At 42.4% G+C, this 281,175-nt stretch overlaps 33 protein-coding genes and 3 pseudogenes across 37 annotated transcripts; 23 read left to right on the top strand and 13 right to left on the bottom strand.

Moving 5' to 3' along the window:
- Positions 1 to 879: 879 nt before the first annotated feature.
- LOC102699732 (prolycopene isomerase, chloroplastic) lies at positions 880 to 5,223 on the top strand. Its single transcript, XM_006663476.3, has 13 exons — positions 880 to 1,263; positions 1,753 to 1,959; positions 2,046 to 2,145; positions 2,616 to 2,698; positions 2,790 to 2,846; positions 2,924 to 3,076; positions 3,152 to 3,230; positions 3,413 to 3,561; positions 3,678 to 3,812; positions 3,910 to 4,023; positions 4,207 to 4,317; positions 4,407 to 4,515; positions 4,658 to 5,223. Exons 1-13 carry the CDS (start codon positions 880 to 882, stop codon positions 4,729 to 4,731), a joined length of 1,755 nt encoding a protein of 584 aa, XP_006663539.2. The 3' UTR covers positions 4,732 to 5,223.
- Positions 5,224 to 5,766: 543 nt separating this feature from the next.
- LOC102700006 (F-box protein At5g06550) lies at positions 5,767 to 8,643 on the bottom strand. Its single transcript, XM_015842212.2, has 2 exons — positions 7,036 to 8,643; positions 5,767 to 6,336 (listed from the first exon to the last, which is right to left on the bottom strand). The coding sequence occupies exons 1-2, from the start codon at positions 8,343 to 8,345 to the stop codon at positions 6,093 to 6,095; spliced, it is 1,554 nt and encodes a 517-aa protein (XP_015697698.2). The 5' UTR covers positions 8,346 to 8,643; the 3' UTR covers positions 5,767 to 6,092.
- Positions 8,644 to 20,620: 11,977 nt separating this feature from the next.
- Positions 20,621 to 23,794, bottom strand: LOC102700286 (zinc finger CCHC domain-containing protein 7-like). The gene is made up of 7 exons (XM_040528899.1): positions 23,339 to 23,794; positions 22,658 to 22,774; positions 22,418 to 22,576; positions 21,993 to 22,154; positions 21,460 to 21,576; positions 21,278 to 21,385; positions 20,621 to 21,196 (listed from the first exon to the last, which is right to left on the bottom strand). The coding sequence occupies exons 1-7, from the start codon at positions 23,717 to 23,719 to the stop codon at positions 20,765 to 20,767; spliced, it is 1,476 nt and encodes a 491-aa protein (XP_040384833.1). The 5' UTR covers positions 23,720 to 23,794; the 3' UTR covers positions 20,621 to 20,764.
- Positions 23,795 to 28,493: 4,699 nt separating this feature from the next.
- On the top strand, positions 28,494 to 44,570 carry LOC102702418 (ubiquitin C-terminal hydrolase 12-like). The gene is made up of 32 exons (XM_015842508.2): positions 28,494 to 28,798; positions 29,002 to 29,092; positions 29,225 to 29,375; positions 29,475 to 29,632; positions 30,227 to 30,492; positions 30,574 to 30,792; positions 30,861 to 30,969; positions 31,060 to 31,175; positions 31,395 to 31,493; positions 33,797 to 33,906; positions 34,773 to 34,847; positions 35,706 to 35,784; positions 35,871 to 36,017; positions 36,258 to 36,338; positions 36,431 to 36,550; positions 36,697 to 36,819; positions 36,892 to 36,969; positions 37,091 to 37,179; positions 37,271 to 37,379; positions 37,592 to 37,660; positions 37,747 to 37,848; positions 40,236 to 40,291; positions 40,382 to 40,559; positions 40,657 to 40,758; positions 40,836 to 40,907; positions 41,871 to 41,936; positions 42,074 to 42,139; positions 42,306 to 42,389; positions 42,499 to 42,615; positions 43,112 to 43,186; positions 43,280 to 43,366; positions 43,912 to 44,570. Exons 1-32 carry the CDS (start codon positions 28,769 to 28,771, stop codon positions 43,951 to 43,953), a joined length of 3,366 nt encoding a protein of 1,121 aa, XP_015697994.1. The 5' UTR covers positions 28,494 to 28,768; the 3' UTR covers positions 43,954 to 44,570.
- A 743-nt stretch (positions 44,571 to 45,313) lies between these two features.
- Positions 45,314 to 48,260, top strand: LOC102700573 (GATA transcription factor 19-like). Its single transcript, XM_006663479.1, has 6 exons — positions 45,314 to 45,727; positions 46,869 to 46,943; positions 47,060 to 47,187; positions 47,539 to 47,628; positions 47,739 to 47,844; positions 48,165 to 48,260. Exons 1-6 carry the CDS (start codon positions 45,314 to 45,316, stop codon positions 48,258 to 48,260), a joined length of 909 nt encoding a protein of 302 aa, XP_006663542.1.
- Positions 48,261 to 52,668: 4,408 nt separating this feature from the next.
- On the top strand, positions 52,669 to 56,026 carry LOC102709687 (myosin-binding protein 7-like). The gene is made up of 3 exons (XM_040528965.1): positions 52,669 to 54,103; positions 55,699 to 55,745; positions 55,828 to 56,026. Exons 1-3 carry the CDS (start codon positions 52,955 to 52,957, stop codon positions 55,922 to 55,924), a joined length of 1,293 nt encoding a protein of 430 aa, XP_040384899.1. The 5' UTR covers positions 52,669 to 52,954; the 3' UTR covers positions 55,925 to 56,026.
- Positions 56,027 to 65,843: 9,817 nt separating this feature from the next.
- Positions 65,844 to 68,384, top strand: LOC121055708. Its single transcript, XM_040528636.1, has one exon. The coding sequence runs from the start codon at positions 65,844 to 65,846 to the stop codon at positions 68,382 to 68,384; it is 2,541 nt and encodes an 846-aa protein (XP_040384570.1).
- Positions 68,385 to 75,534: 7,150 nt separating this feature from the next.
- On the top strand, positions 75,535 to 77,289 carry LOC102701396 (glucan endo-1,3-beta-glucosidase 8-like). Its single transcript, XM_040528900.1, has one exon. The coding sequence runs from the start codon at positions 75,653 to 75,655 to the stop codon at positions 77,108 to 77,110; it is 1,458 nt and encodes a 485-aa protein (XP_040384834.1). The 5' UTR covers positions 75,535 to 75,652; the 3' UTR covers positions 77,111 to 77,289.
- Positions 77,290 to 79,485: 2,196 nt separating this feature from the next.
- Positions 79,486 to 85,673, top strand: LOC102709967. 3 transcript variants are annotated; one of them, XM_015842635.2, is made up of 4 exons: positions 79,486 to 79,576; positions 80,428 to 80,685; positions 81,870 to 83,690; positions 83,784 to 85,673. In XM_015842635.2, exons 3-4 carry the CDS (start codon positions 82,187 to 82,189, stop codon positions 85,355 to 85,357), a joined length of 3,078 nt encoding a protein of 1,025 aa, XP_015698121.1. In that variant the 5' UTR covers positions 79,486 to 79,576; positions 80,428 to 80,685; positions 81,870 to 82,186; the 3' UTR covers positions 85,358 to 85,673. The 3 variants fall into 3 exon arrangements, with proteins under 3 accessions (XP_015698121.1, XP_015698120.1, XP_006662997.1); XM_015842634.2 differs by having other exon boundaries at positions 81,870 to 85,673; XM_006662934.3 differs by lacking the exons at positions 79,486 to 79,576; positions 80,428 to 80,685 and having other exon boundaries at positions 81,899 to 81,940; positions 82,052 to 85,673.
- A 1,212-nt stretch (positions 85,674 to 86,885) lies between these two features.
- LOC102701673 lies at positions 86,886 to 90,835 on the bottom strand (annotated as a pseudogene).
- Positions 90,530 to 92,024, top strand: LOC102701954 (F-box only protein 7-like). The gene has a single exon (XM_015842377.2). It carries the CDS (start codon positions 90,557 to 90,559, stop codon positions 91,928 to 91,930), a length of 1,374 nt encoding a protein of 457 aa, XP_015697863.2. The 5' UTR covers positions 90,530 to 90,556; the 3' UTR covers positions 91,931 to 92,024.
- Positions 92,025 to 92,665: 641 nt separating this feature from the next.
- On the bottom strand, positions 92,666 to 94,636 carry LOC107305299. Its single transcript, XM_015842456.2, has 5 exons — positions 93,852 to 94,636; positions 93,560 to 93,745; positions 93,265 to 93,447; positions 93,056 to 93,185; positions 92,666 to 92,967 (listed from the first exon to the last, which is right to left on the bottom strand). The coding sequence occupies exons 1-5, from the start codon at positions 94,152 to 94,154 to the stop codon at positions 92,945 to 92,947; spliced, it is 825 nt and encodes a 274-aa protein (XP_015697942.1). The 5' UTR covers positions 94,155 to 94,636; the 3' UTR covers positions 92,666 to 92,944.
- Positions 94,637 to 94,995: 359 nt separating this feature from the next.
- LOC102702231 (translation initiation factor IF-2-like) lies at positions 94,996 to 102,116 on the bottom strand. Its single transcript, XM_006663483.3, has 3 exons — positions 101,169 to 102,116; positions 98,754 to 99,049; positions 94,996 to 95,663 (listed from the first exon to the last, which is right to left on the bottom strand). The coding sequence occupies exons 1-3, from the start codon at positions 102,011 to 102,013 to the stop codon at positions 95,314 to 95,316; spliced, it is 1,491 nt and encodes a 496-aa protein (XP_006663546.2). The 5' UTR covers positions 102,014 to 102,116; the 3' UTR covers positions 94,996 to 95,313.
- An 8,053-nt stretch (positions 102,117 to 110,169) lies between these two features.
- On the top strand, positions 110,170 to 112,245 carry LOC102702513 (putative H/ACA ribonucleoprotein complex subunit 1-like protein 1). Its single transcript, XM_006663484.3, has 4 exons — positions 110,170 to 110,408; positions 110,486 to 110,634; positions 111,149 to 111,264; positions 111,849 to 112,245. The coding sequence occupies exons 1-4, from the start codon at positions 110,252 to 110,254 to the stop codon at positions 112,006 to 112,008; spliced, it is 582 nt and encodes a 193-aa protein (XP_006663547.2). The 5' UTR covers positions 110,170 to 110,251; the 3' UTR covers positions 112,009 to 112,245.
- Positions 112,246 to 112,965: 720 nt separating this feature from the next.
- LOC102702798 (pumilio homolog 12-like) lies at positions 112,966 to 117,143 on the bottom strand. Its single transcript, XM_006663485.2, has 6 exons — positions 116,942 to 117,143; positions 114,709 to 116,110; positions 114,467 to 114,629; positions 113,935 to 114,098; positions 113,605 to 113,863; positions 112,966 to 113,518 (listed from the first exon to the last, which is right to left on the bottom strand). The coding sequence occupies exons 2-6, from the start codon at positions 116,019 to 116,021 to the stop codon at positions 113,387 to 113,389; spliced, it is 2,031 nt and encodes a 676-aa protein (XP_006663548.1). The 5' UTR covers positions 116,022 to 116,110; positions 116,942 to 117,143; the 3' UTR covers positions 112,966 to 113,386.
- A 14,045-nt stretch (positions 117,144 to 131,188) lies between these two features.
- Positions 131,189 to 133,916, top strand: LOC102710248 (protein SINE1-like). 2 transcript variants are annotated; one of them, XM_006662935.3, is made up of 3 exons: positions 131,189 to 131,366; positions 131,720 to 133,150; positions 133,265 to 133,916. In XM_006662935.3, the coding sequence occupies exons 2-3, from the start codon at positions 131,786 to 131,788 to the stop codon at positions 133,778 to 133,780; spliced, it is 1,881 nt and encodes a 626-aa protein (XP_006662998.1). In that variant the 5' UTR covers positions 131,189 to 131,366; positions 131,720 to 131,785; the 3' UTR covers positions 133,781 to 133,916. The 2 variants fall into 2 exon arrangements, with proteins under 2 accessions (XP_006662998.1, XP_040384793.1); XM_040528859.1 differs by having other exon boundaries at positions 131,221 to 131,366; positions 131,726 to 133,150.
- A 12,885-nt stretch (positions 133,917 to 146,801) lies between these two features.
- LOC102703352 lies at positions 146,802 to 149,925 on the top strand (annotated as a pseudogene).
- A 3,736-nt stretch (positions 149,926 to 153,661) lies between these two features.
- Positions 153,662 to 154,725, bottom strand: LOC121055808 (non-specific lipid-transfer protein C6-like). The gene is made up of 2 exons (XM_040529099.1): positions 154,296 to 154,725; positions 153,662 to 154,203 (listed from the first exon to the last, which is right to left on the bottom strand). Exons 1-2 carry the CDS (start codon positions 154,618 to 154,620, stop codon positions 153,950 to 153,952), a joined length of 579 nt encoding a protein of 192 aa, XP_040385033.1. The 5' UTR covers positions 154,621 to 154,725; the 3' UTR covers positions 153,662 to 153,949.
- A 2,063-nt stretch (positions 154,726 to 156,788) lies between these two features.
- LOC102703632 lies at positions 156,789 to 158,016 on the top strand. Its single transcript, XM_040528560.1, has 2 exons — positions 156,789 to 157,917; positions 158,012 to 158,016. Exons 1-2 carry the CDS (start codon positions 156,789 to 156,791, stop codon positions 158,014 to 158,016), a joined length of 1,134 nt encoding a protein of 377 aa, XP_040384494.1.
- Positions 158,017 to 160,834: 2,818 nt separating this feature from the next.
- LOC102710535 (protein ROOT HAIR DEFECTIVE 3 homolog 2) lies at positions 160,835 to 167,866 on the top strand. The gene is made up of 22 exons (XM_006662936.3): positions 160,835 to 161,058; positions 161,366 to 161,432; positions 161,598 to 161,700; positions 162,368 to 162,438; positions 162,543 to 162,606; positions 162,688 to 162,753; positions 162,863 to 162,910; positions 162,989 to 163,051; positions 163,127 to 163,183; positions 163,347 to 163,505; positions 163,643 to 163,711; positions 163,790 to 163,881; positions 164,485 to 164,563; positions 164,912 to 165,077; positions 165,481 to 165,605; positions 165,735 to 165,997; positions 166,115 to 166,211; positions 166,314 to 166,475; positions 166,560 to 166,664; positions 166,966 to 167,060; positions 167,210 to 167,306; positions 167,497 to 167,866. The coding sequence occupies exons 1-22, from the start codon at positions 160,878 to 160,880 to the stop codon at positions 167,734 to 167,736; spliced, it is 2,469 nt and encodes an 822-aa protein (XP_006662999.1). The 5' UTR covers positions 160,835 to 160,877; the 3' UTR covers positions 167,737 to 167,866.
- A 3,392-nt stretch (positions 167,867 to 171,258) lies between these two features.
- On the bottom strand, positions 171,259 to 172,566 carry LOC102710822 (antimicrobial peptides-like). Its single transcript, XM_006662937.2, has 2 exons — positions 171,497 to 172,566; positions 171,259 to 171,421 (listed from the first exon to the last, which is right to left on the bottom strand). Exons 1-2 carry the CDS (start codon positions 172,564 to 172,566, stop codon positions 171,259 to 171,261), a joined length of 1,233 nt encoding a protein of 410 aa, XP_006663000.2.
- A 1,454-nt stretch (positions 172,567 to 174,020) lies between these two features.
- On the top strand, positions 174,021 to 174,783 carry LOC102703914 (the record flags this gene model as incomplete). The annotated part of the gene is made up of 1 exon (XM_006663487.3): positions 174,021 to 174,783. A coding segment is annotated over one exon (750 nt), but the record flags the coding sequence as incomplete, so codon positions are not given.
- A 1,756-nt stretch (positions 174,784 to 176,539) lies between these two features.
- LOC102711104 (non-specific lipid-transfer protein C6-like) lies at positions 176,540 to 179,131 on the top strand. 2 transcript variants are annotated; one of them, XM_015842323.2, is made up of 3 exons: positions 176,540 to 176,976; positions 177,647 to 177,691; positions 178,670 to 179,131. In XM_015842323.2, the coding sequence occupies exons 1-2, from the start codon at positions 176,619 to 176,621 to the stop codon at positions 177,688 to 177,690; spliced, it is 402 nt and encodes a 133-aa protein (XP_015697809.1). In that variant the 5' UTR covers positions 176,540 to 176,618; the 3' UTR covers position 177,691; positions 178,670 to 179,131. The 2 variants fall into 2 exon arrangements, with proteins under 2 accessions (XP_015697809.1, XP_006663001.1); XM_006662938.3 differs by lacking the exon at positions 178,670 to 179,131 and adding an exon at positions 177,807 to 178,080.
- A 620-nt stretch (positions 179,132 to 179,751) lies between these two features.
- LOC102711383 lies at positions 179,752 to 182,331 on the top strand (annotated as a pseudogene).
- Positions 182,332 to 184,544: 2,213 nt separating this feature from the next.
- On the top strand, positions 184,545 to 185,996 carry LOC107305311 (probable F-box protein At4g22165). The gene has a single exon (XM_040528794.1). The coding sequence runs from the start codon at positions 184,545 to 184,547 to the stop codon at positions 185,907 to 185,909; it is 1,365 nt and encodes a 454-aa protein (XP_040384728.1). The 3' UTR covers positions 185,910 to 185,996.
- A 9,898-nt stretch (positions 185,997 to 195,894) lies between these two features.
- LOC107305288 lies at positions 195,895 to 197,814 on the bottom strand. The gene is made up of 4 exons (XM_015842441.2): positions 196,854 to 197,814; positions 196,621 to 196,776; positions 196,418 to 196,541; positions 195,895 to 196,345 (listed from the first exon to the last, which is right to left on the bottom strand). Exons 1-4 carry the CDS (start codon positions 197,112 to 197,114, stop codon positions 196,326 to 196,328), a joined length of 561 nt encoding a protein of 186 aa, XP_015697927.1. The 5' UTR covers positions 197,115 to 197,814; the 3' UTR covers positions 195,895 to 196,325.
- Positions 197,815 to 208,714: 10,900 nt separating this feature from the next.
- Positions 208,715 to 210,168, top strand: LOC121055745 (probable F-box protein At4g22165). Its single transcript, XM_040528795.1, has one exon. The coding sequence runs from the start codon at positions 208,729 to 208,731 to the stop codon at positions 210,079 to 210,081; it is 1,353 nt and encodes a 450-aa protein (XP_040384729.1). The 5' UTR covers positions 208,715 to 208,728; the 3' UTR covers positions 210,082 to 210,168.
- A 2,048-nt stretch (positions 210,169 to 212,216) lies between these two features.
- LOC107305308 lies at positions 212,217 to 214,024 on the bottom strand. Its single transcript, XM_015842471.2, has 4 exons — positions 213,074 to 214,024; positions 212,841 to 212,996; positions 212,638 to 212,761; positions 212,217 to 212,565 (listed from the first exon to the last, which is right to left on the bottom strand). Exons 1-4 carry the CDS (start codon positions 213,332 to 213,334, stop codon positions 212,546 to 212,548), a joined length of 561 nt encoding a protein of 186 aa, XP_015697957.1. The 5' UTR covers positions 213,335 to 214,024; the 3' UTR covers positions 212,217 to 212,545.
- Positions 214,025 to 219,916: 5,892 nt separating this feature from the next.
- LOC102710089 (probable F-box protein At4g22165) lies at positions 219,917 to 221,370 on the top strand. Its single transcript, XM_006665052.3, has one exon. The coding sequence runs from the start codon at positions 219,931 to 219,933 to the stop codon at positions 221,281 to 221,283; it is 1,353 nt and encodes a 450-aa protein (XP_006665115.2). The 5' UTR covers positions 219,917 to 219,930; the 3' UTR covers positions 221,284 to 221,370.
- A 9,900-nt stretch (positions 221,371 to 231,270) lies between these two features.
- Positions 231,271 to 233,190, bottom strand: LOC121055807. The gene is made up of 4 exons (XM_040529098.1): positions 232,230 to 233,190; positions 231,997 to 232,152; positions 231,794 to 231,917; positions 231,271 to 231,721 (listed from the first exon to the last, which is right to left on the bottom strand). The coding sequence occupies exons 1-4, from the start codon at positions 232,488 to 232,490 to the stop codon at positions 231,702 to 231,704; spliced, it is 561 nt and encodes a 186-aa protein (XP_040385032.1). The 5' UTR covers positions 232,491 to 233,190; the 3' UTR covers positions 231,271 to 231,701.
- A 10,902-nt stretch (positions 233,191 to 244,092) lies between these two features.
- LOC121055806 (probable F-box protein At4g22165) lies at positions 244,093 to 245,546 on the top strand. The gene has a single exon (XM_040529097.1). The coding sequence runs from the start codon at positions 244,107 to 244,109 to the stop codon at positions 245,457 to 245,459; it is 1,353 nt and encodes a 450-aa protein (XP_040385031.1). The 5' UTR covers positions 244,093 to 244,106; the 3' UTR covers positions 245,460 to 245,546.
- Positions 245,547 to 247,594: 2,048 nt separating this feature from the next.
- On the bottom strand, positions 247,595 to 249,402 carry LOC121055809. Its single transcript, XM_040529103.1, has 4 exons — positions 248,452 to 249,402; positions 248,219 to 248,374; positions 248,016 to 248,139; positions 247,595 to 247,943 (listed from the first exon to the last, which is right to left on the bottom strand). The coding sequence occupies exons 1-4, from the start codon at positions 248,710 to 248,712 to the stop codon at positions 247,924 to 247,926; spliced, it is 561 nt and encodes a 186-aa protein (XP_040385037.1). The 5' UTR covers positions 248,713 to 249,402; the 3' UTR covers positions 247,595 to 247,923.
- A 5,892-nt stretch (positions 249,403 to 255,294) lies between these two features.
- On the top strand, positions 255,295 to 256,748 carry LOC102704193 (probable F-box protein At4g22165). The gene has a single exon (XM_015842218.2). It carries the CDS (start codon positions 255,309 to 255,311, stop codon positions 256,659 to 256,661), a length of 1,353 nt encoding a protein of 450 aa, XP_015697704.2. The 5' UTR covers positions 255,295 to 255,308; the 3' UTR covers positions 256,662 to 256,748.
- Positions 256,749 to 265,968: 9,220 nt separating this feature from the next.
- LOC102704468 (probable E3 ubiquitin-protein ligase RHY1A) lies at positions 265,969 to 268,869 on the top strand. The gene is made up of 2 exons (XM_015842219.2): positions 265,969 to 266,483; positions 267,808 to 268,869. Exons 1-2 carry the CDS (start codon positions 266,230 to 266,232, stop codon positions 268,166 to 268,168), a joined length of 615 nt encoding a protein of 204 aa, XP_015697705.2. The 5' UTR covers positions 265,969 to 266,229; the 3' UTR covers positions 268,169 to 268,869.
- A 1,349-nt stretch (positions 268,870 to 270,218) lies between these two features.
- Positions 270,219 to 273,365, top strand: LOC102704754. The gene is made up of 5 exons (XM_006663490.3): positions 270,219 to 270,376; positions 270,585 to 270,743; positions 272,463 to 272,546; positions 272,639 to 272,767; positions 272,885 to 273,365. Exons 1-5 carry the CDS (start codon positions 270,262 to 270,264, stop codon positions 273,085 to 273,087), a joined length of 690 nt encoding a protein of 229 aa, XP_006663553.2. The 5' UTR covers positions 270,219 to 270,261; the 3' UTR covers positions 273,088 to 273,365.
- A 156-nt stretch (positions 273,366 to 273,521) lies between these two features.
- On the bottom strand, positions 273,522 to 276,518 carry LOC102705024 (protein LIFEGUARD 2-like). The gene is made up of 4 exons (XM_006663491.3): positions 276,142 to 276,518; positions 275,900 to 276,013; positions 274,201 to 274,358; positions 273,522 to 273,968 (listed from the first exon to the last, which is right to left on the bottom strand). Exons 1-4 carry the CDS (start codon positions 276,419 to 276,421, stop codon positions 273,774 to 273,776), a joined length of 747 nt encoding a protein of 248 aa, XP_006663554.1. The 5' UTR covers positions 276,422 to 276,518; the 3' UTR covers positions 273,522 to 273,773.
- Positions 276,519 to 281,175: the final 4,657 nt, after the last annotated feature.

The raw sequence follows: 281,175 nt of genomic DNA on the forward strand, positions 1-281,175 counted from the left end.
TGAGCGTCGGTGCCACCTGACATGGCGCCGCGATGTACAAGTTGGGCGCTATGTTCCATGGTGCGAGCTTTGGGTCCATTCCTAAAATATGTTTCAAGATAGATCTATTTGTAAAGTATGTTTTTTAAAGCTAAATTATGCAAAATTCAGTTATTATCCTATCCTACACCTTCTGCCTCTGACCACCCTTAAAGCATCCCCATCAGCTCATCCATCTCATCCTCCATCCTATAAATAAAGGATAAAGAGTAAAAGTTGAGCTCCAGCAGAACATCTATCTCATCATCTATTTATGGATATCATCCATATTAGGAGAGAGAAACTATATATTTAGATGTTCTCTCTCCAATCCTCTAAATAGATATAGAGGATGATTATCCGCTGGAGTACAAAGAGATATGAAAGATGAAAGTGTTTTAGATAATCATCCAAATAAATATATAGATGATCAAATTTAGATGAGCGAGTGGATGCTTTTATTCAGGTGGGGTTGACTAAAAGTTGACTTCGACTTCGGAGCCGGCCGCAGCAAGCGACCAACCCCACCTCACCGGCTCACCCCACCCAACCCATCACCATCACCGGCCCACCACCAGTGACCGACCAGACCGGACCGGAGTCACCGGACCGGCTCACTTCCCCCAAATCTCCCACTTCCATGGCGGGCCCACCACCAGTGCAGCAGCCGGCGGCCAGGCCACTCCCGCTTCGCCTCATCCGCCCCTCGCCTTCCCTCCCTCCCTCCCGCCCCTCGTCGTCTCCTCCCTACTCCCCGCTCGGAATCCCCCTCCCGCGAGATTCTCCTCTCTCCCCCAACTTCCTATAAGACGCCCGCCTCCCCTCTCGAGCTCCCGCCCCCGCTCCCCCGGCCGGCCAGCCATGCCGCTCCTCCTCCTCCCCGCCGCCGCGCGCCCCCTCGCGCCGCCGCTCCTCCACCCCTCTGCCGCCGGAGGAGCGGCCCGCCCCTGTGGGCCCGCCCTGCAACGAGGGCCCCGGTTCCGGCGGCGCGGCGTGAGCAGCGCGGCGGTGGCGTCGGAGAGGCCGGCGGTGGAGGGTGGGAGTGGGCGTGGGGGTGGGTACGACGCGATCGTGGTGGGGTCGGGGATCGGCGGGCTGGTGGCGGCAACGCAGCTGGCGGCGAAGGGGGCGCGGGTGCTGGTGCTGGAGAAGTACGTCATCCCCGGGGGAAGCTCCGGGTACTACCGCCGCGACGGGTTCACGTTCGACGTCGGCTCCTCCGTCATGTTCGGCTTCTCAGACAAGGTGAGGGCAGCCGACTTGTGAGTGAGTACAGTTTGTGGGTGGATTGGGTGAGATTAGAATGAGATGATTGTTTCCCGTGGCTAGATTCTGGGTGATTGTGCGCTGGCGAATTTGATTGTGAGTGATTGCCGAGGGAGGTCTTGTCGAGGACAGTGGGAATTGCCGAATTGGGGAAGGGAAAGTTGGGAATATTATGGTTGGTGGGTGGCTAGATGATGAGAAAGTTAATGTTGTTCATGTGCATTTATGCTTCATAATGCCCTGATTGGTACTTTACCTTATTTGGAGTGGAATGTTGCATTCATGGCGAGATTCGCAGCTACAAATGTCAACTTATAATTGTAGACTGGAAGTGGGCATGCCTCATGCCTGGATGACTGGGCAATGTTTCTGAGAGATTGGCATGTGTGGGTAGACTACTGACCGATAATGCGTGTCTATCTGTGAGTGTTGATTTTATCGTGCGTATGACATGTGTTTGTCATCCAGGGGAACTTGAATTTGATCACACAAGCACTAGAAGCTGTTGGGCATAAGATGGAAGTTATACCGGACCCTTCTACAGTTCATTTCCACCTGCCAGGTGATCTCTCTGTTCTTGTGCATAGAGAGTATGATGACTTCATCGCAGAGCTGGTTAACAAATTTCCTCATGAGAAGGAAGGAATTCTGAAATTCTATGGCACATGTTGGAAGGTACCACGTTCATTCTCTACTCTTATCTACTGTTTTCACATTGTTGTATTTTTCAATATCATGCTTTTTTTTTTGTATGTGAGCAGATCTTCAATTCGTTAAATTCTTTGGAGCTGAAGTCCCTTGAGGAGCCCCTATACCTTTTTGGGCAGTTTTTTCAGAAGCCTCTGGAATGTTTGACTCTTGGTATGAAAACTACATCCACATATTCCTCTACAATAACTTGTGACCCTTTGTTTTCCATGTGGAGAAACTATTTTATAAATTAGCAAACTCCAACTAAATCGAATACAATCCCACCCAAAAGAAAAACAATGAAAGGATGATTGAGGAAAGGTTGACCATTATATCATATTTACTGCTTAGGCTACGTTCGGCAAAAGCCCTTAGTTACTCCAAATCCCTCGTTTTTCATGCGCACACTTACCAAACTACTAAACGGTGTATTTTTTGCAAAAATCTTCTATAGAAAAGTTGCTTTAAAAATTATGTTATTTTAATTTATATTTTTTATAATTAATAATCAATTAATCATGTACTAATCTATTACTATGTTTTTCACGCGACTTACCCTACTCTTCCTCAATGCCGAACGTGGCCTTAGTCAGACTGGTTGACTTGATGCAATGAAAATCATGAGTTGATCTCTCTTGCAGCTTATTATCTGCCACAAAATGCTGGGGATATTGCTCGCAAGTTCATAAAAGATCAGCAATTACTCTCCTTCATAGATGCTGAGGTGTGAGATATTTGTGAGTTTAGTCACTTGTTCAAACTTTGTTTCATCAACCATGTGATTTCTGTTAAGTCTAGCTTAACTTTGTTTGCAGTGCTTTATTGTGAGCACAGTCAATGCCTTGCAAACGCCCATGATCAATGCAAGCATGGTAAGTGGAATGCGTTGCTCATAGAATTTTGTTTTTGGTTCTTTTAAATTTCTGTTGTCTCAAGGGGAAAATAACAGGTCTTGTGCGATAGGCACTTCGGGGGAATTAACTATCCTGTTGGTGGCGTTGGTGGTATTGCTATGTCCTTGGCAGATGGACTTGTTGACAAAGGCAGTGAAATATGCTACAAGGCTAATGTGACCAATGTTATTTTAGAAAATGGCAAAGCTGTAAGTTCAACTTACTGAGACTAAATATATGTAGCTATTATCATCTTGTTACCTGAGCATTTTTCATTACTACAGGTTGGAGTCAGGTTATCAAATGGGAAGGAATTCTTTGCTAAAACAGTTATATCAAATGCCACCAGATGGGATACATTTGGTAATTCCACACATCTATTTTTATTTGAAAATTTCATGCTACTAGCTTGTTGAGTTTCATTTGTTACAATATTTTCATCTACCACAACCTTTGCTCAAAGTTGATAATTTAACTATGTTCTTGAGTAACCATAACTACTACTTGTGCTTATCCATAAAAATAACAATTACTTCTACTCAAAGGTAAACTCCTGAAGGTTGAAGAGCTTCCAGAAGAGGAGAAAAACTTCCAAAAGAATTATGTTAAAGCATCGTCATTTCTTTCCATCCATATGGGTGTCAAAGCCTCAGTTTTGCCTGCTGATACTGATTGCCACCATTTTGTGCTTGAGGTAGGTACTAGTTTTTTCACTGCTGGGTATGTCATACACAGGCAGTTGGTACACTAAATGTAAATCGATATGAGTGGTTTAGTCCATAATAACTTAATTCTGCATACAATTGGCAGGATGACTGGGCTAATTTGGAGAAGTCTTATGGAAGCATATTTTTAAGTATCCCTACAGTGCTTGACCCATCCTTGGCTCCTGAAGGACATCATATACTTCATATTTTTACGACTGCAGGCATAGAAGATTGGGAAGTATGGACTGTGTTCTTTCTGTAGTCATGAGCAACCAAGCCATTTTGTACCAATGTACTTATTTCATTATGTTATTTATTCCTAATATCCACCACAGGGTCTGTCTAGGAAGGATTATGAGAAGAAAAAGGAGCTTATGGCAAGTGAGATAATAAAAAGGCTTGAAAAGAAGCTGTTTCCTGGTCTCCAGGATGCAATAGTACTCAAGGAAGTAGGTTCTTTCTTCCATGTCAGGATCTTAGACTATGTTCTTTTCAGCACTTGGATCTTGACTAATTTTTGTTTAACCTTAAAATGCTGCTAGCAGCCAAAAATCTGTAATGAAGCTAGTTTTGATTTCTAGTACTAATACGGTTTGGGTTTTTTTTTTTTTTTGAACATTTGGTGTTGTCAGGTAGGTTCACCAAAAACACATCGAAGATTTCTTGCCCGAAATGATGGTACATATGGACCCATGCCACGGGGCAAACCAAAGGGATTGCTAGCAATGCCTTTTAATACTACTGTAAGTTAATGTGCATTGTTTACTTAATTTACTGATAACCTTGTCGTGCTGAAACCTTGTTGGACTGAAATTTGACTAATATTTTACAGTCAATAGACGGCCTGTACTGTGTTGGCGACAGCTGTTTTCCGGGGCAAGGTGTAATTGCTGTGGCATTTTCAGGGATCATGTGTGCTCATCGAGTTGCAGCTGATATTGGTAAGTTCAGGTTGTACCAGCAATCCAGCATCACCTAAGATGAACTGGGTTTCCTGAATCGGAAGCTTTATTTATGTTAGGGCAGATTTCTCACGATGAACATTAGCTGATATTGCATTTGATTGCTTTGATCCTCATCCAGGACTAGAACAAAGATCTCCTGTACTAGATGCTGGTCTTCTTGGACTCCTCAGATGGTTTAGAACACTTGCATAGAATGGTACGGATAAAGATTGGTTGACCAGACGGCGATTGATTTTATGACTACAGAAGAGCGCCTTCTTGCAGATGTCATGGTTACTGCATATGTTTGTTTTGGTGACCCATACATGGACCAGGCAGCAGTTTTTGCCCTCTAGGGGTCAGAAAGTTGGATTTTCAGCAGCAGTGATGATCCCTGACAGGCTGAAGCTTCATGGAAAAACCGTACAGGTTTCAATTGTTCTTGGAAGCAACAGGCGTCACGGCTAATATATGCAAATATGTACTTCAGAGCCTTTACACATGTGACTACAACCTACTGTCTCATGTATGCCCATGTTGTATATTGACAATTGAGAGTACTACACCCGTAGCTGTATATAATGCAAGTCTTGCAGTAATGCAAGTCAGATACAACTGCAATCTTCCGAAGATAGATGGGCTTTCGTCCTAATTTTATGAAGCAAATTAGACTAACTGCCTCATCGTAAATTTCCAACCTAACATTTAAGGTTAATTTTGGTGTTTTTTCATCGTAGTTTATTTTTCAACATTTGTTTTTAGATCATTAAGAACACACATATAAAAGTTTTTTTCGTAAATTATTTTTTATTTGTAAATATGCCGTTCGACTCTTTACCCGCAAAAAGCCAAACAGTGACACAAAGTAAAAAGGCTGGATTTGAGGTAAAGAAATATACCTCTGTAATTGGTCTAAACATGCTACAGTATTGAGTTGAAACATAGTACTGATTACTGAGGTTGTCAGCATTTAAAAATGATAGGTATTTCAGCAAAGATTTGGTTGTTTAATCGAACAAACGAGGTGTATGAGATGTCTGTAGTCTGGGGCTTAAAGCTCTACATGCCATTTGTAATGCGAATTCATTGTGATCATAAATCATGATACAGTTTGCTTCAGCAAGATGACACATAAATGCTTTAGCTGGCGCCAAGGCGCCAGCAAAAGGATGTACCCATACGACTACTCAACTTTACAAGATGTTTAGAGCCAACAGCTACTTGATTACAAAATCGTATTTTGCAAGCCAGAATAAAATGGTCATTGAGAAATTTATTATTGTGCAAAGTTACATGTTGCAACAACAACAATGAAATAAATGTCCGAGACTACATTCTTCCAAAATTTAGGATGGTACAAACAAGACACATGTTACAACAACAATGAAATAAATGTACACTACATTCTTCCAAAATTTAGGATGGTACAAACCAGTCAAATTAAGCAGAGGCTCATGAACCTGAATTCTGACAGGAAATCGTATGTGATTGATCATTTAAATAGAATGGCAATCGAATTTTCACCAAGAACAGCGATCACGTATCAAACTGACAGACCTAGCAGCTCGAAAAATTCAGAAAGAGAACTTGAATCCTCCAGTCTTGGCATCCACAGCGGACTCCCAGAATGAGACTTTCTTCTTGCGAGCAGCAACCTTCTGTTGGGCTTCAAGTTCAAGTTGTTTAATCATCCCAGGATAAGTTTTATCAATGGCGTTGCGGAACTTGTCGTGCAGGTTTACCCTGTCTGTAGTCCCTGATACAAGTTCACTTGCATTGGGTCTCTTGAGAAAGTCAAGAACATTCAACAGATTCCTCCTGAATATTTCATAAAGAAAAAAAAACGGAGACAGCAAGTCATTCATAAAGATGTAACAGGATTAGACAACGGCTGAATATCAGATTATATGGAATAATGACACATCAAGATCGGCAATTAAACAAGATTCAAGAGGAATCCACATCAAAGCTATACAGCAACCCAGATTGAAATGAGAACACCCTCATGACACATGCCTTCTTTCAGTCGAAACGAGGATAATCAGGAGGGAACTTCGTTGACACTACACGATACACCCATTAGCACCTGGCTCATCAGGAGAACCCAGCTACGGCTTTTGTTAATTTCTGCTCCTAAGAAGCTTAAACGCAGAGTCAATTTTGACTCAATGAGTGAAGAGGGCATCATTTGTAAAGTACAGAAATAAGCCTTTGTTGACTTCAAATAGTTTTAGAACCTGACAAGACAATTTACATTACTTACTGTTTGTGAATGAACATATGCTTAAAAGCATCAAGCCTAGAACATTGGATTTTAGTTTTTGAATTTGTACTGGAGATTCTAGTTTGTTTTATACACTTAGTTATTACTGGCATGGTGATGCACCATTTTATGTTCATTACCACAGAAGGCCATAAAGGAGCATTTTGTGATGGTTGCTTAATGTGTCATAAGAAAGTCACATATCTAGTGAAATAACAAAAAACAACGTTGGCACATGAGATGTGAACTCTAACCTGCTCACATAATTCTGAGTAATCGCAATTGATTCCTCCAGATTGATCACCAGATGCCACCATCCATTAGGCACAAAGACAATCTCCCCAGTGCGGCATATGCACTCAACAGGCCTCTTTTCCCAGTTCTTACATGCCCCATAAAAATTCATGAACCATTCCATGATAGATACGGGACTAGTGACTTCTGCCCCATCCGCGCTTGGGTGGACTCCTGGCGGCACCACCTCTGGTGGGAACATCACCCACTTCTTGGCTCCCTTGATCACAGCATTCCACGCCGATGTCGAGTTCGGATCCACATGAAACGATGAGCCTGACCCTGCCGGTCCAATGATAACCCATCGGTGGTCCGGCCTTTCCTCCCCAAGCACCCCAAATAGGTCCTCGCGGAAATACACCGGCACCTCATAGTCCCTCCCCATCTCCGGCACCTTCTCGGTGAATTTCGCATCGAAAAGGTACAGTGGCCTCTCCTCCTGCACATTGTCAGCGTACTGGAAGTAGCCATCCAGCGTCATGCTCACCGGCCCGACGGCGAACTTCTGACCATCCGAGACATTTAGCAAGTGCTTCCTAGTCCATTTCTGCAATGCCGGCCAGCTCTCGAGGCACCCCTCCAGGAGCACCGGCCGGTTGGGCTCCTCGAATTCTGAGACGAATTGCTCGACGGACATGCCGCGGCGGCGCTCGATGGTGTCCCGGTGGAGCCACTCGGGCCGCATCTCCATGTTGGCGCAGAGCCAGCTCTGGAAGAGGTAGTCGGAGTAGAAGCCCTTGATCTCGAGGCCGCGCGGGGCGGGGGCCCCCGACGCGGCGGCGATGTAGGTGGCGCGCCACGAGGTGGAGAAGGCGAAGTCCCCGCCGAGCTCGTCGAGGACGAGAGCCCGCCAGAGAGGGTCGTGGGAGGCGAAGACGTAGAGCGCCCTGGACGCCGCGGAGAGCCTGGCGAGGTCGCGCGCGGCCAGGAGGCCGAGCACGTCGAGGAGGACGTCGTCGGGGAGCGGGCGGAGCGCGCCGAGCCCCGCGTCACGGAGGTTGCTGCCCCCCGCCCCGCCGCCGCCGCCGCCGGCGAGGAGGAGGTTGCCGAGCGGCTGCACGAGGCATCCTCCCGCTCGGCGGCCGCTCCCTTCCCCCCCGGGATCCGCGCGCACGGAGCTCTTCAGGCGGAAGGAGGTGGCCTCCCCGGCGGCGCCGTCGGCGTTGGACTTCGACTTGGTGGTCTTGCAGGGCAGTTTGCTGCCGCGGCGACGACTTGGTTTGGGCTTGCGTTTGGTCGGGCGGAGGAGGGAGTGGAATGCGCTCGGCATGCTCGCTCGGCGGCGGCGGCGGCGGCGGCGGGAGAGCAGAAGGGAGGGGAAGGGGTTTCGGACTTGGGAAAGTTTGGAGGGCAAATGGGGTGTGACGAGCCGATCCGACGGTCAGTGTTGCAACTCTGCGGGAATGGGCGACAGAAAAGACTACACGAAAAACCATGGGCGCCGCACGGTCCGTCGCCGACGCCGCCTCCCTATGCGCGCGCCTGTGCCGCTGCTCCCTCCACGCTCTGCTCGCCGGGGCCAATTCTTCGCGCCGCGCGCTGCCCTCGCCGCCTATCATCTCTATGGCCTATCATCTCTATGGCCGTGTTCGGCGAGAAGTGGATAAGTTAATTTATCCGACTTGGAAAAACGTAATATAATAAATTAGTACATGATTATTTAATTATTATTTATTAAAAAATATATATAATAAATTAATATGATTTTTTAAAATAATTTTCCTATAGAAATTTTTTGTAAAAAATATATAGTTTAGCAGTTCGAGAAGCGTGCGCACGGAAAAAAAAGTAAGTTAACTTACCAAATCGGTCTATCTCGTCAGCAGAATCCGTTTTTATGTAGTGCACGAAATGCCATGAATTTTTTCACCTAGCGATCTTTTTCGAAAACTTATTTTACCAATAGACCCTTAAAAAAACTTAGTCTAGAAATTGAAATGTTTTCTCGTCGCTAGATCTAATATCTCGGCGCCAACAATACTAGCGTCGACATCATTAGCCTTCGTGGCACCAATCATTGACGTGAGATGATCAATGTCAAAGAGGTTAGTAGCAAGGACCTAGTTATAAATAATCTTATTTATACATACGCCCTCAAAAAAGTCAAAAATAAAATAACTTATATTGCAAATTAATTCTTGGCATTGAGAATCTATTTTTAAAATAAGTTATTTGCAAATAGATTCACGGTGTCAAGTAGATTGGTGTATGCCCCTTTCTTGTTAGTGGCCATTGGACCGAGGTTGTCAGCACCAATCATGCTAGCGCTGAAATCCCTAGTGCTGCCACCAATCTACTTGACACCGCCTCTCAACTCCCATGCCCGAATCCCTAGTGCTGCCACCTCTGTTATGCCAACTCCCGCTTAGCCCTACTCGGCGAGATATATTCGGTGCTCCATCTCGTCGTTTGCAGTTCCTAATGTACCATTACTTTCTTTTTCTTTTTCTCGTCAATTTGCCAACCTCGTTGAAAAATCGAAGGACCATCGAATTTTTGCGATAACTATTTAAGTGTATCGTTGAATGACTTAACTAGTGTAAAGTTGAAAATTTATTGTAGAAAGATCACATCAGGATTTTTGCACAGAAATATTTTTCACAAAACACACAATTTAGGAGTTTAGAAAATATGCGCGTAAAATATACATGGTTTACTATTATCATGTTTTCTTTACCTTTGTTTTTTTAGACAATATTGTTTTTAGATTAATTTTATTGTTGGACAGTATAGGCAGAAAAATGTATTGCGTAAATTGGACGATTTCATCAAGCCTATGGGCCGGTAGATATTGGACTGTTATCGAATATCCTAATATAACTATAGTTACCATGTATCTCTAACACCTACATAGAACAACGTTTATGTTTACACCGGAGAAGAAATAACAGAAATACTCAACAATAATAGCTCTTTATACCCTAGTCGATGTATCCAAAGTAAAGAGCTTTGATGTATCCAAAGTAAATAGGGTGATAAAGCCATGGTTGAGGTAGCCATGCATAGACTAGTCGTGGCTGGTGTAGCCGAAATCAAAGATGTTGATAACAAGGTAGCCAAGCCACTGAACTAGAGCGGCCACAATAGCTACTAGAAAGAAGATGCGGCGATGATGCTCTAAGTGGGTGCTGATAATAACGATCAAACATAGATCCAAAAGTCAACGACATATAAACTACAATAATCCGATGGCTCGGGTCATCTTTTTGCTTTTTGAATGAAAAAGACAAATCATATATTTGTAAATAAAACTTTTATATACGTGTTCATAGCGGTCTCAAAGCTAATGCTGATAAACATATACAATGAAAAACCTCAAAATCAACTGTAAATTAAAATTTTAAAATTTAAATTTGACTTACAAACATAACCAAAAGCTAAAGATGGGATGAACGACGAACAAACTCGACCTACATATGAGAGGTTGTCTAGGCTACTCCACCACGCCGGTCATGGAAGGATGAACCCTCGAGAGGAAGCCCCGAGCGTGGCAGTAACCTCCCCATTGCCGGTCTCAGGGTATGAACAATGCTCCTATGTGGCGAGTAGCTCTAGCTCGTCACGTAGGGACAATGCTGATGTGGAGGTGAGAGAACGTGAGGTAGAGTGGTTTCATCAGAGAGCTTGTGCCTTCTGCAGGTCACCATATCCTTGTCAAGAAAAGCAACTGACAACACACAGATGGGCCCGTAGGGGGAGTGGAGAGGAGAGCACTAGATTGAGGTTGTCGCGCTCTTGCCGAAGACATCGTCGGCAACGAGGCAGTGGCCGACTCCGCCGCCCCGTGCATTGCCCATTGCGTCTGTGCTCCGTCCTCCACAACCGCCTTCACCGCCGTGCTCACCTCCGTGCTCCGCCTGCCGCTGCTGCCTCCTCCGCCAAGTCCGTGCTCTGCCTGTTGCGGCCGCCTTCGTCGCCATGCCTGCCTCCGTGCTCATCCTTGCCCGAGCTCCGGCTAATCCACAGCAGGGGAAGCTCAGACTGCCCAACTTCCCCAGCCTCCGTAGCTTTGAGGTGATCGACACAGCCAAGCTAGGTAGAGGTCGAGAGGATCCGCTCCGGTGTCGTCTGTGGCGTTGACATCATCGCCTTTGCTAGGCGCAATGCCTGCTTCTTCCTAGTTAAGTACTAGCATCCGGTGCTCGCCACCGTGCTTTGGACCAAGTGACCAGTGAACCTCAACTTAACCAACGACCTGATGGTAGTGCAGGACGTCGGTGACGACGGCGAAGGTGGTAGTGTTTCATGATTTGGTCACCGCCCCTCTAATGCTAGTAACATTGGGCCATCTGCGGCCATGGCCACCTCCACTGCGCATAGCGTCAGCCTCATCCGCACGCTACCAAAGTAGAGAGTCCAGTCGGTGCAACGCGTGGTGGATCAAGGAAAACTTTGTCTTGCTCACGCGTTTTTGTATGTGTTGAAGCTAATTCATTTTCTTGAATATTCTTGAGAACTCGTGAATGACTAAGAGGCTAAAGCATTTCTAGAAGGTTCTACCTAACTCATGAATAACTAAGAGCCTAATGCATCTCTTGAAGCTTCTAGATCACTCATGCATGGTTGATAAGGTAGTTTATATCTTGAAACTTCTAGCCAACTCTTGCATGGCTAAGCATGAAGCAAAGATCAAGTAATAGCTAGAAAACTATGAAAATATCTATAAAAATATAGTATGTATATGTAGATTGCATGCTTAAAAGACAAGGTCTAGAACAATCTAGCTAATTGGAGTAATTTAACCTAGCCATCCAATATGTTGGATGGTGGCCTATAAATAGTAGAGTAATCTAATCTAGCTAATTGTAGAGTAATCTAACCTTATAGTTTGAACTTTAAGCATCGGCAATTTTATTTCAGACTTGATAATGGTTTAATAAGTGAGCCTGAAATGTTTTAGTCTGTTCCCAATTTAGTCTGAAAAAATGACTGAAAATATAGTAAGGCTTCACTTTGCACTGCCTTGTTGGTCTTGTGTTCTTCGAGGCTTACTAAGATGATCAGCATAGATAATTAACAACCCAAGTATAATAGCGATAACACTATTAATTAAGTAATCAAACATCTGATAATAATCTCATATCATTGGACAGATGCTACATAGTGAGAATACATGGAAAAGAATGCAGATAAAAATATATTGTACTTATCTAACCATTTACTTTTATTTCTCTCCTTCTCTATACATGGAAAAGAATGCAGATAAAAGAACAGCACTTAACGGACCACATGAAGCTTGTTCCACCGTGACACGCACGGCAATGTTGCTCCATCTGCAAAGAATCAAAGTTAGTGACATAACAGTCAAGCATAATTTTCATGAAATGAGTAAAAAAGATTATTAACTTATCATTCTCTATATGTCTTGGGCGAACTTTACTTTTGCCATAATCTGCTATGAAACAAATCAGACAGAGAGTATACTTCTTGTTACATTTTGCAGCCTCATCCTTATATGAAATATGCATCATCTTTCCCAGTTATTCTAACGTATTTACATCCTAGCGCTCCGAACAAGCTGAAGTAGATCAAAAACAAGGTTGAGCTCGCATGAAGTTGTATGTGTCTTCATCCGGTGGCTCGACATTGACATTGGAGATGATCACGCCCACGTTGGTGTCGGGGACTACAACCTTGGGGTCGACATTGACATCGGGAACGATCACAACCATGTTGTTGTCGGAGACGATTGTTGAATAAATGGGCTAGACCCAATTAAGTTTAATTAAAATACTATTAGCCCACAGTAAATGGTAGAGCCAATAATACCACCTTGGAGATTTTAATTGGAGTATCTCAACTTAAATAGGAAGTTATTGGAGACTTCTTGTTGACAAGTTAAGATAGAGGGCGGACTGCCACACGCGCGTGAACGCCGGGCCGAGCCGAGTCGGCCGACCGAGGCGTGGGCGTGGGTGAGGCGGGCCACCACCGCCGTTGTTGCCTTCCCATTTTGCAATGGTAGTGAATTTAAGGAAAAGAAAATCGAATTTTCGTGATTGCCTTCTGTCACGCCCAGAAATTCCTCACACGAATTTCTGAACTTAATTGTGTATTAAAATCCCTATCCAGGACCAGACAGGGTACACAAAAAGACAATGTTGATTACATAACCATCGTTCTTAGAAACAACTAAAAGTAACACTTATTCTAACGAAAATGCAGCGGAAAGAAAGGTAGACTAGCTCCAGCGGGTACGGCTCCAGTCCACAGGCAAAGCTTCAACGGTAGACCAGCTTACTCCTGAGAGTCACCTCCATCGGACTCAACTTCTAGCTCTGGAGGGGAAAATTGAGCAAGGCTGAGTACAAACCACTGTACTCAACAAGTAACACGGAAAAGAGGTTAATACATGATGCATAAGGATCATCAAGAACAGGCTTAGGGTTAGTTGCAATAAAGCAGCACTTAAATAAATAACAGAGAATAAACCGAATAAAGGTAATTAAATACATTAAAGGATAAGTAAATAACAGTTGTAAAATAACACAACACTGTCCAATGTTACACCACGTTGTAACAGGCCCAACCACTACTCAACGTTACACCACATTGCAGTAGTCCCAAGTGAAAACCAGTTTACCAAAGTTATTAAAGGTTCACTAATCACAGTGAAGCTGGTAGTTCGCCCTTAACCGTGGGCACGCCTATTCGAATAGGTTATACTCTGATCAGAGATGTACTACTGTACCCACAAGACACGACTCCACTACACTTGAACGCGCGCCGACATACCAACATGGCATACCGAAAAGGAGACCGTGATAGGACCCGTCACATAACCCTCCCTATTTAATCGCACCGCACTTCAGGTTTTACCCCCTCCTTTACACCAAGTCGGGCAGTCCCCTCTTATGCCTTGGTAGATTCGGAAGCAGCAGAGGCTTTCGTTACACCACGATTGCCCGTCCATACTCCATCACGCCTACCCTTGCCTTGGTATGTCAGATAGTTCGAAGCCATACGTCAAATCCCACCTTACCCATTTCGGCATGTGGTTAGCACTAAATTACTTCCAGGGTTTCCCGTGAACCGGTCCTTAATTGCCATGGGTGCGACTCTTAAAACCATGCCCCCACAGCCCACCTTTAGCAATATTTTAGTTGACATTAGCCCGAACCGGGTAATGAATCATTATTACAGCTATTCAGAACTAAGTATGATTAAATGTGATCCCATGAGCTACTTGTTCTAAACACGGCTAAGTATTAACCTAGGTCTAACTCTAATCAAGTTACCCTTGGTCTAGTATGAATAAAGTTGGATAATCAACGGCATAATAATAAGGATTACCCAAAAATACATACAGTAAATACTTTAATTAAAACAATCATATTTGAATAAATAAAGCGGGGAATTTGCAATAATGGGTTCAATATGATCAAAGATGAGTGCCACTTGCCTTGCTCTGGCCCCTGGGGTACTTCGGCGACGATCTCGAAGTAAATCGGCTCTTCGGTGGGGTCCGAATCTAAGCGACAAAGCACAAAAATAAATAAAACAGGCACCAACTCTACTGCAACAGTAAAAGAAAGTATTTTTAATGGATTCTTGACAATTTTATGAATTTAATGAAATTTGAATGGGCCTAAACGGAGACTAGATGAATTAGTTATGAATTTTAGAAGTTTTCTGGGTTTTTAACTAAATAGGAAAGTCCTAAATCAATTATTGCACAATAAATGGGGCCGCTGACGTCAGCGAGGAGAGAGGAAGCGCTGACGGTTGACAGGTGGGGTCCACCTGTCGATGAGGGAGAGAGGGGAGGAGGGGCTGACAGCTGGGCCCGGGAGGAGAGAGGGAGGGGACCGGCTGACGCGCGAGACCCGCGGGGAGGAGAGAGGGGCGAGAGGGGCGGCTGACGGCTGACGAGCAGGACCCACTCGTCAGCGACCCAAAGCAGAGGAGGAGGGGGAGGCGGCCTCGGCCGGGAGGGGAAGACGGCGCCGACGGCGAGTGAGCGGCGACGGCGAGGACCAACGGCGCGAGGGCGACGGCATCGGCCGGCGACCGGAGGGCAATGACGGCGACGGCGGCAGCCGGCGCAAGGCAATGGGCGGCGGCGCACAGTGTCAGGGCGATGGCGACGGCGCACGGGTGGTGGAAGCGGGCGCCGGCAACGGCGGCACGGCGAGCGTCGACAGCGGCGGCACGGCGACCCTGTGGCGACGGCGAGGAGGCGGCGCACGATGCCTGGCGACGGTGCGGGTGGCCCGACGGTGACGGCATGGACGAGCGAGAGGAGGAGAGTGAGGTAGGGACGCTCACCGGCGACGGCGACGGTGGTGGCGAGTCGGCGAGGATCGGGAACGTGTGATGGCGCAGCTCCGTGGTGGCGAACGGCGACGACGCGAGGAAACGGACCTGGTGGCGAGACGGGCAGGTGCGGCGACGAAGGGGACGGAGAGGCGACGAAGGGCGCGGGGTGCCCACCGGCGGCGATGAAGGCCGGAGGAGGGTTGGCGACGTTGAGGCGGAGGCGACGGCGCGGCTGGACGGCGACGACGGGCGGCAGAGGGCGAGATCGCACGTCAGCAGCGAACGGCGGGGCACAGCGGCGGCTCGGGGGCGGAGGGGAAAACAGCGGCAGCGCGGTGGCGAGGAGGGGATTTTATAGGGGGGTGGCACGGCTAGGGCGGCGAGGTAGTTGGAGACCGAGTCGGCGACGCGGCGGACTCGGCGGCGGCCGTTGCGGTGGCGGCGCGGCGTCCGAAGGAGTCGGGGCGGAGGCGGACTTGGCCAGTGACCGGGCTCAGTCGCTGACAGGCGGGGCCCACCTGTCAGCGGCGCAAGGGAGGAGGGAGGTGGCGGCGGACTTCGCGGGCGCGGACGCGGCGCGCTGGGCCGAGGTAGCGGCCCAGGAAGGAGGGAGGAGGGCGCGCGCGAAGGGGAGTGGCCGGCTTGGCTGGGCCGGCCGAGCGAGGAGAAGGCCGGCTCGGCTGGGCCTGCCCGGGAAGGAAGAGGGGAAAAAGAAAAAGAGAGAGGAGGAAAATTGGACTTCGGCCCAATTTGAGAAAGAAGGGAAAAGGAAAGGAAAAAGGAGGGAAAAAAGGAAAGCCCCACTTTTGCCGAGTTTTAAATTAATTTGCTTGACCAAATTTTATACTTCTTCAATTTGAGTTTAAATCTAGTTAATCGATTTGTGAACCTCGATTTAATTAAATTAATTTCTTTTAGAGGGATTTTTTCTGAGTTAATTAAGCCAATTATTATTTACGAATTTCTTTTACAAATTTAGGCTTGGGACAAAACTCCGGGTGTGACACCTCCCGTAACGTCCGCAGCAATAATTACACGATAATCACGTAACGAAAAGCGGGGGTACGGGATTCAGTTCAATTTTTCTCTCTTTCTTCCCGAGGCCAGAAGCGAACCTCCATTCTTTTGCTATCCTCTCCGGTTCACGACTTCTGGCAAAACCCCATTCGCCAGATTACCTGCAAGGGTAAGGGGGTGCTAAAGTTTTTGGGGAGTGCATTCGTACGACTGCTCGCTGCACAACTTCCTCGTGTCAACCGGTGGCGCGCACGGTGACGTTATTGGCGCGCACGGAGGAGATGGTGCGTATGGCGATGGTGGCAACGATGGCAACGGCGACGCGAACAGGAACAGCACCAACGGTGGTTGTTCTGCCTCAAACACCAGCGGAGGGCTATTTTTAGGGTATACCATTCTCCTATTCATTCTGTTCATAGATGTGTTCCTGTTCATTCTGTTCATAGCTTTAAACTGCCTCTAAGCAATGGTTTCATTGCTATATGACGATCAAATGATTGTTTGTGCTTATTACATATTAAGCATGCTATTAGATGTTCTGTTAATACTCATAGATTATTTCCTATGATTGTCATACATGTTGTTTTATTATTTTGCATTAAAATATGTCGAATTGTGAAACGACGACGACCTCGGTGGTGATACCATCGGATACGAGGCTCGGTTGTGCTACTATCGGAGACGATTCCCTCGGCCATGCTGCCACCGGAGACGATGACATCGGATGTGCTGCCTCTTGAGACCATCACCTCGGTCCCGCTGCCGCGGGGGGCGAGCTCGCCCATGCTGTCGCTACGGACGATGATCTCTCCGACATTGCCTGTGGTGAAGATCTTCCCCGCGATGTCGTCGGAGACTATTAACTCACACGCTGACACCGGAGACGATGATCTCGGCCATGCTGCCCCCGGAGACCATGAGCTCGGTCGCGCTGCCGCTGAAGACCACCTCAGCCGCACTGCCGCCGGGGACGAGCTCGCTCGCGCTGCCACCAGGGACGATGATCTCTCCGACATTGCCTATGAAGAAGATCGTCCTCGCGATGTCGTTGGAGACTATTACCTCAGACGCGCTAACACCGGAGACAATGATCTCGGCCGTGCTGCCCCCGGAGACCATGACCTCGGCCACGCTGCTGCTGACGACCACCTCAGCCGCACTGCCGCCGAGGACGAGCTCACCCACGTTGCCAACCGGGAAGATCCTCCCCATGATGTCAGCAGAGACCTTATTGTCCTAGACAACAGATGACGCAGCAGCGCCTCCTCCCCACGTGTTGAGCCGTATCGCTGCTGATGCAGTGGTGCTAGCCATTGGTAGGCAGCTAGGCGCCATGTCTCACCTTTGGCCAACCAGGCGCTCAGGGAGCTCAGCGCCCTCGCTGCTACCCTTGGTGTTGTGTTTTTGCAGCGTCCTCCGTGTCGAGTTCATCGTTGATATCGGGATCGAGAGGATGAAGAGGCGTGACCAGACCAGGGTGCGTGCGGTGCGCTCGTTGCGCTGTCGAAGGTGTTGAGGAGAAGGGGAGGCACACCGGAGTAGCTTTCTTCGGTGGCCGGAGAGCACGGGGTGGAGTTGGCGGTTGCAAGGAGGAGGAGGAGGCGTCGCGGTGAACCAAAATGATGAGCTCAATGGAGATTGGAGACGACGAGGACGATGCGGGTATAAATAGCCACGTCGAGATTCTGTAAGGCGACAAAAAGAAGACGGGCTCGAGGCCTCCGGCTGGGTTGGGTTGGTCAGGCCCACCCTCAATATGAGCCTAAGACTTCTCCCACACGCCACCTTTGTATAGGGCCCACTCCATCTCCATCCATCTTGTCGTCGTGCCCGCCGCGCAACAGTTGCTCAGCTGCGCAGTGATCACCGACTGATCAGTTCTTCGCCTATTCGTGTCTCCTCAAGGCATGCACATTCAAACCTCCTCGATTGAGTACCCTCGAACGAAAAAGACATGTCAACGTACACATTAGACACTTATGTCCTAGTACACGAGGCTCTAGGTGGATCCATGAAAACTTTACCCTTTACTTTTACTGCTACTGCTGCTTTATCTCTCTTCTCTCCCCTCTCTCTCTATCTCTCCGTCTCCTCTCGCTCTCCCTCTCCGGTTGCCGCCGGCGGCGCTCCACGGCTAGCGACGACCACGTCCCCGACGGCGGAGTTCGAGGGCACGGTGGCGCTGGCGCTCAGCGACGCGTGCAGAGCTGACATGCGGAGGAGTTCGAGGGCACGACAGCACTCGGCGGCGCGGCGGAGGCGGCCCTTGCGGCAGAGCTCAGCGCGCGGCGGAGACGGCCCATGCGGGAGAGTTTGAGGGCGCGGCGGAGGCGCATCCCGGCGGCCACGCGTCCCGACGATTGGGGAGCTCGGTGGCCAGACGCTCTCCCCTCACCTCGCCTCTCCATACCGTTTCTTTGACAAAGTCTCCAGCTTTTTCCAAAAGGTCTGACGGAGAACCGTTCCTCATCCTTGCAGAAGGCGCGAGGAGCTCGGTTGGGGCACGCCATCGTCCGAGCTGGAAAGGAATCTAGGACAATGGAGGGCTGAAGCTCCTTGCCATGTGACTGCATTGTGCATTGCCTCACCTCACCCTCACCGCCGTGCGTGCGCACGCGTTGCGCCGCCGCTGCAGAGCAGCAACTTCGTCGCCTCCATTGCCACTAGGCAGCGTCTGCGCGTAGCCCTTGCCCTGGCTGGCTGACTGCTCAGGTCCCCCCGCCATTACTCGATCGTACACCAGCAGCTTCGCGTCCGCGCGCTCCAGCTCAAATTCATCAGGTGCCGGCGTCTGCACGATCGGGAATCCCCGTCGCTCACCCTCTCCTCCGGCCGCCGTCCATCTCCACTTGTGCAGTTCCCCTTCACGCGCCGCAGGCCGCACCACACCGGACCGCACCTTCTGGAACGCCCCCTCCGCCCGCGAACGCCACCGATCAGCCACTGCGCCGCGGCGCCGCAGCAGCAGCTGCGGAATCACCCGCTCCCGTCGATCATCGTTCCGCTCACCGGCCGCTTCGGCCTCCCGCTCGAGGTTGATGCACGCTCCGCGAGCTCCTTCGGCGCCTACAAGGGTGACTGGATCTTCCTCGCCTTCGATAACGGCATCATCCACCGCGACCCTCTCTCCGCCACCGGAGAGCGAACTCCGCCTCATCGGCAAGCGCCTCCAAAGCTTCATCGACCAGCGTCGCGTAGGCCAAGTCCGCCGATCCTAGCGCCCCGCCGTCGCGGAGCAGCAGCCACTGCTGGGGACGAGATGCTGCTCCCGTTAATCCTCATCCCGCGCGGCTGTGCCACACCCTGGACTACGAGCACTGCGTCGCCGCCGCCACCTGACGCTGAGTCTGGCGGTGGAATCTCTTTATGGTGGCCAGGTTCGTTCGTCATCCTCTTCGACGACGTTGGCGTTCAGGGTGTTCGAGATGGTGTAGCCGCCGCCGTGGACGCCCATGAACAATATTATGAAGGCCCAGTACTCGCTGTATGAGCAAGGCTGATCCAGAGCCCAGATCGACGGCATCTACCACGAAGCAAGGGCCCTCGAACTACTCACCGTCAGTTTGGATTTCAGATCGTCCAGGTACTCTCATCAGTTTTTAGTTGTTGATCTGCATGTCTCATGTCTTAGTTTTACTTGAGATGCATGTTTCATCTGTGCACATGCTTTGGATCAAATGGATTTGCATTTTGCTGCGAAGAAGAAATTGCTTCTGCAATTTGCTTTTAGTTGCTACAAATTAATTTCATAATCACTTTGCTATGTGTTTTCACTTGCACTGTTACATGGTATCATTTGTGACCATCTTCTTTAGTAACATAGCCAAACAGGTCTGTTCGTAGGGGCTGTGTGTAGTCGACAGAAAAATTTGGAACAAAAAGTTGCTGTGGAACGTGCAGAACTTCACTAGGATGGGAGTAAGCTGGGGTGGGGGTGTTTGCTAGCGCTAGATTGCAGCTGGGCTGCGTCTATAGTAGCAGCAGCCGCAGCACAAGTGATGTTGAATTTGCTGCAGCTGCTGCTTCTGTTCGTCCCGGCCGCCTCCGTTGCCACGGCGCATCCTCTGCGGCATTCCGCCGAGCAGATAGCAGGTGCAGCGCATGGCCTCGCCCTGGCTGCCCAGCCACCACTCTGTCTACTCGATCGTACACCAGCAGCTTCGCCTCCGCAGCCGAACGCCACCAGCCGCGCCACCGGACTCCACGCACACAAAGATAACAAAAAGGTGCGCCTGTCTGCTAATGAATCTGCTCGCTACAGCCGCGAGATTGACCGAGGAAACGCCTTGGCTCCGAGCAGAAAGTAAAGTTGCACATGTGTAATCTAAGATACAACAAACAGCCCTTGCAGTCATAACAGCTGATCGATGTAATTGTAAACAGAATTGCAAAACCAAAAAAGCAAACTTCGAGCTAGCTTCTTCCAAAACGGACATGCGTGTTGCTGGCAAATCTCGACGACGAGAAGCTATGCTTCCTCGCATTTGGTGAATAAGTTGAGCTAGGCGATGCAAAACCATTTCTTTGCCATCTTGAAGACTGAGGAGTTGAGTAGTCACCACCAGAAGAGAACTGATGGTTACTGTATTGCTTCTTAGGGGTAGATGGAGAAGCCCACGCATTGGGTTTGTACTTCTTGTATGGCTGGTCATCTGCATCATCAGCTATCCAACCACCCCTAGCTTTGGATTTAAAATGAGGTGTGTTCCTTCTTTCCTCAAATAAGGGGCTTTTCCTTTTACTTGTCTTGCGCGCATCATAAGGAGCCGATCTAGCGCCAAAATCATTTTTGCCTTTGCCTTTTTTCCGACTATGTGCAGATGATTCACCTTTCATATGATTAGACTGCGAAAAAACAGAATGTACACAGGATAAATACACAAGCAATTCTTATCAGCAAATGTGATATAGGATGCTTCTAATCACCTTAGTACTCTTTGTACACCCACGTGCGAAGTGGCCTTCCTCACCACATTTGTAACACAAAGTTGGAGTTGTCGCGGTACTAGCTTCTCTGCATTGCTTGGCACATCCCTATATCAGAAGACATTGATCAGTGATGTGATAAGTAACATATAGAAAAGAAAAGGTGGAACCATTAAACTTACCAAACCAGAATGACCAGGTTGGGCACAATTATAACAACTAACTTCCTTTAGACAAATATCAGAGAAGTCAGCGCAGCATAGATGACCTTTCTGGTTACACACATAGCATTTTATTTCCTGCACAGACCGATAAGGTAGATGTTGAGGGGGAAAAACAAGTTTGATAATTTATTACTAGGACTTCAATTAATGTAAGCTTGCTGCTAGTAGACTTCTGTGCAATATAAGTGGAAAATGTACGAGGATTCAGGGACTGGATTTCACAGAAGGATAGGGAGGCTTTAATGTAAAACTTATCTGGTTCCACAAAACCTAGGATATCTTGTTAATAGCACATAAAGCTAGATCAACAGAGGTCACAATTCATTCATGGTATTGTAGCGCAGTTTGCATAACAATAACATGAGGTAATATAGCGGGAAACATTAGGGTTTAGATTGTGCATATTAGCGGTCAGTTGGTTTGAGGGATATGCTGAATTTGATTCTTGTTTCCCTTATGCACTTCACCCTCCATAAGAAAACGGTACTAACCTTAACATCACCCTGTGGATAATCATTAGCACATCCAAACATATCATGTCCTGATTCTCCACACTTTAAACAAAATGTGGACTGCTGAGTTTTCCTATTGTGCTTTTCAGGGCACTCTTTTGCAATATGACCTCCTTTTTTGCAGATGAAACAGTCTTGACCCTACAAAAATGATTAACGAATATTTGATTCCTGAATTTGACAGGCACTGCCACATAGCTCATAAACATTGGCAAGGGCAAGTAAATCTGCATGAATAATGATCTCGAATATATCTAAACAAGGGAAGCATGCTTACTTAAGAGTAGAGATATCCAAAGAAACAACATCATGTAATTAATGGAAAATTAAATATGATGAGCTTGTCAAGGGCATACATACCCCAAGTCACCAAGCAATAATGCCTTGGAGCTAGGGAGACGAACCTGCGTGCACTGCTTTGAATTGTGCCCAAACAACCCACAAACAAAGCAAGGCTTCTTCCGCTTTTCTATTGGGCAGTTCACAGCTACATGACCCTCCTCACCACAGTTAAAGCATGTTTCCAATATAGTTTCCCCAGGATCAAAATATCTTGGTATGCGCTGATCATGAGCAGAAACAACAACATTATTATATTGTGTGTCTTGTACATATATACAGAGCAATATTCACTTAGCACTTACAAGAAGCTTCCGCAGAACTATATTGTCAGATAAAGGGACGTCAGGCCCATCTTCAGTGAGCACTGACTCTGTTGTGCCAGTTTGCACCTCCTGGGTCCCAGCAACAGCAACATGAGACTGCAAGAACAAATACACCCATTAGTGACTCTGAAACTTATTAGTGTTAGTAACCTGTTCCCAACAAAGAAACCATCTAAGAACCATAGTACCAAACTGATGCCTACTCACAAACTTAAAATCAGTTCTCGATATGTGAGGTTTCCATACAGTTGAAAATTCAAGAAAGGTTCATTATACACCTTTCCAAGAGGTAGCAACATAATACATTATTTCAACTTGGATTCTACATAATCAAAAGATCATTTCAACAAAGAAAGAATATATTGAACCATTTTTGAAAAGGAATATCAGTCAGCATACGCCTTTCCTCCCATTATGAATAATGATACCAAATGGCATCCGCATCGAAGCAGTGGATATAAGTTCCAAGATCCAACACAACCGAGCCAGTTCTATCGCACAGCTCACAATCCAACTCAATTCTGGTTACGATTGTTAGAATGAGAGATCTCCTAATTCTTTTAGCCATCCATGAATCACATATTCGCTAGCTGAACTAAATGCAGACGCTGCAAAGATACAGTGCAAGAGCAAGATCAAAGGGAAAAAGATCAAGCGTACCTCCACCTTCTCACCGGCGGCAGCTGCAGCTGCAGCCTCATGAACCTCCCTCCGCTGCTTCTTCTTCTCCTTCCGCCGCTTCTTCTTATGCTTCAGCTTCCTGCTGCTGCTGGGGTCCGCCTCGCCGAGCTCCACCACGGCGTCCTCGTCGACCTCGTCCCCGGACGAGAGTACGTCGAACGCGGACCCGGCGCTACACTCGCCCCGCCGCCGCGCCCGCGCGACGATCTCGAGGCTGAGGTCCTCGTTGCCCGCCTCGTCGTCGTCGTCGCTGCCGCCGCCTCCTCTGCGGGCCGCCCTGCGCCGCCGCACCGGCGGGGAGGCTTCCTCGTCGTCCAGGTCAGGGTCCCGCCGCGCCCTCGAGCGCCAGCGCTGGGCCATCTGCGTCGGCGGCCGGGCTGCGGCGGCGTAGGGGAGGTGAGAGAGCGAACCCTAGCGCGTGTTTGATTCGGGGCGCCGGGCCGGCGCGAGGGGGGCGCGTCCGCGCGTGGTTTGTGGGGAGCGGGATATTCCGTGTGAACCAGCGGACCGGCGAACCGGGGTGGGTTTCGCAGCCCGACCGCCAACCGGGTTTATTAGAGACTATAATATGATGCCTAAGCTTTAACATAAGTTTTTACTAAGCTTGATAGGTTGGGTCATGAACTTAAAATGTGTAAGTGTAAAATAGTTATCTATATTTGTGATACCATTGGTTTTAAATCTTAAGTGTTTGGATATAAGGCTGAAAAAGTATGACACTACCTAACTTTAGCAATAAAATAAACATGTTTCTAATAAATTGTGTCATGATTAAAATAAGACGTAGCAAAAAGTAAGTCATAATCAACTGAGTACGCCCTTACTATGTTTGATGAGGGGTTGAGTGGATGATTTATGATGATAGACCTTAAATAAGTGCAATAAAACTTTCGCTGATATCCAATAACACCAATAGAAACTTAATGTGGTTATCAATTTATAATTTTGGGCATCCAGTTAAAAAGTTAGCTCCAAACATTTTATATTTATGGCTCCTCAAAATTTAAATCTACTTCTTTTTCCTTCTCGATCTCCGCCTATGGAGGGAAGCATTAGCTCCCAATCTGCTATTCGTCGAGAGTTCTCACATGATTATAATGAGAGTATGAGGCATGATTGTAATTGGTGAACGAAAATAGAAGTATGACTTAGTCAGTAGTTCAAGATGGTCCCATGTTTGATTATTACTATTAGGAGTTGATATTTAATTATCTATTGGATAGAAGAATCTATTCGTCGATTAATATCTAACTGGGCATCCTAAAAAAGAAAATTTTAGGATGGATGTTAAATTTTTCACTTGGTGATGCTCAAAGCAGTGTGGTGAAAAGGGTTGGTATGTTCCGTAATATGATACGATGAACCATTTGTCACATAGTGTTGATACGAGCTTCATTAATCATTTATGAACGCATAAATCCGGTAATTACTGATTACTCATTAGTTTTCGTCGTATACCCTATTTTTCTCGACACATGATTATTCTAATTTGGATTATAGAAATAATCTAAAACAAACAATTAAATTACTGTGACAACTTATTATAATCCAGAGTCTATAATACTATAATTTGATAAGTTTCTCTAAGGTTTTTTTTCAGATTATTGGGTAGCTAAAGATCCATTACCATTTGGTAATTTAAAGTAACCATCCATTACATACTTCATCTTATTTCATCTCATATTAATCCAAATTATAGTAAGTCGGCCTAATAATCAAAAGTATAATAATTCTAACTGAGAACAAAGAAGATAATATAATTGAAGCGATTATCAGGCTCTTACGAGTTCATTAACTTTTTTCTCGATTATATAGATAGGCGTTTTCCCTACCAAAATTCTAACGGCTTAGTGGATCATCGTTTTGTTTTTTAAGAAAAGAATCCAAATGACATATTCACAAACAAAAAATAATTTGTAAATAAAACTTTTACATACGTGTTAATAGCGATCTAAAAGCTAAGGTTGGAAATATACTGCGATAAAAAACCTTAAAATCAACTCCAAATTTAAGATTGAAAATTCAAGATTTGGCTCATAAAAATAAAGCAAAAGCCAAGTAAAACTTTATTTATGCATTACGAACAAAGCCAGGTAAAAACAACTCCAAATGCAGGTGTCACTCTGAGACTAACCGAGTAATATTTTTTTATGCATTACGAACAAAGCTTAATATCATCTTATACACAATTATGAGCATCGAGACATGTATTTTAATATAAATCGAGTAAACTCCATGGTTGTTTTATTTAGGAATATATTCAATATATGTATTTAGTTGTATGCATTTACCTCTCTTGGAAAGGAAGGACAGTTATTACCAAGCACATGTTTGTACATAGTCAAATTGTAAATAATCGTTCATGCTTTGATTAATCACATAATGGTATCATGTCTGTGTGACGTATGGGCCCCTTTGGTAGGGCTCTGAACTCCATATCCTAGATCTAAACTCCAATTTCAGTGAGAGTTGTTCTTGTGGGAGCGGGAGAGTAGATCAAAACTATTTGACTAGCTTGGTCTGCTCCAGAACTCCTAAAAGAGAGGTTACGGAGTAGATTGAATTATGTATAGTCATGATTAAGTCATAATTTAATTGTGTTTCTTTTTTCACGTAATTAAATACCGATTATTTTTCTTTTGAATTTGAACAACAAAATTATATGGTTATAAAATACTATATGACAGTTAACACACAATATAAATGTTTAGTAATGATATATATAGTAGCATTGTCATAAACATAAATAAAATAAGCACAAAGTAACATGCTATGGTATAAATGTATTCTGCCGCAAGCACCGCCGCCAAGTCTTACGCACCGTCGCCGCTATGAATTGACCTACGTTTTAGTACTGAGGGAGACGGAGAGAGAATATATTAGGGTATATGCGTGGCAAATTTGAGTAATGATAATAAATTATAAAGGGTAGTGTGTCTTTTGTCATGAAGTGGAGCTATGGAGCAGAAAAACCCAGCTCCACCCATGTAGTTCATTTTTAGGAGCAGCTCCGCCAACTCCGCTCCTAAAAAAATTAGAATCCGTACCGTTTGACACAACTCCAGCTCTAGGTAAGTTGGAGTTGGGAGCTGAAGCTATATACCAAACAGACCCTATGTATCCAATCTTTCTTAATATTGATCCTATGGCATCTTAAAACAAGTGTTAGATAAAAACATATAGTTGTTTGTGTTTTATTTATTTATTGTGTATTTTATGTTTTGAGTGAAGAAAATGTTCCAAAGGTTGAATGCAACACCAAAAAAATAGTGAATAAACAACGTGCACAAATTAATTAGAGGTCTGGATTATAGTCCCGTAAAAAAAAACCATTTCAGTATCAATTACTCTCCATGTTTTGGACTAAAATTACACCATGTAAAAATAGCATGTAACCTGTTTGAGCCATTTACAAGATGATTATACCCATACCACATCCTAAACTGTGATACCACAGTCATATTTTTCTCACTTATATTTTATACTAAACTCATCTATAGTGTAAGAGTAGTGCTCTGTATAGTTAGCCATTAACACAAGTTATAATTATGACTTATCAGAGCAACAAGCATGACTACATCACATATAATCTTATTTGGAGTTGATTTACGTTGGCTTCAAAAAGTTCTACAAACATTCTTAGTTACATAATGAAAAATAAAAACAATGAATGTATGGAATTCAAATACACTATAGAATATAATTTACTTGGCAAACAAATACGTGTTGTATTCAAAATATATCCATATATTTGCATGGCATTTTTATATATGTGCCGTAAAATGTATGGTCAATGAAACTCTGATACTATGTTATTCTCATGCAAGTAAAATTGTGTGAGCTTTTTTCACCCGCAATTCATTTTAGCCAATAGACTAAAGCAGGTTACATCCTCTGCTCAAGAATTCTTTCCTTTCTATCCTACCCTATATTTAGTTCATGTGGACGCTATTTGAGCAAATTGATTTTTTCAACACATCAAGGACTTTTTCATATGTGATCACCATCAATGTACTATATTGTTAGGTTCCTTGTGTTACTAATGATTTAATAAGTTCACTGCTTATCAGTTATTTTTAACAATCTAACTATAGCTATAAGATAATACGCAATGTCGTCGGCAATATGACAAATGATCCGAGGTGATCTTTTATGTGTAGGTGACTATCTAATCTCAATACAATACTAAATTAACAAATCAACCAAAAACTTACAGTGCAAGTACATGTCAAGTTTTCAGGGTGCGCTTGGTTCCATCTAGTTGATTAGTTCGGCAAGGTACAAACCATCTCATAGTTAGTCAACATTTCATGCTTTTGTATTTGGTTGGTTTTGTGTGGTTGGAGTTTTATGTCTTTTTCGTCACTCCAATAGAATCTTGCGGTAGAAAGCGATCCAAGTTGAGTCTCTCTAGCTAGCAAGACTTTTTAGTCTGACAAACACACTCTAAAAGCATATTATTTAATAGGTTCTAAATATCCACCCATGATGAAGAAAACTAAGATAGCCCTTTCGAGCTAAACACACTCTCAATTGACTTATTTAATGTAGTTGGGAGTATGTTGAGCTTTGTGATGTACTCTCTCTATTTTATATTATATGTACCTAGATTTATCTATTGATCAATATATATTATTTACATATATTTTAGATTCATTAATATTCATATAAATATAAGCAATGCTATAAAGTCACATTGTGAAACTGATGTAGTATTATATATGTTTAGTAAAAACGTTCACATTATTTGTTTTGAAAAAAAACAATCATATATGCTCACAAAGACAAAAAGACCCGTGTGCTCTGAAAAGCGATCCAAGTTGAGTCTTATCTAAACCGAGATAAATGATCTTATCTAAACATAAATGCATCTCATCAAAATTCAAACATAAATATTGGACGACAAGTCGAGAAGACAACAACTCAAACAACTAGAATGATCCTATCCAAACATAAAATCCTAGCAAATTTCAAACAAAAATACTACGTATTATACGACAAGTCAAAGAAGAGATGATGAACCAATCAACAAGTTTGATCATATCAAACATAAAATCTTAACAAAACTTAAACAAAACTACTGAACGAAGGCAACCAAAGGAACGAGATTTCTGCCTCACTGCTCTCTCCTGCGGTGCGGGCACCCGAAAATCCCCAACCCCACTCCACCACTCCTCGCATCCCGACGACGCCCCCCCGTACCTTTCCGCCACTCCTCCCCGCCTCCTCCTCCGCCTCCGACTCGCCGCTTCCACCCGCCCGCTGCTCGCTGCCTCCACTCCACCGCCGCCGCCCCCCCACCCCTCTCCGCCGACCTATCCTCCTCCTCCTCCACCGCGCCGCGGGGGCAGTACACCGCTGCCTCTCGCCTGCTCTGGCACCGGCGCCGCCAGACCCGCAGGCGCCTCCATGACTATGATGACTCCTCCCCCGCTCGAGGTAAGCGCTCGCCCGGGAGCTTCCTTCCTCCCCCTCTTCCGGCCCGATCCTTCCGCTGCTGCGGCTGCACTGCTCCGTGGTGGCCCGCCCGGTGGGCGTCCGATCGGGTGGCGCGGTGCCGCTTCGTTGCTAGGGTTTATGGCTCCGTTAATGCTGGATCTGACCGGCCCGCTTCGGGTTGTTTCGTTTACGCTCGCTCGCAGCCGGAGGAAGACGAGATGCTCGTGCCTCACCAGGAGCTCGCCGCTGCTGATGCGGATGCTGATGCTGCTGCTGCTGCGCAGCCCATGGAAGGTGCGCTGTTGTTTGCTCCCTATGAGGGTTCGCTGCTTTGCTTCCATGTGATTCGTAGTGTGGTTATGTAATGTGCGGTGTTGCAATGCCTGTGTGGGTTGTTACTGATATGTGGGATGCTTGTGCTATCAGTGGTGGCACAAACAGAAGCAGCTAGCACCGCTGAGAGCCAGCCAGCCGAGGATCCGCAGACATCACGGTTCACGTGGACGATCGAGAACTTCACCCGAATCAATGCTAAGAAGCATTACTCGGATGTGTTCGTGGTTGGCGCCTACAAATGGTGAGCTCCTGGACTCACTTATTCTAAAAGCGGCAATTAATATAGTTAAATTTCATTTTGAGCCATTGGAGTATAATAATGTTGCTGGCTTTCATGCAGGCGCGTGCTCATTTTCCCTAAGGGAAACAACGTGGACCATTTCTCCATGTACCTAGATGTCGCTGACTCAGCTAACCTCCCATATGGTTGGAGCCGATATGCTCAGTTTAGCTTGGCCGTTGTCAACCAGATCCAACAAAAGTATACGATACGCAAAGGTGCAGTCCTCAATCATGGTGTTTACAACCCCTTATGTGGATACATTTGATATGCAAAATAATATGTGATAAGCTTGAAAGTGTGAGGATGCTACACATTGTTATGTTGCACTAAATGTCAAACTGATCTCATGGCATAGTATGCAAAATGTTGCTCAGAAGCAAAAAGTTGTTCCTTTTGAGTCCTTCCTTAAGTAAACTGATGCCATATATATTCGAAAATAGTTTTGTTGCCCTGCCTGCCAACCTTTATGATGTCATGTTCTCGAGCACCTTGTTTGCCTTGTTGACCTTTGCTTCATTTTGGCTTTGCTGTTTTAAGGACGTATTACTGCACACTCATACTTTTGCTTCATTCCTTATGTTGCAATCATTATATGTTATCTGGGTTGTGAGTCCTGTACTTGCAAGTACCATACCTCATTATTGTCTTTGATATTTTTGAGTTCTCTTAGCTAATTAAGGAGCCATATTGCTACTTGAATATTTAATCAAGGTGCAGTGATTATATCTGCTTCACATTGGTCTGTGGATCTCAGTAATTTATATGGGATAAATCTATTTCTGATGGACTGGTGATTCTCTGTCTTGCAGATACTCAGCATCAATTTAATGCACGTGAGAGTGATTGGGGTTTCACATCTTTTATGCCATTGAGTGAGCTCTATGATCCAGGTAGAGGATACCTTGTCGATGATACCATTGTTGTGGAGGCTGAGGTTGCTGTCCGCAAAATGGTTGACTATTGGACATATGACTCAAAAAAAGAAACAGGCTATGTTGGCCTGAAGAACCAAGGAGCTACCTGTTACATGAACTCTCTTTTACAGACACTATACCATATACCATACTTCCGGAAGGTGTGAAATCAAGCATCATGATTCATAGCATTCTAGACTATTGCTTTTGGAACTAATTGATTAATTTCATTATTTACCCAGGCCGTATATCATATGCCAACCACCGAAAATGATATGCCATCTGGAAGTATTCCCTTGGCACTGCAGAGCCTTTTCTACAAGCTCCAGTATAGTGACAATAGTGTAGCCACAAAAGAGTTGACCAAATCTTTTGGATGGGACACATATGATTCCTTCATGCAACATGATGTACAAGAGCTCAACAGAGTTCTGTGTGAGAAACTTGAAGATAAGATGAAGGTGACAAATCTGGTATAGAGGTGCATATATGGTGCATGTTAGCTTTATTAACTTTGCTTTCTCCCTAGGGAACTGTCGTAGAGGGGACGATTGAACAATTATTTGAAGGTCACCACATCAATTATATCGAGTGTATAAATGTTGACTATAAATCTAACAGGAAGGAGTCCTTTTATGGTAGGTTTTGTTTTGGTACTGTATTGTGGGTTCACATTAGATGTGTTGCGTTATTTATTGTGAAGTTAATGCTGTCTTGTGGCCATGCAGACCTTCAACTTGATGTTAAAGGTTGTCGAGATGTGTATGCATCGTTTGATAAATATGTTGAAGTTGAGCGCCTAGAGGGTGATAATAAGTATCAGGCAGAGAATCATGGTTTACAGGTACCCACATATCCTTCTCAGTTCTCACTTTCAAGCTTTGAAACTGAAGTTAGAATTGGTTCTTTCATAAAGATTTGATACAACTTGTGGACCTTTATGTATCCATTTAGATAAAGGAATCTGCATACCATATACTTTCTAACAGCTTATATATGAAGTACATTTTTTATTGGTTCTGGTTCTGAATCTTGACAATGCTTTTCAATATTGATATCTCAGGATGCAAAAAAGGGTGTTCTCTTCCTCGATTTTCCCCCAGTTTTGCAACTTCAACTGAAGCGTTTTGAGTATGATTATATGAGGGATACAATGGTTAAGGTTGGGACTGTTATATCCTTGCTATTTATATATCCCACCCATTTCCTTGTATTATTTATGTTGTCATGTGCGTGACCTGCTGTGCACAATGACACCCTTACATGGTTAGGCTTGATGTCACATTTGGAGCGTGTAGAATGCCACTTCTAAAAAAATGGAACACTAGGGAATATGATAAAATATGATAATGAATAATGGTTGCCACAAACTTTTACATCTCTGTGTTAAATTATTTATGGTCAATGGAGTATTGTATGGTGCTATACTATATTATACATGTATGTGGTTGAACCTAATTGAGCTTAACTTGACTTTGGCATTTGTTGATCTCGAACAGATTGCCAGGCCTAAGTTATATGACAAGTTGACAACCCAACATGCACATACTCTGCAGATCTGATGAATCGTTCCCTTCCTTGATTCATGACATGAGTACACCACTGGAAATAGTTTTTTACCTTGCAAATTATTTTGAATCTAAATTCAAATGCCTTGCATCTCCTGTTATAGATCTTGACAGTTGCACATATCGTCTACTAAAAACTGGCCTGTTTTATTTGCCATTTATTATCCATGTTGATCAGGCCATCTCCTATGAGTATTGCTTGTGCACACTGCATAGCGAACCATAATTCATGGTTGTACTCTCACTCTGAGCAGTGTTACCAGGACACACATGTCCGGTTTTTTTTTTCGCGCGTTGACATGCCTCCAACACGCTGCGATACGTATTTGACGCTTGTTGCTGTGTCCCATGTCTTGCACGTTCCCTTCGACTGCGCCTGGGCGCCGCCGGTCCGCAGCCACAAACTCAGCGGCTAGTCTGCAGTCCTCGTGGCCTCGTGGATGTCAGCAGGGCGATGCTGGTCTGCATCCACGAACCCAGCGCTCGATCTGCAGCCTCCATGGCCTCATTGAGGCCAAAACTGAGCTGGGCTAAGGACTGTTGGAGGCAGCATGAGGATTGAGATTCCGGTCACTGGTGTTGATGAAGATAACACCCAATCTGCAAGAATAGGCTATGGATTTGATGGTGCCATGGTGGAGGATAAGAGTAGATGAGTAGTAGAGGAGAGAAGGAGAGAGGAACTACATGGCTCATGGCTATCGAACAAGAAGGTTGGGAATAAAAGTGGCTGCCTAGCTGGTGTTGGTTGTGGAGAAAGTTGAGGGAAAGTGCGCCCAGGCTTTTGGATAGTTTACTTCTATTCTTAGCTCTCGGATTGTAAAGTACTACTACTATACTTATCTGAATCATGAGAAACTCCTATAGCTTTTAACTTGCATGCTGTTTTTACAATCTATTTACACTAAAGTGTTTTATTTTGGAAGAGGAGCAAAATGAGTCCAATATTGAATATGTTTGAACACTAAAATTATTTAGTCTTATTTAGGGTGGGACATTATACAAATTAATTTTATTTAATCTAATAAATTATACATATATACGATGAGTTCCTGAATCCTATTTCTAGAGTTTGCTGAGTCGGACTCCGACACCAATGTCCAAGTCCCGGTAAGACTGACTCGGAGACTTCTGACATTCATTCCTAAAATGGCAGCCATCTACACCAGCATCATATATCAATTCTCAATAAGGGATGAGAAAATATACTGGGGTTTGGATGGTAAAATATTTGTTTGGCAAGTATGTAGGCGTTTTTGATTTAGGCTTTTCAGCAGCTACTGCCCCCGTTCCAAAATATAAGTATTTCGAGGTTGTTTAGCAAGGATTAATGTTAAGAAAAAAAAGACTATGGTGCCCCTTAATAAATGTGGAAAGTATAGGGGTGGGAGGGTAGGTGGGTATAAAATGGGAAGAACTTTGAATGAGAAGTGATTGATAGGACAAGTAGTACCGCGAATATTGCTACAAATGCTTATATTTGTGACAAGATTCAAATCCTAGAAATGCTTACATTTTGGAACATAGAGAGTACTTTACAGCTGCTGTAATCTTTCTTCCAACACGACTAGTATTCATAATAACAAGGTGGAACATCTTAGGTGATTATCCCATCTTTTATTTTATTTTCTGGAACTTCTGTCTTGTGTGCTTTTACTTGGTTAGGAAGTCAACACTGACTTAACATTCCTTATATCTCCTTGCCAATAGTGATTTGAAAAAGCAGTTAGCACAATGTTAATTCAAGAAACATAAAGTAGATTGAACATTTAGATTACTCAAGAATTGAGAAGTATGTAGCTGACTAGCCTATTTATCTGCTGTTCAACTTCTTTAAATATTTACTTTCCAGTTCTGACCTTGGGATTTCTGCTATTATGCCTTAATGCTTGTGCAGATTAATGACCGCTATGAATTCCCTTTGCAACTTGATTTGGATATAGAGGATGGAAAATATCTTGCTCCAGATGCAGATAGAAGTATAAGAAACCTTTATGCTCTTCACAGGTAACATTGTTTTTATGATAGTTTGCAAAACCAAAGTACCAGTGGCATTTTTAGTAATGATGACCTTTTCTTTTATCTACATAAAACCCTGAGAATTTCGCATCACATGCTGTTCTCTTAGTGGGCATTTGGATTTTATATTGGTCAATAAAGCTTTGGGAAACATTTTAGTTTCAAAGCTACATATTCAAGCTATTATCTGGGCTAATATGGCAGAAAGCTTTGGTGAGAGAGTGTTTGGTGAAAACTAGTTTCCAATCATTCTAATATTTCTTTCTTACATTATTATTAAGTGGTGGGAGTGGCTTCACATAAAACTCATAATTTGAGATGATTAAATTCCAGTGATATTAGTGTACACCATTTCCTAAGATAAATTTCTGGATATGCCACTTCCATGACTTACTGGCATGAAGTGCGTTTTGGAACCATCATTTGGCTCATAGTCTCAAAACACGTCAATTATCCTCCTGTTCTTTCTTCTTTTAGTATTATGGTTGGACTGGCTTTTCATAAAGAGTTCATAAAACTGATAACTTCAATTATGGTAAAATCCTTTCAGGAGTTAAGATTGTTAGAATATGCTACTCCATGTTTTAGTGACATATGCCTGAAATTCATCTAAGAGAAGTAGCATATTCTGAGATTTCGCTATTTTAAATTTTATTTCATCCTAATTGAACAGGGTTTTATGCATCTTAGAAAAATCAGTTTTGATAGGATCTGGGATAAAAAGTACAATTTATTATTTGTGTAATGGTTTCTTATGTACCATCTTTCGTGTAATTGTGATGCTCCAATAGGTACAGTAGTTCCTTGCTACATTTGTTTCTTGCTAACTCTGTTTTTCTGCTGTTTTTATCCAGTGTTCTTGTTCATAGTGGAGGAGTACATGGTGGTCACTACTATGCCTTCATACGGCCAACACTATCAGATCAATGGTTGTTGTTTCATTGACTTCTTTAGTCTCTAGTACTACAATACATTATTCAACTAGTTGCCACTTACCAGATAATATCATTTACCCTGTTCCCTATGCATGGCCACTTGATGATAGCTGAATATGTGTGTTTTCTAATGTTCATGCCTGGTATTCTTTATTCAACAACTGAAATTATCTTGTTAGGATCTGTAATTTTATTGGACGGTACCATTTCCCAGGCAAATTTCTAAAACAAATACCAGATTATTGTTTCCACATATAAGAATAACGTATCTCAACCAGCGTTAGCCAGTTTTACTGGCACGTCTTTACACAGTAGCACATTTCCTCGAGTTCTCTAAACTGGAGTAGAAGTCCCTTATTTCAAGTTCAACGTGTCAGTTTTTCATAACATAGTTGGTATAGGGTTCCATGTTAGCTCCAATAAGCAGTTGATTAGCATGGACTTCAATAACTTCTTTTAAGCTGATGGTCATCAGTCATCACTTATCCAGATAGGTATGTTGTGTGAGATTACAGCAAGAAAACTATGTACCTTGTGCTCTTTTATTGTTAGTGGATGCTAGTCTAGGGAGTAACCACGCTGCAACAATATTGGTTACTTGCATATAGATCAATTGAATACTATATCTTAGGCAGAAAATTAGCTGCCAATAAATCTTCTTACTCATGGGGTTAAGTTGTACTTCTAAAAAAGTTCTGCTTAAGTACTTCGAAACAAGTGTAATATCCTTGCATTATAATTAATACTATAGTCCTTGCCTTTTGATGGAGCAACTATGCTGTTGATTTATACGTCCTCGCAAACAGTTTCCAGTTCATGATACAGTTTTGAGAATGTTATCCCGTCTACCAGGTATAAATTTGATGATGAGCGTGTAACAAAAGAAGATACAAAGAAGGCCCTTGAAGAGCAATATGGGGGTGAGGAAGAGGTATGTTCTTTTTAGTAATTGATATTGAATGATATATGTTAATTTTTTCTTCTTGCCATAATTTTAATCTCTTTTGGGCTGAACAGCTGCCTCAAATAAATCTTGGTTTCAACAACGCTCCATTTAAATTCACAAAGTATTCAAATGCCTACATGCTTGTCTATATCCGTGAGAGTGATAAGGACAAAATAATGTGTAATGTTGATGAGAAGGACATTGCTGAACATTTAAGGGTATGTGCAGTTTCGCATTCTCACTCCTTGGGCTGATGTGCTTGATACCATTGTAAAATCATGGTTGGAAAATACCATTATATGTGTCATTGATATATGGGCCTAGACGCCACATGTCATTCTCACATATGGTGGTATTTTGCAATTTGCATATCTGTACAGTGATATTTCCTGATTTTCTCCTTTTTATACCATGGACTCTGTTCTATAACAGTTTGGATAATAAACTGTGGATTTCAGATAAGGTTGAAGAAAGAACAAGAAGAGAAAGAACACAAAAAGAAAGAAAAGGCTGAAGCTCATCTTTATACCATCATAAAGGTCAGCGTCTGACTACTATTCTGTTCATCTCAATCTGGAATCTCTATCTGAGTGTTTTTTTCATAGATCTCTCTTTGGAAAAATATATGTAGGTGGCTCGAGATGAGAATTTGAAGGAGCAAATTGGTAAGGATATATATTTTGACCTTGTGGACCATGAAAAAGTTCGTAGCTTCCGAATTCAGAAGCAGTTACCCTTTAGCACTTTCAAGGTAAGGGTGTCCATACAAGTTTTTGGTATCAAGGTTTCTTTATAATGACCTTACAAGTTGGAATGCTAAATTAATGCTATACTAGTTGACATGCTTCTGTAAAATCAACTGGCAATTTAATTACTGTTGAATAAACTGTTCAATAGGAGGAAGTTGCAAAGGAGTATGGCATACCTGTACAGTTTCAGCGCTTCTGGTTGTGGGCTAAGAGGCAAAACCATACATACAGGCCAAATCGTCCATTGAGCCCTCATGACGAAACACAATCTGTAAGCTTGCCATTTTCAATTGTTGGAAGAATAAACCCAAAATCACTGACTTTTTTCATCTTGTTGTCTTAGGTGGGACAACTGAGGGAGGTATCGAATAAGGCACACAATGCTGAGTTGAAGTTGTTTTTGGAAGTAGAACTTGGGCTGGTAATGATGTGCTAGATCTGCTATTATTGTGTTGCTGTATTTTTTTTTCTTATTGAGGTGTCTGTTTTGGCTTCCAGATGCAGGATACTTAACTGTCTTTGGTACTCATTTTATCATTTAGGATTTGCGGCCTCTCCCTCCTCCTGAGAAGAGCAAGGAAGATATTCTTCTGTTCTTCAAACTCTATAACCCTGAAAAGGAAGAACTTTGGTACATTTATTTGATTAACGTCCTCACCTTTCTTTCTTATTCCTCTATAAATGGCTGACACATAACACATCACATTCGTTCAATGATGCAGTTTTGTGGGGAGACTCTTTGTCAAGGCCTTGGGAAAACCCTCAGAAATCCTGACCAAACTAAATGAAATGGCTGGGTTTACACCAAATGAAGAAATTGAGCTCTATGAGGCAAGAACTAAATTCATGATATGATATGTTGATGGGATAATCTAGTATTTGTCACTCATTGAGATGCCCTCTAGGAGTAGGGCCACACGCTGTCTGGCATTCAGTGGCAAATCCTGAAGTGTCAATTTTAGGAGTGTGATAATTGCAAAGTTTTATATCAACTACCTTACTAAGTTTATTGTACTTATGTCATGTTCCATTTGTACATGCAGGAAATTAAATTTGAGCCAAATGTGATGTGTGAACATATTGATAAGAAAATCACTTTCCGCGCTAGTCAGGTTTATCAACATGTTTCTTTGGTTTGAGGAATGCAAAATTTGAATTAAACACTTAACTGATTTGCAAAATATTCCAAATATCATAGCTTGAAGATGGGGACATCATCTGTTTCCAAAAATCACATAGGGATACTCAAGTACGTTATCCAGATGTTCCTTCATATCTGGAGTATGTTCACAATAGGCAGGTAAAGTGCTTCTCCAACTTGATTCAACTGTTTGTACTGCAGATATAAGGCACTTATTTCTTTGTTACTTATATTTTCTGTTTGTGAACTATGATGGGACACTATCTATTTATGATGCTATTCTGCTATGTTGGTTGCCCCGATTAATATTTGTGTACTTATGGTTTTTTGTTCTCTTCACCCAGATTAAGTCTATAGTCGACTGCTTTTTTTAGGACTTCACCACCTTCATAGCTTTTTTGGCCTCGGGGATTGGTAGGAGAGAATTGGACTTTACAAAATGGGGATTATAAAAATATGTTCTTGGTTGATGGGTGTAGGAAGCCATGATGTGTGGTTTGATGGTCCCACTTCTACCATTTTAAACTGTTGGAAAGGTTTGTTTGAATTGGTCGGGTTTAGGCTTAATCCCTTTGGATGAGCTGGGAATCAAATTAAAATACCCACTATTGGAAGGGATTGGGTTTAATCTCTTCCTATCCAAACGATGCTGTAGGGGGGGTAATGATCAGGAGAGAATTGCTGTTTGGAGAGAGATGGACGGATCTCAGACTACTTCCTTAGACTTGTTTGGATAAGTTGGGATATCTACAATTTCTTCAGAAGGGAAGGAGGGAAATTAAACTAAATTTCCATCAGTCCGAACCTATCTGAAGTGATTAGGTGGGTTTCTTTGTTTGCCAAACAAGCATGAGGATGTGAAAGGGGGAAGAAGAGGTGGTGAGGATGGCAGACGTGTCTTTGATGTGGAAACGTGGCAGTGCAAATATGCAACTAGAAAATAAAAAAAAGAAAAAAAATAGAAAGCAAAGAAGGATGGACCTATGCACCTGTAGCTATTGGAAGGAATTTCTATGACCCTACAGGCTACAACCGCCTCTCTGTCACTCCCCTCTTTCTCTCTTTCCGTGCCTCCCCTTGCATCCTCTGCTATTCATAGTTACGGTTCTGCGAGCAGCGACGATCTAGGAGATGTCTAGCTGGTGCTTGGAGGAGCAGAAGACGGCAATTGCAATGGTAAATCTGGTCCCCCCCCCCCCACCCCTGAATCTGCCTCTATTCTAGCCCTGAATCTGCCCCTCCTTTTGTCTGCCTTGATCTCCCTACCCCTCCTTGTGCACCTTCTAGAAGCCCTAGTCGGTGACTAGGTGGAACTGTAATGAGACTGCCCTATACCAGAACTTTTGTTGATGTGACCCCCATAATCTAGGTGCTGTCTATGGAGGAACTAGGTGAAACAATGCTGAATTTGGTGCAGTGTCCTGTGGCTACTGGAAGTCCAGATCTGCACTTCCTTCACTGGCAATCTGGGCCAGATCTGGTTGATCTCAGCTAGTGATGGCACTACATTGACCATGCCACTGTGCTAGCTTACTGTCTAACATCTCGTTGCCCTTGCATGCCAACCTGCTGTTGCCAATTTATTTGTGGAGGGAGGGAGGGAGGGAAGGGTATTGGGCTATGTGAAAGAGATAGAAGGTTGGGGTTGTCTCCCTAGAAAGTTGTGTTTAGGTAATAGAGGAGGGATCTGCCTGATCTTGGTTGAATGACACCAATTTTTTTTTTCTTTTCTGATTGTGAACTTTTAGCCCATAGCACTACCTTATTTGTTCGTGGTGTAGTCCTAGAGTTTATGTACTAGATCAACGTCCACCATGAACAATCTTAACTCATACCCTGGTTTGGGCTGATAGTTTTGACTTTCATTGTTCATATAAATAACTAATATTATGGTGGAAGTCTTTGGTGGCTGTGCTTTACGGTATGGTGCCATAATAATATTGATGAACTTATTTCCATTTTAATTGAAGCTTGTGCTATGGATATCTTGATATGCACGTCCTGTTAACTGAACTGGAAGTTTCCATCATAGAGTTGCATGAAAATGCACTAGCACTGTATGCAGTCACATTGTGATGATATTAAAAAAATTATAGTAGTTTATTATATTATTTAAAGTTAAAGTGCAAAATTCTTAACGTCATAACTTCAATAAAAGTATAAATGACTACATTAGATCAATTGACGATGTACAGACATGCACAATATTGTAAATTTACACATTCCAAACGACATACATGCCTGCATGTATCTAGCCACGCAAGTTCCTGTGGGTGAAGGCAATAGCTATGAGCACACAATCATCCCAGCTTCTGTTATAGCAGCTAACATATATTATTAATTTCATTGAACTGCTTATATGCTATGTGCCTTTGCATTATATTTCAAAAAGGAAATTTCTCTTGCTTTCATCACCACTTTTTCATCCTGTTATCATCTGTTAGTCTTGTTTACTTTTGGTATTGTCATGTCCGTGAAATTACATGGTTCTACCTTCTTAACGATAATGCCACTTGCTTTATCTATGTTTATTTTGCTTACTGCAGGTTGTGCACTTCCGTTTATTGGAGAAACCAAAGGATGATGACTTTTGTTTGGAATTGTAAGTGGATGCAAAGCCTACTGGATTCAAACTGTTTAATTGACTAATTATATAACATTTATATGCTACTTTTCCCCCCCATTCATTAAGGTCAAAGCTTCACACCTATGATGATGTTGTTGAGAGAGTTGCTGGCCAGCTTGGTGTGGATGATCCAGCGAAAATTCGCCTAACATCCCATAACTGCTATTCACAGCAGCCTAAACCACAACCTATCAGATATCGGGGGGTGGAGCATCTTTTGGACATGCTCATTCATTACAATCAGGTTAACTTTTCACCTCCTTTTTTTTTGGCTCAATTAGCATAGTTTGTGCATAGCTAAAATGCAAAGGGTTTTCTATTAAACATGCTATCTGGTACAGACATCAGATATACTGTATTACGAGGTGCTGGATATTCCACTGCCAGAACTGCAGGGCCTGAAAACCCTGAAAGTTGCATTCCACCATGCTACAAAGGATGAGGTTGTTAGCTGCAAACAACATGGTTTTGTTTATGTTTAGCTACCAAATGCACATATTCATGAAACATTTTTTTCCAGGTTGTGATTCACAGTATTAGGCTTCCAAAGAATAGCACCATTGAAGATGTGATTAATGATTTGAAAACTAAGGTTCTTTCTCCGCCCTCCTTTTTTTTCAAGCTATTTACAGTTTCACTCTCTTTGGCCTGAGATACACCAATGCATTGGACTCGGCTACATTCACATGAATTCTTTATATGGTACGCCTCTAACCTCCTTTAGAGGCAAGGGGGCATGAATAGATCCTAACATTGAAAGGTAGTTTGACATAAGAATACTTGGTTCTCCAGGTTACCAAAATTGTTTGCAAAATGAAAGTACTAAGTGATATAGCTTGCCTCATTTAATCCCTGTTCTGTTAAGGTGAACTATCCTGTATAAGTACAACTAGATGTTAAGCATTGATACTAATATACAACTCATGCTGAGCTGCATATTCAATTTCCATGTGCCTGCATGTCTATTTCAATTTTTTTCTGCTAGTATGGTCAGCTACAACCTCACATCCTGATGCACCACAAGCCATAATTTTCACATGCCAGTTGATCTTTAAGCATGTGATGAATTCTTAAACTCATGCTCCGTTGATGTGATTTGATGCATATGCTTAAATCAAATTTCTTTTGTTTGCTCACATTCATTTTCTGTTTTTAGGGGGGCAGATTCATGTATATTCTGTAATGCATATTTTGCGCCCTTCAAAATTAGTTGTTTCTTTTGTAGTTCATTTTTAGGTGAAAAATATAGCTGCATATTTAAATCCCAATTATTAGATCATATCTGATGGATGGTCTATATGTAAGTGGTGTACTGCAAAACCTCCTATTGATAAACTTCTTTGTACTAGTCTTGGTTGGTTACACAAACCTGGCCATACTTGACATGAGGACAGCTTATTGTACTTTCTTGCCTGCCATCTAACTTACATGGGATGGAATGTTTTCTTTATTCTCACTGGTATTTGCAAGTTGTGCTCTTTAAACTGTCTTGTATGTCTCTTCAGGTGTTTGTTTTTATGTAACGTTTCTAACTTTTTACATCACTAATCAACAGGTTGAACTATCCAGTCCCAGTGCTGAATTACGCTTGTTAGAGGTCTTTTACCACAAGATTTATAAGGTACTTGTACATTAGCTTTCAGCCTTCAAGAGATATAAAATACTATCCATCCTAATGAATGGCCTTTTGTTTTTATGAAAAAAACATCTGATTATCGTTTATTGGGATGACTGTCACTAATTTTCGTTTTTCCATAGATCTTTCCACTTCATGAGAAGATAGAGAATATTAATGATCAGTACTGGACGTTACGTGCCGAGGAGGTATGCAATAGTTTCTCTTTGCTGTATTTGCTTCTCTCCATTTCTTGAACTGTAAAGTTGCAATCTATTTCAATTCCTGCTTTTTTATCCTCATGTAACTTTTCCTGCTTGTTTTAAAATGCATCCCTTCATTTACCCTCGTACCTGCTTTTACTTACCAATATAGATTCCAGAGGAGGAGAAAAATCTTGGTCCGCAGGATCGGTTAATTCATGTTTACCACTTCATGAAAGACCCTCTTCAGAATCAGGTAGTGCACATTGATATCGTTTTCATTCCTGTCTAATTGAGTTGTATTGGGAGCTAGCTACTTTTGAAAGTGATATATATTCCATTAATACTGCTATGATGACCAACAGCAGATTCAGAACTTTGGAGATCCTTTTTATCTTGCAATTCGTGAAGGTGAAACTTTAGCAGAGGTAAAGGAGCGCATACAGAAAAAACTCCAAGTCCCCAATGAGGAATTCTGCAAGGTGATTCATCTGTTGGAAACTTGAAATTTCTTCTAAAAGTGTGGAGCCATAACTATACATTTTGGCTTCCTCTTTTTGCTTGTCCACCTTGGAATTATGTTGATTATATAAATCAGATGCAATATTTTGAATGTATACCAGTACTGTGGTTGTTTTTCTGTAGATGTAGGTAGCTGAGAGTTTACATATCATACCGCAGCCTAAACTTTTTTTAGTAATTCTAAAAGAACTGTGCCCATTTATAATAGACTTGTTTCTGGTGTGTTCGTTGCATCTCTTATAGGATGGTTAGCCAAGTGTTACATAAGCCAAATCTATGGGTGAAAGAAGAAAGGAAATACAAAATACATTTTTATTCATGTGAAGATATTGATTCTGTAACTTCCTGACAAGAATTTCCATTGCATGTTCTGTCTTTTACCTTGACTTTCATCGTGTTCAAGTATGTGCTGTAGCCACTAAACTAATAATATACTTGTTAATGCTATATTATCAGTGGAAATTTGCATTCATTTCCATGAATCGGCCAGATTACCTACAAGATTCAGATATTGTGTCTGCCCGTTTCCAGGTAACTTACTATTATTTTCCTGAAGGCTTCTCTTGTCTTGTAAAACATTTATTTTATTCTATTATATGCACATTTTTTTTATGATTTCTACAGAGGAGAGATGTCTATGGAGCTTGGGAGCAGTATCTTGGTTTGGAGCACACTGATACTGCACCAAAAAGGGCCTATACAGCCAATCAGGTATGATGCTCTCTGGTTGTAAACTTGTGAAGCGAGAGTAGTGAATTCTCATTACAATTTATTTTACCTTGATTCTGGCACTTGGCATGAGCATAGATATATACAGTCTATACTGCGTTTATCTTGCTACCTGCAATTCAGGTCTCCACTCTTCAGCTGCTACTGTATCATATTTTTTTTGCAATCCTCTTAAACTTTCTTCAAATGATCTTTCAAAATGTTTTGGTTTGTTTGATGTTTTACAGAATTCCATTTTAATTCCTTCTAGTTGAATCTGTAAATGAGCCCAATCATAAAGATTATTACGACCTGCTAAGTCCATTTAGTTTCCCTATATGGCACAACTTATAGGCGGCTTTGCTGCTAATGAAGATCTGATGAAAGATCATGTAGTTTTACTTTAGGTTTCTCTAAACATCTTCACAGTTCACATGCATTTTTCTGCACTGTACTGTAGCATTCCAATGCTCTTTTGTGTGCACATTGCTATGGATTGCAAGCACTTGTATCTTAACATTTTTTTCCTGATTTCAACTAACACACAGAACCGTCACACCTATGAGAAGCCAGTGAGAATTTATAATTGAAGTCTCTTCCGACTGTGCTAGCCCCCTGATGAAGGTGTCAAATCTGAAAGCAGCAACAGAGAAATCGAACGTGGAGAAGTTAAAACTGGAACAGGGAACAACGGCAGTAACGTTCTGGCCATTTGGTGCCGTGGACACTCCTTTCAACTGGTTGCTGTTGTATACAGCAAAGCACTTGATTTCATGGTTCATGGTGACAAATTTTTCATGATTTTTCCACCATGCCTTTGGGGGCAATGGTGCGTGCTATTGAATTTCCATAAGTTGGATGTAAATGCTCCCTTAGTGTAGATGTTGGCATGTTGCTTCATTTTTAGAGCAAAGTTCCGGTACATAAGATTTTGGTAGGGGGCCATATGTATACAGGGTATAGTTCTGACTCGATGTCGACTTGTGTGGATGTAACACCTGGGAAATACTTCATAACAAGCTTGCTGTTTGGTCCAATTTTCAGCGTCCTGTTGCAGAGAAGTGAACAACAATTATTGCCTCAGCTAGTGCTGTGCCGGGTTGCGTGATAGCTGATGTAGGCGTGGATATGATGTAATTCACCTGGGAATTGTGCTTGACATGCCTTTTTCCCTCATTGAAATAAACATAATTTGGTCTCAAGGTTTTGCCACGTTCCTCTTCCTTCGCACACGGGATTAGAGTCTTTCTTTATTGGCATACGGAATTAGTGTAAAGTTTGGTCTAAGATCTATCCTGGATAAAAGCATTACGCTCTCACACCGTTATTTTCATACGAAGTTATTTTTTCCTTAAAAATCTTCTCAAACTTGTTGACTGTAGAGTCGAACATTTCTTGTTTGATTTACTGTGAATAGAGAGCTCTACAAGAGCATTTTTTTTACATGCATATTCTCATCGATGTGCATTGAAGTAACGATGGTTTGGGCTAATTTTTGTAGGTGCACAGCTAACATGTATCTCAAAGTCTTCCAAAGTGTTTAGGTATAAATATACAATTAGTTCTAAGTACTTATAAACTTAATTTCAGGAATTTGGCACTAACGTATCTGTATCTGTACTGTACTCCTATAAAAAAACACTGTTGAATTTGCCACCTACTCCACCATCGACCTTCCTTATTTTTTAAAATAAAAAATAATTACTCTACTTTAATAAGATATTAATGATATTTTTTTAATAAAATTCCCCTGCATCACAGTAATATGCTATTAGTCCAAAAATATCTCATGTCACGTATAAATTGTTTTGAATCACGCATTTGATATATATATATATATATATATATATATATATTTGTCACAGCAATTTTAACCAACTCGAGAGTCTAGTTTACTTACGCCAGCAACCAACACTCCTTGGTTGCCTCTTCCACAGTTCCACGTCAACCATGGACAGGGCGTTGCCGTCGACCACCGACGGTGTCGCCGCTAATGGTAGCTCCGACGAGCGCCACAGGACGTCGCCGGCGATGGCCACCGCTGGTGTCTTTGAAGAGTACCCCTTCTTCAGCGATATCGTGATCCCTTTCGACCTGTTCCTGGGCGGACTCGGCGACGACGACTGCAACGTGGACGATCAGGCGGCGTCTGGGCAGCAGAAGAAGAAGAGTCGGTCGTTGCCGGAGCCGGAGACGATGGCAGAGCACAAAGGCGGACTCGAGGACCCCGGCGGCTGGAACGTGGACGACCAGGCGCGGCAGCAGAAACAGTTGTCTCCGGCGCAGCAGCACGGCGGCGAGGAGCGGCTGGTGATGTACTACCGCGGCCGGGAGTTCGTCTTCGACTCCGTGCAGCCGCAGAAGGTGATCCATCGTGTTCTCTGACGAATATATAGCTTCAGAGAAAGGAAATGTATTTTTTTTTCTCTTAGAGTTTGCTGCACAATGTTCTAGGCAAACATTGTTCTTCTGTTCCTTGGAAATAATTCCCCTTTTGTTCATTCTTTGGTCCTAGCTATATCTGATTATTTTCGGCTTTTGTTTTGTAAGAATTTGGTTAGAAGATTATGCTCTCGGATAACGTGGTAGCTTTTCTTGGTTGTTTAACTGTCTTGGTTCTTTCGTTTCAACCCTGATCAGACAGAGTATCCGACATGAAACGAGAGAGCTCTGATCATTTTGATGCTTAAAATCAGAAGCTCTGTTCTCACATTTCACTGAGAAAAGTAGTAGCACTCTCCTCCTTTTCCATTGTTCTTTGAGATTTTTACCTCCCTTTTGCACTTTAAGATTGCCATGAACAACGTTATTTTAATCTTGTGGCTTCCTTTTAGCTTCATTTGTTAATTGACAGTAGCTACGTTTAGTACTACCCTGTCGTTGCATTGTTATGTATGCAGGAACTGAGCACGGCCAATTCAAGGCTTTTGCCCAATTTAGTAGGGATCACACTAAATCTCATTTCATCTTATTTTCTCTGATCATAATGAGATAGAAGCAAAATTTCAATCTAAATAATACTTGCATCTTTATTGAAAATCTTTGGATCGTGTTGTTTTACTTTGCCCAGTAAAGAGTTCAGCACTTACATGCTATTGCAGTGCTGACAACTTCAGGGAAAAAAAACCAGGATTATCCAATATCTATTTTCCCACTTGCTATGGATCAAACATTTGTTTTTTTGTTTTTCTGTCAAACGCACGCGAAATGTATGCGGGGGTTGAGGAAAGGGCGTGTATGAGATTTTTGACTTGTATGCATGTTTTCAAATTATTATTGACTAGTTTTGATCGATGAAATTAAAATTTTCAAACATTTGATCAATAGACAGACCCCTATTTTCCTACTGTGTCATATTGTCATGAGTTCACATCTTCCTGATTCTCTGCATTCTTGTTTCTAGTACAGTACTCAACACTTCACAGTGCCTTTTGTTTCGCTTCTGCGTTTTACTTAAATTGACATCATATTTCAGAACTGACAATACTGTGTTGTTCTATTACAGATTGAAAACATCATCCTGCATCTGAATGGGGAGGGGATGATTCCACAAAGCATCAGGCCACATCCCACTAACCTGGTAATAAATCATCTGCATTCTTCACAACCATTTGAAAAGAACTGCACTGCAGATCACTCTTTTGAGCAGCTCTCAGTCCTAACTGATGAATAACAACTTACTGAACTTTTTATCAGGTAAGACCCATCGCTGTTCCTGAGAACTTCGACAGGTTTGCTGCACTGACGCGGTACAGGGAGAAAAAGAGGAACATCAAGTTCATAACGAAGGCAGATTACAGTGCCCGGCGGCAAGTCGCTCTGAGGTACGCATCAAATTCAAATTTGAAAGATTTTCATTTGCTGGGGAATGTATCGTGCATACATGATCTGTCCGTGCACACTAAATAACAAATTTGTGCCGGTACTTTCAATGGTGTTACACTCATTTATAAAGTCACATTCAAATTCTTTATCTATAGAGAGAAAAAAAAGGAAAAAAAATCTGATATAGTATTTTTACTTTAAAAATCATCAGTTTCTTTTATTTTTTATCGACTAAAATATAACGAATTTGAACATGAGATCTTTATATATAGGTAAAATACGTAACCCATTTGATCTGTATCACTGTATTTGTTACTTATATTCTGTTTCTTGTGAATTTGCTCGTTCAGAATGAAACGCAGCAAAGGGAAATTTGCACCTACAGTCGGGACTTCTGAAGTATCGCTGGGTTCCGGTGTACACAGAAAGGGGATAACTTTGTAAGCTTTTCTCATGCTCTATGAACACTTGTACTTCTGAATTTTCTGAAATCTGTATTACAATCTAGATACTGCTTGTTGACTTTATATGATTTTTTTTATTAATGCAGCTGCACCAACTGTGGAGAAAGCAGTGATGCCACACCTATGATGCGCCACGGTCCCAATGGAACTAAAACATTTTGCAATGCTTGTGGATTGATGTGGGCGAACTCGGTTAGTGTCCATGCCTTCCTCTTGGATATATACTTTTTCATGTTCCAGTTTTAAATATATGACGTCCTTGACTTTCGTTAAATATGCAATTATCATTTACTTTTGCTGTGATTTAAGTTATCATCAAGTACACTCTAAGCAAAACTTATATTTTTTATATTTGCATAACTTTTTAATAAGAAAAATGATCAATATATAACAAAAAGTTAACGATATTATTTATTAAAAATCGAATGGAGTATCTCAGAAATCTTTGAAATAATGTATTCTTGAATGCCTGTATTACACATGCATTAATGCATTCCTACCTTCATCTGCAGAGAAAAATAAGGAAGATCAGAAACCAAACTTCTAAGGAGCAAGCTGATCTAACAATACAACAAGCATTGGATATCGAATCTAAACAAAGTGATTAATATGCGGGATCGCTTCGATTCATAGATGACATTGTTCTTACTTCGGGTGCATATGTGAATTGAAGTTCAGATAGAACAGGATATATACTGAACAACTCTAATAACTAGGTATAGAAATGAGAGAGACCCATATAGATTGTTCGTGATTTTACCCCCGGTTAATGCTAAACCCTATGAATATTCTGGATTTTCTTAAAAAAAACTGGTTGTTCATGGCAACGTGGCACGTAGAAATAGTTACACAACGCACTTGCATATGTGTGTCATGTGTATTTCTCGTGACGTATGTGCATATGCGTCTTCGAGACAATTTGCAAAAGAATGGCGAGCATACATGGCGCGGCAGGCTCCGTCCGCGTGCTCTTTCCAGGAGCGGGACCCGCCGCCGGGAGGGCGTACACTACTGGCTACGAATACCACGAACCCCATATATATGGGAAACTATTCTAGGATTTGTGGGGGGATTTTATGGGTTGAGATAGAGCCAACCCGGTTTTGTCCTTGTTTGGTTTGGGAGTTAGAAGGAGTGGGTCGAACCTAGGAGGAAATATTTTAGTCAGATTCCGGGTGGGATGCCCCGGCAAAATTTGCCGGACCAAGCCAACCCAACGGCGTGCGCGAACGCGCGTGAAGAGGGCCCATGCAAGGGTGAACTCTCCAAAAAAAAATCACCGTTGCGTAGACCGCATCTCCCTCCTCCGCTTGCGATTTTTCTCCCCCTTGGTGTTTCTTCCTTGTAGGTGGCTGCGACAGCGACAGGGGGAGAGGAGGTTGCGGCGGCGACAGGGAATAGATTGGCGTCGGCGTCAGGTGCTCCCCTCCCTCCTCTCCTCTTCGCCTCTTGCGCCTTGTCCTCGCTATCGGAAGACGACGGCGGCAAGGCTGATGGTCCATTAACAGCCGATGGCGTGGCGAATTGGCGAGGCTGCCGAGGAGGGAGATGAAGTTGAGGCACCCGACGAGCACTTCTTGATGCGCTTCACTGATGTGCAGGTCCTTCTGGATGAATATGATACATCCGCTCATCACTCTAACATCTACAAATCGGCAGTACTGTACAACAAGTGGTTAACATTTTGTGTGAATTTCATCCATTTCAAAGTTTGATCGATTGTTTAAGCGTGTCATTTGTTGCTTGTTTATAGCCAAAAGACATATTGACAAAAGAAAAATAATTTGTGATTATTATCCTTATATTATTTAGAACGTGCATTGATTGGCTTATCAATGTTTTAAAAATACTATTTATGTGTGAAGAATTGATGTATTAATGCATGCACATAACTGTTCTCAGTTTGTAAACTGAGTTGGTAACTTCATATATTTGTTGTGAGGAGGTAATCTCATCTTTGCATATGAGAAGATTACTCTACCTACTTGTCCTACCAAAATTCTTCCATCCAAACACAGGATATGTCCATTCCATCCCTCTAACTAAACAAAAAACATGTTCGCTCTAGCCCTTCATCTAAACAGAAAAATGGAACCGCTCCAACCCAAAAAACAGGAATGGGTCTAAATTCTAACTCATCCCCAAACCAAACACACCCTTAAGCTCCTAAGAGGATATCCCCTCGTCTATTGTATTTCATTCAAATAGTCATAAAAAATATGAACACAATTATAAAGATAGATTAATATGTGATATATCACTATACAAATATACAAGTTAAAATATGACTTTTACAATTCATAACCAGAATAATAAATTAAACTGTGAATAGTATACTCATAATCACAATCATATATTATTATAGCCAACAGGGCAACTAAGAGTATATTCAACCGCCTCTTAGAAATAGACTCTCTAAACATCCAAGTCAAATCCCTACTCACTCCAACAGCCTCTCTATCTGATCTCTCTATTACTAGTCTATGACAAATGTGACCCATATGTTAGTCCCTATTAATATAAGGGAAATGCTATGGGACAGGGGTCCATTTCGACGGGACCCCGACACCACGCGGTCGTGCCTCCCACGTGTCCTGCGCCCGCGCCGCTGCGCCTCCCCTCTTCCTCCCGACCTCTTGGCCGGTGACAACTTCGACGACGGAGACAGTGGGTGGCGGCTCGATGGCGAGCTACGGGGCGGCCGGATCTGGCCATTGGCTGTGGAGACGGCGACGAGCCAACGACGGCGGCACGGCGAGCTCGATGGGAACGACGGGGCGACAGACAGCTGGATCCATGGCGATCCGATCTAGAGCGGCCGGACAAGCTCGCCGACGGTGGCACGATGTGCTCGATGCCGGCGACGCAGTGAGCTCGGCGACGATGACGGCGACGGTGGTGACGGCGACGATGACGGTAGCGACAACGACGAAAATTCACTTCCGGTGAATATAATACTATTCATGATACCACTAATACCAAATATGATACTGTTCAAGTATTATATATGATACATGCGAGATACCATGTTACTTGAAATGTATCATGCCTAATACATTTAAGATATCATGTTATTTAAGAAGTACCATATTATTTAGATAAAGTAAAATGTCCCATTGTCTCAACGGTATACCGTACCATAACAGCCCCTTAATATACTCTCCTCTTCCTTCTCTTCTAGCTCCCGCCATCTGCCTCTCTCCCGTGCATGAGCGTCCTTGGCCAGCGGGTGCACACCGGCGTCGGCGCCAGATTCGGCAACACTACAGCGGAGGGACGGTGGTGGCCAACAACCCTGGCCCATCGACTCCCCCCTCGCACAGCGTCTCCCGCGTCTTGTGCTTCGCTCGGCCAAGACGGCCATGATCACCGGCGACAAGATCTGCAAGGGGGTGCAGTGCTTCAAGCACTCCTTCCTCATCATCACTGGCGTTCAAGGTGGCGCCCGTGAGTGGCGGGGCGGGGCGGAGGCACCGGCGGCCAGCCCCCACGGCGGCGGCGGCGTCCGTGAGAGGGCGCACAGCTGGGGACGGCGCCGCGCGGCGCGACGACGTCCATGCGCGGGGAGACGGCTGGGCGCACGGGCTTCGACGGTGGCGGCAGGTGGGCTGAGGGACGACCGGCCGCGAGGCGGATCTGACGGCGGGGGCGGGGGGCTGGCCGGGACGGCGGCGTCCGGGGGGCGAGGGGCTGGGCGGACGGCGGGGGGGGGGGGGGGGGCTTGGCCAGATGGCGGCGGCGGCGGGCTGGGCCGAGCGACGTTGGTGGCGGCGAGCTCAGGAGAGAAGAGACGGATTTTTAAGTATTTTTAAATTTAAATTTGAATGAAAATCATGGAACGAAACCGAGTGATTACCATTACCGTCACCGACTCACCAGCGCTTATTCTACAGTTTGTTGGTAACCACAAAGACTCAGTCTCTTACACCCTCAACTGCTCTACTCCACGGCCTACGATCTGTGGAGACTGAGTGATAAACCGTAGACATCCTCCTCCGTCCTCACTAATGAAATTTGATAAATACAGCCAACCCAATCAGCTTAAGAACACCAAACCCCACAACACCACCTTCCGCGAATCCGAGATTGCTCCCTCTCCGGAAAATTCAAACTTCAAACTGGCCCATTCAAAAATCTCACCTCTTCAACCCCAATCATTAGCGGGTAACTCAATCACCAAGAGAGTCATTACCGAACTGACATACTTACAAACGAAAAGTAATTTATAAAATAAAACTTATATATATATATAAATAAAATTTGATAAATACAGCCAACCCAATCAGCTTAAGAACACCAAACCCCACAACACCACCTTCCGCGAATCCGAGATTGCTCCCTCTCCGGAAAATTCAAACTTCAAACTGGCCCATTCAAAAATCTCACCTCTTCAACCCCAATCATTAGCGGGTAACTCAATCACCAAGAGAGTCATTAAATTTAGTACTCCCTCTATATTTTTTTTATATGACACCGTTGACTTTTAGGTCCACGTTTGACCATTCGTCTTATTAAAAAAATAATTATTAATTATTTTATTATAATATGATTTATTATTATAGAAATTTTAATTATGCATTATAATTTTGTATATTTAGATATAAATTTTAAATAAGATGAATAGTCAAAGATGATTCTAAAAGTCAACGGTGTCATACGTAAAAATATGGAGGGAGTATATTATAAACCTAAACAAAAACCAAGCGAGAAGGCAGTAAAAACTTCCGTATTCGCCCACCCAAACAACATCTCTCGCTATTATCTCGGTTATAAAACACGTCCCCATCGCGCCACGCCCACAAGCCTCCCACGGACGGACGGCAACCCCCGCCCGCTCCTCTCCGCTGCCCCGTCCGTCCGTCCGTCCAAGTTCCAACACACGCATGGCCCCACGCCCCCCGCCGCGACGCGAGGTCCCGCGCGCCCAGCCAACCAGCCAGCACGTCCTCCCAACCGAGCCCAATCCCACCTCCTCCTCCTCTCCTCCCTTGTCTCGTTCGCTGTCTCCTCTCCTCTCCCCCGCATTCCCCACGCCGCCACCCTCGCCCAAATATCCCGCGCGCGCGCCACCCGGGAGCGATCCATCCATCCTGCCACGGGCGGCCCCCTGCAGGAGGAGCCGCGCCCACGGGCGGACCACCACCCACCCAGCGCGGCTGCCCGCACGCGCCCGCGCCCCTCCGTGAAATCCAGGGGGGCGGTGCGGGGCGGGGGGCGCCTTTGGCGGTCGTCCTCCCGTCGGTTTGACCGCCCGCGACACCGCCGTGTAGCGCTCGATTCCTCGCCGGAGGTGCCGTGGCGGATGCGCGCGGCCCTGGACGAGGCGTGCCCGCTGTGTGGCGTTGGGCCGCCGCCCGCGCGCGTCACGCTGCACAGGCGGAGGCTGCCGGCGGAGGCGCAGGGGCTCGCCGTGGTGAGGGTTGGGGTTGGGGATGAGGCGGCGGCGCTGCGGGAGGCGGTGGCGAGCCATCAGCGCGGGATCGCGGAGCTGCACGCGGAGCTGGAGGCCGAGCGCGGCGCCGCCGCGGGGGCCGCTAGCGAGGCCATGTCGATGATCCTCCGCCTGCAGCGGGAGAAGTCGGAGGCCATGATGGAGGCGCGCCAGTTCAGGCGCTACGCCGAGGAGCGGTTCGCCCACGACGCCGCCGAGGCCGCCGCGCTCCGGGACGCCGTCGCGCAGCGGGACGCCACCGTCCACTCGCTCGCCGCGCAGCTCAGGGCCTGCCGCTTCCGCCTCCTCCACCTCGGCTTCCGCTCACCGTTGTCGTCCCCCACCTCCGCCGCCGCTGAGGCTCGCCAGGACGGCGACGAAGATCACCCCTTCGACGACGATTACCCTCCCATAAACTGCATCGAACACCCTGCCTCCTCCGATGTGGGCACACCGCGCACGCACCACCTGCTCAACAGAATGCCTGGTCGGGCCTCATCCGCTGATAAGGGAGTCATATGTTCATCCCGCACAAACCTGTTTCCTGACGATGGCTACGTCGATATGGCCGATGAATTCCCTCTCCTTGTGGACCGGGAGGCATCAGATCAGGAAGATGACAGTGACAGGGTGTACACAGTGGATGCCGTGCATGGCGTGCCTGTGGCAGAGCCAGATGATTGTTGCTATATCGGGACGCCAATTGGTAGCGAAGCGAGCTTCAGGGGCACGATTGGTGCTTGGGCGGAGGAGGAGGAAATACAGAAGCTCAGCGCAAGATTGCAGGCTCTGGAGGCAGACCGGGAGTCAATGCGGCATGCCATCATGTCTATGGGATCTGAGAAGGCGCAGGTTCTGCTGCTAAAGGAGATTGCTCAGAAACTATGCAAGGAGGAGGGAGCACCACTGCAAGCAATTTCACTTAAGGTGCAGTCACCACCGCAACCAGTGGTGGTGGCACAGAGGAAGGTGGTGAAGAGGCAGAGCTTCGTGAAATTCTTTGTCATTGCAGCGATTAAGGTAAATTTGCACCATCTTGTTCTTCTAGGGCTGATGCCGAGTTTGATTTCTTGCAGAAGAATCTAAGGATTATTTTTGTGACTTTTAATAGCTTAATACTGACTTTACATGGTGCGATAATAATTTAGACATGCTGGAGTCAGGAGTGTATCTTAAATTCTTAGTACGCTGGAATATTGTCAACAGGTGGAACATGTTATGGCATGATAATTGATATAACACACACATTGAATGCACTGTTCTATCGAATTATGGAACATATATGGTACTACTGATATGCATGGAAGAATCATTAGCATGGTCAATTTATGAGAAGCTTTCTTGACAATTTTGCTGGTTTATCATCTTTGTCATATTATGTTAGAAGAGCTTCATTTGTTAGATCTGCGATAGACTTAACTGTCCATACCGTTGCATGTTTTATGTCCATTCTGTTAAAATTTGCAATATTTGTCTGAATATTATATCTGAGCTTTATGGAATTATTGGAAAATATGGCTATTATTATGTTACTCATTGGTCATGATTATGATGTCAATTAAGTATCGTACTTTTAACCCTACTGTGTCAATAAATACCATGCACTGAAGGGAAATCCCTTTTACCTTCATGTCTTTCTGTAGCTTCAATTAGGTGTCAAATAGTCATTTTGCTGCATGGTTTGGTTTTCACAAATCACAATCTAGTTGCTTCTATGCAACTAAAATAAGGGGCTAAAATCTTGATTAACTTAATGATTTAACTTAGCATATGTAGTCATAAGGTTTTCGTTTATCCTTCAACTAGTGTGCTACATATGCTAAATTGAGAGCACTAGTCAATGGCGGCGTTAGTTTAACCTAAATTTTGTGCAAGAATGATGAGGTATTTTCCTCATTGTTTCTTTCAACAAGGAACTTTGACAAAATACTAGTAGTGACATAATGGCTCTAAATGGTTTTCTATCAAATATGAAAAACTATTCCTTGCAACTTGTCAATTTGATGAGATAGTGAATTCTTGTGTTTTGCTGCCATCTGTTGCATGCACTTTCCAGGCATACCTTCTATATTCTACCATAGTGCCCAATTCCTGGAAGAAAGTACAACCTGAATTGGTTGGTGAACAAGGAATCAAGTTTAAACTATAATTCTGCCTTTTATTTTGTTCTTTGTTTAGTATAGGATGGGGCCAGTCGTGCTACCAAATGTGAAGAAAAACATGTGATCTGACGTAATCAACATTGGCTTGTCAGAACTGGATCATGCTGATAATAAGTACAACGAATAAGAATAAGGTTGGACTAACAATATGTGCTAGAACCTACCATTTCCTTGACAGTGCCTGAAGATTGCACAAATGTCAGTATGGATGTATAGTTTTGTCAGTTATGATCCAGTTTTTTATAACAATCATCCTACATGCCTGATAGATAGGAAGGAGGGATGAATAAAGAAAAAAAACTGGACATATCGATTGGCTTATAAAGAACACAAAATCACTTGTTTTCCCAGTCTTTTGAATCATTGCTTCTAGAAAACAATAATTTACTGATGTAACTCCCATAGTTGAAAACTTACTCTTTGCTGATTTGTTTATTTTGATGTTTCATCTAGTGGATCGCCTCTGTTTTTTGCTGGCGAAGGAAATCAAATCGTGTCAAGTGAGTTGCCTTATCTTGCTGGATTGGATAGTCTTTATGTGTTGTCCTTTTGTACCTAACCACTATTGGGTCTCAATGGCAGGTACCCTATCGGTATGTGTGGGAGCAATGTCGGACTGATGCTGCTACTGAACAGGTTCCCCAAGCAAAGGCGCAGAAGATACCTCAAAAGAAACTAGCTGCTACGTTTACTGATTGTACACACAAAGGATTCTGGTGCCTCTGCGATTCTCTCTCCAAATGAGTTTATTTCCCTGGATATAAAATGCTCATTTGCATGCGAATCCATTCTGGTTGTTGCATATGTTGACACCTTTTTGTCTATGCAATTCTTTGGTTGCTTTGATACGGTAATCTAGTTCACAATGGGCTCCTAGTTTATATTTTTTCAGTTTTGCTGCCTGATTTTCTTGTATTAATTGATTCTTTGTGTACCTACTACCCACGTGTTTGAGGGCATAATGTACATGGTCAATAACCGGTAAACATGTGCAAGTATGTAGTATTATATCTGCCATGTGATGAGTACAACAAATTGCAGGCGAGGGTATGACTCAGTCTGGTGGAAAAATTCAGTCAAGACATGTGCTTGAACTAGCAGTGGGCAGAATGGACTTAGGCTCTGTTTACTAAATATCCTATCATTTTATATTACTAAATATCTTTCTGGTAACAAAAAAAAAACAGTCAGAGCCACAAGGAAGAGGTGATGAAGCAAAACATCTTGTCCCTAAATATGTGATGCTGAAATCATCTTCCTAGGGTTTGGTATAACCCACACAGGGGCTGGCCAGTTGGACCAGAGCTCTGGAGATGCAATCTGATCAATGCTCTCATCTTCCAGGTTGAGGACTCCGGTATCACGGCGGTTCTGCTTCCATCCAAATAGATATAAGCTATCATCATCAGTAAAGTAGACATGATTTGGCTTCAATTGTGGATATGCATCAGCATTTAGACAGAGAGATTGATTATGCCCAAGAAACAACACATTGTCACCTATGCTGTTTATATCCACAAGCTTTTTCGCAGAAAAATCCACTTTAAATACTTCAATCCCGTTGGTATATTGAACACGTGAATCAAGTTCAACTCGGGCTCCGAATTATCGCAATCCTCATCTGACTCAGACTTCAAGCCATCTCCAGCCCTGCAATACTCACGGTCTGGTTCCTGTTCCAAATCATCTTCATCCTTGTCTAACTCTAATTGCAGAATATCTTCATCCGTCTGATCCACGTAGTCAACAAAATTGTCGGTTGTCGATCTCCAGATCTACAGCAAGTCACCACATGGAGCTCGAGCAAAGTACAGGTTCTCCTCTAGGTATGTCTTCACCTTCCCCACAACCAACTTTTGTGATACCGTAGGGCCGCAGAGATCAAATGCGTGAACTTCTCCAAATGAATTTAGTACATAAAGTAGGCCATCTTCAAACAAACAATCACAGCAATCAGTGTGAGGAGGCAACCAGGCAATCAGGTCCATTTATCATCCCCTGCTCTTGCAAATGATAGCTGTTCTAGTGGATTATGGATGAGCACTACAAAGTAGTCTCCCATGGATGGATCGCAAGACAGAAATGCCTTCCTAAATAGGTATTTTCGAAGTAATCCAAGAGAAAAGATTGAGGGTGAAGGGTATTTGAATGGGGCACCAGTGTACCACGAGTACTCGTACTCGTGAAGCTCGCCGGCATCATCGTAAATAGGCTTTACTTGCTCAATGGTGGTGAACGTAGGCAGGTTGATCTGGTCACCTGTGACGGGATTGACGAGGTGCAGCTCGGACCTCTCGTCCGCGGTGATGATCCAACCATGAGAGGACCCAATTATATATCTACTACGAATAGGTGGATCTGACATGGTTAACTTGTATTCCCTCTTCTCCACGAGGCTGTAGAGGCATGCCACGTTCTCACCAGCAGATTCAGATGTGTAGAACAAGCATGGCGTCTGGGCCTGCTTGTAGCCTCCATGGTTGCATAAACTGATATACGAAGCACGCCATGAGGAGCACACGGCACCGGCACGAACGAGGTCAGGGACATCCAGGAGGGCAAAGATCTCCATCAGCATATCCTGTGGCAAATCCAGTGAATTTCCCGCCATGATCTCTTCCTGGAATGTATTTGACAAACTTGGCAAAAACTTCAGAGATTGTAGAGCACACTTGGTCCACAAAGAAGAACTACTTGCAATACTGCAAGAAGACCTTCTTCTGTTACGATTTCCGGACAGAGACTCAATCTTGGATGCAATGTGACCTGATCGCTCTGTATTTAACAATGTATTGCTCCAGAGTCCGAGTGGGAGAAGGAAATCCGAGCAACTTCAAGTAATTGCATCAGAGCATGGGTATATTTGCATCGTCGGAGTAGGACTCGGGAATCCGAATCAAACACCGTGTTCCCCTCTTATGAAATCGCAATCCGATCTCTCGATAGCCAGGAAAAGAAGGATGACGGGGGATCAGCCGCGTCTCATCCCGCGAGGAACTAGCAGAACCGGTGCACTGCCGTCGGCGGTGGCGGAGAGTTCGAGCTACCGGACTGAGCACGCCGGCCGACACCGAAATTTCGGGGATTTTTAACATTAACCTGAATTTCGAATGAAATATTCAGTGAATTTTGCATTAACCTCATGGAGGATTACTTGGCGACGTGCGCCGCCCCCGTACCTCCGCTTCGTTGACGAGCCACGCGCCGCCGCTGGAGGAACGACGGCCGGGGAGGTTGCCATCGAGCCACTTGATCAAGCTCGGTTCGGTTGGGTGTACGTCGCGATGATAGCCGCAACTAGAGCCGCAGGGGGGCTTCACAGGGGAGACCGCCGCGCCGCGCCACCGAGGAGGTCGCCACGCCCGCTGCAGTGATCTCACTGGTGGTGAGAACGACGGGAGCGGCGAGAGAGGGGCTCCGGTGCCGGAGTTGAAGGGGCTTTGACTTGAGTCAACCAAAAATTCGACCGGGACTATTGACTACTCGCTCGCTCCCAAAATACGGCCATTGGGCTTTTTTTTTTTCCAACTAGGGATGAAATCGGATCGAAAATGGACGGAAACCACTTTTATCGTTTTCGTTTTTATATTTTTTTGAAACCGGAAACTCCGGATACCCACCTACAGACGCTTTACGCCTAATCATTCCGGATAACGCTTGCAATTCGTCGATTGAGAGTAGGTGACTCATTTTAATATCGGATACTATCAAAAACGAAAACGGAGCGAATACGAAGCGGAACGAATACAGTATCGAAAATTTATCGGAATATATAAAAACAACTCAAAATATGTATCTAGATCTTTTCTAAAACACCTTATCAAACATACAGTGCAATGATCAATCACTAATACATTATAAGTCACAAACCGATGTCTAAGATCTTCTCCCTGGGCCATAACTTGACTAGCTAATGATGATTTCGTTGCTGGATGCTGGAGGATTCCCAGTACGTGGAGGCGGTGGAGCTCACACCGCAGCTGCAGCAGCTGGACCTCCTTGGAGGCTCCCATGTCTAGCTCCTACCATCTGCTTGCTGCTGTCTGTCCTGCGTCGCCCCTACTAATCGAGCACTGCATCTTAAACTCGCCGTCCCCGGTGGCCGCCTTGCCGGCTGCAACAGTGCAGCTAAAATGGCGCACGCTGCCTGCCTCCCCGCCCTGTAGCAGTGCAGTGCAGCTAGAATGGCGCCGGCAGGGGGGTGGCAGGGTTGAAAGGGGCTACGACGCCGGCGAGGCTAGCAAGAGGCGGCGGCGGCGCTGACAGGTGCGGCAGTGGCGGCGAGGCGGCAAGGGGCGGCGGCACTGGTACGGGGCAACGGGGCTGGAAGGGCGACGACGCATGCGACGCTGCGAGGCTGGCAGGGGATTCCGGAAGGGGCGACGGCAATGGCACTATTCGGAATTCCGAAAATTTTTCCAGAAAGTTTCTAACTCCGACGGATAGTTCTCCTACCGTATTCGTTTCTGTTTCTGAAAAAAATATTTCCACTCCGATACCGTTTCCGAAGATTTTCGAAAAATTTCTGACTGACTGTTCCGTTTCCGAAAATACGTCCGGATTCCGAAAAAATTCTGATCCGTTTTCAACCCTAGTCGCAACAAAAGTATTGTCAATTTTTTGTGTGACAAACACAAATCCTTTTGCAACAAATAAGTACTCTCTTCGTTTTTTTATCATTCACCGTTGACTTTTGGGTCTATTCTGATCAAATTCATCTTATTCAAAAAATTATATAATTATTAATTATTTTATTATGATTTAAATTATTACTAAATAAACTTTGAGAATGACTTATTTATATATATATATATATATATGCACAAAATTTTTAAATAAAATGAACGGTCAAACGTAGATTTAAAGTTAATGCTATAAAACAAAAACCCTAGAGAGAGTAATATTTATAGTAGCATATGTTAAATGAGTATACCCAAACGACCGAGTGTTAACACCAACATGAGAAAAAAAATTGCAAAATAGAAAAAGAAAACACTCCATGTTGTATTTGGTAGTTTTTGTTTTGTTATTATTAATTGTTGCTAAGGTAAATAGAGTGCCAATATTAAAGGCTTATTTTCTTAAATCATAATCCAAGCAATAATATTGATCCCTCCCTTCTATTCTTTTCTACTCACTTCGTTTCATAACGTAAGATGTTTGATTTTTTTACTTGTAATGTTCAATCATTTGTCTTATTCAAAAAATTTTAAAAATATCATTTATTTTGCTTGGGACTTACTCCCTCCGTCCCATATTATATGAGTTTTGACTATTCAGTTGTAATTTTGAACCATTCGCTTATTAAAAAATTTAGTGCAAATATAAAAATTTATAAGTAATACTTAAGCTATTTTTGATAATAAACAAAATAAATAATATTTTTAAATTTTTTTGATAAGACGAGTGGTCAAACATTACCAATAGAAAATCAAAATCTCATAATATATGCGACGGAGGGAGTACTTTATTATGAAAGGAACTTTAAGCACCACTTATTATTTTTTATATTTATACTAAATTTTTGAATAAGACGAACATCAAATGTTAAAAAAAAAATCAAACATCTTATGTTATGAAACGGAGGTAGTAATACTCGTCACGCCATACTTTACCTATTAAAATTTTCAATTTTGCCCTTTGAGATCCCACGTATCTCTAGTGTTCTCATCTAGCAAGGGAGAGTTCCTTCCCTACCAACTTTGATCCATATCAATTGGAAATTAATTGTCCATCACCCAATCCGACATGCTGGTGCCTACTCATCAAACTCAAATTCCACACTGACGATTCATCTCTATTGGCAAGTCGCATATAGGAAGAAAACAGAGGAGTTGAGATAAAAGCCAATCACATTGGAATATAAAACATAAAAAGAATCTTGAGTAATTTGTAAACCCAATAATACTCTAAATTCACTATTTATATCTTGTAGTTGATATAAAACAAAACACATTTGGCAAAATGTGATACTCGGAATTAATTATCTCTGAAGAGTATAAGTTGGTCATGTTTAAAGTGAGAGAAAAGAAGAATAGAGTACCATAGTTGCGTGTGCATTTTGTGCATAATGCACAAGAAGCCGACAATTGTTTTGTGAGCCTACCATAGATATGGTACTATGGCAGGTTGTGTGCCATTTTCAAAACATTGCCTATTAAAATAATTTTTGAAGGACCATACTTTCCTCCTTACATGTATATACTCGAAATGTGAAAGCAACAATTCTTTCTTTTGGCTAGGAAGTTACTGTGGCTGCAAAAAGAACTGCTTGTTTCCTTCACTGGCACGGGCCGATGCAAGAGTGAGGTTGTCAATGGAGACATAAGTAAGAATTGTTCATATTTAATATTTCCTTGTCCTATATTTGGCTTATTCTACAACTCCTTGAATTCCTTCTCTTCGGATCTCAATTTATTCAATCTGGTGTTATTTGAGGTGATTATTGGTATGTCTAGGGATCTTACAGTAGGAATCAACTCCCTCTAGAGATCATCCGCTGGAGAAAAGAGTTATAAAAACATAAAGGTACATAATTTAGGCCCATGTGTTGTCTATGTGCCTTTTCAAAGTTTTTTTTATGCTACCTAGATTAATGGGCAGTAAGATTGAATACTTAGATATCTAGAGGGTGATTGCTTGGCAGCGGTATATTTGCAAACGAAAGATAATATATGAATAAAACTTTTATATACGTGTTTATAACAATCTAAAATTCAAGGCTGGAAAATAAAACAGGATAAAAAAACCTCAAAATCAGCTACAAATTTAGAGTTAAAAATTTAAAATTTAGCTTATAAGTATAAGCATAAGCAAAAGAATAAGAGTGCTACTCTTGTTTCTACTGATGAGGAGGTTATTTTTTTTGTTCATAAACAAATGATCTAGTAGCTATATCCGTGGACGTCAAGTGATATATAGATGCAAAGATCTCTTAGAAGTAGAGGTGCCATGCATCTTACATCTTTTCTAGGAGCGCCTATTGTTTACTTATGTCATGAGAGTTAACATATCATCTTCAGGTTAGTAAAAAAATATCATATGGATAGTGAATAATATAACACAATGGTGTGGCTTAAAACACAAATATCTGAATTAGTTTCCTCTCTAACCACAATGTCATATATCTTTTCTATGGCTTAAAACTAGCATGGTGGCCGATATATATATATCAGAATATGATCATTCATTACCTGCATCACAGGTGAGCAGGGGTGGCAAAATCCTCATTGGGTTTTGGGGCCCGCCCCTACATAGGAAGGGGGCGGGGGAACGTTTCCGCCCATGGGTCCCTAGAAGAATAAGGACCATTAAAAATAGCCTATTCAATTCGGAAAAAAGCCCAACTGCCCATCCCGGTCCATTGGCCCAACTATTAGATTAGCCCTAGGTATAAAAAGAAAGGTGTAAACCCTACACCAAATTCTCTCCCCGTCTAGTATAAAGAGTCCGGTCCTTCCAGCCGTCAGCCGCCGCCTGCACACGTTGCCCCTCACAGCCCCCACGATCCCCAATATCGCCCTCGCCGTCGTCCATGGCTGTCGGTGCCCTATGCCTTCTCATGTCTCCCATCGGTTATGAAGCAGCTCCGCCCCGTCACTCACGCCCACAGGTGACCTACGCCTTCTCATGTCTCATGTTGGTCATGGTGTTGCTCCATATTATCCCCCTACCATCTCCCCTTGTTCCTATCATGTGTGATCTACTTTGGACCTTTTCTTCGGCAAAAGTATGTCGCCTCCCTCTAGACACCGGTGTTCGTTTGCTGACCACCTCCACTAGCCCAACTATTGGGTTAGATCTAAGTATAAAAGGGAAGATGTAAACCCTACACCAAATCCTCTACACCTAGTCCCATGACTCTCGTCTTCGCAGTCACTATTTGTGCATGTCACCCTCATGGCGCTCTCCTGGCCGTCACCAATGTCACCCCTGGACATCACCTATGGCCGTCGGTGTCTCGTGCCTTCTCCATCTCCTGCTAGTCATGGCATGGCTTTATATCATCACGATCTATTCTCTAGGGGCGTCGATGTTCTGACTTCCTCCCACCGTCATCGTTCGCCTACCAATCACCATGCAAGGAACTGGGGCCATGCCCTCTAGGGGATCAGGGCCTTTTACCCCCATTTACCTTTGCCCGGGGATGATCAGGACAGTCCATGTCCAACCACGCCCCACTGCCAATCCTACAGGTAAGTGCTTCTAACTAGCAATTGATTTTCCTATTTGTGCAACTATAGCTCAACTTCCATAAATATGCGTTTATTAATATAATGTTTTAATTCTCATGTAAAATAGTAAACTAAATATGTTTTTTTCTGGTGTGTGACTAAAAGCTTAGGCTTCACTTTACCAAGCAAGATTTAGTAATTTGCCGGTAGCAAGTCATTTGTGTTTGGCTCATTAAGTGGTCTGCTTTGTTTAGTTGTTAGTATCACACTTCACAAGGTATGGGGATACTGGGAATGTTTTGGGTGTTATGTGTGCTTTCCATTAGCTTGTACAAAAAAAATTATCTTCTGCTTCATTTTAGCTGACCATCATAGCATCGACGGATGCAAAACCACCAGCGATGGGGAAACGTATTGTTTGTGAGACACTGGATTGTGGGGCCATGGATGGTCAACTTGATTTACTTTTTTTTTGAAGGCTCACCAGGATAGATACAAACATGATTTGAAGAATTTAGTTCACTAGTAAATTTAATTTTATGTTACTATTTTCTCTACTACTTAAATGATTACCTGGTTACAGATTTATGGTGCCAGTACTAATTTTAAACTTATTTATTTTTGTTGAGGGTATTGAAGCACTAAATTTAAACATACTAAGCACATAAAACACAATTACAGATAATATAGCTGCCATCATATATGAGTTTTATGCGCAAGAGAAAATTAAATAAGTGAGAAATAATCCATCTCAACAAGAGAAAGAGAGGACTAATTGTTTCTCCGACGAGGCTACGACGGTGTATAACGAGGGAGAAACAACAGCTATGTCTCAGCACGTGAATCGAGCCATCTCAACATGCAAAAATCCATTTTATTATTATTTTTTCATTTGAGATGGCTCGTCTCTCACAACTGTACAGGTTGTTGTCTCTCCCTCCCTGTGCCCCGTTACAGGAGTAACAATCCTATCTCCTTATGTTGATATAACTCATATTTCTCTCATTTAGTTGATTCTCTCTTGCATGTAAACATCTTATATAATATAATGGCAAATATATTAACTCTAATTCTGTTTTTATATGCTTATTTTTAATTGAGTGCTGCAATACACTTCCATCCAACTCCCAACAAAAATAAATTTATATAAAATATATACTGATACAACAAACTGTAGCCAGGTAATCATTTAAGCAGTAGAGAAATACCAACGTAAAATTAAATGTATTAGTGAAATACACTCCATGAATCATGATTGTATATATCCTAGTGCCAAATCAAAGTTGACCGTCCATGGGCCAACCATCCAGTGTCTCACAAAACCTGCCTTCGTCCACCCCTGGTCGCTGCTGCGTCCGTCGATCGATGCTGCGATGGACGGCTCAGATCGAGCGGAAGATGACTCTTGGTGCTCCAAGTTAAATGCAAACCACACGTAGCAACAAAAGCCTTCCAAGTATCTTTGCAATTCTTTGTTGTGTTGCCTTTTACAGCCTACATACATTGCAACTCATATACTTGAATTTAGTTTTGCTACAAAGATAATCAAATTACCCCCCCCCCTCCTAACCCCTTGTTAAGATATATAGCATGATGTTTTTTTGGTGTTATATGTTCTTTGCATTAGTACTCCTAATAAAACATATCTTCCACTCAATCTCAGTCGTCTTCGTAAGATCAAACGGAAGCAAAACCACCAGCGATGGAGAAACATAGTTCGTGAGACGCTGGGTAGTAGGACCATGAATCGTTAACTTGATTTGCTGTTTTTCTTTGTGGACAGCTCATCACCAAGATATATACAAACATGATTTTAGGAATTCATTTCAATAGTACAATAAAATTTATGTTAATATTACTCCACTACTTAAAATCATTAGTGTACACATTCGCTGACAAGTGTGTCACCACCTATTAGTAGTGACGCGTCTAGCTAATAATTTAAGTAGTAGAGAAAATATTAACATAAATTTTAAGCAGTAGAGAAATGAATTTCTTAAATCGTATGTCTGTATGTATCCCAGTGACCTGCCTCCAAAGAAAAACAGCAAGTCAAGTTGGCCATCCATCCATGGCCCCACCAGCCAGTGTCACGCGAACCATCCCCTTCCTCCACCCCTGGCCGTTGTCGCCACCGTCGATTCTTGATGGACGGCTCAGATCGAGCAGAAGATATGGTTCATTAGGTGTTAATGCACTGGGCATATAACCAAAAAAAACCTTTCCTAGTACATTTAAACCCTCCCGCTCTGGCCTCGCCTCTCCCTTTGGAAAGCTTTCATGGCGGCGTGAGATAATCTCCAGTGCTCGTGCAGTTCCATCGATCATTCCTTTCCTGATTCGTAGGCGAGTCCACATCTCCATCGATTCCCTGCAAGATTTGGTCGAGTGATTTGGGGGGAGCGGGGATTGGATTTGGGGGCAATGGCTGCTTGGGGTAAGAGAGCTAATGGTGTCCAAGGTTTCGGGGCGTCCTCCTCCTCCTCGGGTTTTGGTGGGGCGGCGGGCAAAGAGAAAGGGATCCGGATCTTGGATGTTGCGGCGCCGGAGATCCCGCGGCGGCGGTGCGGGTTATCTTTGGGGGTAGATGATGGTGGGGTGGGGGTGGTGAGGGAGGAGGCGGCGGCGCCGGCGCCGCCGGCGCTCGCGAGGGCGCGGGGGTGCGACGTGTATGTAGGGTATGGGGGCGGTGGCGCGGCGGCGGTGGAGCGGTTCGTGGTGTGGCTGTGCGCGGAGATGGAGGCGCTCGGCGTGCGCTGCGTGGCGGCGGACCGGAGCCGGTGCCGCGACGCGCCGTCGCACGCGGCCGCGCGCGCTGCGATGGACGTCGCGGTGGCCGGCGTGGTCGTCGTCGCACCAGCGTCGCTGGGGAACCCCTACTGCCTGGATGAGATCCGGGCGTTCGTGGAGCGGGGCAGGCTCGTGCCGGTGTTCGTCGGGCTCGGCAAGGGCGACTGCCGCGCGGACGACGTCGTGGAGGGGAACAGCCACCTGTGGGGGAGGTTCGGAGGCCACCTGTGGAAGGTCTACGACGGCGGCGAGCGGGAGTGGAGGGAGGCGGTGGACGCCCTGTTCCGGGCGGATCCGGCCGTGGAGGTGGACGCCGGGAACCAGAGGCACCGCCTGATCGACCTGCTCGAGATCATCGGATCGAGGCTTGGGCGCCGCACGGTGGCCGAGACCATCCGGTCATGGCGCTCGGCGGACGCGGTGCATCGTGAGCTTCCCTTCCCCCGCAACGCCTGCTTTGTCGGAAGGGAGAGGGAGCTGCTCGACCTCGAGTCTATCCTCGGCGGCGATAAGGCTACCGGGAAGAGACCGACGCATCTGGTCGAGGTCGAGGTGTTCGGCGAGGCGGCGTTCATGGACGGCATCGCCTGCATCTCCGGCCCGTCCGGCTCTGGGAAGACGGAGCTGGTGCTGGAGTACGCGCACCGGCACGCCATGGAGTACAAGAAGGTATTGTGGGTTTGTGGCGAGGCGAGGTACCTGCGCATGGGGTACCTCAAGCTCGCCGACCAGCTCGGCCTGGCCGTCGGCGACGACCTATCGCTCATCGCCGCCGGTGACAGGAGCAGCAGCGGCAGAAAGGAGTGGGTCTTTCGTGGCATCGAGGGCGACGCCATTGCCAAGATCAAGAAGGAGCTCTCGCGTGAGATCCCCTACCTCCTCGTCATCGACAACCTCGAGAGCGAGACGGACTGGTGGGACAGCCGCGACGTGCATGAGCTCCTTCCTGGCGTTGTCGCCGGCGCCGCTGCGCGCAGCCATGTCATCATCACGACGACGCGGCTGCACCGGCTGCAGAGGGTAAGAACGTTCTCGCTTGCGCCATCCCTGGCGGCGGAGGAGGCCATGCTGCTGATGACGAACAAGGGAGCTCTCGAGTTTTGCGGCGAGGACGCCATCGCCCTGAGGTCGATCGAGCAGAAGGTACGTGGCGTGCCTCTCGCCCTCGCACTCGTCGGCGCGATCCTGTCCGAGCTTGCCGTCGAGCCGGCCGAGCTCCGGCGAGCGATGAACGACGCGTCGTACCGCGCGCCGACGTGGGAGGAGGCAGACGAGCCGGCGCTGCGGGACAACCCAGGCCTGGTGCAGCTGCTCGACGTGTGCTTCGCGCTGCTGGACGAGGAAAAGGACGGCCTCGGCGCGGCGGCGGCACGGATGGTCGAGACCAGCGGCTTCTTCGGTCCGTCACCGATCCCGGTGGCCTTGCTGGCGGCGGCCGCCGGCGGCGAGCCGAAGAGGCGGCTATGGAAGCAGATGAAGCTCGCGCTGCGCCTCTCATGCTCCTCCCGGAGAGCGTCCAAAGCAGCATCCGGCCGCCGCGCCTCCGCCGAGCCGGAGCCGCTGGTGGCGCTGCTGCGGCTCGGGATCGCACGGCGGTGCACGCGGGCGACAACCGTCTCCGTGCAACGCGTGTTCGCGCTCTTCGGCCGCAAGATCGTCGGCTCCGGCCAGGAGGCCGCCCGCCGCGCCGTCCGCGCCGTCGCGGCCCTTGCTTCCGTGGAGGAGCACGCCGAGCACGCGTGGGAGGCGTGCCTGTCGGTGTTCAAGTTCGCGCCGGCCGTCGCCATCGACCTGCCGACGAAGGAGCTCCCCCAGTTCGTGACGCGCCTCGCCGTGCCGCTCACGGCGCACGGCGTGACCGCGTACTCGTCGTACGCCGCCGTCACCGACCTGCTCGTGGAGGCCGCCGACGCAGTCCGCGCCGAGGAGGAGAGGTTCGTGGCGAGCGGCAGCGTCAACCTGGACCCGCCCCTGTACCACGAGCTTGCACTGTCCAGGGCAGAGCTGATGAAGATGCGTGCCAAGCTCATGCTCCGAGGGGGCGAGTTCACGCTCGCCGAGAACCACATCTTGACGGCGATCACCATCCTGGACGTGGTCTCCGGCGACGATCACCCAGAGACGCTGGCGGCAAGGGCGACTTTAGACCACATTCTGCAGGTTCAGCCGGAGTAATTTGCGGGTTTAGGACTTAGGGCTTTAGGGTGGGTTTGAAAACGTGGAATCTTACGTCTCTCTCGTGGGAATTCCTGTGAAGCTAGTAGTACACCCTGCTCGTTGCTGCGGTTTTAGTTGTGTTGTTATTGTTTTGTAATTGTTTGTTTTAAGAATTCTTTTTATACTTTTGTATTGTTTTTGGAACTATTGTTGATTAATAATAATACAGAAAAACTATAGAACGGCATGTCATTCGGATGGTAGTTAAATGAAGTTTTTGTCACGCTCGAGCGGGAGAGCTAAACGGAGTTTTTGCCACATGCGTCTTTTCTGCTACGTGATTAGCCGACGGCGCACGCGCCCGCGCATGCGACCTCAATTAATTTGCCTATGTAGATTGATCATCAGCCGGCTGATTGAGAGCATGTATATATATTTGCATGCATGCATGGCTAGCTGTTGCATGCGTGCCTACACACGCCTGTCCCCTCTGATGTGCAGCTGCTAGATAGATTAGCTACTAGACATCCGATCTCCTTTTCGCTTTCCTCACCTCGGCTCGTGCGGCTACCGGACGGCGGTGGGTTCGTCGGAGGAGTCCGTAAGCATCCGATCATGCGCCATGAAGTGGAGGCTAGCTGCCGCCGTCGTCATCTGATACATGTTGATACCTTCTGATATCACGTGATATATGATGATACCTTCTGATATCTCTTAGAACCTAGTGGATTGATACATGTTGATACTTTCTGGTATCTTTTGGTATCATCTGACACATGATGATACTAATTGGTATCATCTAATTTCCATATAGAAATCAAGTGATATCTATCGATACTTACTGATACATGTTGATACATATTGATATCATATGATACCACTTAGAACCATATGGTACCGCTTGGTACCACCTGGTACCATATGATACCTGCATCTTTTTGAGCTTTGCTTGTCATACGACACTATGATACCAAATGATACCAACTGGTATCATACCAGTGGTATCATCTGGTACCAGCTACGTACTGGTACATGAGGTGCATCTGTGCGCGAAGACAATGGAGGCGTGCGACACGCTGCGGGGGGAGCGACAACGCCATGGTGCGCTGGCATGACAACGTGGAGGCGCGTGACGCGTTGGTGTGACAACGCGGAGGCGTGCGACGCGGAGGCGTGGTGGCACGACGATGTGGAGGCACACGAAGGCGCGTGTGGCGTGGAGGCATGGAGACGGGCGATGTGGAGGACACCCATACATTAAAAATATCGTCCGGACGGTAATCCGTACGCTAGCAGTTCTAATAATAATAATAATAATAATAATAATAATAATAATAATAATAATAATAACAATAATAATAATAATAAGGGTTTAAGGTTAATTGCATGGGTCTGCTCATATGTGTACGAACACGCACGTAGTATTGATTGGTGAACATGACTTAGGCTTCACCGCTTTGGCTTAGCTAACGGGATACATATTCCACACATATTATGGGACCACAAACAGACAACACCCTCCTCACTCAAGTAGTTTAGAGCATGTATAACAGTATAGACAACCGTTGTCTACTTGGTATAAGCAGACAACTAAACAGACAAGTTGTACATGGATAGTCTAATTGTTTGTCTGTATAATATTTAATACACTATTCTTTATGTCTTGTATTTGTTGTATGCAACCAATGCATGATGTTTTCTATAGAAAATATTGCATGCAACTTGAAAGCACATGTTCAAGCAGTAGACAAACAAAGAGACAACGTCCAATTTTTTGTTGAGTTAATGATGTCACGTATGATAATTAATCTGACGTGGATATATATATATATGAACGACCATTGTGGACATGCCCAGTTGCACGTTGTCACATCGTTACTGCAAGTTTCCGTGTGTCTAATTCCGTTAATAGAATCCGTGTAATCACATGAAATTAATTTGGTTTCTAAAAACAAGTATCTTAATTTTGGTTCTGTTGAAAAAATATAACTTAAACTGTCTTAAAGGACTCCTTACTTGAAAGAACCATCCACTTAAATTGTCAAACTTTCTGAAATATAACTTTTCCACTCAAAAATTTTCTACGCGAACTAAAACGAGTTACCCATAAAGTTTCTATAAATTCATTTTGAAACTTTCTGCATGAGTGAAATATTTCTACTGATAAACTTTCTACCGAATAAAAAATTGGTTTGAATTTATTCAAAGATAAAGTATTACAATTAATTTTGTGTGTGTTAGATGTCTACGTATTTAATGCTCATAGTATATTGTTTGCTAGAGATGATATTTGCAAAAATAAAATCACATAATCATTCCATATATACTCGATTTGCTTCATCTCCTGTATAGCACAGTTCTCCCTTATTAAAAAAAACGAACTTTTAGTTATGAATATGAACATCTATTTGTTCGTATGAATATGGACATCCATTTGTTCAGCTTTATTTCTAACAATTTATTTCTTTTGGGATGGAGGGGATACATGTCTCCTTCCATTAGGAACGCTCGAGCACATAAACAATGAGGATGCTTATATTTATCTAATTCATTACATAATAATATGTCAAAAAGATTAGAATCAGATAAGGTGTATTTCCTATGATCAACACCAACATATATCTTAACATCTTACAGGTAATTCCAAACAGTTAAACAAATTTAAAACCAATGCAATGCCTAAAATTGTATCGGCAAAATATGAGCAACAGTGTAAATCTCGTATGCATCACTTGTAAACTGCAAGGAAATTAATTAGCCAATGCTATCTGTCCATGAGTCCATCGATCTTGATTGGACGAGTCTGTACCATTTACCGATATGTTTTAATTAGCCGATGTTTCTCGCATGCATATATATATATATTTGTACCAATTCATCTCGAAACGACAAGACACGTATAAAGGAATAACAAGATGGAACTGCCATGCTTCTCACTGAATACTTGATCCAACACTTCATCAGGTTTTTGAAATCATGTCAAACAGTAGTAAAATGAGTTATCCCGTGTTCATGAATCTAGAGTTGTCAGCCAAGAGAAATTGCACCAGTGATAACGATTATAATTAGGAGAAAAACGGGACGGGTGTTTTTCACCAACCCACCCGACATAAGGCTTATGGAAAGGACGTGGAAAAGAAAAATGGATACCCATGTTATCCGACCCAAATCCATTAAAAAATATGGGTAAGGATATGTGAAGAGCTATATCCGTCTACATATCACATATTATTAAATATATAATAAAATATATTATAAGCCAATATATAAACATGAAAAATATATTATGAGTCTACATATAAATAAGATAAAAATCTATTTTTTAGAAAAAAAATGGGTTAGAATATGAGACATGCATGGGATATATTATCCGGCACTCCTCGTTCCAAATTCAAAAGAAAATATGGGTTAGAAACTTAGAATATGAGAATGTCGTGGTCCCACCGTAGCCGACTTGATTTCACCCCTAATTATAATTAAGGATCGGCTAAGACATATATCGTTTCTTGTTATTAATTAATTATACTGACTCATGTATAGTGGACTTTTGGGGCATGAACACCGAGAAACACGCATGTTGCAGCTGTATACAGGATATTGGCAATGAATGAAGAAATTAATCAAGATGCAACGGACATATTAATTCGTTTTGTCATGGCTATATCTGATGGCTGGGTACCTGGGAATATCTTGGTGATTTGGCTCAATTAGAGCTCTTGTTTTGTAGCCACGATAAAGGAGAGAGAAGATTCCACTGCCCTCCAAATCTTGCAGAAACAAAACCTCTTTTCTACTCAGATCATATCGTAAGCTTTTTCAAACGCACAAAACAGTCAATAGTCTATCGTAACCATAGTGGGAAAAAAACCAGCTTTTAATGAAAAAAACACGATTAGACTGGTAGGGGTGATTGTTTGGATGTTTCATGAAAAAACCAAACAACATATTTACAAACGATAAATAATTTATGAATAAAAATTTTATATACATATTCTTAACGATTTAAAAACCAATGCTGAAAAATAAATAACGGTGAAAAAACTCCAAAATTAAATCTAAATTTAAGATTAAAAATTTAAATTTTGGCTTATAAGTGTAAGCATAAACCAAAAGATGGAGTAAATGGCCCTTAAATGCCCACATAAGGATATGTATGGATCGATCCGCGGATAATTTAGGGTCAGCTCTAATTCAATAAAATAAAATTTAGTTTATTCAGTTGGACTACAGTCAACCATAAAATACTCGTGAGTCAACCGACGATAATCCCTACACCCACGTCTTCGTGGATTGATAATTCACATGGTATTTTTGACAGAAAAAAAAGTATGAAATAGGTGTGCTAGACGGGATTATTATTGGTCTAGGCATAGGCATAGATAGGACCACCTCCTAACCATGCATTTTGTGAAAAAGCACGGTTTAACTATCTAGCCCATCAGTCACACTAGAGGACCGGTGAACTAAGCGGGTCTGTTGGGTCACTCACCAGTCCGGATTTTCCTTATTACGATCATAACCCAACAACCGGATTTATTTTCAGTGGACCCATAAAACAATCAATAGTTACGATAACTCGAATGATGTATCTTTATCAACTAGGAAATAATGTGAAATTTATCCAAAATAGTTCAACAATGGCTACCCATGAAAAGATACGGTGGGTTTAGTCGCAGAGAAGAGAAAATCAATCACCCTTATTTTTTCACTCCTCCTTATTGTTATTTGACAAAATTTAAATTTTCAATCTTAGATTTAGAGTTAATTTTAGAGTATTTTCAGTGAAGTTTATTTTTCGGCCTTGGTTTTTTGGTTTTTTGATCGCTAAGAATACGTATATAAATTTTTTATACATAAATTATTATTTTTAAATATGCCGTTTGTCTTTTTTAATAAAAAAATCATGCAAACAATCACCCCCAATATTTTCTTTCATTTCTACTACCAGTCGACAATCGTAGTGCTACTACTTGCTACTACTGCCTAGTTCCAAAATGCTCGTTATATGCAAGGATTGCTTTTGGAGCAGAGATTTGCTCCGGTAAAAAAATAAAAAAAAACCTCAAGATACCGATACCATCCGATACGTACCAATTTATTTATGATCTTTCAAGTATATTGTGGTTGTTAAAGAAAGCATGAGCATAGCATCTTAATAGCAAACAGGATGATATGTAGCACTGCATCTGCAGTAGCGCACTGATATATGGAGTACTTGCTCACATGTCAATCTATCGTGTATTCGTGTTAATTACTGCGTGTATTCGTGTTAATTACTGGTTTGTCAAATTATATTGGTCCCGTGATGTAGGCATGCTCTGTCTATGTTTACTGTTTCGAAGTTGTAAATATTAGCCCCTCATTTTTCATTTCTTAACCTTGCTGGTGACACGTCACATGTTTGCCTCCAATATTATGGTATAGTGGCTGAAACATTGATGGGGAGAGATGGAATTTTTCTTCAAAAATAAAATATTGGGTTTTTTCATGGGAGCTTTATTTTTTGTATCATTACCCTTATTTATTAAGAGCTGAAATTGTGTGGACTAGATTTATAGCAAATAAATTGTCATGGAGGATGGAGATAAATTTATCGTATGTTATTGGAACACAGTTTACATTTCCATCGGGAGAATTTCACTCCAATGTGGATTTAAAATGTTGGGTTTTAGATCCTCAATCCTCTGCAGTTCTTGTTTCAATAAAATTTTCACCTGAAAAGTAATGAAACAAGTGCGAAAAGTAATGAAAACCATGAGAAACAGCTAGCCTGACATATATTTCAATGGCTTGGGGTTGTCAATTGCCACCCTACTATTTCTACTAGAAGACAATATTTACTAGTAGCTGAATATTATGGATGCCAAAAAGTCCTTCAGTATTTGACGGTTGACTTGAGCCATCTGTTGCTTATGGTGAAAAGTGAAAACGCATTGCTACTGATGAACGGGAAAAGTCTGGGTAATTAAATTTCAAGTGATTTTTATCCACGTTTCCACATTATGGACGGTATATAATTAACAAGTAGTCTGGTTAAATTAACTCCTCTCTCTTAATTGTGCAAGGGAACTCACATGTTTATTAATTGCGTTGTTTTACAGTAATTTGAGGTACTAAAGATTTTGGCATAAAAATTTGGTACATTAAGATGTATCTCAATATATCAATTGTTAGTCGGCCAGTCAAACACGTATATATTAAGATACATCTGTATCTCAATATATCAATTGTTAATTTGTCATAAAAATTTTTTAATACATATAAAAAACAGAGTCAAACATTTGGGATGAAAGTAGTATATCTTAAGAGTTATTGGTACTTAATAAGATTTTAAAAGTTTAATCTTAATATTGTCTAACACGTACGAAGTATGGAGCCGAAGAGAGCAGTGTGCAAAGAGCTGCAGCGTCCCCCTCTTTATTTCTGGTTTAGTTGCTCACTAATGAGGTGGTAGTTAACTAGTTAATGGTGTTGTCTGATTCATAAATAAAAGAAACTGTACCAAACAGCGCAGAAACTGTACCACTGCACAGCGCGTCATGTCCTTCAAACCCTACCTTTCTGCGTGGCAACATGAGCAGACGACACATGCCTTCCAAATTAACACCTGCATATTATTATTACTATTATCATGCATGGTTCATCATTCAGGACACCATCATGTTATTAAGAATTTAAGATTGGAGGCTTCAGAGAGGTCGAGACTTCAGTGCTTTTGCTTTGTACTCATCAGTACCGCTTAGGCTATACACCTACACGCACATGCACGCAGTTTGTCATCTGATTGAAAATTCGTAACTAATCCTACAATTACCTGGCTAATCAAATCACAAACTGAAGCCATGCATGCACATTGTGTATGCAAATGCAAGTGTGGTCGACTCCGATCCGCCGTCGGATCGTGGTCGGACGGCTACGAACCCATGCTCTGTCCCTCTATCTCCTTTGACCCCAAGTCAAACACAGCTGCAGAACTCCCGCCAAATTTGAAATTTTTTCTCTCCTTCCACTTAACCTTGGCACTCAGAACTGCCAGAAGCTTCACGGATTAATTGCTCCCGCCGATGATTGCCGCCATCCATTGAATGCCAAGAGCGGCGATCTGCTTTCCTCGATCCAAAGAAAAAGGTTGCGGTTGTTGCGCGCGTTTGCAAAAGGCGCTCCAATTCATTCGCTGGATCCGTGCTCCTACGCACCTACTTGGCGTTACTCCGCCGTGTCGGTCGATCGCTTCCTTTTTAAGCGTCCTGCCGCTTTCTTGGATCGGATCTCGGTCGTCGTCGGCCATGGCGACGGCGGCGGCGGTGTTGGTCGGAGTGGTGGTGATCATGGCGGCGGCGGCGGTGGATGGGCTCGGGGTGAACTGGGGCACCATGGCGACGCACCGGCTGCCGCCCAAGGTGATGGCGCGGCTGCTCAAGGACAATGGGTTCAAGAAGGTGAAGATCTTCGACGCCGACGCGACCACCATGTCGGGGCTCGCCGGCACCGGCATCGAGACGATGATCGCCGTCCCGAATGATATGCTCGCCGCCGTCGGCGACTACGGCCGCGCGAGGGAGTGGGTGAAGGAGAACGTCACCAAGTACAGCTTCGATGGCGGCGTCAACATCAGGTACGTCGCCGTCGGGAACGAGCCGTTTTTGAAGGCCTACAATGGCATGTTCGACCATGTCACCGTGCCGGCGCTGAAGAACATCCAGCGCGCGCTGAACGAGGCCGGGTACGGGAAGGATATCAAGGCGACGGTGCCGGTGAACGCCGACGTGTACGACTCGCCGGCGAGCAACCCGGTCCCGTCGGCGGGGAAGTTCCGGGACGACGTCGCCGGCATCATGACTGACATGGTCAGGTTCCTCAACCACAGCGGCGCGCCGCTCACCGTCAACATCTACCCCTTCCTCAGCCTCTACGGCAACGAGGACTTCCCGCTCGACTACGCCTTCTTCGACGGCGGCCCGCCGCCGAAGCCGGTGGTGGACAACGGCATCAACTACACCAACGTGTTCGACGCCAACTTCGACACGCTGGTGTCGGCGCTGAAGAAGATCGGCTTCGGCAACCTGCCGATAGTGATCGGCGAGGTCGGGTGGCCGACGGACGGCGACAAGCACGCGACGGTGCCGTACGCGCAGCGGTTCTACTCCGGCCTGCTCAAGCGGCTGGCGGCGCGGCGGGGCACGCCGCTCCGGCCACGCGCCCGCATCGAGGTGTACCTGTTCGGGCTCATGGACGAGGACACCAAGAGCGTGGCGCCGGGCAACTTCGAGCGGCACTGGGGCATCTTCACCTACGACGGCCGGCCCAAGTTCCCGCTCGACCTTCGCGGCGACGGGCGGCCGGCGATGCCGGTGCCGGCGAAGGGCGTCAAGTACCTGCCCCGGCGGTGGTGCGTGCTGAGCCCGAACGCCAGCGACGCCAGCCGGCTAGCCGACAACGTCGGCTACGCGTGCTCCCGCGCCGACTGCACGGCGCTCGGGTACGGGTGCAGCTGCGCCGGGCTGGACGCGCGCGGCAACGCGTCGTACGCGTTCAACGTGTACTACCAGGCGCAGGGGCAGGAGGACTCGGCGTGCGACTTCCAGGGCCTCGCCGTCGTCACCGAGGACGACCGGGACGTGTCGCAGGGCGCCTGCAACTTCAGCGTCCAGGTCGCCGCCGCCGCCACGGCCGCCGCTGCCGCCGCCGCTGAGGTGGCGGCGTGCACGGCGGCCGTGCTGGCCGCGCTTCTCGTGTTGGCCTGAACTCGTACGCGACTGTAGATAGGTGAATCCTATGGAAATTTGTACCACTGTATACTTTGTTTATTTATTTCTGCTTATTTATAAGAGTACCGTTTCTGCATAAGAAAAAAAAATTGCGTAATTTTCGGCCTATCACGAAGCAAGCCCGGCCCAATTGAAGAAGAAATTTCGGCCTGTTGAGCATTCACTATTAAATTCAGCCCAATTATGGAGAAGGCTTAACATGGAGAAATTCCGGGCCCAATTTTATACGACCAAGAACGGAAATTCGGCCTTCTTAACGTGGCCCATGAAAAGAATGAGCCCACTTCACTTGCGTTCAGGGCCCGAATAACTTTCGGCCCGCAACGGATTGGCAGTTACTTCGGCCCATTCCATTTAGGCCCAAAGTAAAATCACGGGCAATTCTACATTCCGCCCAAGAGAACATTTGGTCATGCACCATTACATACGTAACACCAAACTCACACGCTCGTGAATAGGCCGAATTTTTTGAATTTTGAATTTTATTTATTAAATAATTTACACATTTAATTTTGTATTTCAAAAAATTACAAAACTAAGCTATTGCCGCCCTCCGGGAGGGCGGAAAGGTGACGTGGCAAACGGCCACTTGGTCGCGACGAAGTCGGAAACGGCGGCAAAGGGCGGCAGGGACCTAAATGCAAAATTTGTCGTGCGAGGGTGGAAAGGGCCTAAATGCAAAATTTGTCGTGCCACCCGGTAATTTTTCGATTGAACCACGGTTAGATACATATATGTATAACATATATAATTATTAAATCATAAATAGTTACTTGGCAGCCCGAGAAAAAATTAAACAAAATATGCTGCTACCGAGACTTTGACCTCTAGTCTCCTAGGTAGAAGAGTGGGTCAATGACCACTAAGCTATGATAGTAATTATGATCAAATAATTACATATGTTTTACATATACGTATTTAACTACGGTTCGATCAAAAAATTCTCGTTTCAATAGAAAATTCCCGAGCGACAAGGCAAATTTTGCATTTAGGCCCTTTCTGTCTCCGTCGTTTCGGACCGTCTGTTGCGACCAAGTGACCGCTTGCCACGTCATCTTTCCGTCCTCCTAGAAGGCGGCAGGAGGTTTGTTTTGTGTTTTTTGAAATACAAAATTAAATTGATAAATTATTTAATAAATAAAATTCAAAATTCAAAAACATCTGAATATGCCCCCGAACACATGTTCTAATAGATGAAAGCCAATGACACATCTTAATCTCATTAAATTCCTATTGAAAAGCCACTTGTCATAAGTTAATAGTTAGCTTAGGAAAAAATTGAGTAAGCAATGTTGATGCGAAAAGTTGTGCGAGAAATCATATTCTTTTGGAAGCATGGCATAAATAACCGATACCTCCATTGGTTATTTTGCATACGTCCTACACCCACATTTTAGAAACTGGAATCGAAGCTGGACACTAGAAAGTGAATGAAAATATGTTAGAATCAGACCATGTTGAGGACTCTAACTCTGACTTAATTAAAAACTTCTTATTTTCATCAATTATCGATATGCACCTTTGTCCATAGAATTGATTCTTTTAGGATGAATAGAATAAAAGTTAGAAGTGTCGCATAAACAACCCCACATGGTGATTTTATAAAGCCATTCGATAAACCCCATATTATAAAAAAAAACAATTCAACAATCATGCTGCACCGACCTCTTGCATATATATGATACACATTCTCTATTCTCTATATATAACTCACTTTGCTTAAAAACATACTACTCACACTCGTCATTCATTAGATTTATCATCTCTTGAAATATACATACTTTTAACGTTTTAAAATATAAATATTTTTATGTTGTTATCCTAATTAGGTTGGGTCAAACATACACCTCTAAAATCTTACTGATGACATTTTGAATTTTAAATGGTTTATTCTCGTTCAAAGCTTCTATAGGAAATTATTGATATGACGTGAATCATGTAAATCATGACTTTACATGACAAGAATATTTATATTATAGTGTAAACTAAAATACCATAAATACAAAACGGAGTGAACGCATCTTTACGATTTCCACCGCTTTGCAAAGGCTATATTTTTTCTTTTTTTAAAAAAGAGCAACGCAATGAGAAATACCTAAATTGCACCATTTAGCCCTAACCCCTTATTTCAACCCCCTCCTCTCCACTATTCCCTGGCGGCGGCGAGGCGGGAGTCCGGGACGCGGGGCGCCACCACCAAAATTCGTTCGAAAACCTACCCCGTCTATCCCCGCCGTCCGGCGACCGCACCGCCTCCTTCCTGCCGGAGCGAATCGCGCCGCCACCCCGCCCCCCCCCCCCCCAACCCTCCACCAACTCCCCACACTCTTCCCATTAGCGGTACTGGACCGGCGTGGAGCCGAGTGGAGCGGAGCGGAGGGGATCGATCCAGTCCCGACCCAGTCCAGTGCGGGTGGTCCATTTGGTTCCTCTCGCTCTCTGGTAAGGAAGCACTTGCTTGTTTTGATGGGTTTGTTCCGGATTGTTTCCTTGGTGTGTGTGATTTGAGTCCAAATCGTTCATGTTGATGTGTTAGGCGCGGATTCGTTTGCGGCCATTTCTGTTTTCCGAAAAAAAAATCTGCAGTTCGATGTATCGGTGATGCCTCTTCTTCGATGTTTGTTCAGCCTGAAATCGAATTAGTGCTAGACATTTCCGATTTGAACCTAGTTTGCACAGTATTTGTGTGCATTGTGGTATTCAGCTTCCATCTCTGCGTGATGCTCAATCCCCCGATCCCCATACTTTAAACCCCAACGCGATCGGTAGCTCGATGCATTTATGCTCCTTTGGCACAGGAGCACTGGCTCCTAATGCTTCCAATGTTAGCCACACTGTCCTGTTGCTCAAAAAGCCCAGTCGGTGCGGTAGTGTTTCGAGACGCGTTGATGCTTTAGGCCATTTTACTCTGTCTGGCGTTTGCAAATTTTGTCAGGAACTTTATGAGATAAGATAGATTGTACGGAGTAGCTATCTAATTTAGTGTTGCCTTCATTGTGGGATGTATGTATGTTTGTATCTGCACATGTCACAGACATGTTACCGAGAATAATGTATCGTACGTGGTAGGTTTTTATGTAGACCGTAAGCTCCAATTTTTTGGTTCACCGGATGGTTGGTCAGTTTCTGAATTGGTTTGTAAGTCCATGTACATTCAGCATGTACTTTTCTTTTTTGAGTTAGTGTGGCTTATTTGGTGTATGAAGCATGCAGCATGCAGATAGAATCATGACCATTCTTGAATGCTTGATTTGTCATGCTTATATGTTTTACTTTTACTGTTATAAATGTAGCTATCCCCCCTTCTGGGCTTGCTCACACCGTTCCACTCAACACCATCTGCTGTCCGGCGAGCACCCGTCTCCTTCCTGCCCTGCAAGGATCTTCCACTGAGAGGTGCTGACTGGACTGCCGCAGGCTGGAGAGGTGCGACCTATTACGGGCTCCATTTGGTTCCTTCACTTGCTGGCAAGGGAGTTCTAGCTTGCTTGGATGGTTTGTTCCAGATTGCTTCCTTGGTGTGTGCTACCGAGCCCGAATCATTCTTTCTGGTATGTTTGATATAGATTTGTTTACGGCCATTTCTGTGTTCCAAAAATATTACACAGTTTGATGTAGTTTGATGCATACATCTTGCCTCGTTTTTTATGTTTATTTAGTCAAGAATGGAATTAGATGCCTCTGGTTTGAATATAGTTTGCACAGTATTTGCATTAGTTGTGTTATCAGTGAATGGTGGTGGGAGGACTATCAGTTGGCTCACTCAGCTTCCATCCCAGTAGGATGCCAATCCTCGCCCTTGAAAACTCTAATGCAGTTTTGAGATTGATGCATTCATTATCTGTTGTCACATGAGCACTGATTTCTAATAGTTCAAGGCTTCCTTACCAAGAGAGAGAGAGAGAGAGAGAGAGAGAGAGCTTTAAGGCTGGCATGTTGTCATGTTGCTGAAAACCTCACTGTTGGGAATTCTTTTAGGAACTTTATGAGACAGACTGCAATTATCTAATATAATTCCTCCTCCATGTTGTTGACTCGACATGACTTTTGATTGGAACAGCACTTGATCCCCTCATCTCAACCAATTACAACCATTCCCCACTCAATTTCTCCAACTACTTCCTTATCTTAACCAATCACAAACATCCCCTATTCAATTCCATCTTCCTTAATCTCCTTGCAAAACATCAATGGTAGCTATATTTTGAGACGGAGGGAGTAAGTACAACTGGATGTGTCACAGGCATGTTACTGAGAATGATGTATCACATGTAGTAGATTTAATTTTAGACTGTAAGCTCCAATTTGTTCATTTGATGCTTGGCTAGATTCTGCATTGGTTTTTAAGGCCATGTACATTCAGCGTGTACTTTTGTGTTCATGCCCTGTTTTATGTTTAGAACTAATGCTTAATTCTGTCATATCATTATATCTTTTTTAACTCTACTATTAATATAATGGGGCTAGCAATAGAGTCTGGTTATTAATGTTGGGAAAGTCGTTTCTTGCATTTGTTTAATCTGTCTATTCTTATCTACTTGATTTCTCACTATTCTTTTAGTTTTACTTATGCATTGTACTCCCTCCATTTTTCAATGTTTCACACTGTTGACCTGTGGAATTGCATTTGAACATTTGTCTTATTAAAAAAGAGACATAATTATTAATTATTCTGCTGTGATTTGTTTATCATTAAATGTACTTTAAGCATTACTTATATTTTTCATATTTGCAGAAATTTTTTGACTAAGACAAATGGTCAAACGCAACTACAAAAGTCAATGGTGCCGAATTAAAAAAACGGAGGTAGTAATATTATTTGTGGGATCCACATATCTGTATTTTCCCTGTGCTACTGATGATGTGGTAGGGGAATATTTTCAGTTTATGAATTATTTTCCAATTCCAAATTTGCAGAGCCTAATGCATCAAGGGTTGTAGCTGTACATCTACTTTCAAACAGTATTTGATGTAGAGCATGTGTCAGTGGATACTCATTTCCAAGAAAGATCATTTCATGTGAGGTCTTCTGTGGTGTATTGTGCAAAGACTATGATGGAGTGCAATAGAGAAGAGGCCTTTAGGGCCAGGGAAGTTGCTGTAAGAATGATGGAAAACAAAGACTTCAATGGTGCCCAAAGGATTGTACTTAAAGCTCAAAAGCTTTTCCCAGAGCTTGATAACATATCCCAGCTGTTAAATATATGCCATGTGCATTGTGCAGCAGAGGCAAGAGTAAATGGAGATACAGATTGGTATGGAATCCTTCAAGTGGAGGCAACAGCGGATGATGCTACCATAAGAAAGCAATACCGCAAGCTTGCCTTTTCACTTCATCCTGACAAAAATAGTTTTGTTGGTTCGGAAGCTGCTTTCAAGTTGGTTGCTGAAGCTCATTCACTATTGTGTGACCCAACAAAACGGCGTCTTTATGACATCAAAAGGAATAATATTCCCAGAAGAGCTCCAAAGCAAGCTAGAAATCCAGCAAAGAAAACTGAGGCAAATAAATACAGTGCACCTGTATATGGACAGGCATTTTGGACGATATGTCCACATTGCCACATGCAATATCAATACTACAACAATGCCATAAATACTACTGTCTGTTGTCTGAACTGCAAAAGGAATTTTTTTGCGTACAACCTGAAGGAACAGCCTGTGCCTACACCAACTGTGCCCTATAGTTCTCAATTTCCAGGAAATATGTTTCCAAATCAACAGCGTGACCCTGTCAGTCAACAGGGTCACCCTGTGAAGCTTTCTTGCACAGGGGGAAACACAGATGTGAAGCCAGGGACAAATAGCAGGGCAGGCAGTGATACGAGAACTATTCAGTCAGAGATGACAAAGGGGAAAGTTCAATTTCCAGCAAAGAATCAAGATAAATATTCTGCACAAACAGCAAATGGGAATATGGGTGGATGCTCAATACCAGACTCTGCTGGCCCAGACACTGTTGATAGGCAGAAGTCAGGTACAGAAGGTGCATCTGTTGCACCTAATGCTAGGAATGTGCCTTGTAGTTTGAAGCTTTCTTCTACAGCTGGAAGCACAGATGTGAAACGTAATGTGGCACAGTGGAATGGAAACGCAAAAGAGGATAGCAGCACAAGTGTTGAGAAGAAAGCTAACCAGTCAATGGTGAATCAAAGAAAATCTTCTGCCCAAATTGCAAATGAGAATGCCAGTGGAAGATTGATGCCAGACCCTGCTGATCTAAATGCTTTTGATGGAAAGAACTTTGGTACAGAAGATGCATCTACAGTGCCCAATTCTGCAGTACCCTCTAGTCTCTGGAGATCAGCTAGGAGAAAGCAAGATGCTGGTGACAACTGCAGCCTGAACTCCAATGTCAAAAAGAGGCAAAAGAAGAATACTGTGCTATCTAATGTTGACATGAACTGCCAGCAAATATTCAACGATTGTGCCACTAGTGGTGACAAACAATCTGCTCCACCTCACGTGTCGAGCACAGTAGAGATTCAAGATAAATCAAAAGTTACAGATGCAAATGGTAAGGACAGCCCCAAGGCAGAACCTATTGATACTGTTGGTAAGAATGAACCTTCTTATTCTGTAAAACTTTCGTTCCCTGATCCAGATTTCTATGATTTTGAGAAGCTCAGGGATATCAACATGTTCGCAGTTGGTCAGATATGGGCCCTTTATGACAACCTTGATGGCATGCCAAGATTTTATGCTCGAATTAAACATTTTGATGCATCCAATTTCAAAGCTCATCTCACTTGGTTGGAATACAAAGCAGTGAGTGAAGAAGAGAAGAAATGGACTGATGAAGAACTACCTGTTGCTTGTGGCAAGTTTTGCTTAGGAACAACAGAGGTATCACATGACAGACTCATGTTCTCTCACATTGTTTCATGGACTAAAGGCAAAAGGAGGAATACCTATGAAGTATATCCTACTAAGGGTGAGGTATGGGCTCTTTACAAGTATTGGAGCATGCAGTGGAATTCAGATGCAGACAGCCATCGATCTTATGTGTACGAGGTTGTCAAAATCTTGTCAAATTTCTCGGTTAATGATGGCATCGCTGTTGTCCCATTGGTCAGGATTAAAGGCTTTGTCAGTTTATTTGCGACAGCTAAAGACAAACCCACAATGGTGGTAGCATCAAGCGAATTGCTTCGATTTTCTCACAGTATCCCCTGTTACAGGACAAATGGAAACGAGAAAGTAGGTGCCCCAGCAGGATTTATGGAACTTGACACTGCTTGTCTCCCCAATGATATGGATATAATATTTCCTTCTGTTCCAATGGAATCATATATCTCTCTTGGCAAGAAAGAGGCCAGTACAAACATTGATCTGACCAATGACAGTACAAGCAGTAGAATGGATCCTGGAAATGAGAAAAAGGAGAATATCTCTGAAGCACATATTTCCCACCTGGTGACTACAGAAAATCATGAAAGTCTTTCTCCTGAGAAGGACACATCCTTGTCGAAAAATTACCACAGTGCCTATGGTTTTGGCAATTCTTCCGAGCCAAGCTGTCCCTCCCCAAGTATATATTCATATCCTGACTCGGAATTCCATAACTTTGAAGAAGGCCGCAGATGTGAGAAGTTTGAACCTGGACAAATTTGGGCTTTATACAGTGATACTGATAAATTCCCCAAGTTCTATGGTTGGATAAGCAAAGTTGAGCTAGAGCCATTCAGAGTGCATTTGATCTGGCTTGAGGTTTGTCCTGAACAGGAGCAGGAGAAACAGTGGTTGGAGCAGGATATACCAGTCTCCTGTGGTAAATTTAAAATTCGGAACTGGAAAACAAAGTATGACACTGTTGATACTTTCTCTCATTTAGTACACACGGGACAGCTGGGCACAAAGTGGCAGATTGAAATTCTTCCGCGAGTAGGTGAAATTTGGTCCATCTACATGAACTGGACATCTGACTGTGACTGGACTCCTTCCACCGTAGATACCTGCGAGTTCGCCATTGGAGAGATTGTTGAGCGCACGGAAGCAAGTATAAAATTTTCTTTCCTGACCCAAATTAATGGCTACAGAGCGGTGTTTAAGCCTGACAAGCGAAAGGCACTTTTGGAGATATCTACAAGAGATCGCTTGAGGTTTTCTCACCGAATTCCCTCCTTCCTTTTGACAGAACAAAGAGGTGGCAAGCTCCGTGGCTTCTATGAGCTTGATCCAGCCTCTGTTCCTGACGTTTTCCTGTATAGGAACACCCCATGACTTATCAATGTCAAAGCAGACTCTTGAAATAGTAGAGCTGAAAATGGTCTTAATTATAATATATCTTATGTATGCTGCTATCCATTTTCTGTGTACATGTATGCCTGATCTGTAGTCTATTCAGACCCTCTAAATTCTGAGCCCTCTGTTGGCAATTGTCGTGTTTCGCCCCCAGGGATAAGTAACATTACTCTATTTCAGGGGCCCCTTCAGCCCTGTTACTGGTTTCCCAGCAATGAAGCAATCCTGTGGAAGGGGTTCCAGTCAGTATCTCTCTTTCAGAAGTTTTATGCGCTCAACGTTTTTGCACGTGGCTATTCCATGTGGAATGTGTTCTTTTTTGGCTCCGGAATACTGATGAATTTCTGTGACCTCTCTTCGTTGTCTGCACCGTATGTGCCATCGACGTTTGTACTTTCTCTAGCATTTCAGTTTCCGTTCTTTATGACACCGACAAAAGGTTTTATTGTTTTGCTGAAATTAAGCATAAGCGAAACCACTTAGCGTATAACTTTTATATTTGTGTTCTTAACGATATAAAAGTAGTCTAGAAAATAAACTATGATATGAAAACTCTAAAATCAACTGGGTTTAGAAGGTTTCTCAGATAAACACTGTAAAACCATGTTGATGATCATTGGAGCTTTTTACTGGGTTATTTGGTTGACTAGGGCCGTGTTCGTGAGAGGGGGTAAGGTAACTTACCCAGCGTGGAAAACGTTTAATAGATTAGTACATGTTTAATTAATTATTAAAAAATATAAAATATATTAATATGATTTTTTAAAACAACTTTACTATGAAAAACTTCTTAAAAAAATACACCGTTTAGCAGTTAGAAAGCGTGCGCGTGGAAAACGATAGGGGTAAGATATCTTAGCGGTTCAGCCTAGGAATGAGATGGTCAGCGACAAAGTTGTTAATTCTTCTTGTCTCTTAATCTACAGGGGTACTTCGTTTCTGACGTAATGGAGTTCGCTAGCAAGGAAGGAAGAAGAACAGTTGCTGGCGATCCTGAAGCAGAAGATTATGGTCAGGGTTCAAAGTCTTCACCAGAGAGTTGGAGTGGGTTGATTCCCTGTTTTGTTTGCCTGAAACTGTGTGGTGATGTCTGGGGCCAGAAAGTTTGGTGGCGTAATAGGTTGACTCCCGTAGATATGTCAGTTTGAATCTTTTGAGCTACATGTTGTAAGCTGGTATCCCCCATCATGACAAAGGTTTGTTTGTTTTCTAAAAAGCTGGGCTAAAAAGCCTTTTCTCTACCAACTCTAAAATCAATTTAAAATTTAAGTTTTAGTTTATAAACATAAGTAAAAAGATAAGGGCCAGAGAGTATTGAAGAGTGGTCTTCGCAAGACCGCAATATACAAATTTATTGTCGTGCATTGAACTGCAATTTTACAAGTATTTTTTTTACCATGAATTTAGGTACTTGTAAATATTTTGTGACACCATAAGATCGATCGATAAAACTCGAGAAGCAACATTATATCTTCACTAGAAGTACAACTTTGTTGTTCGCCTAGGGTGGTGTGTGCTTGCAAGTTTACAATGCAACTGTGGTCGTATTAAAAAAAACAATGAGTTAATAGTGAAATTCAGAGGTATTTTGTCTAATTCATACATTGATGCACCTCCTTCATGGTACGCCGCATGGAGAGGAGCATGCTCCCACACATACCGATAGGGTACATGCCATTGAGACCCAATAGTGGTTAGGTACAAAAGGACAACACATAAAGATTATCCAATCCAGCAAAACAAGGCAACTCACTTGACACGATTTGATTTCCTTCGCCAGCAAAAAAACAGAGGCGATCCACTAGATGAAACATCAAAATAAACAAATCAACAAAGAGTAAGTTTTCAGCTATGGGAGTTACATCGGTAAATTAATGTTTTCTAGAAGCAATGATTCAAAAGACTGGGAAAGGAAGTAATTTTGTGTTCTTTATAAACCAATTGATATGTCTAGTTTTTTAATTTAGAGTGAAGTATACCAGCGGTCTCTAAATTTATGTGCATGTGTCATCTAGGTACCTGAACTCTCAAAATGTATTTTTGGGTCTCCGAACATGTCTGGGGTGTCATATAGGTCTAAACGGGCTCCGACCCGCTCCATCCGCTGACGTGGCATGCTACGGTGGCACCTACGAGAAGAGAGAGAAAATAATAAGGAGGAGAGAGATGAGGCCCTACCAACACTGTTGGCGCCACCACGTCAGCGGATGGAGCGGATCGGAACCCGTTTGAACCTATATGACATCTTTAGATAAGTTCGGGAACCCAAAAATACATTTTAAGAGTTCAGAGACCTAAATGACACATACACACAAGTTTAAAAACCGCAGGTGCACTTCACTCTTTAATTTCTTCATCCCTCCGTCCTATCTATCAGGTATGTAGGATGATTGTTATAAAAAAAAACTGAATCATAATTGACTAAACTATACATCCATGCCGACATTTGTGCAATCTTCAGGCATTGTCATGGAAATGGTAGGTTCTAGCACATATTGTCAGTCCAACCATTAGTATCAGGCTATAAGACATCTACAAACATATTTTAAAGAAATAAGAGAGAAGAGAGAAGAGATGTGGGCTATTAATTTGTAGTCAGCTGCACACGGACTCTAAAATAAAATGTATGTATGACATGTGAGATCATATATTGATATTTTATAGGTAACTATTGTATAAATTGACTATTAGATTGACTATAGATGAATTGGAGTTAGTAGTTGGCTATACTATTAAACTTGCTCTCAGCATGATCCAGTTCTGACAAGCCAATGTTGATTACGTCAGATCCTATACTACGAAGAACAAAATAAAAGGCATAATCATAGTTTAAACTTGATTCCTTGTTCACCAACGAATTCAGGCTGTACTTTCTTCCGGGAATTGGGCACTATGGTAGAATAAAGAAACATCGTGTAGTTCCAGTATGCCTAGAAAGTGCATGCAACAGATGCAGCAAAGCACAAGAATTTACTATCTCATCAAATTGCCAAGTTTCAAGGAATAGTTTTTCATATTTGATAGAAAACCATTTAGGGTCATTATGTCACTACTAGTATTTTATCAAAGTTCTTTTTTGAAAGAAACAATGAGGAAAATACCTCATCACTCTTGTACAAAATTATTGACTAGTGCTCTCAATTTAGCACCTGTAGCACACTACTTGAAGGATAAACGGAAACCTTATGACTACATATACTAACTTGAATCATTAAGCTAATCAAGATTTTAGCCCCTTATTTTAGTTGCATAGAAGCAACTAGATTGTGGTTTGTGAAACCATACCATGCAGCCAAATGACTATTTGACACCTAATTGAAGCTACAGACAGACATGAAAGTAAAAGGGATTTCCCTTCAGTGCATGGTATTTATTCACACAGTAGGGTTAAAAAAACAGATTACCTAAAAAAGGATTAAAAAACAGATGAGACAAAAGTACACACAAAAAAAAGCAGGATACTTAATTAACGTCATAATCATGACCAATGAGTAACATAATAATAGCCATATTTTCCTATAGTTCCATAAGCTCAGATATAATATTCAGAAAATAATTGCAAATATTAACAGAATGAACATAAAACATGAAACGGTATGGACAGTTAAGTCTATCGCAGAGTTAACAAATGAAGCTATATTCTAACATAATACGACAAAGATGTTAAACTAGCAAAATTGTCAAGAAAGCTTCTCATAAATTGACCATGCTAATGAAACAAACCTATGGAACAAAAGTGACTAAAAATTTCCCTTTAGAAATCAATGTAATTCAAGCCTTCCATGCATATCAGTCAGTAGTACCATATATGTTCCATAATTCAATAGAACAGTGCATTCAATATGTGTGTGTTATATCAATTATCATGCCATAACATGTTCCACCTGTTGACAATATTCCGGCGTACTAAGAATTTAAGATACACACCTGACTCCAGCATGTCTAAATTATTTATCGCACCATGTAAAGTCAGTGTTAAGCTATTAAAAGTCACAAAAATAATACTTAGATTCTTCTGCAAAAAATCAAACTCGGCATCAGCCCTACAAGAACAAGATGGCGCAAGTTTACCTTAATCGCTGCAATGACAAAGAATTTCACGAAGAAGCCCTGCCTCTTCACCACCTTCCTCTGTGCCACCACCATTGGTTGCGGTGGTGACTGCACCTTAAGTGAAATTGCTTGCAGTGGTGCTCCCTCCTCCTTGCATAGTTTCCGACCAATCTCCTTTAGCAGCAGAACCTGCGTCTTCTCTGATCCCGGTCTGTATGGTGGCATGCCGCATTGCCTCCCGGTCTGCCTCCAGAGCCTGCAATCTTGCGCTGAGCTTCTGTATTTCCTCCTCAGCCCAAGCTCCAATCGTGCCATTCGTGCCCCTGAAGCTCGCTTCGCTACCAAATGGCGTCCCGACCAGGCATTCTGTTGAGCAGGTGGTGGGTGCGCGGTGTGCCCACATCGGAGGAGGCAGGGTGTTCGATGCAGTTTTATGGGAGGGTAATCGTCGTCGAAGGAGTGATCTTCGTCGCCGTCCTGGCGAGCCTCAGCGGCGGCGGAGGTGGGGGACGACAACGGTGAGCGGAAGCCGAGGTGGAGGAGGCGGAAGCGGAAGCGGCAGCCCCTGAGCTGCGCGGCGAGCGAGAGTGGACGGTGGCGTCCCGGAGCGCGGCCGCCTCGGCGGCGTCGTCGGTGAAACCGCTCGTCGGCGTAGCGCCTGAAGTGGCGCGCCTCCATCATGGCCTGGCCTCCGACTTCTCCCGCTGCAGGCGGAGGAGGATCATCGACATGGCCTCGCTGCCTCCAGCTCCGCGATCCCCCGCTGCTGCCTCGCCACCGCCTCCCGCAGCACCGCCGCTCTGAGATCGGAATCGGATTGCGATTTCATAAGAGGGGAACACGGACACGGTGTTTGATTCGGATTACGTGAAGTTGTTCGGATTTCCTTCTCCTGCTCGGACTCTGGAGCAATACACTGTTAAATACAGAGCGATCAGGTCACATTGGATCCAAGATTGCGAGTCTCTGGAGCAATACATTGTTAAATACAAAGCGATCAGGTTAACAGAAGCAGGTCTTCTTGCAGTATTGCAAGCAGTTCTTCTGTGGACCAAGTTCTTCATGCAGCATTGCACAATCTCTGAAGTTTTGCCAAGTTTGTCAAATACATTCCAGGAAGAGACCATGGCGGGAAATTCACTGGATTTGCCACAGGATATGCTGATGGAGATCTTTGCCCTCCTGGATGTCCCTGACCTCGTTCGTGCCGGCGCCGTGTGCTCCTCATGGCGTGCTTCGTATATCAGTTTATGTAACCATGGAGGCTACAAGCAGGCCCAGACGCCATGCTTACTCTACACATCTGAATCCACCGGTGAGAATGTGGCATGCCTCTACAGCCTCGTAGAGAAGAGGGAATACAAGTTAACCATGCCAGATCCACCTATTCGCAGCAGATATATAATTGGGTCCTCCCATGGTTGGATCATCACCGCGGACGAGAGGTCTGAGCTGCACCTCGTCAATCCCGTCACAGGTGACCAGATCAGCCTGCCTACAGTCACCACCATTGAGCAGGTCAAGCCTATTTACGATGATGCCGGCGAGCTTCACGAGTACGAGTACTCGTGGTACGCTGGTCACCCATTCAAATACCCTTCACCCTCCATCTTTTCTCTTGGATTACTTCGGAAATACCTATTTAGGAAGGCATTTCTGTCTTGCGATCCATCCATGGGAGACTACTTTGTAGTGCTCATCCATAATCCAATAGAACAGTTATCATTTGCAAGAGCAGGGGATGATAAATGGACCTGGTTGCCTCCTCACACTGATTGCTGTGATTGTTTGTTTGAAGATGGCCTACTTTATGTACTAAATTCATTTGGAGAAGTTCACGCATTTGATCTTAGCGGCCCTACAGTATCACAAAAGTTGGTTGTGGGGAAGGTGAACACATACCCAGAGGAGAACCTCTACTTTGCTCGAGCTCCATGTGGTGACTTGCTGCAGATCTGGAGGTCGACAACCGACAATTTTGTTGACTGCGTGGATCAGACGGATGAAGATATTCTGCAATTCGAGTTAGACAAGGATGGCGATGATTTGGAACAGGAACCAGACCGTGAGTATTGCAGGGCTGGAGATGGCTTGAAGTCTGAGTCAGATGAGGATGATGATAATTCGGAGCTCGAGTTGAACTCTGATTCACGTGTTCAATATACCAACGTGATTCAAGTATTTAAAGTGGATTTTTCTGCAAAAAAGCTTGTGGAGATAAACAACATAGGTGACAATGTGTTGTTTGTTGGGCATAATCAATCTCTCTGTCTAAATGCTAATGCATATCCACAATTGAAGCCAAATCATGTCTACTTTACTGATGATGATGGCTTATATCTATTTGGATGTAAGCAGAACCGCCGTGATATCGGAGTCCTCAACTTGGAAGATGAGAGCATTGATCAGATTGCATCTACAGAGCTTTGGTCCAACTGGCCAGCCCCTGTGTGGGTTATACCAAACCTTAGGAAGATGATTTCAGCATCACATATTTAGGGACAAGATGTTTTGCTTCATCACCTCTTCTTTGTGGCTCTGACTGTTTTTTTTGTTACCAGAAACATATTTAGTAATCTAAAATGATAGGATATGTGGGAAACGTATGTCTTGTGTACTACTCATAATAACATTCATGTTTGTATCTCATGTGCAAAGGCATATTCTGACATTCACATGTTAACTTTTAGATTTCCGTTTAACCATTCGTCTTATTTAATTTTTTTTTAAAATTATAAGTCATTATCAAAGTTCCTTACATAATAAATTAAATCATAATATTTTGAGTCAAACGTAGACTCAAAAGTCAATGACGTCAATTTAAAAAAGTGAAGAGAGTATCTGTTGTAACCGAGAACATTGGCTGATGTTTTCTCTTTAAACAGTTATGCTGCTATATTGTGTACATGATGTTCTGGATACTTTGTTCAAATACATTCCACTAATCGCATGAATAGACAACTATGTTATGGCCTCAAAGAGTGTCTTTTATCATGCATTTTAAACAAAGTTTTATTGCCTCTTGTTTACAATTAATATAGAAATAATCAAGTTTAGGTTTGTACATATTGATATAGCACTTGTACATAGAAGTATACAAACAGACATGCCACATTTGTGAGTAATCTTTCAGATTATGACTTCACCAAACATTAAGTGCTCAGGCCGGTATCTTTCACCATGTCCAGACATAAAATTTCCATTATTTTGCTGTGAATTTTGCTGGGCCGGAGATGGTTTGATGTTCTTCGGATGAAGTTTCACGTTGAACTAGCACAATCAAGTCTTTGTACACCGGCATATATAATGTAGTATAATAGTAAGAGTATCGATGTCTTTCAGTATGTTGTTTTGTTTATGTAAAGGGGAAACAACACAGGTCTGTCTGTAATGTTACAAGAAGCTCAGAACTAATATATGTCAGCCATCTGACTACAGAAAGATGTATAGTCCAAACTTATCATCAGCCATCTGACTACTGTTTGTATTTCATCACACTGGACTTCACTGGTATCAATCCAATTTCTGCCGCCACCCTATATAGACAATAACAGTTATTAACCATGCATTCACATTCACATATTCCAACAACAGTAGGATTAGCAAGTAAAAGTAGGATTTTACCTGCCCCTAGATCATGACTGTAGCGCTTGTGTTTACCCGTATCACCTTTGCATCGTCCTCTCACTTGGCAGCCTTTTTGTTCGCATTTGATACCGGGAGTCTTATGAATTTCTTGACAGTGGTCTTGAACCTAAGTCAGCACGTAAAGCATATTAATTTAACAACACCCTGCTAGTGAATTGAAAAAATAGAAAACGTCAGTTTGAAACCTTGGATCTATTAATTGGTTTTGGTTTCCCAAACTCAAGATAACAGATTAGGCAAACCATGTGGTCTTTGCTACACTTGGATGAATGTTTCAAATAAAGTGCATGTCTCTCTTCTTCAGAATCACCCTCTTCCTTTTCCTCAAAAAGTGCACCAATGTAGGGTATATCCTCCTCTTCTGCTATCTGTCCATGGCAAAAATATATTAATTTCGATAGGGGAAATTCTAATGATGACATTTGGAATGTGATTGAGATTATCTATTGCTACAGGGGAATGCACATGACTGAGATTCACCTGCGCGTGCTGCGCTTGCGTTGATGTTGCAGGGACAGGGACAGGGACATGGTATTGAGCGAGAGTAGCTGGTTTTCTGAACCGTCGTGCATTATGTGGTGCGGCGGACTTGATGAGCGCCTGTGGCTGCACTGGCTTGGATGAGCGCCTTCCGCTTCTCTTGTAAGCTACAGTCTCCCATCCATCCTAAAGAACAACAAGAAAAAGAAAGAACAAAACCATTTGCTGTTAGGGATGATTGCATGACAGATGAAGATTCTGATTTCTGCGTAGGGATGAGAACCAGACGTACATCTGTCGGCCGCCCGGAGGAGCCCGAGCACGCGCCGGTGACGCCTTCATCGGAGGGGGCCGGGGGCGCGTCACCGTCGGGGAGCTCATCTCGAAGGAGCAGATTCTGCTCCGCGCGCCACGAAGAGGTCGGGGACGCGTGGGTGACGATGGGCGTATCTTGTCGCCGCTCCTTCCCGGCCTCGCTCGGTTGGCTCATGGAGTCGGGTCTCGATGACGGTGCGCCCTGGAGGCGCGGAGCCGGCGGCGCTGCGTCTTTCTCGACACGCTTCTTTTTTGTCTTGTTCTTGGAGTTTCTGGCCATGCCCGACACCGACCAAGGCCAAGATCGCCCCTCGCGGACGCAGCGAAGATATACGAACGGACGCAGAGAAGATATACGCGTGGAGGGTAGTAGCCGCCGGTAGCGTCCGAGTCCGACGACGTACTCCGGCGAGGCGGGCCTCCGTCAAGCGCCGACGACGGCGGTGGGACGTGCCCCTACGCCAGCCACCGCCCCTTCCTCCCCCTCTCCTCTGCCGCCGCCCCTCCGCCTCTCCCTCCGGAAACCCTAAATTTTGCGACGAGAAATCACGGCGAGGCGGCGAGAGGCCTAGAGCTTCTTTTTGGTTTTCCGGCGCTGCTCTGCGCGCTCTCTTTCTCTCTCCCGCGCAAGGTTACGATGGCTAATGACCGTTGCGTCACCGACTTAGCGGCTCGAGTAGGTGGGCCCCGCTTGCAGTGAGAGGCGACTCCGTGGAGCCGCTAAGTCTTCGGGCCCCACTTGCCGTGAGAACTGAGAAGGGAACTCCGTGGGCCCGATCTGCAGTGAGACAGGGAGTCATCAGTTTTATTGCTGACATGCTAGGTGCGCGGAAAAGCGAAACTTGCTTCCTGAAGATGCTGTTTAATACTAGTATTTCTTTGTTTCAACAATTCACACAGATTGGATCAATTTTCAGAAAACCACATAGTTTATGATATATGGCAAATAACCGTGTATCCATAAAACCATACTTTAACCAAATATAAGTGCCTGTAGAGAAAATCAGCTATAACAAAAAGCTGATGCGTGCATTCCAAATACTGCCCGACTCTTGGAATATTATGTTAACCATTAATATCTAGTGGTATAAAATATTTGAGCACCCATCTCCAAACAAAGTTATAGTATTATGAAGACACTTCTGAAGACAGATATATACATATAACAATTTTCATGCATCCATTTAATATACTATACTGATGCTTATATTTTTTTTAAAAAAATAACATGCCACATGCCAAGACTGCCATGTTCTGTGGACACGCAGTATCTCTATCTAGGGTTTCGAGTTCCATTACTTCCTTGCAACCAAATCAGTTCTTGGAATTATGCATTAAAATCGAGTACTCTCGATAGAAAAAAGATTGACAGCTGCTGTCTACAAATTACAAGAACTGAATCACTGACTTTCAACTCATGCACTCTAACAGGGTTGATCCTATTCTGACAAATCGAGCTCTTTTCTGCTCTTTATTACAGCATTTTGCTTTGACTCCATGTCGAGAACATCCAGGTCCCATGCAGTTGCCAAGTAGCCATAGAGGACCCATGTCCGTTCCCCCTTGGCGTCCACCTTCACCAGCGACGGGTTGCTTCCCGAATCAGCGCCAGGAGGGATGCTTCGGACGCGATACCATTCAGCGCGTCCATGGCTTTGATTCTGAAAGAACTGAGCAAGCCTCTCAGCCTCCTTCAGACCAGCGAGGCTGCTAGCGAACTTCACCACCATGGATCTCTGTCCATCCTTTCCAAAGAGTGGTCTCACATTGGCACCACCAAAGCCCATTCCTGGATAAAAGAGAACAATGGGTATACACGTCAGCATTTGATTCACGTGTTTATGGTACATTGTACTTCAAAAGATCATGTACAGATGCAAATCGAACGCAGGTTCATAAATTCACAGAGTGACCAATTTAAAGTAGTATAGCTTAATCTTGGGAGAAAGATATTGAACTTCATAAGAGCTGTGAATGATTAATACCCACAATTGGGAAAATGTGCACAAGTAAACACTTGAGCGTATCCAGAACAAGTATAATATCACTAATATGATCATAAATGAAAAGGGATTACTTTACACAAAATGGATCAGGGCCAATCAGTCCCCAGAATTTTTATTTCCTATGTACGGGGTGTCAGAAGCACAAGCATATTAAGGATCAAAACAAAGTTTCTCCATAATATATGGTCTAAAAAGCTGGTAGACTAGCATAGGCCACATGGCTCTGTAGTCTTATATCAATATGAAATGTGGAGAGAAATTGTATGCATATAAAAATACAGTTCACAAAAAAAATGCGTGAACAGGCATATGGCCTACTGAGGTTTGAACCCGTTTGGCCTTCTGCCTTCTGAACAAAGTCTATTGGAGTTCATCAAAATCATATGCAAAAATGCCCAGAGTACTGAGCTCAGTCTACTCTAAAGTCTAAACCCACTTAGAAATCCCAAGGCCAACTCAATAGTCTCAATTGCAACCCACAATTGCTTCGGCAAGGGAACAATGTCAACCAGATCAAACTCCTCAATAACAAAGGAATCTGACTTTTTTAATAATTTATTGACAGCATACTTTTATCTTCTGTCAAATTATACAAATTTAGGGAAAAACAGATCAGCATATAACAATTGGATCAATAACAATCAATTGTTAACCGACTACAAACCCATTAATGAGAAACCATGTTTGAAGACTTAACAGGGCCAAGAGCAGGCTGAACTAACTGAAATCTAAATACTGCTCCTATTTTAGCAGCAAAATCTAGTATAGCTCGTAAAGACCTTAATATTAGCACAGCTGAATTTCAACTGGGGAAAGGCCACTAAAAAAGGCTCCTCCACAGACTAATAAAAGATTACGTAAGATTTGTACATGAAAATAACATAAACAGAAGATGTCAGGTAAAAATGCTAAAAATTTTGACTGAACAGTTAATACACTGCAATCCTAATTGGTGTCATAGGTAGGGGCCGAGGGATCGAGGCCCATGGGCCCAACCCCCGGGCGGATGAACAGTACACTCGGTACTGTAGCACCAGAGATAGGATAGGATTAGGAGATAAAGTTAGATTAGATCAACTTAGTTGCTTAGGAATTAAGGCTCGCCATCTATATAAGGATGGATTGTATCGTCATTCTAATCAAGCAATGAATTAGAGTTAGTTTTCCCCAATCTAAGTCCCTCTCTCATCTCTAGCAGCCGTCGTCGCCCGGCTATCCTCCCGGCGGTGTTTACCCCCTATAACAACTTGGTATCAGAGCCATGGTTGTTGAAGACATGATCGAAGATCCTAGAGACATGTGCATCCGGCTCCTCAAAAGGATGCAAGCCGACCTGGCGGTACTTGCAGCCTCAATAAGGACGAAGCATGCGCCAATTGAGAAGAAAGAGAAGTGCAATCTGCAGACAACGGTGGTGGGCACGGCAATGTCGTCGCTGGCCGCGGCACCATCCTCTCAGCCCTCCCCAATGGAGGCTATTGTGTCGTGCCATCATCCTTCATCCATGCGCCCACGACCACATGTATTTAGGAGGCGTAATTCAGGCAGGTCGTCAGCGTGCAGAGCAAGCCATGGCGCGCGGCGTGTTGCGCGGCCGAGGGCAGCTGCACCTGCTTCCTCTAGGATGCCCTTCCCTGAAGCAAGACGGCCAGGGGATCCTTGCTGGCAGGGGCAGGGGCAATTTTTGGGTAGCCCTCGCCCATGCGGTTGGCTATGGCGCTGACACCGCCGCTGCTGGGGTCATCGAAGGCGAAGACGGCGATTCTGGCTGCCATGAAGACGCGGGCTGGCGCCAATACCCAATTTTTTTTAGTTATAATTGTGTCACCAGCCGAGATGTAAAAGACTTAAATTATGTTAGGTTTTATTTGGAGTCATATGAGTCAATCTAGTAGTACTGCAGCTCGAGGGCGAGCAGCTCGAAAGAAGGGATGTAGTGTCATAGATAGGGGCCAAGGGATCAAGGCCCATGGGTCCAACCCCCAGGCGGATGAACAGTACACGCAGTACTGAAGCACCGAAGATAGGATAGGATTAAGAGATAAAGTTAGATTAGATCAAGTTAGTTACTTAGAGATTAAGTCTCACCATCTATATAAGGATGGATTGTATCGTCATTCTAATCAAGCAATGAATTAGAGTTAGTCTTCCCCAATCTAAGTCCCTCTCTCATCCCTAGCAGCCGTCGCCGCCCAGCTATCCTCCCAGCGGTGTTTACCCCCTATGAACCCTAACCCATAACAATTGGTCATTTCTGCATATAAGACAGATGCACTCTCCTACCTACCCAGAATTCTTCAAGATTTGTGCAGGAAAATAACATAAACAGAAGATGGTTAGTTGATTCGTTTTAAAAAGTTTGCTCCAACTCAAGCAGATTTGATGATGGGGATAGAACATGTACACACATGGACGACAGTCCATGTTCAAAGTCATTATATTAGATGATGGTGATAGAACATGTACAAAAATGCACCAATGTTCATATGAAAAGTCATTCTGATTGTTAACCACACCATTAACATCTCAAAAAGGTATACAGAAATGGATTATAAGTTTATAACATTTACAGTGGATATCCAACCAACTAGACCAGAAATTGATTGCACTATGGGCACAGAAAGAAGTTAAGGGAAATGAAATGTGTCGGCACTTATTTTTCACATGCATCACTAAAATGCAATCTGCCAGGACTATTGAACATGTTTAAGAAAATCCATTTCATTGGGTTTAGTCCAAGCTAGTTATTTTCAGACCACTACTCCCTCCAAAGAAACACAAGTGACAGCTAACATCAAAGCCTCTGCTCAGTAACAGATTAACCAATCTTAACTACCAAAGCCACAGTGACAGAGCAAACATTTGAGGAATACCTCTGAGCCTGCCCTCCATCTCTTTATTGCTCATCCCATCCTTTTGTCCATCATTCTTTGACTTGAATGTGTTCTCGATTATGACTGTTGGTGGCCATAAAATAAGATCTCCTTGATTGGCTTCAGCATCAGCAGTAGATAATGTTTGGTAAGCCTTTTTGTGCACAGGATCTACGGAGTAATTCCAACCCATAAGAACACACAGAGCTTTGTGCAACCCAAGGTGATCAGCACGATGCTCTGCACTCTTCGTATGGTAAGAATGATTGAGGAGTGAATGCAAATCTATAGAATCCCTGTAATCAAATCATGTGCACAATTGTCTTAAGAAAAGGAAATTGTGCATAAAAATGTCTCAAAAATCATGCATATAACTGTCTTAAAAACCATGCACACCACTGACTTAAAAAGCAATGCATGAGTAGTAAATCTTGTATGGGAAAGAAATTCTGAGAACAGTAATTGAGAATCACAATGAAAAAATCAATGTGTATTTGTAAATTTTAATGATAGTTCAAAAAATAGCAATGGAGATTCTGCCATCAAAATTTCAGGCAATAACAACTTGAGGAGAGAGAAACAAAGACACAGGCTCATGAGTACAGCCCCAGCGACCCACAATCAAAATCATGCAAGAAAGCAACAGAGGATAAGTTCTTTGTTCCCAAAAAAGGAAGGCAGATACTCAGAGAGTAAATCCAAAGTCAAATGACTGCTGAAATAAACTTGAATAGTCGGAAGAAACCTGAGCACATAAACAATGCTCCACCGGTAATTTTAACATATTAAAGAGGTAACATAGGTTCTAGAGATTTTCACGAACGTAATTAGCTTCTATTTGTTGTAACTTGTAGGAAAAATTAGGTGTGCGCCATCCTAAAGATGCGGGTTTAGAAATATGTCATCATAAAAAAGTTTTGGCTTTTAATACAGCCATTCGAAAGGTGATGTTCCCTTCTTACATATATGACACTGTAAGCTCCAGTAGACTAATTTGCGTGCATTATGAGCTCCAGTAGACCAATTTGCCGCCATCTCTCTTTCTCTTCCCTCGCCTTGGCTGCATTTGCGCAGCTCAAGCCTACCAAGTGCACTGACACCAACGCCACCAGCCCACCTGTACCATTGCCACTGGCTCTCCTCCCCCGCCTGCACTTCTCGAGATGGTGGCAAACGGTACCTCACACAAGGAATCCAGCATCACCATGATGCAGGCACAGGTCCCAGGCAAGACTAGGCAGGTTGCACATGGAGAGGAATGCCCTCATGGACAGGAGCGGAAGGTGCAGGCAAAATCCTCCACAGGGCATGGTGGACCGGGGGGGGGGGGGGCACACAACAGGATGAGCAAGGAGGAGGTAGAAGTTGGGCAGCTTCAGTAGATATGGGAGGGGAAGGACTGTGCCCAAGATGGATCAGAGCAGGTTGGCTGGAAATAGAGGGTAGCGGCATCACTAGAGATGCAAAAGAGAGCCGCCTTTGCTGGATGAGATGGGGGGAGTGGTAGGGATATAGTAGTCGGGGAAACGATGAAAAAAAGGAGAAAGACAGGGTATTCTGGTTCAAATCGATGTATAATGGCATATTTCAAAACCCAAGTTTGTAATGGCATATCTTTAAACATCCAACTCTTTGCCACACACCTAAATGGTAATGGCATATCTTTAAACATCCAACTCTTTGCCACACACCTAAATGTTTCTCCTTTGTTGTACTGATCAGTGCAAGCACCAACTGAAGGCACTCCATTGGTCAGCAACCCTATACAAATTAATGGGAAATCGTAGCCCTTAATCACTTAGCCAAAAAGGTGAAATGCTTATCTACAGATTAAATCCAACTAGTTCACAAGGAGAATAAAACCATGATAGCAAATCCACCGCTTAACAACTGAGACAAAACAACTATTGACATAATGATGCATACTATAATAAAGGCTGAAGCATGATCAAAGCATGCTTTCAACATTCCATAGGCTCATTTGAAATACGACGATTTCATTGGTGGCAACCTGCTTAAAGGAATACAGTAACTATTTTGAACTACGACAATCAGCTGACACTGACCCAACCTTAGGTTCTCATGATCTACCATCTTTTCATGAAGCCAAAGTGTTAAAATTAAAACCATTGCCCTCTAGTCCTGCCTAAAGGGAATTTTCCACACCTAGCACACTTATAGGTTGTCATCAACCTGAAATCTTCCCCTTTCAACTAACAAGCTAAAATCTAAACAGCATTGGTAACTACCAATACCCTAGTATGAACGAAATACTATGGAAGTAAGTTGTATCCTACGTCGCTACTTGCAGTAGTGTGGTTCCATGATACTTTATTTCCATTGGCTACTTCAGTCATCTACATCCAACTTTAGCATAAGTCAAACAGGCAAAGCTTTCATATTTGAAGAACATACCTCCCACATACTGTGCATTTCAGCTGCGAAATCTTCCCATTGGCCCTGTAATTCTTCTTCTGCTCCACGTTCTCGTTCATTAATTTAACCATCTTAAGGAAGGAGTTCTTCAGCTCCTTCGCATCCACCTCAGGCGTCTCCACCTTCGCCTGTTTCACGATGCGCTTCTCCTCCGGCTTCTGCTGACGACCCGATGACTCCCCGAGGGCACTACCATTGGCCTGGTTCTCCCACTTCCGCTTAGGGGCCAGCATTGGCAGCACAGCAGCGGGCGCTGGCATCGGGGGCCACCTTTCAGGAACCGGCATACGTACCGGAGGACCGAGCTGGCGCGTGGGGAACGGCGGCAGCGGCAGCGGCAGAGGTTGCCGGAGCTGCGGCGGCGGCTCGAGCGGGAGCGCGAAGTAGGTGCGGACGGTGCCGTCGGAGAGCACGACGTTGCGCCGGTCGAGGCTCTCGAGGCCGTACTGCGGTGGGGGCGGGATGGAGGCCATCGCGGCCTCCACCGCCGCCACCGTGAGCAGCGGGCGAGACGGGGGCAGCGGCGGCAACCCCGGAGCCGGGAGGTGTGGGTGCGGCGAAGGGAGGCGCGGGGGGTGCGGGGAGGGGAGGATCGGGGCGGGATTGGCCGCGCCGTTGGGGTTATCCTTGTTCGGGGGATTGGCGACGGCCGCCGCGGAGGCTGCGGCGGCGGTGGGCGTGGGGCCCGCGCGCTTGGCGCTGTTGGGGTCGGCGGCGGCGGCGGAGGAGGACGAGGAGGACGCCTTGGAGGAGGGATCCGGCGGCGCCGAAGCCGGCGGGGGAGGCTTCGGCCTCGGCTTCGGCTTCGAGGTGGCGGATTTCATGGCGAAGGATTGCTAGGGTTTCGTCGGGGTTGGATCGGACTCGGGGGAAGCGGCGGTGGAGGAGGAGGCGACTCGCGGTTGCGGGAGAGGATTGGCGGGTGGCTTTGCATGTGGGGCCCACAGTCATGATGACATGGTTCATGTCGGAGTGACTGTGTGTGACTTGAGAGGGAGTGAGGCTATCTGGTCATGGTCTATTCCCTTAAAATCATTGGAATATGTGGTTGTTTAGATGAGACTAAACTTTTTAACTTTTTAGTCCTATGTCACGTCGGATGTTTTGATACTATTAAAGTATTAAATATAGACTAATTAAAAAATTAATTTCATAAATGAGAGCTAATCCACAAGACGAATTTTCAAGTCTAATTAATCTATAATTAGCAAATGTTTACTATAGCATCACATAGGCTAATCATGGATTAATTAGGCTCATTAGATTCGTCTCGCGAATTAGTTCAAGATTATGGATGGGTTTTATTAATATTCAACGTTACTATTTATAATAAGTGTCTAAACATCCGATATGACTATGGACTAAACTTTAGTCCCTAGAAACAAACACCCCCTAATATATTCAGGCCATGTTTAGATGGCAAAAAAATTTTGGAGGAAGGGTCACATCAAACGTTTTACCGGATATCGAAAAGAGTTTTTGGTCATCAATGAAAAAATGAATTTAACAACTCAGCTAGAAACCGCGAGACGAATTTTTTGAGCTTAATTAAGCCATCATTAGCACATGTTGGTTACTGTAGCACTTATGGCTAAATATGCAGTAATTAGACTCAAAAGATTCGTCTCAAGATTTCTCCCATATCTGTGCAATAGTTTTTTGTTTCTTCTATGTTTAATGTTCCATTTAAATATCCAAAAATTTGATATGATGTTTTTGGAGAAACTTTTTGAAAACTAAACAAGGCCTCCGTCAAAAATATTTGTTGTGTAAATAAATTTTAGTGAGATTGTAAAATTTTAATCATTGATATTTTCTTAAATTTTTAGCTTAAATACAAGAGAAATGATACACAAATATTCTTATCAAAAAGTAGTATAATAAATTTATTAGATTTTATAAATTCTTCTAAATTGTTTGTTGGAATTTTAGAAATTTAACCAAATCTTACCCTAACTGATTAATACTTTTGACCAGAGGAGTATTCAATAAATATTGATGGGTGATATTGGTTTGTGGTTTACTACTTTCTTGGAAAGATAAAAGTTCGAAAATGTTATAATTTATAAAATGTATGATAGTAAGGGTATAGTCGGTTTGCTGTTTATCACCGCACACTAGATATTCGTGGGGCATTATATGAAAATTAGTTATATAAAGTTAAAAGATCATGACTTTAGCTTATATAGCACTTAAAGCTCTTAGTTCTCTTTAGCATCGAAAATTTTATTGTTTTCATGTACAATTCCATCAACTTTGCCATTAGTTTTCCAACTCACCATCCCTTATTACTTCCTCATCTTTGCTTTCTGCCTAGAGAGCTCACCATCCTTGTACACAAAAGCAAGTAACCTCCACAATGGTGGACAAGCTCGAGGAGCAAGCTATGATGGAGCTCAATTGCAATGACCAATAAGGAGTTCGATGGCGACAACTAACAAGACAACGAACTCGAGTGGGGGGAGTTTGACGATGATGATCGACGAGTAACTTGACTGTGGAAGCTAAGGGAGAGCTCAAGGGTGTGGCCGTGGGAAGCTCAAACATTTGAGATAGCATCTCATAACTGGAAATCGAGGGTGGTAGGGGAGCTCAGACCTCACAGACAACATCTCGTAGGCAGGGGGTAGTCCAGGTGGACCTGTGACTACCCCCAGTTCGGCCCATTATAGGAGGTACCCCATATTTCAGCCCAATAGCCCATAGAAAGACTAGGGTTTGCTGTTGCTGGATGTGGCTGAGCTGCCTGGAGGCTAGAGACCGACGCACGCACGGAGTGAGGCCATGAGGACGCTGGGCACACACGCGATGCCCTGCGACGACGACCTAACCGGCAACCGCCGACGCCGCCGCCCCCCGCTCCCCGCCGTCTGATTGCCGCCCGTCAACCGTCGCGTCGTCGCTCGCTCGGCCGCTCGCGCCCGCGTGTCGGCGGCGACGCGGCGCCGCGCACCAGCGGCCGACCCCTTCGGCCTTTGTCTCCCGTCCGCGGCCGGCGTCCTCCTGAAGCCCCGCCGCCCGCCCGCCGTGACCACGCCACCGCCCGACCACGCCCAGCCGCCCGCCCCATCTGGCATCCGACGACCGCGCTGCTACCCCTGCACGGCCTGCCGCCTGGCTTGCTAGCTTCCTATTTCCTAATTCCTAATGTTGTGCTGTGAGTATAAATATTTGTCTCTCTCTCGGTTAGTCACTTTGTTATGATTGCTGGAAGCTAAGAAGCTTAGAATGTTATTAGAAATTTAGAATGAAAAATATTTACTCATTATTTACTTGTTAATTTTTATTATAGGATTTATCTTGGGCTATTTTTATTTGGGTAAAACTTGAAGAGGAAAGGGGCTATTTTTATTTGTTGAATTATTGCTTAGTCACATATATTGAGCAAGACATCTTCTCCAAAATTAGTGAGGAAGAGATAATTGACTCTTTTATGTCTAAGGCCAAGCATAGGTTGAAATCTAAATAGTTGCAATGTAATTTCCTATTTATGTGTACCATCTTTTGAATTTAAACTATGTATTTGAACTATTTGTAGTCTTTGAACATTTTGAACTTGTTAAATTAGTCTATTATTGAAGTTGTAATATGTTAATTCTATATTTATCATATTTTAACTTAATTTGTACCCATATAAATGATTGTGGTGTTCAATTTCTTTTGGCCCGTCGACTGGCGATGTTGGAGATTCGACGGGACTACCCACCGAAATTTTCCTGGCTACGCCACTGTCTCGAGGGCAATCTTGATAGCAACATTTCGGGGAGCTTGTGGCCAAATTTTTAAGCTTGGCCCAATATTATCCTAACATCATGTTTTTTTACTGAAGGGAGTATTATTCTTGTAGTTTAAAGTAAAAGAGTTTGGTTTATAATTAAATATATGGACATGATTCCCTAGCTGCTAGGGTTCATTGTTTGGTCCCAATAAAGCGACCCTAAACTAAAGAGACCCTGAAGTTAAGTGTCGTCCATATTCGAAATTTTACCTATGATCCTCTAACTTACAAGCAACGTAAAAAGGCACATATTGCACTCACTGTGGGTGACTACACTGTGGGTGCGAGTGTAGCATTTCTGATATAAGTAAACACTAAGATAAATGTGAGGAAAGAGGGTGAAATCCCTAAGATTAGGCTCTTTTGATGATCCAAGAAGTGAAACTGCTACCGATAGTTGTACAACTAAGACCAATCTTTAGTATAAAATAAATTAATGAAAATATTGTATTTAACTTGTTTGCCAATCTTTTATTAAAAAAAAACTAGTGGCATATCTAACAACGTCTCCAACCGTGTCTAATTTGGGATCCAAAAACTTATTTTAGAAAATTAGTCTAAAAAGTGACCTCCAACAAACCTCCATACATACGCTCAATTTTATGTTGCAATACTGACCAAAAAATGAGCTATATTTCAAGGTGTTTTGGTGCTCCTAGTTGATCCAATTGGTAAAAAAATGTCTGCGCGCGCCCTTGTTATTGAAAAAATCTAACAAACGCCATCGACAAGCACATAATTCTAACAAATGTCATTGACGAGCGCATAATTCTAAGAAATGCCATTGACGAGCGTGACTTCTAACAAATGTCATCCTACAAGCCAAAACTTCTAAAAAATGCCATCTCCGTCACTGCTCTGTTAAAATATCTCCGTTAGACACTGTTGCTTTTGTTGAAATGACCACATGGTCCTCATATGAAGGGTAACCACTTAGGCCTTGTTTAGTTCCCAAAATTTTTTTCTAAAAATATCACATCGAATTTTTGGACATCTAAATAAAGGATTAAATATAGATGAACCAAAAAACTAATTGTATAGTTACGGAAGAAATCCTGAGACGAATCTTTTGAGCCTAATTAGTCCATGGTTAGCCATAAGTGCTACAGTAACCAACATGAGCTAATGACGGATTAATTAGGCTCAAAAGATTCGTCTCGCGGTTTCTAGACTAGCCGTGAAATTCGTTTTTTCATTCGTATCCGAAAACCCCTTCCGACCTCTGGTCAAACATATGACGTGACCCTTCTCCCAAAAATTTTCTCAATCTAAACACCACCTTAATAGGTAAAAAAGTAAATTTTTTTAAAAAAAAGAGAGAAAAGGGGAATAACGGGCTGTATGGCTAAGGCCTTGTTTAGTTCCCAAATTTTTTTTCAAAAACATCACATTAAATCTTTGGACACCTAAATAAAGCATTAAACATAGATAAATCAAAAAACTAATTGCACAGTTACGGAAGAAATCTTAATACGAATCTTTTGAGTCTAATTAGAAAGTGATTAGCCATAAGTGCTATAGTAATCAACATGTGCTAATAACGAATTAATTAGGCTCAAAAAATTCGTCTCGCGGTTTCCAGCCAGAATCTGAAATTTGTTTTATAATTAGACTACGTTTAATACTTCAAATATTTATTCAAAAATTTGATGTGATGTTTTTTAAAAAAAATTGTAAACTAAACACCACCTAACCCTATAGGTTGCTTGTTGTGTGGCGGCGGGGGCGATGCGGTCTGCAGCGCGGGCGACGGCGGGGCTGCGATGGCGGTGGTGGGGGCAGTGCTACATGTGGCTGGTTCGACGGCGGCGGCAGTGCGGCCTACGGCGACGACGATTCGACCCACGGCAGCGGCGGCATCGATTCGAGATAGTACTATTAGCAAACAAATATTAACTAATTTCTGTAATTGCATCATTATGTTTGAGACAGTAATATATTTGGTGTGCAGTTGTGCACTTGTATTTTGTGATGCCTAGAGGTGTTACTCCCTACATATTTTTATGGATGACACCGTTAATTTTTAGGATTAAATTTGACCATTCGTTTTATTCAAAATTTATATCTAAATATGTAAAATTATAATGCATACTTAAAGTTCCTATAATAATAAATCATATTATAACAAAATAATTAATAATTATATAATTTTTTTAATAAGACGAATGGTCAAACATAGACTTAAAAGTCAACGGCGTCATATAAAAAAATATGGAGGGAGTATTAAGCTACGTGTAAGATATGTGTGAGATTGTGGTAGTTGTGAACTTAAAAACGTACCGAGACCTAAATCTCATTTGTTGTTTACCGTGTGAAAAATATGTTCATTTGCTACTGCATGTATCATCTAAAACATAGTACAATCCTATAAGGCTAAAATGGATATGCTACGGTGGCTACCAGAGCTGGTTAACAGAGTATTGACGGAGATGGCATTTTTTAGAAGTTTTGGCTTGTAGGATGGCATTTGCTGGAAGTCACGCTTGTCGATGGCATTTGTTAGAATTACGCGCTCGTCAATGGCGTTTGTTAGATTTTCTCCTTGTTATTTCTTGTGTTCTTCCCTCGTCCTCGGCGACGTTCGGTCACCTCTGCCCGCACCCAGCCTTCTTCCCCTCCATTCTTCGGCCGCTTCATGCATGCTTAGCCTTCTTTCCCTCTGTTGCTTGGCCACCGCCGCCCTGTGCCCATCCTCCTTCCCCTCTATCACTCACTCACCTTCGTTGTCCTTTGGCCACCTCCACCTAGGGAGCCTCTTCTGCTAAAAGCATCGTCCAAAGCAGTGACATGTCAATGTCAAGTGTGCTGCCTCCGTCTAAGTTGTCGCATTCGCTGAGCTTGATCAGGGTGATAGGTACTCCTGCCTATGTGAAAAACTAACTAAATTTATGAATCTAAATATAGGACCCTTGTTGGAGTTGGGAAAGATTTAGAAGGATAAATTATTTTGGGACAACTCCTAGTATAGTAATTTTGGGAATCAAATTCATCCATCTCTTGGAGATGCTCTAACACTCAAGTATGCACTCTTTAATGATGAAGAATTGATTACTACCTTTTCTTATCACAAGTCAACCTACATACATATGTATTCTACAATGTATTAACATACAACTTCGACAAGTAATGCGTTATCTATGTTCTACTTTTCCATTGTAATATAATCATCGAGTCAAGCTTGGAGTTAAATTCATTTCTGGTAGAAAAAGGCTTACCAAGCTTTTTTTTATTAAAAGAATATATTTTTAAGCTTATAACAATCAATATTTGAGTAATTATATGTTAATGAGATGCCTTATTTCGCATTCGGATGATAAGCTTCGCCTAGGTGAGTTTGGTCTCTCGTATCCCCTAGTGTGGTCAAAATTTAAATTTTAAAAATGAAATTTAAAGTTGGTTTTGAGATTTTTGTTATCATAATTTATTTTTGGGTATTTGCTTTTAGATCATTAAAAACACATATATAAAAGATTTACCCATTAAATATTTTTAATTATTAATAAGTCGTTTGGCTTATGCTTAATATAAGCGAAAAGGTTGAGTTGGTAGATATTGGTTACCAGACTGCACAAATCTGGATGTGGCTAGATGTTCTTTGGTTGGTTGCATTAATAATACGGTGCTCTGAGTATGGTTACCTCTTTATTTAGCTAGTAAGGTTATCTGTACAATATTGTATATAAAAACTATTCGTTGCACACAAAAATAAGCTATATGTACAATATGATGGAGAGTAGGGATTATATTGAATGAACAAAGGTAGAACAAATGTACAGGTCTTAAACAGTAAAACACCATATAATAAAAAAATCATCCTGGATATTAGGGTCGCCCCCCCCTCTCCTTCCATGCTCACTGCTCCGTATTGTTCGTCATTGTAGGCTAGCAAGATGCATAATAGCGATAATGGTGAGGGGAGGAGGAAAGATGTAGTGTGGTGGGTAGAGGTCTCCATCAGCAACTGCAATGATGTGGTGGAGGAGCTCCGTCATCTTGATAAGGGATGAGAGGAAGGCTATTGTGACAGCGAGCCCTAGCAACCATGGTTATTATGATGGAGAGAAAGACTACATTAGTTGCTACATCAAGTTCTTCCTCTCGGACGATGACGACGACGACTCTTCGGTGCCCCACCATCTCTTGTTGTCCTCTCCATCGGATTCGACTAGCTAAGTTCTTCGCTACCAAATTTGGCAGCGGCCATGTTGTGGAAGCCACTCGGAGCCAAATCCAGTGTTGCGAGCTTGAAGTAGGCCGCTAGTGAAGAGAGCAGAAATAGTGACAACGACTATCGTGGAAATGACGACGGCAACAACCATTTGGGTGGTACTAAGGATAGGTGTGCGAGATGACTACGACGGCAATCTTGTGGGATTGCGATAGAAGCGGGAGAGCGAGACGATGATGACATGAGAGCAAGGTGGAGGGGAGTAAAAATAAAGAGAGGAGTCATGCGGGGCTGATGACCTTGTTGACTAGGTTTGCACATGCAGATGAACATGATGCATACGCAAGTGCGATGTGATATAAACATAGGATCAATTTATACCACAAAAGCTCAAATCACTAGTTGCCACTCAAGTTTGGCTAGAGAGTCCTTTTTGCAAGCATCGAGACAGGCCATAAAGACCACCACCGCACATGCATGCAACCAAACCCAAAAAAAACATATCCACATATGTTGGCCAACCTTGATACACACAATCAAACACATGCCCCAAACACATGCCCCTGGAACGAAAAACTCAAGAGATCACGAGGGCTATGTTCTTTTAGTTATGACCTATGCAGATTTTTTTTCTCGATTTTTACGTGTACGCTTCCTGAATCGTTAAACAATGTACTTATTTTCATATAAAAATTCATCATCTCATATTTCTAAAATAAATTTATATCCTTAAATAACTATTAAAAAATTAAATAATCTTTTATCTTTCGGGCTAAGCCGCAGGAGAACATACCCTATAGTCCATACTCATGCGAACGTTTGTTCGTGCGTGTGATGCGTTTGGCAAAACGAAAGGAGAAAAGCCCTAGCACATCTCCTCCACCGTGCGATGGAACCCAGACAAACAGAGACAACGATCCAACGGCCAAACTCATCCGCGACCACGCCATGGCCCACCCCCCAGACTCCCACGCCACCCGACCAAAACCCCCCTCCTAAAACCCTAATAAACCCTCCTCCCTCCTTCCCTCCCTCCCCGCCGCCTCCCCGCGCCGAAACCTTCCCTCCCTCTCCTCCTCCCTGCACCGCTCCCCCAAGAATCCCTCCCGCACCACCATGCGCCCACCGAGAGGAGGCGGCGGCCGCTTCGGCGGAGGAGGCGGTGGCCGCTTCGGCGGCGGCAGGGGCGGCGGCGGCCGCTTCGGGGGCGGCGGCAGGGGCCGCGGCGGCGGCGGCGGGTTCCGCGACGAGGGCCCCCCCGCCGAGGTCGTCGGTGCGTGTCCCTTCCCTCCCGGAGAGCTTCTCCTCTGGTGCGAGTTAGTTTTCTGATGATGCGTGCGTTTTGGCCAGAGGTGTCGACGTTCCTGCACGCGTGCGAGGGGGACGCGGTGACGAAGCTGACGAACGAGAAGGTGCCCTACTTCAACGCGCCCATCTACCTCCAGAACAAGACCCAGATCGGCAAGGTCGACGAGATCTTCGGGCCTATCAATGAATCCGTGAGCTCCTTCTCCTCCTCTTCCTAGCCCACTACTGCTTGAGCTTGCTGAGCTTAGAAAGGAAAAAAAACTCAACCTTTTCCTTGCTGTGTATTGCTGGTGTGTGACTGGATTTGACCTGAAGGTTTTGTTCTGTTGGAGATAGCGACTTGGTTTGTTCAGTTGCGACTGTAGTACTTGTGAATTTAGAAATGTTCATCATATCTTGCAGTATGTCGAGCTGAGCGCAGCTAAGGTTGGCTAAAATGTTTAGTTGTAGCGCCGTGATGTTTCTGTATCTCTGTGTTTTGTTGTGTGCTCATTGTTTTGTACTGAATCTGCAAATTAGCTTGTTAAAGAAGAGATGCAGTCTGTTATGTGGTGTGCCTGGTCAAAACCTTGTGGAAATTTGAGCTCTGGGTTGTAAGCTCATTATTTTGTACCAGAATCACCTTATTTTTAGTCTGCTAAATCTGATTAGATGGCTTTTAAATTTGAATCGCATGCCTTAGAAGTTTATGTTGTGTTCTTGCAGTATTTCTCGGTCAAGATGTTGGAGGGGATCATTGCAACGTCATACAGTGAAGGCGATAAGTTCTACATCGATCCGATGAAGCTTCTTCCTCTCGCACGCTTCTTGCCACAGCCAAAGTATGACGTTAGCCTAATTTCTATCTTCCTCTCTCACGCTTTCTGCCACAGACGTAGTATGATGTTGGCCCAATTTTTATCTTACTGTTTCCACTGCTTGTCCCACAGAACTTTGAAATCCAAATGCATGTGAATTTGTGTTCATGTGCAAACCTGAATTGGTAACAGTATTTCATGCCAACTGCCAGCTTTCTCCCAACAAGTAATATTAATACTCAATTCAACATCAATAATTCTTGAATAAAGAAGCTGTTAAGAAATATTTTCAGATTTTAACGTATGCCTATTAAGCCAACACTTCCAATATTTGTAGTCTGCACTGTTTGGAATTAGTTGAAGATTCCACTGCAGCTACTAACCACAGAAATAAGGCAGCTTCTCTGTCCTGCTGTCTGTAGTCTGTACTGTACATATATTAGAGAAATTTAATGTTTGGCCAGAAATTTCATTTAAGAAACGTTGTATAAAGTGTTACCAGGCATGAGGAATGCATATCAGAAGCTACTCAAAAAGTCCAATATTTATTTATCTTATTAACACCAAAAGGAGTTACATAACTGTTTGCCTGTTTGCCTCCTCTGCAGGGGTCAAAGTCAAGGAGGGGGAAGAGGTGGTGGCCGTGGTGGTGGTGGAAGAGGCGGTGGCCGCGGCCGCGGTTCATTCCGTGGAAGAGGTGCGCCAAGAGGACGTGGTGGACCTCCCAGAGGTGGAGGCCGTGGTTTCAGAGGACGAGGCAGATTCTAGTTTTAGTTACAGACTGATGTTTCAACTATGTGCTGTCTGCTCCATTGAAAACATTCGTGTTCTTCTAGCCTGATATGTCAGCAGAGCACTTGCAGCTCATCCTGTGTCGTGTTGGATCTCTAATTCCATGGAACAAAGTTTTCTCTTCAGTACAAGTTATGCGTTTACAGTTGATCTCCGATTTTCAAATTAGTGTATTAATTGTTTACTTGTGCATATTGGTGGTACAACTATATGTTATTCTATATACAGAATATCATAAGCAACATATTACTAACGATTAAAATAATGTGGATAAAACTTTTATATATGTGTTCTTAGCTATCTAAAAGCAAATATTAGAAAATAAACTATGGTGAAAAAAAATCATTGAGTTAAGTTTATAATTTAAATTTTAGCTTATAAAGGATAAGCCAGTAGATGGGAGTCAAACTTATGGCTTGTAAACATATAGGAGATGTTGATCTCCGATTTTCAAATTAGTGTATATTAGTTGTTTACTTGTGCATATTGCTGGTACAGCTATATGTTATTCTATATACAGTATATCATTAACAACATATTACTAACTATTAAAATAATTTATAGGTAAAATTTTTATATGTGTTCTTAGCTATCTAAAAGCAAATGCTAGAAAATTACTGTGAAAAAAAATCTTAGCTTATAAACATAAGCAAGGAGATGTGAGTCAAAATTATGACTTATAAACATATAGGAGATGGGAAACGATGTTGCGCTCATCCAGCTAAAATTTGGGCTCACCGAACTGGATGTAATTCCAATGGACATTACCGGCAAAAACTGAAAATATAATATTGTGATGATACGTTCACCATATTCAGGGATACTTGTGCCAATATTCTTTCCAAACTCCAAGCCAGCTAAATCAGCACGATCTTATAGCATATTCATCATATCCAGGGATACTTGCACTAATATGTGATATGAACTCGACAATGAAATGAATTTGGTTTCCATTAGCTTCTCCTGATGTTGCCCCGAAACGATAACCAGAGTTGGTTCAAACTTTCAACAGAACACAACCAGAATATTTAAACCTTGCAGATGATACAGCTCATCTGATCAGATGACTAATAGTCATTACAAAATGTTACTGATAAACTACAGTTTTTGCAGATACAGGACTTACATGATTAAATGACCGATCCACACATTACAACTGACCATATTAAATCTAAAGTAAATACACTGAAATGGTTCAACCAAAAGATTTGCCTCACCAAAACTCTAAAGGAAACAGAAAGATCCTCTTTTCTAGGTTGCGATTCTTTTATATCACACCATTGTACACTAAGCCTGTCTCTGATACATGTTGACTGAACCGGCGACTTCCTTTCTGCAATCACCAAATGACAGGCTACAGAAAGAAATGTCGGTATTGCTTATTCTTCAGACAAGTCTTTGATAGAACCCTTTTCGCATACATGTTGTTCTGCAGTGCAGGAGCATGTGGTCTAATAGCTTCAACAAAGGCACTATGTAGATCACCCTACACAATTAATTAAACAATTTAAGTAAGAATTTAAAGAGAGAATTCATTTGGCTGAGGACGCATCAGTGCATCACTATATTTACCTTGCATTCTTTAAGTGCTGTTTGAATCACAAAATTCCCATATGGATCCGACATGATTTGGGGTAACTTGGGATCAACCATAAGTTCATGGATGATTCTTTTCTGGTCATGCTGCGGTACTTGCCTCAGACAATTTTCGACAACATGGCTACCACACTTTTGTGTTGACAGGAAGCCAAAGTTGCCCTCCAATTCATTTACTATTTCGCTTGTTGCCCATTCAACTCCTAGGTTGACAACAAACTGAATGACATAGTTTCTGCAAAAGAAAGAAATCATATGTTATTCAAAAACGTTGCCGCAATGTAATGCAAAAGATAACTGGCATACCCATACTGATCCTCTGAAAGGTTAAGAGCATTGGATGTGATATTGCGCAACAAGAAGTACTTCTGATCATCATTTGAATGTTCAATACATTTTTGAATGATACAACAGCCATGTTGATCTTTTGCAAGTCTAACACATCGTGGTGTGGCAGCATCAAGAAGGAACTGCAAGGCATCCACACAAGTCAGTGCAAAACATGTACTAAATGTTCAAATTTCTAGTGCAAGATTATTTTAATGTCAACCTGTGTAATGGCATTATTGCTGAAATGCCATTATTGCTGAAGTGTGAACAAAAACATGAACATATCTTAAGACACCCTATTGGATATTAAGATGTATCGAGAAGAATGACAAACAGAATGACAAATCAAATATGAATGACAATAATTTTGAACTTGCACCAATACTTTTGCTGATCCTTTATATGCAAAGTAAGAGAGCCGCACAGCATGAAGCAAACCTTAATAAATACGTGGAAAAGTTCAAAAAGATATAGCATATGGAAATCACATGACTGGCAGATGCATTACCGCTTTATACTCAGGCAACAGTTTCTTCAAGCAATGTTGTGCAACGTGACTGCCATTAGCATCTGTCATCAAGCGCATTGCTCCTGGACTCAATGCAGATACAACCTTCGAAATTTGTTCCGGAGTATTTATTGTATCTATCAACTTCTGAACTGCACGAGTCCTGAATTTGTTCTACTATATAAGGAAAAAAAGCAAGAATATTTGAAGATAAAAAAATATGAACAGATGATTGTTCATACCCATGCATGTTGCAGGCAACTGTAATAAGATCTCCAGGTACTCTGGTAATTTCACAAATTATATGTTTCCTTTGATCATCACTGCACTCTTCAAGCAGTTTCTGTACCATATAGTTGCCAAATTGATCCATCATAAGTTCAGTAATATGATCAATAATTTCAGAAATGATTTTTTCAACATCTTCTTTGGTGCCTTCAGTGAATACTTTTTGCAGAAAGCGGCATCCATTTTGATCCTTTGCGAACATATAGATCCTTCCAGCAACTTCATCAACTGAACTAAAATTGAGCTGTGCTGTTTTCAGGGCCAAATCATGGTCAGATTCAAAGGATATAAACCGGGAATTCAACCCGTTGAGGTGCAAGGCTTCACCATAACCATTGATTCTTCGACCCATACCACTATAGCTATAGCCATTTAGTGGAGGAGAATATTTGATTGTTCTTACTGGATTTATCCCAGCAGCAGACTTCATCAGGAGCTTCATTGTGCTGAGATCATCGAATTGAGATTGCAAGAGACCTCTCGATGAAGAGTTTAGCCCATATGGATGGGCAAACTTTTCAGCTTCCAGCGTACGGTGATAATCACTAGAAACAAATGGATAACTGTCCATAAACATACTGTTCCAGTGGTTATTTCTATTCTGTAAGGCAGAACCATCCAGCACCACTTGATGCCCATATGTTGATCTGCCCCTTGCAGAACGGCAAACTGCAGACTGTTGATTGCTCCTAACATTTGACCCAGTAGCATACAATTGTGGATAAACATAGCTTGGTTGCAAAGAAGAGTGGTTTCGCACATCCATATCGTGCTGCAACATGAAGTTCGAAGCAACCTGCTGATAATGTGCATACATTTGAGATTGCTCACCCATATCATTCATTCCATAGCTCAATGGCAAGTTACCAAGGTACTGTGCTCGTTCTTGGTGGTCGCCAGATCCAGTCTCGAACTGTAGACACGTGGATTCATCCTGAACAAGCAGTGGATCACAGCTCTGAAATGAAGTAGGCCTCATAGGGCCTGATGGATAGATTCCATCAGTTGTCACATTGCAGGCATTGTTAAGATTATCAACTGGGTGATTTCTGAGACTTAGACTCGTGTCAAAAGCTGATGCAAACGACTCCTCATCAAGTAGAACATCACTTCGACAGAAGCCGGCAGCACGATGATACATTGCCTCAGAAGTACCACACGTGTTGTGAAGCTCAATATCAGCAGCACTCCTCGATGAAGCACCATAAGTCTTGTCAACAAAATCCCCGAACTTGGAACAATTCTGAACACCTTGTGAATCCTCCATTGACACAAACAAGATGATACACGAAACACCTGGCTGGCGACCGCGAGCGCCGCCGCCTCAATCGGACAATGCAGGTAAAGTCAGTAGACCTGCAACACCAGGAATACAATGTTACACATGAATACAATTTTACAATCCGAACTCACCAATTATTATAGGAAAGATACATAAAGTCTCATCTTTTCAGATACTTCGAGTAGAAAATACACTGGCAGGAAAGCAAAGGCAAACTACACGGAAGCAGAACAAAGGGCTATACACATGACAACATGACAGCAAGTCTTCACCAAACAAGAGGATGATTTGGACTTACAGTTGAGATCAAGACAAACAACAACAGAAGTTTTTGTTTTTTTCCCAGTTAAACTATGAACAGCCATTCTGCAGATCACTAGATGGTGACAGGTTTAAACAATCAAACAAAGGGGACGGTCAAATTTTGATCCCCTCAACGACACAAACACACCAACAACACAATGCATATGACCCCAAAATTACAGGTGGTGGAGAACAAGTGTCACTGGGAGGGGATCAAAAGTGTGGGTGAACTACTACTTATCAGTCTGTCAGATTGCACCAAACAATATCGAGAGAATCCTCGCCGAATGCAGTGGAATTGCGCACTCAGAATCCATCCATCACCGCATCATCTCAAACCTTCCGATGATCCAAGGCACCAAAACCCCCCAGAAAACCCCCCCGATCACCACGAGGAGCAGGATACAATCCCCCACCAAGAAACACAAACCCGCCTCGAAAAAATCCAATCTTTAGGCGAAAACAAAAGACATCCCGATCAAAACAGCCCTAAAATCGATCCAACCCGATCGAAGATCCCCAACGAGGGATGAACACACTCCATCACTGGAAAAGAATAACAAAAAGATGCAGCACCAACAAATAGAGATTCAGAGCCAAACCTTCAGCCAAGAGTAGAATTCGCGAGAGGAATCCTGGTGACGAGAACAGCTAATCGCGACGAATCGGGTGGGCGTGGGGTGAGGTCGGAGATAGATTAGATGGATGAATCTCCCAGGATCTTTCACGGGGCAGCGGTGGTTGCGGCTTAGATGAGACGCAGAGAAAAAGAGGGGCGTTTCTTGAGGCGCGTTCGCTTGGACTCCTCTTTGCTCGCCTTCAACTCTCTCTGCCAAGATGGACTCTTTATTTCCCCTCCCACCTGATAGGCATAATTAATAATTAAAAATAAATTATGATTAAAATTTTTAATTAATAGTTAAAAATAATTTATAATTAAAACTTTTTATGTACATCCTTTTAGCCGTCTAATCACATATACATGGAAAATAAAATACGATGAAAAACACCAGCTTTAAATTTAGATTTAGATTTTAGATTTTAATTTAGGAATGTAATAGATGAGTCTTAAAATTGGAGATGGATGGAAGCGAGAGAAACAGGGGAGGGGACCCACCACACTCATGCATGCATGCAAGCATGGCTGGATGAGAAGATTGTGGATTTTCACCCTTGCTATTAGGGATTTCTTTGTGATTAAGCTAACCACCTACAAATAGAAAGTTGTGCGGCGGATTTGGGCTTGATGGGATTGTGTGTGCGTGTAGATTACACATTTGCATACATATAAATATAGGAAGTTACCTAGACAGGAGTGTTGTGGCAAAAGTCCCAAGTGAATGTGTGTCATGACATGATGATTAAGGTGTGTCGTATGAAATTGACTTGGTAAGCATCTTTATATTGTTTATAAGGATGTTTTCTTGGACCTTGTAAGGTGTAGGTTTGATACAGAGGTCGTTTCAACTATGGTCATGTGGGCGGAACTAGGAATTTTCAAGTTTAAGGTTCAAGGTTATAGCATAAATCTTTTAGATAAAGTTTAACTAAAACTTAATACTTTCCTAATACATTTTCTTTAGGCGTGTCACTTAAGCCTAAGCTGTCCACCCCTACCCCGCTACCCGCCCTATGCATGGCTCTTCTTGGTAGCATGGTTTAGACGGACACATTTGCATACGAATGTCAGAGATTTGCTACGATAGACTTTTAGTTCCAAACGAATCGCCAAAAACCTGAACATAACTATAATGAATTAGAACTATAGTTTTTTTTAAAAGGATAAGCTAGAATTAAACAAGATTTAATTCTTCCTTATTATGCAATTGCTACGATTCCTAAAAGATGCCACTCACATTTGGATACTCCTTAATTTGCAACATTGATTGGAGAAGAAAAAGAGGATATCATGGCAAGTACTAGAAGAACTTTTGGGGTGCATGACTAGGTGCCTCAGAGCAATTATTGTTTATGCCCTCAAATTGACCTGGCCATTCTTTTCATTGACTCCCTTGATTCGATGCGGCATGCGCTTTTGGACTACCCCACCAAAGTACAAGGTTTGAAGTCCCTCACGGCATCATTAAACAAATCCCATCTCATCATCTCATGTGCTGCTAGAGATGAGTATTATCTCCATCTAAAAAAAATCATTTTTTTCCTGTGTGAGTGTTTTTATCACCATCTTATTTGAAAATATATAAAAAAATAAGAAAAAATTAGTCACACGTAAAGAACTATTCATTCATATTTTATCATCTAATAATAATAAAAATATTAATCATAAAAAAAATAAATAAATAAAGAGTTAAATATTATATACAAACTGGAAAATAAATTTATTTTGGGACGGCGTAGAATTCAAATTGATATATTACTTATTGTTGTTAGCAATAAATAAACGGTATTTTTAGCTAACTAATTGCAGTAGATTACGTAGCTAATTAAATAACTAACTTGAGAGCATGTGGGCTGACATAAAGTTCGGATGAATCTGTTGAGAGATGACGTGTCCGTGGATGGATGAGCGCCACGTGTCAGCATTTTTAGAAGAAATGTCACGTCAAATATTTAACCGGATGTTTGAAGGGGTTTTTTGGACACGAATGAAAAAACGAATTTCACAGCTTGCCTAGAAACCGCGAGACGAATTTTTTGAGCCTAATTAATCCGTCATTAGCATATGTTGGTACTGTAGCACCTACGACTAATCATGGACTAATTAGACTCAAAAGGTTCGTCTTAAAATTTCTTCCATAACTGTGCAATTAGTTTTTGGTTCATCTATATTTAATGCATTATTTAGATGTCCAAAAATTTAATGTGATGTTTTTGGAAAAAAATTTGAAAACTAAACAAATCCTTTCGTATGGAAAGAAAACAGACAAATCCAAAATATACAATTTCGGAACCATCTCCAAGACTAGTCATCATCGATAATGGGAGCAATTATTTAATAACATATTTATAAATAAAGAATAATTAATAAATAAAATTATATATATTTTTTCCTAGCAATTTAAAGGAAAAGACTAGAAAATAAACAACGATGAGAAAAACTCAAAATACATTCTAAATTTAAAAGTTGAAAATATAAATTTTGGCTTATAGTTATAAGTATAAAATATGACTATATATATACACATATAGTTATTTATCACTGGTAAATGCTATTGCTGCTGCGGCTTGAAAAATATTGTTGGCTCCACCGTCAACAAAACCGAAAGTCAGAAACGTGGAAGTGAAATAGAAGAATAGGAAACACAAGAAAACATGGATTTTTTAAAGGACTTCTCTCTCTCAATTTTCAGCATATGAAGAGAAACAGTGGATGTTTATTTTTTATGTTCTGGGTGCAAAAGTGCAGGGATCGGAAACTTTTCCTCCGTTTTGTCTTCCACTGTTCATTTGTTCCAAACGGCTGAACAGGGTTCAAAACGGGTGAACAGTGACACCTTTGCTTTGAATCTTTTTCTTCCAGCTCTCGTGTGGTTTTTCCCTTAGACCAACATGTGTACATTTAGAACAAAATGCTTAAGGCCCCTTTGATTTAAGAAAATTTATAGGAATTTTAAAAGATTTTATTCCTATAGGAATTTTTCCTACAAAACTCTTTGAATCAAAGAAATGAACCCATAAAATCATATGAAATTTCTATGGAATGTCTCTTCTTATACAAGTTTTGGAGGAAATTTAACAAGAGGTTGAACCTCATGAAAAAAAATCTTTTGAGTCTATATCTCTCCTCAAATTCCTGTGTTTTTCCCGTGGTCCAATTAAATGGTCATTCCTACGTTTTTCCTGTGTTTTGCAATTCTCTCTTTTACACCTATATTCGTGTCATGATCCTATGTTTTTCTTATTATTCTTTTTTATTCCTGTGATTCAAAGGGGTCCTTAGTAAAGAAACAAGACTGGCCAAAAATCAACAGATATCACAAAATTAATTTTACCCTAAAATCTTGGAGGAATTTCAGCTCTCACCTACACATGTGTAGCATTTAGCATACATATTTACACTAGTTTTGAGGTTTGATTCCATGGAAGTGTACAACAATAGTTTAACCCTTTTCACCGTCCCTTACGAACCAAACAGGTTAAAATATCAAAGTTAAAATAATGATTTTTTTGCTAAAATTAAGCATAGGGGCATTGGATCATGTTCAAAGATAGACTATATCATCAACTATTCTCTGATGTACGGTAGTAATAAGAACTCATCTCTAATTATATGTACAAAAATATAGTCAAGTATGATCTCTTCACTAATCCAATAAAATATTATTTATTATCCTCCTTTATTTTTTTTATCCACCTCATGCAACAACGATTTCTTAAATAGATACAAGAGTCGATTATCGTTGCCATGAATAATATCGCTTGTTTTCTCCTTCCTCCTTCTCGTACCTCCATGTCATAATATTTTCTTATGTGGCGATGAAGAGAATCAACTAATAACCAACTTTGTATGTGCCCTAAGGACATCAACAATGTTTGGGATACTGGTGGAAATAAGAAGGGTCCCCCACCCTTCTCTATAGCCATGGTCCTAAATTCTTAGATAAAAGTAGAGGTTAAGGTGGCTTCCACATGACCACACCTATGGAGAAATAAGTTGTTTAGCATGGAGGGCACTTAGGCCACGCACACTGCTCGCACACTGCTCGGCTGCTCTGACGTGGGCTTGCCAGCTCGCCATACACCATTCCCTCGCAGGGCACCTCGCGCCTTGCAAAAGGCACCATGGCCTTGTTAGATGTGGGTCCAGAAAGCTACAGCTGGCAGGGAGAGAGAGGCACCCGAGAGTGTGTGTGGTCCGTCGCCGTGGAGTAGCCCGTCGCCCGCCGAGGTCGTCCGTCGCCGCCGAGGTCGGTTCGTCGCTGTCGCTGCCGTGGCCGCTCGTCGCCGCAGCCGAGGTCGTTTGTCGCCGCCATGGTCGGCCCGTTACCTGTCACTGCCATGGTCTCTCATCTATGTAACCTTTCTTATGATGGAAAGAAAATAGAGGAATGCAAAATATACAATTTCGGAACCATCTCCAGGGCTAGTCATCATCGATAATGGGAGCAATCATTTAATAACATATTTATAATAAAAAATAATTAATAAAATTATATATTTTTTTCTTAACAATTTAAAGGAAAGACTTAAAAAATAAACAACAATGAGAAAAACTCAAAAAACATTCTAAATTTAAAAGTTGAAAATATAAATTTTGGCTTATAAGTTACAAGTATAAACAAGCGAAAATATATGACTATATATATACACATATAGTTATTTATCACTGGTAAATGCTATTGTTCCCGCGGCTTGAAAAATATTGTTGGCTCCATCGCCAAGAAAACAGAAAGTCAGAAACATGGAAGTGAAATAGAAGAATAGAGAAACACAGGAAACGATGGATTTTTTAAAAAGGATTTTCTCTCCTCTCAATTTTCAGCATATGAAGAGAAAAGATTGGTCTAGAGGTTTTTAGTTTGTATGTTCTGGGTGCAAAAGTGCAGGGACCGGAAACTTTTCCTCCATTTGTCTTCAACTTTTCATTTGTTCCAAACGGTTGAACAGTGTTCAAAACGGGTGAACAGGGACACCTTTGCTTTGAATCTTTTTCTTCCACTTCTCATGTGGTTTTTTCCCTTGGACCAACATGCGTACATTTAGAACAGAATGCTTAGGAAAGAAACAACTAAAAAGACTTGCCAAAATCAGCAGATATCGCAAAATTAATTTTACCCTGAAATCTTGGAGGAATTTAAGCTCTCACCTACACATGAGCATTTAGCATATATTTACACTGGTAGTTTTGAGCTTTGATTCCATGGAAGTGTACGAAACAATAGATTCAGCCCTTCTCAGTTTTCACTGCCGTTACCAACCAAACAGGTTAAAATCTCAAGGTTAAACTAAGGTCATGCTTCTTTCAGCTTATGATTATTATAATTTAGCTTATTAAAGTGAGTTGAAAGAAACATGTAGATTATTTTTATAACTTATTATAATCTAGGTGATGGATTATTATAATCCAATAAGCTCACCAAGGAGTGTTTGTTTTGGATTATTAGATGACAAAAGATCAAATTACTTCTAATTAATTACCTGACCTACCACCGCGCATCCAAAAATAATCGAGGGCACTCTAGACTTTAGCTATTCAAACTCAATAATCTAGGTTTCCAATAATCTAGAGAAATAAACAACTCAAAGCTTATTCTCCTCCAACTTATAATAATCTAACTCAATAAGCTGGATTATAATAATCTCAAGCCGAAAGAAACAAAGTCTAATGATTGTTTCGCTACAATTAAGCATGGTCATAAGATCATGTTCAAAGATAGAGTATATCATCAACTATTCTCTCATCTATATTAGTAACAAGAACTAATCTTAAGTACATGTACAAAGATATAGTTAAGTATGGTCTCTTCATTAATCCAATAAAATATTTTTATTATCCTCCTTTATCTATCGCGTGCAACAAAATTTTCTTAAATAAATAGAAGAGTTGACTATCGTTGCCATGAATAACATAGGTTTTTTTCTCTTTCCTCCCTCCCATATCTCCGTATTATCATACTTTCTTGTATGCGATGAAAAGAATTAGCTAATAATCACCTTTATCCTAGTGGAAATAAGACAAGTCCCACCATACTCTATAGCCATTGGCATTCTTAGGCAAAAGTAGAGGTTAGGATGGCTTCCACACCTATGGAGAAATAGATTGTTTAGTATGGAGGGCACCTATGGGTCCCATACTATATGGTCATTAGGATTTTTACATCATTATTTTATTTCTTAAGGTTGGGTCATAAGCTTACGACAATTTCTAGTATTTGGCCCCGTTTAGTTCCTAAAGATTTTTGGGAGAGGGGTTATATCGACATGTACAATCACACATTTAAAGTATTAAACATAGTCTAATTACAAAACAAATTTTAGATTCTGACTGAAAACTGTGAGACGAATCTTTTGAGTTTAATTATACATGATTAGCCATAAGTGCTATATTTACTAATGACGAATTAATTAGACTCAAAAGATTCGTCTCACGATTTCTCCCATAACTGTGTAATTAGTTTAAATGTTTATCTATATTTAATGGTTCATTAGATATCTAAAGATTGGATGTGATATTTTTGGGAAAAGTTTTTGGGAACTAAATGGACCTGTGATGACTTGTGGCCAACGTCCATAACATATATAGCTGGTCATAAGACCTCATTGCCCATTCTTATCGCACGTTTTGGATGGCCTAAGCGAAACAACTTATTATTATGATTAAACTTTTATATGCGTGTTTTAGCGATCTAAAAGCAAAAGTTTAGAAGATAAACTACGGTAAAAAAATCCCTAAAATCAACTCTAATTTTAATTTTTAAATTTAAATTTTAGTCTATAAATATAACCATGACCGAAAAGATAGGGCAAAAACCAAAGCCCTTCCCCAGAAACTTGCTGAGACGAGAAAGAACTGCTGACTTGCTGAGGCAATAACCAACCTTGAGATATTCCTCTTGACCCACTGATGACCAGTTTGGCACAAGGAACATCAGTCTTTCTGATGCAGAATGCAGTCACGACTCACAAGTTGGACCTTGACCAATCCCATTCTTGCTCATGCTGCCCCTCTTTAGCATGATGAACAGGACAGAGGAAGGGGCCATGAAGCTTCTTCTCTCCTCCTCCCAGCAACAGCAATCCAGCATTGGTTGCTTCCTCTGCAGGGGTGGGGAAAAGGTGTTGGTGTAGTGTAGTCTATTCCCATGGAATCCTAGCCCATTACCGCAAAGCAGCGTCAACAAAAGCAGCAGAGCATTGCACACTATGATCGGTTGGGCCTGATTTATAGCCTCCCGGACAAAACTATGCATTGTGTATTGTATTCCTAGGTGTGACCGTGTGATTTTGGTTCCCAATTTTTTTTTTCTGAAAACGTTACATCGAATCTTTGGAGACATACATGAAGTATTAAATATAGATAAACAAAAAATTAAGTACGTAGTTATGGGCGAAATCGCGAGACACATCTTTTGAGCCTAATTGGTCAATGATTAGTCAGAAGTGCTACAGTAATCCACATGTGCTAATGATGGATTAATTAGGCTCAAAAGATTTGTCTTGTGGTTTCTACGTGAGTTATGAAATTAGTTTTATTATTAGTGTCCGAAAACCTCTTCCAACATCTGATCAAACATTTGATGTGACAGAAAAAAATTTCTTTTTCCAAACTAAACACGTCCTTTGTATGTGGGTTTGTTGTCACGTCCAGAAATTTACACCAAATTTCTGAACAATAGCATGCATTAATCTCGGTCCAGGAATCAGCCCGAGTACACACTATAACAAATCAATACACAGTTTCATGACTTAAAAACAAATAAAAACAGTTATCTATCGAAATGTAGCGGAAAAAGAAAACAAACTAGACCATCTAATCTTCAACTTCAGCTGGCGATGACGGCTCCATACCACAGGCATTCTCGATGGACTGAACCTCACTTCAACCTTGGGAACAACCTTCTGACTTCTGACTGAAACTTTGGCACTTGCTCTCGCACTTTCTCTGGTGGGAGAAAAATTAAGTAAGGCTGAGTACAAACCACCGTACTCAACAAGTAACACCCACAAGAGGGGAGAATAATGAATGCAATAGGGTATCAAGGGATAGGCTAAGGTTAAATTGCACAAAAGCAGCAGTAATTTAGCAAAACAATAGATAAAATAGACTGAATAAAAGTAAGTAAACATTTAAAATAATCATCCACTGTTCAACGTTACACCACGTTGCAACAGGGTCAACCCTCTGTCCAACGTTAAACCACGTTGCGATAGACCCAAACCACTTCCAACGTTACACCATACTGCAACAGGGTCAAACCGGTTCCAAGATTAATCAAGTTATTTGAAAGGTTCACTAATCCCAAAGAATCTGTCAGTTCGCCCAATAACCGCCGGCACGGCTATTCAAATAGTTTTACTCTGCAGAGGTGTACAACTTTACCTACAAGACATGGCTCCCAAGCATGTTACCATGTCCCAACATATCACCACGATACCTCAGTACGGAAACCATGATAAGACCTTTCACCTAACCCTCCCTAGACAATCGCACCGTACTTCAGGTTTCACCCCCTCCTTTACACCAAGTCGGACAGTCCCCTCTTGTGCCTTGGTGAATCCGGAAGCAGCAGAGGCTTTCGTTACACCACGATTGTCCGTCCATACTCCATCATGTTCACCCTTGCCTTGGTACGTCGAATAGGGACAAGCTAGATTACGAGTCTCACCGTTGCTATTCTGGCTTGTGGTTAGTACATATAAGACTTTCAGGGTTTCCTGAGAACCGATCCTTAATTGTCATATGCACGACTCTCAAAACCATGCACCCACAGCCCACCATAAGCAATATTTTAGTTATTATTAATCCACATCGAGAGATTAATAATGATTACAACCATTAAAGGTCTATCAAAGTTTAATCAATAATCAAATAATAATTGGTGAGCTAGTTGAACTAAGCATGGCTAAGCATTGTCTAAGTCTATTTCTAGTCAAATTAACCCTGGGATAACAATAATAAATGGGAATCAACGGATATAAAGGTAATAGCCCAATAGATAAATACAATAAATAGATTTGCATAAAACAATGCATGTTTGAATGTAAAGCAGAGATTTTATAAACATGGGATCAATATATTCAAAGAAGGGTGCCACTTGCCTTGCTTAGACCCACGAGGAACTTCGGCGACGACTTCGAGAACGAACGACGCTGCGACGGGGTCAAAACCTACGACAAACAAGGCAAAACAAGGAAAAACAGACTATAAAACTACTAAAACAGAGAAAGAAACTATATTTAATGGATTCTTGGCATTTTTCTGGATTTACTGAAACTTGAATGGACCTAAACGAAGACTAGATGAATTAGCTATGAATTTTAGAAGATTAACTGTGTTTTTAAACTAAACAGAAAACCTTAATGAATTATTGCGCAATTAATGGAGGAGCTGACGTCAGCAGCAAGAGAGAGGGTTTGCTGACAGGTGGGCCCCACTGGCAGTGACAGAGAGAGAAGTGGAGGGTATGACACGTGGGGTCCACGGGGAAAGAGAGAAAGGGGGAGAGAGCTGTCGGGAGGGGCCCACGGACTAGTGAGAGAGAGGGACATACAGGTGGGCCCACGGGGAGAGAGGGGGTTCGGCTGCCGGGTGGGCTCGGCGAGGCAGTGAGAGAGAACAGAGGAGGGGCGGAGGAGATGGCTCGGTCGAGCGGCAACGAGCGGCTAGCGACGAATGCCGGCGGGCGGTGGTGGGCGGCAGCCGGCTTCGGCATCGCGAGGGCGATGGTGACGGCGGAGGGTGGTGGACGGCTGTGACGTCCGGCAGGGAGTCGGCGAGCGACGGCCCCGTGCAGCACGACGACGGTGTGCGACGCGATGGCGAGGGTTGGGGAGAAAGAGGAGAGGGGAGACCGAGGCGGCGTCGAGCATGGCCGGGGAGAGGAGGGAGGAGCGGCACGCGACGACGGCTTGGCCGCGTGGCGCGTGCGCGGGGAGGCAGAGGAGGATGGAGGGAGGGGAAACCGTGGCGACGGCGTCCGCGTGACGACGGCTTGGCGTCGCACGGGGCGGCGGCAACAACCGAGGGGGCCCGCTGCAGCGATGGTAAGGCGAGGGAGACAGCGCCAAGATGGCACATCGGCGGCGAATAGCAGCGCACGCGCATGGCGGTGCCACATGGGCCGGTGGCGGCGGCCGAAGTAAAAAAGAGGGAGGAAGAGAGAAAGGGAGAGGCTCACCGGTGACGAGAACGGCGGCAGCGGGTCGACGTGGAGGAGGCGGAGGTGGCGTCGAGGTTGCGCAGCTCGGAGCGGTGGCATGCGGCGGAATCGGGTGGCAGCGACATCGGCCGAGCGGCGCAACGGCGAGCAACTGATACGGGCGTGGCGGCAGGGGAGGAAGAAGGGGAGGGGAGAGGATGACACTCACCGGCAGAGGAGAACAGCGATGAGGGCGGTGCTTGGCAGCGGTGATCGGCCGTGAGATGGGCGGCGACCGAGCGTGGCGCACGACGGTGACGGCGAACGGCACGGCAACGACAGCGCCCGACGATGGGAAGCGGTCGCGTGGGAAGGCAGGGGGGTGGCGCGACGACGGTGTGACGATGGTGGAGACCGGCGGCGACTCGGCTGCGACGGCCGGGAGGCCCACGATGTCCGGCAACGGCGGGGTAACCCGGTGGCGGCGGCGAAGGCGTAGGAGAGGGAGATAGGGAAGAGGGGACGCTCACCGGCGACGATGTCGGCGGCGAGGACTTGGCGAGGTCGCGGAACATGGGGTGATGGCCGGCGAAGAGCGCGCACGGCGACGAAAGGCGAGATCGGTTGACGGTGGCGGGAATTAGGTACGGTTGTTCATCGGCGACGACGACAGTGAAGCGGAGGAGCGGCAGTGAAGGCGGCGTTCGGCCACGGCGATCGACAGCGTGGTCCTGACAGCGGTGAAGCGCGGCGGTGAGAGGCGAGCGCGAGAAGGAGCGAAGAGGGCGGCAGTGCGACCGATAGGGAGGTTAAATACGAGCGGGAGGTGGCGGCGCTCGCAGAAAGGGCGGGGAGGTGGTTGGCGTGGCGCGTGGGATACGGCCGACGGTTGCGGGGTGGCAGTTTAGCAGGCGCGCGATGGCCAGCAGCCGAGAAAAACGGCGCGATTGGGCTGGTGGGGCGAGGCAGCGAGGGCGCGTCACGGCGGTGAGCTGCGCGGCTCAGCGCAACGACGGTGGCGAGATACAGCCGACAGCGGCAGCGAGCGGACATGGCGGGGCGTGCGTGCGACGGCAACGCGACGCTGGGCAAGGCGCGCGGCGCAGGTGCGGGAGCGCAGCGGCGGGGGCGCACCAGCGGCACAACGTGAAGGCGTGGTTGCGGCAGCGAGGCGAGGCGGAGGAGAGGCAGCTCGCGGCTGACAATGGCGGCGCGAGAGAGGCGGCGGTGCGAGCGGACGCGATGAACAACGACTAGCAACGGCGACGGCCGAGGAGAGGAAAGGAAGAGAGACCGAGGCGCCGGCTGAGCGGGACGGCGACGCGGGTGCGAGGGCGCGGAACGATTGGGGCACGGACGCGGGTGGTGGGGTGGACGACGGACCCGACTGGTGGGCCACTTGTCGGTGTCCCGGGTGGGGAGGAGGCGAAGAGGACTTGGGCGCAAGTGCGATGGGCCATAGCCTGGCTTGGCCCAGAGAGGAAAAGAAGAGAGAGGAGGGAGGTAGGAGTGGCTGGGCGGCTGGGCCGTGGCCTTTGGGCCGGCCCGGTGCGGGGGAGAGTGAAGGAGGGGAAGGCAGGAGTGAGTTGGGCCAGGAGAAGACTTGGGCCGGCCTAGAGAGGAAGGAAAGGAGGGCGTGTGAGGAGACAGGCCGAGCAGAGGGAGTGGGCCGACTTGTTGGGCCGAAGGGATGTGGGCCGAAGGAGGCGATGGAGACTTAGAGCGCGGGTTGGGCCGCAGCTCGTGAAATTGCGAACAGAACGTGTACTCGCGAAACAGAACTAAAACATGTGCGAATATAGATTTGCACAACGAATTAGATCCGAAACGCGAAACCGTGCACTGTTAGCGAAACAACGACGGGAATTAACGACCCGTTAAATTGAGATTTAACGACTCGCTAAACTAGAAACTAAACGACTTTAACGTAAAACCATTTTACGTGTACGAAATTAAAGTCCGCACTGTAGATCAATCTCACGTTAGCTAATAGATTGAAAAACCTAAGCAATTACACGGTAGATTAAAAATAGATTGATTCGCATGAGTAAAACGTATGTGAACCTGAGATTTGGTGGAGAGATCGATGATGGATTGCTGCTGTTCCTCGTTGTTCGGCTAGAAAAACCTAAACAAATAAATGGTAGATGAATTTAGATTGATTCGCAAGAATAAAATAGATGCGAACCTGAAATTGAGTGGAGAAATTGACGACGTATTGCTGCTGCTTGTTTGCTGTTTGGCACGAACAGAACAGGGACATGCAGCAGCAGAAGATTGGTGGCAAGGACGTCCAGCGAGGCTGCAACAAAGGGCTTGGCCAACGGCTGCTGTTGCTTGCTGTTTGGCATGGATGAACCTTGATGAAGTGACCGAGAGGACGACCAGCAGATGATCAGCGGCAAGTAGGGTGGTGGCTGATCGGCAGGGGAGACAACTCGGCAGGGACACGGCGTGGGCGCGATGCGGCTGAAAAAGAAAAAGGGAAAAGAGGCGAGGCTCTAGGGGTCTATTTATAGGAGAGGGCTAGAGATAAATCTAATTATCCATCTCCTATTAAAAAAGAAATAGATAAAGTTTCAAAGGGATAAGAAATAGAGTTCCAATAATTTAGGAATTGATTTTACTGTGAGGGAGAGAGGTGGGGGCTGACTCATGGCATGAGGGTTGGCTGCAGGGGCGCACACAGGGAGAGCGAGAGGGGAGAGTACGATCCTGGGGCAAGGGGGGAGGTCGCACACGGCCTGGTGGGCAGGTGGGAATGCGGCACAGGAGGAGGTGGGCTGCCGGGAGGAGAGGAGGGGAAGGCCTGTGGCCTTTTTGGGCTAGAAACCCGAGCGAAACTCAAATTTTGGCCCGAAAACAAAAACCTATGGCTAAAGAAAGAACGGACGGATGACCGGGAGAAGGAAAGAAAAGAAAGGAGGAAAAAAAGAAATTGCCTCCAATTTTGCTGATTTTTATTAAGTTTATTTGAGCAAATTTTACTGACTGAAATTCAAATATAAATCCTGTTAATAATTTAAAATGCTTTCGGGATATTTTAGAACATTCCGAAAAGCTTCCAATTAATTAAATTAAATCACACTGGGTTTTCTCTTGAACTTTAATTAACAAATTATTTTTAATGTATTATTTAATTAATTCTTGGCTTGGGTAAAACTTAGGGCGTGACATTTGTCCACACACAAACATCTTCTGGTCAATGAATCATTTCACTTCTGTTTATGCTTATAAGTTAAAATTTAATTTTTGATCTTAAATTTGGAGTTGATTTTGATATTTTCATCATAGTTTATTTTTCATTCTTTTCTTTTAGATGACTACAAACAAGTATATAAAAATTTTATTCATAAACTTTTTTATTTGCAAATACATCATTTTATTTTTTTTCACGAAAAAGCCAGCTGATAACCTTGCAGGTAAAAACCGGTAGAGGGGAGGGTAGTTTCATAAAAATAAGGAACTCAACAAATAATATGATGAGTACAGAGGAGGACATGTGGATTTAAGAACACAATGGAAAATAGTACTACAAATATTGTGAAACTAGATTTGAATCCTAAAAATTTTTATGCTGTAATTTGAAACCTAGGGACTAATATAACTGTATAAGGAAAATTAGTCTTCACAAAAACAATTCCAAAACAAAACAACCTTCAGGCCCAAGTCCACACCTCGTTGGGCTTGGGGCTAGAAAACCTGCCCTGCATCCCGGCCCATCAACATCCCAACCAAACCCAGCCCAGGCAGCCACGGTAGTGAATCCACACAAAACCCAAAGCCCAAAGCCCAAAACGCAGGGTCATCGCGGTAATTTCCCTCCCCAAAATTTGAAACTCCGGGGCCGCTCCGCCACTTCCGCCCCCGAGCCGCGCCTCCGCATTCAAACCCTCCTCACCTCCACCCAAACCTACACCCTCGCTGCCAGGTGGGCCCCTGGTACGCCTCACCCTCCGGGGCTGGCACGGCTCCCGGTGAGAAAAGTATTCGCCCCGCGTTCTCCGCTTCGGGAACCCAAGCAGGCGAGCCGTGAAGGCCTTCCCCATTTTAGCCTCCTCGCCGCGGGCGGATGGATCTGATTCTGTATGTGAAACGAAAACGAGATGAGCTGCTGCTGATTCAAAGTTCGCGTTCAAACTTCAAATCCTTATATGAGAGAGAGAGACTGAGAGAGAGAGAGAGAGAGAGAGAGAGAGAGAGGAACAGTGGGGTTTGCTTCGTTGGAGATTGTTTGTGAGGGGCGCCTCGCTGTTCTATGTTCCAGGTGAGTTGATTAGGAGTTGTTCAATGCTGCAGAGGCGTGCAGATATTTCATATTTGTCATTTTTGATTAGTTTCTGCCTTGCTCCGGTTCGCGTGTGTATACTGTTCTTAGACTGTTAGATCTAGTGAATGAGCAGAGTGTTCTCGGTGGTGGCGTGTGGTCGCGTTCTGTTCTTGCCGCTTCAGTAATTTGAGATTTAGTTCTTTCGATTCGGAAAAGTTCGTGCTAGTTGGTCGAGTGAATCTCCAGGTTGGGTGGTGGGTAGTGTCTCGCGCATTTCGTCTGGCTCGAATCTGATGCGAGCTGCGAGATTTGATGAAAGCTGCGTAATTGGTGTTTTGTTTGATTCGCAGGAGCAGCGCGTCGTTTGATCTAGAGGGGATAAAGACGCTTCCTTTCTTGGCTCGCGGCGGCCAACGATGGGGCGGAGCCTGAGCCCGCTGCTCCGGCAGGAGCTGGACAACCTCGACAAGGACGCCGACAGCCGCCGCTCCGCCATGAAGGCGCTCAAGTCGTACGCCAAGCACCTGGACTCCAAGTCCATCCCGCATTTCCTCGCCGAGGTGTCCGACAACAAGGCGGCCCCCGGCCTGCCGTCCGGCGAGTTCACCATCTCCCTCTACGAGGTCCTCGCTAGGGTCCATGGCCGGAACATCGTGCCGCAGATCGGCAACATCATGTCCACCATCATGTGCACGCTCTCCTCCAGCGGCGGGTCCTTCCCGCTGCACCAGGCGTGCTCCAAGGTGGTGCCGGCCATCGCCCGCTACGGCATCGACCCCGCGGCGCCCGACGAGGAGAAGGCCGGCATCGTCGCGTCCCTCTGCAAGCCGCTCTGCGGCGCGCTGATGGGGAACCAGGATGGCGCCGCGTCCGGCGCGGCGCTCTGCCTCAAGGCGCTGGTGGAGTCGACCAACTGGAGGTTTGCCGCCGGCGAGACGGTCAACGAGGTGTGCCTGAAGGTCGCCGGAGCGATGCATGACAAGTCGACGCAGTCCAATGCTCACATGGCCCTGGCAATGGCGCTGGTGAAGCACAATGGCCTGATTGCAGAGGCTTACGCGAGGTCTCTTGTGCGGTCTGCCCTGCAGATTCTTGATGGCGACACCGCGGAGAGCAGCTCCCAGAAGCGGCTCTCGGCGATCCAGATGATCAATTTCTTCATGAAGTTCGTTGACCCTAGGAGCATATCCACTGAGCTTAGCAAGGTGGTCGATGTCATGGAGCAATGCCAGAATGACCGCATGCCATTTGTAAGGGGCGCCGCGTTCGAGGCGTCGCAGACGGCGAAGGGCATTGCAGCGCAGAAGGGATCGAGGCATGAGGTGAGCACGAGCCCGATGGTAGGCTCCAACTTCCAGAGGAGAAGAGAGAAGAGTCCATGCAGGAGCCTGTGGAATGGAAAAGGCAGCCCTGCAAACTCTAGAATGGCTGCCTCTCCTGTTCAGTTCCAATCCCCTGAATCACATGTTGTTGATTCATCCATCATGTGTGACAGCACAATCACCGAATCGCCGGTCTCGATCGGGCAGTCCTCTTGCAATTTCGATCAGAATCGGCGCGCCAACAGGAGATTATGGAGCAATGATGGTGTTGATGTTTCTCTGAAGGATGGCTTGTTCTTCAGAATTTGCTCAGACGGGAAGTACCTTGAGGATGACTTGGATGAGGTCTGTGACAGTGAAGTTACTGATACAAATTTTGAGTGCACCAACTCATTCACTGGATTTTTGTCAGCTAGCCCCAATGGCGCTACATCCAAAGATAAGACCCCGAGCCCTCAGGTACATACAAATGCATTTTGCTTTCAGTTTATAAGAAAATGTTACTACATAATTTGTGCTATAACCTTCATGTTTCATTGTTTAACTAACTCTGCCATGCTGATTTTGCCTTAGGCTTCTGAAAGGCCAATTAGCATTAATGATGTGAAGGTTTACACAACACCAAGGAAGCTTCTCAGATCGCTTCAGAGCTCATATGACTTTGACTCTGCTCGCAACGAGGAACAATCTATTGTCAAGCTGAACAGCTTATCATCACCAAGTGGGGAGTATAAGGAAATAGATGAATCATCCGAAGAGATGCAGTCTCAGCTTTCTGACAGCAAGATTGAGGAGGGAAATGATGAAAATGAGACTATTGATGCGCAGAGTGCCGATGATATGGCTCTCTCCAATGAAGGTAAATCAGTACTCTACACTGCAGATGCTGAGGACACATCCTGCAAAGCATCCTCTGAAGGTGAGCACAATGAGCAAGATGTTTGTGTCACAAGAAGCACGGGGAAGACCAAGAAGTACAAGGCAATACTCAGTTTTCTTTTGAGCATGATCATGATCTTTCTAGCAATAGTTGCCGTGTTAATTAGGATAGAAAGTTATGACGATTATGTTGGCCTTGTGCCTACTTGATGTCTGGATTGCTACGATCAGTGTCTCGCTGTTCAGTTTGTTGTATTGATTCTGCCACAGTTTAGTGGTAGCTAGGCTTCATTGTTTTGCAGCCATTGATCCTTGTATGAAAAAAAACAAAAAAAAGGCTTGGTTATGTTTGCCATCACTGTTGCATCACTGTGTTGATGTATGTAACAATTAATTGTGGATTCACTCGAGTACTTGACCGCCGTTTAGTTTCTGCAATGCAATAGTATGCACTATGCAGCTCTAGTTTTCTGCTGCATCGAAGTAATCAGTTCATTAAGTGACTCGTCTACTGAATCCTGATATATAATGGTGTTGAAACCTGTGGATGAGATGGATATTGGGCACTAGAAGACATAACTTGGCTATGGTAATGAATCTAGTATATATGAGATATATTATAACTCATAAAATATACAATATAAAGATAAGGGAATTGAAACCGTATTAGCAACCTGTATTTGGCTAGTTTCAATACCTTATAACCATGCTCTCCCTACGACATTATATACAATAGTTTCAATACCTTGTATAGTTCTGTCCTCTTGATATATAAGAGAGAGACATGGGTGTGTTCTAGAGAACATGTCCGGTCTCATAACTATCTCTTTTTTTCGCTCGCACACTTTCCGAATTGTTAAACGGTGTATCTTTTGTTAATAATGTTTATATATAAAAGTTGCTTTAAAAAATCATATTAATTCATTTTTATAATTTATAATATTTAATACTTAATTAAACATATGCTAATGATGTTTCTCGTTTTGCGTGTGCTATTAATTCCAACCTCAACCCCTCTAGAACGTGCCCGGGGCCTTCAAAGCCACATGCATATTATGATGCCTCACCAGTACACCTGGCAGGAATAGGTTACACCTTCGTATTCGAAGGCCCATACCATCGTACTTTTGGGCTTATAGGCCACACCCAATTAATAAAACAAAACTTATTAGAAGGAATGATCAAACCTGATAAGAAAACAGTTTGCTCACCTTGATACTCCAAATTTATCCAAAATGAAAATCGGATTATTCTAATTAATAATGCAGTGAAAATCAAATCTTTCATGAAAATTTGGACAAAACTCACCAAAAGTAACACACATGACTACAATTGATACTTAACTAATTAACGGCGCGTTTGGTAGAGCTCTGAACTCTAGATCCTAACTCCAAACTCCAACTCTAGTGAGAGCTGCTTCTGTGGGAGCTGGAGAGCAGATCAAAACTGTTTGGCTAGCTTGGTCTGCTCCAAAACTCCTAAAAGAGAGGATACATGGTATATTACAATAATACCCTTATGGATCATATGGAGTCATGATTAAGCCATAATTTAATTATGTTTCTTTTTCATATATATAAATACCGATTATTTTTTAAATTTGAACAACACAACCATATGGTTATAAAATCCTATATGACAGTTAAAATATAATATAAATATTTAGTAATAATATACGGTCCTACATAAGTGGCAAATTCGAGTAACTATAATAAAATAACAAAGGGCAGTGGGTCTTTTGGCGTAGAGTAGAGCTTTGGAGCAACAAAAACCAAGCTCCACCCTTATAGTTCATTTTTTAGGAGCAGCTCCGCCAGCTCTGCTCCAAAAAGAGTAGAATTTGTACCGTTTGACACAACTCCGGCTCCAGGTAAGTTGGAGTTGGAAGCTGGAGCTATGCCAACTTCTACTTATGCTTATAAGTCAAAACTTAAATTTCCAGATTTAACTATAGAGTTAATCTTAAGTTTTTTTTTTCACTATAGTTTATTTTCTAGCCTTAGATTTTAGACCGTTAAGAATACATATATATATTTTTAAAATAAATTGTTTGCAAATTTGTCGTTTAGTTTTTTACATAAAAAAGTGAAACCATCACTCCCACAGATAGTTATTATCACATCATTATGCAACCAAAATGGGTGGATATATCATTGTGGTGCCATAGTCTCTGCAACGCGTCTTTGTGTTAACACCAAAATTTAGTAAATTTACTTATTGGATTCGGACAAGCAGAGGTGCAATCACCGATAGAAGTTTTATCCGGAAGAGTTCGAATTCAACCGGGAATCGTAAAGACCAAGGCACGACGGCGTAAATTTATAGTTAAGATTTTTGTTTTATCTCTAAGAGGTTAGTGTCACGCCCTGGGTTTTACCCAAGCCAAGAATTAATTAAATAATACATTAAAAATAATTTGTTAATTAAAGTTCAGGAGAAAAACCCAGTGTAAAATTAATTTAATTTAATTGGAAACTTTTCGGAATATTCTAAAATGTCCCGAAAGCATTTTAAATTATTAAGAGGACTTATATTTGAATTTCAGAGAATAAAATTTGCTCAAATAAACTTAATAAAAATCGGCAAAATTGGAGGCAATTTCTTTTTTCCCTCCTTCCTTTTTCTTTTCTTTTTTCCTTCTTTCTTTTTCCCTTTTCTTTTTCTCTTTTCCTTTCTTTTCCTCCCTGGCCGAACCCCTCCCTCCTCCCTGTGCGATCTCCTCCCCCTCCACAACCGTACTCCACCTCCCCTTCCCTCCTGTGTGCGCCCCCTGCAGCCCCATCTCTATCTCCACCTAAAAAAATCAATTCCAATAAATTAGAACTCCAATTTTTATCTCTTTGAAACATTATCTATTCCTTTTTAATAGGGGATGTATAACTAGATTTATCTCTAGCTCTCCCCTATAAATATCCCCTAGAGTCTCACCTCTTTTCCCCGTCTCCCTCTCCTGTGCACCTCCAGTCGCCTCTTGCGCCTCCGCTACAGCTGTGCCGCCCCCTATCCAGCAGCTGCGCAGCAAACCGCTAGTAGCCCTGCTGCATCCCTGTTCACAGCAGCGAAAGCCAATCTAATCTGTCGCCAATCTTCAGGTTCATATATATTTTATTCTTTGCGAATCAATCTAAATTAATCTACCGTTTAATCGTTTAGGTTTTCTATCCGAACAGCGAGGAACAACTGCATCCGTCACTGATCTCTCCACTGAACCTCAGGTTTGCATACGTTTTATTCATGCAAATCAATCTGTCGTTAATCTATCATGTAATTGCTTAGATTTTCTAATCTAATTAGCTAGTGTGAGATTGATCTACAGTGCAGAGTTCAATTTCGTATACGCAGATTGATTTTACGTTAAAGTCGTTTAGTTTCCAGTTTAGCGAATCGTTAAATCTCAATTTAATGGTTCGTTAACTCCTGTTATTGTTCAGCTAACAGTTCATGATTTCACGTTTCGGATCTGATCTGTAATATGAATCTCTAATTCGTGCATATTTTAGTTCCGTTTTGCGAGTGCGTGTTCTGTTCGCACTTTTCCCGAGCCGCGACCCAACCCGCGCTCGAAGTTCGCATCACCTCCCTTGTCCACTCCTCTCTCCTTCCCTTCCATTGGGCCGGCCCGTCAGCCGGGGGCCGCTCAGCTCGCCTCAGCCTCTCTCCCTTCGGCCCACTGTCGCCTCACGTAGCCGAAGTCCTAAACACCTCCTTTCTCCTCGGGACACCGACAGGTGGGCCCCACCTGTCGGGGTCGTACCTGTCCTCCGCTCGCCGCTGCGCCGAGCTGCGTCACACCGTCGCCGGGGCTGCTGCCTCGTCGCGCACTGTGCTGCACCGAACGCGCGCAGCTTCCCCGCCACGCCGCGTGCTGCCGCGTCACCCCGAGCTGCGCCACCAGCCGCTGCCTCGCTTTGTGCCGTGCCATTGAGCTGCGCCCTCCACTCGTACGCACCGCCGCGCCCCGGTGCCGAGCTGCCTCGTCGCCTCGCCGCCGCGATGCCGCCTCTGCTCGCGCCTGCGCTCCACGCGTCGTCGCCGCGTACGCTTGCACCGCCGCCTCCCTCGCGCCGCCGTCGTCGGCCGCAAGCTGCCTCTCCTCGTGCCATCGCCAGAGCTGCGTCGCAACGCCATTGTGCGCAACGCCGCGCCATCGGCTGCCGTGCGCCGCTGCCACCGCGCCGCGCCGTGTCCTCGGCCGAGTCGCGCCGATAGCGGCGCGTGCTTGCCACTAACTACCTCCCCGCCTCCTTCACCTCCGCGGCATTCCGCCGTCGTCACCGTCGCATCCCGGCTGCCCCTCCGCCGCACCACCCCGCGACGCCGCTCGCTTGCCCCGCCACCGTGGCCACCTTGCTCGTGTCGCGCCCGTGCCACCGTCCCGGTTGCCACCTTCCTTCTTTCGGCCGTCCTCCGCGAGCATGTCGCTCGCGCCTGCGTTGTCGCCGTGCCGCACCGTGCGATCGCTCCGCCGGGCCTTGCCCGCGTTCAGTGCCGCATCGACGTCGTGCGCATGCTGTATCCGCGCTGCGTCGTCCACACCTCGTTGTGCGCCGCCGCCTCGCTCCCTCATGCCGGCGCAACCACCACTCCGGTTTCCCCGGGCGCCGCCAACCGCCGCCGCGAATTCTGCGAGCCCGCCGCTAACCACCTCCCCGCCCTAGCCAGCGCCGCACCCCTATAAAACCCCTCTCCTTGCGCGCCGCCGCCGCCTCTTTCCGCAAGCATCACCGCGCCACCATCGCCCCGCCGCCGATCGATCTCACCGCCTGTTGCCGTGCGCCGCCGCCCACCTGCGTCACCGCCTCCACCTTGTCGACGCTGACTTGTTGCCACCCTCCGCGACACCGGTGAGCACCCCGCTTCGCCTCTCCTTCCCTCTTTTCCTTCGGCCGCCATCGATCTCGGGTGCCGCCGACGCTTGGTTGCGCCGCTCGGCCACCGTCGATGCGTCGTTTCGCCGTCGTCATGCCGGTGAGTCCGCTCTCCTCCCTCCTCTCTCCCTTCCTCTGTTTTTGCCGTGCGTCACCGAGGGTGTGCGTGCGCCGTGCATCGCTGTCGCCATCTGGCCGCACCACCGCCGCTATCTCGCCGTCGCCGAGCCCGCGCCATCACCTGAGCCGCTCGGCCGACGCCATCGCCTCTTCCTCCTTTTCCGTCCTCTCTTCCTCCCGGCTCGTACTCACGTGTCGACGCCGTTGGTCCTCCTCGCCGCCCCTCGATCGCCCTCTCCGGTGAGCATCTCCCCTCCACTCTCCCCCTCGCCTTCCCGCGCCACCGCGCTGCCCCTCCGCGTCATCGTCACCGTCGTCGTTATCCGCCCGGTGAGCTCTCTCCTTCCTCCTCAATCTCTCCCTCGGCGCCCGCCGTCGCGTCGCGCCACGCCGCCGCCGCTCTTCCCCGCGGTCGCCTCGCCACCGTCGGCCATGTGCCTCCTCTCTTCATTGGCCACCGCTTAGCTGCGCCGCTGCTTAGCGTCGCCTCCGCCGTCCGCCGCCGAACACAGCTCCGCCGCCGGTCCGGTCGCCGGTTGTCGCCACCACGCCGCTGCCCGGCCAAGCACCATTGCCGCCCGCTCCCCTCTGTTCGCCCGGGCGACCCCCTCCCTCCTCTGCTTTCTTTCAATGACCGGTGGGGCCCACCCGCCGGTCACCACCTCTCTATGGGTCGTGGGCCCCACCTGTCTGTCCCTTGCTTCACCTACATGTGGGCCCCACCCGACAATCCTCTCTCTCCCTTTCTCTCGTTGACCCATGGGACCAGGCGGTCAGTCTCCCTTCCTCTCTCTCACCGAACCAGGGGGCCCACCTGTCAGCTTCCCCTCCTTTTTGTCCTTCTCTCTCCCCATGGGCCCCACGTGTCAGCCGTTGTTCCCTCTCTCTCGGCTGTGCCTCTGCCGAGTGGGTCCCAGCTATCAGCACACCTTCTCTCTCCCTGCTGACGTCATTGCCTCCGATTAATTGCGCAATAATTCATTAAGGTTTCTGTTTAGTTTAAAAACACAGTTAAACTTCTAAAATTCATAGCTAATTCATCTAGTCTCCGTTTAGGTCTATTCAAGTTTCATTAAATCCAGAAAAATGCCAAGAATCCATTAAAAATAGTTTCTTTCTCTGTTTCAGTAGTTTTATAGTCTGTTTTTCTTGTTTTGCTTTGTTTGTCGTAGGTTTTGACCCCGTCGCAGCGCCATTCATTCCTGAAGTTCTCGCCGAAATTCCTCGTGGGTCTAAGCAAGGCAAGTGGCACCCTTCTTTGATCATATTGAACCTATGTTTATAAAATTCCTCGCTTTACATTCAAACATGCATTGTTTTATGCAAATCTATTTATTGTATTTATCTATTGGGCAATTATCTTTATATCCGTTGATTCCCATTCATTATTATTGTCATCCCAGGGTTAATTTGACTAGAAATAGGGTTAGGAAATGCTTAGCCATGCTTAGTTCAACTAGCTCACCAATTATCATTTAATTAATGTTACACTTTGATAGACCTTTAATGGTTGTGATCATGATTAATCTCCTGATGTGGATTAATAACAACTAAAATATTGCTTATGATGGGCTGTGGGCGCATGATTTTGAGAGTCGTGCCCATGGCAATTAAGGACCGGTTCTCGGGAAACCTTGGAAGTCTTACATGTACTAACCACAAGCCAAAATGGGCAACGGTGAGACTCGTAATCTAGTTTGTCCCTATTCGACGTACCAAGGCAAAGGTGAGCGTGATGGAGTATGAACGGGCAATCGTGGTGTAACGAAAGTCTCTGCTGCTTCCGGATTCACCAAGGCATAAGAGGGGACTACCCGACTTGGTGTAAAGGAGGGGGTGAAACCTGAAGTACGGTGCGATTGTCTAGGGAGGGTTAGGTGAAAGGTCTTATCATGGTTCCCGTACTGAGGTATCGTGGTGATACGTTGGGGCATGGTAACATGCTTGGGAGCCATGTCTTGTGGGTAAAGTTGTACACCTCTGCAGAGTAAAACTATTCGAATAGCCGTGCCCGCGGTTATTGGGCGAACTGACAGATTCATTGGGATTAGTTGAACCATTAATAACTTGATTAATCTTGGAACCGGTTTGACCCTGTTGCAGTATGGTGTAACGTTGGCAGTGGTTTGGGTCTATCGCAACGTGGTTTAATGTTGGACAGAGGGTTGACCCTGTCGGTACGTGGTGTAACGTTCGACAGCGGTCTGGGCCTGTTGCAACGTGGTGTATCGTTGAACAGTGGATGATTATTTTAAATGTTTACTTTACTTTTATTTCAGTCTATTGTATCTACTGTTTTGCTAAATTACTGCAGCTTTGTGCAATTTAATCTTAGCCTATCCCTTGATACCCTATTGCATTCATTATTCTTCCTCTCTTGGGTGTTACTTGTTGAGTACGGTGGTTTGTACTCAGCCTTGCTTAATTTTTCCCCCACCAGAGCAAGTGCCAGAGTTTCAGTCAGAAGGTCATCCGCAAGGTTGAAGTGATGTTCAGTCCGCTGTCAAGAATGCCTATGGTGTGGAGCTGTCATCGCCAGCTGAAGCTGAAGATTAGATGGTTTAGTTTGTTTTCCTTTTCCGCTGCATTTCGATAGATAATTGTTTTTATTTGTTTTTAAGTCGTGGAACTGTGTATTGATTTGTCATAGTGTGTACTCGGGCTGATTCCTAGACCTAGATTAATGCATGCTATTGTTCAGAAATTTGGTGTAAATTTCTGGGTGTGACAGTTAGAGTCCGATCGGGACTTGTTTGTTTCCTTCTATCTGTTAGAAACCGTGTCTTATCTAGTAGGAATTAGAGATTTAGTCCACATAAGGAGTTGTTATTTTTTTATCTATTAGAAGTCGTATGTCGTATTCAACACGGACTAGCATCCACACGAGGGTATGAATATGTATGCCCGGGATCATTGTAAATCTTCTTATCTAGTAGGAATTAGAGATTTAGTCCACATAAGGAGTTGTTATTTTTTTATCTATTAAAAGTCGTATGTCGTGTTCAACACGGACTAGCATCCACACGAGGGTATGAATATGTATGCCCGGGATCATTGTAAATCATATACATCATAGATCAATAAAATTTCGGCGTATCGCCACCCTCTTTTTCGAGGTTTCAACTCCAACGGAATTTGACACCTGACGCGGGGCTGCATCGTATCCATCTCTGGCGGAGGGGTATGTCCTACGTCCCGCGGGCCACGGTCGCATCGGCTGGATTGGAACTGTCTTGGTTTGGTCGAATCTTCTAATTTGTTTGTGCGATTGCTAGTTATCGTATCAGTTTTAGCTTAGGTTACTTTTGTATCCTGGTTTGATCTGGTTGACCACTTTGGACGATCTACATTGGTTTGATATTTGCTATTTTTAATATTCATTCTAATACTGTCTTGGTTCAGTCCGACCTATTAGATTGCGTTTATTAAATAGTTTATATCAGGTCGATGTATCTTTCTCATTATTTTATCCGAGTACCAGTCGATAAATTATCAGTCATCGGCTTGATAGTGATCTAGATTTGTTTATATCTAGCCATAAGAATAGAAAAATTTAGTAATAGAAATGAATGATCACATCAATCCATATGATTTTTTTAAGAGTTTGGGGGATAAAAATTGTCCTATTTTTTCTCTATGCAACATGTACGAAATAAAAAATTATTTGTTTTTATATACTTCATTCATACAACCCGAATAATTTTCTAAATAATCTAATCTTTATGAATAGATTCGTTTGTTTTTACTCTAAAACAAATAACCAATAAAAATTTTCTTAAATATTTTAAAATTTAGGGAAAATTGATATTTTTGTGCCGCTCTGTTGTAGGATACGGAATATCCCTGTATGAACAAAAATAAGTATAAGGAATTTATTGCTGACAGGTCCAAGTTGTTAAAAAAAGAAATCTGACATATTTGTTTCTTTGAAGACGCTCAGAAATATACTTGGGATATTATAGTTCACCGTAGTTAGGTATGAATCTTAATAATTAATCAGTTCTCTCGACCTCAAAATAAGATTATTTATAGAACTACTTAATTAGTATTAGTTTTGAAGAGAAAAAGATAAAAGTATACCTTATTAATAAAAAAATACTCTCTTCATTTCATATTATAGATGAGATCACGAACACAAGTGAATACGCAATAAGAGTATATACGTTTCATACACTTCACCTATCCCAGGTGAACTCAGATGTAGAAATAACCAAGTACTCTCGTGGTATATTATCTGATTAATCTTGAGTTTACAAGGTGGGGGTATGGTCTTTTATAGCCTAGGAATACACTTGTACAATTACGAGAATGCACTAGAGTGGTTACATATAAGATATAAGGGCATTGAGTTAATCTACTTAGCATCTTGGGATCACTTTGCAAACTGTTGACAGTACTTGAGTGCGGGTCACCAGGTATCATGAAGGAATATCCACAGGAGTCATAGCCACTAGTTTCGTCTTGGCCCTTCTCAAATACTGCCTCAGATGCTACTGCCCCTATTTAATAAAGCGTCTACTCAAATCACTACTCTAGCATGTTCACCATGCATACACAACGATGGTCTATTAGAGGCATCACAACATGCTTACCGCACGAACACACATTCGAATACACTTTTGATGCATATATATCTCAGAATGTGCATATACACCGGAACATGCATATACACTTCAGAATGTGCATATACAACTCGATCGATCCCAACTAACATGTGCGAATAGGGGTAAGATGACCCTATATCAACAATATGCCACTTAGTAATATTTGATCAAGTTTATGGTTTATGTCTAGTAAATCTCTTTAAATTTGGTCAAGTTTATGGATAGTAATTTTTTTGATTAATTTGTTCTCTTATAATTTTGACAGACTTAAATATATTTAACGTAGAACAAATACAAAGTGGTTTAGAATACAAAATGGAAGGAGTAAGTGTTGATGAATACATTATGTATTGAGTATTAAAGGAATAAATCTACTCAATTTTCAGAATAAGAAAGCAAATATAAATGAACTTCTTTTGAGATGATTGTTAGAGGCTAGAAATAAACTTATTCCGAGCTAAGGTAGTATAGTTAAAAATTTACATTTTTATTATTTTCTATATGCAGATAATCTAGCATACTCACAACAACTATGGATATTATTGTGTTGGCTGTACGGAGGGTCATTGTGATGTGTGATTCATACCGAGAAGCATAGCTTGTTGCACGGAGAGTATTTGTTAAGAACTATTGGAGTTAATCTAGTTTTAATACATACCTTAGTCCTATAAGGTATATTACTATCAATTGACTGTATGTTTAACAACACAGGAGAACATAGAGCTGGAGCAGCTTAACCGATTTTTTAGAGGAGGGGCTTGACATGTTGACTGTGATCCATTGTTAGACACAATTCTTGGACTTGCCTGTTTAGTCCCTATGGTCTATTCTAGACAAACAATTCTTGGAGTTGACGGATTGGTCCATTGTTAGACGTACAACTCTTAGTCTTGCTTGCTTGGTGATCCATTGATGGTTCGTTTTAGTTCTTTGACTTGTCCTTGCATGTGATTTGTATGACAGACAATCGCCGTACTGCTACATATTATATTGATTAAGAATATAGTGTGGTTTACTGTCATTTTCCTTTTGCCATAAAATCTTATTGCTAATATGTAGTGCTTGTATTTTTTGTTATGTTAAAATAATCTACTAGGTATACACCCTAACCTTTTGCTTCTGTTCATGCTTATAAGTCAAAATTTAAATTTTCAATCTTAAATTTAGAGTAGATTTTGAGGATTACTAATATGTACGACAGTTGTATTCCCACCACCATGCATAGCCAAGGTTCGCTTTCCATTTCGTCCGCCTCGACAATCTCCCTGTGAATCGTATTGGTCAACGAAGGTCAGCAATCTCCAACAACAGCCCCTGCATGAACAGATCGCTCATGATGTCTCAACTGAACTTGATCTTAAACTTGGGGTATCTTGAGCATCTCTATCTTGACCAAGATGTTGTACAAATAAACTAGTGTCACGTCGCTACGAGCCGGCGAGACAACTATATTACTACTTTGCTATTATCAAGTTCAAAGAAAGATTGATAGTTTTGATCAATATACTAATTTGATGTAGTATATCACCAATGTATTATTTAATTCACGCATATCTTAATGTGCAATGGAAAGAAAAACTATAAACTAGTACCGATTGCCTGTTTCTTGGTTATCTTTGCAATGTTGGTTGTTATACAAGGACTAGACCAGTTGGACCAAATCTAAGGTGATACAATTTTCTTCCTTCTGCAATTCTCCAAGTCAAAAACTCTGACATCGTGGGGACCTGTTTTAGTTATCCTAAGCAACTCCTCATGATCGTTAGTGATAGTATAGATGATTTTCCCTCAATTGCGGGTATTCTTCAGCCCTAAAATAAACGTATAGATTATGACTAAGAAACAAGACGTGGTTTGGCAAACTGTGTATTTGGACAAGCTTATTTGCCTCCATGTCAACTTTATAAACCCGTATTCTTTTAGTATGAACCACGGGCATTGGACCATCCTCAGTAAAAAAAATCATCCACATCCTGCTGATATGCAATATCAACGTTTCTCCACACTTGTAGCAGATCAACCCATGGATGTCGAATAATATACATGCTCTTCGTCCCATAATTACCTTGTAACAATGAACACTGTGATATTGAAGGCATCAATTTCTCCAAGGTCCGTCAACGCATACAACATACCATCATGGTATATACAATCTATAGTGTGTGTTGTGAGGTAAACAGATCAACTTATTATCTCCTGCTCTTGCGAAAAGAAAACTGACAAAATGGATTATGGATTAGTACTAGAATGAAGCTTCTTGTCAATAGATCAGGAAACACAAATGCCTGGTAGTATAGGTGGTCACACAGCTCATTGAGAGCAAGGATAGCCGATGGCTCTCCATAATCTTTCTTTCCATAATACCATTTGATCATGTATCTATGGACAACACCACCGTCATTTAAGATGGGCTTCACATGCTCGATGCAGCTCACCGGTGGGAGGGCGATCCGTTCTCCAATAATGGTAATGGCAAGATGTAGCTCAGATATCTCATCAGCGGTAACCACCCATCCGTGTGAATGTGTGTTCAGATATTATCATAAAACAAAAGAAAAGGTACTTACCTCTGTGTGAATGTGTCCAGTTTGGGTTTGAGCACTCCTGTTGAGAAAAAAATTAAATCCGAAAAGTTTTGAACATATTCCATCCTCTATACAATGGGTCAGCACCAGGGTTTCTAGCCCATCGCAACTAGGCTGAGTATTTCTTCACCTCTTAGTAACCTAATTCGCTCGTTTTTCACGCGCATGTTTTCTGAACCGCTAAACGATGTATTTTTTGTGAAAATTTCCTATAAAAAATTTGCTTTTAAAAAATCATATTAATCCATTTTTAAATATTTTTACATTAATAATTAATTAATCATGTACTAATTTATTACTATATCTTTCGTCCCAGATAACTTAACCACGGCCGAACGCAGATCCCACCTCCATGCATGTCTATCGGCAGGACGGGAGAAGCTTTCCATTGGGTGATGAACTGACGATAATGATTAATAAACATGTGGTGTAATCAAACAACTAATTTATACGTTCGCCACCTTCCTTCAAAGAAAAGCTAACCATGTTTCCACGGTCAGAATTGTCAACTCAATTAATTACTCCCACTTGACGCCTCAGGTATGATGCAAGGTGTTTTAACATCCTTAAGGACGAGAGAAGCTTTCCATTGGGGGGATGAACTGATGATAATGGTATATAAACATGTGCTGTAATCATCAAACAACTAATTTATAAAGTTCGCCACCTTCCCTGAAAGAACAGGTACTTAACCATATTTCCACGGTCAGAAATCTCAACTTAATCGTCAGAATTCTCAACTTAATTATTTTTTCCCATTTGATGCCTCATATATGATATAATATAAGGTGTTTTAGCATCCTTAAAAACAGAGCTGGATCCTAAGATACGTCCAGTTGATATATTTTGTAGCATAAAAATTTAATACATTCCAGTATCTAAATGTATTAAAATTTCACACTAAAAAGTTATATATATATATATATATAGCAATATAAATATTTATACTAGTACAAAATTAGCACGATGGATCACATCTATCGATCTATATAACCGATGCCATCAACCTTGATACGCAATCATCGTGCACGCAGCAAAGCAGAGCATGCCGGGCATGGTTAGCGCATCGTTCACGGCTCACCGGAGCGAGCCGGAGCTGGTGGCTCCGGCGAGGCCGACGCCGCGCGGCGCCAAGCTCCTCTCCGACATCGACGACTACGCGCTCAACCGGTACTACTACCCGTGGGTTGAGTTCTTCCGGCGCCGCGGCGGCCGCGCGGCGCCGCCGGAGGACCCGGCGGCGGCCATCAGGGCGGCCCTGGCGGAGGCCCTGGTGCCCTACTACCCGGTCGCCGGGCGGCTGCGGGAGGCCGCCGGCGGCAAGCTGTCGGTGGACTGCACGGGCGAAGGCGTCGTGCTCGTCGAGGCCGACGCCGACGTGCGGCTGCGGGACCTCGGCGACCCGCTGCTGCCGCCGTACCCATGCGTCGAGGAGCTCCTCTGTGACGCCGGTGACCTCCGAGTCGTCGTTGCCAAACCAATCGTCTTCATGCAGGTACAGTTTTACATGCTGTATAGGATTTGAAAAACCGCCTTAGAAAATCATAACAACTTTTCAGGATTTGAAAGACTGTCCTAGATAAACAAAACACGTTTTTTGGCAAAACGTTCATATGTAACTATAAATCTATAATATAACGAGTAAAATATATGGATGCTGCTTAAACTTAGGAACCGATATCATTTAGTTCTATAAATTTAAAAAGTTACATACTTAGATCTTAAACTTTAAAAGTGGATGCCCATAATTTAAAAATTAAACATCTAGATCTTTAAATTAAGAGCGGATGCCGTTTAAATCTATAAACTTAAATATGTCGCGTTGAAGCCATGCTTTGCCCTTACCGACACAATCTCACTATCTCTGGCTAGGGAGCACGTGGCGGTTTTGTAGAATTAAATCAGATTTTAATTTGACCTATGATAATAAGATATTATAAATTTATTATCTCACCACACTATATTTAAATTTGTTAGGTGGCGACAATGTAATATACATATACTGATTTATTTATAATTTTTTTACCAATTTGTTATATTTTTATATTAAAAATAATGTAAATTCAATATAATATTAATAAATAAAAAACCAGTTGTTTGATCAGCGAGCCAACAGTTTGATAAACCATTAATCAGAGTGGGTCAAACGAACCCATTTAAATAGAATCAGTGTAACTTGCTGTGGGGCCTCGCGCAAGGCTCATGGGGGTCAGCCATTGTCTAGTAGGCTTTAGACGTAAACAGATAGGAGTCATTGGTGTAAAAGGCAAATAAATGCCCTTCTGATATTATTAATATATAGGTTGCTTTTGTTTTAGGTGCTGATTATTTCTCAGTTTTTAGGTGCATATATTTTGACTGCAAAATGATATATATTTTTTAAAAATTATATATAAAAGTTTATCATAATTAGATTTTCAAATTTATAACGGTTAATTTCATCGTTCACATCATTAAATAGTTATAAAAAATCAGATAATTTTATATCTTCCACGAACCGATGGGTAGTTGTTAATTGACTTGACATGGTTAGTGTGTAATTACACTATACTGTTACATTTTCAAGTTTTTCGCAAAAGGCTTTTAGCAATTTTACATAATTTCTGATAGAACCATGATTTGCGCCCTCAAGCTTGATCCATTTCCATATCTGCCCTTCATTATTCCCTCAATAATGGGAGCAGATAATTAAGGAATCATCCTACAGTTAATTTTCTTTCCCTTTTAATGTCCAGAAAAAAATTCCAATCACGCATTGCACGAATGCGCACATATTTGTTCCAGCAAAATTAAACTAAATAACTTTGGCAGGTGACACGGTTCAAGTGCGGAGGATTTGCCATCGGTTTGCAGATGATCCACTGCATGGCTGACGGCGCTGGCATGATCCAGTTCATCAAGGCTGTGGCCGATCTAGCGAGCGGCAAACAAGACCCGGCGGTGCATCCAGTGTGGCAACGCGAGCTCCTCATGGCTCGCTGCCCGCCTAGCTCCGCGCGCGTCTCCGCGAAACTTGATCGTGTCATCCTCAAGCGCGGCGACATGCCGGCAATGGCAGACGGCGGCAAGAACGGCGGCGTCAAGATGGAGAGCCAGTACTTCATCTTTGGCCCGCAAGATATCTCTGCCCTGCGGGACCACATCGTCGTCGACCCAGACGATGGCTGCGACGACGACGGTGATCATCCTGATCTTGGTCGACGACGAAGAAGAAGGTCGTGTACGACGGCTTTCGAGCTACTGACCGCTGTGATTTGGCGATGCCGGACAGTGGCGCTGGGCTACGCCGCCGGCCAGCGGTCGCGGCTCGCCTTCGTCGCGAACGCGCCGCGGAAGGCCGCCCGGGTCACCGACGGCTACTACGGCAACGCCCTCGTGCTCCACGTCGTCGACGCCGCCGCCGGCGGAGCTGTGCGGCCGCGGCGCGCCCGGGCTCGGCCGCACGGTCGCGCTGATACGCGGCGCCAAGCTGGAGACGACGGACGAGCACCTGCGGTCCACCGTCGACTACATCGCGTCGCTGCGCGACTGCGTGGCTCCGCTGACGTACGACCGGGCGACGTACTTCGTGTCCGACGTCACGAGCCTCGGGGAGGACAGTCTGGACCTCGGGTGGGCGGAGTGGGTCGACGGCGGGAGAGCGACGCCGTCGTCGCTGGTCAGTAACTACAGGAGGTGCAGGAATTCTGCCGGCGAGGACGCGGTCGCCGTGTCCATGGTGCTGCCCGCGCCCACCATGGATAGGTTTCGCAAGGAGATCGCGGCTTGGCTGCCGAAAGATGGAAATGCAAAGTACAGAAGTACATGATTTGTGCAAGATAGGGGTCATTTAGCTCCGAGGGCTCTATCCTGCTCCCTCGGCCTGTTACGGTTAAGACGTGAACTGGATCCTCTGCAGTCGACTTTATGGTGAAGTCGTCACTGACATGTGGGCCTGAGGTCGTTAGCCCTACATATCGATGACGAGATTCTCTATAGTCAACTGTAGAGGATCTCAAATTGGCAAGACGTCGGGTAAGCGTAAATATTGAGGTTGTGGAGAGAATAGAAAAAGATGAGATAAAAAATATACTAACAAATTATAGCAAATAAGTAATTAGAATTATTTTGATGCATTGGAGAATGTTTTTAAAGGTAATTTGTTGTATATATTACGTTCTAACCAACGAGTGGTTTCATTTGGGCTAAATTAGAGATGACTACTGCCCGTCTAAAACTTACTCAGAGAGAGAAGGGGCGAAAGGGACACATGTTACCTACTCAAGTGACCTATTTGAGGGGTATCTGTCTCACTGCCATATGGGCCCACTAAGTACGATAATTCGAGTTCAACTCGACTGCCAACATATCAGTTAGTACCCACTGTGATGTCTCACTGACTTGTGGGCCTAGTAAGTACGATAATTTGAGTTCGACGCGACTGCCAACATATCAGTTAGTACCCACTACGAATTCTGTATGTATAATCAGTTAATCACCCAAGAGAATTATCTCATTTCGAATGTACGCCTCAAACTTCTGAAGCAATGCTATTTTACTCTTAAGTAAATTGCCCAATAGAAGACGATCTTGCAAGGACTGTACTGTAGGATACTAGGATATTAAATCAGCCTTTCTAGTTAGCAATTTATATGAGCTGGATCACTAATTAAATATTTCCTGAATTTTAAAAGCAAAAGAAAATTGAAGAAATGCTATTCACAAATGTCCAGGTTCAAGAAATGATATCGATGTGTGTTAGTTCCATGAAATCTATCACCCTAGGATTTTATCCGTGCTAACGGATGGCTCAATTTATTAGTGCAAGTAAGATATCCTAAACTCTTTAAAATATAATAACATAAACGAAACATTTGAAGTTGTCTAACTATCAAGCATTTGTTACTGTGATCATCTAAATAAACTTTGAAAAAATAGTAGCAAAACAACCGTTAATAGTAAATACCGTAGTTTTGCATAATTAATTATAGGTTGACACACATTGTCATTATAAGTTTTAAGGTTTGGATGGTAAGTTCAGAACTTGCAAGGCCAAATTTATACACTAATTTTAGAAATATTGAACTACAGATTGATATACTAATTTCATAATCACTACAATATCAAATTAACACATTGCAAGGATAATTTTAATTAAATAATTTATTTATATTATTATATATTAACATAAAATTTAAACAATGTAAAACTAAATTTAATAAAAGCTACTTTATAATAAGTTGCATCCCACACAACTTTCAGTCTCCTTATAATAAATAGAACTTTGTTGATGTTTGTATATATCAAATGAACAAAAAAATAGTGCAACTCTCAAATAATATGTAATTCAAAGTCTAAATTTGTTATAAGTTTAAAACAAATTTCATTGTGTATCCTTATATTACATAAAAGGTATTTAAATCAAATATTAATAGATAGTACCGTACCTGACAAACATTTATCATGAGTTCTTTTCAGTTCAAAAAATATATCACATAGTTTTTAACAATGTGAAATTACCAGTGATGTTTTCACTAGTTATGTTTCCTATTCGTTATTACCAGGACATGCACATATTTTTCAATGACTAAAAATATATTATTTTATGATACATCATTTGACAGATAAATTTAATTAGTTCACATAAGAAATGGTGTCACAATATTTTTAAAACTCCAAATACTTATTGCTATTTATCAGAGATTTATCCCTGATATTATTGTTAATGATTTAGTCATTAAGATATCCGAAAATAATGGTCTAGAGTCTTAGATCGATCTGAGGATGGGTGCTGCTACGCGTAGTGATCAACACAAAGATCTTTGCCTTGGAACCATTATTGGTGTTATAATAGTGTTTCATGTCGGACTTGTACTACCATGCCAACAAAGTCAACATTGTGATTCTATTTGATTCTAATGGGATATTGTGCATATTTATACAAACTTTCTAATTAGAAATTATATTTAATTTTATATAAAGTATTTAATATATAGAAAATGTTTACTTGTTCCTAATTGAAAAGGTAATTCCTAATATATGGAAACTCTATATGGTAAGATAGTTTCTAAATTACGAAGTCTCTGATATATAGAAAATAATGGTCTATAGCCTTGATAGATCCTATGATTAGCGCAGCTGCGGTATGGTTTTGAATACAAACTTTATTGTCTTGGTATACGATATTGTGATTGAACTTTGATTCTAGATGTATATATACAGTGCATATATATAGAAACTTTATGATTAATAAATCTATATATTTATCTTTATATAAAGTCTCTAATATATAGAAAGTGTTTGCCTTGTTTCTAATTGAAAAGATATTTTTTATGAAAACTCTATAATTGGTAAGATAATTTATAAAGTATCTAATATATAGAAAGTGTGTAAGGATAGGTCGAGTCCGTACTAGCAGTCCGATCTTATGAAGATTATTTTAGCCATCAGATTTGAAGAACTATGAACAAAGAATAAAGAATTAGTAAAATCAGTTTGTGCACTCTAGGATCCTATCTATCTGGTGCCATTAAATGCAGAATTAATATTTCCACATTTAACTGAGGTATGCTAACTAAACCCTAACGACAATAAAAAATTTAAATATGTATTTACAATGAATCTTTTTCACTATATATTTGTTGAAAAGTAATTTTCAAAGTTGATGCAAATCTTGATTTTTTTACAATAAATATTTTTGAATATTTAATGGAATTATGTTTCATTTTTAAAATTCATAATAAATATTTAGTAATTTATCCCTTATTATTTTTCACAACCGAAAAAAAATTTATACATCAAAGATTTCTAGCTTTTAGCAATATATCAAAGGACAATAAAGTCATTTCTATACTAACTAACAACCAATGCACGGTAAACTAATGGAATGAAAACGCAAAAGGTCCAAATAAAAACTTAGGAGTATATAATAGATGAAATAAATTTTTAGGGTACATAAGGGATCGGGTGATATTATAGGGCCATACAATTAGTAATTGTTATTGGACAAAATTATTTGTACAATGATATTTTGCAGAGTTCATACTTGTCGATGATAATTCTAAGAATCAGACGCTTGTCAATGGCATTTTCTTAGATTTTCTAACTTAAATGATTTTCTAACAACTGATGGAGAAGGTTGTGATTCACTTATATATATACTTCAACGATCAATTATCACTATGCTTAACTCAACATATATAACATGTCGCCTACACAAAACACAAGTCAAAATTTTTGTCCCATGCATTTCATCATGCTCATATAATTGATGATGGCCTGCACAAGTGTACATGCCCATCAGAAAAATAAACGATAGGTATTGGAAGCGGCGATGGTTTTTGTGACACTTGTTGGGGTGGGGAGATAAATACTCTGTTTTAGCATAAAATTTTCTAGCATTCTTTAGATTCATCTATATGGATGTTAATAAATCTTGACATATATACAAACAATATCTATTTATCAATAGATGAAACTAAACATAATCAAAATGTTTTACGGTATAAAATAAAGGGAGCAGTAGAGATAATGAAAACAAAAATATAGCAACAAACTAGTAGTCTGATACGAGCATTGGTCTGCCGTTACTGCAATGCATGCTTCAGGAAGAAAAGAGAGAACAGATTGGAAAACGAATGACTTGATGGAGGATGATTGAAAAGCACTAAAAGGTATAAAGAAGAACATGGTTGTATATACAATGGAATATTAAGTTGGAAATAGTAACATATTTGCATAAACAAAACCTTAACTAGATTCTTCAACGTGATATAATTATATGGGCAACTCTCCGGTGCATTTTACTGATAGTATTATACTACCAGTAGAAAAAGGATATTTTTGTACTTTGTTGATTACTTGATTAGCAGTATTTTATAATTTTGTATTTTTGTAATAAAGATCATAATAAAAAGGACGACATTACCCCTTCAAATTTCTATTACACCAATATTATTAGTAGTATAATTTAATCACAGCCGTACGATAAAAATAGATCAACGGTATTGATTAAATTCTACGCCAGTAAAGGGCAACAGAGTCGGCCCCTAATTATATATAACCAATCTGTTAATACCCCACTGATAGTATGCATGTTTGCAACTCTTTGATCATCCTAACCAATCAATCTAATTTATTAAAAAAATCTCCTTAATTTGATCATACTATAATCTACCACTCTAATTTAGTTTAAATACTCTATTATTAGTAACATCTCCGATCCTAAGAGATTAAGGCCAGCAAGGCCACGGTCACAGCAAAGGCAACGATACAGGTCCCTACTGCCGCACCAGGCGCCCCATGTGAGGTTGGCGGGAGCGGCGACGGCATGGGCGGCGGCGAAGTGAACGACGGCTGGGACGACGGCATGGGTGCCTGCGGCAGCGAAGGCGCCGCCACCGGAGACTGCGCCGTCGGCTTGCCCGCCGGAGGCTGGGGCGACGAGGGCTCGTAGGGAGGAAGCACCAGCCCTTGCACTGCAGGATCCAAGAAAAAACGCAGAGTGAGTGGCACTTGATCCGGCGGCGGCGGCGGCCGGCGAACTAGTAGTTATCAGGTGTGCACTTACTGTCGCAGAGCTCGATGGGCGGGGCGACGAGGCCGCAGTTGACGGGGATCTCGAGGGCGTGGGTGACGTTGACGTCGTAGCCGGTGGAGCGGCCGTAGACGCCGTTGGCGATGTAGCAGAGGCAGAACGGGTCGGCGTCGAACGCGCCGCTGTACGCCGCGCAGCACGCCGGCGACGCGTCACGCGCGCCGCGGAACATGAAGTCCTCGCACGTCCGCAGCCCGCTCAGAGTGTCACGGCAGTACTCGGCGCCGGCCGCCGCAGCCGCCGCCGCGGCGAGCACGGCGAGGACGAGGAGGAGAGGAGAACTTGAACGCGCCGCCATGGCGGTGGAATCGATCAATCAATCACTTCAATTTCTCTGCACGTCAAAGAGCAGAGGGCTCAACGACTCAACGTATGTATATATAGCAGTCAGGGCCAGGGGCGGCATATAGTATGCATCCAGGCCTCCACGCTCGTGTGCCGTCCAGCGTCTCTTGGCGCATAAAAATATGTCGTCTGATTTGGTTCAGGCTCAGTTCACCTCCACTCCGGCAAATTTGATTTTCATCGGTACACGTCGTCCTCGCCCCGTAGCGCGGCAGGATTAGCTCTGTATCGTATGATATTGTTACACCTTTAGAGTCCATATGAAATTAACTCAAATGCGAACTTTTTTTACATAAGCCAAATACATAAATGAATTAAATAATCCTACTCTGGCCCTATTTAAAGCCGTAGGATATTCTTTATCCTTGTTAAGGTGTGGAGTCTGTTAAACGCTAAAATCATCAGAGTCCATATCAAACGTATATACTACTCCCGGTCGACTTCCTCCTATAAAAAAAAAAGCAATCTAGGGCTTTCTCACATGAACACACCAGTCGGTTCTCTTTTCTCATCAGATATTTCTAGGTGCATTTCCCATCCAAGCACGCCATGGAGCTTCAGTTCAACAGGTCTGTCAATTATTCAATCCTCCGGGCTCCGTCGTTAGTGCACAACAGGTAGCTGCAGACACCACAGCCATTTCAGGTGACTTGATTTCTTCCTGTCTATTGTAGTGCATGTTGCTTGATTCTGCTGCAATATTGATCTTGCAAGCTATATATATCTAGGTGTTGTGTGCTGACAAAAAGGTTCAGAATATTTACTTATGTGTTGATGCATAATGCATTTCGGTTTGAACCACTCTGACAACCGGTGGGATCACTTCTCTCTCATGGATTCAACTATTTAACAGATTATGCAATTGGTCCATATATAAATCATTTTTTTTCTTGGAGCTGGGTGTTGGAAATTTGGTCATGAATTGGTATATTTTAATCAAGAAAAATAAGATACAAAACATAACATGTATATAGTTGAATGATCTAGTGATAGTGTTAAATATAAGCACGTCTTTTTTTAGGGGAAAATATAAGCACGTCTTTTAACAATATGAGCTTACACATTAGCCACATTCACAAAGAATGGTGATCCTGATATGGTAATAAACATGAACATGCTAACATCGAGAAAATCATCTAACAACATGTTTAGCACTAAGACCATGTTTAGTTTCAAAAACATCACATCGAATCTTTATACACCTAAATAAAATATTAAAACTAACTACACAGTTATGGGGGAAATCGTGAGACGAATCTTTTAAGCCTAATTAGTACATGATTAGCCATAAGTGCTATAGTAACCAACATGTGCTAATGACAAATTAATTAGACTGAAAAGATTCGTTTCGCGGTTTCTATGCGGAATCTGAAATTTGTTTTGTAATTAAACTATGTTTAATACTTTAAATGTGTGATCGTACGCGTCGATGTGACCTCTCTTCCAAAAATTTTTGGGAATTTACGCAGCCTAATCAAGGAATTAAGGGGTTGTTTATATGAGGCTAAACTTTTTAGCCCCATGTCACATCAGATGTTTAGATACTAATTTAATGTATTAAACATAGACTAATGAAAAAACTAATTTCGTAAATGAGAGCTAATCCACGAGATGAATTTTGCGAGCCTAATTAATTCATAATTACCAAATGTTTACTGTAGCATCACATAGGCTAATCATGGATTAATTAGGCTTATTAGATTTGTCTCGCGAATTAGTCCAAGGTTATGAATGAGTTTTATTAAAATCAACGTTTACTCTTTATAATAAGTATTCAAATATCTTATGTGATAAAAGACTAAACTTTAAATACCCGAGATACCGAGAGAATGCTCCGGTAAATGACGAGGCAATTGTGTTGTATTGTCATTCTTGAAGTCACCTCCACCAGGAGCGCCACAACTGGATCGACGATCGACTTATACGAGCACCCCCTTGCCCCGGTATATGTCTGTTGAGTTGGATGAAAAAGATACCAGCTGTATCGAATACAAATCTTCAGTCCTACGTGGGCCCCACATGGCAATGAGCCTGGAGGCATCCCCTCAAATTTGGTGACGCCCCTTTCGTCCCCATTCCCCATCTCGCTCGCGGCTGGGCCCCCCGCAACCGCAACACACCATGACTCCACCGGCGAAGCGCCACCGCTGTTCGCCGCCGGAGCTGAACGACGACGTCATCCGCGAGATCCTCCTCCGCCTCCCTCCCGACGACCCCGCGCTCCTCGTCCGCTGCTCCCTCGTCTGCAAGTCATGGCGGCGGCTCCTCTCCTCGGACCCCGTCTTCCTCCGCTCCTACCGCGACTTCCACCGGACGCCTCCCCTGCTCGGCTTCCTCTTCAACCAGTTTGGGGACGAACCCGACGTCGCCTGCTTCGCCCCAACCTCGTCCTTCCGCCTGCCAAATCCCCACCACCGCGACTGGTACGCGCTCGACGCCCGCCACGGCCTCGTCCTCTTCACCACCACGCTCTCGCACGATGCCGAGGCGGTGTCCGAGCACGAGCTCGTCGTCTGGGACCCCATGACCGGGCGCCGGTGGAGGCTCGAATTCCCCGACTTCGTCGACAACTTCAACTGGTGCGGGTCGGTGTTCTGCGCCGCCGACCGCTGCGACCACCGCGACTGCCACGGCGTCCCCTTCCTCGTCGCGGTCGCGTCCAACACCAGGTACTTCTACACCACCGCCACCATCTACTCGTCGGAGACTGGCGCCTGGGGCAGCAAGATCAAGCACGGGAGCGCTGACCCCGCCGACGCGGTTCGCATGGGCAAGCCCGGCGTCTGGGTGGGCAACGCGCTCTACTTCCTCTGCGTCCGGAGCGCCAGAATCCTGGAGTGCGACATGGGCGGCCGCCAGCCGCTGGCGGTGTTCGACTCGCCGGTCGCCCACCGGAGATGGCCGGACAACGGCCTCCTCTTGAAAACTCACGGCGGCGGGCCGAGGTTCGCCTTCGCGCGGCAGTCCATGCTCTACCTCTGGTCCCGAGAGGCCGGCGCCGACGGGGCCATGGCATGGTCGCCACTCCGGGGCATCAACCTGGAGCCGCTGCTCGCGGTGCTCCGCAGACCTGATGACCACCACCGCACCACGCCAAACCTGATCTTCGCCGACGGCGTCCGCGTCGTTCTCGCCGAGATAGGTGGCGCCATCTTCACCGTTGAGCTGAGCTCTCGACGAGGCAAGAAGGTGTACAGTCGGGACGACATCCACACTGTCTTCCCCTACACGAGCTTCTACACTCCTCGCGGTATGAAAACTTCGATTGATCCATTACAAATTTACAATGTACGTGGTGCCGCTGTTAGCTTTTTGGAGCGGATGTTTAGTTGGAGTGATTTCAGCTTAACAATTCAAGACATGAGTAGGTCAGTTTTGTATGTTCTGAGTTTCAGTGTTCAGTTTAAGCAATAAGTACTAAAAATGAGTGATATGATAAGCTCCATCGCAGCCATTTAGAATGTTTGGTTGAAAGTTTTTGGGATCAACAGCCATAGATGTAAGTTCAGGTCCATATTTTCTGCGCTACCGTGAACCAGAGTATCTGCAATTTTTTTTTACTGGAAATGAATTCTAATCCTAGGAGGGATCAATCTCGTTTTTCATGTCACTCAAATTTTTACTGAAAAAATAAAAAAATTGACAATATAGATTAATATGTTATATATCACTTCAGAAACATCAAATTCGATAAACATAAGTTATAAAATTAAACTCTAGTTATTACATATATGTTTAAAGTCATATTTATTTTTTGATGCAAGTTGTACATTTAAACAAATTTGATCTTGTATGTTATATAGCACAAACTAATCTACCATATATATATATATATATATATTTCTATTTTTTTCATGACTATTTAGATTAAGGCCATGCATAACAACGAAAGATGTCCCCTCCAGAGACCGGAATTTTTGAATTTTATTTATTTAATGATTTACTAATTTAATTTTATATTTCAAAAATCACAAAACTAACCTCCTGCCACCCTTTAGGAGGGCGGAAAGGTGACGTGGCAAACAGCCACTCGGTCGCAAGGGACGGCCGAAAACGGCGCAAAGCGAAATTTACATTTAGGGGCCTAAATGAAATTTCATCGTGCGGTCTGGGAATTTTATGATTAAACCGGAAATTTTTTGATTGACCTGCGATTTTATACATAATAACTCATGTAATTGTTTAGTTGCAAGTACTCTCTTAGGTCGGTGGTTATCATCCCTCGCTTGTGACTAGGAGATCGGAGGTCGAATCCCTGCAAGATCATATTTTCTCTCCCTAGCAAAAATAGGAATGCTCTAACAAGGATTCGACCTTTGATCTCCTAGATCGAAGAGATGGATTGTGACTATTGAGCCAAGTAGTACTATTCATTAAACAATTTAATACATTATACATATATGTATTAAATTACGGTGTTAAATTATAAAAGTTCCGAGCGGCACGGCAAAATTTACAATTAGACCCTTGCCATCCTTACAGAGGGCGGTAAGGGTCTAAATGTAAAATTTGCCGCGCCGCCGTTTTCGGCCGTCACTCGGGACCGAGTTGCCGTTTGTCACGTCATCTTTCCGTTCTCTTAAAGGGCGACAGGATATTAGTTTTGTGATTTTTGAATGAAAAATTAAATTTGTGAATTATTTAATAAATAAAATTCAAAATTCAAAAAATTCTCGAGAGACCTTACTTTTTTACTTCGTACAGGCGGCAGGCACGCTGCATTGTGCTGTAGTTGATCGAGAAGCTGCATTCAGATGTTGATTCCGTAAAAGATATTTTTTTTATAATCTTAAGACGATACCAGGAGTTAATTATCATATTTTTTAATATAAAATTTAGTATATCTAGGCGTCATGTTCTCGATTTACCAAATATTTCAGCGTAAAATTTAAGTATGCGTATTAGTACTTTATTAAAAAGGACAATTGCGTTATTACCCATGTTTTGATCTCTAATATTGATTTTACTCCTCTTTTTTAGGTTTTTTTTATCCTTGTTTTTTTTAACTCAATCAACAGTATGTCCCTCTTTTAGATGAAGGATAGTAACGGTGTTAAATCAGTCATTATTGTACCATTTTACCCCTGTCAGAAATTTCATTTTTATCCTTGTATTTTTTATCATTTGCGGTCTTGCCCTCTGTTCTAAATCACAGCAATATATACAATAGAAACACTATTAATGATAAATGGATAAAAATAAAATTCTTGATAAAAGGTAAAATAGCCGACCATGGCTTATATAATATAAGTCTTTAAGGGACTATACTGCCGAATTCACTGGGGCCCTCGAAAACATTGAGCCAACCCTGGGAAGAACTGATCTTGTTTTCAGGGGAAGAAGGTGTTGCACGAATCTCAATACAATAGAGCTCACATGATTTTGCAGGGTTTTTTTCCTGTCAAATTATACGTAGATAGTCGCTTATAAACGTTGATGCATGACCTGTTGTTTGCGTCACTGCAAATGAACCAGAAACATCCACCCATTCCGACACCAACAAAACCCAGTTGAACACTTTCGCAAATCCCCTGTAGACTATGCTATCTCTCATTCATCATCACCGAAGACAAATAAGAGGAATCCTAACCCTTGCTGTCACCCTCAAACCGCCAAATTTCTTGTCCATCTATATATATAATTATCAACTTTTTCACATGTTTCCTTTAATACTAAAAGGTATAATTATTTTTACAAAAAATACAAAATTTTACCATTTATATATTTTTAACTTTATGACAGTTAATTTTATCATTTATACAATCAAGTAGTTGTAAAAAATTAGGTAATCTTCTCTGTTTCATAAAAAAACACATTAGTGTTGTTTTGTTAGATATGGATAAAAAATCATACTACTTAAAATATTTATGTTATCTGTTTGCAACTCGCCACCTCGACAAAATAAAGACACAAAACGCTCCGTTCCCCTTCCATGCCATGTGCAGATCCGCCGTTGGATGGAACCCCCTGGACCCTCTCCGCCGTTACCTCTTCCTCGACACGCCATCCCTTTCCTCCCCCTTCTTCTCCCCTCGTACAAAACCCCCCACCCCGCTCGCGCTGCCACGTATCCCTCCTCCGTTTCCTCCTCTTTCCTCTTTCTCTCTCTCGCGCGCGCTCTCGCGGCGGAGGAGCTCGCCTCGTCGGGAGCTCTGCTTGCTCCATCCACGGCGTGGGGTCACTAGCGCGGTGGTGGTGGTGGCGGCGGCCATGGAGGTCTCCATCTCTGGCGGTGAAGGGGAGAGGGAGAGGAGCTGCCACGCGACGCAGGTGGTGGGGGCGGACGGGGAGATGGACGGCGAGGCGATGGCGTGGTTCGGGCCGGGGTCCGGCCTCCTGGGGCGGGGGCTCTCCTACGCCGTCGTCTCCATCGTCGGGCCCCAGGGAAGCGGTGAGGCCAACGAACTCCCCTTCCTCCTCCTTCTCCCCCTGGCTACGATCACCACGGCACCACCCCCGCTCCTCCTTGCGGAGAGCAGAGTACCCTCTGCTGTGCTATGTTCTGCTTCTGCTTCTGCGCGCAGTAGATTCGTGTGGTTGGTGAGATTGGATATATGGTGCCAGTAGCCTATGTTGTTCCTAGGTGTTGCGCCGTATGATTTTCACCTTTTTTTTTCAAGTATTTTGCACCGATTTACTAGACAAATTTGTTTGTGGGTTTGGTCTCTGATGTGATGCTTGCCTTGTTGCTCGGCCAGGGAAAAGCACCCTGCTCAACCATCTCTTCGGGACAAGCTTCACAGAGATGGATGCCTTGAAAGGGAGGTAAACATTAGTTGCTGCTACCGAAATGCGCACTGCCTCTCTGGTTTTATCTTCGATTGTATTTGGTCGGTTCATTGTGGCGTTTCACATTTGGAGCTGCAGATGATGGATTGATGCTGCTGCCTTTTTTTTTCTTCCCTTGTTTGATTGCTTGCTTGTTTCCAGGAGCCAGACCACCAAGGGAATTTGGGTTGCCAAAGCTGTTGGCATTGAGCCGTTTACTGTTGTCATGGATTTGGAGGGTACGGACGGCAGGGAAAGAGGAGAGGTTGGCAGTTTTATGATTTTGTTTTAATATTTATGAATAGAAAACCTCCCATGCCATGTTTTCTCGTGTAAGATTCTGATTACAGCTTTTCCAAGCCATTTCTCTCTGTAAGATATTTTGATGGTTTATTTGTTACTAATATGTTGATTCCATTTTGGTTAATTAGTATCGGTAGTCCTGTATACCTGAATATTTGGTCTGTGGAAAAAAAAAAGTTGTTTTCAGTACTAGCTTTATGCACATGCGGCATCCTCTCTCAGTTAGTTCTCTGCGAGGACCTTAAGGCCTCCTTTCCAAAATAATTGCTGTGGAGTGAATGTCATCAGAACTTGGTCTTCAATGAGCCGTAAATGCTGTTATGTCTCTGTGGTACAAATACTTAACCACCTTGTACAGATTCATGGGAGCATCTAGTAGAAATGCAGAAAAATCACGCATTCACACTAGTTCCATACACATTCATCTTCAACACTTTCAGCTATGATTTCTAGCAACAACTTTTAGTATCTGTCACTGTCATTTTTGCACTAAATTGTGACACCTCTTTTTTTTAGAGTGATGATCTATATCTTGCACTTTCAATTTATCAATATCTGTGAACCATTCATTCTCTATGAAGCTACATCACATTCAGGTCTCATCCGAATTCCATTTGTTATACTTGCAGGATGATACAGCCTTTGAGAAGCAGAGTTCCCTTTTTGCTCTGGCAGTGTCAGATATTGTTATGATAAATTTGTAAGCTTCTTTATAGTTCGATACTTTTATTAGTGAGCTATAACATTAATGAGTCAGAGATTTCTCAACCTTCTAATATGTCTTGGTGAATATGCATTCTATAGGTGGTGTCATGACATAGGCCGAGAACATGCAGCTAATAGGCCTCTGTTAAAAACAATATTCGAGGTAACCTCTTCCTCTGACACTTAGCATGCCTTTGGCTCAATTACATATTTTAATATCTTCGATTTTCTCTTTCTATTTAAGGTATTGATGCGCCTATTCAGCCCCCGCAAAACAACACTGCTACTTGTTATTCGCGACAAAACAAAGGTTCAGATGGTTCAGATAAAAACAAATAAGATTTACAAAATATTTTCCTCCTATTTCTTGGGCAGACATTCTTAATTTGTATGAATTTTTATTTGTCTTGTCTTCGCAGACTCCACTAGATTATCTATCCCAAGCTCTGAAGGAGGATATCCAGAAGGTGTTTATGTCTTATGTTCAGCTCACTTGCCTTTCCTCATTGCGTCACTAAAATTTTTCATTTCTTCTGTTCTTTCAGATATGGGATGCTGTTCGGAAACCGGAAGTTTACAAGGAGGCTGCACTAAGTGAATTCTTCAATGTCAGTGCTCAGTGCATGGTTTTGTGAAGTGGAAGTTGCATATATAAACTGATATAAATTTTCTGTAATATAAAGGTGGAGGTCACTGCTTTGTCAAGTTACGAAGAGAAAGAAGAACTATTTAAGGAGCAGGTATGGTGTAAGATAAAACACTTTTTTATCCTGTACAACAGAATGTTCTTTCTACCGATTGCTTGATTGCATCCACAACAGAATGAAAATTACAACTTGCAAGCTTGTCACTTTAATGATGGATAACTTTGTCATGCTGTACTATAACTTTTATTTTCTACAGGTTGGGCAACTCAGGCAGAGATTTATTCATTCAATCGCTCCAGGTGGTCTAGCAGCTGATAGAAGAGGTGTTATTCCTGCTTCAGGTTTTTGTCTTAGTGCACTCCAGATCTGGAAAGTAATACGGGAGAACAAGGACCTCAACCTTCCTGCCCACAAGGTTTGTTGTGCCTTTTGGTGCTTTTGATTGTCATTTCAACAACTAAACTTGCATTATAGGCATTACCTGTTTAGCATTCCATTAACTTAGTTGCAAATTATATATCATATTTTATCTGTTATATATATTTATTGTAGGTCATGGTTGCTACTGTTCGATGTGAAGAGATTGCGGATGAAAAGTTCAAACATTTCATGTCTGACAAGGTATCATGTTCTCATTGTTGTAGCTCTACATTATTTTATTTAATTGATACCATGAGAATTAATTGTTCCTCTCTGCAGGGCTGGTTGGAGCTAGAAGCAGCTGTAAATTCTGATTTAGTACCAGGCTTTGGAAAGAAGCTTAATTCTATTCTTGACTTTTATCTATCTGAGTGAGTGATATGACTAATTATCCATTTATCCTTACAAAGTTCGTTAAGTCTTGTGCTTCTGTCTTGCTTAACATGTCCACTAACTTGCTAATTTTATTCTGTGCTATCTATTTTTTTGCAAGTTAATGCTAAAGCTTCTTTCTCTCATGCAGTATGTTTGCCTTTTTTTTTCCCCTGCAGTTCTTGGATTTTTTATGATGTGCTTTTTTCTCATGAACTTTGTGTCTTTTCTACTGGACTATTTATATATGTATTATTTGTTAGTTGGGATGTGCTTATTGTCTTTTGAGACCCTTGGCATACTTTTCCCCTTCAATATTTGTTTTATGGATCTTGGTTCATCACTAATAGAATGATGAGGTGCACAATTTATATTTAAGTGATATAGATATGAAAAAAGGATATTCCTTTGTGCCCTTATCTTTTTTTTCTTGTTTCAATGATTTTGGAAATTTCTGTTACTATATTACTAAATAGACTATATTTGGGTTTATGGATGCCACAAAGGAAAAATTATAGAGTTCTCAGGTTGCACATGCAACAAATATTTACTCAATTTTGTTCTGTGTTCTGATAGTCTCAACTTACTACATTTTCCTGCAGGTATGATACAGAAGCCATGTATTTTGATGAGGATGTGAGGACTGCTAAACGCCAGGAGTTAGAATCTGAAATCCTAAAAGTGAGTAACTCATTTCCATGTTAGTAATTCCAGTAATGACTTAGAGAAAGTAATTTAACCAGATGATGGTGTTCGGTTGTGGAGATGACATTAGTCAAGCTAGGAAAACATGTTTGCTTTTTCTTAATAAGTAGTTCCTTTTTTTTCGCTGGGTCGGCTGAAGGCCAACCAACCAGATTTTCATTAAGAGGAAAAGGATGTACATAGTTAATAAGTAGTTCTTGTTCACGACATTTCAAATAATGGACTGCAAATGTATGCACATAGATTCCAACAAAGGCCCTGCAAAATAACTGTTTTATTTGTCCTTATTTCATCAACTGGTCTCATAAATCTTGGGTTTTGCAGCACACATATCCTGCTTTCAAGAAAATGTTAGAATACCTGCATCATGTGGTTCTCAACAAATTCAAAAGTGATCTAGAACAATCATTAAAGAGCAGTGAGGGATTTGCAGCATCAGCTCGTTATTGTGCGCAGTCATCAATGGAAAAGTTTGATGCTGGATTGAGAGGTAAGCAAACCACGGCCAAGATAGCTTGGGGCTAACAATATGTGACATGCTGACCTATTTTTTGCTGTCATTTTTGGTCCTGCGAAAGCCAAGTTTCCATAGTTTAGTGCTCATTTGATAGTTTCACAGTTAATGAATGTCTAAAACCATTCGAGGACTAGTACTATGAAGATTTGCTTCTTGATCTTTTCTTAAGGTCCAGTTCTCATTCCTGCTCCTGCCAACCATCTCGTGTGAACATTAGACGTTTATAAATGGTTTGTGCATTCAGATTATATTAGAAATACCTGCAATACCAACATAAGTGAATCCCTAGAAGTTTGAAGTAATGTGATTAGGATCTCATCTTCCCTGTATCTTCGGTCTAAAATACACAAATATGAATTTAATCCATTTTATGCAGATGCTTTGGTTAAGCACGCGGAGTGGGACACCACAAAAGTTCGGAGCAAATTGGAGCAGCATATAAAAGCTCATGCAACATCTGTCCGGGGAACAAAACTAGCTGAGCTAAAGGCTAATTATGAGGTTATTTTTCATACACACCGTGCAGTATATTCTTGAGTTTCAGCATGTTCCTAGAATTCCTCATTTCACAAGCTTTTGCAGTGAATTTTTAAAAATCGTCCTCATTCTTGGACCTTTTGTTATGTTCAGAAAAAGCTCTTGGATGCGCTTGCTGGACCTATACAGTCAATCCTGGAAACTGCTGAAAGAGACTCTTGGGCATGCATTAGAAGACTTTATAGGCGTGAGACTGAAAATGCTATTTTGGCATTCTCAGCATCCCTCTCAGAGTTTGAACTAGACCAGACAACTACTCAAAAGATGATGATGGACTTAAGAGAACATGCAAGAGGTATAGTAGAAGAGAAAGCTAGAGAAGAAGCTGGGAATGTTCTAATGCGTATGAGAGAAAGGTATACTTTGTTACTGTTATTTTTGGATGAAACATATTAGCAATTATAGATTTTTCAGGGATTACACTTAAAATTTTTGCAATTTATCTTGTCTCTACCTGTTTTATTGGACTGTAGGTTTTCCACTGTGTTGAGCCGTGATAAGGATTCCATGCCTAGGACATGGAAAGGAAACGAAGACATACGTGCAATCACTAGAGAAGCACGTATAGCGGTAAATTATTTTTTCCTGTTAAATCAACTTTGCACCATTTATTGGGTGAAGTCCTGATCTATGATGTAGAAACATGATCCACATACCATGTTCACACTGCAGGCTTTAAGACTTCTATCAGTAATGGCAGCTATACGGTTGGATGATAAACCTGATAAAATAGATCGGGCTCTGATTACTGCTCTTGTAGATGGGGGACCACTATCACAGAAGAGGAGTATCGAATTCACATCTGATCCTCTTGCTTCAAGCACATGGGAGGAGGTGCTGGCACTTAGATTTAAAATTTTGTGATATGCAAGGGGCAAACATGAGAAATAAGTCAGTAACATTTTCATGTCTATATAGGTGCCACCAAAGAATACGCTGATCACACCAGTGCAGTGTAAATCCATCTGGAGGCAATTCAACGCAGAGACAGAGTATGCTGTCGCACAAGCAATTTCTATGCAGGTATATTCTTGGGTCATTTATGCTCAAGTGCTTATCCAATTGAGATGGGCTGTTACATAATTCTGATCTCTTATAATCAAAATGATAGGTGAAATGGAACTGAATCTCTTGTTTTCTTATTATGAACCATGAACCCTGCCAATTTCAGAGGTCCTGAAAGCCCTTAAAAAAACCAAACAAGTGATAAGCGTTTCATAGAATATGTTCTTTTTTGTCCATTATGTGAAACTCCATTTATGATATTCTATCCGGTCATTGGTGCTCCGTGCTGACCAAATTCTTCTAAATTGTCTTCCACCAGGAAGCGCACAGACGTAGCAACAATTGGCTGCCACCTGCATGGACTATTATGCTTCTTGCAATTTTAGGTTACAATGAATTTATGTTTCTTCTAAGGTAATCATCTCAATGAAGCAGCTTTTGTCCCCTGTGAAGGATAGGACTCACTGTTGCGTTAATGCATAAACTTAGAAACCCAAACTTCACAGTTTAACATATGTAACCACTAACCAGTATCTTCTCTTTGTTCATGAACTCTTGGACAGGAACCCTTTATACCTTTTGGGGCTCTTCATTGCCTTCGTAGTATCCTATGCTCTATGGTTGCAATATGACATCACAGCCTATTTTCGCCATGGCACGGTAAGATTGTACACTGCTCAGTTTCCCATAAATTATATGCTGGTGCATTGAGCCAAAGTTGTTGCTAGAAAGTAGTTAAGGCTGGATCACCTTAGCTTGTTTCATCAGGCAGTATCTGCTCTTAAATTTCTGTGCAACCGAATCGTGTGACAAATTGGAACTAATCTCAAGTATGTTCTTTCATATGCAGCTGTCAGGTCTTTTAACTATTACATCAGGATTCCTCCCCACATTAATGGACATCATAACAGCAGTCATCAACATGAGTCACAACCACAAGAGCTCCTCGCACCCACCTCGACATCGCCCACCGCTCCATCCTCAAAGCTTCAAGAACCAGGCGGAACAACAGGCTCAGGTTCAATACCAGGTTCCAGATTCATTGTCATCATACTCTTCGGTGGACTCCAACAGTGATGATGAGTGTTGAATCCTCATAGAACATCCCTGGAGAAGAAACATTCGAGTCTTCAAGAGAGACTTGTTGTGAAAAAAAGAAAACATCCGCCTCAGACCTTATAAATACACGCGTCGCGCCTCTATTCTCCGACATGCAAAAAGTTAGAACCGTTCGATCGATTCCATTTCCACCGCCATGGCGCGTTCAAGTTCTCCTCTCCTCCTCGTCCTCGCGGTGCTCGCCGCCGCGGCGGCGGCGGCGACCGGCGCCGAGTACTGCCGTGACTCTCTGAGCGGGCTGCGGGCGTGCGAGGACTTCATGTTCCGCGGCGCACGGGACGCGTCGCCGGAGTGCTGCGCGGCGTACAGCGGCGCGTTCGACGCCGACCCGTTCTGCCTCTGCTACATCGCCAACGGCGTCTACGGCCGCTCCACCGGCTACGACGTCAACGTCACCCACGCCCTCGAGATCCCCGTCAACTGCGGCCTCGTCGCCCCAGCCTCCGGCGGCCAAGCCGACGGCGCAGTCTCCGGTGGCGGCGCCTTCGCTGCCGCAGGCGCCCATGCCGTCGTCCCAGCCGTCGTTCACTTCGCCGCCGCCCATGCCATCGTCCCAGCCGTCGTTCACTTCGCCATCGCCCATGCCATCGCAGCTACCGCCAACCTCACATGGGGCGGCTGGTGCGGCAGTAGGGTCCTGTATCGTTGCCTTTGCTGTGGCCATCAGCTTGCTGGCCTTAATCTCTTAGTATCGGAGATGTTACTAATAATAGTGTTTAAACTAAATTAGAGTGATCATTATAGTATGATCAAATTACGGAGATTTTTGTAATAAATTACTAGTAGATTGGTGGATTAGAATGATCAAACGAAGTGCATACAAGCAGACTATCAGTGAGGTATTAACAGATCGATTGGTTATATATAATTATATCACGTTGAAGAATCTAGTTAAGGTTTTGTTGATGCAAATATGTTACTATTTCCAATTTAATTTTCCATTGTATATGCAACTATGTTCTTTATATCTTTTAGTTCTTTTTATCATCTGCCATCAAGTCATTTATTTTCCCAATCTGTTCTTTTTTTCCCCTGAAACACGCATTACACTAACGACATATCAATGCTCGTATAAGACTACTAGCTTGTTGGTGTGCTTTTGTTTTCATTATTTCTTTGCTCCATTTGCTTTATAATTGCAAAATATTTTGACCATGTTTAGAATAAATATATATTGTTTGTATATATATCTATATTTATTAACAACTATAAAAATCTAGCGAAAGATATAAGAATCTAACCAATACTATAAAGTCTTACGTTGAAACGGAGGTAGCATATATCAGCGGAGTCGTCTGTAATCCTTCCCACCCTAGTAAAAAAACAACGCTTCCCTCCTTACCCTAAGTGTCACGAAAACCGCCGCTTCTTTCAATACCTAAAGAATCCGTTTTTTTCTATGGGCAGTGATAATTGATCCTTGATGGATTTTTTAGTGTACCTTAAGATATACGTTAGCCGTCCAATACAGCTCATCCAATGGTCTAGGTGAATTTATATTATAACTATTAGATCGCGTAGTAGTGTAGTATAAGACTATTATCGGAAAAAATTTTCATGCCATTGTTGTAAATAATTAATTAACTTTGGGTATCATCAATTAAGGTAGATAGGCGCACGAACCGTGAGAAGGGGATGGCTAGGGGCCTAGAGCAGCTGCCGCGCTACTAGGCTCCGCTGCCATTGCCAGCCGCGACGGTGTTGCCGCCGTCTCCCACCGGTCCAGCCGCCCCCACCTACTCCTTCATACGCCTCCGCCACCGATGACGAGCAGCACAAACCGCCGCCATCGCCTTCAGCCCGTGCCCATCCGGCCACCGTTGCCATCCAGCGCCCTCCCGACCACCGCCATCCATTACCGGTGACCTCTTCCCTGTCGCTGCCTAGATCTAGCATCAGCCCGGCCACCACCGTGGCTGACCGTCCCCTGGCCGACATTGGTGCTACCATTTTCCATCAACAATAAAGCTCGGTGACTCCCTTCTGCATCAACAATAGACGTTGCTGCCGCTACCATTCTCGATCATCAGCAGGACTTCGATGCCCGTTCTCCATTAAGAGCAAAAGTTCTGGCTTGCTAACTCTTCATCTCGCCCTTTGTTTCGTGTGTTGTTTCTTTAGCTGCATGTTGAGAAAAAAAATCCAAATCCTTCGGCATGGATTGCATCCGCTAGTTGCTACGTGAGGGAGATTTTTTCTTTTTGCGTTTTGTCACAACCTATTAAATTGACCACACCAGTGCTGGGTCTCCCTACGGTCAAACTCAGCCCAATTAATTTAAATGACTAAAGTGACCCTCCATCTTACTTAAACAAATGACAAAAATATCCATAAAAAATCAACGGTGATAAGCTTACCTACTACGTTGATGAAGTATATATAAGTGAATCACAACCTTCTCCATCAGCTGTTAAGTTAATTAATTGCTGCAAATGATAATATTGCATGTTAACTTAAGCCTCCCTGCGTTCATATTCCAGTTCCAGCTGAAACATGTGATGCTCACTTATATAAGCCTTCTAGGTCCGTCCTTACCAAATTTTATGAATTTATAGTTAATTAAATCAAATAGACATGTACGTTTATGTACTAGCATTATAATCTAACTTACCAAATTTTATGAATGTATAGTAAATTACGTAACATTGCACTTGGGCATAAATAAACTTGGATTTATTAGATTCATATCATTATAAATTTTCCAGTTTTAAAATATACCATTTAAGGATGCCATTATAATATAAAAACTAAGATATGTCATTAGAAAAAAAAATTTGATAAATTTTCCAGTTTTAAAATATACCATTTAAGGATGCCATTATAATATAAAAACTAAGATATGTCATTAGAAAAAAAATTTAGACCAAACTGTCCTTTGCACTTATAAATGGTTATGCACTTATAAATGGTTAAATGGTGTAGTCCTTTGCACTTATAAAGAGTATATAAAGGGTATAAAGGGTGCAGTAGTGAATAGTAGAGAGACAATATTCAATATAGTCTAATTTTTTTAAAATATACACCGAAAGGATGAAGGGGTATATTTCAAATAGTTCTAAAATTATAATGATGAATAATAATGATATATATTTTTTAATACTGAAAAATTTAAAAATTTATAATGAGATGGATCTAATTAACCCAAAAAACTTTATGCTGTCATCCCTCCATCGCTTACATAGCAAAGATCAGTTCTCACTTTATTTATCTCATACCACTTACATCATTGCATAGCCTCTTGAAGCACAAGTGTACTGCAACCGGATACATGTACATGTAGAATAGCTAGCCTTCCATGTCTCCTCAGATACAGCTCTCTTCTCAGAGAGCCATTGCCATGCACTGCTCCTTATTCATCTTCCTCCTTGCGTGCACCACACCATTCTTACGTACATAGCTGTACACATGTGTGTGTGCACGAGCAGTAGTTGTTCTAGCTCCAGGACCATGGAAATTTTAACCTAGCTAGGCTACACCCGGTGAGCTAGTTTGCTTACACTGCCTGGAGGATGGCTTCATCAGCCACCGTCTCCCAGCCATGGCGCTCGTGGCAATCTCTCATGCATTGCTGCTGCCTCTCGTGCTGGTGGCGGTGGTGCTGGCATTGCCTGCGGCAGTAGTCGTCGCCACCATGGCCGTCGTCGTCCTCCTGGCGCCTGTGCCTGCAGTCTTGGATGCATTGTTGCTTCTTCCATGGGTCAGGGTGGTGCTGGCATTGCTTGTGGCAGTACTGGTCGCCATGGCGGCCGCCGTGCTTGTGATCCTCGACGCCGTCGTCCTCCTGGCGCCGCTGCCTGCATTCCTCCACGCATTGGTGTTTCTTCCATGGGTCGCGGTGGTGCTGGCATTGCTTGTGGCAGTACTGGTCGCCATGGCCGCCGTGGTTGTCTTCTTCCTCAACACCGTCGTCTTCTTCTTGTTCTTTGCGCCAGCGCCTGCAATCCTGCATGCACTGTTGCTTCTTCCACTGGTCATGGTGGTGTTGGCATTGCTTACGGCAGTACTGGTCTCCATGGCCGCCATGGTTGTCATCTTCCTCGACGTCGTCCTCTTGGCCATGGTGGTGGCGTCTGCAGTCTTGCATGCACTGTTGCTTCTTCCACTGGTCATGGTGGTGTTGACACTGCATGCGGCAGCGATCCCCGCCATAGCTGTCGTCCTCGACCTCAACGTCGTCCTGTTGGCCCTGGTGGTATCTGCACTTCTCGATGCATTGCTGCCTCTTCCACTGGTCGTGGTGGTGTCGGCACTGCGTGTAGCAGTGCTCTCCGCCATGGTGGTTGACGCTGCCGCTGCCGTACTCCTCCTCTTCCTGCTCCTGTCGCCGGCGACGGCAGTCCATGAGGCAGCGCTGCTTCTCCCACCAGTCCTGCTGGTGCTCGCACTGCTCCCTGCAGTCGCCGCCGCCGCCGCCATGATGCTGGCGCTCGTGGTGGCGCCACTCGCACTGCCTCACGCACTCCTGCTTCCGCCACGGCTCGTCGCGGTAGGCGCGACACTCGCGGCGGCACTCCTTGCCGGCGCCGTTCGTGTTTTCTCCGGCGGCGGCGGCGTCGTCGTCGTCGTCCTGCTGCTGCCGCTCGCACTGCTCCTCGCACTCCCTCCGCTGCCGCGTGTCTTGCCCGGCCTCCCACCGGCACTGCCTCTTGCACCACCGGAGCTTCTCCTGCAGGTCCCGGCGGCCACCGGCCTCCATCGCCGTCTCATCCTCCGCAGCAGCAACCGCCGCCACCGTCAGGAGGAGCAGGCCGGCGAGCAGGAGGAACCACACCACGCCACCGCCCTTCCACTTGACGCCCATGGCTGCCCACACGCCTACGACACCAGCAGGAGCCTAGGAGGAGGAGCGAGGGAGTGACCGGTGGTGGGGATGGCGATAGAGGATCGGGGCGGGGGGAGGCGCGGCATTTAAGCATGACGGAGCGCCGGAGGCGGCGGGCCGGGGACGTGGCGACGCGCGGGGTCGACGTGGTCGCCATGGCCGCATGCAGCGAGCCCACGTCGCGCTCGCGCGGGGATATCGGAGAGGGGTGGTAGGTGCGAGTTGGCAGGTAGGGGCGGGATGCTGTGCAGCTGTTACGCGGTGGGACGCGACGCCTAGCGCGGGAGTAGGTGGAGCTCGTCGTTTCTTGGCCATGCCTTGTCGTCGCCATCCATGGCGGGCGTGTGCGTACGAGGAGCTGAACTCACCTGGGGAAGGGACGACGAGCTGGATATGCAGCCAGGGCCGTCCGGTATTGGGCTTATCTTTCCTGGGCCGTCCGGTATTGGGCTTCCTTTCCTGGGCCGCCTGGTAAATGGTATGGTGGGCCTAATTTGGGCTGGGCCTCCACGTGCTCCGGTTAAACTAGGCCCGGCAGAATCGATCATGAGTTCATGACCGTTGGAATGATTTTTTCTGCGTAATGGATTAAATCGGCCTCTAATCTAAACGGATGTACATAGCCAAATAACCATTGGAATGGTTACTCACCAATCTAGATTCTGGGAATAAATCTGAACAATCACTATGTATTTATTCTCAGAGGATTAGGCGTGCCTTTTAATTTTGGCTATTGAGAGGAAGGGAAAGAAAAAGGAGAAGAAATTAGCTTATAATTAATTAAGTACTTATTATTTTAAATTCGAAAAATTAATTAATATGTTCTTTTGAAACAATTGTTTTGTATAATACACAGTTTAACTATGAGGGAAGGGTGTATATAGAAATCGAGTAGTTTTTCCTCTCTTTTCCCTCGGTCTCGAACAGAACCTGAGTTGAAATTTCTACTTCAATCAGAAAATTGCACGATGGAGTGACATGGTTGGTTGGGTTTTCAAGTAGCACATATGGGGTTTGATACTCAATGTTGAAATTTCAAGCAGAGGGTTGAACCATTGCTGAGTTGAAATGCTTAAGCTGACAAGCTCAAATTTCAAATTTAATTCTAGTTTATTGGTCTTAGGGAGATTTCCAATCAATTCATAGATGTTTTTTTTTTGCTAATTAGAACGGAAGCTAAATATTTTAGCTGCGACACATGCATGGTAATGAACAACGGAAGAAGTTTGATGAATATGTGATCAACAAACTTTCTTCTGTATTTACGCGTGAACGGAAATTAGTCGTCAAAACTCTTCCTACTAATATATTGACGTGTAAATCTTTTGCACGTTCGAAAAAAAAGGGAAATTGGTCGCAAGGGTCAAACCCAAAATGTATACCGTTGCAGCCCACCAAAGTGAGCGCCAAATATATGAGCGACTTAAAAAATATTTTTCACCCTTGGCGAGCCATCAGTTTTCACCCTTGGCGAGCTACGGGACTATATGTACTACAAGGCCTTCGTGTTTTTTGATACATCCGCAAAAAGTTACCTCGTGGTGCTGATCCACTGCCCATTGTCCCAGCTTTCGTTCGCGAGGGTTGGGGACGATGAGTGGACCTGGATTCCACCACACACTTTCTACGATGATTGCATCTACGTGGATGGCCATTTGTATGCATGCACAGAGGGGGAGGTACACGTGTTCGATCTCAGTGGCCCCGTGGTCACCATGAAGACGATCATTGGAAAGGCACCACATTATTCTTTTTGTGACAAGATGTACATTGTACGAGCTCCATGGGGTGGTCTTCTGAACGTCTGGAGGTTGTACGGCAACAATGACGATCCGGATGACCCGGATGCGCGGAATACTGGGGAAATTAAGATATTTAGTATTGATGCCACGGAGAAAAAGCGCGTGGAGATAAAAAACCTGGATGGCCACGCGTTATTTCTGGGCCTTAACCAATCACTCTGTCTCAGCACCAAGGAATACCGAAGTCTTAAGGAGAATTATACATATTTTGCTGATGACAATGATCTCTGGCTATTTGGATTTAGGGAGAACCGTCGTGACGTTGGATTGTTTGATTTGAAAACTAATAGCAGAGAGGAACTTGTGGCTCCTCAGCTTTGGTCCAACTTTCCGGCCCCCGTATGGATTACACCTAGTTTTGCAAAGATTCTTCCTGTGTAAGAAGTAGCTTTTTAAATTTTTTTTGTTTAACCAATTTATGTGTAAATTTACGAGCGGAAAACTGAAGGGTGAATGAGAAAGTTAAGTTGCTGCATTTTTGTTATTTGTACCAGTTCTTTTAACTGTTTTGATTCAGTTGCAATTCTCATGTCGAATTTTCTTCTAATGACAACTTCGTAGTAAAGTTGTAGGAAATAATCTTTCTTGCAAATATCAATAGAGTAATTGAGATTCAATGGTTGTGTAATCAATGCCTTAGCTGTTTGAACCCATCCCTTAGGTTTGATTTTAGTCTGAATGTCAACTAGTTTTGTTTTAGTTTAGTCCCACCTCGTTTACCTATTTTTTTTCATAAAGGAAGCTTTTATTGATCTCAGATAATTACATCGAGGTACGTGATAAATAAAAAATCATTGTAGCGGTAGGATCCTGTTTCTATTTGTTTTAAAAAAACACATGTTTTGCATGTTTGTTTAAAAACAAACGAACTGATGTTTGCCTTTTTTTTCAGTAGTCATTTTTAATTTATTTTTTGTTGTTTTACCTGCCGGTACGATTAGTCACTAGGCCACCTATATTTTTAAATTAGTTTATAATATCGATCATAATTTACTATTCTCAATTATAAGCTTATAAAGGCAACATACACATCTTAAATCATTTATATGTTGATCATAATTTACTATTCTCGACTTGACGTGTAATTTATTTTTGAAATTTATTTCAAAATTTATTGAAAGCTACACCAATTAAGATTAACTTGACCGGTGCAAATTTTATTATTAAACTGCTTTAGATGATCAGTTCTCTTTAGATGGTCCAACTAATTAATTATTACAATTTATGTTCCCAAATTTATACTGTTGTTTGTTATAATATTACTACATCCGTTTTAAATTGTAAGACTTTCTAGGATAGTTATATTTAAGGATATAAAAGATTAAATTAGTTATTATAAAGTACGTTGTAAAAATTTTGTTTATTTTTAAAATGTAAAAAAATTGGATACTAGAGAAGGACCTAATATTAATTATTAATTAAATAGGTAGAAGTGAGACTTCGAACTCGGCTGGCTAACCCATTCCTCGTAGAGCTAGCCGGAAGACCCCCAGACATTTCTCTTTATTTTTTAAATGTCAAATAAGAAACTTTTATATAGAAAATCTTTACCTAAAACACATTAGTTGAAACTTTGAAAACTGTGCCGTGATAATCCAACATATTAATTAAATTATAATACAACCATACTGACATTTGTTTTTGCGCCCGCGATATAATCCCTTAAATCAGCACACACGCACTCTGCGTGCCCTAGATCAGTTCCGTATAGAACATTTCAATTACATAAGTAGCTGCAGCAATCTAGTTTCTAGAAGTCCCAGAAACAACTTAATTAGTTCCAGCAAAACTACAAAGATCTCAAACACTAAAAATTCTCCGTAGTAAAAAAAGTTTTAACATTACCTACAATTATACTAATGTTAATATATTTGAACACATATATAAAACATATACGTTGCTTCACGGATAGAACCATATAAAACCAGAAAACCTTGTAACAAAAGAACATAGTAACACCAAACAAAAACTGTGGAAACGAAGGTCTGCTAATTAACTTTTTTTTTTGAGAAAGGTCTGCTAATTAACTCAGCCGAACATTCACACCATTTTCATGCAGATGCAGCTAATGAATTAGCAACCTTCACAACATCATAGAGCACTCTTGTGAACAAGTCATAAGCACAGCAATATAAATAGATACCATCACTAAGCCTCTCTCTACACACGCTCTCATCACTCCAATTAACCAAGCTTAGCTATAGCAAGCTCAGGTTAATTAAACAAAACATGGCACCGTACACCAAGGCCACCATGGCAGCCATCGCAGCCATCGTGCTGGTCGCGGCGGCGGCGGCGGAGGGCGGCGGCGAGGCGGCGGAGACGTGCGTGGAGTCGCTTCTGGAGCTGAGCCCGTGCCTGCCATTCTTCAAGGACGCGGCGGCGACGGCGGCGCCGGAGGGGTGCTGCGATGGGCTGCGGTCCCTGGTGGAGGGGCAGGCGGTGTGCCTGTGCCACATCGTGAACCACACCCTGCAGCGCGCCATCGGCGTCGACATCCCCGTCGACCGCGCCTTCACCCTCCTCCGCGACATCTGCGCCCTCTCGCCGCCGGCGGACATCATCGCCTCCTGCGCCAACAACAAAGGTACCCTAGTTTACATTGACCACTATTGTCGTTTAAAATATATAGCTTTTTGGCACATTAAAATGACATGTACAAAATTGATACAACAGGAAGATTGATAATTTTTTTAAAATAAAATGAATGGTCAAATTTATATTAAAAAAAACTAGAGGGAAAACATTTATGCAACTAGCTTTGGATTCATGCAAAAAAAATAAGATGTCAAAGTTAAGTTATGTATTGTTAACTTTGAAAAGAAAACTGAAATAGCACTTATTTATGACTGGAGTGAGAACTAATTAAAGTTTTTGGGTTTATCCTTTTGCTTCTGGTTATACTTATAAGCTAAAATTTAAATTTTCACTTTAACTTTAAAGTTGATATTGGAATTTTTCTTTACGTAGTTTATTTTTTATCATTTGATTTTAGTTCGCTAAAAAGTTAAAAACACATATGTAAAACTTTTATTCATATTTTTTATAAATATGACGTTTGATTTATTTTTTTTTTTTGGAAAAACCAAACATTTTTTTGAAAATTGTTTTGCCGCTGAGCTCCCTCTTGTTTGTAGGCCCAGAACCAGACAAATGGCAAAAACGATCAAATTCAAAGCCTCTAGTTTAACTAGGACTTAGTTTAGATTTTAAAAGTACTAACTGATGTAGTGATGTATCATGCTTGACTTGTGTAGGTGGTGTGCCGCCTCTCTACTCTTGCCCGGCTCCATCTGCCTGAGGTAAACCATCATCAACAATTATAAAATTATTTTCACAAATAGTTGACCATGTTTAATTTCCACATTGACTCATGACATAATAAACCAATTCTGTTTCTAATGAATAAATGCCTAGGATATGAGAAAAAGAATAAATGCTAGTACCGAAGGGATCACTTCAACAAATCTAAAGAGAAGTCAAGATGAAGTTCCTCTGGCATACAGGACCAGAATATCATGTTGATTAAGTACGGGATTATTGCCATATACACATTGATGTATGTTGTATACTCTGTAACATGCGCACCCACATTGTCAAAAACAGTATGTAACGTGGAGCATGTACTCTTTTTACTCGTGCTATATGTCGCCAACAGGAATTAATAAACTAATTAAAATATTGAACCAATGATCCCTCCGTTTTACATTACATGACATTTTGGTTTCTTAAAGTCAATTTGTTTTAAATTTGACTAAATCTAGATGACAATATATAAAACAACATTATTTAGTTTCATTAAATCTAGCACAATTGTTTTTTGAATGTTGCTATATTTTTCTTTAAAATTGGTCGACATAAAAATATTTTTTCCTTAAAGAAACGAAACATGTTAAAGTGAAACATGGGAGTAGTAACCATGATAATAGTTTAAAAAAACACTAAGAACATTATGTTATATTTTTGAAGGAAATGTTAATATTAAGCACATGATTAGTGCAAAAATGACCTTCACAACCTTCTGTCCTATCCTTTATAACTTTTTTCTCCCCCGTTATCTTAAGAGCATCTTCAAGAGGTGCCTAATATAAGTCCCAAAAATAAATATTGACATTAGAGGCTAAAAATATTGCTTCAACGGCTGTCCAAATTAGCTCCCAAATTTTTAGTAACCCCAAACACTAATATATTTTAAATTTTGGCCTTACAGTGGGTCGTACCTTCGCGGCCAACCTTTTCAGCTGACGCTCATTTTTTTTGTTTTGTGGCATCCACATTAGGCATTGGCGTCGCCGCCCTCCAGCCTCCTCCCCGGCACGACTCCCTCCGGCCTCCTCCCCGGTCACATTATTTAATTACTCCAGATGGTTGTACATTTTTATGATTCAAATGGATACAAACGATATCTCTTTGAATGAAAAATCATGCAACTATTTCAGTCTTCATGGTAGCAATGAAAATAATTTATTCTACAACTATTTCAGTCTTTATTATAGCAATGAAAATAATTTATTTTCTGACCATAACTTTATGAACTTTTTTTTAAAAATCATTTTGTTTTCAAATCTTTGTTTGTGCAGCTCTGTTTCACATTATCAGGACAGCCCAAAACGCTTGCTACTTCTGATAAGAACACTCGCCTACTTATAGTCCCGTTAACTTCAGGAAAATAGTTGAACATTTGCCAATTTATGTTCTAAAATTATCCTTGAATGTAATATATATTTTTGAATTCTGAATGAGTTGTCAGTATTATTATGTTTGACTCGTGCATATGCTGAAATGGTTGTTACAATGAGCCACAATGATGAATTGACATATTTAAAGTTCTTGGGACTATATTTTTAGACACCTCTTGGAGATGATGAAGATGTTTTTTGAGCCCAAAATTTATTGGCTAGCCCCTAATCCATGACTTTTGGGACTATATTTTTAGGCACCTATTGGAGATGCTCCAATACAATTAGGATTGGCCATCCAAAAAAAATACTATTAACTTGTACCACTGTTACTGTCATCAATAGAAACAAACTAACAAAAATATCAAATCGGTGGTAACCATGATATTAGTTTCCATTCATCCATCCCAACTCTGCTTATTTGTTCCAAAAACAAAAAAAAAAACTCTGCTTATTTGATGTGTTTAGGTCCCTACGAACTCTCTAAATAATTTTATTAGCAACGAATGCTCTTTGAGAAAAAAATTGCTTAACAATTTTAAATTAATTTTGACCGTCCAAAACCTGATCGTACGACTCAGATCGCTCCACTAGGCCATGCATACAAATAGGAAAAATATTGGAGCGCCCAACCGTCACTAGCACCAATAAAATGCGTTTTTCATGTCAAAAAATAAAATAAAATGCGCTTTCGAGAGCTTCTCTCGCGCCAACTCGGCGAGCTCCACGCCCATCTCCTCCGCCGCGGCCACCCCTCCCCGCCGGCGGCGACGGCGCACGCCGACCGCGCGTACATCTCCGCGCTCCGCGCGGCCTCGGCGCCGCGCCTCGCGCTCGCGGCCTTCGCGTGCCTCCGCCGCGCGGGCCTGCCCGCGCCGGGGAGCCGCGCGCTCCCGTCCCTGCTCCGCGCCGTGGCGCTCGCGCGCTGCCCGGTAGCCGCGGGGGCCGCGCACGGGCTCGCCTTCAGGGTCGGGGCCGACGGCGACGGCTTCGTCGGGACCGCGCTGGTCCGGTCCTACGAGGCGTGCGGGCGCGTGGCGGACGCGCGCAGGGTGTTCGACGGGATGCCCGACCGGGACCTCGTCGCCTGGGGCGTCATGCTTGACTGGTAACGGGCCTTTTCTGTGTTCATTTGTTCATGCGCTCGTATGGAATCCTCCCTGTTCTATGTTGTCGTGAAAATGGATAATTCATTTGCTTGCACTCTTATATGTTGGAGCGAGTCCAACTAGCATAGCATGTTATGATAAGGCCAACAGAAAGTACTCTAGGCTTGCATCAGTGGAACTTGTAAGGAACCAGTATAAGCCTAAAAGGTTGAAATTTATCCGTTAAAAAACCGCTGTTCAATCTTTCCAAAAAAAAAAACGCTGTTCATGTTCTACTTTACACTTTTCAAATACGTCCATATATAGGATCCCTCTAGCACTCTGTGTGGTGTGCTGAACGAAATATTTCTTTCTAATCCAGCCCAATTTTGAAGTACTAGCAAACCATTTTACCTATTCACATTGATTTTGTGCTTATTTTCTTTCTGTTGTTACTTTTGATGCTTCTATGCAGTATGTTAATTGGACTTTTCACTATACTTATTATAGACCTCTCTAACATCACCTGGCAGTTATTGTCAGACCAGAAACTATGAAGAAGCCCTGCTGCTTTTTAATGGCATGAAGAGATCAAGAGTTGTTCCTGATAAAATTATTCTTGTCACTGCCCTTTCAACTTGTGCCCATACAAGACAATTGAGATTTGGAAAGGCTATCCACTCATACATGGTGGTGTCAGACATTCTTATTGATTCTCAAGTCAGCTGTGCTCTCATAAACATGTATGCTAGTTGTGCAGACGTGGAGATGGCTGAGAAGTTGTACGGCAGGGTGTCAGAAAAGGACTTGGTACTATCAACAGCCATGGTGTATGGGTATGCCAAGAATGGAAAAGTCGAGATTGCTCGTTCCATATTCAATGGAATGCCAGAGAAGGACGTGGTATCTTGGAGTGCTATGATATCAGGATATGCTGAAAGCAGCAAGCCTATCGAAGCACTGAATTTGTTCCATGATATGCAAGGGAATGGTATCAAACCAGATGAAATTACCATGCTAAGTGTAATATCTGCATGTGCTAATGCTGGTGCCCTCGATAAAGCTAGATGGATCCATTCCTTCGTGGAGAATCATGGCTTGTGTAAGATGATACCCATTGGCAATGCTCTTATTGATATGTTCTCCAAATGTGGGAATTTAATTCTTGCCCTGGATGTCTTCAATGCAATGCCTCGAAAGAACATTGTCACCTGGACAAGTATGATTACTGCGTCCGCTATGCATGGTGATGGCAGATTTGCCTTAACCCTTTTTGAGAACATGATAAGCGAAGGGATTCAACCCAATGGGGTGACATTTCTTGGGTTGCTCTCTGCTTGCTGTCATGCTGGTTTAGTTGAAGAAGGCCGGTTATTGTTTAAAATCATGGTCCAGCAATACAGGATTGAGCCCAGGCATGAGCACTACGGCTGTATGGTGGATCTTTTGGGAAGGGCAAAACTTCTTCAACAAGCCGCTGAGCTCATAGAGTTGATGCACTTAAGACCAAATGTAGTCATTTGGGGATCTTTGCTAGCGGCATGCCGGATGTACGGTGATCTTGAGCTTGGCGCATTTGCTGCAAAGAAAATTTTAGAGTTAGACCCTAATCATAGTGGAGCACATGTTCTCTTATCAAATATATATGCAGAATGTGGCAGCTGGAATAACGTTAAAGAGGTGAGGGGAGTAATGGAAGTTCAGGGGACGCGGAAGGAGACTGGCTGCAGTTGGATGGAGCCAAATGGCGCTGTTCATCAGTTTGCAGTTGGAGGTGAAAATCATTCAGGAAATGATAGGATCCTTTTGAAACTTGATGATATAACTGCAGGATAATGGTGGTCTGCTATGCTTCGAAGGTTAAAAAATGCTTCGGTTGATCTGTGCAAGGAAAATATATAAGGGAAGCTGTCTGGCGTCTGTTCATTGGGAAAGCTTGCACTTTCCATTGGCCTGGTCAGCTCAGACAGTTCTGCATCAACATTGCAACGAATAGAAGGGCGTTTTGAGGACTGAGATTCTTTCGTTAACTTTCTGGTGTTTATACAAAATACAGGCTAATTGTAGATTTTGTAGTGTCAAAATGTCCAATTGAAGCCCAGTAGCCTACCGATGCTGAAAAATGAAAATGACCAACAAAGCTGAAGAGGGAAAAAAAAAAAGAGAACTATTACTCCCGCATTTCATATCATAAGTCACTTTGGTTTTACTCTAAATCAAACATCTTTTTAAGTTTAATTAAAATTATAGAAAAATACAACAATATTTTTAACCCAAAATAAATATAATATAGAAATATATCTAATGATGAATTTAATGAAACTAACTCGATGCTGAAGATGTTAGTACAATCTTATATAAGTTTTGGTCAACTTGAAGAGTTTTGATTTAAAACAAGTTCAAAAAGGACTTAATATGAAACAGAAGAAGAAATCTAAAATGTGACATACTACGAAAGATAGGAAGTAGTCACTACTATAGCACATATGCACCATCAACGAGAAAAGAATCGATCATTCCTTGTGTAGAAAATTTAATGTTGCTAAATTTTCTATAAACTTAATCAAACTTAAAAATTTGACGTCGATAAGGTTAAAATAGCTTATAATATAAAATAGAGGGAGCAGTAATCATAATATTAGCTCTCCTTGTGCACCACCAACCCAGCTTATTTGAAGAGTCTAGGCCCTACAAATTTTCTGATTCATATAAGAAAAGAAGCAAATGAACGGGATGCTGCTGAAGAGCCATGTGTTTACTTGAAATAATAAAAAAAATGCTGCTGAAGAGCCGTGTGTTTACTTGAAATGATAAAAAAAGATCTGTTCAACAACTTTGAATTAATATTGACCGTTGAAAACTTGATCGGACGGCTCAGATCGCTCCATATGACCATACAACCCACTCAACCGTTGGCGGCTACGCAGCGAAGGCTAAGCACCAATGCAGTACGTACCATGGCCAACTTTCCGGATCGTCTGGTGTTACGACGCCCGCTCCAAGGAGTATATACCTTATGCATCCCCTTTCACCTTACTAGCAGTGCAAGGAGTCTTTAGACATAGATGACATGTTCGTTTACCAGACAAGTCATTTAAATCCATAGTCCAGTGTTTTCTTCCCAATTGAATCCACAGCCTTAGCAGAACCAGCCATGACTAGGATACCGTATTTCAACAATCACACTATGTCAGATAAGGGTTATAGTAACACAGCTACGTGCTACGGAAGGCTCAAAAAGATGTTACTGTCGTACTTAGTAACACAACTTTTAAGTGATCATTTAGCTGCACACTACAGTAGCACGTAACTAGTGTTTTAGGATATGAGATGTGTTAACAATCATTTCTTACCTTACCGCCTACCACAAGCAAAATAACATGTACCTTTGAGCCAGCAACACATATTTAGACACCAGTAACACAATCGTTTAAACCAGGTAACAGATATATGGGCACTAGTAACACAAAATCCACGTATCTACTAGTAACAAGTTTCATACCCACAATAGCACAACAATATGATTAGAAATACTGCTATAGAAAACATAGTTTTCATTTTTCAGAATGTACAAACATATTCCTATAAAAAATTTATAAGCACCACATCTCTAGAATAACTTAGAATCAACATGACACACAACCTGTATTGCACTATGAACCTGAAAATATAATTTACATCAATCTACAAGAAGTTTCTACACGACAGTTTCTAAATGCTTCCAAGACTAGATTGTTTGCCGCTTGTTCCATTCCTGAGATAAGCACCTGACCAGTCATGTTTCCCAAGTTAAATTGATCATGTACTTGTATGTGTATACTTTTGGTTCGATTGCTTCACACAAAACCTTGAATGTTTAGAGGTACCTGCAGCTGACCAATATGAAGATATTTCATTATTAGACCATAGAAGTTGAGTACTTGACAGTTTGCCGAAACAATGGATCAAATAAGACGTTAGCTACGGAATGAGTTAAATCCAAAATAAAAGTATTTAAGACATGCTATCTGTGGTTTGGAAAGGTGCCCTTGTAATCTTGCAAAATCTGAATTTACAGTAAGCTTCATTCTTTTGTTTTTGTTTTGGAGGCGTACGTCGATGCAACATGCAAGCACTGCGTCAGGGAGGCGGAGGCGCCCACGGCGAGCTTGACGGCCACCATGGACGGTGAGGAGGGGACAGCGGCGACGGTGGCGATGCGGATGGGCCGATTCCGAGCGCAGCTGGGAGTTCTCCGGCAACAAGTCTGATTCCGAGTCAGATTTGTCCTTTTTTTTTTTTTGTCCGTGTCGGTTTCCGGCGCTGCACTTCAGTTCTATAAAGGTATACCTTGTGCCTGCTCTGCTCCATCAAAGTTTGCAGCTTTGCAAAAGTTCTCCATCCAATATATGGCGTCCTGCGGTATAAGTTTAGGGGATCTAGCAAAGTGCCTAAAGAAATTGTGGCACCTACTCTTCACTGTTTTATCCAAGATCCAAGCGCTTGCTCCCAGTTTACTCAAGGGCTTTCGCAAGGGTGATCAGCCATCAATGGCAGAGACCGTGGCAGCAAATCCTTTACCAGAGCTGCCTCAGGACATGTTAGTGGAGATATTTTCCCTCCTGGAGATCCCTGACCTCGTGCGCGCAGGATCAGTCTGCAACTCCTGGCGCTCCGCCTACAACGAGATGCGCAGCCTTGGGATCTACAAGCTGTCCCAGACGCCGTGCCTTCTCTACACCTCCGAATCCGCCGGGGACAGCGCCGTGTGCCTCTACAGCCTCGTCGAGAAGAGGCAGTACATGTTCACTCTCCCAGACCCCCCTGTTCGCAGCAGGTTCCTGATCGGGTCCTCCCTTGGCTGGCTGATCACAGTCGATGCCTCGTCTGAGATGCACCTAGTCAATCCGATCACAGGGCAGCAAATCGCCCTGCCTTCTGTCGCCACGATCGAGCATATCGAGCCCATCTTCAATGAGTCCGGTGCCATCCACAAGTATGAGCTCTCATGGTATAGCGGATCAAAGGTTTATCGTACCGAGCCATCAGTTTTCACCCTTGGCGAGCTACGGGACTATATGTACTACAAGGCCTTCGTGTTTTTTGATACATCCGTAAAAAGTTACCTCGTGGTGCTGATCCACTGCCCATTGTCCCAGCTTTCGTTCGCGAGGGTTGGGGACGATGAGTGGACCTGGATTCCACCACACACTTTCTACGATGATTGCATCTACGTGGATGGCCATTTGTATGCATGCACAGAGGGGGAGGTACACGTGTTCGATCTCAGTGGCCCCGTGGTCACCATGAAGACGATCATTGGAAAGGCACCACGTTATTCTTTTTGTGACAAGATGTACATTGTACAAGCCCCATGGGGTGGTCTTCTGAACGTCTGGAGGTTGTACGGCAACAATGACGATCCGGATGACCCGGATGCGCGGAATACTGGGGAAATTAAGATATTTAGTATTGATGCCACGGAGAAAAAGCGCGTGGAGATAAAAAACCTGGATGGCCACGCGTTATTTCTGGGCCTTAACCAATCACTCTGTCTCAGCACCAAGGAATACCGAAGTCTTAAGGAGAATTATACATATTTTGCTGATGACAATGATCTCTGGCTATTTGGATTTAGGGAGAACCGTCGTGATATTGGATTGTTTGATTTGAAAACTAATAGCAGAGAGGAACTTGTGGCTCCTCAGCTTTGGTCCAACTTTCCGGCCCCCGTATGGATTACACCTAGTTTTGCAAAGATTCTTCCTGTGTAAGAAGTAGCTTTTTAAATTTTCTTTGTTTAACCAATTTATGTGTAAATTTACGAGCGGAAAACTGAAGGGTGAATGAGAAAGTTAAGTTGCTGCATTTTTGTTATTTGTACCAGTTCTTTTAACTGTTTTGATTCAGTCGCAATTCTCATGTCGAATTTTCTTCTAATGACAACTTCGTAGTAAAGTTGTAGGAAATAATCTTTCTTGCAAATATCAATAGAGTAATTGAGATTCAATGGTTGTGTAATCAATGCCTTAGCTGTTTGAACCCATCCCTTAGGTTTGATTTTAGTCTGAATGTCAACTAGTTTTGTTTTAGTTTAGTCCCACCTCGTTTACCTTTTTTTTTCATAAAGGAAGCTTTTATTGGCCTGGTCAGCTCAGATAGTTCTGCATCAACATTGCAACGAATAGAATAGAAGGGCGTTTTGAGGACTGAGATTCTTTCGTTAACTTTCTGGTGTTTATACAAAATACAGGCTAATTGTAGATTTTGTAGTGTCAAAATGTCCAATTGAAGCCCAGTAGCCTACCGATGCTGAAAAATGAAAATGACCAACAAAGCTGAAGAGGGAAAAAAAAAGAGAAGTATTACTCCCACATTTCATAGCATAAGTCACTTTGGTTTTACTCTAAATCAAACATCTTTGTAAGTTTAATTAAAATTATAGAAAAACACAACAATATTTTTAACCCAAAAATAAATATAATATAGAAATATATCCAATGATGAATTTAATGAAACTAACTCGATGCTGAAGATGTTAGTACAATCTTATATAAGTTTTGGTCAACTTGAAGAGTTTTGATTTAAAACAAGTTTAAAAAGGACTTAATATGAAACAGAAGAAGAAATCTAAAATGTGACATACTATAAAAGATGGAAGTAGTCACTACTATAGCACATATGCACCATCAACGAGAAAAGAATCGATCATTCCTTGCTTAGAAAATTTAATGTTGCTAAATTTTCTATAAACTTAATCAAACTTAAAAATTTGACGTTGATAAGGTTAAAATAGCTTATAATATAAAATAAAGGGAGCAGTAATCATAATATTAGCTTGGGAGTGATTTTAATTGTTTTTGGATCTTAATCATCTCATCATCACATGCAATAATAGACCTAGTTTCACAAAAATAATTAATTTGGTATTTATGTGCATCCAAAAATTCTACAAAAATTCTGAAAAATACCTTGATATGTCAGAAACCAACCCACAAATTTTCATAATTTTTAATTAAGGTTTGATAACTCTTTGATTTATTTTAATCTCTCCAAAAACCTGAAAAAACTGTTAGTAGATTCAAACTTGCTCTCTTCGAAAAATTTATTTAAAAACCTCTTTTAAAAGTTTTGTTTCAGCCAAAGTCTTCTACAAACTTTCTTCTAACACCAAGAGGAGTGGCACACGCTGGATCGCTATCTAACCATTTCTTCTCATCCTCCAAAAATCCTTTGCAGCCAACTCTACTTGACTTAGCCTCCAAGCCAGATTTCAAATTTCTTTCAATGACAAGTGGGCTCCACACCCCTAGGACCCACATGGCAGCCTCCCACTCTCTCCTCACAGCCTCCACCGCCCCCCATGGCCAATGAAAGCCCAAGAAATCCCATCACAGCACCAGCCACCTTCTCTCCCTCTCTCAGTCTTTGTAAGCATTTCGTCGAACACCTGGCGGGCGTCTTCCTTGGAGTGGAGAAAACAGCACCCCTAGCTTCCCACCATGCCATGTCGGGCCTTCTCCACGAAGCTAAGATGTTAGCCGACGCTGCTGATGGGTCTAGACACCGTGTCTCCATATCCATCGTCCACCTCGCGCCATTCTCCCCAATCACCACTCGGGTACGACTCCATTGAAGGTAGACGAGGCCGTTCCGACCAAATCACCGCGCCTAGACCAAATCTCCTCCTCCACTACTCTTCCACGGCACGCTGCACACGTCCTGACGCGCCCAGCCGCCCTGTTCCATCGTCGCACGGCTCGAGAACGCAGGGACAGAGCTTAGGCCATGGACCGAGCTCACGGGCACCGCGTCCAAACTCCACCTTTAAACCAGCCCTCGCGCCAGCAGGCTCTCCTACCTCGCCTCTTCACGTTCCAAGCGAACTCCGGGAGGGAAACCCCTTGGGATGGCTGGAACGCGAGCGCCCATGTCGGCGCCGGCGAGCCCACGTCGCCATTAATCTCTCCTAGGTGAGTCTCACGAGAAACCGTCCGCGTCATCCTTCTTAGCATCCCTCAGTGAACCCATTTTACCCTTGTGCTCAGACGAAACATCACGCCGAGCTCATCCGTGCCTCTTTTGCCCAAGAAGCAATCTATCGAACACGTGGTGGGCGTCACCGACCTCGCCGCCGGCCAACGTCTTCACCGCTCCCGTGGACATCGTTTCGTCCGTTTCTTCGCTTGGTGAGCACCCTAGTACCTTGAGACATCTCTGGCACTAACTATTTTGCACTAACCGAGCCCTTGCATGCACTAACCAAGCCACTACAAGCACATGCATGGCCATACCTAGACATGTCGTCGCTGTTGCTCGTGTTCCATGGGCTATGGACCACCATTTCCCTCACCACCACCACTCACGGATGCACAAGGACCCCCTCTACATTTTCTCTTTTGCGCTCGAATTGATTCGGGCCACCGATCGTCGCCGGCGAGCTGAAAATCCAACTCACCCATGGCTGCCCCTTGTTTGAGCCGACCAGGGACCTCCTTCGGAGAATTCGACTAAAGCTAGGGTCCTATCCGAAAACTGCCTAGACACATATTACTGTAGCAAGGGAGTGCGGGTTGATTTCCTATCTTACGAGGGCCTTTCTGCAAAACGCCCCTCGCTTCAGAAAACGCCATTCACTGACATGTGGGCCCGGCTGAAATTAAATTTTGAAAACTGATTTCTATTTTTTTTAGCTGAGAATGAGCAGAACTTCAAAATTCTGTAGAAAATTCATTTTAAGTCCGAAAATTGTGAAACCAGTTTTGTTAGATCCGTGGAACTGTCAGCTATTTTAGAAAAATATAAAACTTGGTACTTTTTGTACAAACTTTTCCTTTATTTTTGTTTTTCCCTAAATGTCTCCTAGAGCTTGTTAAATCCGTAACAAATTGAAGATAGCTCTAAAAATTGTCAAACCACTTCTGTTAATTTTCTAAAATCATGCTCTGTAACTTTGTAAAAGTAATTTTCTTCACTTCTGTACAAAAATGTTGCTTAATAAAACTTAGCCCTTTTTAAACCTTTTTAATTATTAAATGCATATCTCTGTAAAACAAAGTGATAAAATAAAAATTTCTTCACTAGAGGCCACCTGAGACCAGCACACACTCATGGCATAAGTCTCATGCATTTTCATGCATTTTTGGTTTTTATGCATTTTTGTATTTATCGTATACGCGTATTTTGAATAGAGGAAGAATACGTCGAAGAAGAAGAGGGTGAGTTTGTTGAAGACCAGGTTCAGGTGTTTGCGGACGAAGGCAAGTCAGCCCCTCCTTTGACCACTTTGATCCTATGTTTTAATGGGCTAAATGATTCTATTGCAAACATGCATACGTTAGCTAGTATTAATTTAAGAAAAAGAAATTTTATAAATATGGGAATGGTAGATATGACCAAATTGCTGCATAACCTACCTTGAAATATTGAATCCTTGCTGGTTGTAACCATAGGGTGCTCTTGGATACAATTATTGTGTTATTTGGGATTATGCTATGCTTATATTGCCGCTATATGCTTATATATTCGGTTACCGCCTTACAAATTACTCATTTTTGATAAATGTATATGTGAAAAAGGTTATTTTGATGCTGCTGGACAGAATTTTAAATGTGTGAGTATTGTGAATAGAAAATGGAGGAAACTTGTTTTTTTTGACTTGGGCGGCGAGTGGTGTACATATGGTAGTAGATGTGCACCGATAGGGGGAGCGTTCGCCGGGTCGATTAAGGACCTCACTCTATGTCACCAACTAATGAAAACAGTACAAACCACATGTGCTAAGTATGGGCTGGCCATAACCTATTAAGTTGTTTAGAGTTTAGCCTTGCATCTTGGTAGGCGGAAGAGTATGAGTTACCGGGTTTTGGTAACTTATCGGAACTTCCTATGGTTTGTGATGAAGTTTATTAATGACTTGTGGTATGTGATGATTTGAGCGGGCAGTCTGTCCAATACAACGGTGCCGTGCCTCGTGAGGGATTCCGGGTAGGGTTCCTTACGGCGCTAGGTTAAAGCGTGGGCCCGCTACCTAGTGGCGCTACTTTGCTAGTAGTGTGGGTAAAACACACATCGGGCTGGTGCAAGGCTAGACAATAAACAATGTAACGGTTTTGTTATGACCTCTAGATCACACTCAATGTGTAGAGTGTGGTGATACCGACGGGTATCGGACAAACTAGAGCGATCCATATCATGTGGGCTTAAAAGTTGTACAAACTCTGCAGAGTCTAAAACTAATCGATTAGCCGTGCTCACGGTCATGAGCGGCATGGTGAAGTGTCATGAGTATAGTTTGTGATTTTGATAAACTCTTTGTGAACTTGAAAAATGGTTGGAATGTTTTGTTGGTTAACTTGGGTAAAGTTCGGTGAATGGTGATGATATGATGGTAAGTGGTGATGATCTACCTTGAGGGGTAGACGCGTGTTATTTATTTATTTACATTACAAGTTTTACTCACTCTATACTATTGTAAAAAAAATTCCGTTGAGAAAATGTTGTGAACTAAAACTAGCATTTATACAAATTAACCTATACACAGCTTATCCTTGAGTATGGCCAACATGTAGCATGCTAGGGTTGTCACCGACTTGCCAGTACATTAATTTGATTAATGTACTGATTTCTTGCTTTCTTTTACTTGTTTTTGGTTCAGACCCTGCTGCAGGTATTGACTGTTTGGATGAGGAGTTTGATGCAGCTTGTGATTTCCAGGATGGTTCTAACTAGGGATTTACCCTAGCCGGTTTGCCTATGGGCTTTTGGGTAGCACGCTTACTGTATGAACCAATATGTATGGCTTGTCGCCAAGTACTACTTAGAACTTATTAAGACTATTATGCTTTATGCTTAGAACCACTTATGATTCGGATATCGTGCTTGAGATGAGTTATGTGAGACTATGTTGCATTCCTGGGCAACTAGTCCCACATGAGGATGGGTTTGAAATGGTTGAGATAACCGGGGAATATGCCTTTGTTGAGATCGAGTCTCTGGGGTACGCTTTTGGTTGCTACCATCGAGTGGTTGACGGGCGTATGACGTAGATGACTGGCGTGGCTATTCCAATGGTTATGTCTTCTATTTCATATCCGATGGCTTAGAGCCTTTGTAGTGCCCTCTTCAAGACATGTCGGGGTCTGCGATGAGGTTGGATGGTTACCGTAATTATTTGGATTTAATTTGAGGCCCCATCCATCCAGATATTTCGCGCTGACATGTCTCGGAGCATTGCACCACCTAGGCTTTGGGACGTCCTCACATATTTTAATAAAAATATGTTTCTAATATTTATAACCCCTCCATTTCGTCGTATATATCATACTCGCTCCGCATACTCCCTCCGTTATGTTTGATTTTTTTTCTTGTAATGTTTAACTATTTATCTTATTCAAAAAATTATGATAGTATTATTTATTTTGCTTGTGACTTAATTTATTATCAAAATAATTTTAACCACGACTTGTTATGTTTTATATTGTATTAAATTTTTCAATAAGACGAATGGTCAAATGTTGAAAAAAAAGTCAAACATGAAACGGGGGTGGTATCATTTTACTCTACATCACTTTAGATTTGTTGTAAATCAAACATCTTTAAGTTTAACCTATCTAAGTTCTTGAAAAAATATATAGTATTTCTTATACTTCAACTGTGCTCATAAATATTTTCAATACAATTTTTTATTCACTCAATACAAAGTTACTTATATTTTTTTAAATAGCAGGTTGGATACAGTCACCTCGTCTTTTGATGATTGAATCCGGCAAATGAATTTTCGCATTTGGACAGCTTGCCCTGATCCCTCGTGATGACACTAACCACATCTCCAAGCCATCCTCGGTCTGGTTAACATTCACGAATTTTCTTCCATCCTATCTCTATTACCGCTTTCTCCCACGCCCAGGCATAAGGTATACCCTACTGTTTTTCCTATCTCATTCTGGTTTAAAAGGTCTAGAGTCTAGTCAATACCACTGTAAGTCTCGTCCATAAGCATGAATATTCAAATAGTTTATATTTAATCAAACTATAGGATATGTATGTTTCGTCATCACTACATAGCATCACCTAACACATGAGACTACGTACCATGGCCTAGTTTTCTGGATCGTCTAGTGTTACAACGCCCACTTCAAGGAGTATATACCTCATGCATCCCCTTTCACCTTACTAGCAGTGCAAGGAGTCTTTAGACGTAGAAGACATGTTCGTTTACCAAACAAATCATTTAAATCCATAGTCCATTGTTTTATTCCCTATTGAATCCACAACCTTAGTAGAACCAGCCATGACTAGGGTACCACATTTCGACAATCACACTATGTTAGATAAGTGTTATGATAACACCGCTATGTGCTACTGAAGGCTTAACAATATGTTACTGTCATAGTTAGTAACACAACCTATAAGTGATCCTTTAGCTACACACTACAGTAGCACATAACTAGTGTTTTAGGATATGAGATGTGTTACAATCATTTCATACCTTACCGCTTACCACAAGCACAATAACATGTACCGTTCAGCCAATAACACATATTTAGTCACCAGTAACACAAACATTTAAACCAGGTAACAGATATATGGGCACTAGCAACACAAATCCACGTATCTACTAGTAACAAGTTTCATACCCATAATAGCACAACAGTATGATTAGAAATACCGCTATGGAAAACATAGTCTTAATTTTTCAGAATGTACAAACATATTCCTTATAAAAAAATTTATAAGCACCATAACTCTAGAATAACATAGAATCAACATGACACACTAGCTGTATTGCACTGCATGTGAACCTGAAAATATAATTTACATCAATCTACAGGAAGTTTCTATAAGACAGTTTCTAAATGCTTCCAAGACTACATTGTACGTTTGCCGCTTGATCCATTCCTGGGATAAGCACCTGACCAGTCATGTTTTCCAAGTTAAATTGATCATGTACTTGTATGTGTATACCTTGGTTTGATTGCTTCACACAAAACCTTGGATGTTTAGAGGTACCTGCAGCTGACCAATATGAAGTGAAGATATTTCATTATTAGACCATAGAAGTTGAGTACTTGACAGTTTGCATAAACAATGCATCAAATAAGACGTTAGCTACAGAATGAGTTAAATCCAAAATAAAAGTATTTAAGACATGTTATCTGTGGTTTGGAAAGGTGCCCTTGTAATCTTGCAAAATCTGAATTTACAGTAAGCTTCATTCTTTTGTTTTTGTTTTAGCCAGAACAAAATGTGCAGTTGGCCTTGTTTAGTTCCCAAAAAGTTTCTCTAAAAACATCACATCAAATCTTTAGACATCTAAATAAAGCATTAAACATAGATGAATCAAAAAACTAATTACACAGTTATGTAAGAAATAACAAGACGATTTTTTAAGACTAATTAGTGCATGATTAGCCATAAGTACTACAGTAACCAACATGTGCTAATGATAGATTAATTAGACTCAAAAGATTCGTCTCGCGGTTTTCATGCGGAATCTAAAATTTGTTTTGTAATTAGACTATGTTTAATACTTCAAATATGTGTTCAAAAACTTGATGTGATGTTTTTGTAAAAAAAAATTTACAAACTAAACAACCCCTTAGATGATAAGCTGCATGGGGAAACAATGCAAAAGAAAAAGGCTCCTCTAGAATAGTGACAGATCTAGGGCTGGTGCCCGTGAAGCCAAGAACACCCACAAACATCCTATTCTAAGGTATATATGTGAAAAATGGAAAATAACTCATATGAAGAGAAAAAAAAAAGAGGAACGTCACTTATATTGTATATTTGATATGGTAATTGTATGTATTTAAACAGATTTATATAAGTTTGACCACTCATTCAGAATCCTAGATGCAACACTGCTCTAGAAACAAGACATTTTTTCTAGAAATAAAAATATTGGAAGTAGTCACTATTAGAGCACACCGGCACCGTCACCAAGAAAAGAATTGATCATCCCTTGCGTAGAAAATTTAATGTTACTAAATTCGTATAAACTTGATCAAACTTAAAAGTTTGACGTTGATAAGGGTAAAATGACTTATAATATAAAATAGATGGCGCGGTAACCATAATATTAGCTTTTCTTCCTGCACCACCGACAGTTGGCGGCTAAGCACCAATGCAGTATGCACCCCTTCCCGCCGCCGGCCGCCGGAGCGGCGGTGGCGGCGGCGGAGTCAGCGGCTCGGCGCACCCCGACTGCCACCCCGACCGCGCGTATATCCCCTGAGATCCACGCGGCCGCCGATCCGCGCCTCGCCGCGCGGCGCGCTCCCCTCCCTCCCTGCTCCGCGCCAGTCACGCTCGCGCTCTGCTCCGGAGCCGCGGAGGCCGCGCATGGCCTCGCCTTCAGAGTTGGGGTCGAGGGCGACGGCTTCGTCGGGACCGTGCTGGTCCGGGCCTACGAGGCGCGTGGCGGACGCGCGCAGGGTGTTCGACGGAATGCCCTACCGGTACCTCGTCTCCTGGGGCGTAATGTTTGGTGGGTAACGCGCCGTGTCCATCTTCATTTGGTAATTCACTCGTCTCGAATCCTATCTGTTTGATCCATCCCATATCATGTTCTGTGCTGTCCTGCAAAATGGTTTATTCAGTTGCTTACCTTCTTGCACTTCGTTGATAGTTCAATGCACTGCACACGGAGAATGTTTTGTATCCCTGCATTTTGAACCGAGTTCAACTATCATGTTACAAGGCACTGGAATCATATAATCAATCTTACCATCCTGAGCAAGAGTGGTATTTCTGAATCCTGATTAATATAGTTATGGGCATGTATTCACTCAGAATCTGAATCAGGCAAAGTTGGCAGCAATGTGGAGTTTAAAAATATATACTGAAATTTCATCGACCTATGAAATAACTCTAGTCTTGTAGGAGAACAACTTGTAAATATTAAATCGATGTATTCGGGAATTGGTAGAAATGTTGGAAGTTGAAATTTCTCAGCTTAAAAACTGGGCCGTTCATACTCTTGAGATTTTGGAAATTGACACCTCAATATCTTTGCATATGGTTTACTGAAATTCGAGGTGCAGGAGGGGGGAACACATTAATTTCTATTTCAGCCTAACTTTGAAGTATTTGAGCAAACCAATTATATGCTCTTGCATATTTACATCCATTTATGTTTGTTATTTCTGATGCTTCTATACAATACACTAATTCTTGCTCTATTCTTTCTGTCATGCTGGTTTAATTGAATAAGGCCAGTTGTCATTCAGATGTATGGTTCAGGAATACAAGATTGAGCCCAAGAACGAGCGTTATGGTGGAGGAGACGTGCTTTTATCAAACATATATGTAGAATATGGTAAATAGAATGATGCTAAGGAAGGGAGTAATGAAACTCTAAGGGATGTGCAAGAGAGAGGCTGAAGTTGGATGGAACTGAATGGCGTGTTCATGAGTAGTCCATGCATTCGATATCTATAATAACCCTATGGTTACACTATAGACTGATGACGGGGAAAGCTCATAATTTGATTTATGAGAGAATGTAAATATGCATGTTCCATGGAGTGCTCTATCGAATGCATTGGTTATACCTTGTGGTCAAGCTTCAGTGGTTCATAGGTATTTTCCTGAACTTGCATGTATGGCTAAGATTGGACCAGCATCAACTTATAACGAGCAGTGCTATGTGTACGATTGTTCGTACGTACAATTAACGGCGCGCGTAGCGGCGCGGAGATCAGCGCGCAGCAGCAAACGGCTAAAATTATACACGGCTCGTACGATTACGTATAAGTATTTCGATTTGTAGCAAATGATCAATAGTACATTGACGAAGGAGTTGCACATATGAGGTAACATCAATAGACTATCGGTAACTACAAGAAACTAATGACAGCTGTCAAGTCTTTCTTCCAATTTCATCTGCACATCCACCAATCTAACAAAAGTAAAATAGACAACCCATACCTCCATTTCCACATTAGTTTCTATTCCAGCCTAGCTCTGAAGTATTTGAGCAAACTAATTATATGCTCTTGCATATTTACATCCATTTATTACACATATGAGCTAACATCAATAGCTACAAGGAACTAATGACAGCTATCAAGTTTTCCTTCTAATTTCATCTAGACCTCTACCAATCTAGCAAAAGTAAAATAGACAGCCCTTTCTTCTAATTTCGTCTAGACCTCCATCAAAATGGACAAGCCTTTCTTCCAATTTCACCTGGACCTCCACCAATCTGACAAAAGTACAATATGCATTAGACCATATTTAAATAGAAAAAAAAATTCATGTTAGGGATAGAACTAACCTGCTGGTAGGGTGTGGCAGTAGTGTGTATGCAGTTCCAAATCACGTGCCTTGCAAACATATACAGGACACTCTTGACAGGCAATAAGCGGCCCACGGTTGTGTTTGTGACAATGCAAGATCATCTGTGTGTAGGAATCACAGTGTCATTGTTCTGAAAATTAAAGTTGCATTGAAAGCACAAAACGCATCATGTTTACCAACCTCTTTGCGCTGAATTTTGTTGACGATATTTCTGTCATCCTTGAAGAAACAGATGTGGCAGGTAACTTTATCAGGATCAGTTGCTGATGATGATCTGCAGTAAGCAACGTACTGATCCTCCACTTCGTACGGCACCGCTTCACCGTTAATAGTTAACTGTTCACGTATGGGCCGGGTGAGTTAAGCGGTTCGGTCGCGGGAGGTTTTCAAGTCAAGCTGTTCTTTTTAGTTACCTGTTCGCGCGTGTGCTGAGGCTCCGCGGCGGCAGGTTTTGAAGTCAGGTGGTTCTTCTTCTTGCGAGACGTTCGGTGGAGCCAGGCTTGATTTCCTACCGCTCGACGTGTATTGGCCACGCCGTCGGCAACAGCTGTCGAAGGCGAGGCCGCCGCATCAGCTGGTGGCGCGGCCGTGGGCATGGAAAGCCGGGTGTCTGGCGCGCAGTCGCGGCGCCTGTCCGAAGCCGAACGCTCTGGCTTGCTTGCTTCCCCTCCCATGCCTTCTTCCCCTTCGCTCCGGTGGGTTTGAAGACAGGCGGCAGTGGGCGGCGCAGTGCTTCTCAGCGGAATCTTGCCTTGGCGAGCTGCGGTTCTTGGCTTGCCGCCGCCGGGAAATGGGTGCAGGGTGGCGGAGGAGGTCGGCGAGAGGTTCTTGGCGGAGCTTGCAGCGGCGCCACCTTCAGCGTCGGCGGCGCAGAGCTTCTCGGAGGAATCTTGGCCTGGCCAACTGCGGCTATTTGCTCGCCGGCGCCGTGAAATGGGGTGCAGGGTGGTGGCCGAGGTCGGCGAGAGGTTCTTGGTGGAGCTTCAGCGGCGACGCAGAGGTCAGCGTGGGCGGCGACGCAGAGGGTCGATGAGGAGCTTCTTGCCGTCGGCGCCTCGTCCGCGGGAGTTCTGGGCGAGAGGAACCTCTTCTTGCCGCCGCCGTAGCTGTGCTCCGGCGATTCTCGGCGCGGATCCTCGGTTGTCGCCGCGTCCTCGGAGATTCTGGATTTCTTGGCCACCGATGGTGTCGTCCGTGGCTGCGCCGCACGGACCTGCTTTCGGCGGTGCTTTCTTCGTCTCCGGCCGCGGTTTGTTGAAAGCTCCTCCGGTGGGTGCTTGGCCGGAGAATTTGGTGCAGGGTCGTCGGCGCTGGTTTCTACGGCTGAGGACGGCGAGGTTCTCGATTTTGGGAGACAAGAAACAGAGGAGTGAAGGAGAGGAGAGCGTCGGAGAAGACGAAGAGGGAAGGCTGCTCTCTTTATAATGTTCGTTCGAGGCTTCTCTTTCCTGGGCCGTCTCTTTCCTGGGCCGAACCTGCTTGCTGAATTTCCAGGCCCATTCGTGGAGCTGGTATGGTTTTTAGTCCCACCTCGTTTCTTGGAATTTTTTGGATTTTTAATTTTATTTTTCTTATTTACAACTTTAATTTTACGTTTCCAAAAATCACAAAACTAGCCTTCTCCCGCCCAATTAGTGGGCGGAATGATGACGTGGCACACGGCAAGGCCGCTAGGCGAGACGGCTGTTAGGGGGCGGCGGGGGCAATTTGCATTTGGCCCCCTTCTGCCCAGACAGTGGGTGGGAAGGGGGCATATGCAAAATTGCCAGCCGGTCTGGGCGGAAGGGGGCCAAACGCAAATTGCTCCGTTTCGTCCTATAAATCATACTCGCTCCGCATACTCCCTCCGTTTCATAACGTAAGATGTTTGATTTTTTTTACTTGTAATGTTTAATTATTTGTCTTATTCAAAAAGTTATGATAGTATTATTTATTTTGCTTGTGACTTAATTTATTATCAAAAGAATTTTAACCATGACTTGTTATTTTTTATATTGTATTAAATTTATGAATAAGACGAATGGTCAAATGTTGAACAAAAAAGTCAAACATCTAACATTATGAAACGGAGGTGGTATCATTTTACTCTACATCACTTTAGATTTGTTGTAAATCAAACATCTTTAAGTTTAACCTAAGTTCTTGAAAAAATATATAGTATTTCTTATACTTCAACTGTGCTCATAAATATTTTCAATACAATTTTTTATTCACTCAATACAAAGTTACGTTTATATTTTTTTAAATAGCAGGTTGGATACAGTCACCTCGTCTTTTGATGATTGAATCCGGCAAATAAATTTTCGCATTTGGACAGCTTACCCTGATCCCTCGTGATGACACGAACCACATCTCCGAGCCATCCTCGGTTTGCTTAACATTCACGAATTTTCTCCTATCCTCTCTCTATTACCGCTTTCTCCCACACCTAGGCATAAGGTATACCCTACTGTTTTTCCTATCTCATTCTAGTTTAAAAGGTTTAGAGTCTAGTCAATACCACTGTAAGTCTCGTCCATAAGTATGAATATTTAAATAGTTTATATTTAATCAAACTATAGGATATGTATGTTTCGTCATCACTACATGGCATCACCTAACACATGAGACTACGTGCCATGGCCTAGTTTTCTGGATCGTCTAGTGTTACAACGTCCACTCCAAGGAGTATATACCTCATGCATCCCCTTTCACCTTACTAGCAGTGCAAGGAGTCTTTAGACGTAGAATACATGTTCGTTTACCAAACAAATCATTTAAATCCATAGTCCATCGTTTTCTTCCCTATTGAATCCACAACCTTAGTAGAACCAGCTATGACTAGGGTACCGCATTTCGACAATCACACTATGTTAGATAAGTGTTATGGTAACACCGCTATGTGCTACTGAAGGCTCAAAAATATGTTACTTGTAAGATCACAGTCATGATCGATATTGTGTGATGAACAATTGGCTTGTAAATTGATATAATTTGGTTTGGAAACGGTTGTGGTGTTTGTGTGAGTGTGTGTGACTAATGTGGGTCAGGTTGCGATATCTGTGCCCGGAAGCGGTTTGTTTGTTTCTATGTGTGCAGGTGACTTGAGGTCAACTGTGGTCAATGGCGAGGACTATGACTAGGTTTAGGGAGGAACTGAGGTCTGGATGGTCGAGATTCGGACCATGACTAAGTTCAGGGAGGAACCAAGGTCTGGATGATCGGGATGCCATGTGACATGGTTGGATAGAGTCGTGATTCTCGAATGTCAATATCAGTCAACGGCGGTGGGATCGTGACTAAGCTCAGGGAGGAGCTGAGGTCCGGACGATCAAGGATGCCGGGTGATGATGTTGAATACGAGATGGCATATGGTAGAGGAACACCGTGTGGGATGGAGTCGTAACGGGCTTCACATGTTGCATGTGTAAGCATGGGAAAAATCGCGAAGTAAATCAGATCAAGATCGGATGAGAAAAAGCGAAAAGGAGTTGGTACAGTAAAGTCGGGTTACCGTAGCCGTGCGGGCTACTGTAGCGAACCTAGATTACTATAGCGGAGTCGGACTACTGTAGCGACCGCGTACTGTTTATGTTCGGGTACTGTAGCACCGAGGTTTGGTTTTGGATTCTAATTGGAGATAATTTTGGAGATAAGTCCTACTAGGATAAGGAGTCTAATTCCTAATCAGAGATAGATTTTGTTGATATAAATAGGTACCGAGGGGTATGTCCCCGGTGTGCTTTTTGGAGATGTAGAATTAGAATATTTGAGTTGAATAGTTGTTGATTCTAGATCCACAATTTTGAGAGGAGTGCTGTTGTTGCACTTTGTAAATACTAGTTGAAGCAATAATGTTGAGAGCATTCAATCTACATATTCTGCTTTCATCTACCGGTATTTCTCTGGATCTCGACGATCTGATTGACGGCACAGGAGCAACGCGATCAAGTTAATCTCAGGAGCGGCGTAACCAGATTGGCGGCATAGGACGACGTTACCAGAGGTAATCGCAGGAGCGGCTAACTAGAGGTAATCTTTTATTCCGTGAAAGATTTTTGTGTTTTGGTTTTCTCTACCATTCACCCACCCTCTGGTAGATCTGTTTAACTCTGTTTCGATCCTACAAGTGGTATCAGAGCCTCGTTTGCATCTTTTTGGATTTTATTTGATCTTCGATAGCCATGGCCAATAGATTTTCAACTAAGCCACATGTTTTCGATGGTACTAATTTTTCCTATTAATGTGATAAGATGCAATCTTACATTATGGCTGAGGATTATGATATTTGGTTAAAAGTTGAAAATTCCTATGAAATTCCTGATCAGATTAATACTGCTGCTCAAAAACTCAATTTGAAAACAACTGCAAAGCTCGTAATATTTTATTGAGTGGAATTTCTCATTCGGATTTTGATTGAGTCTCACATCTTAAAACTGCCGATGAGATTTGGAATGCTTTGAAAAATTTTCATCAAGGAACTACAAACATAAAAGAACTTCGTCGAGATCTTTTCAAAAAGGAGTATATCAAATTTGAGATAAAATCTGGAGAGTCTTGGATGATTATCTTGCTCGTTTCAACAAAGTTTTAAGCAATCTTCGATCTGTTGATGCTTCTTTTGAAACAAACTATTCTCAATCTGAAGTTTCTCGACACTTTTTGAATGGTCTTGATATGTCTATTTGGGAGATGAAAGTTACATCTATTCAGGAGTCTGTAGACATGTCTGTTTTGACTTTAGATTCTCTTTACACTAAACTCAAAACACATGAGATGAATATTTTTTCTCGTAAAGTTGATTCTAAATCTAGTGCTTTAGTTTCTCCCTCAACTTCATTGCAAGTTGGTGCTTCATCGTCGAATCCTTCCGTTCTTGATTTGATTAATGCCATGTCCGATGAGCAACTCGAACAATTCAAGAAGGAGGATTTGGCTTTGGCTGCTAACAAAATTTCTCGAGCTATGAATAATGTTAGATACAGGAAAAGAGAAGGTCCAACTCGTTGCTTTGAGTGTGGAGCACTTGATCACATTCGCTGGCATTGTCGTAAGCTTGGGAGAGGCAAGAAGGAAGACAATGGTGGAGACAAGACTGAGAATGACAAGCCTAAGTTCAAGAGCACATTCAAGGGAAGGAAAACCAAGGAGGACATCAAGAAGATGTTGGCTCAAGTCTGCGCTGCCTTTAAGCCACTAAGCGATGTAGATGGAGATAGTGAAGAAGATGAAAATAAAGGAAGACACATCTATGGTGTTTGCCTGATGTCGCGTGATGAATCAGATTCAGAGGGTGAGGACAATGAGGTAAGTTCTCTTTAACAAGCTATTCTTATTTTAAGTGCAAAAACTAAAAAATGTGAGAAGATGTATAAGAAACAAGAGTTTGTAATTGAATCTCTTAATGCTGAAATTGCTAGATTAAAATCTCTTATTCCTAATGATGATGATTGTAAAAATTGTGAGGTTTTGATGCATGAAATTTCAAATATTAGAGATGTCAATGTTTCACATGATTTGAAAAATAGATCTTCTTTTGCTCTTGGTTTTGCCTTGCTTACACGCACTTGTGATGAGTTATTTTTAACTAGAAAGATGTTGAAAAAATATCAAACTGCTTTTTTTTGCTAATTTGATGTTTAACGTGCTTTGTGCTAAAAAGTTAAAACAACAGCCTAATGTTTTGGGTTGCTCAACATGCACATCAAACAAGATGAAGCTAAAATTTGCTTTAGCTCGTGTTGAGTACATGGAAGAAATTGTGAAAACTAACGAAGTGATTTCTTGCCCCAAATGTCGCAATAGCAAAAGTGTCAAGGTTGATTGTAAAAACTGTGCTGATCTTGAAAAAGAGGTTTCTTATTTGAAAAGATTTTCTGATGGTAAGAAACAACTTAACATGATTTTGGATCAATCTAAAGTGACTAGTTGCAATAGGGGTGTTGGTTTCAAAACTTTGACAAAACCAAGTAGTGAAAAAACAATTTTTAAATCTGCTGGCATCATGTCTTCATTGAGTACATCTTCATCAAAGGTTGCGAATGCTAAACCTGCCTTTAGTGCTAAATCTGTTGTTAGTGCTAAGCCAGCCGTTTCACCTGATGCTCATCGTGAGAAGTATATATGCTCTTTTTGTGGAAAAGATGGACACTTGGTTGGTTTTTGTTTTAGACTTGCTCGAAAACAGAAAAAAGAAAGAGAAATTGCTTTTGCAAAATCAAAGTGGCAAAAATCAAGTTTTCCTTCTCGGAGGACGGTTAGACCGACTTTGTACCAGCGATCAGACCGACTATCGGTTAGACCAAATCCACGGTCAGACCGGCTTCAGGCAGTTTCTTCCAACCGAAAATGTTTTGAATTTTCTACTGGTTTTGCTTCTGTTGGTTCTGGTCGTGTGTCTCAGTACTGGGTTCCTAAGTTTTTACTGTCTAACCCAAGTACTTAGTCTTCGACGTCTGCTTTTGTAGTAGGCTTTTTCAATTGTCTATTTTCATGGAGAATTTGGAGTTATTTGTTCTTTTGGCATCAATTGAGGGGGAGATTTTTCGGTTGTTTGTTGTATTTATGTTTTGTTTCTTCTTTTGATTTTGTTTTTGCATACGTTGTGAATTTCTTGCATAGTGTGATTAAAAAAATAAAAAAATTAAAAAATTAAAAAGAGAGCTTTGTTCTATGCTTTAAGTATATTTTTGTGCTTGCTAGCAATACTTGTTAGGTTTTATGGCTACTAGTTTAGCATGTATGTATTTTAGTTTTAATATGAGTCATTGCTTTTACATTTAAGTGATATGATACATGACAAATAATTCTTTTACTTCAATTAAGTAAATATGCAATGTTGATACTAGCACTAATTTGGATGATTGGCATTCATATATATGCTTGTTGGTTTTTGCATTCCTCATATGCTCTTTTAATGTCAAGTGAAAAAAAGAAAAAATATAAAAAGAAAAAAATGAATACCGAATCCTTGGACAGTCTTGACGACAAGGACGTATTCGATGTGAGAAAAATAATGGGTGCCGAATCTTTGGAAACAGTTTTTACGACAAGGACGTACCCGGAATATGTTTGTCTTGACAATGAGCACGTCTTTTGAGAAAGAGTGATTTAACCTTCTTGGCTATATGTGATTGTTTTTTCTCTTTGTTAGTCTAGTAAACATATTGCATTATAAATCATTGAAATCATGAATCTTTAGTGTTGATTTGATCTTAATTGTAATAGATATGATTCATGTTTAAACTTGAATACATGCTTGTTAGCTAACTAGTCATTTTATCTACCTTGTTATTGCAATACATGCTCTTGAATTACCTTTGGTATATTGCAAATGCTCTTAGAAAAAAAAAGGTTCAAGTTAAATTTTGACAAGTTTTGAATATTGCATGGCATATACACTTTCATGTTTCATATTTTTCCTTTTGAAATTCTTCATGAATCATTGTCAAAGGGGAGAAATATACAAAATGCGTCTTGAAAGGGGGGAAACAAAATTTGCTTCGATTTTTAAAATAGTCGATTTTATGTTTTTTTTGACATATTTTGTTTTTTATTTTTCAAGAACAAATTTGCATTTTGGAGTTGCATTTTGGAGTTATTGCCAATGTGTTCATCAAGGGGGAGATTGTAAGATCCCAGTCATGATCGATATTGTGTGATGAACAATTGGCTTGTAAATTGACATAATTTGGTTTGGAGACGGTTGTGGTGTTTGTTTGAGTGTGTGTGACTAATGTGGGTCAGGTTGCGATATCTGCGCCCGGAAGCGGTTTGTTTGTTTCTGTGTGTGCAGGTGACTTGAGGTCAACTGTGGTCAATGGCGAGGACTATGACTAGGTTCAGGGAGGAACTGAGGTCTGGATGGTTGGGATGCGGACCATGACTAAGTTCAGGGAGGAACCGAGGTCAGGATGGTCGGGATGCCATGTGACATGGTTGGATAGAGTTGTGATTCTCGGAGGTCAATATCAGTCAACGGCGGTGGGATCGTGACTAAGCTCAGGGAGGAGCTAAGGTCCGGACGATCAAGAATGCCGGGTGACGATGTTGAATACGAGATGGCACATAGTGAAGGAACACCGTGTGGGATGGAGTCGGAACGGACTTCACATGTTTTTAGTCCCACCTCGTTTCTTGTCTAGTATATTTCGCCGTTATAAACCTAAGCTGAGAGCCCACAATTGCGAAACACCTTGCCTGAAGCTGATGGTTACGTCACTTTATTAATTGATGATGATGATGGCTGTCTCATACTTTTTATATTAATCGAAGGAGGATATATTTTAATAAAAATATGTTTCTAATATTTATAACCCCTCCATTTCGTCGTATATATCATACTCGCTCCGCATACTCCCTCCGTTATGTTTGATTTTTTTACTTGTAATGTTTAACTATTTGTCTTATTCAAAAAAATTATGATAGTATTATTTATTTTGCTTGTGACTTAATTTATTATCAAAAGAATTTTAACCACGACTTGTTATGTTTTATATTGTATTAAATTTTTGAATAAGACGAATGGTCAAATGTTAAAAAAAAGTCAAACATGAAACGGGGGTGGTATCATTTTACTCTACATCACTTTAGATTTGTTGTAAATCAAACATCTTTAAGTTTAACCTATCTAAGTTCTTGAAAAAATATATAGTATTTCTTATACTTCAACTGTGCTCATAAATATTTTCAATACAATTTTTTATTCACTCAATACAAAGTTACCTTTATATTTTTTTAAATAGCAGGTTGGATACAGTTTCACCTCGTCTTTTGATGATTGAATCCGGCAAATGAATTTTCGCATTTGGACAGCTTGCCCTGATCCCTCGTGATGACACTAACCACATCTCCGAGCCATCCTCGGTTTGGTTAACATTCATGAATTTTCTTCCATCCTATCTCTATTACCACTTTCTCCCACGCCCAGGCATAAGGTATACCCTACTGTTTTTCCTATCTCATTCTGTTTAAAAGGTTTAGAGTCTAGTCAATACCACTGTTAGTCTCGTCCATAAGCATGAATATTCAAATAGTTTATATTTAATCAAACTATAGGATATGTATGTTTCGTCATCACTACATAGCATCACCTAACACATGAGACTACGTACCATGGCCTAGTTTTCTGGATCGTCTAGTGTTACAACGCCCACTCCAAGGAGTATATACCTCATGCATCCTCTTTCACCTTACTAGCAGTGCAAGGAGTCTTTAGACGTAGAAGACATGTTCGTTTACCAAACAAATCATTTAAATCCATAGTCCATCGTTTTCTTCCCTATTGAATCCACAACCTTAGTAGAACCAGCCATGACTAGGGTACCGCATTTCGACAATCACACTATGTTAGATAAGTGTTATGGTAACACCGCTATGTGCTACTGAAGGCTCAAAAATATGTTACTGTCATAGTTAGTAATACAACCTATAAGTGATCCTTTAGCTACACACTACAGTAGCACATAACTAGTGTTTTAGGATATGAGATGTGTTACAATCATTTCATACCTTACCGCTTACCACAAGCACAATAACATGTACCGTTCAGCCAATAACACATATTTAGTCACCAGTAACACAAACATTTAAACCAGGTAACAGATATATGGGCACTAGCAACACAAATCCACGTATCTACTAGTAACAAGTTTCATACCCATAATAGCACAATAGTATGATTAAAAATACCGCTATGAAAAACATAGTCTTAATTTTTCAGAATGTACAAACATATTCCTTATAAAAAATTTATAGGCACCACAACTCTAGAATAACATAGAATCAACATGACACACTAGCTGTATTGCACTGCATGTGAACCTGAAAATATAATTTACATCAATCTACAGGAAGTTTCTATAAGACAGTTTCTAAATGCTTCCAAGACTACATTGTACGTTTGCCGCTTGATCCATTCCTGGGATAAGCACCTGACCAGTCATGTTTTCCAAGTTAAATTGATCATGTACTTGTATGTGTATACCTTGGTTTGATTGCTTCACACAAAACCTTGGATGTTTAGAGGTACCTGCAGCTGACCAATATGAAGTGAACATATTTCATTATTAGACCATAGAAGTTGAATACTTGACAGTTTGCATAAACAATGCATCAAATAAGACGTTAGCTACAGAATGAGTTAAATCCAAAATAAAAGTATTTAAGACATGTTATCTGTGGTTTGGAAAGGTGCCCTTGTAATCTTGCAAAATCTGAATTTACAGTAAGCTTCATTCTTTTGTTTTTGTTTTAGCCAGAACAAAATGTGCAGTTGGTCTTGTTTAGTTCCCAAAAAGTTTCTCTAAAAACATCACATCAAATCTTTAGACATCTAAATAAAGCATTAAACATAGATGAATCAAAAAACTAATTACACAGTTATGTAAGAAATAACGAGACGAATTTTTTAAGACTAATTAGTGCATGATTAGCCATAAGTACTACAGTAACCAACATGTACTAATGACAGATTAATTAGACTCAAAAGATTTGTCTCGCGGTTTCCATGCGGAATCTAAAATTTGTTTTATAATTAGACTATGTTTAATACTTCAAATATATGTTCAAAAACGATGTGATGTTTTTGTAAAAAATATTTACAAACTAAACAACCCCTTAGATGATAAGCTGCATGGGTAAACAATGCAAAAGAAAAAGGCTACTCTAGAATAGTGACAGATCTAGGGCTGGTGCCGGAGAAGCCAAGAACACCCACAAACATCCTATTCTAAGGTATATATGTGAAAAATGGAAAATAACTCATATGAAGAGGAAAAAAAAAGAGGAACGTCACTTATATTGTATATTTGATATGGTAATTGTATGTATTTAAACAGATTTATATAAGTTTGACCACTCATTCAGAATCCTAGATGCAACACTGCTCTAGAAACAAGACATTTTTTCTAGGAATAAAAAACAACAATGACTTCCCACAACTAAGAATTATAAAAGGTGGGGTTTTAAAACAGGAGATAATTTAGCCATTGCAAGCTACTCCCCGTGTTTTATAATGTAAAATGTTTGACTTTTTTATTGCAATATTTGACTATTTGTCTTATTTAAAAAATTATGAAAATAATCATTTATTTTGCTTGTGACTTACTTTATTATCAAAAGAACTTTAAGCACGACTTGTTATTTTTTATATATGTACTAAATTTTTAAATAAGACGAATAATAAACGTTGTAACCAAAAAAGTCAAACATGTGACGAAACAGAGGTAGCACTAAGCTAGTCAGATGGTAGTAGATAACAAAGCTGAATATAATCTTTCAGGGTTAATGTAGGAGGCAACACTAGAGCTTTGACGTATATTTTCTACACATAAACAGACTGCATTTGCAATAACAATGTGTTTTGCTGAACCCCTGAAAGAGTCCAGAAGAAAGCATTTTTAAATAACAGATAATGAATATTGAGCTTAGACTACTTTGAGTTCACCGTACGTGCCCCATCAGCAACACCATCGAGCAGACGAGGATGTCGAAGGCGAGGCCGCCGCATCAGCTGGTGGCGCGGCCATGGCCTCCTTCCCAAACCTGCCGCCTGCCGGCCCATCCGCGTCGCCACCGTCGCAGCTGTCTCCTCCTCACCGTCTATGGTGGCCGTCAAGCTCGCCGGCGCCTCCTGCAGTGGTCGACGACGTCCATATCTTGAGGAGCTCATCGGTGACAGGATCCGCTTGCTTTAGTTGCTTAATGCCATCCTCCGATTTCCCAGCTCCCGCCATTCTGCGAGGTCACCGTGCCCCATCAGCAACACCATCGAGCAGACGAGGAGGAAGGATAAGCTTCCGGGGGGGTGGAGCTGGTGAGGCGGCAGCGCGTGCACTACCAGTACGATGGGGACGGGGGCGCGGAGGAGGCGGAGGATTGCGGCATCCTTGAAGTCGATCCATGCGATGGTGAAAGAGCTGGAGGAGTGTGCGGTGGAGTCCGCCGGCGACCATGGCCGCGCGTCGGCGCGAGCATAGATGCTGGCGTGGCAAAGGGTCTTGGTCGGCCGCGGCGACGATGTCGATCGGTGCATGCGGCTACTCCACTGCCGGTGAGTTCCCCATATTGTTCAACCTTTGCAGACCTGGATGGATCCGTGTGAGCCACTATCCGATTCCGAGCGCAGCTGGGAGTTCTCCGGCAACAAGTCTGATTCAGAGTCGGATTTGTCCTTTTTTTTTTCAGGAAAAACGAGTTCCCGCGATGTCCGTGTCGGTTTCCGGCGCTGCACTTCAGTTCTATAAAGGTATGCCTTGCGCCTGCTCCGCTCCATCAAAGTTTGCAGCTTTGCAAAAAGTTCACCGTCCAATGGCGTCCTGCAGTATAAGTTTAGGAGATCTAGCAAAATGCCTACAGAAATTGTGGCACCTACTCTTCGATGTTTTGTCCAAGATCCAAGCGCTTGCTCCCAGTTTTCACGAGGGTGATCAACCATCAATGGCAGAGACCGTGACGGCAAATCCTTTACCAGAGCTGCCTCAGGACATGTTAGTGGAGATATTTTCCCTCCTGGAGATCCCTGACCTCGTGCGCGCAGGATCAGTCTGCAACTCCTGGCGCTCCGCCTACAATGAGACGCGCAGCCTTGGGATCTACAAGCTGTCCCAGACGCCGTGCCTTCTCTACACCTCCGAATCCGCCGGGGACAGCGCCGTGTGCCTCTACAGCCTCGTCGAGAAGAGGCAGTACATGTTCACTCTCCCAGACCCCCCTGTTCGCAGCAGGTTCCTGATCGGGTCCTCCCTTGGCTGGTTGGTCACAGTGGATGCCTCGTCTGAGATGCACCTAGTCAATCCGATCACGGGGCAGCAAATCGCCCTGCCTTCTGTCGCCACGATCGAGCATATCGAGCCCATCTTCAATGAGTCCGGTGCCATCCACAAGTATGAGCTCTCATGGTATAGCGGATCAAGGGTTATTCGTACCGAGCCATCAGTTTTCACCCTTGGCGAGCTACGGGACTATATGTACTACAAGGCCTTCGTGTTTTTTGATACATCCGCAAAAAGTTACCTCGTGGTGCTGATCCACTGCCCATTGTCCCAGCTTTCGTTCGCGAGGGTTGGGGACGATGAGTGGACCTGGATTCCACCACGCACTTTCTACGATGACTGCATCTACGTGGATGGCCATTTGTATGCATCCACAGAGGGGGAGGTACACGTGTTCGATCTCAGTGGCCCCGTGGTCACCATGAAGACGATCATTGGAAAGGTACCACTCGATTCTGTTTATAACAAGATGTACATTGTACAAGCCCCATGGGGTGGTCTTCTGAACGTCTGGAGGACATACGAGGACAATGACGATCTGGATGACCCGGATGCGCGGAATACTGGGGAAATTAAGATATTTAGTATTGATGCCACGGAGAAAAAGCGCGTGGAGATAAAAAACCTGGATGGCCACGCGTTATTTCTAGGCCTTAACCAATCACTCTGTCTCAGCACCAAGGAATACCGAAGTCTTAAGGAGAATTATACATATTTTGCTGATGACAATGATCTCTGGCTATTTGGATTTAGGGAGAACCGTCGTGATATTGGATTGTTTGATTTGAAAACTAATAGCAGAGAGGAACTTGTGGCTCCTCAGCTTTGGTCCAACTTTCCGGCCCCCGTATGGATTACACCTAGTTTTGCAAAGATTCTTCCTGTGTAAGAAGTAGCTTTTTAAATTTTCTTTGTTTAACCAATTTATGTGTAAATTTACGAGCGGAAAACTGAAGGGTGAATGAGAAAGTTAAGTTGCTGCATTTTTGTTATTTGTACCAGTTTTTTTAACTGTTTTGATTCAGTCGCAATTCTCATGTCGAATTTTCTTCTAATGACAACTTCGTAGTAAAGTTGTAGGAAATAATCTTTCTTGCAAATATCAATAGAGTAATTGAGATTCAATGGTTGTGTAATCAATGCCTTAGCTGTTTGAACCCATCCCTTAGGTTTGATTTTAGTCTGAATGTCAACTAGTTTTGTTTTAGTTTAGTCCCACCTCGTTTACCTTTTTTTTTCATAAAGGAAGCTTTTATTGGCCTGGTCAGCTCAGACAGTTCTGCATCAACATTGCAACGAATAGAAGGGCGTTTTGAGGACTGAGATTCTTTCGTTAACTTTCTGGTGTTTATACAAAATACAGGCTAATTGTAGATTTTGTAGTGTCAAAATGTCCAATTGAAGCCCAGTAGCCTACCGATGCTGAAAAATGAAAATGACCAACAAAGCTGAAGAGGGAAAAAAAAAAGAGAAGTATTACTCCCACATTTCATAGCATAAGTCACTTTGGTTTTACTCTAAATCAAACATCTTTGTAAGTTTAATTAAAATTATAGAAAAACACAACAATATTTTTAACCCAAAAATAAATATAATATAGAAATATATCCAATGATGAATTTAATGAAACTAACTCGATGCTGAAGATGTTAGTACAATCTTATATAAGTTTTGGTCAACTTGAAGAGTTTTGATTTAAAACAAGTTTAAAAAGGACTTAATATGAAACAGAAGAAGAAATCTAAAATGTGACATACTATGAAAGATAGGAAGTAGTCACTACTATAGCACATATGCACCATCAACGAGAAAAGAATCGATCATTCCTTGCGTAGAAAATTTAATGTTGCTAAATTTTCTATAAACTTAATCAAACTTAAAAATTTGACGTTGATAAGGTTAAAATAGCTTATAATATAAAATAAAGGGAGCAGTAATCATAATATTAGCTTTCCTTGTGCACCACCAACCCAGCTTATTTGAAGAGTCTAGGCCCTACAAATTTTCTGATTCATATAAGAAAAGAAGCAAATGAACGGGATGCTGCTGAAGAGCCGTGTGTTTACTTGAAATAATAAAAAAAGATCTGTTCAACAACTTTGAATTAATGTTGACCGTTAAAAACTTGATCGGACGGCTCAGATCGCTCCATATGACCATACAACCCACTCAACCGTTGGCGGCTACGCAGCGAAGGCTAAGCACCAATGTAGTACGCACCCCTTCCCGCCGGCGGCCGCCGTAGCGGCGGCTGCGGAGTCAGCGGCTCGGCGCACCCCGACCCCCACCCCTACCGCTCCTATATCCTCTGCGATCCACGCGGCCGCCGATCCGCGCCTCGCCGCGTCGGCCTGCCGGCGCCGGGGAGCCGCACGGCGCGCTCCCCTCCCTGCTCCACGCTAGTCGCGCATGGCCTCGCCTTGAGAGTTGGGGTCGAGGGCGACGACTTCGTCTGGACCTCTGGTCCGGGCCTGCGAGGCGCGTGGCTGACGCGCGCAGGGCGTTCGACGGGATGCCCGACCGGGACCTCGTCGCCTGGGGCGTCATGCTTGGCGGGTAACGCGCCGTGTTCATCTTCATTTGTTAATTCGCCCGTCTCGAATCCTGTCTGTTTGATCTGTCCCACATCATGTTCTGTGCTGTGCTTCAAAATGGTTTATTCGGTAATGCTTACCTTCTTGCACTTCGTTGATAGTTCAATGCGCTGCACACGGAGAATGTTTTGTATGCCTGCATTTTGAACCGAGTTTAACTATATAATCAATCTTATCATCCTGAGCAAGAGTGTTATTTCTGAATCCTGATTAATATAGTTATGGGCATGTATTCACTCAGAATCTGAATCGGGCATAGGCACCGTTGGCAACAATGTGGAGTCTAAAAATATATACTGAAATTTCATCGACCTATGAAATAACTCTAGGTTTGTAGGAGCACAACGTGTAAATGTTAAATCGATTTATTCGAAAATTGGTACAAATGTTGGAAGTTGAAATTTCTCAGCTTAAAAACTGGGCCGTTCATTTTCTTGCTTGAGATTTTGGAAATTGACACCATAATATCTTTGCATATGGTTTACTGAAATTCGAGGTGCACGAGGGGGAAACACATTAATTTCTATTCCAGCCTAACTCTAAAGTATTTGAGCAAACTAATTATATGCTCTTGCATATTTACATCCATTTATTACACATATGAGCTAACATCAATAGCTAAAAGGAACTAATGACAGCTATCAAGTTTTCCTTCTAATTTCATCTAGACCTCTACCAATCTAACAAAAGTAAAATAGACAGCCCTTTCTTCTAATTTCGTCTAGACCTCCATCAAATGGACAAGCCTTTCTTCCAATTTCACCTGGACCTCCACCAATCTGACAAAAGTAAAATATGCATTAGACCATATTTAAATAGAAAAAAAAATTCATGTTAGGGATAGAACTAACCTGCTGGTAGGGTGTGGCAGTAGTGTGTATGCAGTTCCAAATCACGTGCCTTGCAAACATATATAGGACACTCTTGACAGGCAATAAGCGGCCGACCCTTGTGTTTGTGACAATGCAAGATCATCTGTGTGTAGGAATCACAGTGTCATTGTTCTGAAAATTAAAGTTGCATTGAAAGCACAAAACGCATCATGTTTACCAACCTCTTTGCGCTGAATTTTGTTGGTGATATTAAAAATGTGATCCTCGAAGAAACAGATGTGGCAGGTAACTTTAGAAGGATCAGTTGCTGATGATCTGCAGTAATCGATGTACTGATCCTCCACTTCAAACGGCACCGCTTCACCGTTAATAGTTAACTGTTCACGTATGGGCCGGGTGAGTTAAGCTGTTCGGTCGCGGGAGGTTTTCAAGTCAAGCTGTTCTTTTTAGTTACCTGTTCGCGCGTGTGCTGAGGCTCCGCGGCGGCAGGTTTTGAAGTCAGGTGGTTCTTCTTCTTGCGAGACGTTCGGTGGAGCCAGGCTTGATTTCCTACCGCTCGACGTGTATTGGCCACGCCGTCGGCAACAGCTGTCGAAGGCGAGGCCGCCGCATCAGCTGGTGGCGCGGCCGTGGGCATGGAAAGCCGGGTGTCTGGCGCGCAGTCGCGGCGCCTGTCCGAAGCCGAACGCTCTGGCTTGCTTGCTTCCCCTCCCATGCCTTCTTCCCCTTCGCTCCGGTGGGTTTGAAGACAGGCGGCAGTGGGCAGCGCAGTGCTTCTCAGCGGAATCTTGCCTTGGCGAGCTGCGGTTCTTGGCTTGCCGCCGCCGGGAAATGGCTGCAGGGTGGCGGAGGAGGTCGGCGAGAGGTTCTTGGCGGAGCTTGCAGCGGCGCCACCGTCAGCGTCGGCGGCGCAGAGCTTCTCGGAGGAATCTTGGCCTGGCCAACTGCGGCTATTTGCTCGCCGGCGCCGTGAAATGGGGTGCAGGGTGGTGGCCGAGGTCGGCGAGAGGTTCTTGGTGGAGCTTCAGCGGCGACGCAGAGGTCAGCGTGGGCGGCGACGCAGAGGGTCGATGAGGAGCTTCTTGCCGTCGGCGCCTCGTCCGTGGGAGTTCTGGGCGAGAGGAACCTCTTCTTGCCGCCGCCGTAGCTGTGCTCCGGCGATTCTCGGCGCGGATCCTCGGTTGTCGCCGCGTCCTCGGAGATTCTGGATTTCTTGGCCACCGATGCTGTCGTCCGTGGCTGCGCCGCACGGACCTGCTTTCGGCGGTGCTTTCTTCGTCTCCGGCCGCGGTTTGTTGAAAGCTCCTCCGGTGGGTGCTTGGCCGGAGAATTTGGTGCAGGGTCGTCGGCGCTGGTTTCTACGGCTGAGGACGGCGAGGTTCTCGATTTTGGGAGACAAGAAACAGAGGAGTGGAGAGGAGAGCGTCGGAGAAGACGAAGAGGGAAGGCTGCTCTCTTTATAATGTTCGTTCGAGGCTTCTCTTTCCTGGGCCGTCTCTTTCCTGGGCCGAACCTGCTTGCTGAATTTGAGGGGGAGATTTTTCGGTTGTTTGTTGTATTTATGTTTTGTTTCTTCTTTTGATTTTGTTTTTGCATACATTGTGAATTTCTTGCATAGTGTGATTAAAAAAACAAAAAAAATTAAAAAATTAAAAAGAGAGCTTTGTTCTATGCTTTAAGTATATTTTTGTGCTTGCTAGCAATACTTGTTAGGTTTTGTGGCTACTAGTTTAGCATGTATGTATTTTAGTTTTAATATGAGTCATTGCTTTTACATTTAAGTGATATGATACATGACAAATAATTCTTTTACTTCAATTAAGTAAATATGCAATGTTGATACTAGCACTAATTTGGATGATTGGCATTCATATATATGCTTGTTGGTTTTTGCATTCCTCATATGCTCTTTTAATGTCAAGTGAAAAAAAGAAAAAATAGAAAAAGAAAAAATGAATACCGAATCCTTGGACAGTCTTGACGACAAGGACGTATTCGATGTGAGAAAAATAATGGGTGCCGAATCTTTGGAAACAATTTTTACGACAAGGACGTACCCGGAATATGTTTGTCTTGACAATGAGCACGTCTTTTGAGAAAGAGTGATTTAACCTTCTTGGCTATATGTGATTGTTTTTTCTCTTTGTTAGTCTAGTAAACATATTGCATTATAAATCATTGAAATCATGAATCTTTAGTGTTGATTTGATCTTAGTTGTAATAGATATGATTCATGTTTAAACTTGAATACATGCTTGTTAGCTAACTAGTCATTTTGTCTACCTTGTTATTGCAATACATGCTCTTGAATTACCTTTGGTATATTGCAAATGCTCTTAGAAAAAAAAAAGGTTCAAGTTAAATTTTGACAAGTTTTGAATATTGCATGGCATATACACTTTCATGTTTCATATTTTTCCTTTTGAAATTCTTGATGAATCATTGTCAAAGGGGAGAAATATACAAAATGCGTCTTGAAAGGGGGGAAACAAAATTTGCTTCGATTTTTAAAATAGTCGATTTTATGTTTTTTTGACATATTTTGTTTTTTATTTTTCAAGAACAAATTTGCATTTTGGAGTTGCATTTTGGAGTTATTGCCAATGTGTTCATCAAGGGGGAGATTGTAAGATCCCAGTCATGATCGATATTGTGTGATGAACAATTGGCTTGTAAATTGACATAATTTGGTTTGGAAACGGTTGTGGTGTTTGTGTGAGTGTGTGTGACTAATGTGGGTCAGGTTGCGATATCTGCGCCCGGAAGCGGTTTGTTTGTTTCTGTGTGTGCAGGTGACTTGAGGTCAACTTTGGTCAATGGCGAGGACTATGACTAGGTTCAGGGAGGAGCTGAGGTCTGGATGGTTGGGATGCGGACCATGACTAAGTTCAGGGAGGAACCGAGGTCAGGATGGTCGGGATGCCATGTGACATGGTTGGATAGAGTTGTGATTCTCGGAGGTCAATATCAGTCAACGGCGGTGGGATCGTGACTAAGCTCAGGGAGGAGCTAAGGTCCGGACGATCAAGGATGCCGGGTGACGATGTTGAATACGAGATGGCACATAGTGAAGGAACACCGTGTGGGATGGAGTCGGAACGGACTTCACATGTTTTTAGTCCCACCTCGTTTCTTGTCTAGTATATTTCGCCGTTATAAACCTAAGCTGAGAGCCCACAATTGCGAAACACCTTGCCTGAAGCTGATGGTTACGTCACTTTATTAAATGATGATGATGATGGCTGTCTCATACTTTTTATATTAATCGAAGGAGGATATATTTTAATAAAAAATATGTTTCTAATATTTATAACCCCTCCATTTCGTCGTATATATCATACTCGCTCCGCATACTCCCTCCGTTATGTTTGATTTTTTTACTTGTAATGTTTAATTATTTGTCTTATTCAAAAAAAATATGATAGTATTATTTATTTTGCTTGTGACTTAATTTATTATCAAAAGAATTTTAACCACGACTTGTTATGTTTTATATTGTATTAAATTTTTGAATAAGACGAATGGTCAAATGTTGAAAAAAAAAGTCAAACATGAAACGGGGGTGGTATCATTTTACTCTACATCACTTTAGATTTGTTGTAAATCAAACATCTTTAAGTTTAACCTATCTAAGTTCTTGAAAAAATATATAGTATTTCTTATACTTCAACTGTGCTCATAAATATTTTCAATACAATTTTTTATTCACTCAATACAAAGTTACCTTTATATTTTTTTAAATAGCAGGTTGGATACAGTTTCACCTCGTCTTTTGATGATTGAATCCGGCAAATGAATTTTCGCATTTGGACAGCTTGCCCTGATCCCTCGTGATGACACTAACCACATCTCCGAGCCATCCTCGGTCTGGTTAACATTCATGAATTTTCTTCCATCCTATCTCTATTACCACTTTCTCCCACGCCCAGGCATAAGGTATACCCTACTGTTTTTCCTATCTCATTCTGTTTAAAAGGTCTAGAGTCTAGTCAATACCATTGTAAGTCTCGTCCATAAGCATGAATATTCAAATAGTTTATATTTAATTAAACTATAGGATATGTATGTTTCGTCATCACTACATAGCATCACCTAACACATGAGACTACGTACCATGGCCTAGTTTTCTGGATCGTCTAGTGTTACAACGCCCACTCCAAGAAGTATATACCTCATGCATCCTCTTTCACCTTACTAGCAGTGCAAGGAGTCTTTAGACGTAGAAGACATGTTCGTTTACCAAACAAATCATTTAAATCCATAGTCCATCGTTTTCTTCCCTATTGAATCCACAACCTTAGTAGAACCAGCCATGACTAGGGTACCGCATTTCGACAATCACACTATGTTAGATAAGTGTTATGGTAACACCGCTATGTGCTACTGAAGGCTCAAAAATATGTTACTGTCATAGTTAGTAACACAACCTATAAGTGATCCTTTAGCTACACACTACAGTAGCACATAACTAGTGTTTTAGGATATGAGATGTGTTACAATCATTTCATACCTTACCGCTTACCACAAGCACAATAACATGTACCGTTCAGCCAATAACACATATTTAGTCACCAGTAACACAAATATTTAAACCAGGTAACAGATATATGGGCACTAGCAACACAAATCCACGTATCTACTAGTAACAAGTTTCATACCCATAATAGCACAACAGTATGATTAAAAATACCGCTATGAAAAACATAGTCTTAATTTTTCAGAATGTACAAACATATTCCTTATAAAAAATTTATAGGCACCACAACTCTAGAATAACATAGAATCAACATGACACACTAGCTGTATTGCACTGCATGTGAACCTGAAAATATAATTTACATCAATCTACAGGAAGTTTCTATAAGACAGTTTCTAAATGCTTCCAAGACTACATTGTACGTTTGCCGCTTGATCCATTCCTGGGATAAGCACCTGACCAGTCATGTTTTCCAAGTTAAATTGATCATGTACTTGTATGTGTATACCTTGGTTTGATTGCTTCACACAAAACCTTGGATGTTTAGAGGTACCTGCAGCTGACCAATATGAAGTGAAGATATTTCATTATTAGACCATAGAAGTTGAGTACTTGACAGTTTGCATAAACAATGCATCAAATAAGACGTTAGCTACAGAATGAGTTAAATCCAAAATAAAAGTATTTAAGACATGTTATCTGTGGTTTGGAAAGGTGCCCTTGTAATCTTGCAAAATCTGAATTTACAGTAAGCTTCATTCTTTTGTTTTTGTTTTAGCCAGAACAAAATGTGCAGTTGGCCTTGTTTAGTTCCCAAAAAGTTTCTCTACAAACATCACATCAAATCTTTAGACATCTAAATAAAGCATTAAACATAGATGAATCAAAAAACTAATTACACAGTTATGTAAGAAATAACAAGACGAATTTTTTAAGACTAATTAGTGCATGATTAGCCATAAGTACTACAGTAACCAATATGTGCTAATGACAGATTAATTAGACTCAAAAGATTCGTCTCGCGGTTTTCATGCGGAATCTAAAATTTGTTTTATAATTAGACTATGTTTAATACTTCAAATATATGTTCAAAAACTTGATGTGATGTTTTTGTAAAAAAAATTTACAAACTAAACAACCCCTTAGATGATAAGCTGCATGGGGAAACAATGCAAAAGAAAAAGGCTACTCTAGAATAGTGACAGATCTAGGGTTGGTGCCGGTGAAGCCAAGAACACCCACAAACATTCTATTCTAAGGTATATATGTGAAAAATGGAAAATAACTCATATGAAGAGAAAAAAAAAAGAGGAACGTCACTTATATTGTATATTTGATATGGTAATTGTATGTATTTAAACAGATTTATATAAGTTTGACCACTCATTCATAATCCTAGATGCAACACTGCTCTACAAACAAGACATTTTTTCTAGGAATAAAAAGCAACAATGACTTCCCACAACCAAGAATTATAAAAGGTGGGGTTTTAAAACAGGAGATAATTTAGCCATTGCAAGCTACTCCCCGTGTTTTATAATGTAAAATGTTTGACTTTTTTATTGCAATATTTGACTATTTGTCTTATTCAAAAAATTATGAAAATAATCATTTATTTTGCTTGTGACTTACTTTATTATCAAAAGAACTTTAAGCATGACATGTTATTTTTTATATATGTACTAAATTTTTGAATAAGACGAATAATAAACGTTGTAACCAAAAAAGTCAAACATGTGACGAAACAGAGGTAGCACTAAGCTAGTCAGATGGTAGTAGATAACAAAGCTGAATATAATCTTTCAGGGTTAATGTAGGAGGCAACACTAGAGCTTTGACGTATATTTTCTACACATAAACAGAATGCATTTGCAATAACAATGTGTTTGCCTGAACCCCTGAAAGAGTCCAGAAGAAAGCATTTTTAAATAACAGATAATGAATATTGAGCTTAGACTACTTTGAGTTCACCGTACGTGCCCCATCAGCAACACCATCGAGCAGACGAGGATGTCGAAGGCGAGGCCGCCGCATCAGCTGGTGGCGCGGCCATGGCCTCCTTCCCAAACCTGCCGCCTGCCGGCCCATCCGCGTCGCCACCGTCGCAGCTGTCTCCTCCTCACCGTCTATGGTGGCCGTCAAGCTCGCCGGCGCCTCCTGCAGTGGTCGACGACGTCCATATCTTGAGGAGCTCATCGGTGACAGGATCCGCTTGCTTTAGTTGCTTAATGCCATCCTCCGATTTCCCAGCTCCCGCCATTCTGCGAGGTCACCGTGCCCCATCAGCAACACCATCGAGCAGACGAGGAGGAAGGATAAGCTTCCGGGGGGGTGGAGCTGGTGAGGCGGCAGCGCGTGCACTACCAGTACGATGGGGACGGGGGCGCGGAGGAGGCGGAGGATTGCGGCATCCTTGAAGTCGATCCATGCGATGGTGAAAGAGCTGGAGGAGTGTGCGGTGGAGTCCGCCGGCGACCATGGCCGCGCGTCGGCGCGAGCATAGATGCTGGCGTGGCAAAGGGTCTTGGTCGGCCGCGGCGACGATGTCGATCGGTGCATGCGGCTACTCCACTGCCGGTGAGTTCCCCATATTGTTCAACCTTTGCAGACCTGGATGGATCCGTGTGAGCCACTATCCGATTCCGAGCGCAGCTGGGAGTTCTCCGGCAACAAGTCTGATTCAGAGTCGGATTTGTCCTTTTTTTTTTCAGGAAAAACGAGTTCCCGCGATGTCCGTGTCGGTTTCCGGCGCTGCACTTCAGTTCTATAAAGGTATGCCTTGCGCCTGCTCCGCTCCATCAAAGTTTGCAGCTTTGCAAAAAGTTCACCGTCCAATGGCGTCCTGCAGTATAAGTTTAGGAGATCTAGCAAAATGCCTACAGAAATTGTGGCACCTACTCTTCGATGTTTTGTCCAAGATCCAAGCGCTTGCTCCCAGTTTTCACGAGGGTGATCAACCATCAATGGCAGAGACCGTGACGGCAAATCCTTTACCAGAGCTGCCTCAGGACATGTTAGTGGAGATATTTTCCCTCCTGGAGATCCCTGACCTCGTGCGCGCAGGATCAGTCTGCAACTCCTGGCGCTCCGCCTACAATGAGACGCGCAGCCTTGGGATCTACAAGCTGTCCCAGACGCCGTGCCTTCTCTACACCTCCGAATCCGCCGGGGACAGCGCCGTGTGCCTCTACAGCCTCGTCGAGAAGAGGCAGTACATGTTCACTCTCCCAGACCCCCCTGTTCGCAGCAGGTTCCTGATCGGGTCCTCCCTTGGCTGGCTGATCACAGTGGATGCCTCGTCTGAGATGCACCTAGTCAATCCGATCACGGGGCAGCAAATCGCCCTGCCTTCTGTCGCCACGATCGAGCATATCGAGCCCATCTTCAATGAGTCCGGTGCCATCCACAAGTATGAGCTCTCATGGTATAGCGGATCAAAGGTTTATCGTACCGAGCCATCAGTTTTCACCCTTGGCGAGCTACGGGACTATATGTACTACAAGGCCTTCGTGTTTTTTGATACATCCGTAAAAAGTTACCTCGTGGTGCTGATCCACTGCCCATTGTCCCAGCTTTCGTTCGCGAGGGTTGGGGACGATGAGTGGACCTGGATTCCACCACACACTTTCTACGATGATTGCATCTACGTGGATGGCCATTTGTATGCATGCACAGAGGGGGAGGTACACGTGTTCGATCTCAGTGGCCCCGTGGTCACCATGAAGACGATCATTGGAAAGGCACCACGTTATTCTTTTTGTGACAAGATGTACATTGTACAAGCCCCATGGGGTGGTCTTCTGAACGTCTGGAGGTTGTACGGCAATAATGACGATCCGGATGACCCGGATGCGCGGAATACTGGGGAAATTAAGATATTTAGTATTGATGCCACGGAGAAAAAGCGCGTGGAGATAAAAAACCTGGATGGCCACGCGTTATTTCTGGGCCTTAACCAATCACTCTGTCTCAGCACCAAGGAATACCGAAGTCTTAAGGAGAATTATACATATTTTGCTGATGACAATGATCTCTGGCTATTTGGATTTAGGGAGAACCGTCGTGATATTGGATTGTTTGATTTGAAAACTAATAGCAGAGAGGAACTTGTGGCTCCTCAGCTTTGGTCCAACTTTCCGGCCCCCGTATGGATTACACCTAGTTTTGCAAAGATTCTTCCTGTGTAAGAAGTAGCTTTTTAAATTTTCTTTGTTTAACCAATTTATGTGTAAATTTACGAGCGGAAAACTGAAGGGTGAATGAGAAAGTTAAGTTGCTGCATTTTTGTTATTTGTACCAGTTCTTTTAACTGTTTTGATTCAGTCGCAATTCTCATGTCGAATTTTCTTCTAATGACAACTTCGTAGTAAAGTTGTAGGAAATAATCTTTCTTGCAAATATCAATAGAGTAATTGAGATTCAATGGTTGTGTAATCAATGCCTTAGCTGTTTGAACCCATCCCTTAGGTTTGATTTTAGTCTGAATGTCAACTAGTTTTGTTTTAGTTTAGTCCCACCTCGTTTACCTTTTTTTTTTTCATAAAGGAAGCTTTTATTGGCCTGGTCAGCTCAGACAGTTCTGCATCAACATTGCAACGAATAGAATAGAAGGGCGTTTTGAGGACTGAGATTCTTTCGTTAACTTTCTGGTGTTTATACAAAATACAGGCTAATTGTAGATTTTGTAGTGTCAAAATGTCCAATTGAAGCCCAGTAGCCTACCGATGCTGAAAAATGAAAATGACCAACAAAGCTGAAGAGGGAAAAAAAAAGAGAAGTATTACTCCCACATTTCATAGCATAAGTCACTTTGGTTTTACTCTAAATCAAACATCTTTGTAAGTTTAATTAAAATTATAGAAAAACACAACAATATTTTTAACCCAAAAATAAATATAATATAGAAATATATCCAATGATGAATTTAATGAAACTAACTCGATGCTGAAGATGTTAGTACAATCTTATATAAGTTTTGGTCAACTTGAAGAGTTTTGATTTAAAACAAGTTTAAAAAGGACTTAATATGAAACAGAAGAAGAAATCTAAAATGTGACATACTATAAAAGATGGAAGTAGTCACTACTATAGCACATATGCACCATCAACGAGAAAAGAATCGATCATTCCTTGCTTAGAAAATTTAATGTTGCTAAATTTTCTATAAACTTAATCAAACTTAAAAATTTGACGTTGATAAGGTTAAAATAGCTTATAATATAAAATAAAGGGAGCAGTAATCATAATATTAGCTTGGGAGTGATTTTAATTGTTTTTGGATCTTAATCATCTCATCATCACATGCAATAATAGACCTAGTTTCACAAAAATAATTAATTTGGTATTTATGTGCATCCAAAAATTCTACAAAAATTCTGAAGAATACCTTGATATGTCAGAAACCAACCCACAAATTTTCATAATTTTTAATTAAGGTTTGATAACTCTTTGATTTATTTTAATCTCTCCAAAAACCTGAAAAAACTGTTAGTAGATTCAAACTTGCTCTCTTCGAAAAATTTATTTAAAAACCTCTTTTAAAAGTTTTGTTTCAGCCAAAGTCTTCTACAAACTTTCTTCTAACACCAAGAGGAGTGGCACACGCTGGATCGCTATCTAACCATTTCTTCTCATCCTCCAAAAATCCTTTGCAGCCAACTCTACTTGACTTAGCCTCCAAGCCAGATTTCAAATTTCTTTCAATGACAAGTGGGCTCCACACCCCTAGGACCCACATGGCAGCCTCCCACTCTCTCCTCACAGCCTCCACCGCCCCCCATGGCCAATGAAAGCCCAAGAAATCCCATCACAGCACCAGCCACCTTCTCTCCCTCTCTCAGTCTTTGTAAGTATTTCGTCGAACACCTGGCGGGCGTCTTCCTTGGAGTGGAGAAAACAGCACCCCTAGCTTCCCACCATGCCATGTCGGGCCTTCTCCACGAAGCTAAGATGTTAGCCGACGCTGTTGATGGGTCTAGACACCGTGTCTCCATATCCATCGTCCACCTCGCGCCATTCTCCCCAATCACCACTCGGGTACGACTCCATTGAAGGTAGACGAGGCCGTTCCGACCAAATCACCGCGCCTAGACCAAATCTCCTCCTCCACTACTCTTCCACGGCACGCTGCACACGTCCTGACGCGCCCAGCCGCCCTGTTCCATCGTCGCACGGCTCGAGAACGCAGGGACAGAGCTTAGGCCATGGACCGAGCTCACGGGCACCGTGTCCAAACTCCACCTTTAAACCAGCCCTCGCGCCAGCAGGCTCTCCTACCTCGCCTCTTCACGTTCCAAGCGAACTCCGGGAGGGAAACCCCTTGGGATGGCTGGAACGCGAGCGCCCATGTCGGCGCCGGCGAGCCCACGTCGCCATTAATCTCTCCTAGGTGAGTCTCACGAGAAACCGTCCGCGTCATCCTTCTTAGCATCCCTCAGTGAACCCATTTTACCCTTGTGCTCAGACGAAACATCACGCCGAGCTCATCCGTGCCTCTTTTGCCCAAGAAGCAATCTATCGAACACGTGGTGGGCGTCACCGACCTCGCCGCCGGCCAACGTCTTCACCGCTCCCGTGGACATCGTTTCGTCCATTTCTTCGCTTGGTGAGCACCCTAGTACCTTGAGACATCTCTGGCACTAACTATTTTGCACTAACCGAGCCCTTGCATGCACTAACCAAGCCACTACAAGCACATGCATGGCCATACCTAGACATGTCGTCGCTGTTGCTCGTGTTCCATGGGCTATGGACCACCATTTCCCTCACCACCACCACTCACGGATGCACAAGGACCCCCTCTACATTTTCTCTTTTGCGCTCGAATTGATTCGGGCCACCGATCGTCGCCGGCGAGCTGAAAATCCAACTCACCCATGGCTGCCCCTTGTTTGAGCCGACCAGGGACCTCCTTCGGAGAATTCGACTAAAGCTAGGGTCCTATCCGAAAACTGCCTAGACACATATTACTGTAGCAAGGGAGTGCGGGTTGATTTCCTATCTTACGAGGGCCTTTCTGCAAAACGCCCCTCACTTCAGAAAACGCCATTCACTGACATGTGGGCCCGGCTGAAATTAAATTTTGAAAACTGATTTCTATTTTTTTTAGCTGAGAATGAGCAGAACTTCAAAATTCTGTAGAAAATTCATTTTAAGTCCGAAAATTGTGAAACCAGTTTTGTTAGATCCGTGGAACTGTCAGCTATTTTAGAAAAATATAAAACTTGGTACTTTTTGTACAAACTTTTCCTTTATTTTTGTTTTTCCCTAAATGTCTCCTAGAGCTTGTTAAATCCGTAACAAATTGAAGATAGCTCTAAAAATTGTGAAACCACTTCTGTTAATTTTCTAAAATCATGCTCTGTAACTTTGTAAAAGTAATTTTCTTCACTTCTGTACAAAAATGTTGCTTAATAAAACTTAGCCCTTTTTAAACCTTTTTAATTATTAAATGCATATCTCTGTAAAACAAAGTGATAAAATAAAAATTTCTTCACTAGAGGCCACCTGAGACCAGCACACACTCATGGCATAAGTCTCATGCATTTTCATGCATTTTTGGTTTTTATGCATTTTTGTATTTATCGTATACGCGTATTTTGAATAGAGGAAGAATACGTCGAAGAAGAAGAGGGTGAGTTTGTTGAAGACCAGGTTCAGGTGTTTGCGGACGAAGGCAAGTCAGCCCCTCCTTTGACCACTTTGATCCTATGTTTTAATGGGCTAAATGATTCTATTGCAAACATGCATACGTTAGCTAGTATTAATTTAAGAAAAAGAAATTTTATAAATATGGGAATGGTAGATATGACCAAATTGCTGCATAACCTACCTTGAAATATTGAATCCTTGCTGGTTGTAACCATAGGGTGCTCTTGGATACAATTATTGTGTTATTTGGGATTATGCTATGCTTATATTGCCGCTATATGCTTATATATTCGGTTACCGCCTTACAAATTACTCATTTTTGATAAATGTATATGTGAAAAAGGTTATTTTGATGCTGCTGGACAGAATTTTAAATGTGTGAGTATTGTGAATAGAAAATGGAGGAAACTTGTTTTTTTTGACTTGGGCGGCGAGTGGTGTACATATGGTAGTAGATGTGCACCGATAGGGGGAGCGTTCGCCGGGTCGATTAAGGACCTCACTCTATGTCACCAACTAATGAAAACAGTACAAACCACATGTGCTAAGTATGGGCTGGCCATAACCTATTAAGTTGTTTAGAGTTTAGCCTTGCATCTTGGTAGGCCGAAGAGTATGAGTTACCGGGTTTTGGTAACTTATCGGAACTTCCTATGGTTTGTGATGAAGTTTATTAATGACTTGTGGTATGTGATGATTTGAGCGGGCAGTCTGTCCAATACAACGGTGCCGTGCCTCGTGAGGGATTCCGGGTAGGGTTCCTTACGGCGCTAGGTTAAAGCGTGGGCCCGCTACCTAGTGGCGCTACTTTGCTAGTAGTGTGGGTAAAACACACATCGGGCTGGTGCAAGGCTAGACAATAAACAATGTAACGGTTTTGTTATGACCTCTAGATCACACTCAATGTGTAGAGTGTGGTGATACCGACGGGTATCGGACAAACTAGAGCGATCCATATCATGTGGGCTTAAAAGTTGTACAAACTCTGCAGAGTCTAAAACTAATCGATTAGCCGTGCTCACGGTCATGAGCGGCATGGTGAAGTGTCATGAGTATAGTTTGTGATTTTGATAAACTCTTTGTGAACTTGAAAAATGGTTGGAATGTTTTGTTGGTTAACTTGGGTAAAGTTCGGTGAATGGTGATGATATGATGGTAAGTGGTGATGATCTACCTTGAGGGGTAGACGCGTGTTATTTATTTATTTACATTACAAGTTTTACTCACTCTATACTATTGTAAAAAAAAATTCCGTTGAGAAAATGTTGTGAACTAAAACTAGCATTTATACAAATTAACCTATACACAGCTTATCCTTGAGTATGGCCAACATGTAGCATGCTAGGGTTGTCACCGACTTGCCAGTACATTAATTTGATTAATGTACTGATTTCTTGCTTTCTTTTACTTGTTTTTGGTTCAGACCCTGCTGCAGGTATTGACTGTTTGGATGAGGAGTTTGATGCAGCTTGTGATTTCCAGGATGGTTCTAACTAGGGATTTACCCTAGCCGGTTTGCCTATGGGCTTTTGGGTAGCACGCTTACCGTATGAACCAATATGTATGGCTTGTCGCCAAGTACTATTTAGAACTTATTAAGACTATTATGCTTTATGCTTAGAACCACTTATGATTCGGATATCGTGCTTGAGATGAGTTATGTGAGACTATGTTGCATTCCTGGGCAACTAGTCCCACATGAGGATGGGTTTGAAATGGTTGAGATAACCGGGGAATATGCCTTTGTTGAGATCGAGTCTCTGGGGTACGCTTTTGGTTGCTACCATCGAGTGGTTGACGGGCGTATGACGTAGATGACTGGCGTGGCTATTCCAATGGTTATGTCTTCTATTTCATATCCGATGGCTTAGAGCCTTTGTAGTGCCCTCTTCAAGACATGTCGGGGTCTGCGATGAGGTTGGATGGTTACCGTAATTATTTGGATTTAATTTGAGGCCCCATCCATCCAGATATTTCGCGCTGACATGTCTCGGAGCATTGCACCACCTAGGCTTTGGGACGTCCTCACATATTTTAATAAAAATATGTTTCTAATATTTATAACCCCTCCATTTCGTCGTATATATCATACTCGCTCCGCATACTCCCTCCGTTATGTTTGATTTTTTTTCTTGTAATGTTTAACTATTTGTCTTATTCAAAAAATTATGATAGTATTATTTATTTTGCTTGTGACTTAATTTATTATCAAAATAATTTTAACCACGACTTGTTATGTTTTATATTGTATTAAATTTTTGAATAAGACGAATGGTCAAATGTTGAAAAAAAAGTCAAACATGAAACGGGGGTGGTATCATTTTACTCTACATCACTTTAGATTTGTTGTAAATCAAACATCTTTAAGTTTAACCTATCTAAGTTCTTGAAAAAATATATAGTATTTCTTATACTTCAACTGTGCTCATAAATATTTTCAATACAATTTTTTATTCACTCAATACAAAGTTACTTATATTTTTTTAAATAGCAGGTTGGATACAGTCACCTCGTCTTTTGATGATTGAATCCGGCAAATGAATTTTCGCATTTGGACAGCTTGCCCTGATCCCTCGTGATGACACTAACCACATCTCCAAGCCATCCTCGGTCTGGTTAACATTCACGAATTTTCTTCCATCCTATCTCTATTACCGCTTTCTCCCACGCCCAGGCATAAGGTATACCCTACTGTTTTTCCTATCTCATTCTGGTTTAAAAGGTCTAGAGTCTAGTCAATACCACTGTAAGTCTCGTCCATAAGCATGAATATTCAAATAGTTTATATTTAATCAAACTATAGGATATGTATGTTTCGTCATCACTACATAGCATCACCTAACACATGAGACTACGTACCATGGCCTAGTTTTCTGGATCGTCTAGTGTTACAACGCCCACTTCAAGGAGTATATACCTCATGCATCCCCTTTCACCTTACTAGCAGTGCAAGGAGTCTTTAGACGTAGAAGACATGTTCGTTTACCAAACAAATCATTTAAATCCATAGTCCATTGTTTTATTCCCTATTGAATCCACAACCTTAGTAGAACCAGCCATGACTAGGGTACCGCATTTCGACAATCACACTATGTTAGATAAGTGTTATGATAACACCGCTATGTGCTACTGAAGGCTTAACAATATGTTACTGTCATAGTTAGTAACACAACCTATAAGTGATCCTTTAGCTACACACTACAGTAGCACATAACTAGTGTTTTAGGATATGAGATGTGTTACAATCATTTCATACCTTACCGCTTACCACAAGCACAATAACATGTACCGTTCAGCCAATAACACATATTTAGTCACCAGTAACACAAACATTTAAACCAGGTAACAGATATATGGGCACTAGTAACACAAATCCACGTATCTACTAGTAACAAGTTTCATACCCATAATAGCACAACAGTATGATTAGAAATACCGCTATGGAAAACATAGTCTTAATTTTTCAGAATGTACAAACATATTCCTTATAAAAAAATTTATAAGCACCACAACTCTAGAATAACATAGAATCAACATGACACACTAGCTGTATTGCACTGCATGTGAACCTGAAAATATAATTTACATCAATCTACAGGAAGTTTCTATAAGACAGTTTCTAAATGCTTCCAAGACTACATTGTACGTTTGCCGCTTGATCCATTCCTGGGATAAGCACCTGACCAGTCATGTTTTCCAAGTTAAATTGATCATGTACTTGTATGTGTATACCTTGGTTTGATTGCTTCACACAAAACCTTGGATGTTTAGAGGTACCTGCAGCTGACCAATATGAAGTGAAGATATTTCATTATTAGACCATAGAAGTTGAGTACTTGACAGTTTGCATAAACAATGCATCAAATAAGACGTTAGCTACAGAATGAGTTAAATCCAAAATAAAAGTATTTAAGACATGTTATCTGTGGTTTGGAAAGGTGCCCTTGTAATCTTGCAAAATCTGAATTTACAGTAAGCTTCATTCTTTTGTTTTTGTTTTAGCCAGAACAAAATGTGCAGTTGGCCTTGTTTAGTTCCCAAAAAGTTTCTCTAAAAACATCACATCAAATCTTTAGACATCTAAATAAAGCATTAAACATAGATGAATCAAAAAACTAATTACACAGTTATGTAAGAAATAACAAGACGATTTTTTAAGACTAATTAGTGCATGATTAGCCATAAGTACTACAGTAACCAACATGTGCTAATGATAGATTAATTAGACTCAAAAGATTCGTCTCGCGGTTTTCATGCGGAATCTAAAATTTGTTTTGTAATTAGACTATGTTTAATACTTCAAATATGTGTTCAAAAACTTGATGTGATGTTTTTGTAAAAAAAATTTACAAACTAAACAACCCCTTAGATGATAAGCTGCATGGGGAAACAATGCAAAAGAAAAAGGCTCCTCTAGAATAGTGACAGATCTAGGGCTGGTGCCCGTGAAGCCAAGAACACCCACAAACATCCTATTCTAAGGTATATATGTGAAAAATGGAAAATAACTCATATGAAGAGAAAAAAAAAAGAGGAACGTCACTTATATTGTATATTTGATATGGTAATTGTATGTATTTAAACAGATTTATATAAGTTTGACCACTCATTCAGAATCCTAGATGCAACACTGCTCTAGAAACAAGACATTTTTTCTAGAAATAAAAATATTGGAAGTAGTCACTATTAGAGCACACCGGCACCGTCACCAAGAAAAGAATTGATCATCCCTTGCGTAGAAAATTTAATGTTACTAAATTCGTATAAACTTGATCAAACTTAAAAGTTTGACGTTGATAAGGTTAAAATGACTTATAATATAAAATAGATGGCGCGGTAACCATAATATTAGCTTTTCTTCCTGCACCACCGACAGTTGGCGGCTAAGCACCAATGCAGTATGCACCCCTTCCCGCCGCCGGCCGCCGGAGCGGCGGTGGCGGCGGCGGAGTCAGCGGCTCGGCGCACCCCGACTGCCACCCCGACCGCGCGTATATCCCCTGAGATCCACGCGGCCGCCGATCCGCGCCTCGCCGCGCGGCGCGCTCCCCTCCCTCCCTGCTCCGCGCCAGTCACGCTCGCGCTCTGCTCCGGAGCCGCGGAGGCCGCGCATGGCCTCGCCTTCAGAGTTGGGGTCGAGGGCGACGGCTTCGTCGGGACCGTGCTGGTCCGGGCCTACGAGGCGCGTGGCGGACGCGCGCAGGGTGTTCGACGGAATGCCCTACCGGTACCTCGTCTCCTGGGGCGTAATGTTTGGTGGGTAACGCGCCGTGTCCATCTTCATTTGGTAATTCACTCGTCTCGAATCCTATCTGTTTGATCCATCCCATATCATGTTCTGTGCTGTCCTGCAAAATGGTTTATTCAGTTGCTTACCTTCTTGCACTTCGTTGATAGTTCAATGCACTGCACACGGAGAATGTTTTGTATCCCTGCATTTTGAACCGAGTTCAACTATCATGTTACAAGGCACTGGAATCATATAATCAATCTTACCATCCTGAGCAAGAGTGGTATTTCTGAATCCTGATTAATATAGTTATGGGCATGTATTCACTCAGAATCTGAATCAGGCAAAGTTGGCAGCAATGTGGAGTTTAAAAATATATACTGAAATTTCATCGACCTATGAAATAACTCTAGTCTTGTAGGAGAACAACTTGTAAATATTAAATCGATGTATTCGGGAATTGGTAGAAATGTTGGAAGTTGAAATTTCTCAGCTTAAAAACTGGGCCGTTCATACTCTTGAGATTTTGGAAATTGACACCTCAATATCTTTGCATATGGTTTACTGAAATTCGAGGTGCAGGAGGGGGGAACACATTAATTTCTATTTCAGCCTAACTTTGAAGTATTTGAGCAAACCAATTATATGCTCTTGCATATTTACATCCATTTATGTTTGTTATTTCTGATGCTTCTATACAATACACTAATTCTTGCTCTATTCTTTCTGTCATGCTGGTTTAATTGAATAAGGCCAGTTGTCATTCAGATGTATGGTTCAGGAATACAAGATTGAGCCCAAGAACGAGCGTTATGGTGGAGGAGACGTGCTTTTATCAAACATATATGTAGAATATGGTAAATAGAATGATGCTAAGGAAGGGAGTAATGAAACTCTAAGGGATGTGCAAGAGAGAGGCTGAAGTTGGATGGAACTGAATGGCGTGTTCATGAGTAGTCCATGCATTCGATATCTATAATAACCCTATGGTTACACTATAGACTGATGACGGGGAAAGCTCATAATTTGATTTATGAGAGAATGTAAATATGCATGTTCCATGGAGTGCTCTATCGAATGCATTGGTTATACCTTGTGGTCAAGCTTCAGTGGTTCATAGGTATTTTCCTGAACTTGCATGTATGGCTAAGATTGGACCAGCATCAACTTATAACGAGCAGTGCTATGTGTACGATTGTTCGTACGTACAATTAACGGCGCGCGTAGCGGCGCGGAGATCAGCGCGCAGCAGCAAACGGCTAAAATTATACACGGCTCGTACGATTACGTATAAGTATTTCGATTTGTAGCAAATGATCAATAGTACATTGACGAAGGAGTTGCACATATGAGGTAACATCAATAGACTATCGGTAACTACAAGAAACTAATGACAGCTGTCAAGTCTTTCTTCCAATTTCATCTGCACATCCACCAATCTAACAAAAGTAAAATAGACAACCCATACCTCCATTTCCACATTAGTTTCTATTCCAGCCTAGCTCTGAAGTATTTGAGCAAACTAATTATATGCTCTTGCATATTTACATCCATTTATTACACATATGAGCTAACATCAATAGCTACAAGGAACTAATGACAGCTATCAAGTTTTCCTTCTAATTTCATCTAGACCTCTACCAATCTAGCAAAAGTAAAATAGACAGCCCTTTCTTCTAATTTCGTCTAGACCTCCATCAAAATGGACAAGCCTTTCTTCCAATTTCACCTGGACCTCCACCAATCTGACAAAAGTACAATATGCATTAGACCATATTTAAATAGAAAAAAAAATTCATGTTAGGGATAGAACTAACCTGCTGGTAGGGTGTGGCAGTAGTGTGTATGCAGTTCCAAATCACGTGCCTTGCAAACATATACAGGACACTCTTGACAGGCAATAAGCGGCCCACGGTTGTGTTTGTGACAATGCAAGATCATCTGTGTGTAGGAATCACAGTGTCATTGTTCTGAAAATTAAAGTTGCATTGAAAGCACAAAACGCATCATGTTTACCAACCTCTTTGCGCTGAATTTTGTTGACGATATTTCTGTCATCCTTGAAGAAACAGATGTGGCAGGTAACTTTATCAGGATCAGTTGCTGATGATGATCTGCAGTAAGCAACGTACTGATCCTCCACTTCGTACGGCACCGCTTCACCGTTAATAGTTAACTGTTCACGTATGGGCCGGGTGAGTTAAGCGGTTCGGTCGCGGGAGGTTTTCAAGTCAAGCTGTTCTTTTTAGTTACCTGTTCGCGCGTGTGCTGAGGCTCCGCGGCGGCAGGTTTTGAAGTCAGGTGGTTCTTCTTCTTGCGAGACGTTCGGTGGAGCCAGGCTTGATTTCCTACCGCTCGACGTGTATTGGCCACGCCGTCGGCAACAGCTGTCGAAGGCGAGGCCGCCGCATCAGCTGGTGGCGCGGCCGTGGGCATGGAAAGCCGGGTGTCTGGCGCGCAGTCGCGGCGCCTGTCCGAAGCCGAACGCTCTGGCTTGCTTGCTTCCCCTCCCATGCCTTCTTCCCCTTCGCTCCGGTGGGTTTGAAGACAGGCGGCAGTGGGCGGCGCAGTGCTTCTCAGCGGAATCTTGCCTTGGCGAGCTGCGGTTCTTGGCTTGCCGCCGCCGGGAAATGGGTGCAGGGTGGCGGAGGAGGTCGGCGAGAGGTTCTTGGCGGAGCTTGCAGCGGCGCCACCTTCAGCGTCGGCGGCGCAGAGCTTCTCGGAGGAATCTTGGCCTGGCCAACTGCGGCTATTTGCTCGCCGGCGCCGTGAAATGGGGTGCAGGGTGGTGGCCGAGGTCGGCGAGAGGTTCTTGGTGGAGCTTCAGCGGCGACGCAGAGGTCAGCGTGGGCGGCGACGCAGAGGGTCGATGAGGAGCTTCTTGCCGTCGGCGCCTCGTCCGCGGGAGTTCTGGGCGAGAGGAACCTCTTCTTGCCGCCGCCGTAGCTGTGCTCCGGCGATTCTCGGCGCGGATCCTCGGTTGTCGCCGCGTCCTCGGAGATTCTGGATTTCTTGGCCACCGATGGTGTCGTCCGTGGCTGCGCCGCACGGACCTGCTTTCGGCGGTGCTTTCTTCGTCTCCGGCCGCGGTTTGTTGAAAGCTCCTCCGGTGGGTGCTTGGCCGGAGAATTTGGTGCAGGGTCGTCGGCGCTGGTTTCTACGGCTGAGGACGGCGAGGTTCTCGATTTTGGGAGACAAGAAACAGAGGAGTGAAGGAGAGGAGAGCGTCGGAGAAGACGAAGAGGGAAGGCTGCTCTCTTTATAATGTTCGTTCGAGGCTTCTCTTTCCTGGGCCGTCTCTTTCCTGGGCCGAACCTGCTTGCTGAATTTCCAGGCCCATTCGTGGAGCTGGTATGGTTTTTAGTCCCACCTCGTTTCTTGGAATTTTTTGGATTTTTAATTTTATTTTTCTTATTTACAACTTTAATTTTACGTTTCCAAAAATCACAAAACTAGCCTTCTCCCGCCCAATTAGTGGGCGGAATGATGACGTGGCACACGGCAAGGCCGCTAGGCGAGACGGCTGTTAGGGGGCGGCGGGGGCAATTTGCATTTGGCCCCCTTCTGCCCAGACAGTGGGTGGGAAGGGGGCATATGCAAAATTGCCAGCCGGTCTGGGCGGAAGGGGGCCAAACGCAAATTGCTCCGTTTCGTCCTATAAATCATACTCGCTCCGCATACTCCCTCCGTTTCATAACGTAAGATGTTTGATTTTTTTTACTTGTAATGTTTAATTATTTGTCTTATTCAAAAAGTTATGATAGTATTATTTATTTTGCTTGTGACTTAATTTATTATCAAAAGAATTTTAACCATGACTTGTTATTTTTTATATTGTATTAAATTTATGAATAAGACGAATGGTCAAATGTTGAACAAAAAAGTCAAACATCTAACATTATGAAACGGAGGTGGTATCATTTTACTCTACATCACTTTAGATTTGTTGTAAATCAAACATCTTTAAGTTTAACCTAAGTTCTTGAAAAAATATATAGTATTTCTTATACTTCAACTGTGCTCATAAATATTTTCAATACAATTTTTTATTCACTCAATACAAAGTTACGTTTATATTTTTTTAAATAGCAGGTTGGATACAGTCACCTCGTCTTTTGATGATTGAATCCGGCAAATAAATTTTCGCATTTGGACAGCTTACCCTGATCCCTCGTGATGACACGAACCACATCTCCGAGCCATCCTCGGTTTGCTTAACATTCACGAATTTTCTCCTATCCTCTCTCTATTACCGCTTTCTCCCACACCTAGGCATAAGGTATACCCTACTGTTTTTCCTATCTCATTCTAGTTTAAAAGGTTTAGAGTCTAGTCAATACCACTGTAAGTCTCGTCCATAAGTATGAATATTTAAATAGTTTATATTTAATCAAACTATAGGATATGTATGTTTCGTCATCACTACATGGCATCACCTAACACATGAGACTACGTGCCATGGCCTAGTTTTCTGGATCGTCTAGTGTTACAACGTCCACTCCAAGGAGTATATACCTCATGCATCCCCTTTCACCTTACTAGCAGTGCAAGGAGTCTTTAGACGTAGAATACATGTTCGTTTACCAAACAAATCATTTAAATCCATAGTCCATCGTTTTCTTCCCTATTGAATCCACAACCTTAGTAGAACCAGCTATGACTAGGGTACCGCATTTCGACAATCACACTATGTTAGATAAGTGTTATGGTAACACCGCTATGTGCTACTGAAGGCTCAAAAATATGTTACTTGTAAGATCACAGTCATGATCGATATTGTGTGATGAACAATTGGCTTGTAAATTGATATAATTTGGTTTGGAAACGGTTGTGGTGTTTGTGTGAGTGTGTGTGACTAATGTGGGTCAGGTTGCGATATCTGTGCCCGGAAGCGGTTTGTTTGTTTCTATGTGTGCAGGTGACTTGAGGTCAACTGTGGTCAATGGCGAGGACTATGACTAGGTTTAGGGAGGAACTGAGGTCTGGATGGTCGAGATTCGGACCATGACTAAGTTCAGGGAGGAACCAAGGTCTGGATGATCGGGATGCCATGTGACATGGTTGGATAGAGTCGTGATTCTCGAATGTCAATATCAGTCAACGGCGGTGGGATCGTGACTAAGCTCAGGGAGGAGCTGAGGTCCGGACGATCAAGGATGCCGGGTGATGATGTTGAATACGAGATGGCATATGGTAGAGGAACACCGTGTGGGATGGAGTCGTAACGGGCTTCACATGTTGCATGTGTAAGCATGGGAAAAATCGCGAAGTAAATCGGATCAAGATCGGATGAGAAAAAGCGAAAAGGAGTTGGTACAGTAAAGTCGGGTTACCGTAGCCGTGCGGGCTACTGTAGCGAACCTAGATTACTATAGCGGAGTCGGACTACTGTAGCGACCGCGTACTGTTTATGTTCGGGTACTGTAGCACCGAGGTTTGGTTTTGGATTCTAATTGGAGATAATTTTGGAGATAAGTCCTACTAGGATAAGGAGTCTAATTCCTAATCAGAGATAGATTTTGTTGATATAAATAGGTACCGAGGGGTATGTCCCCGGTGTGCTTTTTGGAGATGTAGAATTAGAATATTTGAGTTGAATAGTTGTTGATTCTAGATCCACAATTTTGAGAGGAGTGCTGTTGTTGCACTTTGTAAATACTAGTTGAAGCAATAATGTTGAGAGCATTCAATCTACATATTCTGCTTTCATCTACCGGTATTTCTCTGGATCTCGACGATCTGATTGACGGCACAGGAGCAACGCGATCAAGTTAATCTCAGGAGCGGCGTAACCAGATTGGCGGCATAGGACGACGTTACCAGAGGTAATCGCAGGAGCGGCTAACTAGAGGTAATCTTTTATTCCGTGAAAGATTTTTGTGTTTTGGTTTTCTCTACCATTCACCCACCCTCTGGTAGATCTGTTTAACTCTGTTTCGATCCTACAAGTGGTATCAGAGCCTCGTTTGCATCTTTTTGGATTTTATTTGATCTTCGATAGCCATGGCCAATAGATTTTCAACTAAGCCACATGTTTTCGATGGTACTAATTTTTCCTATTAATGTGATAAGATGCAATCTTACATTATGGCTGAGGATTATGATATTTGGTTAAAAGTTGAAAATTCCTATGAAATTCCTGATCAGATTAATACTGCTGCTCAAAAACTCAATTTGAAAACAACTGCAAAGCTCGTAATATTTTATTGAGTGGAATTTCTCATTCGGATTTTGATTGAGTCTCACATCTTAAAACTGCCGATGAGATTTGGAATGCTTTGAAAAATTTTCATCAAGGAACTACAAACATAAAAGAACTTCGTCGAGATCTTTTCAAAAAGGAGTATATCAAATTTGAGATAAAATCTGGAGAGTCTTGGATGATTATCTTGCTCGTTTCAACAAAGTTTTAAGCAATCTTCGATCTGTTGATGCTTCTTTTGAAACAAACTATTCTCAATCTGAAGTTTCTCGACACTTTTTGAATGGTCTTGATATGTCTATTTGGGAGATGAAAGTTACATCTATTCAGGAGTCTGTAGACATGTCTGTTTTGACTTTAGATTCTCTTTACACTAAACTCAAAACACATGAGATGAATATTTTTTCTCGTAAAGTTGATTCTAAATCTAGTGCTTTAGTTTCTCCCTCAACTTCATTGCAAGTTGGTGCTTCATCGTCGAATCCTTCCGTTCTTGATTTGATTAATGCCATGTCCGATGAGCAACTCGAACAATTCAAGGAGGAGGATTTGGCTTTGGCTGCTAACAAAATTTCTCGAGCTATGAATAATGTTAGATACAGGAAAAGAGAAGGTCCAACTCGTTGCTTTGAGTGTGGAGCACTTGATCACATTCGCTGGCATTGTCGTAAGCTTGGGAGAGGCAAGAAGGAAGACAATGGTGGAGACAAGACTGAGAATGACAAGCCTAAGTTCAAGAGCACATTCAAGGGAAGGAAAACCAAGGAGGACATCAAGAAGATGTTGGCTCAAGTCTGCGCTGCCTTTAAGCCACTAAGCGATGTAGATGGAGATAGTGAAGAAGATGAAAATAAAGGAAGACACATCTATGGTGTTTGCCTGATGTCGCGTGATGAATCAGATTCAGAGGGTGAGGACAATGAGGTAAGTTCTCTTTAACAAGCTATTCTTATTTTAAGTGCAAAAACTAAAAAATGTGAGAAGATGTATAAGAAACAAGAGTTTGTAATTGAATCTCTTAATGCTGAAATTGCTAGATTAAAATCTCTTATTCCTAATGATGATGATTGTAAAAATTGTGAGGTTTTGATGCATGAAATTTCAAATATTAGAGATGTCAATGTTTCACATGATTTGAAAAATAGATCTTCTTTTGCTCTTGGTTTTGCCTTGCTTACACGCACTTGTGATGAGTTATTTTTAACTAGAAAGATGTTGAAAAAATATCAAACTGCTTTTTTTTGCTAATTTGATGTTTAACGTGCTTTGTGCTAAAAAGTTAAAACAACAGCCTAATGTTTTGGGTTGCTCAACATGCACATCAAACAAGATGAAGCTAAAATTTGCTTTAGCTCGTGTTGAGTACATGGAAGAAATTGTGAAAACTAACGAAGTGATTTCTTGCCCCAAATGTCGCAATAGCAAAAGTGTCAAGGTTGATTGTAAAAACTGTGCTGATCTTGAAAAAGAGGTTTCTTATTTGAAAAGATTTTCTGATGGTAAGAAACAACTTAACATGATTTTGGATCAATCTAAAGTGACTAGTTGCAATAGGGGTGTTGGTTTCAAAACTTTGACAAAACCAAGTAGTGAAAAAACAATTTTTAAATCTGCTGGCATCATGTCTTCATTGAGTACATCTTCATCAAAGGTTGCGAATGCTAAACCTGCCTTTAGTGCTAAATCTGTTGTTAGTGCTAAGCCAGCCGTTTCACCTGATGCTCATCGTGAGAAGTATATATGCTCTTTTTGTGGAAAAGATGGACACTTGGTTGGTTTTTGTTTTAGACTTGCTCGAAAACAGAAAAAAGAAAGAGAAATTGCTTTTGCAAAATCAAAGTGGCAAAAATCAAGTTTTCCTTCTCGGAGGACGGTTAGACCGACTTTGTACCAGCGATCAGACCGACTATCGGTTAGACCAAATCCACGGTCAGACCGGCTTTAGGCAGTTTCTTCCAACCGAAAATGTTTTGAATTTTCTACTGGTTTTGCTTCTGTTGGTTCTGGTCGTGTGTCTCAGTACTGGGTTCCTAAGTTTTTACTGTCTAACCCAAGTACTTAGTCTTCGACGTCTGCTTTTGTAGTAGGCTTTTTCAATTGTCTATTTTCATGGAGAATTTGGAGTTATTTGTTCTTTTGGCATCAATTGAGGGGGAGATTTTTCGGTTGTTTGTTGTATTTATGTTTTGTTTCTTCTTTTGATTTTGTTTTTGCATACGTTGTGAATTTCTTGCATAGTGTGATTAAAAAAATAAAAAAATTAAAAAATTAAAAAGAGAGCTTTGTTCTATGCTTTAAGTATATTTTTGTGCTTGCTAGCAATACTTGTTAGGTTTTATGGCTACTAGTTTAGCATGTATGTATTTTAGTTTTAATATGAGTCATTGCTTTTACATTTAAGTGATATGATACATGACAAATAATTCTTTTACTTCAATTAAGTAAATATGCAATGTTGATACTAGCACTAATTTGGATGATTGGCATTCATATATATGCTTGTTGGTTTTTGCATTCCTCATATGCTCTTTTAATGTCAAGTGAAAAAAAGAAAAAATATAAAAAGAAAAAAATGAATACCGAATCCTTGGACAGTCTTGACGACAAGGACGTATTCGATGTGAGAAAAATAATGGGTGCCGAATCTTTGGAAACAGTTTTTACGACAAGGACGTACCCGGAATATGTTTGTCTTGACAATGAGCACGTCTTTTGAGAAAGAGTGATTTAACCTTCTTGGCTATATGTGATTGTTTTTTCTCTTTGTTAGTCTAGTAAACATATTGCATTATAAATCATTGAAATCATGAATCTTTAGTGTTGATTTGATCTTAATTGTAATAGATATGATTCATGTTTAAACTTGAATACATGCTTGTTAGCTAACTAGTCATTTTATCTACCTTGTTATTGCAATACATGCTCTTGAATTACTTTTGGTATATTGCAAATGCTCTTAGAAAAAAAAAGGTTCAAGTTAAATTTTGACAAGTTTTGAATATTGCATGGCATATACACTTTCATGTTTCATATTTTTCCTTTTGAAATTCTTCATGAATCATTGTCAAAGGGGAGAAATATACAAAATGCGTCTTGAAAGGGGGGAAACAAAATTTGCTTCGATTTTTAAAATAGTCGATTTTATGTTTTTTTTGACATATTTTGTTTTTTATTTTTCAAGAACAAATTTGCATTTTGGAGTTGCATTTTGGAGTTATTGCCAATGTGTTCATCAAGGGGGAGATTGTAAGATCCCAGTCATGATCGATATTGTGTGATGAACAATTGGCTTGTAAATTGACATAATTTGGTTTGGAGACGGTTGTGGTGTTTGTTTGAGTGTGTGTGACTAATGTGGGTCAGGTTGCGATATCTGCGCCCGGAAGCGGTTTGTTTGTTTCTGTGTGTGCAGGTGACTTGAGGTCAACTGTGGTCAATGGCGAGGACTATGACTAGGTTCAGGGAGGAACTGAGGTCTGGATGGTTGGGATGCGGACCATGACTAAGTTCAGGGAGGAACCGAGGTCAGGATGGTCGGGATGCCATGTGACATAGTTGGATAGAGTTGTGATTCTCGGAGGTCAATATCAGTCAACGGCGGTGGGATCGTGACTAAGCTCAGGGAGGAGCTAAGGTCCGGACGATCAAGAATGCCGGGTGACGATGTTGAATACGAGATGGCACATAGTGAAGGAACACCGTGTGGGATGGAGTCGGAACGGACTTCACATGTTTTTAGTCCCACCTCGTTTCTTGTCTAGTATATTTCGCCGTTATAAACCTAAGCTGAGAGCCCACAATTGCGAAACACCTTGCCTGAAGCTGATGGTTACGTCACTTTATTAATTGATGATGATGATGGCTGTCTCATACTTTTTATATTAATCGAAGGAGGATATATTTTAATAAAAATATGTTTCTAATATTTATAACCCCTCCATTTCGTCGTATATATCATACTCGCTCCGCATACTCCCTCCGTTATGTTTGATTTTTTTACTTGTAATGTTTAACTATTTGTCTTATTCAAAAAAATTATGATAGTATTATTTATTTTGCTTGTGACTTAATTTATTATCAAAAGAATTTTAACCACGACTTGTTATGTTTTATATTGTATTAAATTTTTGAATAAGACGAATGGTCAAATGTTAAAAAAAAGTCAAACATGAAACGGGGGTGGTATCATTTTACTCTACATCACTTTAGATTTGTTGTAAATCAAACATCTTTAAGTTTAACCTATCTAAGTTCTTGAAAAAATATATAGTATTTCTTATACTTCAACTGTGCTCATAAATATTTTCAATACAATTTTTTATTCACTCAATACAAAGTTACCTTTATATTTTTTTAAATAGCAGGTTGGATACAGTTTCACCTCGTCTTTTGATGATTGAATCCGGCAAATGAATTTTCGCATTTGGACAGCTTGCCCTGATCCCTCGTGATGACACTAACCACATCTCCGAGCCATCCTCGGTTTGGTTAACATTCATGAATTTTCTTCCATCCTATCTCTATTACCACTTTCTCCCACGCCCAGGCATAAGGTATACCCTACTGTTTTTCCTATCTCATTCTGTTTAAAAGGTCTAGAGTCTAGTCAATACCATTGTAAGTCTCGTCCATAAGCATGAATATTCAAATAGTTTATATTTAATTAAACTATAGGATATGTATGTTTCGTCATCACTACATAGCATCACCTAACACATGAGACTACGTACCATGGCCTAGTTTTCTGGATCGTCTAGTGTTACAACGCCCACTCCAAGAAGTATATACCTCATGCATCCTCTTTCACCTTACTAGCAGTGCAAGGAGTCTTTAGACGTAGAAGACATGTTCGTTTACCAAACAAATCATTTAAATCCATAGTCCATCGTTTTCTTCCCTATTGAATCCACAACCTTAGTAGAACCAGCCATGACTAGGGTACCGCATTTCGACAATCACACTATGTTAGATAAGTGTTATGGTAACACCGCTATGTGCTACTGAAGGCTCAAAAATATGTTACTGTCATAGTTAGTAACACAACCTATAAGTGATCCTTTAGCTACACACTACAGTAGCACATAACTAGTGTTTTAGGATATGAGATGTGTTACAATCATTTCATACCTTACCGCTTACCACAAGCACAATAACATGTACCGTTCAGCCAATAACACATATTTAGTCACCAGTAACACAAACATTTAAACCAGGTAACAGATATATGGGCACTAGCAACACAAATCCACGTATCTACTAGTAACAAGTTTCATACCCATAATAGCACAATAGTATGATTAAAAATACCGCTATGAAAAACATAGTCTTAATTTTTCAGAATGTACAAACATATTCCTTATAAAAAATTTATAGGCACCACAACTCTAGAATAACATAGAATCAACATGACACACTAGCTGTATTGCACTGCATGTGAACCTGAAAATATAATTTACATCAATCTATAGGAAGTTTCTATAAGACAGTTTCTAAATGCTTCCAAGACTACATTGTACGTTTGCCGCTTGATCCATTCCTGGGATAAGCACCTGACCAGTCATGTTTTCCAAGTTAAATTGATCATGTACTTGTATGTGTATACCTTGGTTTGATTGCTTCACACAAAACCTTGGATGTTTAGAGGTACCTGCAGCTGACCAATATGAAGTGAAGATATTTCATTATTAGACCATAGAAGTTGAATACTTGACAGTTTGCATAAACAATGCATCAAATAAGACGTTAGCTACAGAATGAGTTAAATCCAAAATAAAAGTATTTAAGACATGTTATCTGTGGTTTGGAAAGGTGCCCTTGTAATCTTGCAAAATCTGAATTTACAGTAAGCTTCATTCTTTTGTTTTTGTTTTAGCCAGAACAAAATGTGCAGTTGGCCTTGTTTAGTTCCCAAAAAGTTTCTCTAAAAACATCACATCAAATCTTTAGACATCTAAATAAAGCATTAAACATAGATGAATCAAAAAACTAATTACACAGTTATGTAAGAAATAACGAGACGAATTTTTTAAGACTAATTAGTGCATGATTAGCCATAAGTACTACAGTAACCAACATGTACTAATGACAGATTAATTAGACTCAAAAGATTCGTCTCGCGGTTTTCATGCGGAATCTAAAATTTGTTTTATAATTAGACTATGTTTAATACTTCAAATATATGTTCAAAAACTTGATGTGATGTTTTTGTAAAAAATATTTACAAACTAAACAACCCCTTAGATGATAAGCTGCATGGGTAAACAATGCAAAAGAAAAAGGCTACTCTAGAATAGTGACAGATCTAGGGCTGGTGCCGGAGAAGCCAAGAACACCCACAAACATCCTATTCTAAGGTATATATGTGAAAAATGGAAAATAACTCATATGAAGAGGAAAAAAAAAGAGGAACGTCACTTATATTGTATATTTGATATGGTAATTGTATGTATTTAAACAGATTTATATAAGTTTGACCACTCATTCAGAATCCTAGATGCAACACTGCTCTAGAAACAAGACATTTTTTCTAGGAATAAAAAACAACAATGACTTCCCACAACTAAGAATTATAAAAGGTGGGGTTTTAAAACAGGAGATAATTTAGCCATTGCAAGCTACTCCCCGTGTTTTATAATGTAAAATGTTTGACTTTTTTATTGCAATATTTGACTATTTGTCTTATTTAAAAAATTATGAAAATAATCATTTATTTTGCTTGTGACTTACTTTATTATCAAAAGAACTTTAAGCACGACTTGTTATTTTTTATATATGTACTAAATTTTTAAATAAGACGAATAATAAACGTTGTAACCAAAAAAGTCAAACATGTGACGAAACAGAGGTAGCACTAAGCTAGTCAGATGGTAGTAGATAACAAAGCTGAATATAATCTTTCAGGGTTAATGTAGGAGGCAACACTAGAGCTTTGACGTATATTTTCTACACATAAACAGACTGCATTTGCAATAACAATGTGTTTTGCTGAACCCCTGAAAGAGTCCAGAAGAAAGCATTTTTAAATAACAGATAATGAATATTGAGCTTAGACTACTTTGAGTTCACCGTACGTGCCCCATCAGCAACACCATCGAGCAGACGAGGATGTCGAAGGCGAGGCCGCCGCATCAGCTGGTGGCGCGGCCATGGCCTCCTTCCCAAACCTGCCGCCTGCCGGCCCATCCGCGTCGCCACCGTCGCAGCTGTCTCCTCCTCACCGTCTATGGTGGCCGTCAAGCTCGCCGGCGCCTCCTGCAGTGGTCGACGACGTCCATATCTTGAGGAGCTCATCGGTGACAGGATCCGCTTGCTTTAGTTGCTTAATGCCATCCTCCGATTTCCCAGCTCCCGCCATTCTGCGAGGTCACCGTGCCCCATCAGCAACACCATCGAGCAGACGAGGAGGAAGGATAAGCTTCCGGGGGGGTGGAGCTGGTGAGGCGGCAGCGCGTGCACTACCAGTACGATGGGGACGGGGGCGCGGAGGAGGCGGAGGATTGCGGCATCCTTGAAGTCGATCCATGCGATGGTGAAAGAGCTGGAGGAGTGTGCGGTGGAGTCCGCCGGCGACCATGGCCGCGCGTCGGCGCGAGCATAGATGCTGGCGTGGCAAAGGGTCTTGGTCGGCCGCGGCGACGATGTCGATCGGTGCATGCGGCTACTCCACTGCCGGTGAGTTCCCCATATTGTTCAACCTTTGCAGACCTGGATGGATCCGTGTGAGCCACTATCCGATTCCGAGCGCAGCTGGGAGTTCTCCGGCAACAAGTCTGATTCAGAGTCGGATTTGTCCTTTTTTTTTTCAGGAAAAACGAGTTCCCGCGATGTCCGTGTCGGTTTCCGGCGCTGCACTTCAGTTCTATAAAGGTATGCCTTGCGCCTGCTCCGCTCCATCAAAGTTTGCAGCTTTGCAAAAAGTTCACCGTCCAATGGCGTCCTGCAGTATAAGTTTAGGAGATCTAGCAAAATGCCTACAGAAATTGTGGCACCTACTCTTCGATGTTTTGTCCAAGATCCAAGCGCTTGCTCCCAGTTTTCACGAGGGTGATCAACCATCAATGGCAGAGACCGTGACGGCAAATCCTTTACCAGAGCTGCCTCAGGACATGTTAGTGGAGATATTTTCCCTCCTGGAGATCCCTGACCTCGTGCGCGCAGGATCAGTCTGCAACTCCTGGCGCTCCGCCTACAATGAGACGCGCAGCCTTGGGATCTACAAGCTGTCCCAGACGCCGTGCCTTCTCTACACCTCCGAATCCGCCGGGGACAGCGCCGTGTGCCTCTACAGCCTCGTCGAGAAGAGGCAGTACATGTTCACTCTCCCAGACCCCCCTGTTCGCAGCAGGTTCCTGATCGGGTCCTCCCTTGGCTGGTTGGTCACAGTGGATGCCTCGTCTGAGATGCACCTAGTCAATCCGATCACGGGGCAGCAAATCGCCCTGCCTTCTGTCGCCACGATCGAGCATATCGAGCCCATCTTCAATGAGTCCGGTGCCATCCACAAGTATGAGCTCTCATGGTATAGCGGATCAAGGGTTATTCGTACCGAGCCATCAGTTTTCACCCTTGGCGAGCTACGGGACTATATGTACTACAAGGCCTTCGTGTTTTTTGATACATCCGCAAAAAGTTACCTCGTGGTGCTGATCCACTGCCCATTGTCCCAGCTTTCGTTCGCGAGGGTTGGGGACGATGAGTGGACCTGGATTCCACCACGCACTTTCTACGATGACTGCATCTACGTGGATGGCCATTTGTATGCATCCACAGAGGGGGAGGTACACGTGTTCGATCTCAGTGGCCCCGTGGTCACCATGAAGACGATCATTGGAAAGGTACCACTCGATTCTGTTTATAACAAGATGTACATTGTACAAGCCCCATGGGGTGGTCTTCTGAACGTCTGGAGGACATACGAGGACAATGACGATCTGGATGACCCGGATGCGCGGAATACTGGGGAAATTAAGATATTTAGTATTGATGCCACGGAGAAAAAGCGCGTGGAGATAAAAAACCTGGATGGCCACGCGTTATTTCTAGGCCTTAACCAATCACTCTGTCTCAGCACCAAGGAATACCGAAGTCTTAAGGAGAATTATACATATTTTGCTGATGACAATGATCTCTGGCTATTTGGATTTAGGGAGAACCGTCGTGATATTGGATTGTTTGATTTGAAAACTAATAGCAGAGAGGAACTTGTGGCTCCTCAGCTTTGGTCCAACTTTCCGGCCCCCGTATGGATTACACCTAGTTTTGCAAAGATTCTTCCTGTGTAAGAAGTAGCTTTTTAAATTTTCTTTGTTTAACCAATTTATGTGTAAATTTACGAGCGGAAAACTGAAGGGTGAATGAGAAAGTTAAGTTGCTGCATTTTTGTTATTTGTACCAGTTTTTTTAACTGTTTTGATTCAGTCGCAATTCTCATGTCGAATTTTCTTCTAATGACAACTTCGTAGTAAAGTTGTAGGAAATAATCTTTCTTGCAAATATCAATAGAGTAATTGAGATTCAATGGTTGTGTAATCAATGCCTTAGCTGTTTGAACCCATCCCTTAGGTTTGATTTTAGTCTGAATGTCAACTAGTTTTGTTTTAGTTTAGTCCCACCTCGTTTACCTTTTTTTTTCATAAAGGAAGCTTTTATTGGCCTGGTCAGCTCAGACAGTTCTGCATCAACATTGCAACGAATAGAAGGGCGTTTTGAGGACTGAGATTCTTTCGTTAACTTTCTGGTGTTTATACAAAATACAGGCTAATTGTAGATTTTGTAGTGTCAAAATGTCCAATTGAAGCCCAGTAGCCTACCGATGCTGAAAAATGAAAATGACCAACAAAGCTGAAGAGGGAAAAAAAAAAGAGAAGTATTACTCCCACATTTCATAGCATAAGTCACTTTGGTTTTACTCTAAATCAAACATCTTTGTAAGTTTAATTAAAATTATAGAAAAACACAACAATATTTTTAACCCAAAAATAAATATAATATAGAAATATATCCAATGATGAATTTAATGAAACTAACTCGATGCTGAAGATGTTAGTACAATCTTATATAAGTTTTGGTCAACTTGAAGAGTTTTGATTTAAAACAAGTTTAAAAAGGACTTAATATGAAACAGAAGAAGAAATCTAAAATGTGACATACTATGAAAGATAGGAAGTAGTCACTACTATAGCACATATGCACCATCAACGAGAAAAGAATCGATCATTCCTTGCGTAGAAAATTTAATGTTGCTAAATTTTCTATAAACTTAATCAAACTTAAAAATTTGACGTTGATAAGGTTAAAATAGCTTATAATATAAAATAAAGGGAGCAGTAATCATAATATTAGCTTTCCTTGTGCACCACCAACCCAGCTTATTTGAAGAGTCTAGGCCCTACAAATTTTCTGATTCATATAAGAAAAGAAGCAAATGAACGGGATGCTGCTGAAGAGCCGTGTGTTTACTTGAAATAATAAAAAAAGATCTGTTCAACAACTTTGAATTAATGTTGACCGTTAAAAACTTGATCGGACGGCTCAGATCGCTCCATATGACCATACAACCCACTCAACCGTTGGCGGCTACGCAGCGAAGGCTAAGCACCAATGTAGTACGCACCCCTTCCCGCCGGCGGCCGCCGTAGCGGCGGCTGCGGAGTCAGCGGCTCGGCGCACCCCGACCCCCACCCCTACCGCTCCTATATCCTCTGCGATCCACGCGGCCGCCGATCCGCGCCTCGCCGCGTCGGCCTGCCGGCGCCGGGGAGCCGCACGGCGCGCTCCCCTCCCTGCTCCACGCTAGTCGCGCATGGCCTCGCCTTGAGAGTTGGGGTCGAGGGCGACGACTTCGTCTGGACCTCTGGTCCGGGCCTGCGAGGCGCGTGGCTGACGCGCGCAGGGCGTTCGACGGGATGCCCGACCGGGACCTCGTCGCCTGGGGCGTCATGCTTGGCGGGTAACGCGCCGTGTTCATCTTCATTTGTTAATTCGCCCGTCTCGAATCCTGTCTGTTTGATCTGTCCCACATCATGTTCTGTGCTGTGCTTCAAAATGGTTTATTCGGTAATGCTTACCTTCTTGCACTTCGTTGATAGTTCAATGCGCTGCACACGGAGAATGTTTTGTATGCCTGCATTTTGAACCGAGTTTAACTATATAATCAATCTTATCATCCTGAGCAAGAGTGTTATTTCTGAATCCTGATTAATATAGTTATGGGCATGTATTCACTCAGAATCTGAATCGGGCATAGGCACCGTTGGCAACAATGTGGAGTCTAAAAATATATACTGAAATTTCATCGACCTATGAAATAACTCTAGGTTTGTAGGAGCACAACGTGTAAATGTTAAATCGATTTATTCGAAAATTGGTACAAATGTTGGAAGTTGAAATTTCTCAGCTTAAAAACTGGGCCGTTCATTTTCTTGCTTGAGATTTTGGAAATTGACACCATAATATCTTTGCATATGGTTTACTGAAATTCGAGGTGCACGAGGGGGAAACACATTAATTTCTATTCCAGCCTAACTCTAAAGTATTTGAGCAAACTAATTATATGCTCTTGCATATTTACATCCATTTATTACACATATGAGCTAACATCAATAGCTAAAAGGAACTAATGACAGCTATCAAGTTTTCCTTCTAATTTCATCTAGACCTCTACCAATCTAACAAAAGTAAAATAGACAGCCCTTTCTTCTAATTTCGTCTAGACCTCCATCAAATGGACAAGCCTTTCTTCCAATTTCACCTGGACCTCCACCAATCTGACAAAAGTAAAATATGCATTAGACCATATTTAAATAGAAAAAAAAATTCATGTTAGGGATAGAACTAACCTGCTGGTAGGGTGTGGCAGTAGTGTGTATGCAGTTCCAAATCACGTGCCTTGCAAACATATATAGGACACTCTTGACAGGCAATAAGCGGCCGACCCTTGTGTTTGTGACAATGCAAGATCATCTGTGTGTAGGAATCACAGTGTCATTGTTCTGAAAATTAAAGTTGCATTGAAAGCACAAAACGCATCATGTTTACCAACCTCTTTGCGCTGAATTTTGTTGGTGATATTAAAAATGTGATCCTCGAAGAAACAGATGTGGCAGGTAACTTTAGAAGGATCAGTTGCTGATGATCTGCAGTAATCGATGTACTGATCCTCCACTTCAAACGGCACCGCTTCACCGTTAATAGTTAACTGTTCACGTATGGGCCGGGTGAGTTAAGCTGTTCGGTCGCGGGAGGTTTTCAAGTCAAGCTGTTCTTTTTAGTTACCTGTTCGCGCGTGTGCTGAGGCTCCGCGGCGGCAGGTTTTGAAGTCAGGTGGTTCTTCTTCTTGCGAGACGTTCGGTGGAGCCAGGCTTGATTTCCTACCGCTCGACGTGTATTGGCCACGCCGTCGGCAACAGCTGTCGAAGGCGAGGCCGCCGCATCAGCTGGTGGCGCGGCCGTGGGCATGGAAAGCCGGGTGTCTGGCGCGCAGTCGCGGCGCCTGTCCGAAGCCGAACGCTCTGGCTTGCTTGCTTCCCCTCCCATGCCTTCTTCCCCTTCGCTCCGGTGGGTTTGAAGACAGGCGGCAGTGGGCAGCGCAGTGCTTCTCAGCGGAATCTTGCCTTGGCGAGCTGCGGTTCTTGGCTTGCCGCCGCCGGGAAATGGCTGCAGGGTGGCGGAGGAGGTCGGCGAGAGGTTCTTGGCGGAGCTTGCAGCGGCGCCACCGTCAGCGTCGGCGGCGCAGAGCTTCTCGGAGGAATCTTGGCCTGGCCAACTGCGGCTATTTGCTCGCCGGCGCCGTGAAATGGGGTGCAGGGTGGTGGCCGAGGTCGGCGAGAGGTTCTTGGTGGAGCTTCAGCGGCGACGCAGAGGTCAGCGTGGGCGGCGACGCAGAGGGTCGATGAGGAGCTTCTTGCCGTCGGCGCCTCGTCCGTGGGAGTTCTGGGCGAGAGGAACCTCTTCTTGCCGCCGCCGTAGCTGTGCTCCGGCGATTCTCGGCGCGGATCCTCGGTTGTCGCCGCGTCCTCGGAGATTCTGGATTTCTTGGCCACCGATGCTGTCGTCCGTGGCTGCGCCGCACGGACCTGCTTTCGGCGGTGCTTTCTTCGTCTCCGGCCGCGGTTTGTTGAAAGCTCCTCCGGTGGGTGCTTGGCCGGAGAATTTGGTGCAGGGTCGTCGGCGCTGGTTTCTACGGCTGAGGACGGCGAGGTTCTCGATTTTGGGAGACAAGAAACAGAGGAGTGGAGAGGAGAGCGTCGGAGAAGACGAAGAGGGAAGGCTGCTCTCTTTATAATGTTCGTTCGAGGCTTCTCTTTCCTGGGCCGTCTCTTTCCTGGGCCGAACCTGCTTGCTGAATTTGAGGGGGAGATTTTTCGGTTGTTTGTTGTATTTATGTTTTGTTTCTTCTTTTGATTTTGTTTTTGCATACATTGTGAATTTCTTGCATAGTGTGATTAAAAAAACAAAAAAAATTAAAAAATTAAAAAGAGAGCTTTGTTCTATGCTTTAAGTATATTTTTGTGCTTGCTAGCAATACTTGTTAGGTTTTGTGGCTACTAGTTTAGCATGTATGTATTTTAGTTTTAATATGAGTCATTGCTTTTACATTTAAGTGATATGATACATGACAAATAATTCTTTTACTTCAATTAAGTAAATATGCAATGTTGATACTAGCACTAATTTGGATGATTGGCATTCATATATATGCTTGTTGGTTTTTGCATTCCTCATATGCTCTTTTAATGTCAAGTGAAAAAAAGAAAAAATAGAAAAAGAAAAAATGAATACCGAATCCTTGGACAGTCTTGACGACAAGGACGTATTCGATGTGAGAAAAATAATGGGTGCCGAATCTTTGGAAACAATTTTTACGACAAGGACGTACCCGGAATATGTTTGTCTTGACAATGAGCACGTCTTTTGAGAAAGAGTGATTTAACCTTCTTGGCTATATGTGATTGTTTTTTCTCTTTGTTAGTCTAGTAAACATATTGCATTATAAATCATTGAAATCATGAATCTTTAGTGTTGATTTGATCTTAGTTGTAATAGATATGATTCATGTTTAAACTTGAATACATGCTTGTTAGCTAACTAGTCATTTTGTCTACCTTGTTATTGCAATACATGCTCTTGAATTACCTTTGGTATATTGCAAATGCTCTTAGAAAAAAAAAAGGTTCAAGTTAAATTTTGACAAGTTTTGAATATTGCATGGCATATACACTTTCATGTTTCATATTTTTCCTTTTGAAATTCTTGATGAATCATTGTCAAAGGGGAGAAATATACAAAATGCGTCTTGAAAGGGGGGAAACAAAATTTGCTTCGATTTTTAAAATAGTCGATTTTATGTTTTTTTGACATATTTTGTTTTTTATTTTTCAAGAACAAATTTGCATTTTGGAGTTGCATTTTGGAGTTATTGCCAATGTGTTCATCAAGGGGGAGATTGTAAGATCCCAGTCATGATCGATATTGTGTGATGAACAATTGGCTTGTAAATTGACATAATTTGGTTTGGAAACGGTTGTGGTGTTTGTGTGAGTGTGTGTGACTAATGTGGGTCAGGTTGCGATATCTGCGCCCGGAAGCGGTTTGTTTGTTTCTGTGTGTGCAGGTGACTTGAGGTCAACTTTGGTCAATGGCGAGGACTATGACTAGGTTCAGGGAGGAGCTGAGGTCTGGATGGTTGGGATGCGGACCATGACTAAGTTCAGGGAGGAACCGAGGTCAGGATGGTCGGGATGCCATGTGACATGGTTGGATAGAGTTGTGATTCTCGGAGGTCAATATCAGTCAACGGCGGTGGGATCGTGACTAAGCTCAGGGAGGAGCTAAGGTCCGGACGATCAAGGATGCCGGGTGACGATGTTGAATACGAGATGGCACATAGTGAAGGAACACCGTGTGGGATGGAGTCGGAACGGACTTCACATGTTTTTAGTCCCACCTCGTTTCTTGTCTAGTATATTTCGCCGTTATAAACCTAAGCTGAGAGCCCACAATTGCGAAACACCTTGCCTGAAGCTGATGGTTACGTCACTTTATTAAATGATGATGATGATGGCTGTCTCATACTTTTTATATTAATCGAAGGAGGATATATTTTAATAAAAAATATGTTTCTAATATTTATAACCCCTCCATTTCGTCGTATATATCATACTCGCTCCGCATACTCCCTCCGTTATGTTTGATTTTTTTACTTGTAATGTTTAATTATTTGTCTTATTCAAAAAAAATATGATAGTATTATTTATTTTGCTTGTGACTTAATTTATTATCAAAAGAATTTTAACCACGACTTGTTATGTTTTATATTGTATTAAATTTTTGAATAAGACGAATGGTCAAATGTTGAAAAAAAAAGTCAAACATGAAACGGGGGTGGTATCATTTTACTCTACATCACTTTAGATTTGTTGTAAATCAAACATCTTTAAGTTTAACCTATCTAAGTTCTTGAAAAAATATATAGTATTTCTTATACTTCAACTGTGCTCATAAATATTTTCAATACAATTTTTTATTCACTCAATACAAAGTTACCTTTATATTTTTTTAAATAGCAGGTTGGATACAGTTTCACCTCGTCTTTTGATGATTGAATCTGGCAAATGAATTTTCGCATTTGGACAGCTTGCCCTGATCCCTCGTGATGACACTAACCACATCTCCGAGCCATCCTCGGTCTGGTTAACATTCATGAATTTTCTTCCATCCTATCTCTATTACCACTTTCTCCCACGCCCAGGCATAAGGTATACCCTACTGTTTTTCCTATCTCATTCTGTTTAAAAGGTTTAGAGTCTAGTCAATACCACTGTTAGTCTCGTCCATAAGCATGAATATTCAAATAGTTTATATTTAATCAAACTATAGGATATGTATGTTTCGTCATCACTACATAGCATCACCTAACACATGAGACTACGTACCATGGCCTAGTTTTCTGGATCGTCTAGTGTTACAACGCCCACTCCAAGGAGTATATACCTCATGCATCCTCTTTCACCTTACTAGCAGTGCAAGGAGTCTTTAGACGTAGAAGACATGTTCGTTTACCAAACAAATCATTTAAATCCATAGTCCATCGTTTTCTTCCCTATTGAATCCACAACCTTAGTAGAACCAGCCATGACTAGGGTACCGCATTTCGACAATCACACTATGTTAGATAAGTGTTATGGTAACACCGCTATGTGCTACTGAAGGCTCAAAAATATGTTACTGTCATAGTTAGTAATACAACCTATAAGTGATCCTTTAGCTACACACTACAGTAGCACATAACTAGTGTTTTAGGATATGAGATGTGTTACAATCATTTCATACCTTACCGCTTACCACAAGCACAATAACATGTACCGTTCAGCCAATAACACATATTTAGTCACCAGTAACACAAACATTTAAACCAGGTAACAGATATATGGGCACTAGCAACACAAATCCACGTATCTACTAGTAACAAGTTTCATACCCATAATAGCACAACAGTATGATTAAAAATACCGCTATGAAAAACATAGTCTTAATTTTTCAGAATGTACAAACATATTCCTTATAAAAAATTTATAGGCACCACAACTCTAGAATAACATAGAATCAACATGACACACTAGCTGTATTGCACTGCATGTGAACCTGAAAATATAATTTACATCAATCTACAGGAAGTTTCTATAAGACAGTTTCTAAATGCTTCCAAGACTACATTGTACGTTTGCCGCTTGATCCATTCCTGGGATAAGCACCTGACCAGTCATGTTTTCCAGGTTAAATTGATCATGTACTTGTATGTGTATACCTTGGTTTGATTGCTTCACACAAAACCTTGGATGTTTAGAGGTACCTGCAGCTGACCAATATGAAGTGAAGATATTTCATTATTAGACCATAGAAGTTGAGTACTTGACAGTTTGCATAAACAATGCATCAAATAAGACGTTAGCTACAGAATGAGTTAAATCCAAAATAAAAGTATTTAAGACATGTTATCTGTGGTTTGGAAAGGTGCCCTTGTAATCTTGCAAAATCTGAATTTACAGTAAGCTTCATTCTTTTGTTTTTGTTTTAGCCAGAACAAAATGTGCAGTTGGCCTTGTTTAGTTCCCAAAAAGTTTCTCTAAAAACATCACATCAAATCTTTAGACATCTAAATAAAGCATTAAACATAGATGAATCAAAAAACTAATTACACAGTTATGTAAGAAATAACAAGACGAATTTTTTAAGACTAATTAGTGCATGATTAGCCATAAGTACTACAGTAACCAATATGTGCTAATGACAGATTAATTAGACTCAAAAGATTCGTCTCGCGGTTTTCATGCGGAATCTAAAATTTGTTTTATAATTAGACTATGTTTAATACTTCAAATATATGTTCAAAAACTTGATGTGATGTTTTTGTAAAAAAAATTTACAAACTAAACAACCCCTTAGATGATAAGCTGCATGGGGAAACAATGCAAAAGAAAAAGGCTACTCTAGAATAGTGACAGATCTAGGGTTGGTGCCGGTGAAGCCAAGAACACCCACAAACATTCTATTCTAAGGTATATATGTGAAAAATGGAAAATAACTCATATGAAGAGAAAAAAAAAAGAGGAACGTCACTTATATTGTATATTTGATATGGTAATTGTATGTATTTAAACAGATTTATATAAGTTTGACCACTCATTCATAATCCTAGATGCAACACTGCTCTACAAACAAGACATTTTTTCTAGGAATAAAAAGCAACAATGACTTCCCACAACCAAGAATTATAAAAGGTGGGGTTTTAAAACAGGAGATAATTTAGCCATTGCAAGCTACTCCCCGTGTTTTATAATGTAAAATGTTTGACTTTTTTATTGCAATATTTGACTATTTGTCTTATTCAAAAAATTATGAAAATAATCATTTATTTTGCTTGTGACTTACTTTATTATCAAAAGAACTTTAAGCATGACATGTTATTTTTTATATATGTACTAAATTTTTGAATAAGACGAATAATAAACGTTGTAACCAAAAAAGTCAAACATGTGACGAAACAGAGGTAGCACTAAGCTAGTCAGATGGTAGTAGATAACAAAGCTGAATATAATCTTTCAGGGTTAATGTAGGAGGCAACACTAGAGCTTTGACGTATATTTTCTACACATAAACAGAATGCATTTGCAATAACAATGTGTTTGCCTGAACCCCTGAAAGAGTCCAGAAGAAAGCATTTTTAAATAACAGATAATGAATATTGAGCTTAGACTACTTTGAGTTCACCGTACGTGCCCCATCAGCAACACCATCGAGCAGACGAGGATGTCGAAGGCGAGGCCGCCGCATCAGCTGGTGGCGCGGCCATGGCCTCCTTCCCAAACCTGCCGCCTGCCGGCCCATCCGCGTCGCCACCGTCGCAGCTGTCTCCTCCTCACCGTCTATGGTGGCCGTCAAGCTCGCCGGCGCCTCCTGCAGTGGTCGACGACGTCCATATCTTGAGGAGCTCATCGGTGACAGGATCCGCTTGCTTTAGTTGCTTAATGCCATCCTCCGATTTCCCAGCTCCCGCCATTCTGCGAGGTCACCGTGCCCCATCAGCAACACCATCGAGCAGACGAGGAGGAAGGATAAGCTTCCGGGGGGGTGGAGCTGGTGAGGCGGCAGCGCGTGCACTACCAGTACGATGGGGACGGGGGCGCGGAGGAGGCGGAGGATTGCGGCATCCTTGAAGTCGATCCATGCGATGGTGAAAGAGCTGGAGGAGTGTGCGGTGGAGTCCGCCGGCGACCATGGCCGCGCGTCGGCGCGAGCATAGATGCTGGCGTGGCAAAGGGTCTTGGTCGGCCGCGGCGACGATGTCGATCGGTGCATGCGGCTACTCCACTGCCGGTGAGTTCCCCATATTGTTCAACCTTTGCAGACCTGGATGGATCCGTGTGAGCCACTATCCGATTCCGAGCGCAGCTGGGAGTTCTCCGGCAACAAGTCTGATTCAGAGTCGGATTTGTCCTTTTTTTTTTCAGGAAAAACGAGTTCCCGCGATGTCCGTGTCGGTTTCCGGCGCTGCACTTCAGTTCTATAAAGGTATGCCTTGCGCCTGCTCCGCTCCATCAAAGTTTGCAGCTTTGCAAAAAGTTCACCGTCCAATGGCGTCCTGCAGTATAAGTTTAGGAGATCTAGCAAAATGCCTACAGAAATTGTGGCACCTACTCTTCGATGTTTTGTCCAAGATCCAAGCGCTTGCTCCCAGTTTTCACGAGGGTGATCAACCATCAATGGCAGAGACCGTGACGGCAAATCCTTTACCAGAGCTGCCTCAGGACATGTTAGTGGAGATATTTTCCCTCCTGGAGATCCCTGACCTCGTGCGCGCAGGATCAGTCTGCAACTCCTGGCGCTCCGCCTACAATGAGACGCGCAGCCTTGGGATCTACAAGCTGTCCCAGACGCCGTGCCTTCTCTACACCTCCGAATCCGCCGGGGACAGCGCCGTGTGCCTCTACAGCCTCGTCGAGAAGAGGCAGTACATGTTCACTCTCCCAGACCCCCCTGTTCGCAGCAGGTTCCTGATCGGGTCCTCCCTTGGCTGGCTGATCACAGTGGATGCCTCGTCTGAGATGCACCTAGTCAATCCGATCACGGGGCAGCAAATCGCCCTGCCTTCTGTCGCCACGATCGAGCATATCGAGCCCATCTTCAATGAGTCCGGTGCCATCCACAAGTATGAGCTCTCATGGTATAGCGGATCAAAGGTTTATCGTACCGAGCCATCAGTTTTCACCCTTGGCGAGCTACGGGACTATATGTACTACAAGGCCTTCGTGTTTTTTGATACATCCGTAAAAAGTTACCTCGTGGTGCTGATCCACTGCCCATTGTCCCAGCTTTCGTTCGCGAGGGTTGGGGACGATGAGTGGACCTGGATTCCACCACACACTTTCTACGATGATTGCATCTACGTGGATGGCCATTTGTATGCATGCACAGAGGGGGAGGTACACGTGTTCGATCTCAGTGGCCCCGTGGTCACCATGAAGACGATCATTGGAAAGGCACCACGTTATTCTTTTTGTGACAAGATGTACATTGTACAAGCCCCATGGGGTGGTCTTCTGAACGTCTGGAGGTTGTACGGCAATAATGACGATCCGGATGACCCGGATGCGCGGAATACTGGGGAAATTAAGATATTTAGTATTGATGCCACGGAGAAAAAGCGCGTGGAGATAAAAAACCTGGATGGCCACGCGTTATTTCTGGGCCTTAACCAATCACTCTGTCTCAGCACCAAGGAATACCGAAGTCTTAAGGAGAATTATACATATTTTGCTGATGACAATGATCTCTGGCTATTTGGATTTAGGGAGAACCGTCGTGATATTGGATTGTTTGATTTGAAAACTAATAGCAGAGAGGAACTTGTGGCTCCTCAGCTTTGGTCCAACTTTCCGGCCCCCGTATGGATTACACCTAGTTTTGCAAAGATTCTTCCTGTGTAAGAAGTAGCTTTTTAAATTTTCTTTGTTTAACCAATTTATGTGTAAATTTACGAGCGGAAAACTGAAGGGTGAATGAGAAAGTTAAGTTGCTGCATTTTTGTTATTTGTACCAGTTCTTTTAACTGTTTTGATTCAGTCGCAATTCTCATGTCGAATTTTCTTCTAATGACAACTTCGTAGTAAAGTTGTAGGAAACAATATTACTTGCAAATATCAATAGAGTAATTGAGATTGAATGGTTGTGTAATCAATGCCTTAGCTGTTTGAACCCATCCCTTAGGTTTGATTTTAGTCCGAATATCAACTAGTTTTGTTTTAGTTTAGTGCCACCTCGTTTACCTAGTATAACTCTCATGACTTTATACACTGATGGCTGAACAGCTCGGCGAGAAACATCGAAGAGCTAACTAAGCATTCTCTGATACGGTTACGTTGTTCATGCATCGCGTGTATTCTTGCGGCATATTTTGTTTGAGAAGGGATCAGCAAGCTTTTGTTTGTCGTTGGGCCTTATTTTGCCTTCATTTTTTTTATTCAAATCCAACAACACACCAATACACCATAGTTTTTTTTAGCCTCCATACAAAGTTAGAAATATGTCCTTTTCATATTATAAAATTTTCTAGTTTTGCTTAAATTCATATGGATGCTAAATCTATATATATAAATTATATACATTCATCAATTGAAAAATTTAGATAAGACTAGAAAGTCTTACAATATGAAACGAGGTAGTAGTAGTAATCTTTATTTTAAAAAAGTCCAACAACACACGATAGTTTTTTTGGGCAACTGTATAATTGGCCCTATTTAGACTTCAATTGCGGATTTAGTCTTATTTTTTTCACTTTGTAGATTTACCCCCGCTTTTTAAAAATGAAGCTGATGTTTAGCCCTACTCCGTTAAGCTAGGTTAACAGTGTTAAGTGAGGAAAAATTAGACGTATTTACCCTTGCACATTTAACCCTGTTTTGTGAGTATTATTTGCATATTTGGCCCTGTTTTTACACATGTGTCTACTTTAAAATTTTGACTAAAATTTAAAATACATTCGATTAAAATTTAAATAAATTTGAGTAAAGTTTGATAAATTTGACTAAAATTTAAAATACATTCTTTTAAAATTTGAACAAGTTTTTAATGTTGTCATTCATAAGCATGCCATTGAGTTTATCAATAGAAACTTGAGCTGCCTCATCCCGGTCAAACTGAACAAAGCCACGCGCTGGCCGCCGCCGCCCTTGCCGCCGTGCGCCTGCTCGCCGCCGCCGCGCCGTCGCATGCCCTGGCCGCGCGCACTGGCTGCCGCCGCACCGCCGTGAGCCCCGGCCGCGCATGCCCTAGCCGCCGCGCGCGCTGGCCCTTGCTGTCACGCGCCTACTCGCCGTCGCCGCGCCGCCGCACGCCCTGGCCGCACGCACTGGCTGCCGCCGCGTCGCTGCGAGCCCTGGTCGCGTGCGCCTGCTCGTCGCTGCCCTTGTCGCCGGAGTGCTCGCCGCCGTTCTAACCAGGAGGGAGGGGAGCAGATAGGCTTATAATGTAGAGAGGGGCATTGTTGTCATTTCGCGTGTTTTTTTTCTTTTTTTTCTATTTTTCTATTGACAATACTCACGGTAAATTAACAGTAGGGCCAAACGAGAGCTTCAATTTTGAAAAGCGAGGTTAAATCTAGCGAGGTTAAATCTGTAAAGTGAAAAAAACGAGGCTAAATCCGCAATTGGATTCTAAAGTAGGACCAGTTATACAATTGCTCTTTTTTTTCTAGCCTCAGTACAAAGTTACAAATATATACCTCAAGATGCAGTGCAAAATACTATAACTCTGGGAGCACTTTCACCACCAGTACCGATTTCAGGAGCCAATCATCTGCAATCATCATGGCCCTGTGTATGTGAACATGTGTGATGCATCCTGAATTCCTTATGTCAAACCAGATAAATTGCTTTTATTGGAGCTTCAAAAGAATTTTTGCTTTTATTGGACACGGACACGGTGACCGTTGATGCAGAAGCAGAACGGCTCGTCATCTTCTTGGGCTGTAGCATGTGGCCTATCGGCTTATCGTTTTGCCGAATGAGGCCCGTATTATGATGTAGGTACTCCGTTAGTGTCGGTTTTAGTCCCACCTCTCTTATCTAGTGCTATCTAGTGCAAGTCTCTTTACCATATAAATTGAGGCTAGCAACAACTTGACGTGAAACACCTTGTCTCGAGGTTAGTATTCCCTTGCCACATCGAAAGCAAATGGAAGAGAGAGTACTTTATACAAACTTTTTGTGTATATTTGTTTACCAATGCGTAGCGAAAGTGAATCGGATACCCCGGATACGAGAATGGAACCGGATAACCCCGGATATGAAAACGGAACCGGATATTATCGAATATGGATATAACTTTTTACCAATATAGAGCAAAAGCGAACCAGAATCAGAAACCCTGGATATGAAAATAGAACCAGACATTATCAGTCGTGTATACATATGGATATATATTTTTACCAATAAGAAGCAAAAACGAATTGGAATCGGAAATCCTGGATATGAAAATAGAACTGGATATTATTGAATACCGATACGAAGTCAATACGAATCGGTACAAATACAATAATGAATATTGATTAGAATGAAAACTGAACCGAATATTATCAAATACTGATACGGGTGAATACGAATCAATACGAATACAGTAACAAATATGATTCATAATTGTATGAATACAGTACGAATCAGTATGAAGAGTTGCTCCTAAGAAAAAAAAGCAAATCTGATTTCACCAAACCCCTTATCATAACTGTAAGCACTTATTGCTTGTTCATATTTTTGTCACTGCACAATGTCATTACATTTCATATGATCCATTATGTTCCTTACATTTTGTCAACTAGAATCTATACGTGTGCAGCATAGGCTTGGCTCAAGATGCAGTCCATGCGACTTCAATTCAGCCATTAAAAACATGACATTGGATCGGAAAGCTAGAGTTGGAGAACTAGGTTTTCAAGGCCTTTTCGACATGAAAACTTCGGCACTGGAGGTTCAAAACAAGATTTGAGATAAACGAAAAGATAGTTTGGATAACTGCATCCACTAATTTCCTTCTAATTTTATATCGTCCCGCTCCCATACACACATTCACCTTCTTTTTTATTGACTCATTGATTTGTTTTAATTCGTTTCAGCTTTTGTATCTAGATTATCTAGATGCGCCATGGTGTAGTGTGCCATGGGGAGAACCCAGGGTGACATTTTGGACAGATCAGGTAGCCGAAAAATTGAAAAAGGCTGATAACGGAACTGCTCTATGCAATTTATGTATCATGCAAGGTATTGTCATCAATCGTTTATAATGATCTTTGTCATCCAATCATCATATAAATATGTTGAGATAGTCTATCTTTAAATATCTAGATTAAGAGTGCATGCCACATGCTATTCAAAAGCTTCTGAACCTAGGGAAGAACCCAGAAACATAAGTGGTATTGGCATCTATGCTGATCTAATTAAGCATTTCGCTTATGGAAACTTCTCCTTTGAGTTAATTAGCATAACAACCTTAACTAGTAAGTTTTTGATTTCACAACACAATTTTATTTTACCATCTTTCATACATTAAAACTTATAATTCAACCTAGAATATATATGATGCATAAATGATTATATGAATTATTGCCAAGTGACATTCACATGCAGTCTTTGCTACTAATACTCAGTTTAATCTATAGTCAACCATTGCAGATATGTATTGATATCATCCCACTCAACAATGTACATGCCCCAATTGAACATACTGAACCATAGATTAGTACAGTGGATCCTCCAAGAAATGTGAGAATGACTAAAAAGGCGGCGAGGAAGATGGTTTCACGTATGTGTCGTTAGACGTTTGAAGACGCTTTTGTTATACATAGGCCCATGTTAGGTGTCCCCTAATTATGTAACTGAACTAATGAACCTACTATTGTGCTAGCTTATGTCCTCCTTGAGTAGTCACATTGATATTTTGCTTGCTTATGAACTGGTTGAATACTTCTACTGAAGCTTTTGTGCTTATGTATTGGATTTCATTCACATGTTTATCCCTGTTTTGTTAAGTTAAACTGTGAAATATATATAAATGGATAAAATGAAAGCATGTACGTATGAGTTTGACAGTTTTGTAAACTTTTTTGGTCACACCTGGCACGCTCTGCTGGTTTATCAGCTGTCTCCAGCATTTTGTCCGCAAGAAGAGCTTTCAGCTTTGCCTGTAAATAATCAGATGACAAAATGGACGGTGGTGGTTAAAACCATCCTGGAGGTTTATTTGTCGCCTTTTTAGCTAACTAGATTAAACAATAGAGCTATAGAACGGGGTTTTAATCGCCCGTAAATATTACCATTTTTATAAGCTGACAAAAAGGTAAATAAACTAGCAAAAGAGATAAATGGATGATTACCTCTTACATATATTTTACCAATACGAAGCAAAAGCACATCGAAATCGAAAATCTTGGATATGAACCAAATATTAGCGAATACCAATACGAGCGAATACAAATCGGTATGAATCCAGTAATGAATATTTGTAGAACGAAAACAGAACTAGATATTATCAAATACCGATACAGGGATAATATGATTCAATAGAAATACGATAACGAATATTTATAAGAATGTAAAAGTCCTCTATAACGGACTCCTCAAATTAGTGAAAGTTATAAACTTCCTGTTTATCAATAAATAAATCAAGTCTTTTTAAATTTTAACGATCGTTTGTACATATGGATTTTTTTTTTGAAATCAGAAATCCCAGATACAAAAACGAAACCGAATATTATCGAATACCGATACAGAGCGAATATGAATAAGTACGAATGTGATAGCAAATATTTATCAGAATATAAAAGTCTCCTATAAGAGACTCAAAATAGGGTAGTGAGGTGTTAAATACTAGCACCCTACATATTCTAGTCATTACTCACATATTCAAACATTGGAACTCCCATCATAACTTTCGATCAGCTCTATCTGTCGAGCCTTGATCAGAACTCCCGATCAGGCCTCTAGCCAAATAGAGAAGGTCGATTAGAAATTTTGATCACCTCAATTAGGACTTTTGATCACCACTTAATAGTATAGACCATTTTTTGTGAGTGCAGTGCTTTGTGTCTGTCATTCTAAAGATCAAGAATATATTTGAGAACTTGCGCGCACACACACAAAAATGAGCTATGCGTGAGCCCAACCCCTCTTAATAGTTCGGCTTTCCTAGAGCTCACATAGAAAATCAAAAACAAATTTACCTGCCTTGAGCCCTTAACCCTTTTTCTTTCATTCGAAATAGAGAGCGAAGAAATTTTTTTACAACCACAAGCCTACTATTTGATATGTATAGTATCACATAATTGACTATAATTTCATATATTCATATAATTGATCAAAAATTATAAAATTGATTGACATATGACACATTAAACTACTAGTGAACAACTGTTCATCGTATCAAATAGATAGAAGATACATAATAGCAAAGTGATAAGAAATCTTACAATTTAGATTATAACTTTCCGATGCTCTTTTGTTTTTTTGAAAATGTGTGACGATTTCCTGGTCCCTAACTTGATGTTTTAAACCAATGGCGGGACCTTTTGACCTTTCCTCTTCATGTTTCAAACCTACAAAAGCAAATATGCCACCACAGCATTAATGATTAATGGCTTAACGCCTAAAATTGGCTTCACATTCATATATTCACTTCAACAAATTAGAGAATTGTATTGAATCATTCGTTTTACCTAATTACCCCAATGCCACAGCCACTTAGCCTATTAGATCATGGTACGACAGGGCTACGTAGTGTGTGAAGATTATGGATAGGTTTTATTAATAGTCTACGTTTACTATTTATAATAAATATTTAAATATTCGATGGGACAAGGAATTTAAGTTTAGTCTCTTGTCCCAAACATCTCCTAGGTGATGCAACCATAAAGATGGGAAGACGATATCACCAGAGAAAGAGAGCGAGGGAGGCGTGAGAGGGAGGAGGCCGGTCAGGGCCCGCCGACGTTGTTGGTGGCCCATGATTCCGATAAGTCATGGGGGCAATGTCGCAGCGTGAGCATGATCTAGTCAACTCTATGGTATTGTTCATGCACCGATCTCAGTGGACATCCTGATAGTCCAAAAAATTGACTGAAATTTAAATTCATTGTAGGTGACTAAAAACTAGACCACATCAATTTCAGCATGTTTCAGGGGATCTAAACCAGTTCGCATGGTGATTTGCATGCTCCGAAAGTAAGCGTGTTAATTCCATTTCGGAGATAATTATGTTTGGGTTTTGAAATGAAACGTTTATATTTTTAACAATATATATTTCACATGTAATGATTATTTTAAAAGGATACTCAGGAAGGAGAGAAATATTTTTTTTATCGAAAGCCAGTGAGAGAGGCCCCCACGGTATATTAAATATTAAAAGAAAAAACAAAGGAGAGAAATATTTTATAGATAAATGACTTTATAGACTAAGCAATATTCAACGGGAAAAGGTACTTATTGGCAATTTCGGTCATCCAGTTGATACCAGCAGAAATTTGACAACAATTAATTAGTACCATGATTATCTCTGTTACAATATTAAACATTTCTAATATTTAAATTTAATTTTGTAACATAAGTATTTTTAACATTTTATGACTCGGTTACCTTTAAAGTAGTTATTCCATGTTTATTTAAGGATAGCAAAGGCTTTTTTTTCACCTTAATCTCTACCAAACACTCAAAAAAATACATGTATTTTGGATCCAATGGAGTACTTTTTACCAAGGTACTCGCTAGATAAACGTTTAAGCATGGACGAAAACAGTTAGAAACATTATTATTTTAATATTACTTTTAGAGATGATGAGGAATTCTCTATTTTCAGGAATTTACTATTTAGCAGTAATTCCGATCCGACGCAGATAGAAACTAAAGATACTAAATTTTAGAAATGAAAAATATAAAAAGATATTACTTTGTATTATTTTCTAGGAACAATATCAGTAATATCGGAAAAGATATCATTTCTGTATTATTTCCATACCGTCTAGCCTTTTTTGGGTTGGTGGTGAATTGGTAAAATAGCACCGATTAAGGCCTGTTTAGTTTTAAAAAGTTTTTTTCACGAACATCGTATCGAATCTATGGACATCTAAATAGAGTATTAAATATTGATGAAAATTAAAACTAATTACACAGTTATAGGCAAAACCGTGAGACATATTTTAAGCCTATTAGTGCATGATTAGCCATAAGTGCTACAGTACCTACATGTGCTAATGACGAATTTATTGGGCTCAAAAGATTCGTCTTGTGGTTTCCAAACGAGTCATAAAATTTATTTTTTTATTTGTGTTAAAAAGATCTTACATTATTCGGTCAAATGTCTGATCTAACTTTTTTTCCCAAAAATTTTTTGGAAGGCCTAATTCCAAGCCGATCGATGAGATGCAAGAACCGAATAAAAACTTGTCCAAAACCACACGCTAACAAACGCGGTTTTATCCGCGTCACGACATTATCGAATCATATCGGTTTTCGCCGCTCGGAATTTCTTCTGAAGTTACCGCGAAATCCTCTGATTCCTCCGTGGCTCCGTGACGCTATGTGGTTGGACGGTTTGCCCCTCCAAAAATGTGTCCATTATCTCGTGACCCTTTTCAGGCCAATGAAATAAAGTCATCTTTTAGGTTTGTTAAAGAGAAAAAACAAAGGATATATTTACAAACAGAAATACTTTATAAATAAATTTTTTTATATACATGTTCATAGCGATCTAAAAGCTAAAAAGTAAACTAAACGACTAAATATTAAGATTAACTTAAAATTTAAAATTTAAAATTTGGCTTATAAGCATACAAAAGATAAAATCAAAAGATCAGTAGGAAGGAAGCTGGTCTTGTTGGAATCTCTTGTTTACGCTGGGAGCATAATGGGAATATCTCTCTTCTTTGTTCTCTTTGTAGTAGTGGTCTCTATGTTTGTGTTGGTTGGCATATTAGACGTTTTGTGTGACAAGCAGAAATGTACTAGTTGTGTTAATCAAGATGAGAAGACAGCAGTGCACATGGTACTAATACATTCTCTCAAGACACATGAATTCGTCTAAATATATTATTCCATTGTTTCTATATACATTATACGATGTTTTGGCTCCACCGATTCATGCATGATCAGTGAATATGTTTTATTCATGTATTTAAACTCATTAGCATAGTGAGGACCATAAAAACTTATAACGGAAAACAGTGGTAATATTAATCTGGTTTTATCGGTGTTCACCTCGATACTAATGTGAACAGTGCATATTATATGGCATGCTTTCAAGGGGTTTCTGAGTTGTTGTGGGCAGAGCTACTGCACCATCGGTAACCACAACAAATCATACAAAATTTATCAACGATTCAAAATGTTCTTAAATTTTGCTTGAATTTAGTGCGATCACCATGGTATTACTGTTACTATGTCACATTAGTAACCACGTGATAACAAATGGTTTGGGAAACCCTAGTTTTCTAATATATTTTCAAAATAGTAAGTACTAAATATTGATTATTAAAAAGATAAAAAGGTATAAAAAACTATTATTTGGTAAACATATCTTAATTTAAAGGCATCGCTGATCCAATTTTTAATTATTGTTAAATGGAACGTGCAGGGAGGCAGAAGAGGACATAGAGATGAATGCTAGTATGTTTGGCTTAAATTCTTAGTCGATGCTGTAGAAAAGACTTAACTGGCCAATTCAAAGCTGAATAAATTAACTTTGACTGAATAGTTGGTCAGACAAACTTATTCATCGTTTAACCCTGATCAATCAAGGTGACTTACAACCGACAATAAAATAGTCAGCCAACCCAGATAAACACTACATTTAATATTATGTTTTAAAGGAGCTTTAAATATATCCATGTATTTCGTCGTTTAAATAGACGTCTATCTACATACGTTATACGACGTTTTATTCAATGTGTATTCAATATCTAGTAAAAAACACCTATACACCTACCCTATCCCACGCTTTATATGCTAACATATCCACACGTCAAATTGACAGCCAATCGAAATACTATCTCTCCTCACCATTAAATATAATTTATCCTGTCCAACCTTCTATACATCTATTTCAAATACAAACATGATTTCTCAAACGTACTCCCAAACACAAGATTCAAACCAAGGTGATGAAAACAAAATTGGCCTTCTCCTCTCGCTGATAGAATTAGATATAGATATAATCAAGATATGCATGGCTGACACAAGGGCAAATGGTAATATCCCCCAACCCAACCCAAGCAAATCTGCAACTATACATACTGCTGCTGCTGCTGCTGCTGCTTCCTCGCAGTTTCCACGCAAGCGTCATCATCGGCTCGCCACGCCGTCGCCGTCGACCCGTCGTCGCCGTCGCGTCCGCAGATTTCTTCCCACCACCTCCCGCCACCGCCGCTTTATATAAAGCTCTCGAGAAATTTCTCCGAGGTCAGTAGGTCACCGTGCCCACACCACCAACACCATCGAGCAGGCGAGGAGGAGGAGGGATATGCTTCCGGGGGTGGAGCTGGCGAGGCGGCGGCGCGTGCACTACCACGGGGACGCGGCCGCGGCGGGGGCGGGGGTAGGGGAGCACCACGGCTACCTGTACCACCAGAACCAAGGGGCGGGGGCAACGGCCGCGGCGGCGGCGGCGGCGGAGGCGGGAGCTGCAGGTGGCGCGGTGAGCCCCGCGGTGGCGGCGCGCATGAGGCTCGAGGAGAAGCTGCGCGGCGCCGCCGCGCCCTCTTCTTCCCTGTCGAGGTGAGGCCCCCATGATCCGATCGATCCCGTGTTTGTTGTTTCCCTTTTGGCTGTTGAGATTCCGCCATGGAGAAAGATCGAGTTCTTTTTTTGGTATGTAGTACGTTTGCTTCAATTTAGGGGAAATCGGTTCTTGAATTCAATGGCGATCAGAGAAGGAGCCAGGATCTGATTGTTTCATCAACCAGTTTCTTGTGTTTAATTAGAAGGAGAAGCTATATATAAAACGCTTTTCAATCACAGAGAAGATGCCAACCTAAGTAACCAAGAATCCAAGATGATCCATTTATGTCAGGCTCTGCTCAATTTCAGCATCAAGCTATTTCACCATAGCAAGATTTAGACAAATTAGCAACCTCTATACTTTTAATTCCTTAGAAAACAGAGAAAGAATATAAGCAGTTGTTTATCAAAGAAACAGAAGACATGATGAGGCTATTAAGAACCACTTTAGTTTTCTAAGCTTCCCGCAAACCTGTGAAAATGACATCTTTTGTGATGAAACCGTGTGAGGGATCTTATTTGTAGCCATAAGCCAAACCAGTTGGAATGGGGGGATCTGACGTCTCTAATTTCTGAAAACTTCCACATGTTAGATCAGGCGATACAATGATATGTGCCGAGAATTATATGTCTTACGCCATCACTGTTGCAATTTGATGGTCTTGGGTGTATCCATAAATTAGGCCAACGGCTGCACACGCATGCGAAAGGTGTGTGCCCTTTTTCCTGGGTATTTGGGACTTAGACGTCACAGCATTTGTACGGGTTTGTTCTAGCTCTGTCTATCTAGTAAATATAATCATCCTTTGATAGGTTCTTCCTTTGGCAGCTTGGTTTATAATTGACAAAACGACTGGACAAAGATTTTGATGTGTGTCGATTAAGCAAACGGCCAATTATCAAGATAATCACAAACTATATTAATCAATTCTGCATATAAAATAATGTTCTACAATAACGCAGTAACTGTCTTGTTACTCATTGAATTTTCTACTTGCATGGATGGTAAACCGGTCACAAGTGGTTGTTTTTTGCCATTATTAAATGATTTGGGTAGCATTTGATAGTAGCTGTTGTTTGAAGTTGAAAATGCTAAGAAATCTCAGAGAAATTTCTTTACCTAGACAAGAACAGTAACCGGGTTTAGAGATGTTTTGCAATACTATTTTCTTTTTACATTACTTGCCTGATTTTCGTTTGAAAGATGTGGCATTTCCTCATTCATCATCAATGTATTCTCTTTGTAAACAGCTTCCATGTGCAGCAGATCTTGAATTGGAAATACAATATTCTTCTGAGTTAACACCGGTTACATATGCAGGTGGGGTAGGCGATTTCGTGAACGAGACAGGAGCGCGACCTCCAGACAACAGAACAACCAGCAAGAGCAGCAGATACAGCTGCCTACTGAGCCAAGGTATCTTCCCAGTCCATCGATGTCTATCCTGGAGGCACCCTCAACAAGAACAACCCACCGCCGTGAGACAAGGAGGACATTGTCCAAGGCTGATCTCTGTGCCGTGTGCCTTGATGAAGTGCGTGAGCGCCACCAGCGGGTCACCAGGCTACCCTGCTCCCACAAGTACCACTCGGAGTGCGTCCTCCCCTGGCTAGCCATCCAGCCAGACTGCCCCTGCTGCAGGACACTGGTGCCTTCAGTGGACTCCCTCTTTGTAGCTTGATCAGCTTGCTGGAAGAGGTGGCATCATCTTATTCTGCAAAATTTCAGAAACAAGGAACAAAAGGGAAGTGTTTTCATTGTCTAAAGCTAACACTCTGACAAAGACACAATGACAGAGTTTTGTTGCTCAGTTTTCTCCTCTTTTAGGTTGTGTGGTATTGTGGTTTTTTGTTTTATCCCGGTTTGTCTATATGAGCTGCGGGAGCTGAAATGTGTTGGAAAGTACGTTTGTAGGTATTCCTGATAAATTACAATTGCAAATGACATGGTTTTGAAAGAAAAAGGGGTATTGTTTTTAACAAATTGAAGTGAAGGATGCGTCCGGACAACTGACACAGCTGAATGTTTTTTTTTTTTTTTTGGTGTACTGAAAACTACGCCGGACGTTGCTGAAATCATGCCTGGGCTTGGTCATCTGGTTATTGATTTGGTTTGTAGTCACATTTGTGGCAACTGACAAGATCACAAAGATTGCTTGTTCACCATCCAAGTCTTTAATTTTGTGTACCAACAAGGCAACAACACAAAGGTTTAGACTTTAGACAAGTTAGAATTATGCCAGTCTCACATTTGTTCACCATGTAAGTCTTTAGTTTTAGCCAAAATTTAGACAAGTTATTATAATCATGAAAATTACAGGCTTTAAGAAGTTGTGTACCAACCAACAAAGCATGATGTGATGCCTCCTCCCAAATGTGCCCCCTGTGCCAATTGTGTAGTTCCCTGTGCCAAATGTGAGTGAGAACTAGAGAAAAGGCTTTCTGGTGAAAATTATGTTCTAATCTCTCATGCAAGCATGAAATTCAAGATTTTCAGAAAACTTAGCAGATGCACGAAAGTCCCTACACAAAGGTTGATTCTGCATGCTCCAACCTTCGAGATGCAAAGAGCACCACACAATTGCACCAGCAACAGCATCAACAACAGCAGCAAGGAGTGTTTAATTTCAGCCAGCACCAACCACAGCCCATTCAATGAACCAAGAAACTCCAGTCGTCATCTGTATTTATTATCAGGTCAATATTCCACACTGAACAAGCAAAATTCAGGCCGGCCGTCGAACCTGGACTGCATGCACAACTGGAGTAATTAATCACGGACATCTATTAATATTGACCAAAGACACGTTTTCATACAGTTGCACATACATCTCCATGTTCTAGAAGAAAAATGCAAGGACTGAGGCCTTGTTTTAGGTCCCAATTTTTTTCCACAAACATTACATCGAATTTTTAGATACCTAAATAAAGCATTAAATATAGATGAATCAAAAAACTAATTGCATAGTTACGGAAGAAATCTTGAGACGAATCTTTTGAGCCTAATTAGTCCATGATTAGCCATAAGTGCTACAGTAACCAACATGTGCTAATGACGGATTAAGTAGGCTCAAAAGATTCGTCTCGCGGTTTCCAGGCTAGCCGTGAAATTCGTTTTTTCATTCGTGTCTAAAAACCCCTCCGACATCCGGTCAAATATTTGACGTGATATTTCTTCTGAAAATTTTCTCAATCTAAATGCCCCCTAAATTTGGGTTCACGTAAACTTCTCTTGGACACGTCGATATTTCTTTCTTTCTTCTCTGTCAAATCTGACGTTGACACGCGACGCAGTCGCTCGTTCCCTTTCGATCCTTGTTTAGTTGCCAAAAAATTTTGGCACCAAAGTCATATCGAATGTTTGATCGAATATCGGAAGGAGTTTTCTGACATGAATAAAAAAATAAATTTCATATTCTGTCTGGAAACCATGAGACAATCTTTTGAGTCTAATTAATTCGTCATTAGCACATGTATGTTACTGTAGCACTTATGGCTAAATTAGGCTCAAAAGATTCATCTCATGATTTAATTAGCTTTATTGTTCATATATATTTAATGTTTCATTTAGTTATCTAAAGATTCGACGCGATATTTTTGGACTAAAAAAAGGCCTCAGTTTCTTCATCTGTTGTGTCAGTTAATTCCCAAGTCCCATTAATTGGGACGAGCTATCACACATCAGATATATATAAGTCGCCTTCTTGAAGTTGCAGTGCAGCAACCATTCTTCTCCTCCTCTCTCTACCACTGAACTTCTCTGAAACTAGAGACGATGAACTGCAGCAAGAGCAGCAGCAGAGTGGCTCTCTTGCTGGTCCTGTTGCTGCAGTCGACGGCGGCCATGCTGCTGCTGCTGCTGCTGCTGCCCGATGGAGCTGCAGCGCAGAGTGAGCACCTGAAATGAATCAATGCAAGCCTGACTTACTATCGTTCTGCTTCTGTCTATGATTATAAACTAAAATTATTTTTCGCTTATAAATATACCATAAAAAAACCCGTAAAATCAGTCTCTGAGTTGGAGGGATTGACAAGTGCTTTTTTTTTTCTTCTTGATTTCTTGGTGTGTTTTTCTTTTTTTGGTGGTTGTTGCTGCAGACGGGACGACGAGGTGCAGCGAGGTGAGCTGCGGGATGGGGAGGTGCAGCGAGTCGAGCGACGACGTGTTGGGGTTCGCGTGCAGCTGCAACCCCGGGTGGAGCCGCTACAGCCTCGCCGACATGGAGTTCCCTTTCCTCCCCTGCGTCATACCAAATTGTAAATTTATCTCCCGATTTGCCTCTTGTTGATATTAGTAATTTTCTTGGTTTCAATTTTCGATTAAGGGGCTTTTGTGATGAAACTCGATGGGTTTGGTATCTAGGTCATGTTTGGGTGAGCCATGGGCGGATGCATGATTTGGATCTCTCTTATTCCTCCCCTCCTCTCTACTCCTGTTTTTCTTTCGATCTTCGTGGTGATCCGGCTTATAGAGGGGTTGGAGCCGTGCCAGTCCTATGTTATAATCATTCTAAAGGTGAAGGGTTTAATATATGAACATCAAAATATAACTAAGTTTATCGAATGATTGTTTAGGGTTAATATGGTTGTGCATCGTGAGAGGTTATAAAAAACCACTGCTAAAAGCTAATGAGAAGCTAGGAAGGTTCATTGCTGCTCTACACTTAAACAGCGTTGGTGGTTCTGGCTCCATTGTTGCCGGTCACTGTAACCATGGAATATCTACTAGGGTTGTGGACTCTTCCATATCGTTTTTTCTTTTCTACGGATTATAGATTATTAATACCATAATTTATGAGCGAGTAAACGGTACGATTTCTTGGAAAATTTTCTTCTTCACAATTTTGTAGAAACTCTTTTGATTCAATCTTTTAGCTTGTTTATATTTAATTTATTTGTATAGGCCCTTAAAGTATAATTGTAAATGCGTTTTCATTCATCATCCACCAGCACACTACAACATATGGTTAGAACATGACCTAATTAAATTGGGTATGGTTTTGGTTGAGATTCGCGCTCCTACAACGGTGCTCTAATGTTGGAAGAGAGATCCTCTCTAACCAAGTCAAACCCCTCGCCAACTTAATTAATTGGATATTTCCTACTTCGTAGGGTTTGTGGTCAAACGGCATGCAAGAATTGTCAAATTGTATGCATGGATGTGATCCATGCATGCTTAGATTTCCTTATGAAACATGAGTAAAAATTCATTTCTTCTTGGCAAAGAAAAAAAATAGTTTAAGTTAATTTCCAACGGTAGTACGTGCCTACCGTAATAATCTCCTCCCATCGGGAGTCAAGTTATAGAAGTACAAGACTACACGTATGGTTAGTACTAGTTAAATTGGGTAGGGTTTCCTGCTCCTACAAGGGTGCTCTAATGTTGGAAGAGAGATACACCTATATCTACTACTGACTTTTGCTTATACTTATAAACTATAAACTAAAATTTGAGATTTTAACCTTAAATTTAGAGTTGATTTTAAAGTTTTTCACCAAAATTCATTTACAGTTTTGACTTTTAGATCGGTATGAATATATATATATATATATATATATATATATATATATATATATATATATTCGGGTAGTTCCTCCTTGTAATATTGTATGGTTTGTGGTCAAACGGTGTGCAAGAAAGGTCAAACTGCATACGTGGATGTTGTCGACACGTGCTTAGATTTTCTTAGGAAACATGAGTAAAACTTCCTTTCTTCTTGGAAGAAAAAACAAAAACGAGTTAAAATTAATTTCAACGTTAGTACGTGTCTACCTTAATAATCTTTTTCTTGTCAGAAGTCCAAGTTCTAGAAGTAGAACTGTAGAAGGCTAAAAGCTGTTAATTGCTGCTCGGTTAATCCAAGGTCAAATAGTTGCCACGTAGCTAGACACGTCGGAGACTTGGAGTGCCACGTACGCAGAACAGTGGTTACCCACAGAAGATTTTTTTTTGTTTTGACTTTCACTCTCATGCAGGCACCATCAACTACTCGTGCCAGGACGGTTCGCCGCCGCCGCCGCCGGCGATGCCGTCACCGACGAACGTCTCCATCTTTGACCGTAAGTCAACTAGTTGCCCTGAAAATCCACAAGAGTAATGATTACCATCGATGCCACGTCGTCGTCGTCACCGTCGACTCCTTGTGCTGCAGCGTGCCTCCTCCAGTACTGCGGCGACGGCGGCAGCTGCGAGAGGTCGTCGGAGTTCGGCCACCGCTGCGCCTGCCGCGACGGCTTCGAGAACCTCCTCAACGACACCTCCTACCCTTGCTACCAGCAGTGTAAGCAGCAGCAGCAGCGGTATTTCTGCTCCGGCGGCCGGCTTTGGCCGGCGTGGCCTGAACGCCTGCCTCGTCGCCGGCGACTGACAGTCTTCCTTTGATCGTTTCCCGTGGCAGGTTCGCTTGGTTTGGACTGCTCCGGCCTGGGGATCAACGTGTTCAACGGGTTACAGCCGGGGTCGGCGCCGCCGGCGCCATTCTCGTTAACCGTCAAGAAGTCCGGCGCCGCCGGCTCCCCGCGGCTGGCCGCCGGCGGCGGCGGGCTGGTCCAGCTCCTCGTCGTGCTGGTCTCCTCTGCCTTGGTCCAGGGGCTGTGGTGACACGTACATGACAGTATGAACAAACAAGACTACAAGAGCAGAGCTAAGCTAGCAATGATAGGCACACAAATACGTTTATGAGCAACTTTTTCAGTAGGAATTTTGGTTTGTCATTCATGTGATTATCAGTGTAAATGTGATTCTTAATAAATAATTTCTTAGAAACAAAAGATCTAGCAGTAGTAGATCATGTGCAGATCAGTAGGATATCAGCTAGGAGTAGATGATAATGCTTTGCTAACTACACCAATCATACATCCAGAATATCTGACCACCATCAGCAGTAGTAACATATATGCAGTAATTGTCTGTGCACAGACAGCACAGTAATGCATTATTGCACAGGACTGACTGGCACTGGCAAGATGCAAGAGCAAACACACACACCAACAAAACAGGATAGATGATTGCTTGATCATGGTGCAAATTCAGTATCTCCATTAAAGCTTTCGCTCCATTGATTAGAGCTAACCAGATGTAATGCAGGTTACTGCAAGATGTCTAAACGTAGCAGAATTTATCTATCGTGCTACCAGAGCAACGACAGTGCAACATAGCTAGAGATGATCAAGTTAATTACAGGTCCAGAGTAGGATATGTCATATGATAAGTTAGGTAAGGTAAAGGGAACTAAAGTTTTTTCAGCTATAGGAACCACCATGTACTGGACAATCGAGCATTGGACACTACGCGGAGAGCGAGAGCTGAGCCATGAAGAGGTTGATGACGTCCAGGTACAGCGAGATGGCGGCGACGACGTACTCGTTGTAGGTGTGGCGCTTGATCAGCTGGTGGGTGTCGAAGATGACGAAGGCAGAGAACACCATGGTGGCGATGAGGCCATAGATCGTCATGCCAGCACTCCCCAGCGGGAAGCAGATCTGCCAGGCCCCCATCGAATTACACAGTAAGTTTAAGACAGAAAGCACTTTGAGGAACACCCAAAAGGGGTTTTTTTTACCGTCCTTACAAAATACCTCAAAATATCAAGAATTTTAATATAAATTTTTAATACCTCCACCTTTTACCCTAAAAAGTATGGTACCTTGATATACTTTTCTAATAATGATAAAAAAGCTCCCGAAAAGGAACAGGTTTTGCGAAACTGATAACCTGAATGATGAGGTAGGCCAGAAGCACGAAAATGCTGGTGGTAAGGAAGGGATCCATGAAGGAGAAATCATGGCCCCTGTGCGCTGCCCAGAATGTGAAAATGGTGAGGCCGATGACGGCAACTGCTGTTAGGATTGTAGCTTGCAGAATCACTTTACCTGTTAGCATTGAGCAAAAAAAAAAAACAAGCGAAATTCAGTAACAATAAGGATGCATGATCATTCTTAAATAGTATTGGGATCATGTTTGCTGTTTGCACAGAGTGAAGACAAGGAGAAATCATCAAATTATTAGGCACCAGTAACAGGAAGTAACAGGAAACTCTCTGAGCTGTCAAGAAAATCATTGATGTAATCTAGCTCAAATCTTTTTTAAAGAACAGAAAGTTCTGCGATTCAGGTGCTTCAGTTTTTTCAAATCTAAAATTACTCAAAATGAGAAGCCATGCGTTCTATAAAGAAAATGTTGTTTACAAATAATGCAACTAAGATAGGAGATATAAAATATTGGCAACAAAGATGGGAGATATAAAATATTGGCAGCTCAATCTCAATAGATGATATAAAACACAGCCAATTTACGAAATACAGGGCAGGGCAGCTCATCTGAGGTTTCTGCAAGTAGATATGGAACCAGTTGCTCCATCACAAACACGGAGGGAAAAATATAAATATGATGCAGAATGCAGATGTAGCATCCTGCTAGGGCTAACACAACAAATTTGTTGGCTGAACAGTAATACACTGTCTACTGAGAACATAAGCCATGGAAGTGTATACAGACCAACTTGTAACAAACAGAATGAGTATGAAGCATGTGATGGTTAAGTGCTACAAAAGACAAGAGAAAAAACAGTAATAGAAAATGGATTCAGCAGACAACATGTAGCTGCAAACAGTAACAAGAAAAAATTGTTGAGGTTGTCCAAAATAACCAAAATCGAGAATTCTTCTTAAAAAATAGAACTAGCCATGAAACAATGATGTTTATTAGGGAAAAGGCATCTTGTATGGTGTTGGGAACTTGGGATACATGGTTTGTTTTTATAAGAGAAAAAAAAGAATTGACCCCAAGGTCATCCCCACCAGGCCGCCACCACCACCAAGCCCCAATACAAAACGTGGGTCAAGACCATTATAATACTACCAGAACCTCGGTCAGAACAACTAAAATATGTCCTCAACAACAACAATCAGCATTCATAATTAAGATTCCTGACACCTGAAAGCAACATAACATATCATAATCTCCCAGGTAATAGGAACTAGGAAGTGGTCCAGAACAACAATACCATGCAACGTTGCAACCAATATACTCTACTCCGCGATCCACAGAAGAACAGCCTCAAATATTTCGTTCCCACTAGAAAAGAAAACACAAATATGATACTCCACAGAAGAACCACCTCAAATGTTTCCTTCCGACCACCAAAAAAAAACACAAATCAGCTATGTTCAACACCAAAAGACACCCAATTGTCCTCTGCAACAATGCAATAGAGAAAAAAAAATCTACTGGGAATCACAATCCCACCAAAAGACAACCAATTGGCCAAAGAATCGGCCATAAATTTTACCATCCATCAATCACCACGATTAGAGCATCACAATCCAACAAAAAAGGAGGGTTTTTTTTTGGCGGAAAAAAAAAAGAAGACTTTGGGGAGTAAGGAAATGAAGAGGGTGTTTCGCATGTATACCAAAGAAGGTCGAGGAGCAGACGGCGATGGTGACGCTCTCGCAGAGCGTGAAGAGGCCGAGCAGCAGCAGGTTCACGGGGTGCCTCTCCCTGTACTTAAGCATCGGCCACATCACTGCACCAGCAGATGAACGGAATCCCAATCAGCACCCACCACGGCGAGGAGATCCGAGTTCCCCGGCAACAATCCGAGGGCTGATCGCGAAGAAAAAGGGGGGAGGAGGAGGAGGAGGAGGCGCGAACCGATGAGCGGGCAGAGGAGGATGGCGACGAAGACGAGCCAGGCGGCGACGGAGCCAGTGGCGAAGAAGAGCGGGATGGGCCGGACCACCCACGCCACGACGGCGATCGCCGCGGTGGCCGCGAACTGCAGCGCGAGGATGCAGTACACCTTGCGCACGAACGCCCACCGCAGCCGCGGGTCCTCCTCCTGCACCACCTTCCTCGGCGCCTCCGCCGCAGCAACCACCTTCTCCCCCGCAACCCCCATCTCCGGGTCGAGCTGGGCGTCGGCCTTCGACATTGCGCGCGGCGACGGCGACTGCGACGGCTAGGGTTTTCGCCGGCGGTTTTGGCCTTCGGGGCGCGAGCGGACGGAGAAGTAGACGAAGCGGGTGGTTTTATCGAGCACGGCTGAGTCACTGAACAAGAGGGCCCACTCGTCAGTGAAGTGAGCACATCGTACTGTTAGATATTTCTATAGACACGTGTCTATACATGTTTGGAGGATTATGATAGGTTGGTTTTATACTCTGTTTTACATTTTGGGTAGTATGTCTGACGACGGTGGTGGTAAACTTTATATTGTATAAATATAAAATTTTTATTATTATTTAAACCATTATAATTTTCAATTTAAAATTAAATCATCTCGAAAGCTATTTTGATGTGAGGCGGTGTTATCTGGCCACGCAATTGACACTGGTGTGAAAAAAAATGCCATGCTAATTTGGCCACACAGACATAGTGATGTGGCCCAAAAGTTTCATATTTAAAAATAACTTTTTAAGGATTTAGTTTGAAAACTAAAAAATGTAAAGGTTTTTAAATGATTAAAAATTATAGACATGTTATTTTTGCTGATAAAATGCTCTATGTTATTAGGTGGTTATATTGAGTACGTTGGAGTCACCGGAGATGATAGTAAAGTGAGTGTCGAGTTATTTGTTGATAATATAATTAGATCATAAAATTCTCAACATCAAGTTATTCACAAATAAAATGGTTTGAGATTCATGGATGGGTGTCTTGACATGGTGGGAGGATTATGACGGGTGGGGCTCGCGCGCCATTTTACACTTTGGTTATTTATGCTTAATTTGCTAGTGCTCATAAACAAACTCTATAATGTGCACATTGTGTAGCATATATGGGTTAATTTTTCCGATATAATGCTCCATGCTCTCAGGTGGTTATACCGTCAAATCACTGCCATATGTGGCCAAGCAAAGAGAGCACCAAGCTAGAGATGGTTGGAGAATCATGACAGGTTAGGTTCAACACAATTTTACGTTTTGGGTATATATTTTGGCCGGTAGACTCTATAATTTAATGTATAAGTACATGGGTTAGTTTTATTAATTAAATTTTGTAGTAAATATCCTTTTTATATAGGAGAAATAAGAATAAATAGAATCGACGGAAAATATGAAAATAATATTTGGAGTTTAGGACCCCCCGTAAGTCATTTTCTTTTCTTTTTATGAATCCTGCATTTGTTTGTATACGGTTTGAAAGCATGGAATGTGGGTTAATGTTATGTGTCTTCATTTGTCACAAAATAAGTCTCGTGAAAATATCTCACCAAATACTTAGGGGCTGTTTGGGACATCGAATGTTTAAACGCTTATTATAAATAGTAAACATAGACTATTAATAAAATATATTCATAATCTTGGACTAATTCGCAAGACGAATCTATTGAGCCTAATTAATCCATGATTAGCCTCTATGGTGCTACAGTAAACATGTTCTAATTATGTATTAATTAGGCTTAAAAAATTGTCTCGCGGACTAGCACTCATTTATGAAATTAGTTTTTTTTTATTAGTCTATATTTAATACTTTAAATTAGTGTTCAAATATCCGATGTGACATGGGACTAAAAAGTTTAGCCCCATCTAATAACCCCTTAATTATCACCCACTACTCTCTCTTGCTCTCTTACAAAGCACATCTCGCCAACTACTCGCGCTCGTATTTCCATTGCAGGTAAGTATAGATAGCATGATCATTTTAGCTCAAATCTCATCTTATAAATTACTCCCTCCATTCCATTTTATAAGACTTTCTAGGTTTACCTAGATTCATCCGTATATTAATGTATACATTTTATATATGTGGCTAGATTCATTAGCACATGTATGAATCTAGGTAAGGCTATAAAATCTTATAATCTGAATCGAAGGGAATAGTTAACGTGCTCATTTAGTATAGGTCCTTTTATATTACAACATAGTAGGATTATAGATCGTAAAATGCAGTATGAGGACATCTGCATTAAGTGTTAGGGAAACAGACGTATAACCGAGAAGCAGATTTAACGTGGAAACCTTTGTGGGAAAAAACCACGGGCGCCAACCAGCAATAAACACTATGAGGTGATGATTACAATAGCAGGGGAATACACCGGGCCGTCGCACCCTTCCCGTGCAGCTTACAAGAGATATATATAAGGGAAAATCAAGGAGTCCTGATAGGAAAAGGCTGACAAAATCCTATTAGGAAACTAATCCTACTCCTACTCCAAGTAGGAAACAGTTAGGAGAAACTAGTAGGAAACTAGTAATATAATCCAAATACATTATAGATAATAATTCGGATCATATCTCTAACCATCTCCACCTTGAGACGAATTCCCTTATAGCATAAAAATTGAAATCACCAGAAACCTCATGTAGATAAAATCACCTTGCGGCAAATAGTCTTTTGGACTATAATAAGCACGAACCAAACTCGAAGACAACGAGAATCTCGCTTGTTTTGAACAAGAGCAGTGAGCCATACTTCAAACTCGCAATGGGAATAAAACCCTAAACCTGTTGGTATAAATTGGTAGAACCCAACAGAGATGCGAACCAAAACGAAATACTTGAATCTCCTGATAAACCTCATAAAAAATTGGTCATATGCTCATAGCAGTTCATCTGAAATCACATGATCAAAACAAGAGCATTGAATAATACTTCAAAACTCGCCATAGGATCAAATCCTAAAGTTGTTGGTATAAATTAGGGGAACCCAACAGAGCAGCGAAACGAAGTATTGAAATCTCCCGGGAAATTTGCTCAAAGTGATAAATAGGAACCAAAATCTTCTCGGTGAATTGTTTTTTCCCCTTCCAAACACCAGCTTGTAGAAGAAAATTCTCATCAGAACCTGCCATATGCTGAAACTGATCTTGCCGTCAAACTTCTCAATGTCTATTTTTGGTGAAAGACTTCGAGAAAAATTACAGATCAAAAATATATGGTAGATCTGAAGAAAGAGAGAAAAAATTCCTTGATAGACTTGGTGTGTGCAAGCAGCAAATTCACCAATTTTTCTTTCTGATGAATGATGCGATGATGGATGCCTCTAGGCCCTAGCTGTGCTTGGTAGAGATAGATGCCTTGATTTATGCTTTGTTGTTTACGCGAAGGAAAACCAACAAAGGACACATCCACCAGAATCACCTTGCTTCCTTGCTGCTGTACTGCTACACGTGCACGGGGAGAGGCGATGGTGGTTGTTGCTGCTGCGGCGTGCGTGAGGAGACGCAGATGCGGACGACGCCGTGCCGCGGCAGGAGATTCACGTCGGTGATGCAGCCAGCCGAAACGCACGACGACCAACACGATCGAGTATCTTTGCTCTGATACCACTTGTTAAGGAAATAGACATGTAAACGAGAAGCAGATTTAACGTGAAAATACTTGTACGAAAAAACCACGGGCGCCAACCGGCAATAACCACTATGAGGCGATGATTACAATAGCAGGAGAATACACCGGGCCGTCGCACCCTTCCCGTGCAGCTTACAAGGGATATATATAAGGAGAAATCAAAGAGTCCTAATAGAAAAAGGCTAACAAAATACTATTAGGAAACTAATCCTACTCCTACTCTAAGTAGGAAACAGTTAGGAAAAATCTAGTAGAAAACTAGTAATATAATCCAAATACATTATAGATAATAATTCGGATTATATCTCTAACATTAAGAATTCGAGACCTCCGATTCGTCTAGTATTTAGAGAAGGTTAATAATGTGTTCAAAACGGCAATAAAGCAGTAAAGCAATGTGTTCACCGGAGAAAGTATGGGTGTAAAACAACAGAGCAATGGCAAATTAGGTAGATCTTTAATTTGTCAACTCCTGTATTATCGTAGATGTATGCCACGTTGACATGACTGCATAATCAGGACCAAGTACTACACCTGCCACGTATGCCCTCCGTTTCATGACATAAGATGTTTAACTTTTTTTTCTTATAAAATTTGATTATTTGTCTTATTTAAAAAATTATGCAAATATCATTTATTTTGCTTATGACTTACTTTATTATTAAAAAAAATTTAAGCATGACTTATTATTTTTTATATTTGTACTAAATTTTTAAATAAGACGAATGGTCAAACGCTGTAACCAAAAGAGTCAAATATCTTACGTTATGAAACGGAGGCCATAGTATTTATCTTTTTTTCCTCTTTTGCTCAAAGTTTTCTATCCCTCCACCACCTGCCCTTAATTTCTTCCTCTATTTAGGCCTTGTTTAGTTCCCAAAATTTTTCTCCAAAAACATCACATCAAATTTTTGGACACCTAAATAAAATATTAAACATAGATGAACCAAAAAACTAATTACACAGTTATGGAAGAAATCTTGAGACGAATCTTTTGAGCCTAATTAGTCCATTATTAGCCATAAGTGCTACAGTAACCAACATGTGCTAATGACGGATTAATTAGGTTCAAAAGATTCGTCTCGCGGTTTCCGGGCTAGCCGTAAAATTCGTTTTTTCATTCGTGTCCGAAAACCCCTTCCAACATCCGATCAAACATTTGACGTGACACTTCTTCCAAAATTTTTCTCAATCTAAACACCACCTTACACACGTTTCCTGCAGTATGCGGTGGGCCTAACTACATTTTTGATTGATATCCAATGATCCAGTAACCAAACCATCCCTAATTTGTATGGCACTCTAAACCTCTAACTACCTATGTACCCACCCTTGAGTTATATCCGGTGGTCCAACAACATTAACATCCCCTGAAATCAAATCAAATTAAACA

This window comes from Oryza brachyantha, chromosome 11 (genome assembly GCF_000231095.2).
Source record: "Oryza brachyantha chromosome 11, ObraRS2, whole genome shotgun sequence".
Taxonomy (NCBI): domain Eukaryota; kingdom Viridiplantae; phylum Streptophyta; class Magnoliopsida; order Poales; family Poaceae; genus Oryza; species Oryza brachyantha.

Excerpts from the sequence above, each read along its gene's own strand:
- LOC102699732 (XM_006663476.3), top strand. The coding sequence starts at position 880 with ATGCCGCTCCTCCTCCTCCCCGCCGCCGCGCGCCCCCTCGCGCCGCCG. Across the intron at positions 2,847-2,923 it reads CCATGATCAATGCAAGCATG|GTCTTGTGCGATAGGCACTT; the intron begins GTAAGTGGAATG and ends GGAAAATAACAG. Across the intron at positions 3,077-3,151 it reads TTTTAGAAAATGGCAAAGCT|GTTGGAGTCAGGTTATCAAA; the intron begins GTAAGTTCAACT and ends TCATTACTACAG.
- LOC102700006 (XM_015842212.2), bottom strand. The coding sequence starts at position 8,345 with ATGCCGAGCGCATTCCACTCCCTCCTCCGCCCGACCAAACGCAAGCCC. Across the intron at positions 6,337-7,035 it reads ACTCAGAATTATGTGAGCAG|GAGGAATCTGTTGAATGTTC; the intron begins GTTAGAGTTCAC and ends TGAAATATTCAG.
- LOC102700286 (XM_040528899.1), bottom strand. The coding sequence starts at position 23,719 with ATGGCCCAGCGCTGGCGCTCGAGGGCGCGGCGGGACCCTGACCTGGAC. Across the intron at positions 22,155-22,417 it reads ATTCAAAGCAGTGCACGCAG|GGTCAAGACTGTTTCATCTG; the intron begins GTTCGTCTCCCT and ends TCATTTTTGTAG. Across the intron at positions 21,577-21,992 it reads ATCCACAGGGTGATGTTAAG|GAAATAAAATGCTATGTGTG; the intron begins GTTAGTACCGTT and ends CGGTCTGTGCAG.
- LOC102702418 (XM_015842508.2), top strand. The coding sequence starts at position 28,769 with ATGACTATGATGACTCCTCCCCCGCTCGAG. Across the intron at positions 33,907-34,772 it reads AACCTTTATGCTCTTCACAG|TGTTCTTGTTCATAGTGGAG; the intron begins GTAACATTGTTT and ends GTTTTTATCCAG. Across the intron at positions 40,292-40,381 it reads GATGACTTTTGTTTGGAATT|GTCAAAGCTTCACACCTATG; the intron begins GTAAGTGGATGC and ends CCATTCATTAAG.
- LOC102700573 (XM_006663479.1), top strand. The coding sequence starts at position 45,314 with ATGGACAGGGCGTTGCCGTCGACCACCGACGGTGTCGCCGCTAATGGT. Across the intron at positions 46,944-47,059 it reads GGCCACATCCCACTAACCTG|GTAAGACCCATCGCTGTTCC; the intron begins GTAATAAATCAT and ends ACTTTTTATCAG. Across the intron at positions 47,845-48,164 it reads GATTGATGTGGGCGAACTCG|AGAAAAATAAGGAAGATCAG; the intron begins GTTAGTGTCCAT and ends CTTCATCTGCAG.
- LOC102709687 (XM_040528965.1), top strand. The coding sequence starts at position 52,955 with ATGCGCGCGGCCCTGGACGAGGCGTGCCCGCTGTGTGGCGTTGGGCCG. Across the intron at positions 54,104-55,698 it reads TTGTCATTGCAGCGATTAAG|TGGATCGCCTCTGTTTTTTG; the intron begins GTAAATTTGCAC and ends TGTTTCATCTAG. Across the intron at positions 55,746-55,827 it reads AGGAAATCAAATCGTGTCAA|GTACCCTATCGGTATGTGTG; the intron begins GTGAGTTGCCTT and ends TCTCAATGGCAG.
- LOC121055708 (XM_040528636.1), top strand. The coding sequence starts at position 65,844 with ATGGCTGCTTGGGGTAAGAGAGCTAATGGTGTCCAAGGTTTCGGGGCG.
- LOC102701396 (XM_040528900.1), top strand. The coding sequence starts at position 75,653 with ATGGCGACGGCGGCGGCGGTGTTGGTCGGAGTGGTGGTGATCATGGCG.
- LOC102709967 (XM_015842634.2), top strand. The coding sequence starts at position 82,187 with ATGATGGAGTGCAATAGAGAAGAGGCCTTTAGGGCCAGGGAAGTTGCT.
- LOC102701954 (XM_015842377.2), top strand. The coding sequence starts at position 90,557 with ATGGCGGGAAATTCACTGGATTTGCCACAGGATATGCTGATGGAGATC.
- LOC107305299 (XM_015842456.2), bottom strand. The coding sequence starts at position 94,154 with ATGGCCAGAAACTCCAAGAACAAGACAAAAAAGAAGCGTGTCGAGAAA. Across the intron at positions 93,448-93,559 it reads CGCAAGCGCAGCACGCGCAG|ATAGCAGAAGAGGAGGATAT; the intron begins GTGAATCTCAGT and ends TGCCATGGACAG. Across the intron at positions 92,968-93,055 it reads CAGTCATGATCTAGGGGCAG|GGTGGCGGCAGAAATTGGAT; the intron begins GTAAAATCCTAC and ends TTGTCTATATAG.
- LOC102702231 (XM_006663483.3), bottom strand. The coding sequence starts at position 102,013 with ATGAAATCCGCCACCTCGAAGCCGAAGCCGAGGCCGAAGCCTCCCCCG. Across the intron at positions 99,050-101,168 it reads AAATGCACAGTATGTGGGAG|GGATTCTATAGATTTGCATT; the intron begins GTATGTTCTTCA and ends ATTTGATTACAG. Across the intron at positions 95,664-98,753 it reads GATGGAGGGCAGGCTCAGAG|GAATGGGCTTTGGTGGTGCC; the intron begins GTATTCCTCAAA and ends TCTTTTATCCAG.
- LOC102702513 (XM_006663484.3), top strand. The coding sequence starts at position 110,252 with ATGCGCCCACCGAGAGGAGGCGGCGGCCGCTTCGGCGGAGGAGGCGGT. Across the intron at positions 110,409-110,485 it reads CCCCCCCGCCGAGGTCGTCG|AGGTGTCGACGTTCCTGCAC; the intron begins GTGCGTGTCCCT and ends CGTTTTGGCCAG. Across the intron at positions 111,265-111,848 it reads CGCTTCTTGCCACAGCCAAA|GGGTCAAAGTCAAGGAGGGG; the intron begins GTATGACGTTAG and ends CCTCCTCTGCAG.
- LOC102702798 (XM_006663485.2), bottom strand. The coding sequence starts at position 116,021 with ATGGAGGATTCACAAGGTGTTCAGAATTGTTCCAAGTTCGGGGATTTT. Across the intron at positions 113,864-113,934 it reads CTTTCAGAGGATCAGTATGG|AAACTATGTCATTCAGTTTG; the intron begins GTATGCCAGTTA and ends TTTCTTTTGCAG. Across the intron at positions 113,519-113,604 it reads CAGCACTTAAAGAATGCAAG|GGTGATCTACATAGTGCCTT; the intron begins GTAAATATAGTG and ends TTAATTGTGTAG.
- LOC102710248 (XM_006662935.3), top strand. The coding sequence starts at position 131,786 with ATGGGGCGGAGCCTGAGCCCGCTGCTCCGGCAGGAGCTGGACAACCTC. Across the intron at positions 133,151-133,264 it reads ATAAGACCCCGAGCCCTCAG|GCTTCTGAAAGGCCAATTAG; the intron begins GTACATACAAAT and ends ATTTTGCCTTAG.
- LOC121055808 (XM_040529099.1), bottom strand. The coding sequence starts at position 154,620 with ATGGCGGCGCGTTCAAGTTCTCCTCTCCTCCTCGTCCTCGCCGTGCTC. Across the intron at positions 154,204-154,295 it reads GCCCATCGAGCTCTGCGACA|TGCAAGGGCTGGTGCTTCCT; the intron begins GTAAGTGCACAC and ends TGGATCCTGCAG.
- LOC102703632 (XM_040528560.1), top strand. The coding sequence starts at position 156,789 with ATGACTCCACCGGCGAAGCGCCACCGCTGTTCGCCGCCGGAGCTGAAC.
- LOC102710535 (XM_006662936.3), top strand. The coding sequence starts at position 160,878 with ATGGAGGTCTCCATCTCTGGCGGTGAAGGGGAGAGGGAGAGGAGCTGC. Across the intron at positions 161,433-161,597 it reads ATGGATGCCTTGAAAGGGAG|GAGCCAGACCACCAAGGGAA; the intron begins GTAAACATTAGT and ends GCTTGTTTCCAG. Across the intron at positions 162,607-162,687 it reads TGTTAAAAACAATATTCGAG|GTATTGATGCGCCTATTCAG; the intron begins GTAACCTCTTCC and ends TTTCTATTTAAG.
- LOC102710822 (XM_006662937.2), bottom strand. The coding sequence starts at position 172,566 with ATGGGCGTCAAGTGGAAGGGCGGTGGCGTGGTGTGGTTCCTCCTGCTC. Across the intron at positions 171,422-171,496 it reads GGCGGCCGCCATGGCGACCA|GCGCCAGGAGGACGACGACG; the intron begins GTACTGCCACAA and ends CTGCAGGCACAG.
- LOC102711104 (XM_015842323.2), top strand. The coding sequence starts at position 176,619 with ATGGCACCGTACACCAAGGCCACCATGGCAGCCATCGCAGCCATCGTG. Across the intron at positions 176,977-177,646 it reads CTCCTGCGCCAACAACAAAG|GTGGTGTGCCGCCTCTCTAC; the intron begins GTACCCTAGTTT and ends TGACTTGTGTAG.
- LOC107305311 (XM_040528794.1), top strand. The coding sequence starts at position 184,545 with ATGGCGTCCTGCGGTATAAGTTTAGGGGATCTAGCAAAGTGCCTAAAG.
- LOC107305288 (XM_015842441.2), bottom strand. The coding sequence starts at position 197,114 with ATGGGAGGGGAAGCAAGCAAGCCAGAGCGTTCGGCTTCGGACAGGCGC. Across the intron at positions 196,777-196,853 it reads CTCAGCACACGCGCGAACAG|TTAACTATTAACGGTGAAGC; the intron begins GTAACTAAAAAG and ends ATACGTGAACAG. Across the intron at positions 196,542-196,620 it reads ACAAAATTCAGCGCAAAGAG|ATGATCTTGCATTGTCACAA; the intron begins GTTGGTAAACAT and ends TCCTACACACAG.
- LOC121055745 (XM_040528795.1), top strand. The coding sequence starts at position 208,729 with ATGGCGTCCTGCAGTATAAGTTTAGGAGATCTAGCAAAATGCCTACAG.
- LOC107305308 (XM_015842471.2), bottom strand. The coding sequence starts at position 213,334 with ATGGGAGGGGAAGCAAGCAAGCCAGAGCGTTCGGCTTCGGACAGGCGC. Across the intron at positions 212,762-212,840 it reads ACAAAATTCAGCGCAAAGAG|ATGATCTTGCATTGTCACAA; the intron begins GTTGGTAAACAT and ends TCCTACACACAG. Across the intron at positions 212,566-212,637 it reads CTGCCACACCCTACCAGCAG|ATTGGTGGAGGTCCAGGTGA; the intron begins GTTAGTTCTATC and ends TACTTTTGTCAG.
- LOC102710089 (XM_006665052.3), top strand. The coding sequence starts at position 219,931 with ATGGCGTCCTGCAGTATAAGTTTAGGAGATCTAGCAAAATGCCTACAG.
- LOC121055807 (XM_040529098.1), bottom strand. The coding sequence starts at position 232,490 with ATGGGAGGGGAAGCAAGCAAGCCAGAGCGTTCGGCTTCGGACAGGCGC. Across the intron at positions 231,918-231,996 it reads ACAAAATTCAGCGCAAAGAG|ATGATCTTGCATTGTCACAA; the intron begins GTTGGTAAACAT and ends TCCTACACACAG. Across the intron at positions 231,722-231,793 it reads CTGCCACACCCTACCAGCAG|ATTGGTGGAGGTCCAGGTGA; the intron begins GTTAGTTCTATC and ends TACTTTTGTCAG.
- LOC121055806 (XM_040529097.1), top strand. The coding sequence starts at position 244,107 with ATGGCGTCCTGCAGTATAAGTTTAGGAGATCTAGCAAAATGCCTACAG.
- LOC121055809 (XM_040529103.1), bottom strand. The coding sequence starts at position 248,712 with ATGGGAGGGGAAGCAAGCAAGCCAGAGCGTTCGGCTTCGGACAGGCGC. Across the intron at positions 248,375-248,451 it reads CTCAGCACACGCGCGAACAG|TTAACTATTAACGGTGAAGC; the intron begins GTAACTAAAAAG and ends ATACGTGAACAG. Across the intron at positions 247,944-248,015 it reads CTGCCACACCCTACCAGCAG|ATTGGTGGAGGTCCAGGTGA; the intron begins GTTAGTTCTATC and ends TACTTTTGTCAG.
- LOC102704193 (XM_015842218.2), top strand. The coding sequence starts at position 255,309 with ATGGCGTCCTGCAGTATAAGTTTAGGAGATCTAGCAAAATGCCTACAG.
- LOC102704468 (XM_015842219.2), top strand. The coding sequence starts at position 266,230 with ATGCTTCCGGGGGTGGAGCTGGCGAGGCGGCGGCGCGTGCACTACCAC. Across the intron at positions 266,484-267,807 it reads CCCTCTTCTTCCCTGTCGAG|GTGGGGTAGGCGATTTCGTG; the intron begins GTGAGGCCCCCA and ends TTACATATGCAG.
- LOC102704754 (XM_006663490.3), top strand. The coding sequence starts at position 270,262 with ATGAACTGCAGCAAGAGCAGCAGCAGAGTGGCTCTCTTGCTGGTCCTG. Across the intron at positions 270,744-272,462 it reads CCCCTGCGTCATACCAAATT|GCACCATCAACTACTCGTGC; the intron begins GTAAATTTATCT and ends ACTCTCATGCAG. Across the intron at positions 272,768-272,884 it reads CTACCCTTGCTACCAGCAGT|GTTCGCTTGGTTTGGACTGC; the intron begins GTAAGCAGCAGC and ends TTCCCGTGGCAG.
- LOC102705024 (XM_006663491.3), bottom strand. The coding sequence starts at position 276,421 with ATGTCGAAGGCCGACGCCCAGCTCGACCCGGAGATGGGGGTTGCGGGG. Across the intron at positions 276,014-276,141 it reads CCTCCTCTGCCCGCTCATCG|TGATGTGGCCGATGCTTAAG; the intron begins GTTCGCGCCTCC and ends CTGCTGGTGCAG. Across the intron at positions 273,969-274,200 it reads TGGCCTACCTCATCATTCAG|ATCTGCTTCCCGCTGGGGAG; the intron begins GTTATCAGTTTC and ends GGGGCCTGGCAG.